This window comes from Neodiprion pinetum, chromosome 3 (assembly GCF_021155775.2).
Source record: "Neodiprion pinetum isolate iyNeoPine1 chromosome 3, iyNeoPine1.2, whole genome shotgun sequence".
Taxonomy (NCBI): Eukaryota; Metazoa; Arthropoda; class Insecta; order Hymenoptera; family Diprionidae; genus Neodiprion; species Neodiprion pinetum.
This window is the reverse complement of record NC_060234.1, coordinates 1-287,461: the sequence shown is the minus strand read 5'-3', so window position 1 is coordinate 287,461 and position 287,461 is coordinate 1. Positions and strand designations below refer to the sequence as shown.

General features: G+C 41.2%; 19 protein-coding genes across 68 annotated transcripts; 9 read left to right on the top strand and 10 right to left on the bottom strand.

The window, feature by feature from the left end:
* Window positions 1-263: 263 nt before the first annotated feature.
* Window positions 264-2,911, bottom strand: LOC124213941 (protein CDV3 homolog). The gene is made up of 3 exons (XM_046615771.2): window positions 2,162-2,911; window positions 1,293-1,708; window positions 264-1,116 (listed from the first exon to the last, which is right to left on the bottom strand). Exons 1-3 carry the CDS (start codon window positions 2,336-2,338, stop codon window positions 978-980), a joined length of 732 nt encoding a protein of 243 aa, XP_046471727.1. The 5' UTR covers window positions 2,339-2,911; the 3' UTR covers window positions 264-977.
* Window positions 2,912-3,294: 383 nt separating this feature from the next.
* Window positions 3,295-16,637, top strand: Pdk (pyruvate dehydrogenase kinase). Its single transcript, XM_046615770.1, has 7 exons — window positions 3,295-3,742; window positions 11,548-11,755; window positions 11,928-12,112; window positions 12,429-12,596; window positions 12,745-12,923; window positions 13,015-13,239; window positions 13,410-16,637. Exons 1-7 carry the CDS (start codon window positions 3,640-3,642, stop codon window positions 13,596-13,598), a joined length of 1,257 nt encoding a protein of 418 aa, XP_046471726.1. The 5' UTR covers window positions 3,295-3,639; the 3' UTR covers window positions 13,599-16,637.
* Window positions 15,263-43,926, bottom strand: atos (atossa). Of its 2 annotated transcripts, XM_046615751.2 has the most exons (12): window positions 43,795-43,926; window positions 43,428-43,668; window positions 42,895-43,158; window positions 42,024-42,541; window positions 26,639-26,853; window positions 25,844-26,064; window positions 25,505-25,727; window positions 25,192-25,357; window positions 22,024-24,898; window positions 21,538-21,859; window positions 21,213-21,412; window positions 15,263-21,122 (listed from the first exon to the last, which is right to left on the bottom strand). In XM_046615751.2, exons 5-12 carry the CDS (start codon window positions 26,849-26,851, stop codon window positions 20,954-20,956), a joined length of 4,389 nt encoding a protein of 1,462 aa, XP_046471707.1. In that variant the 5' UTR covers window positions 26,852-26,853; window positions 42,024-42,541; window positions 42,895-43,158; window positions 43,428-43,668; window positions 43,795-43,926; the 3' UTR covers window positions 15,263-20,953. The 2 variants fall into 2 exon arrangements, with proteins under 2 accessions (XP_046471707.1, XP_046471709.1); XM_046615753.2 differs by lacking the exons at window positions 42,024-42,541; window positions 42,895-43,158; window positions 43,428-43,668; window positions 43,795-43,926 and having other exon boundaries at window positions 25,844-26,125; window positions 26,639-26,775.
* Window positions 43,927-44,058: 132 nt separating this feature from the next.
* Window positions 44,059-45,144, bottom strand: LOC124213945 (translation machinery-associated protein 7 homolog). Of its 2 annotated transcripts, none has more exons than XM_046615780.2 (2): window positions 44,986-45,144; window positions 44,059-44,435 (listed from the first exon to the last, which is right to left on the bottom strand). In XM_046615780.2, the coding sequence occupies exon 2, from the start codon at window positions 44,432-44,434 to the stop codon at window positions 44,240-44,242; it is 195 nt and encodes a 64-aa protein (XP_046471736.1). In that variant the 5' UTR covers window position 44,435; window positions 44,986-45,144; the 3' UTR covers window positions 44,059-44,239. The 2 variants fall into 2 exon arrangements, with proteins under 2 accessions (XP_046471736.1, XP_046471735.1); XM_046615779.2 differs by having other exon boundaries at window positions 44,821-45,136.
* Window positions 44,476-47,518, top strand: Dhfr (dihydrofolate reductase). 6 transcript variants are annotated; one of them, XM_046615773.2, is made up of 6 exons: window positions 45,262-45,585; window positions 46,080-46,131; window positions 46,241-46,396; window positions 46,517-46,640; window positions 46,762-46,871; window positions 46,934-47,518. In XM_046615773.2, the coding sequence occupies exons 1-6, from the start codon at window positions 45,456-45,458 to the stop codon at window positions 47,007-47,009; spliced, it is 648 nt and encodes a 215-aa protein (XP_046471729.1). In that variant the 5' UTR covers window positions 45,262-45,455; the 3' UTR covers window positions 47,010-47,518. The 6 variants fall into 6 exon arrangements, with proteins under 6 accessions (XP_046471733.1, XP_046471729.1, XP_046471731.1 ...); XM_046615775.2 differs by having other exon boundaries at window positions 45,462-45,585; window positions 45,959-46,131; XM_046615774.2 differs by lacking the exon at window positions 45,262-45,585 and adding an exon at window positions 45,600-45,757 and having other exon boundaries at window positions 45,959-46,131.
* HINT1 (histidine triad nucleotide binding protein 1) lies at window positions 47,181-47,923 on the bottom strand. The gene is made up of 2 exons (XM_046615772.2): window positions 47,714-47,923; window positions 47,181-47,575 (listed from the first exon to the last, which is right to left on the bottom strand). The coding sequence occupies exons 1-2, from the start codon at window positions 47,921-47,923 to the stop codon at window positions 47,306-47,308; spliced, it is 480 nt and encodes a 159-aa protein (XP_046471728.1). The 3' UTR covers window positions 47,181-47,305.
* Window positions 47,924-48,279: 356 nt separating this feature from the next.
* LOC124213939 (cyclin-dependent kinase 4) lies at window positions 48,280-62,481 on the bottom strand. Of its 3 annotated transcripts, XM_046615767.2 has the most exons (6): window positions 59,258-60,047; window positions 58,932-59,193; window positions 51,222-51,867; window positions 50,764-51,096; window positions 50,421-50,581; window positions 48,280-49,952 (listed from the first exon to the last, which is right to left on the bottom strand). In XM_046615767.2, the coding sequence occupies exons 3-6, from the start codon at window positions 51,843-51,845 to the stop codon at window positions 49,733-49,735; spliced, it is 1,338 nt and encodes a 445-aa protein (XP_046471723.1). In that variant the 5' UTR covers window positions 51,846-51,867; window positions 58,932-59,193; window positions 59,258-60,047; the 3' UTR covers window positions 48,280-49,732. The 3 variants fall into 3 exon arrangements, with proteins under 3 accessions (XP_046471723.1, XP_046471724.1, XP_046471725.1); XM_046615768.2 differs by lacking the exons at window positions 58,932-59,193; window positions 59,258-60,047 and adding an exon at window positions 62,341-62,481; XM_046615769.2 differs by lacking the exons at window positions 58,932-59,193; window positions 59,258-60,047 and adding an exon at window positions 58,023-58,129.
* LOC124213938 (E3 ubiquitin-protein ligase RNF13) lies at window positions 62,359-71,064 on the top strand. 8 transcript variants are annotated; one of them, XM_069134292.1, is made up of 9 exons: window positions 62,359-62,658; window positions 64,052-64,397; window positions 65,075-65,267; window positions 65,405-65,613; window positions 65,825-65,999; window positions 66,103-66,261; window positions 66,387-66,593; window positions 66,703-66,957; window positions 70,693-71,064. In XM_069134292.1, the coding sequence occupies exons 2-8, from the start codon at window positions 64,221-64,223 to the stop codon at window positions 66,930-66,932; spliced, it is 1,350 nt and encodes a 449-aa protein (XP_068990393.1). In that variant the 5' UTR covers window positions 62,359-62,658; window positions 64,052-64,220; the 3' UTR covers window positions 66,933-66,957; window positions 70,693-71,064. The 8 variants fall into 8 exon arrangements, with proteins under 8 accessions (XP_068990393.1, XP_068990388.1, XP_046471720.1 ...); XM_069134287.1 differs by lacking the exon at window positions 70,693-71,064 and having other exon boundaries at window positions 62,359-62,539; window positions 66,703-67,049; XM_046615764.2 differs by lacking the exon at window positions 70,693-71,064 and having other exon boundaries at window positions 66,703-67,049.
* Window positions 71,065-74,597: 3,533 nt separating this feature from the next.
* Window positions 74,598-98,993, top strand: Mid1. The gene is made up of 4 exons (XM_046615756.2): window positions 74,598-78,374; window positions 92,499-92,733; window positions 92,893-93,102; window positions 93,363-98,993. Exons 1-4 carry the CDS (start codon window positions 75,864-75,866, stop codon window positions 93,962-93,964), a joined length of 3,558 nt encoding a protein of 1,185 aa, XP_046471712.1. The 5' UTR covers window positions 74,598-75,863; the 3' UTR covers window positions 93,965-98,993.
* Window positions 98,994-126,961: 27,968 nt separating this feature from the next.
* LOC124213670 (Chondrocyte-derived ezrin-like domain containing protein) lies at window positions 126,962-159,780 on the bottom strand. 4 transcript variants are annotated; one of them, XM_046615191.2, is made up of 21 exons: window positions 159,638-159,780; window positions 157,695-158,009; window positions 155,935-156,039; window positions 155,633-155,855; window positions 155,070-155,193; window positions 154,784-154,871; window positions 154,542-154,697; window positions 154,205-154,365; window positions 153,979-154,053; window positions 151,725-151,867; window positions 150,851-151,081; window positions 132,629-132,816; window positions 132,444-132,569; window positions 131,483-131,858; window positions 131,264-131,373; window positions 130,804-130,944; window positions 130,561-130,715; window positions 129,815-129,942; window positions 129,484-129,647; window positions 129,119-129,378; window positions 126,962-128,973 (listed from the first exon to the last, which is right to left on the bottom strand). In XM_046615191.2, the coding sequence occupies exons 2-21, from the start codon at window positions 157,884-157,886 to the stop codon at window positions 128,865-128,867; spliced, it is 3,255 nt and encodes a 1,084-aa protein (XP_046471147.1). In that variant the 5' UTR covers window positions 157,887-158,009; window positions 159,638-159,780; the 3' UTR covers window positions 126,962-128,864. The 4 variants fall into 4 exon arrangements, with proteins under 4 accessions (XP_046471147.1, XP_046471149.1, XP_046471148.1 ...); XM_046615193.2 differs by having other exon boundaries at window positions 132,444-132,533; XM_046615192.1 differs by lacking the exon at window positions 159,638-159,780 and adding an exon at window positions 159,289-159,610.
* Window positions 133,870-150,845, bottom strand: LOC138190677 (uncharacterized; the record flags this gene model as incomplete). The annotated part of the gene is made up of 1 exon (XM_069134574.1): window positions 133,870-150,845. A coding segment is annotated over one exon (8,439 nt), but the record flags the coding sequence as incomplete, so codon positions are not given.
* Window positions 159,781-160,266: 486 nt separating the features above from the next.
* On the bottom strand, window positions 160,267-162,934 carry LOC124213673 (uncharacterized). Of its 3 annotated transcripts, none has more exons than XR_011176792.1 (4): window positions 162,536-162,934; window positions 161,907-162,388; window positions 161,447-161,826; window positions 160,267-161,099 (listed from the first exon to the last, which is right to left on the bottom strand). XR_011176792.1 is itself a non-coding variant. In XM_046615199.2 (4 exons), exons 1-4 carry the CDS (start codon window positions 162,600-162,602, stop codon window positions 160,467-160,469), a joined length of 1,542 nt encoding a protein of 513 aa, XP_046471155.1. In that variant the 5' UTR covers window positions 162,603-162,909; the 3' UTR covers window positions 160,267-160,466. The 3 variants fall into 3 exon arrangements, 2 of the variants coding, with proteins under 2 accessions (XP_046471155.1, XP_046471156.1); XM_046615199.2 differs by having other exon boundaries at window positions 161,447-161,806; window positions 162,536-162,909; XM_046615200.2 differs by having other exon boundaries at window positions 161,447-161,806; window positions 161,907-162,181; window positions 162,536-162,909.
* A 464-nt stretch (window positions 162,935-163,398) lies between these two features.
* On the top strand, window positions 163,399-165,635 carry Prosalpha4 (proteasome alpha4 subunit). 2 transcript variants are annotated; one of them, XM_046615218.2, is made up of 7 exons: window positions 163,399-163,696; window positions 164,002-164,128; window positions 164,233-164,346; window positions 164,452-164,585; window positions 164,717-164,899; window positions 165,069-165,165; window positions 165,309-165,635. In XM_046615218.2, exons 1-6 carry the CDS (start codon window positions 163,595-163,597, stop codon window positions 165,156-165,158), a joined length of 750 nt encoding a protein of 249 aa, XP_046471174.1. In that variant the 5' UTR covers window positions 163,399-163,594; the 3' UTR covers window positions 165,159-165,165; window positions 165,309-165,635. The 2 variants fall into 2 exon arrangements, with proteins under 2 accessions (XP_046471174.1, XP_046471172.1); XM_046615216.2 differs by lacking the exon at window positions 165,309-165,635 and having other exon boundaries at window positions 165,069-165,271.
* A 2,657-nt stretch (window positions 165,636-168,292) lies between these two features.
* LOC124213675 (ketohexokinase) lies at window positions 168,293-174,258 on the top strand. 2 transcript variants are annotated; one of them, XM_046615203.2, is made up of 5 exons: window positions 168,293-168,443; window positions 168,840-168,988; window positions 170,103-170,427; window positions 172,918-173,192; window positions 173,336-174,258. In XM_046615203.2, the coding sequence occupies exons 2-5, from the start codon at window positions 168,846-168,848 to the stop codon at window positions 173,781-173,783; spliced, it is 1,191 nt and encodes a 396-aa protein (XP_046471159.1). In that variant the 5' UTR covers window positions 168,293-168,443; window positions 168,840-168,845; the 3' UTR covers window positions 173,784-174,258. The 2 variants fall into 2 exon arrangements, with proteins under 2 accessions (XP_046471159.1, XP_046471158.1); XM_046615202.2 differs by lacking the exon at window positions 168,293-168,443 and adding an exon at window positions 168,490-168,589.
* A 463-nt stretch (window positions 174,259-174,721) lies between these two features.
* firl (firelighter) lies at window positions 174,722-184,543 on the bottom strand. Of its 6 annotated transcripts, none has more exons than XM_046615210.2 (8): window positions 184,372-184,543; window positions 180,663-180,822; window positions 179,472-179,629; window positions 176,758-176,935; window positions 176,358-176,487; window positions 175,380-175,503; window positions 174,995-175,120; window positions 174,722-174,884 (listed from the first exon to the last, which is right to left on the bottom strand). In XM_046615210.2, exons 2-8 carry the CDS (start codon window positions 180,801-180,803, stop codon window positions 174,818-174,820), a joined length of 924 nt encoding a protein of 307 aa, XP_046471166.1. In that variant the 5' UTR covers window positions 180,804-180,822; window positions 184,372-184,543; the 3' UTR covers window positions 174,722-174,817. The 6 variants fall into 6 exon arrangements, with proteins under 6 accessions (XP_046471166.1, XP_046471162.1, XP_046471161.1 ...); XM_046615206.2 differs by lacking the exon at window positions 184,372-184,543 and adding an exon at window positions 183,377-183,411; XM_046615205.2 differs by lacking the exon at window positions 184,372-184,543 and adding an exon at window positions 183,338-183,375.
* Window positions 184,544-185,673: 1,130 nt separating this feature from the next.
* PIP5K59B (Phosphatidylinositol 4-phosphate 5-kinase 59B) lies at window positions 185,674-244,830 on the top strand. 17 transcript variants are annotated; one of them, XM_069134806.1, is made up of 21 exons: window positions 185,674-186,543; window positions 186,864-186,898; window positions 187,612-187,740; window positions 188,729-188,977; window positions 189,092-189,244; window positions 189,440-189,604; window positions 189,730-189,945; window positions 190,454-190,677; window positions 191,131-191,266; window positions 191,463-191,550; window positions 199,588-199,650; window positions 201,047-201,124; window positions 201,914-201,961; window positions 202,906-203,271; window positions 206,954-207,161; window positions 207,281-207,492; window positions 207,615-207,715; window positions 242,749-242,892; window positions 243,309-243,445; window positions 244,181-244,397; window positions 244,618-244,830. In XM_069134806.1, exons 1-21 carry the CDS (start codon window positions 186,432-186,434, stop codon window positions 244,813-244,815), a joined length of 3,279 nt encoding a protein of 1,092 aa, XP_068990907.1. In that variant the 5' UTR covers window positions 185,674-186,431; the 3' UTR covers window positions 244,816-244,830. The 17 variants fall into 17 exon arrangements, 10 of the variants coding, with proteins under 10 accessions (XP_068990907.1, XP_046471138.1, XP_046471140.1 ...); XM_046615184.2 differs by lacking the exons at window positions 243,309-243,445; window positions 244,181-244,397; window positions 244,618-244,830 and adding an exon at window positions 243,235-243,279 and having other exon boundaries at window positions 185,684-186,543; XR_011176790.1 differs by lacking the exons at window positions 242,749-242,892; window positions 243,309-243,445; window positions 244,181-244,397; window positions 244,618-244,830 and adding exons at window positions 224,087-224,223; window positions 224,314-224,531 and having other exon boundaries at window positions 185,685-186,543.
* On the bottom strand, window positions 220,703-231,635 carry LOC124213678 (epidermal retinol dehydrogenase 2). Of its 3 annotated transcripts, XR_011176793.1 has the most exons (8): window positions 231,485-231,635; window positions 228,318-228,510; window positions 227,708-228,064; window positions 226,307-226,421; window positions 225,954-226,035; window positions 225,694-225,804; window positions 223,924-225,471; window positions 220,703-223,849 (listed from the first exon to the last, which is right to left on the bottom strand). XR_011176793.1 is itself a non-coding variant. In XM_046615211.2 (7 exons), exons 2-7 carry the CDS (start codon window positions 228,495-228,497, stop codon window positions 225,405-225,407), a joined length of 912 nt encoding a protein of 303 aa, XP_046471167.1. In that variant the 5' UTR covers window positions 228,498-228,510; window positions 231,485-231,635; the 3' UTR covers window positions 220,703-225,404. The 3 variants fall into 3 exon arrangements, 2 of the variants coding, with proteins under 2 accessions (XP_046471167.1, XP_046471171.1); XM_046615211.2 differs by having other exon boundaries at window positions 220,703-225,471; XM_046615215.2 differs by lacking the exon at window positions 227,708-228,064 and having other exon boundaries at window positions 220,703-225,471.
* Window positions 244,831-246,656: 1,826 nt separating the features above from the next.
* On the top strand, window positions 246,657-250,003 carry LOC124213674 (E3 ubiquitin-protein ligase Mdm2-like). Its single transcript, XM_046615201.1, has 6 exons — window positions 246,657-247,112; window positions 247,190-247,237; window positions 247,360-247,491; window positions 247,670-247,821; window positions 248,121-248,300; window positions 249,253-250,003. Exons 1-6 carry the CDS (start codon window positions 247,073-247,075, stop codon window positions 249,943-249,945), a joined length of 1,245 nt encoding a protein of 414 aa, XP_046471157.1. The 5' UTR covers window positions 246,657-247,072; the 3' UTR covers window positions 249,946-250,003.
* Window positions 250,004-250,986: 983 nt separating this feature from the next.
* Window positions 250,987-263,567, top strand: LOC124213672 (triokinase/FMN cyclase-like). Of its 4 annotated transcripts, none has more exons than XM_046615198.2 (10): window positions 250,987-251,340; window positions 254,587-254,656; window positions 255,795-255,905; window positions 256,129-256,217; window positions 258,027-258,243; window positions 259,448-259,693; window positions 260,034-260,441; window positions 261,236-261,516; window positions 262,227-262,360; window positions 263,075-263,567. In XM_046615198.2, the coding sequence occupies exons 1-10, from the start codon at window positions 251,215-251,217 to the stop codon at window positions 263,082-263,084; spliced, it is 1,692 nt and encodes a 563-aa protein (XP_046471154.1). In that variant the 5' UTR covers window positions 250,987-251,214; the 3' UTR covers window positions 263,085-263,567. The 4 variants fall into 4 exon arrangements, with proteins under 4 accessions (XP_046471154.1, XP_046471152.1, XP_046471153.1 ...); XM_046615196.2 differs by having other exon boundaries at window positions 251,032-251,340; window positions 263,070-263,567; XM_046615197.2 differs by having other exon boundaries at window positions 251,038-251,340; window positions 261,263-261,516; window positions 263,070-263,567.
* The last annotated feature ends 23,894 nt before the right edge of the window (window positions 263,568-287,461 follow it).

The following is a 287,461-nucleotide window of genomic DNA, read 5'->3' as shown; positions in this document are numbered from 1 at the left end:
CTCATATTTCACTATGTATTTAAAGTAGTAACTTACGGTACATCTTTACATCACACATCACGTTTGCACTATTTTGAACCCAGCCCTACGTTCACCTGTATTCTGCCTAATTTTTCTCTTAAGTGATCTACACTGTTTCAACTTTTCAACAGTGAGTCCTCATTTATTATCAACAAAATTACACAACCGCAACGATACAATTGAACCACTCAACAACATAATTCTTATAGCACACATTATTAAAGGAAAGTAGTACGTAGGGATATATTCCTTCCCGAAATTTTATTCAAACCTATAGACGGCACATCCGAATTGGCTGGTAATTTCAGTGAGATACATAGACAGAAAAATGTGGGAGAATGAGAGGGATGTACAAATAGAGACACAGCGAGGTAAGGGCATAAGGAGTGAGAGAGCTAGAAGAGTGTACAACATAAGATTTCGTGGTGTAAATACATTTTTTAGAACCGCATAGTTTCTATTATCAGGGATCAAAACATCGAATCCAGTGATTTCCTACAAAACTTAAAGTATCTTTATCTACGTTTCTTAACGCTGTATCGTGTGCACATTCTATTTTCATGGTGAATAAATATATTGGTATCACTTTATGGTTTGAATTGACTGTATGTGTGTATACAGATTAAGGTTCTTTTAATTTGATATAACTATAAACTTTACAATCGATATCGCGGCTTGTTTTACATATTACAAGCATTTCTTGCCAAATAACAAAACACCAGAAGCGCTTTGTTTTGCAGCCAATTTCATAATGAAAACATTTTTAATATCTCCAACAACTAAGAGGTAAATCGAATTTGAAAATAACATACGATGTTTACAGTTCAATTTACGTATGAAAAAACTGAGTACCCGGAATTTTCAAGATTAATTTAAGAGCAGAGCTAAATCTTGAAACAGAGCGAAGCAATGACATATTGATTGCGTTTCGTTTGAGTGAATAAGATACGGCGCTTTCAGCTCTGATCTTGAGACAGTGCCCCATACTTGTTACCCAACGAGAGTTTCGGTGCTTGAGCCTGTGTTTCTTGAACGCTGTATGATCTAGTTCCACCTCGATTACGAACTTCTTCAAAAGATCCTTCATCCCGCCGCCTAAATTCAGTAAAACATTGTCATACAAGAGAATTTCAGTACACCGTACTATAAATTTGTATTGTTATTATTACTGTATTGGGGCAGTTTTTTCTTGAAAATGAGAAATTGATTGCAAATCAGAGGTGAAAAAGCAAGGAGGAAAAGTTTCAAGTGCTATAGAAGGTTTATCCTACCGTCTGCCCCAAGGACCGGTGGGTTCGCTATTCTGTTGCTGAGCGGCGCTCAACGTTGGAAAATATTCTTCGCTGTGAATATCCGGGGCAGTATTTCTCATCCTTTGCCTAGGGCTGGCAGACATGGACTGTGCATTTCTCAGATGAGGTGCTTTGTAACTACTTCCTCCAACAGCTGGCTGAGGAACTACAGGTGCAGGTTCGGGTTCAGGTTGCGGAGGCGGCTGTTCAGGTCGTTTCCAAGGTCCGCTATGTCGTGGTCCAGCTTCCCCAGATTCTCCATCAGAATTATTTTCACCTTCGCCTCGTTCATCATCAGTTTCTGCTTCTTGGGCCTCATTGACTGTTAAGTTTCCAATTTTCAATCCTGTATAATCCTTTTTCTCCTCCTCAAAATCCCTCCACTCATCTTCTTCCTATCGATAATAAAGATTTGGCGATATACCAATGATAATGTCAAAAGACAGAGCAGACGGAAAACAACATCGAATCGGGACACGAAATAAATTTGGCAGATAGGCAACAGCTGCCGAGACATATGATTTAGCGGAGTTTAATACCGCGAGATATTTGCGGGGGGTGTGAATTTTTACAGAACTTGATCTCGGTTCTCGGATGAATTACACCAATAAACAGATCAATTTCTGGACTTGTTTGAAAAGTGGGGCGGAGGAATAAGTTAGCAAAATCATTTCGTAATAAACGGAGAGAAGAGAATGATTAATTCGATTCACCCGGCTACCCAAGTGACGTTTATGCCATTTAACATGGCGGCCGCCTAGATACTCTTAGCCTAGATTTCGAGATTTGTAAAATTGATTGATTCTACAACTCCCGGGATTACGCTGGCTGATTAATATCGGTATTACCTCGACAGGCTGTATCTCCTCGCCCTCTTGGTTAGTCGGTTTCTCCTTTGGTTTCGGTTTCTCAACCTTTTTACCCGTTTCCTCCAGCTTTTTAGCGATCTCTTCTGTCGTCGTGAACTTTTTCCCCTTCGCCTTTTTCCTGTCCTTTTTGGCGAAAAAATCGTCCAGATCAGCCATGGCTCGCGTTAGGTCTAACCCGTTTCACACAGAAAATGTGGAACACGGTATACAATAAATATTTTCACAAGGACTGGCCGAACAGCGATCCACATGTGTACCTTGCCGAGCCACTGGCCACTCCCGGAAATCGCTGCTCTACGCCAGAGTCAAATCCACCCCCTTGGCACCTTGTCGCTACATCCAACGAAATGAATTTCCGCCAACCAAACGCGTTCCGCTCCAAGATCGTTACAAAATCATATTTTTTCTCACTCAATTACCCTGCAGCAGATATTTACGTTTTCTCAACTTTTACACCGTGCATATCACGGGATCTGGCAGAATCGTCAAACGTCACTCAACAGCAGACAGCGTAGAGCGACCGTATTGTTGATCCACTGGACCAATAATAAAATAATATTGCATACAATATTACGGCAGAAAGACGGATTTACCAAACTGCGATTGTTGGCCGATTCTTTTCATGAACATATCAACGATCCGAATTATCTAAAATTCGTAAAAATACGTAATTCATGCATTGCAACCGTCACGAACCGCACGGTATGCATGTATTGTGCATACATACAGACACGATACTGATCGGAAGAACAATCTCTCCAGGTTTGACAGACGTAGTAAAAAAAGCGACTATCCACCGTAGTTTTGAAACATAATTATAGATGGCGCGGAGATCGACCTTTTGACTAGTGCATCATGATCACGCTTGTTCCATGTATCGTATGCATCTCATTATGCTACCCTTCCAGCGCCGCTTCTTCCGGCTCGCCGCCAAATATGAACGATATGAACAGAGAGAAGCCTGAGAGAAAAAGTATATTCCAAAAGCCTGTTGCGCGACAGAGGGCGCTGCAAATACGCTCGGCGCTGGGGAGGGGGTCGCAAAAAATGTTGGGCTTTCTAAGTGAAGAAGTATCTTGCTCAGCTTTATCGATAGATGTCACTACATATCCCAGAAGGTCAGCGCCTGGAGCTAGGGGTGACTTTATCTAGTCAGCTTGCGAGGACGAACTCACGACCAACTTACAAGACGGTCGCTAGTTGTTTAGGAGTGCAACTGCACTCTGCTTCCGAATCTCATCGCTGCGTTTAAACACCTCTGGACGTGCATAAAACGAACTCCGTCCAGTTCCGGAACAACTGTTTGGGAAACTCGAGTCTTTCGCAAAGGCAGATGTGTGACACAACGAGTGAAGTCGAAAAAGCGTACTAGTAATACGCCCTTGTTAATAATTGTTCAAAAACTGATTTTAATGTGAAGCAGTGATAAACAAATATATACATATATATATAACAAAATGAAAATCACACAGAAATGTTTTGGAAATATCACAAAAATGTTGGACTTTTACTCCCAGTTCAATCCCTCGCCGCTCTCGATAAAACAGTTCATCGATTTTGGTGAGTCTCTTTTAAACCTCGACCTTATATTTTGCTCGCCTTTCTTCGCACCCGCGACTTCAGAATTTATCCGTTCATACCCGTATCATTTACCCGTATCATACTATCATCACATTAAATTGTTGTGCATACTTATATTCTGGAGAGTTGTTCTACAATTGTTGGATGTATACGTATTGCTATTCCATACGTCGAATCGACTAAAAATACTGTGGATGCAGATAGGTACGTATGGATATATCGGCGCAGGCGTGCAGTAAACTACCATACCTGCATACGTACGTATCTGTATCATAGATTTATACACCCCCACGCTTATCTAGGCCTAAGTATTGTGCTTATCCGTACCTATTGCCAAGGCCCAAGTACCAACACTTCACAAAACTCGGCACATTTTGTGCTTCCTAATTTTTAGCCCACAAATTATACAATACAATTGCTTTACACAGTTAATTAATTAGTTGGATACGATCTCGAAACTTGAGTTTTTCTTCCATATTTTAGATACAAGAAATTGAGTTGGTTGTAATTTGGACCAATCGATTTGGCTGCACTAATAACAATTCGCATCTCAAATCATCAGTTACGACCGATCGTTAATTCGCCTGAATCGATCAATCTTTGCAAATGATAGATCATACGATTGGGAACGATCAATCAGTGGAATTTTGAAGGCAGGCAGCTTTAAAATAATTAAAAAAATGACGAGGAAAATAATGACGCATAAAAAAACACCGTACGGAGAAACGAATTGCTACCACTACATCTATGACAGTATTTTTGTCGCATTATGTTGTTATGCGGTATAAGCAACTCAGAATTGAAACGTGACTTGCACTATTTTATTATACGTATGTAAGTTTTCACGCACACCTATGCATGTCAAATTGATGGCAGCAGATGATACCAGGGGCCTTGAATCAGCGAGAATGCACTTCCGTAGGTGTACGTGCATACACTCGCGTATAAGAATATATACGCATGTGCGTTGTGGATAGTAAATTGCGAAATACATAAATTATCATCAGTGATTGCCCGTCGGCAAACGATGTAAACAGATTCCACGAGGAAATCGTCCGTGGATTGATTGTTCGACGCACAATTAATGCAGTCCGTTATTGGGCCAAATAAAAAATAAAATCAGGTTCTACAAAAGGGTGATTTCGTAATGAAAATAAAAAATACTATTAGTGAACACGAATCAAATGGTTTACTAATTATTCCTACATTTACTTAGAAAAGCATGAGATAAGTAGGGTGGTCCTTGTTTCAATGAAAATAAATTGAGAAGTTATAACTTGTATATCAGGCATACGTGCAATCATTCTAAGTATTACGCAACACTTCAAGTTTTACACGTGATGTACTAACATTTTGCATCTATTTACGTCATTTGTCCTAGCGGGGGAAAGGGATTTCGAGGAAAAATATACGTGTGTGCTGAACGTCAATAACATATCGAGTCATTCTCCGTAGAGCGATAAATAATACTTCACACAAATTAAACTGAGAAATTTACACGTACCTACTATTTATACGAACGAAAGTGCTGAGCAGCGGCAAGGAAAAATAAAACCAGAACACGCCTGGTAATTCAGAATTGCCGAAAGTACGTCGTCAACGCTGCACGAATACTACTCATTTCCTCGAGACGCAAAATACTTTATATTAATTATACTCGTAAAAGCTGAAAATGAATGCGGAAATAGCTGACGGTTTTTCCACCGTTAACCAAGTCTGTCCATTATACCTATACATATATGTATGAATGTATGTATTACATAATAATATAGGTATGTGTATGTTTACCTTATACCTGTGCCGGCTGCCCGCTCAGCTAGTCGTTTCCACTGCCGTGACCTTGTTAGAGCAGCTATTTGTAGCCATTCCTTGCCCATTGCAATCACGAATATCGCATATTGTACACGTATAAGATACGTACTAATATACTTTGCATCACTTTTATGTTGGACGATGTTTTCAATGTCGACAATATTGAATACTTTATGATAACTTTAACGTTTGAAAAAAACAACCACATCGAAGACGTTAAGAAAATTAAATTTCAATAATAGTAATGCCCATAACAAATTTACACGGAATGTTTTCTTTTGATCATGTGAAATGAATTCGTTGATTTTTCTTTGTACACATGGATTTTTAAAGAATTTTCTCATTATTTTCAAATTTCCGTTTCGAAAGTTTAAAATTTTGAAAAATGCAAGAAAAACGGTGCACTTTTTATACGTTTTCGTAAAAACGCTGTACATTACAATTAACAATAAACAGTTTCCGAGCCGTTGAACGAATAGTTTTATAAATAGAGCATTTACAAAATTTTCTAAAACGTAAATTTCAAAATAATGAGAAAATTCTTTAAAAATTCATGACCCATGACAAAAGATCATTCCCTAAAAATTTTTTAAACTACGTTTTGTTTAAACGGTTTATTGGTAACTTTTGAGCATTAATATTATTCAAATTTAATTTTCTTATCATTTTTATTGCGGTTGATCTTTTTCCGATCTTTATCTTATCATAAAGTATTCAATATTGTCGACGAGACTCACTTTTGGTTGAGAGTGTGTAGCCAGTACATCCTTAAATATTATTGCATTCCATCGTAACGTCAGCCGTCGACAGCATCCGCTCAACCATTGCAGACAGATAATGCTTTTCTTACTGGGACTTACGTGTTCGTTTGCACGTCACAAACACCTAATTGTAAGAAGAAGCATCTGCACGAGATTATACCTATACAACAACCTTCCTCGTACCCAAGTCTACTTTAACCGGGATAAAAAAAAAACACAATTGCAAAAAAATTCGAGTGAATTTTCAAAAATAAAAAGACATTCTCTGAATCCAACTGGTATTTGGCGTACAGTATATAATATAATAATAGTAGAGGTCAGCTGTGAACTTGAATGAGGTTGGCGAAAAAGTTTATTTTTAAATGTTCGATGGACAAATTAAAACGCTGGCATGAAACCAACATGGTTGCCGTCACGTCACTTTTCACATATAATTTACAATTCCGATCGCACGATGATCATTTCCAACACTTGCCTGTGCAGATTACACACTATATATAGATTTTACGACAAGCAAAATGACAACAAGGATGACATAATCATGATATCACATTCAGATATCACATGAACGTATTAGGGACTGTGTGTGTTGTACATACGTACAACGATACGTTTTGCCTACGTAGCGTGTACAGTTGATTAATCTTCAAGTGTTAAGCACTTCAATGATCTATTACAGCTGTAAACAAAACTTGAAGTTCTTCCATTATAGTAAACTGATACTGTACCGTGCTACGAAATGTTTACCGCCTCATTTTCAAAATGTTAAGATCACGCTACATAACATTTATAATATGCATGAGTTTTGAAAGTGTGCACTAAATATACGGAAATTATAGTTGCATAACAATGGAACTGCCACCGGAACTAACACGTTATCCTTTTTATTTCTACCGTCTTTGCGTGTTGTTTTTCGGTCTCACTCATTCACGCACGTCACCCGGGCAAGTCGTCAAGAAAAGGTGAAGGGGATCGCCGGTCGATGACCTTCCTAGATGAAAGGGAAAAACAAAAATAAAAAATTAAAAATAGGATGGGAAGAGAGGAAACGTAGAATAAGTCGATCCGCCCGTATCGTATATGTATGACTATAATAACGGTAATAAGAACCAATCATGGGGAGCGCACGCAGATCGCGTGTTTTCGACAAGGGACACTCGATTCCATCCCAATTGTAAGTGGGGCGTTTTTTTTCGCGTTGATATAGCTATTGCAGCTTGCAGCGTTGCAGCATTGACGCGAGATCACGCGCACAATTACACTTATTCAGATATATACCTACACCTATAAACGTGTCCCCGTTTACCACAGTCTTAACAGTAGCATACGGCTGCGCGTGAGCCCGGAGCTTGCGTTGGAAATCTTATGATTTTCTGCCTTGTTGAAATCTTCTTTGTTCTGCATTTTTTTTTTTTTTTTTTTCTGACAGGACCAATTACCATGACAATATTTTAAGAATCCCCAAATAACTTGGAATTTTTCATATCACAGAGCCTCCGGCCTGGCTGTATTGTTTGTTATTCACGTAGTCGACAACTGTACAGCTGACGATGGATTAGGAATATCGTCTGCTTCTGCGTTTCAATATAAGTATAAATTTCCGACCAATTTGCGGAAGTGTGTATCCGGTCTATTTGTAAAATATATATGTATATTTGAATAGTAAAGGTATGCTTATATCCAGCGCCGGATTTAACTTGGAGCCGCCTGTAATCCCGAACTTATTTGTCGCCCCCCCCCCCCCCCCTTTCCATTTTGAAAATTGTATTTTATTCTTAGTTTAACGTCATATACTAATTCCAAAAGTTCCTATATTGTTAAACATACTCCAAAGATTATAACAAAAATAAAAATAATTATTTTTCCACTAAATGACGATTTTATTAAAGAATAACCTTAGGTGTCCGGTACTGGGGGACTTCCCCCTATACTAGTGTTGCGGTTTAAAAGGCTACTCATGAATTCACTCCCATCCAAAATTCTCCAACGCCACTATAGAAGTTTCACTTCAAAAAATCCATTCTACAAGTTACATATGATTTTGATTTACCAAAAAAATTGAATTTCCAGCGCCCATTTTTGCCGCCCCCAGAAAATGCCGCTCTCGGGCCTATAGGTAAATCCGGCGCTGCTTATATCTCAATGTAACACCGAAAGAAAGATATTCTAGATTTCACATCTCCTGTTGTGGTGAATTCATGAGCAGCACTTTTATTGCAGTTAAATCTACAGTAATTGTAGCACGATTTACAAACCCGATAATAAGAATTATAAAACCAATGTAGCAATGCAAGCGTTACAATATGCTTAGGTACAATATGCTTTCACAATTGATGTAGATTTGACTCGAACATTACATTTTTTTCCGTGAAGGAATATCTGTGAAATGTGACATGAGTCAACCGTAGGTGTATTTCCGTACACTGCCGTAGGCAGACAATTAAAAAGTAAAATAGTGAACACACATGGACATTGGAGTCTTGCAATAATGTACAGGTTGAGTTAGTGAAAATTCCAAGAATATAGAAGGACCTTCATTGATCTTTAGACGCAGCCCCGTAACTAATCGGCCGGACCACATTGAAGCAACGTTAATAATACATACTGACGTTGCTGCAGTGAAGTTTCTGTCGTGAGATATTAGCAGCGTATCGCATGGTTAAATATAATTTTCGGAAATTGTTTTTATGGAACCAGCTGGCATTTGAAAAAAGTAATGTGTCAAAACAGACGCAACAGCATTAATAAGTACTAAATATTTGCAGCATTACTAGCATTAGAATCAGAGCGGTCAAGTGTGTCAAATTAGGGTAGTCCTTATCTAGGCTGTTGACGAGTTTTTTCTACCCCATCGCCCAAATCAACTTCAAATAATTCAAAAACAATTGCCCAATTTTTTCAGATTCTTACCTCATCTCTAAGATAGTCCATATTGTGATCGTAGTTTCTTATAGAAATAACGTGGAACAAACTTTTTTTTCCGGTATATATTTTATTGTGAAAGTAATAATAATCCAAAAAATCTGTAACTGGAAGGTTTTAGTGGACATTAGTACTACTATCTCAGGCAATAAAGACGATAGACGCTTCGATCACAAAGCGGACTATCTTAGAGTTGAAGTCAGAATCTGAAAATATGTACCAATTGTTATTGAATTGTTTGAAGTTGATTTGGGGGAGGGGGGGTCGTAAACACCCCAAATAAGGACCACCCTAGTACCGCATGGACGAATTCGTGGACATGCTCTTTAGGTTTAGTTACGCCAATGTCAACATTGATGTTACTTCAATGTGGCTTGCCTATTACTCATCCAAGCTCGTCCTATTTACGAAATTTGTATTTGACTCACCGTGTATAAGCCTTGCGGGTAGTCACATGCTGCTACAGCTAATGAGTTACAATTGACGGTCGCTCTCGCTCACTCTACAATATCATGTTGACCGGATGCATCTGCACTCCCCAGCTTCCCAGCCTCGATTCACCGTCTTTCTTCTTATGCATGGAATCTGGATGTATGCGATAACGTGTCGTTAGAAATTCATCAGTCTCACAATTAGAGGCAATAGCAATACTCAAAATTAGACTGGCATGAATTCATTACACAAGGAAAAAAAATGGGGATAGGAAACGAGACTTGATGCTCAATGCCTGTTGAATCACGATCGAACTTTGGGTACATACAACACGCGTTATGTCACAGTATACCGATGTCAGATGCATACTTGTGTCATGTATTTATATATAATATACGTAATATGTATCCTGATTGTGAGAATGAAAGGATGAAAACATGCCTCAGAAAAAAAAGATCAACAATACGTTTCCCAGTGTGATTGAGTCTCTGTCGGTTGGCCTTTTCAAAACTGGTACAAACAAATACATAATAATTTCTATCTGGGGATTTTTTATGTTGCTGATTCTATTCCCGTACAGTCGACTTTGCGGCACTCTTCGAAAATGCACGTATATAATGACACCATTTTCAGGCCACAAATTCAACCTTCATCAAAGTTACTAAAAAATGACTATATTTAATGACGCCATTTTTTGAGGTCGACATTTTGTATTTCATCATTCTGGTGGTATATTTGGGTAGAGCATCTCAAAAACGGTTGTATACCAGTTGATATGAAAATCGGTTGAAAATTGAGAAGGTTATTCAAATTTTCACATATGCAGAACAGTACCAGAATTGGCACAATTTTTTTTGTGTACACATAATATAATACAATACGATTAATTACATCGACGAAAACCTTATTTTATTTAACTACGATTAATATAATCGCGAAGTAATATCAAGGAGGATGAATATATTCTTAATTTGATTGATTTACAATTTTAAATTCACATGACCAACGATACAAAATAATTATCTTTTGATTTACGTACGAGGTTTTCGTTGCGATGAGCCAATTGTTATTACCAACAATAAATCATGAATTTTTTCACGCGAAAAGAATGATTTTCAGACACGACAAAGCACTCCGTTATCATATTATAACCAAATGAGTGATATAGAATGCTATTGCAGGGAAGCCAGTATACATGATGTGAGAAATACGTGACGCAAGCGTTGATACTACCGGCCGATAGTATTTCCAAATGATCAGATAAGGTGTCAAGCAAGACCAGTTCTCAGTTTTGCCTGAGCGATACGCCTATCGCTTATTTGTTATTCTGCAACGAGTATTTATGACCTCATTACTGTTTACGTCGACAAATTTTTCTCATACTTATCTACGCGTGTGTGTATCAAAAAAGTAATGATACGGAGAACGTAGTATACGAGTATGTACGTGGCTGCGTTGCACGCGGCTTAATTATATCTACAACGACTGCTCAATGTCACGGCATTCCCACACTATCAAAGCGTTGACTTGTTTTTCAAATAAATTACAATCTAGTGGGGTTAGTATCGTAAAAACAGAGTTGTTTTCTGATAACTCGTCGTGCTCTCATATACACCTTGGAATTGTGATTATCAGCCGACATATAATGGAATTCCAGAATACATCAAAGCGAAGCAATACGCCACATAAATGACCATGAGGTTCATTCTTCGTCATCATAGAGATTTATTTCATACACATATTGCTCGTCTCATTCTCGTACGATTGATAGAACTGGCAATGAAAAATTCTCAACGATGTATCTGATACATTTCATAGGCTAATGAGATTTTACCGTTTCTTCTTGATTTTTCACAGGGCTGAGTGCTTGCGAGAGAAAGTCTTTCATCTTCCTCCGAAAGGAGCTACCCGTCCGACTGGCAAACATCATGAAAGAAATTCATTTACTGCCCGACCATCTACTCCGAATGCCCAGCGTCGGGTTGGTGAATAATTGGTACGCGACGTCGTTCGAAGAAATTATACAGTTTGAAAAGGCTGACATCAACGAAAGCACTCTAGATAAGTGAGTTGAAGAACTTTAGAACTGCTGCTGCAGCTGCATGTGAATATGCACTGCATGGCATGCATACTAATCCTATATACATACACACTGTAAAACATTATATTATCTAAGTATATGTTGCGCAAATGTAAAATATATGGACATATCGTATAACTTTATCAATGGTTTTCAGGTTCTGCCAAGCGCTTGTAAAAATCAGGAACAGGCACATGGACGTAGTACAAACAATGGCTCAAGGGGTTCTAGAGCTTAAAGATTCACACGACGTTGATAATCAAACTGAAAATAGTATTCAGTACTTTTTGGACAGATTTTACATGTCCCGCATTTCGATACGTATGCTCATTAATCAACACAGTAAGTAAATGACCGAGAAATTGACGAAGAAACATGATGATATACGCGAATTAAATTCTTCTTATCGTGTCACAATTCCATTATCTGTATACATCTATACTGAATATTTGCTTATCTGTATATATAAGATATATTTCATTATAACATAATTATAAGTATAATTGCCGTTTTTGTATATTTTAATACTCATTGCTCATTTCACGTCCCACAAAGGTGAAATTACTGTACCCTTGTTAATTCTGAAAAACAAACACTTTCCGGACAGTAATTGTTCCTCCTATTACCACTCCGCTCTTTCATTGTTTTCGTTTTATAGCATTGTTGTTCGGTGGACAGCTAAACGGGCAGAGCAGCAGGCACGTGGGTTGCATTGATCCTGTTTGCGATGTGATCGGAGTTGTTCGTGATGCGTATGAAAATGCCCGGTTTTTATGTGACCAATATTACCTAGCCAGTCCTGAATTAATAGTTAATCAACACAATGGTAAGTTTTAAATATGAAAGTTGACTTATGCTTATGGATATAGCATATGAAATTATTGTAATTTGATGAGCTGCACTGTCAAATATTCGTGTTATTCGACGCACGTGAGTCTTTTCTTAAAACTTGTGTCCATTCTCTCGAATTTCAGAACTAGAGAGAGGAAATGAGGTCCGGATAGTTTATGTGCCAAGTCATCTATATCACATGCTCTTCGAACTGTTTAAAAACAGTATGCGAGCAGTTATGGAGCATCACGGCGACCAGGCTGGAAACTGTCCCCCTGTTTGCGTTACTGTTGTTAGAGGCAAGGAGGACATTTGCGTAAAGGTAATTTCTCAACGAGGGCAAGAATAAAAATAAACATTAGCGTAAATCTGGCACTGACCATAAGGTACATTGGATTGGTAATTTCTTACAGATGTCCGACAGAGGTGGCGGAATTCCACGTTCTCAAACGGATCACCTCTTCAAATACATGTACAGCACCGCGCCCCAACCGAGCAAATCAGATGTTCATACCGTGCCCTTAGCTGGTTATGGATATGGCCTGCCCTTGTCTCGGCTCTACGCCAGATATTTTCATGGTGATTTAGTACTACTCAGTTGCGAGGGCTATGGCACAGACGCGATAATATACCTCAAGGTAATCCATGGAACAAAGAAATATTTATAATAAATTAGCAATGTTTAATCGCCATGTTGTGCTGTACAAATACTAATATTGCTGTCATCACGCCAGGTGGTTTCTGTCGTACAGCAAAGGTGATATTGCTATGCATTTTTCTCTCATCGCGTATTTTCGTTGAATTATAGGCATTGTCCAACGAAGCAAACGAGCTTTTGCCCATTTTCAATAAGACGTCTTCAAAATTCTACAAGACCACCATTCCGACTGGGGACTGGAGCAGTCAAAGTACCGGGGGAATGGCTACTAGACAGTTTTGCGTAAGCCCTGGACACGGCCACAGGTTGCCCCACGGTATGCAGGCCAGTCAATGCTAGCAGCAGGCCGGCTCGGACTGCAATCAAGAATTGATGGATTGACGTATTGTAAGCAAATGGGCCAATTTGGTATTTAACCATCAATATTACAGTGTACGACGTGTCGTTTCATTTTATTTTTATTTATTATTACGGACTTCGAGTATACGCCTTGCTACGAAAGCCAAAAAGACATTGTCTTTCTGGGCCTTATTAGTCTATGTTCCAAGACCTATTGGCTTCAAGATCATAAGAATATAGCAGTTATTTGAATGTGTGACGATTTATTCCGGTGGTGAGGTTCCTCTTCATATAAAACTGTATTCTATATTCAGAATAGTAGGCAGAGCACTGACGTCAATCATATTGATTTAATCGAAGTACAAGACAACTACAGTATTGAGAATGTAGCAATAATTAAATAAAATGTATAATGCGCCGCATCAATCAGCCGAAACATCATACATCAAAATGTCTGCTATATCTCCATGACCTTGACACCAATAACCCTGGAAATATTCACGTTATCTGATAATCCAAATTGCATTGTCAATTGGGATTGTTTTAAATGGTACACTTTCAATATCGCAACGCATTACAATGTTTTTGACCGGAGAGAAGCATATACGAATTTTACATGCAATTGAAATTATATTCATGTCCATAAAAGTAAGAATTGTGCAATTCTAGTAAGTGAACAAATTCATATTCACCTCCAAATTTTAGTAAGAAAAGAAAAAGGAACAATACATCTGTACTCGATATCTTGAGAACCATTATTTTTTACTTTACTCTTACTTCAACAAAACAATTCATGCTCTTTCTTGGTTCCAAGTTTTTAAACATTATTTGAAACTCTCCGTTTGCGTTGTAGCCATTATTCATATTTAATGAATAGGAATCAAGTCTGTTATCATTACAGGACTTTATCTGCAAAAATCACAATAAAGTCCTAAGAGTGAATGTTGGCTACAAATTATGTACAATCTCGATACGACGCGATACGGCACACATGTATAACAAATGTTAAAAAATGATAATACAAAATGCGATCAGTGAAAACCAAATACTTCAACCATCGGCTCACTCTTCATAAGACTGGATTCATGTCATAATTGTTAGGTCTCATGTAACACATATCATGCAATGATTTCAATTCTGAACGCCTGTTTACACAATTTTCTTGAAGTCTCAAGCATGTTTGTTAAACTCAACGCAATATTTCTTTGTAAGACATAAGTATTTACGATTGATTATAACTTGCACATGGAACCTAAACATTTCGGACTATAGTATCAGCCTAGAAGTTTAATCTTCAGCAGTCAGTCTAGTTACGTTTGCATGTAAATGACTAATACACCATGACGTATCGGTGAAGAAAGGAGTTACACGTACTGTGGTATGCTTGGAGCATCTTTATACAAAATGCTATCGGTGAAATACAGTAAGCCGAAAAGAAACAAAAAAACTTATTCAGAATAAAACGTAACACTGTGATGCAAAGAATGAGTTTTATAAATCATTCATATATGCTATAAGTAACGAGAAAAAAAAACCCCGTTATTGTACAGCACTACATATACATTAGGGTAGTCCTTGTTTAGGGTGTTGACGAATTTTTACCGAAATTCTCCGAAATTCGTCTAGATTGCCTGGTACGATGATGTGTATTTTTTCCCAGATAGTAGCACTAATTCTCACCAAAACCTCGCGGTTACAGATTATTTGGAACATTATGACTCTTGCAATAAAATATATACTAAAAAAAAAGTTTTACCCATGTTAATTTCGATAAGAAACTTCGATCACAATGCAGACTATCTTAAAGTCTATGTAAAAATCTGAAAAAATTAGACGATTGTTTTCGATTTATTTGAAGTTGATTTGGGGGATGGTTTGGCAAAAATTCGTCGACACCCTGAATAAGGATCACCCTTATATACATATATCTGTGGCACTAGCATATTATAGGTATGTCAATAATGTACTCATTGAGGGTAAAAATAGCTCTCAATGGTTGAGTAATGAAAATAGCCGGAATATGTTATATTCCAAGAGTTAAATGAATTAGTCAAACTGCGAACTATGCAATTATCTTGCGCTTGGTGCGTTTTCGCTCGATTTTAGAAAAATATTTTTGTTTGGATCTGATAAATTGCGTTGCATTTAAACGACACTATATTGGTAACTTTGATGAAATACGGAGGAAAATAGGATAAGTAAAATAGGAAGATGAGTATATTGTACGATGAAATGCATACGAAAATAATAGAATCGATAATTGTGTACTATGTTGAATATTCATGTAATATAAATTATATACATACCTATGGTACTAATGTACACAATATAGTAATGAACTGTGTCATTGGGATTTTTTTTTTTTTTTTGCATGTATTCAGTGAACACGGCAGTGGATGAGATGGTATGTATATTGCAGATTTAAATCAAAGAGTGAAACTTATTTTAGCGAAACTTGTACAGTTTTGTACATAGCATAATCAACTATTACTATTCATGCGATAAAATGATTATAAACTGTAAATAACGCTGCCCTGGTAAAAGAGATGACAAACATGATGATTATACAATGTAAATGTATAGTTTTGCAAAAATGATTAATTTTATGACACCACTATTTGGAGAACATGTAATTTGAGGTAGCGAATATAGTACTAATAACAATCTGAACGTAATGAACAAATTTTCTGCACGCCCAATCAGAGGAATATTGCAAATAATATGCATCAAGTGATGTACTTAGCATTGTGTAATATAATTGCGACAAAGATTAGTTCATTTTATATTTATAATATCATCTAGTGTCCGAAAGGTGTAAGGTGAAGATTATGCAAGACATTCTTGTAAATATATGCATACATGCATACCAGTATGCAACGTGTATATGATGAAATGTAAAATGTTTTATTTTTAGTCGCTTAGTTATAATGGCCTGATAACGTGTAAACGAATGCAAATAATTTGTTCAGAAATAACTATGGATGAAAATTGTTGATGTATTAAAGATGTATTATTATAGAAATCTGTATTGATCCCTCATTTGTGAGTATTGATTCAAATAGCTTTGAATTCATCCTGAAACGTTCCATCAACCAATTCCAACTGTCCCCCAGTTTGGCAGATTCTTCAAATATTCCAAATTTTTTACGAGATATTTTTAAATATAAGTCGAATTGAATGCAGTTAAAACGAGTGTCACTACAGCGGGTGGTAAAGGAGACTGGTTTGTTACGAAAATCAAGTACTCATACTTAAATCTGAGAATCCCTTTAAGTAATCCAATCGAACAAGTTGAGGCGATTTCCCTTTTTAAGACTGCACTATGAGTCTGAGAGACTCGTTTCAAAAGATCCTTGCTATATCAATACAACATTTTTCATTTTTTTTTCAATATATTTATTATTAATATTATTATTATCGTCCTGATTCGTTCGTATTATTATATAACACATGGTTTCCAAATTACAGTTATTGAATTGGGAAAATATTTGACAGTGTAGTCAATAATTCATTACAAAATAAGTTTTTATCTATTTACATGCCCGGCCTTAAAGTGTGTGCTCTATACACTAGATGTAAGAAAATAAGAAATTTGCGTAGATCACAAATAAGCAATGACAACAATTAGATTAATTGTAAGTCATGGGTGAAAGGAAATTTGTTGTTCCAATGCATTGTCTCATCCCAACCCTGAGCCTATACGTTATGTCTATGTAAAAAAAAGAAGCAAAAAGTCTCGAGCAAATATCATATTATAAGCAATACAGCTATGAGCAGCAGATATAAATATTGAAGTTGATATCCACGCTCACATGATTTCAATTTATTCATCAAAATGTGTTTCTTTCACCAAAATGTTGAATTTCTTATGTTTAAGTGAAACGTTTTCCACCAAACTTATCGCAAAACGAATTTTCACATCATAGCACTACGAATTATTAGTTTGGTCAATGAAGAAATGAATTTAATGTGAATGACATTCTATTTTACTGAATGCCTCACAAAGATGTAGTTTTACTTAGGAGGAAACAAGGCGTTTTAATGTACATTTATGTACATTGATACTTTTTATATTCCGATTACTTAGTGCTGTAATAATATTATGTGTTTTACGGTTAGATCCTGATCAAAAAGTAATTAAATCCGACTAGTAGAATACGTTTGAAATTGGAAATGATTAATAAGCAAAAGTCACAATGATTTACATGAAAATAACAACTTCGAGGTGAAGTTAAAAAACGAGGAGATTCACGACTACGATATTAGTTTAATTCTATCCAAGTTTACGCCAAAGGTGCCGCGACTTATTTAAAACAGATTCTATAATTGCAAACAATCGGAGAATATTAATGAAAAAGAATCTCTATTTAATAATCGTTCACTTCCGTTTAATTTTGTATACGTAGGCTTGTTAAAAAAATGTCAATTTATTTGAACAGCCTATGCAGGGTTAAAAACCAAGTCTAATACGGCTAAGAACAATAATTGGCAACAAATCAAATGGAAAATTAAGAATGCAAAATAAGAAAATTAATACTTATTTAATATGATCGCGTGCTGAGATCCATGATATTTCATTTCAATAGAACTGCCACTAATTGTAAATTAGAATAATCACTGTCACGTAAATCGTATGGCAAAATCTGGTATTAAACGTAAAATGAAAGGCTCACTGAACACTATTTCACGTTTCTCGTGGGGGAAAACAGTCCCGGACATATTTCAGCAGAAATGGATCAGACTAATAGTTAAACATGCCAGGCGTTACATCGAATTTAGCACCATCCTGTATACACGATTGATGTTCATATTTATGTAGCTATACTATTTATATATATACGGCAGTGATTGTATATTCTACGTTTAGTCATTAGAGGGATTTCTTAATTATAGAATTATTATAGCACTGTTCAAGATCACAATTTATATTTAATACAACGTCGAAGAATAAACCGAATGATTATTGCCCTGTGAACTAAGAGGATCGAAAAATTCTAAATATTTTCTCAGGTTTAATCACAGTAGTTAATCGAAATAGCTCATTTTTCAGTTTCGTTATTTTTCTTAAATATTATATTGATAGTTTATTCGTCGATTCTTCACACCACAATGTTGATGCATTGAATGTCAATTTGCTCCTGTACAGGGTTCCAAACTCAACTAACGCATTAAATTAATATATCGTCTCATTTGGAAACAAGTTGGTACACTGACTTATCACACCACCCACCATTACTCATCTATCTACGCCAAACTGTCAGCTGCGTCTCCGAGTAAATATAATTGTTTGGAAGTAACGAAATATTGGTGAAAATGAATTTTATAGGTAAATTCGGAAATATGCGAGTCAACTTTCAAATTTAAAAAATTGATTTATACACATTTCCACAAGTGTCATTTTTAACTAAATCAATAACACATAGGGTGTTTATTTTTGCTAATACAGTATTCCCTTCTATGCAAACTGTAGGTGATATTTGCAAAATACACTAATACAAGCCTTGTGAGAATAAAGATGTAACTAAGGTATTAGTAAACTATGAGAACACCAGCAGCACTCTTGTGATTATCCAATTCGTCAATGCAGATTAGTTATATTGTTGTATTATGCTTACCCAAAAATCAATTGCGTTAATAGATATATATATGTATCATATCATATGTGTGTGTGTGTATGTGTGTGTGTCATTATGCTGTACGTATAATATGACTTTGTATGCGGGTGTGAAGATATATGCATGTTTATTCAAAATATTAGTAATATTAATCTAGAAACTACTATGCAAATATTTATTTATCATATATACTCTACAATATATTCATCACAGTGCTAAAGACACAAAATTGTGTAATGTTAATTTATAGGTAAGTATATTATTTATATATATATATATATGTTCACTATGTATAATATATTATGATATACTACATGTATATCATAATAGGCAGGGAGTTGTAGGAGAACCAATTGTCGATAAGAACATTACGATCAATTCTAAAAGGTGTTATGCAAGAAACAGTATTATTATATTACAGTATAGGTGGGCTTTGAGGGAAAGTCAAATCATAAATTGAGCAAATTGAATAGGGTGTGTAATATTATTTAGATGAGAAAAAAAGGTGCATATAAATTCAGGGTACATTTTATTTGTACTCACAGCGTATCGATAAAAGGTTCTCCTTCCGTGTCGCATCAACTATATTTATATCACTTCTTTTATTTATGGGAAAGGATGGCGCTGGTTACAACAGTTGCGTCCCACTTCCAACTTTCATTACTTTACACGAGTTTAGGTATATGTATTTACAACAAAGTATTCACACAAATTGATTTTTATAACGAAGCCTCATTTTGCATGTCTATGAACAGTCCCTTAAATTGATTCTGATACATTCAAGGATACTAGAGTCGTTTGCTATACCGGTTAAACAAGCTGTAGCAGACTACACTTGCGATATGAATGTACAGAAATCAATTCAGAGGTGATGTATATGCAAACAGCAATGGGGCACGAATTGATAATGGCTGTTGGTAAACCTCTTTACTAGAGAACGTGGGCAATTTGAATTAAAAATGTCGAAGCCACGGATTCGGACATATTTCAAGCAAATTTTAGCTCCTTGCGCTTCATGTTAGCTTAGAGTCGATATATGTATATTCTTTCATTAATTTAACGCCAAATTACTGGCAAGAATATTAAAAAGCTTCACATTTCTCACGGAATCGATCGATCTTGCATATTGGATACACGCGGTAAGTGTTATTGATACAGACGAACAACCTTGTTTTCTTACTACCTGCCATAAAAACAATTAATAATAATGGAAAAAAGTGTATCGAACTTCTTACTTTCACACAGATCTTTTCTTCTCGAGCCTGTGAAAATTTATGTGCCGAAGTGAGAATTTACTGTTGATTACCTGCCGTACAACCAAAGGCGCCAGTCCGATACCGTGTATCTAGGACCTGCTAAGAATTTTCAGGAAATTGCCGTATTGCGTTGGTTGAGATCGTTTCTAATGGATCACATACTAATTTTTTATTTATTTTGTCATATATCATAACTCGACAGCTTGAGAATCGTTTTAAATGTAATTTCTCTCATTCAGAGAGGCTTCTTTCATTAGTCACCAGCTTCTGATGTTCAATATTCAAACATCGCTTTTTTGAGAGACGGACGCGATCATTACACGTATTCAGCGATGGTTTTCTTAATTAATAAAATCAAGTTCGACCTGGTTGAAACTTTAGACTAATTTACTCAATTTTTCCAACCTCGTGCCTTACAAGACTGAACGGCTGACGGCAAATAGTAACTAACAAGCTGGCAACATCTTCATCCAATCCATATGGTTCAGCATCTTGGTGAAAATTTTGGATTTGTTGGTCCGTGTACAAAGCTTCTCAGTTCTTTAGGTGGCTCAGCACCGAAATCAGATGCGGTATCGACGTCAGATTTGCGACAAATTATCATACGGATGTCCGTATGTAAATAAATCCGTCCTGACTTACCCGACATGAACCTGTGAAAAGATTGCGGTGTGGCAAAAATTTTGCAGGAAAAAATTAGCAACTATGTAAACAATTACTAGGGTTACCAATTGAAGCAATACCTGAGGTGTATAAGGTAACGGAGCGTTTTGTCTCTTAACGTTCGCTGGCGAAGAAAGGTATGAGATCGTGAAGGCATGTCGGACAAGTCGTACATAACAACAAACATTTTCACAACCGTTCCCAAAGGATTCAAAAGAGTTACTTGAATTGTCCCGCTGCGTGGCACTTGATATCCCTTCTTCCCGAGATTAATGTGAGCCTGAAAGTAAAGGGTGAAAATTGAACCCTCCTGGACAAAACTTTTAAAATTATATGACGCGTAATCTATAACACACACGTAAGCGTCATTGCAATGGCAACTCTGTCAACAGGAACGAGGCTTACAAGATATGGCGTTGAAACTTTGTCATTGTCTCCAAGAGTGTAGAAGAAAACAGTAACGGGAAGCTTTCGGTGCTTCGGGCAAAAAGAGCCGCTAGCACCGAGCTCGGCGGTGAATCCATGGACCGTGGAAACTGGCTCTAATCTCCCGTTCAAGGCAGACTCTTCAAAACTACCGAGAAGCGCGTGACTGTGCGGTAATCCTCGAGTCGTTGTGCGGCGTTTCGATATCTCTTCACCTTCAAGAGTGTTTTCAGCCTCTCTATCTCCTTCTTCCAGAGACACCGCTCCTGGACTTGGTGGAGTGTTCAACTCAAATAGCGCGCTGAGTCAAATATTAAAATTCATAATTATTTACAAATCTATACAATCCGTGTCGAATCTCATAATTGTCAAGCTCTATATACTGAATTAAATATACATACATTTGCGTTTACCATATTCTGAATGTCAAAGTGCATGATTGTGAGAAGCTAAATGAGTAAATACCTTCGTTTTGACGAGACAGAGTTCAGGCTACTGTCATAGTCAAAGCAGCAGCTTCCTCTCCGTAGAGGTGCCGGGCTGGAAGTCAGGGGCAATCCGGTTCGACTGTGAAAAACCATGGAAGCAGCATTCCCAAGAGATCGTCTAAATCGTTCTTGTTCAATGGCTGAAGGTACACCTTTGTCTGAAGTATCAGTATTTTCCATATCTGCGTGGCTCTGATACTGCTGCATCGCAATTGCATAACAGTTCATCTGTTCTGGAGAGATGTGTTTTTGAGAATAATCATTTCGAACTGTATCTGAACTGCATTTTTTGTCGGTTCCTGCGTGGCCAAGAGAATTGTTTTGCATGCGAAACTGTATTCCTTCACATCCGATTTGCAACCTCAGATTTGTACTATGTTTAATTGGATTGTGAGATATATACCCATCTCTTCCTCCCGTTTTTTCTTCTTCGAGTAAAGTCAAACTCTGCTTCTTTGTTAGGTCAGGAAAATTATTTTGCAATTCGGTATTTGTCCCAGGACAGGGAGGGTTTTGATATAAGCTATTTGTACTAAGACACGCAGTATTACCAACTTCAAGAGATTCGTTCTGTTTATCAGACCCATGGGCAAGTTCGGATGGATTTGAGAAATCAATCCTCCTCTTGACTTTATTTCCTTTGGATTTTTTCGGCTGTAGGTTGAATTCACGCAGGGGGTGAAACTGGGGATTATTTAGAGACTGGTCAGAACTTATGGCGTAGTTGTCGTAATAACTTTGCGATGACAACGTTTCCGAATTCTGTTTGGTCTGTTCCTTTGAAAATAGCTGCTTGAATAGGCTTATTTGTTTGTTTAACGACAAAGGAAGCGACCCCTCGTCTTTGTAAGATTTCACATCAACACCTTTCTGTATTTTATCATTTGCTATGTGAACATCACTTCTACTATCACAGTTTTGAGCGGAGAAAACGGTTCTTGGCCGAGCTCCGTTTGATATATCGGAAATAACTTTCCGTGAATCATTGCTAGTCCTTAATATGGCTCCTAATAAAACGTCTGCTTTGTTGGTCACGTTATAAAAACATTCGACAGGCTTAGCATCCACTTTTTCGTGCTTTCCGTGGTAATGTTTCCTTTCGTCAGTAACTTCACTCTTGAGTTTTTCATCGTAGATTTGGGACGAGCGTCTTACACATTCAGGCTGCACTAATTCGCGGGGGTGAAGGATTTTTTTCACGTTTGCACGTTTTTCCTGGTGAACAGCAGCACTTCGATTAGTACCAACAATATGAGGTTTGAAGTTTCTTAATTCGTCTGCCGCTACAGCTCTGCAAACGTTGTTGTATATTGGATACCGAAGCAAATTTATATCTGCTTGTGTCTTCTCGAGATAAGATTGTTGTTCAAAAATGGCATCGTCTGATTGGTTTTCAACCTTGTCGCGCCTTTTTATCGTACGTACTGGAGTACGTCGCCGCCCTGCTGGAGTTCGCGCACGCAGTACAGCTAACACTTCGTCAAATTCCCATTGACTAAGCTCCAGATTAGAATTTAACTTTGACTTGACTTCATTTGTGTTCTTACATTCCTCTGTTGGAACCTCGTTTATTTTAGACTTGTAATTTGTAAGTCCATTGTTAGTTGCCACATTCAATACCCGGCTTGGTACTTTACTTATCCAATCGAAGATTCCACTACTGTCTTTCATCTTCTCCATTTCTTCCGAACATTTAAGATTTGACATCAACTGCACCAAGTCGTTATTAGATACAGATGCTTGTTGATCGATCGTACCTTTCTGCGGATTCTCACTACGCACATTACGGACCAGAGACCCATCCATCAATTCTTTATCTCCAGCCAATTGACTAAGGAAGGCCTGATCTGACGAATACGTCGTAAAAGGTGTTCCTAATTTCGATTGATTGTCATGACTATACGACGAAGGTCCAGGATTTGATTTGTGAAAGGGACTACTCTGACTAAAAGGATTGACGACAAAGTTAGCTTTCCTATGAATAATTGGCAGTGTATCAAGGGCATCTAGTGGTGACATTTCTTTCCGATTCTGACCACACTCTGTTTCTTTTCCACTGATTGTACTCGTTGTCCAGTTTATATTCCCCATTGCATTATGATGATCTGTCACTGACGACGAACTTGACTTTAGCGATTTTTCATTCTCGATCTTTTTTAACAACATTTGTTCACTCTCAAAATTCTCAACACATTTTCCCCAACGAATGAGGTAATCTTTTTTATTAAATTTTGGAGATTTCTCGCGTCGAAGACTCAAAATTTTACTATCACAAGGTGATTTGCAAGTATCAATATCCATAGGTAGTCCCACGCTGCATTTATAACGTTTTTCAGCATTGCTTTCCGGTTCCTCGATACTCAGCCACGAGGTTAGAGTTTCTCCTGAAATCGCGATTCGATTGTCACAACCACTTCTCTGCATCTGATTATCCAAGTGATTGCTCACTTTGCTCACTTGCTTGTCACTCGAAAATCCAGTACCCATACTTCGTGACTGATGAATTCTACAATCTGCATTGTTGTTTGCAGTTCGAGAGCTTCGGTTTTCTAAATATCGCGTATTGTTGTAATTCAAATCGACATCATCCAAGCCGCTATTGCTATAGATTCTGATCTCAGGCTCTTCTGTTAATAATTCGCAAACTGACGGTAGACCAGAGGTAGAATTTACAGAGTTGTGAGCACTCGCATTTGAGATGAAATCAGGGCCACGTGGTAGCGATCTGCGCCGTTTACGTTCAGTGTTAGTTTTCAGAGATGGCGAAGGCGGGGAGCCATCTTCATCCTCGCAGCGGCAGTGATGTTTCCCTGGCTCGTTGCAAGGAGTCTGGAGTCTATCATCTACCAAAGCTGTACGAAATTGGATTAAATCAGATGTACATCAGAAATAGAGTCGTTAGCAAATAATTTGTGAAAAAGAAAAACAAATTTTAATAAATAATTGAAACCACAGTAGATTGAGGTGAATGAATGTCTATAAAACTCTGCTTTCACAATCGGCTCACTGTAATTATTAAAAAACGTATAGGTGACAAAAGTAAATATAACGAATTTGCTGATTACTTGAGGGCTTTTTGACACCTCGTGGTAAAAAAGCACAGGTTTATACAGGACATAAAAATTTTGTTTCATTTCATAATTACTTGGAAGAACAAGAGCCTCAGGATTGGAGGTTGTTACTGGTGCTGAAATATTTTTAGTTGGTGTCAATGCTCTGGCAGTTCCTTCTTCCTCCTTTTCAGCTGTAGGATGGATTGAGCAAGTCAGAACTGGAACATCTTCCACGCGAGGCAGTGCCCAGACCGTAACCTATAGTTTAGATCAAATTTTTACCGACATATTTTTGATCGACGTCAGATATAATGCACAATTTCTGAAACAGTTTCATTAATTAAAGGTAAACCAAAGGCCGGTACTTTGATATGAAAAAGTCACAGAAATAAAGCAATACCATACCTTGATGGAGTTTCCATCTCCGCAAGCAGCTAACGGAAAGGTGTGTTCCGACGGAGTTTCCCGAAACTTTCTCAGGTTATCTTCGCTGAATGAAACTATTCTGGTTGTAATGTAAGACGGAGCTGCACCTTTGCTGCGCGACCACCATGCTGCAACTTGGCTGAAGTGTAAGCGCGATCTAACCGCTTGGTACAAACTCTGATTGTTCATCATTTCTGGCCCCCTGTAACGTTTGTGTGATCAAGTTTATTATCTCGATTGAGCGAGGTGAGAAATCTATGCCTCATGCAAATTATTAATAAAATGTTCCATGGATTGGAGTTTCTTATTTTCACCTACTTGCTGGGCACAACGCTGATACACCAATATTCAAGCAGCATTTCTGACGACTGCTGCCACGGAGTCATGGATATGTACGGTATTGGCAAGACAGGATCTTTATAGGTAGCTTTCGCCAAACCGCATGGACAATCGGTGCACAACAAGACCTCGACACACAGGTATGAATAGGTGGTGACTCTGTCCGTGATTTCACGGACCAGTATCACGTACCGATCACACTGGGTAAGATAAGAAACATTCGTTCAGTTTCCTTTCAGGATTCTTTCTTTTTACTGCTAGCTAGGCGGGGCATGACATAAAAAACATATGTTGCATTCAAGATTCGACAAATAATTAAGAATTAAAGATTAAGAATATCGAATAGTGGACGACTAATATAATCAACTCAAACAAGTTCAATGGCATGGTATTTCAAATTAATCAATGTTATCAACGAGTCAATCAAATTGTTTACAATGAAAGGGATGAACACAACTATCTTATCTGCTACTGTTCCTACACAGAAAATTGAAGAGTTACATAGTACAGGATTCACACAATTGTAATCGCTTTGTCGCTTTCTCTTCGCATTGATTACCGGTGCCTCAATAATTTCTATGCTATCGTTATAAGCCGATGAGCTTGCATTGACTTCACATGGTTGAAAAATGTGCGGTGAGGGGTAGAGCTATGTATCGAGGTAAACGAAGAAGAAGATGTTGAATCTCATTTCTTTTGAGACATTTTACATTTTCATCGCATTCATTAGTCAGTAATGCTTGCTATAGAATCACAAAAATCACCATTTCTTACCAGATAGTTATCCTTTTCGCACACATGATTGTTGGTTACTGGTTGTAATGGAGCGGCACAATGTGGACCCTCCATGTACCCTCTTGGAGGACCTTGGACCCTTCCTTCGCTAACAAGAACACCCAGGGCTCGGACCATCCCCAACACACTACCGCAATTACCAGCCCGCTGGGGGCTGGTGGAACCACCCGACACTGCACCGAGGCAATGCATTTCTGAAAAATAAAATACAAACGTAATGTTGGTCATTTACAGTTCCTCAAGTACGTTTAGTGCATAAGTTTACTACGGTTATTATGGTTTTAGTGGGCATTTACAGATTTCAAGTATAATTCTGACCCAGCATAAGGGGCCTTACTGCGGATTACGATTGTTTACATAGTTATTCCGATGGTAGCGGGGGAATTGATATTTACGAGCATAATGTCTAAAAGCGAACGACGAGATCGGCAAATCATGGGTAAAACGGCAATGAGTAAAATAACAGTCTACGTCTACTACTTACATATATACTTATAGCATAATTTTGAATCATGATTTATCAATAGCATTATCACAATTCCAATAGAGCTCGTGCAACGTGGAATTAATTACAGATTCAATTTGCCTGATCTTTAATTCATTTAATTTTTATACCGAGGATCAAAAAGATCCTGAGAAATTTCATAACACTCCAAGGATTCCGCTCAGTTTCGAAGAGTTCGGCCGATTTAAAAGTTTTATGTAAACTCGATAACAGTTGAGTAGTGAAGTTGAGAATTTTTCGTATAGAGTATTATAAGTTATCGCAAACGAAGCGCTGGTAAAGACTTTCATACCGGAAGAAAAAAAGACCTGGCCTAACGAGGTTCCAGGAAAGTATAGACTAAATTTGGTCGGTCGAAAACATGATGGAATTTTCAGAAACAATCGCAAGTGGATTTTTCCGTGCTGCAGAGGAAAATACCAATGATGTGTAACCGAGACTTAAAACGCACCCTTGTTGCACATGCCCCGCACCATGAAACAGTTCCCAACCCATTGCAACAACTGCACTGACATTTTTTTGCAATGGTTTTGATGAAGCTTCACATTTAAAAAACTTTCGCGTGCATATCCTCGACGGTAACGAACAAAAGATGCATGTGTGAAAACTTCCAATTTCAAAAAACGAAGTTGAAGACGACGGAAGAGACAACTTCGCAATTCACTCAAGGCAAGTTACGCATTTATTTATGCACATCTGACAATGATTATAATTGACAAGCATCACTTGCACTTGGATAATCGAAACACGCAATACTTGTACGTATATAAGTATACTCTGCGACAATGCAAATTTAGCAATACTTTTAGCACGCAAGAAAATTATTTCAATCATGAAAAGTTCGGCGAGTTGTTCCAGAGTTGTTTGCCGTTGGGCATGTGGACAAAATTTGAATAAAGAACCGCTCTACTCCAACAGTTTATATATAGAGTTAAGGGTGAGTGGACGGCGGCGCGTCATGCGCATCGCACGAGCTTTTGCAGCCAGCCCCCCCCCCACGCCCCGCGACAGCCGGAGAAGAGCGAACATTAATGTTTCGAAACTGCAAGCGCATTGCCAAATCCGACAGGTTTCCCCTCATTTTCCTCAAGGTTTCCTTTCTCCAATCCCTGCCTACCATTCTTTCTCACTCACTCAGTCTGCAGCTTGTAACTACTTATAATTACTACAGAAGCTACACCTGTTTGTACGTCTTACCTGCTCGGTAGGTTTCAGCCCTTCGGTAAGAATTATTTTGCAAAATATTAGGTTGAATTTACAATAACAATAACAATAATATCATAGATATATATACGTATACACGATGGCGAGCTTATATTCCCCACGAGTGCCCCACGTGGCTTTATCAACTGTATAAGAGTGTCTGTGGTGCGGAACGTTTCATCCGAGAAAATTTTAACCTTCCATCCATTATGTGTGTACAGAATACGTACGAGAGCATAAATATATGCTCAGATTTTGTTATCCTCTAAATTTATTCGAAATCTATCCACAATTGGTATCAAGGAAAAATACATATCTAATATCATCAATTACACGATTTATCGTATCTTGGTCTAATTAATATGATATCGTAGATAATCTTACATCTTCTCACATTCATGTGAATTAATAAATGCATAGAGTCTCATGCGAGTGTTTAATTTCCCATTGTTATAAAAGAAGTTACACATACGCACAGGTACACCGATCGCATAACAATTGTATGCAAGATACATGACTACTCATTGTCAGTCTCCACGACAGTCGCATGACAATTTTTAGAAAATGAAGGTTTCCACATTCTATAAATGGAGTTAGAGATTTAATTCTGAAAGCCAATAATAGGTGATTGAACACGTACGGGCGGATTTTTTCCATGACAATTGCTCAATGTTGCGTACAAAAAATATACTCAACATCATATTATACAAAATTCGAATCAGTTCGAAGCAAGAAATGTACGTACTTGAAGTTTAACCACATCAGGTTGATTGGAGATTTTTCAAAATCAGATAGATGTAACAAGAAAGACCGAAGGAAAAAATCACACGGTTCCAGAGACATGCAAACGTTCCAACCGATTTTATTCAAAGATCAGCCCAAAAATTAACTCGTAATATCGTCAACTACGGATTATTCTGTTCGCGAAAATCGGCTCCCTTAAAAGCAGAAGTTCGCAGAATCCTAGGCAGGTAGGTGAGAAATCGAATAAAATTCGTCATTAAACGTGAACGAGGCCCTGCATAACCTTCAAGTAGTCCTGGCGTAACTGGGAGTTGTTGAACTCCAACGCAGCATGTGGACCGTCTGGAGCCCCCGAGTTGAACGTCGGATTGCCCGGCAAGGTGAACGAAACTCAGGTCGGCCGACCACCCCGTGGAAGCAAGGGAGAAAGGGAGGAAGGAAAGAAAGGAGGGAATAAGGGATAGGGGGAGGGGTCTCCGTTTCGAACGAACCCTGGGCTCAGAATTCCCGAACCCTTCCGCGGCCAAGGTTATTGTCCAGACTCTAAATGACAATAAGCCTCATACAACGTCCTTGTTTTATACTGTCGGTAAATCCATGGGTGCAGGTCGTAGCATTATATAGACATCGAAATTAGTTGGACCCTTTTCCGTTGTACTTGCAGAGAAAGAAGAAGAGTAGGAGGCGTGAGGGGGGGGGGGAGGAGGTAAAGGCGACGTCGACCCCGAAGCATAACGGGTCGTCGTCCCACCCTCGAATACCGAATCTTGGCGCGTCGGGATGCCCCCAACTACGACGCGACGGGCGACGGGAGTTCGGGGTCGTTGCATCCAGAGTAGGAGCGTCGGTCTTCTCCTTGTTCCGATCCTCATCCTCCCCCGACTTCACCGAAACCCCGTCGACGTAGGATCGCGACGCAGTCGTCGGCGCAAGGTAGGTATAACCTACCCGACATTGAACTTGGACAAAGAAAACTCTTCTGAAAACATCGCTTAGGTTTATTGTACTCCAACTGCGTACCCGACGTTTCGTGCAACTAACGGTAGGTACTATATGTACCTACAGAAATTGGTCACTGTAAAGAATTTTATGGATCATATGGTCGGCCGATTGCGGAATAAAAATAATAACCGCGGCCGCAATGGTGGAAAATAATGATTACAAGTATAACCTGTTACACATATATAAACCAATTAGTTTGACAGTGCGTTCGAACGGAATTTGCGTCGTTCTTTTGACAGCGGTCCGAGTCCCTATACTTATATTCTCGTTTCCCGTTCCCGATTGCCTTTGTGTTTAATATACCACGAGGCGTGCCAAGTTGTACATATGTACGTTGCAAAGCTACGCTGCGATCTCAAGTCACTGTGTACATCGTATGACGAAGATTACATCGAGAGACTGGCTGGCAGTTTCAGTTTATTGGCCTGGTTGTTTTAAGAATTTTGGTCAAAGAGTTGCAAGTTAATTTGACAACTGACCGAAGAATAGCGCCGGTGGCTAATCAGCTACTGCAGTCCTCGAAGCGCGTTACAAGTTTCGTAGCTGTGTGTAATGACCGTCTGAAAAACATCAAACCTGTTTCTACTCTGGAACGGCTCGTGTTTCGTTTCGTTTCGTTTCGTTCACTTGCGAGTCCCTATACTATAACCATTCTGCAAACATCGCGTTGTAGGATAACAAATTTAAAGGGGAATATTATTAAGGCAATTCTCAACGTGTATTTGAGTTATCAGAGTCCATAGTCGCCTCAAAAATATCATATTATGCATACATATGTAAGCATTTTCCAAATGACTGACGGTCGCTCTAGCTTACAGGGTCATCGACTACAAAATTAACCTTCGGAGGTTGTATGATTTGGATTTATATATATTTTTTATTTCAGTGTCATAATCGAATTCCAATACTGTTTTCCACGCTTCCCTACGTGCAGTAATTTTAGAAAATATCCCATTGTAAGATGGTAAAAATTAAAACCACTAACTTTTTCTTGTTAGAACTCCAGCCAGTTTGTCCTGCGGTATAAAATTTCATGTAATACTCGTATCTCGCAGGGGAGAAGAAGACCTCCTGTGATTCTATTTCCAGAAATATGACAAATATTAGTCTTCCTCGCTCACGGTAGTCGAACTCTCGCTACGGAAATTCGTCCGCTGCTAGCGGTTTTAAATGGAGAAACTTTAATTTTTCACAACGTATATTACTATACAGAGAAGTTGAGAAATGCTTTAAAAAAATTTACATTGCATAATAAACCGATGCTAGTTAGCATTTATAGAGTTTGCAATCGCTAACGACTATATTACTGGAAATTAACAGTAACCGCAGATCCGGCGATTCATGCTTGTGGATGTGTATTTACAAAAGAGTGAAAAATGTGTGTAACCGCCATACATGCAGGATGTTATAAATATTTTTCATTTACGCTATCGCTAAAACAAACTAAATGTCGGTATTATAATACAGCAACACTGTTAGAAATGATGGTCATCTTCGACGATCTTTACTGATATCAGAGTGCTTAAACATGATTGCCTTCATCTTAGTTCCCGACTGTAGCCATCTCATAATCGTATGTACAGGTACGTAGGTGGTTTCAGGGTTACCCGTGTCGTCTGCCACTCAATTGAGATGGACGTAAGAACACGACACCGGTGGCTTCGAATCGTTTAGATGCAACTTTTGCCGGTATACGTATTGTTAATGGTACTGATGATGTTTTTCCCGTGCACCGCAGGCATACTCTCTACTCGTTGCATATTTTGCGTCAGTACGCGGCGCCGTGACATCCGCAAGTGTTCTGCAAAATCGCTTTTTAATATTCAATCACAAACACGGTAGTAATATCAAAGGTAGTATGGCATTGCGTTCTGGTCCACAAGTAATCGAAGTCTATGCCTATGATAAAACCTATCAAAATCTTACAGGTTTGGAAGAACCCGACTGACCAGAACTCCCCTATTATAGGGCTTCGCGTCTATGCGGGCATGTGAAACTCTGACAGTTGCTGTGAAAGGAACAGAGCTGTGTCAAGGCTGATGCCTATTGATCTTATGGCAGTACTCTTCCTTGCGCGAGTCATGCACTGTCGTTACGTTTAGCATGTGCACTCGAACGCAGGTTGTAGCTGGGTGGGTGAGTGGGTGGTTTGGTAGGTAGACAGGTAGGTAGGTAGGTAGGTAGGTAGATCCGCAGGTAGGTAGATGAATTGTTAGACGGATAGATAGATATCCATCTATTCCTAGGTGGATATATGGATAGATGGATTGATGGGTAGGTGGATAGATGGATAGACTGCACATTAATGGATATGCTTTGAGCGTATTTTGCACCTGGGCAATCTATATCCATGTCTTTGTCACCACGAGATTTCACTTTCGGGAATGGTAAAAGTGTACCATTTTGACAAACAGACCGAGGACTTTGATTACTTCACGATCAGATATGATTCATATATAGAAAGAATTCCTATCAGAAAATTATGAGATCAGTCATCATTGCTCTGACGGCAAACGGACGCGAAAATTCGAGATGAGCTACAAAGTAAGGTCAATTTCCACACACGGGCAACAATTATACGTTACGCGAGATCTGCTTGCCAAAGGCGTCGTACCGAAATGAATTTTTGGAGTACGTTTCTAACGGTGCGGAAATTATCTCTCCTCTCATATATTTAACAATTAATTGCCCTCTCGCGGACTTTTGGACCTCGTTGTAAACGTTCCTGCATGCCCACTATTTACGTACCAACATACATATGCGTGATAAATGGCGTTCGTTCTATATAAAAATACACACATTCTATACAGAAGTGGACGCACGAGCTTATCTATAAACAGGGTTATTTATTGAATACTGGTCACGAGTGAAACTGACGGAGCCGATTCTACTCGAAGTTTGCATAAGCGGCTCTCTCTCTCTCTCTCTCTTATTGAAGGGTGAGGCGGCCAATATTCAATAAACGAAAAATGCATATACAGCATAGAAATTGATTCCGTAACGGTAGCAGTGTAGAGGATACCAATTTAGGTTGCTAACGCAATACAAACCAGCAGCAGCGGCGATCAGGTGAAAGGACTATTTGTCTGTAGTGCGATACGAACCTATATCAGTACTCTACTTCAGTTAATGTACACACTTGTACTTCCATTTCCAAATAAACGGTAGTGTGTTCTACCTATCTGTCTTTGTTACACTACTAGTATTGGAGAGGTATAATAATACGCACGCCTTAACCAGCACGCATGTATGCATGTGCGTATTCATGTATGAACGGTAAAAAGCTGACACGTTTCATAGCAGCAGGTAGTGTGTGTGTGTGTGTGTTTTCGCCTAGTGGGTATAGCGGCCCGAGCAGGAGATCGCACGCTAAGGTCAGCTGAGCGTCGACTGCGGCACAGCTGGACGAAGCACAAGATGGCCGACGCAAACAGCTGATCATAGGCGGCGCGCAGTTCCTCAGATCAGATGATCGTCGTCTCTCAGAGGTAAAGGAGGAGGAGAAGGAGGAAGAGGAGACGAGCAGGCAGGCAAGACCTAAGCTCCGAAGGGATGGGGGGGGGGGGGGGGGGGGCACGGCGCGCGCACACTCAGGCAAACTCTCGAAGGGACTGATAATTCTATTTCAGGTCAGGCGGACCTAAAATGGAACCCCAAGAGCTGCGATATCGACTACAACTATCACGCTGAGCGATAACTGTCCTGCAGGGTTTCGGACTTACCGACAACATACGCCAAAATTTTAATTGCCGCCTTCAATGATCATCAGGTTTCCCCAACGATTGAAAGCTTTCGTTGCCATTAATTAATTGTTGAATATAATTGATGAGCGGGGAGAGTCAACCCCTCCTTAGGTGTAAGTGTATGTCTATCTCTTTGTCTTAAGTGGGTGTTGCCGAGTATTCTGACAACTACAGAAATGAATAATATGCTATTGCGATTCAAAGAATATATAATCACGTAATTTATAACGTATAACGCGTGTTATATGTACTCGCAATCAACGTTTAAATCTCACTAGTGCGTCGGATGTAATTTTCCATGTACTGAATTAAAATCAAGGTCAAAAGAAGATTGGGATTATTTTCCATCACGCATGCAAATTTTTCTGTGCGCGTGTAATGTACGTAGGCACAGTTACTGAGATTGACTATGCCAGCACTCATCGAAATATATACAAAAAAAAGAGTTCGTTCTGTAGCCAATCTATTCGTAGAATAAATGAATGCATGCAAAATCTCACAAAGTCAACTTGCCGTAGGATTCTAGAGTGATAAAGTGGCCAAATATAATCTTGCTAAGTGTACGCATTCTACTACAACGGTATCGACGAAAGTAAGTTAGGCTTACACATTTTGACGGTAGGAAACCTCTGATTTGCGAGGGTGAAAAGCGGAAGGCAGATAAAAACAATGATAACTTGGCAACAGAATACGTAAGGGAGTGGTAAGACTATAGTTGATGCAAAATGAAAAACGCAGGATGGTATACAAAAAGATGGAGTGTGATAAAAGATAGAGTTAAAAGTATATACGCGAACACAGTCTTGAGAATGTTAGACGCTGCTGATTGTATTTTAAACCGGCATGCGAACGAAAAACAACAGCAGCACAGGATGGAGGCTACTCTTGGTCACCGCGGGCACCTTTAATATCAGAATTGATTGTGAGAATACGTACCAATACCTGTAAATATACGTGGCGTAGGCTTATTGTACATGCGTTGGACGGTCGAGAACCTTGTTTATGAATCAAAAAATAACTCGCTAAGGTCAGAGGAAAAATACGCGCGCTTTTGTTGCAAAGCGAATATACATGTACAGTTAAACACTAATTAATCCGGGATCATTGACTTCTCTTGGCTAGCCTCTATAGTACTTTCCTATTGTATGATATTACATTGTATTACTTGCGTTACATTATCACACATTAGGGTGGTTCATTTAAAGATTTTTTTTTTTCAACGTGCCACTCGAAAAATTTGTGACAAATAGCGAGACAAAAAATTTTCGTAAAGCCTGGAGGAAGGAGGAATATATTCCGAGGTCGCTACCAATTCTTTTAGTATTTTTTATTTATTTTGGTTAATTTTTTTCGTATCGTGGTCCACTCAATCATTGATCATAAAAATCAGTATTGAAAAAGAAATAGGGACATTAAGGTGATACGATACTCCTAGTTCGGTAGCAAAAACTGGTTATCCAAATTTCTCCGAGACGATTAATATTTTGGATAAAAGAGGAGAACAGCCAACTGCAGAATTGTTAGGCGCAGTTTGCTGTTGATTGGTGAATGATTAATTGGACCACGATACAAGAAAAAATAAACATATATATATATTATATATATTAAAATTTATTTCTGTGTGTACAACTTACAGACATATACATATATATATGCGCGCGCGCATGTGTGTGTGTGCGTGTGTGTGTGTGCGCACAGAAATAAATTTTAAAAATATTACAATGATTGGTTGCGACCTCTAAATATTTCTCTACCTCCTCCAGGTTTTACCACAATTTTTTGATTATTTTCCAATTTTTGACACAAATTTTTCGACTGGCACCTTAAAAAAAGAGTGCAATAATATACCACCCTACCTACACACACGCGAGCGCGTTGCATACAGTGTTCTATCTCCCTGAAATCAGCAACCCAGGTTGAAACGCTGCACGCTACATAATATCGTTGAAAAGACACGTGTATAATAATTAACCAGCAAAAGAGACTGGATCAAGATTGAGTTTCACAAGGAGCGAAAGACAAACTAATGATAAACGTAACCCAAGCTCGTGTCAGGCGGGAGTGAAAGAAAGAGAGGTGAAAGTAAGAGGAAAACAAGGCTCACGTCTCGGAAAACTTAGTTTGGAGAATATTACATTAATTACACGCGGGTGTCAATTGAATTATCCAACCAAGTATCCGTACGAAACGTAAAAATAGGAATTAAGCTGGTAAAAATTTCTCAAGTCTCCGACATCTGCAGACATTCGACAAAGATATAAAGCGACACGGATGATGGTCAGAAATTAGTCAATTTCTCAAATGCATCTGCTGCGATGTCGCGATGATTTCAGTACAAGAAGCTTGATAGTAAAATACCACGCTGCTACCATCAACCAACAACGGTGAAATTAAGTCCGGGCGTTGCGTAAACTAGTTTTCAAACGACCTAAATGCCACTACTTTCATTTCAGTACAGAAGCCAGCGGACCATAGCCGTCCTATAGGAAGGCCCCACTAATCATCACTTATAGGGCTAACTATAATTTTGCAAACAGTGTGGAATAATAATGAAACACCCAAGCGTAAGAATTGTGCAGGAGATATGAAAAGTGTGGCAGGGAAGTTCGGCGGAATGGCGATCAAAATCAAGTGGCTGCCTGCAGTGCATGCATAATAGGTATGAGTCATTTCACATCAAGTGTGGCGTGTTCCGCGAGAAATACCACTCGATGACTGAAATTTTACTGATTTTTTTTTGCAGATTCTATGGAAAAAGAAAAAAAAAAAACACGTATTCCAACATTTGGCCCCCTTGCTTTGACTCTTGCATTCTTGGAAAACACGCTAAAAATCCGAGCTGGAAACTAGGAAACACGCCTTTCCCGAAACTTTTCACGTCTTTGGATATATAATCATGTATAAAGACTCAAAACTTTGGCTAGTCTCAACCCTTTGAGTCATAATGGTAAGTATTCTTACCACCTATTTTATATCCATTTTTTGTACATTTAGAGAACTTTGAAAACATATTGGTTTGCGGATGTTTGCTATTTCTGGTAATATTCTAATAGGTTTTCAATGCTCGAGAGTAATTATTGCCATATAATATAAATTATTATTGTTCAACGATCAATTGACAAAAATCATAAAAATCGAAAGAATAATTCACTTCCGTGAAATTTACCCCTCTACACGTATACATGTTTTACATAAATTATAAGAAGTTTTTGCGGTCGCTGACTAAGAATCTGAAATCATATTTTGAAAATTCAAGGTGGCGGATCTAATAAGGCGGACGAAGATTGCAAATGCAATCGAATTGAATTAAATCCCATATGGAGGTAGTCCAATTCTGCGCGTTTAAGTTGTTTATTGTTAGGAAAACCGTTTAGAGAGTATCATTGTGAGCTCGGCTCACAGTCGTTTCGTGGTTTAATATATGTATAGGAATTTCCGTTTCTTGTAGCAGTCGGATTCAACATCCCCGCAAATCCATGCACCCTGCAACCTGATTCTGAAGATAGTTAAAACGAATTTAATCGGTGCATAAGGAATAATCAAATTACACCGAATATGCCAAGGGGCCAAATTTTAGAGGTAACATTTATATTAGGAAAAAATTCGGTCATGTCACCACCCTCCAGTGTAAGCCAAATCGAATTGATCACGGCAAAAATAGAATTAACGTGAATTAAAATAAATACAAAATAAATCAAAAGAATTGGCACAAGTCTTTTCAATTCGCTTTAATTCGAGTTAATTCCGTTTTTAGACCCACCTACTCAATTCTATTCAATTCGTTTTGGTTTACTGGGCTGATTAATAAACAAGAATCATGTCAGAGAACGACTAAAACCAAGTGAGGATTAGCTACTTCCGGTACGAGGACTCAAGTTATTATACCGTGTACGAAGGTAGTCTACTTCAATCTCTCTCACTCGCTCTCGCACTCGCACACACACCCCTAGTAAAAACAAGATGTCGACTATAAGTATAATATATGTCGCGTACACCGCACCGACTTGGCAAAACTCACACCAACGAGCGGTTTCAGATTACTATACAATAGATACTATACGCCGTGTATGGACAACTGCAACTATAGACGATAGGTATCGTATAGTTAGAGATTAGAATATGTAACCTAATCTAACCTAACTTACACCTATAACATACAGGTACACTATTCATATCTGTCACGCATTGTACAATTTGCGAATTATACTTGACTATATCATCGTTGATGCGGTTAGACTTTGTATACATATATTATGCTTACAAGTAGAAACGAGGTCGTAGCTAATCGGACGAATTTAGGACACACGATGGTAGTGATACATGAGCAATTAATGTTACGTATGACGTTGTGTAAACAAAAAAAAAAGTGACAGGCGCGACATGATGTCTGGTGTAGGTCGTCTTCGTCTTCGTCGTCGTAGTCGTAGTCGCAGTCGTAGTCGTTGTCGTTGTCGCATTGGCCAGGTCGAAAATGTTTGCGAATACATCACGCATATATGGGTAGCGGTAAAAAGTCAGAATTGCCGATTGATAGAAGGAACAGAATAACGAATTTTTATAGATCTCAAAATCTTATTCGTAGAATATAAATATCTGGAAAGTACAAGGTTAGAAAATTGAAAACATGAAAGATCGAAATACGGGAAGACAAAATGTAGAAAGGTCAAAACATAGAACGGTAAAATCGATAATCTGTGCACGATTCATGAAAATAATGTGATTCTGTAATCTATTTAGATCGAAGCATATAAAAAATAAAAAAGCAAAAACAGTTCCGACATGGAAAAACTAAAAACTTGCGAAAACAATAGTAAATAATGAGATCCCATTATCGTGCGATGCTTAAAAATCAGATGATTTTAAATCATATGATCAGTGTGAATTTTTCATATGTTTAAAAATGGCGTTTTCGGAATTGGTTTTTCAATTTTAAAAAATTTTACTGGTGACTAAAAAAATCCCGAAACCCTTTTGGGTCGGTTGCAACATCATTCTAAGAGATGATCAAAAGCAACGGGGGTGAGGTACATGGGTTGCAAATTTGACGTGGAATGTCCCATATATATATATACACACATACACACATGATAAATAAAAAGATAGCTATACCTATGAGGCGCGCCAGATACACCAGATACCCAATAGTCTATACTCTATAACTACTTCGAGTGTAGATCGTTTTCACGATTGCAGCAAGCGAGCGTATTCATTAGCAGGGTTTGCGTTCGCGGACGCACGTGTACCATGTACTACATTCATATCTCGATCCACGTCGTAAACGTTCAGGGCCGAGTAACGGGTTGATTGGGCCCGTAGGTATACATAAATCCGTTGATTAGTAGTTACAACAATATCAGGTTTGACCCCGACCCTATTGTTTTCCTATTACTGTACCGCGCCAAACGAATATTTTTACGGATATTCGACACAAATCATCGAGGCGGAGTTTCAGATTTTGTTCCTCTATAAAACGAATATCTTACATTTTATCGCAAAGTTGTAAAAACAGTAACATTGTGAATTTTTTTTTTTTTTTTTCAACCCCAATTCGCGGGGGAAAAAAAATATGGAAAGAATTATTTTCAAACATTTTATGGGCAAACAATGTTTGGTTGTATATACAAATTTTGCGATCAACGACAGGGCTTTTTCTCGTATGATAAAAGAAAACGTCCTACGTGCCTTGTCAAGACTTGTAAACGGCTTTTGCGCAAAATCTAAAACAGTACCTAGCTTGTAAACATCCGTTTAGTGTAGCAGCAGCATAAACGGCGGAAAAATCGGCGACTCATTCGATGAGGGTCGGGGTTAAACTTTGTATCATCATTCGTGTGGGTTAAACCATATAGTATAAATGTACTTATTGATATCATCTTTTTTTTTCTTAATTACACAAAAATTACTCGTGTGAAGTAGAATTGGTTCAGTCATTTAAAAAATAATTGAATAAAGCGGCAATTGGGGCCCTCTTGGTTGTCTTATATTCGTCCCTGTATACGTTCTATGTACATACGCAGAAATGCGTAACCGTGCAAATGACGCGTGGCAGCCGAAACCGCGAACAAGAGAGGCAGTCGCGCGCGTATTTCACCTGCATTGCCGAACCACATCGCCTGGCATGCTTGCAGTTTATTCTGAAAACTTTTCACGTGACGCGAGAGGTAAACTAATTTCGTCGTTTTGAACGAAATACGTTGTCCTTTCTAAAAGTTCGCTCCTTCCTAGTCATTTCCCCCCAATATCGTGAGTAGCATTGTTCTTCCGACTAGCGCGCTTTAGCAATAATTTTTTCCCCATTCTTATTTAGCCCTTTGAGTCACACATTAATGTGCTGAGTTAACTTTTACAACAAGATAGTATTCTATGTTTTTTGACGTCACGAATCTGAAATCGGATTTCAAAAATTCAAGATGGCGGATCCAATAAGGCGGTGGAAAATTTCAAATTTCATCGAATAGGATCAAAAAACTCTATGGCAAGGGTTTTCAGAGTCGCTGATTAGTTTCACTATACTGATTTTGCAAAATCTGATTTCAGATTCGTAATAGGCGATCCTAAATGCCCTGGACAGAGTTTCTTCTCTGAATTCGATCGAATTTGAAATTTTTGTCCACCATATTGGAACCGCTATGTTGAATTTTTTAAATCCGATTTAAATTTTGTAATCAGTGAGCCCAAAAACTTATAATTTATGTTTTGCATGTATATGTGTAGAGGGGTAACTTTCTCGAAAATGAATTATTACTTCAATTTTGACGATTTTTTTCAGTCAATTTGTTTCTAACAATAATAATTTACATCGCATCACAATAATTACTCTTGAGTATTGAAAACCTATTAATGTACAACCAGAAATAGCAAAAGAAACCACGACGAAATATGATAAAAAGTTCTATAAACATACAACAAAGAGATATACAATGTTAAGACGTTACATTGGAATTGCTTTATCCATAGTTCATTTCGAAGAATCATCTTTTACTCAAATTCTGCAGATAGGTAATTATATAAATTTATACGAGTCTCGACGGGATATCAAGCCTTGAACGAACTGCCACCCGCGCGTATAAGGTACTGATTGCGAATCGCGCACACAGCACGGTAACAAACAACGTAGAAGATACTGTAGTGTGACGAGAATAAAAACATGCTAGATTCTGAACTGTCGATAACCGTACGTAACGTCACGAATTTTCGAATATCTTTGAATACAAAATTTTTCCAAATACACCCGAGCCGAGATTGCGGATCTCCGCCGTTCAATAATCATAATACCCAACAGGTTACAGAATTATACAAGTTGAAATTTCCAACGAGAATGAAATAATACTTGCACCAAGCGTCGCGTCACTATCTCGAACTCGCGTTTTGTCTACGATTCTCGATATAGTTTGATACATAATGGGTAAACCTCGTGATTGTCGTGAAACAAGCGTGATCAAGAAACACTCGAGGTGACTCGGTCTCTCTTGTTAACCGCTGCAGCTTGGCCCCATCCGTGAGTGCGGTAAGTGCCAAGTGGTCCGCTTCGAGATATTCACGTTTACGTATGTAAGATATAGATATATCGTTTATTTTATACAACGAAATCACAGTTGTTAAAGGAAGGCGCGGACTCACCTCGTGGGCTTAACCGTTACCACATTACATGCTATAGCGTTTATGTATGTGTATACATACTTATGTATTATAGTTGAAACGACATTACGTAACGTTACTTTGGTCAGCCATGCATATTCACAATTAAGCTTGATACACCGAGTTTACATGTGTTACGCATACAAGCCTATAAGAGGCAGGCCGCGGTTGTCGACTGACATTTCCAAACATGCTTGACAATATGGTGCAACACGGAGCCCCGTACGCCCTACGGCATACAGTGTAAGAATCGTGCCATATTGCAGATGTACAGGTGTTGTCACGGAAGACCTGATTTTTCAATCCTATCTGCACCGCATCGTCGTCCTATCTATCTCCGAATATAATATGTAGAAGACACATTGGAAGAATCACGAACGGATAAAGAGTTGACAATCATGAAAGAACAACGTGCAGATGGAAATATATAACATTATTCGTACGGGCATGCATGCGGGTTTCATCGATTCGCGGAGAATGACGGAAATCAGTGTGAATTGAAGTAATTGAAAGAGAAGCAGTTACTCACCACCAAATAGGTTCCGATCACGACAGCACGAAACACCCGAGCCTGGAGCTGATCTCGTGTGGTCAAATGTTCGCCATTTTATACCCCACGGGGTTGCACGGTCGTCAGGGAATGATGTCGGGCGCGTGTTATGCGAAATGCACCACTTAACTATTCGGACAGCTAAGGATCGCTTCGTGTATAAGGAGAGTTGAAGCGGACGAAGCGAAACTGGAACGCAAAACTTGCACACAGCCTAGCGCACCCTCACGATCAGACCGAAGGTCTGTTGCCAACTGAGCTCCGGAGTGCGGATTGACAGCTTGGGTCTCGGGTCAGGGCTGCCAACCCAGATACGGCTCGGCACGAAAATAACACGCGTGTCGTGTGGGGCATGGAGGGTGGGAATTCTCGATTCCTTCCGAACTTCCGACGTAACAACTGAGGAGATGCGGGACTCGTTTTCTTATCTTGGCTGTTTCTTCAGTAATGTAACTAATTCACTGGGTAATTCGTCATCGGCTCTCCCCGCGTTTTAACTGAAAAAATATGTGATTAAACTGACAGCTAATAGTACAGTTTCATAACGACTTGCGCAATAATATTATCGTCTTTGGCTAATTTTGTTCATTTCATACCTATATACGTATACATCATCCCGTTGCCTTGAAAATAATTTGATGCAATCGTAGCGATGATCATTTCTTGCGTGTTAAACAGATCCGCTACCGCGATTGTTACTACAGTAGCTATTTTGTTATTTGTCATATGAAGACTTACTGAATCGCGATTCGTCTCTCAATTTGTTTACATGGCTCGCTACATTCCCGTTAAATGATCCTCGCCCCCTTCGTTACATAATACAAGTTATTATAATAACATATAAACATACCTTTTTTGATGCTCCACTAATTCGTCGACTTCCAAGTAATAATCAAGGTGCCAAAACATACAGAACCTTGAGAAGTTCATCCCGACCAGCACACAAAGTATGTGAGTTTTCGATTTCGCGGTACTGAGTTGGCAACAGTTGCGATCATATGGTAGTCAGCTGTCTTTCCTTTGTTACACAGTGCCGATGCTGCATGTTCAATTACCAATCCGTGAAAATGCTCGCACTCTTTAATACCGACGCGGCACAGGAGATCCCTTCATACTTGGACGGATTTATAAAATGGTAATAAATATATAAATCAAATGCTGTCCGTATATCAAAATCAAATTTTAAAATCGGCACGAGGCCAATGAATTTGGTTCTGACGTCGAGTAATTGCGCGATCTTTGGCACATTTCATTTTCGAATGTAGAAAACATAAGGTAGAAGGCGAATTATGCAGCAACTTAATTACTGAAATGCATTACTGCTTCATTAAACTATAGCTATCTCATGGCTGAAGATTTAGCTAAAGTCTCAAATCAAGATACCTGGTAGAAGGCGATTAGTATGTGAGAATTATCAAGTTCCATCAAGGTCGAAATCAAGAACATCCACAACAAGTATTAATTCACACTCAACCACTGTCCTTGTGGTAATATCAATTAACACCGATGCGAGATCAAGTTACGGACTGTATTTTGAGATTGCTACATTATCTCCATAGATTGGCAATTCTACTTCTACCATGACATTTGGATTCGAAGAGCGTGTAGATAATGGAAGTCAGATCTGAAAATAAAACGAAAGAATCAACGTCTTTGGTACCTTGCGAACTTTTGACTATCAGTTATTCCCATGAATATTCTGAAATGCAAATTGTATCTCTTACGCATATTGATGTAGAGGCTGCCTTACTTTTTTTGCAACGGAAATTGTTCTTGCTTAATGTGGACAAGCAGAAGTCTCGACGAATTGAACGATTAATAAAATTTTCGCTAATAACTCAGGAGTCTGTCGAGTAACATCTTGGTGATTGGCATTGCATTCGATGTTCCGGATGAATTGTCTTGTTGAAGCTGAACTCACGTGTATCTTTAAAACTGAAACAAACGATAGGATAGACACAAGGTCACAGATATTGAAAGAACATCCATACACCGAATAGTAAAAGTTTGGATATTGTATGTAAAGTTTTTTATTTGCAAGAGTTTAAGATCCATGAAACTTTGTAGGATTGTAGATAAACGAACGATACATAGAGTTCAGGAATTTCCATTATTGTGATTTAATGATTATTGTTTCATTTAGGCAGCTGTTGAGAGTTTTGCAGAGTATTTTCCCAGCAGATGAGTGTGTGGGGTCACTTCTTTCCAGATTTCTTGATGCCACCGCTGACCAGGGGTCCTTTCTGACCTGCTTTCTTTGCGGCCTCTGCCAAGGCCTTTTGCTGTTCCTTCTGCTTTTGCTTGAATGCAACATCTTCCTCATCTAAATCCTTTGATTCTTTCTTGGGTGCTTTCAATGGTTTTTTCTTCCCACCGTCCCGTCCGGACATCCTATAAAATTCAGTTACTTGGTAATGTCGATAGTCAGACACTACTACTTGAGTATTTTAATCCAGGCAGGATATTTCATAAAGGGAACGCACAGCTACAACGAACATAACCTTACTTTATGGATGAGTGAAAGTTTCGATGACTGCTTACGACTTTGCGGGGAAAACGATATGATAGTAAATGATATTACGCTAAAAACGAAAATTTGACAATCTTTTGAATAGCAGAATTCTTACTACGTAGGGAGAAATTAAATCAGCTGGCAATGATCATTGCCACGATCTTTGCGGGCTTACTGTGAAATTTGATTGACACATATTCGAAATGTATTGCATTATTTGTCCGACAGCAAAAAGACAACGAGTATAAATTACTAATTTTTTACCTGTGATCGGTGTTGAAAGATTTTAAATTTTACGATAGAAAAACGTCGAATAATCGACAACCCAAAAGTGGCGTCGGCGATGGTGTCCTCCACTCGTTGACTCCAAGTCAACTGTTTGTATCTCTTTTAGGGTCAACTGCTTGAGTAATTTCCCTCTGTACATACGTGTTAGGTGTGCCTTGGGGTCTCAGATTTTACGTCCTTCCTGCTATCGCAGACTACTGCAACTGCTGAATACCGATACTGTGAACCATAGGCAGGATACCCAGATCTCTATAGAATATAGAAGCCATAGCGCATGCGCTATTACAAAAGTCATATGAACAGGGCCGTGTTCGACGGTCTCTCCTTTTTGATGAATTCCTTCAAAATGATACCAGCGCACGCGCAGAACGTACTTCCTGTTGCCCAAGACCGGCGCATGCGCAAATTATTACAATGAGAATATAACCTCAGAACCTGGTAAAATGTGTCAACAAGTTATGTGTTTTCCCATACTTTGTTGCTTCTGAGACATCTTTTGTTCTAAGTATAAAGAAAAATCGACATTAAAAACAATGCCGTCAGTGTTTGACACGTGGTTTGACTAATTTACCCAGGTTTTGAGGTTATATTCTCATTGTAATAATTCGCGCATGTGCCGGTCTCGCGCAGCAGGAAGTACGTTTCGTGCGTGCCCTCCTATCATTTTGAAGGAATTCATAAAAAAGAAGACAAGAGTTCGTCCATTGACTGAGGATATAGGTATATCAGTCAACGGGATCGGTAAGTGCAGAGCAATAGAACGAATAGAATCACTTGCGAACCCACCTAGCCGGACGAAATATTAGCCTAGGGCTGAGCGTCTTTATAGTTGTATTTTCAATGCTCAACAATATCTCTGCATAATCTAAACAGCTAGCTGGTGCCCTCTTGGTCGGTTCCTCTGTAATCGCACGTATGTATGCATGTACATACTACACACGAACTAGCGACTGTACACCTTGAAAAAAGCGCCAATTCACACTTTTGTAAAGTCGGGTCAATATAACTTGTTCGATTCAAACGTATGCACGGTCAATTTTTAACAAGCATTGCTTAACGATTTCCGACACGTGGCAAGGACACGTTTATTATAGAATACATTCGGTATACTTAGGTACACACACCTATAACCGTATTTCCTGGTTCGTACATATACGAACCTATTTCTACCGCGAGTGCCGACGAAGCTAAAAATCCAGCAATTATGCCGCTAAGACTCGATTTAATTGCTGCAGTATCCGAGAACCAGGGTATAGGAATTAACGGACGTCTACCATGGCGATTAAAGTTAGTAACATTTTAAGAATCCTGCATATTCAAGCGTAACAGCGATTGCATTGTTTGTTCTGAATCTACTTGTCACAAATACAATGTTACATCTCTAATTTTCCTCTAGGAAGGAGATGGCGTATTTTACACGTTTAACAACAGAGACTAAGGACCCATCTAAAAAGAATGTCGTAATTATGGGACGAAGAACGTGGGATGTTATGCCAAAAAAATACAGGCCTCTGAGCAACAGAATTAATGTCGTACTGACCAGCAAAGATCTGTGATTATTCCACGCTTCATACAACAACAGTATCGGTTCATAGAAAATGAAAAATAGTAGACTCACTGTTAACAAGTAGTGCTTTGCTATCATAATTATAATGCCTTCATTACTCATTAGAATTCTAGGAGACGAAGCACTTGTGTGCAAAAGTTTTCCTGACGCTTTGGAAAAGTTATCCAAGATCCCACTGACTGACAAAATTGAAAGAATCTGGGTTATTGGCGGCAGTTCTGTTTATAAGGTATATAAGCATTTACAAAAATTATTGATAATTGTTTTAAAATGTTTGTTCGTTAAGGAATCGTTTTCGTGGACCAAAAATAAATCTACACAAGTTGATGATTGTTTTTACAATTTATCAGGCTGCAATGGAATTGCCAAACTTTCACAGACTGTACTTGACTCTGGTGAGGAAGTACTTTGAATGCGATACATACTTCCCACCTATCAGCAACGAATTTCATTTAGTGAAGTAAGTATGCAGAAATAAGCAAATAATATCCACTACTTCCAATAAAAATTTGTTACAAACAGAGACCCTGAAGTACCAGAGGGGATTCAAGAAGAAAATGGACTGCAGTACGAATTTAAAGTTTATGAAAAAGCCTGACAACAATCTTTATAGTTTGAATTCACCGCAATAAATTACTTTTATTATAAAAAGGAATTTGATGAGTTTATTTTATCACATCGGATCTGCAGTCACGAGTACTTTCGTATCAAGATTGCCGTAGGAGATAACATACGACGATACTCTCAGGGTACATGGAGTCCGAAAGTATACAATGAATTGAGTAACTCTTTATTTCCAAAAGTTTATACCACAGAATTTTATAAGCTTTATCTTTGCCATATACCAAAAGTGCTGAACGCTTTCGGTATCACGAATCGATGACATAAAGGTGTTTAACCAGGAGGCCATTCCATTTGCCTGCCACCAAGTACATGGATATGCAAGTGGTAGACGGATTGAGCTCCATCTTTCCCATTGTTGACCACCAAGCGGAAACCGTTGCCCAAGCCTTGCTGACTAGCAATGGTCTGCGCAACGAACATCAAATGACCTAGGAGTGGTTTATCGGCCTCCTCGGCAAGAGACAGCAGTGCTATTGGTTTTCTGGGGATTACTAAAAAGTGGACCGGAGCTTGCGGGTTGACATCGTGGAACGCAACGCACTGTTTAGGAAAAATATTTTCTTATTAGGCTCAATTTAAATACAGGTTAGGGTTAGGGTTAGGTTATCCGTCTACTCAAACTCCGTTTGTGAGGCCGAGTTTTGCAATCAGTAAATCAGCAGTGAAATTATAACGTACCTGATCATCTTCGTAGATAAATTTGCAAGGTATTTCCTTTCGCAGTATTTTTCCAAAGATCGTGTCACCGCCGAGAGTGGCGGTAGCACGTTGCGCCTTCTCAACCTCGCTCGCCATTTTCCTCAAACACGAATCAATTGCTCGTCTTCGTGGTCGTAGGCTGGCAAGTTGTTTCCACGTACTTATCGCTATTGTTGAAAGTGCGCACATGTCATATCCCGAAATTTGAATTTTCGGTATAAAAAAAGTATCGAATAAATACCGAAAGTTCACCTTCGCGGCAGTTTCTGTACAATTTACATCCCCGGGATGACTGCAAGTTTTTCGCGCATGTGCAACAGCCTGATCGCGGGAGACAATCGACGATTGACAAGTTTTCAACGCGTACTTTGTTAACATCCATTGTCATAATATTAATCGAAAAAGTTTTCGTACGTGGCTGATTGTGAGTGAGGGGTAATGACTGAGGTTTTGCGCGCCGCTGCATTCGGCGTAGAGAGACTAGGCGGGCATGAGAAACTGACAGCCGTATCAAATACAAAAGTATAAAGTCTATTTATTGATTCTGTATTCTAGCATATCTATTGTTTATGCTGACAATTCTCGACTTGTGATTTGTGCTTCTTATGCAGAAAGTTGCGACAATCATCCAATGTCAACATTCCGTTATACCGAAGCAACGTTTATACCTAACAATAAGCGCAATTAAATCATATGACATATTATACCTATGTATGTGTACGCAGTTTATATAATGTGCGTGAAAAAGAATGTATGAAGTAATTTGTGAAGTGTATCATACAATAAAGTACAAAGTTCAGTTGTTACCTCGTAATTATCTTAAGTAATCTCTAACTTACAATTAGCGTTAATTCTTAACGTTTATGGCAGTACTTTTTGTATAACGGATGATACCCGCAGGTATCTCTGATATAGTCCTAACGAGTCAGTAACGACTCCAGTCTCAAAATAATGTGTGTGTATATATAGTATACTACACCTAGGTAGATATCTTACTTAAGGTTATTAAGTTTAACATGAGGAATATTTTACGAATTGTACTTTGCGGACGCGACCAGGCGAATAAAGCGTTGCGCGCTCTTTGTTCGTCTCTTCTTTCAGTTCTTTCCGTAGATTTATAGGCGCAAATCAGGAGTAAATTGGATCTTTCCAGGATTCGTCGCATGAGACGACAAACTCGAGGCGCCAACCTTAAAACGGGTTGTACACTACAAACAAGTGTTTCTTTCAACGCATTACCAAGCGCCAGCCGCGATGAACAAATATTTAAGTGGTATCTATAACGTTTTTCTCTTCAGCGCAGTTTCTCTTAAATACTCGCGTATTACACGTATATTTTCTAAATTAAGAAGACGATAGCAAAACTGAAAAGAATTCAATGGGAAAGGAAAAAACACAAGGATCGAAAAGTACAAACCTACTCGAGCCTCCAAATTTCTTCACAGGCTACTCTAAACAGTAAACAATACTAACCAACATGTCTATCATGTCAAATGAAATTTCGGAGATAAAAATTGAGCGTTCTACGACGCGTAAAATTGCGAATCACTGGTCAAGACCTGTTTCAACCTGGATACTTGATATTCGATAATAGAATCTACATTTCACAGATACTACTATTTGTATATTATGGTGTCCGTAATAATTTCTCTACGCTTCCGTGCCCTTGGAATGATAATAACTTTCTTATGAGGCTATTGTTCTATGCTATGAGAGTTAAGCTATAGTTACACGGTGAGGAAGGATTATTTGGATCAACGATAGTTACTTTGCCGCAACGAAGAAAATGTATCACTCGAGGCAGCTAAACGTTTGTTGCCGGAAAAAAATATTTTGTCGACCCAAGAAAAATTTCAATACCTCAAATAGAATATTTTTTTTGCCGCCCACAGAGATGCCGTTGTCGATCCAAACAATCTTTTCCCCCGGTGTAAAGAACCCGTTCACATCTTGGCCAATTTCGGCGGAGAGAATGACCGAGCCTTTTACCGCGTATCATCAAGAACTCTCAGCCGTGAAGTATCGATGATTGAGCGCTTGTGCGGCAGTCAAACGACTACGCTGGTTGAACTTGAGAATTTTTTGTATCAAGTCCAAACCAGGATCGGGTAGATCCGGAATTACAGATCTGAGAGGAACAGGTTGTCGGTGCGGAAACGCTGTCCAACCCAAAGAGACGTCCTCCGGCCATTCTTGCTGCGACGGCGTGCCAATCACTCTGCGGATAAATGAAAACTGCCGTCATGTAGTTGGATTGTGAGGACCAAAAATTTCTTCACATTACTCTTACTCGCTTAAATTAGCGTTAAACGGAAGCGAAGCAGGTCAACAAGTTTAGTATTATAAATCTTTCATAGCGTCGATTAATAAGGCATAGTCGGTCATTTTATGATTTGGAGTATTCGGAACGCTGTAAACTGTTTAGCGGTGGCCGCAGGTTTTCGGGACTAAATATTCGAGCTACATATCTTTCCTTCCACTTTTCTTCAAGCAAGACATGATTTATAGGCGATTAATTATCGTTACAATATCGTATAACACTAAGAAATGTTCTGACGTGTGGATGAACAAACACGAGTCGTAAAATTTACACCTGAGACATCAGAACAACCGTTCGCGATATACCTATGTATGTATACATATATCTATACCATTTATAACACCGTGCTATTTCGACGCAACTTACTGAAATATTCTGTCTAGCTGATCGCCTTCGCTCGTTCCTGGAAAAAGTGGTTCAAGTCTGCTGAGTTCGGCCAGGATGCACCCAACTGACCAAATGTCCACCGGAGTCGCGTACGCGCATCCCAAAAGTACTTCCGGCGACCGATACCACAGCGTTACGACCTGAAATCACCATAAAACACACTCCAACTACTCCGAATTTCGTTGAATACGCGAACAGTAGAAAATTGTTACAAAAGTTGTCAACTATATGAAACGTACAGTGAAGAAAAAGAAGATCGAACGGACGTGTAAGGGATATCGGCACAATTGCGGTAATCTCCGCTATAGTTGTAAGTAATTACCACGGAAGTGAGCCGCATTTCGAAGTCATAAATCTTGGCCAGACCAAAGTCAGCTATTTTGATTCTCCCTTGACTCGTGACCAGCAAATTCTGAGGCTTGAGGTCACGATGAACGATCCTGTGACTATGAAGGAAGTCGACGCCGAGGAGTATTTCCCTGGACATTTGCTTGATCTTGTTACCCGGAATACCAGGCGGAGGGCAGGATGCCATGAACGAGGCGAGATCTCGTTCGACGTGTTCGAATACGAGCCACAACGTTAAGCCTCGGTTCACCGTTTCCGATCGCTCGTCCTCTGTCGACAGGCCCTGACAGACATCCAAAAGTTTTACCTGAAACGAGTTGGAGCACATATACTGATACTGAATTGACATAGGTGTAACGAGTAAAGAAGGATGATGATAATTAGGAAGAGAAAAAGGAGCTAAGAGTTTAACGTGACAAAAAAAATGCTTACAATGTGCGGGTGCTCGAATTGGTCGAGCTGCTTGAGGGCGGCAATTTCCCGCAGCGTCGAGGTCGGTAGGCCATCGTCGGTGATCGGGACGCGGACCTTTTTCAGAGCGACAACCTGCCCGCTCGCGGGGTCCTTCGCCTTGTAGACGGTCCCGTAGGCCCCGTTCCCGATAAGGGACAATTCCTGGTAGTGGGTTGACTCTCCCATCAGCGATGCCTGCACCGTGAAAGCTCCGGCGATGCCGGGCTCCAGCTGCCCGGCGCTCGTCTCCCCGCTGTCCGATTTAGGCAAGAGAGACAAGGGTGGCAGAGGAACGACGATCACGTCTCCCTCCGCCTCCGTTATGCCCGAAGGGCCGGGAACTGGGGACGGAGCCGAGGGCCGTTCGTCTGGCTGGCCTCCCGCCTGATCGGCTCCTCGAGGCTCGGTGTGCTCGCTGCCGACGCTCGAAGTGACCGGCGGCGGGGTTGTTGTTCCCGGTTCCCCGAGTGATTTGGGTTCCACCGAGGATTCACCGGACTCTCCGTAGTCCCCGGAGGTCGTCCTGGGCTTCTTGGCTGGCGGCGGTGATGAAGCCGGGTCTGATCCGAGCTCGGAGCTCGGCCGCCGGGACCTCTCTGCCATCACGACATCCCCTCGGTTCTACCTGCGTCGAGATAGATCGAGCGTTACCGTATTGCTGAGACAATGGGGGTTCGCAGGCCGAAACCGTAGTCACAACTTCATTCGGTATATGACTTTGAACGGGAGGTGGCACGTAGACTCTTCAACTCCATTATACACTGCGTGGATTTGAAAGGGCCAAGGGACGCGGAGCCGCAGCAGCAGACAATGCGGAGAGTAACCACGGTTAAAGCCTCGCTACGTGAAACATTAGCGTCTGCTACTGTCAGCCCAAACGAAGGACATACGAGTTTCTACAACATATCCATGGGCCCCGGCATACTACGAGAGGTTCCCTCCACGCGGTTCTATTAGTTGTCCCGTTATATGTATATAAGTATAGCTATTCCTATATATGCGCGCACGCTGACGAGGCTGCAATGTTATATTATTGTTATCTCACCGGTTCTTCTTACCTTGTTTCTATTTTCCTGTGCAATATCGTGAATTAGATATGTATAATACACGCGGTCTATCATGTACACGCCACTTATCGGATCAAAGGTACATTACATGTATAGGTAATAATGCAGTCCGCTCTCTCATTAGGGCCGCTTCTCCGCTTCTCCGCTTTCGTACCAGGCTGCTGTCCCCTACTCCCGCCCGGCTCAAGTTTATCTTTGAAGCAGAGATCTCCAGAGTTCAATAGATTCGCGCAGAAAATGCAATGGTTCTGTCATTTCTATTACCACATGAACAAACTTATTCCCATTTGAGCACACAATCTTTCATGTAAAACAATTACATGAATAATTGTGTATTAAAAAAAAAAAAAAAAAAAACTGATGTGTTAATACAATATTGACACACGAGTATTTTTCCAGGCTAAAATAAAATGAAATTGCAGTATACGCGCGTGCATGAGAAGCTCGTCCTAATATGAGAGAGTAGCGATGTTTTCTTGACGCGACGCTCGTGCGAAGATACGTCGTGGGGGTCTTCCGATTCCTAGAAAATCGCTTCCCCTCTTGTACCTATACTGTTGCGGCCCTATTGAGAGAGAGTGCACCCTATAGTGGTTCAGAAGACTCGGTTTCTCCGGCCCTGTGACATCTGCATTGCCGCCATAACACCTGCCGGTAATTTAACTACCATGAGTTTTCATACACCCGAATACCCGTACTTCCTTACACTTTCAGAGCCATTGAAAACTCGCGCTGTACATGGCCCTACCAGGAAGTAACAGAATAAGTACAAACGTTTTTGAGATAATCCGCGTAATAGCTTCAGAGGTATATGTATGTGTACAGTGTAAATTCATATTTATAACTTCTCACGCACGTGTGCCTGGTTTATCGAAACGAGAAACGTGATGAACAGAAAAATAAAGTAAGTAGCATGAGTTAGGTTTGTGCATTACATTATATGGATAGAAAAACGGAACGCAGTAATTGCACTGTTTCGTATACTCAAGTTCCTAATGAACCTGTTCAGAAAATTATATTTCACATATGACCTGAGAATAATTCAACGGAAAGCAAACTGCAACGTACAGGAAGAATGATTTGGTGTCAGTTGTTGAGTCAGAATGCCAAAAGCAAAAACGGCAGTGAGCGAACGGGTGCATGTATGTACAAGTAGTATCTATTTATTATATATCGAGTGTAAGTATATGTATACATATATATATTAATCAGGCACGCATGCTTGCCTGTGGGATCAGATGCGGGAGATGTGCGCGCGCGAGAAAGAACGAGAGAGAGAGAGAGAGAGAGAGAGAGAGAGAAAGAGAGAGAGAGTGCCATGCAAGGATATCGAAAGAGAAACAATGGGTTATATTAACGTTCAGTTCAATTGAATACTAGGATTAGAATAGGTGGTACGAGCAAAAAGGAGGAAAAAATATAAACGAAAGGGGATGAACGCAATTCTCATTGTTGGTTGGAAGATCGTAAAGGATATTCGTATAGAACGATGTGTACAGATACAGGATATGTATGTGTGTGTCGGGTGAGGTGCCAACTAGACGACGGTTTAATGAAAATAGTGGTAGAGATACGCGAGTGAAGAGCGCCACGTACCATATGCACGCACGCACGAACACACACACACACACACACGCGCGCGCGCGCACACGCACATATGCACAGGTAATACGTGTCGAAGCGGGCAGCTCGCCTCAGGAAAGTGGCGATCCTGCTGCAGCGGTTAGTGCAGAACAAAAAGACAACTCGTACTCGAGCGATTTGAGGGGCCCGCTTCAAGGAATATTATTTCCTCTGTAATTATACATAGCCTTTGCATGCTCGTGATAGCGCAGTTACAGCGGCAGTCATACCGCAAATGGAACGTAATGAAAGTGCGTTCCAAGAAATAAGTCGAATGAATCTTACGTACTCCTCGTTACTGATCTATATATGCAACCGCGTATGCGTTTTCTTCTTTTTATTTTTCCTTCTTGGCTATACCCCGATAGGGTAAGTGCCAATACATTGTGTAGTGTCTATAAAATCATGAAGCAGCATTTGCGACCATAGCAAAACATTGTATGATTTTACCACTGTGCGACGCAGCTGCGGTTGAGAACCTCATTGACTAACAACAGCCGGCATTAATGTATACAGGCAACACGTACATGTAGGTATGTACAATACGCAACGGTGGGTAGTATAGGTAGTTTGCCTATTCGGTTGAGGCATTGACCAACCGTCTGCGGGATGACCGTTAAAGTGTTACAGTTGTAAAATTACGAGGATTCGAGGATTATAGGTATTTGTGATTTTTAATGCTAACAATAAGCTAAGGATACCAGCCGCGTCACTCTTAACGGCGGGTCACCATTCGGCCATATTACAATTGTTTTGGTTACAAATTTAATTCTCACCTTCGCTCCTTGTAACTTGTCCTGCGCCTTGTAAACAGAATACAGGCCTACCAAGCTATACCTGTGTGTGTGTGTGTGTGTGTGTGTGTGTGTGTGTGTGTGTGTGTGTGTGTGTGTGTGTGTGTGTGTGTGTGTGTGTGTGTGTGTGTGTGTGTGTGTGTGTGTGTGTGTGTGTGTGTGTGTGTGTGTGTGTGTGTGTGTGATGGGAGGAAGAACCCATACCATCATCTTTGACGACTTTTACTGTATACACGTTGCAAAGGTAAATGGTAAAGAAATCAGAATGTAAAAGACGCAAAGAAAAAGTAAACAAAGTTCAAGTGAGGAGAAAGGAAATGGGACCGAACGCCAGAAAATCTTAATCGGGAGGAAATAATAAACTAAACGTTCTTATCACGGGCATTCAGTTTTTTTTTCTCATCCCCGTTCGTGGCAAGTTGTACGAGCGGAGGAAAAAAGACCTGTACGCAGTGTACGCATACCACGCACAACTGTACTATTCGTTACTCAGTCTATCATTCGCTTTCAATTTAATTACTATTGCATATGAGGAGCAGGCTTGCTCCTCGACGTACTGATAGCGGGATTGAATATAGGGGCGTGTCGTAGCAATATGGCGTAAGAAGAACGGGATAGCAGCTGATCGCTTTTGTCCATTTGGAAAAATATGAAGACAGAGAAAACTGCGCGAAAGTAACAACGAAGACGTAACGGCTGTACGGAGTTTTTTTTTTTGCTTGTTTTATTGTTAAAATTCATATAATTTAAGAAAAACAATCAGCTGATCTGATACATCCCTCTTCTTAGTTTGAACTTTCAACACCAGTGGGCTGGTGGTAATTTTTTTATTCGGTCCCGATATTTCCACTCTTTTTCGACATGTTGTTGCAACCCTGCACTTCTGGCGATAAGAAATCCAGACTTTGTTTATAAACTATTAAATTTTTACCGGCGAGGGAGATTTTACTCTGAAAAGTTCAACCTAAGCTTCCGTGTCTTGTCTTGGGGCTTGATGTCGGACCAGCCCAATCGGAGCAAGAAACTGGCAGCAAAAGAACGTGTAAAATACGCTTTGAATTTATGATTGAATCGAGACTTGGCCTTTACGTTGACACTTCGCACCGCACTGTCGCACATATTTATACAAACTCTGTATTACGCCCAATTAGGAACACGAGGAAGGTATGTTATACAACTAAAGTCTGCGTAGATCTAACCAGCACGGGCACGTACTTAATTGTAGATAACGAATTTTCCTGCAAACCCGTAGCATTTTACAGTGGAATACAAAAAGATTTTTCTGTCAACGGCAAAACACAGACCAAGTGATTTACTCTACATAGTATTGGTTACCCAAACAGAGTAGATACAGTGTAGATATAGGTATTATTACATCATCGTGCGGTGCATTTCTTTCACCTGTAATTTGCATACTTTGGCAGTAACATTTTTCTTCATTACTCAACGTCCATTTTCGCGCTAGGGATATTTTCCTCGAGTTTTCATCGCCAAGTTTTCTTACACTAGAATGCTATGCGAATACTCTGAAAGCTAACGGCATGATTAAAGGCTCGCACGGTAGCGTCCCGGACCCCCTCGAATATCGGTAAACTTTCTTCTTTCGTCTTTCCAGAAGACTTTTGCAATTGCGCAGCGCTGATGTGGTGTTAGTTACATTCCAGCGAGACCTTGATAGATTTATTCAGGTATAGGCATAGTGCATACGACCGTGTATTAATTAATACATGCACGTGCAAAGGTACACACGTGAGCATTTGTATTCGCAGTCGGAAGTGGGATAGGGCTGTTTCCAGGAATTGCGTATGTAATTCCACCTCCTCGACTATCAATTATCATACGTGGCTGTTCAGTCGGTTAAAAAATACATATACTAAACTAATCCACGTGTGATCGCGACTATAGTTATCACGTTCAAATCATCTAACAATAAGAGCGGAAGAACCTTGGCTATATGGTACAAGGATATGCAAGAGAAATTGGAATCCTTGCAGGTTTTTAAAATACGTACGTATAGTGTGTATTAAACGTGGTAAATGTGGCCGAGAGAATTTGTCATTACCGTCGAGCTTGGTGCAGGCGGTCAAACAGAACAGATACATTGTAGTTAATCAATTTTAACGGTACAACGATAATTGCGTGACGTACAGAAATTTTTTTGTAACGTTTAACTCGATCGGTAACGCTTATGATTAACAATCTAGGCGATCTAGGCACGATGTATAATAATTGTTCATGCTAAACAGGAAACATGGAAGTTCCGTAGGTAAGATAAAAAAAAAATCCAAATGCCGAAATTCGTCCAGCATATCTGCAGTTAGCGTTATCTCTGGTCTTGCCACCTACCAGTTCTCAGAAGGAGCAGCTGTTTTTACCACTCCAGGTAAGAGGAAAAGTGTGGGAAAATATTTGAAGGAAACCGACGACCTGCGAAGGAGCGAGAAGTAAAATACAAGATCAGGAAAATGTTTAACAGGGTGCCATGGTCGATTCCGACGTTGACGTACGTATTATATATCTCCAAATAGCAAAGCGCACATCTCTCGAACGCGAAAAGGGGCTTAACAGCCTCATTCTACACACAATTCTGAACAGAAATTTTCACTGCATAACTGCAATGCATTTTCATTTGACGTAGTAATTAAAAAAAAAAAAAAAAAACGAATTCACCTTTGCGACTTCGTAGAATCCGTGCCATTTCTTTATTTCTACGGCAAATGAAAATGCATCGCAGTGTTTCTTTGTTCAGAATTATGTATAGAATAGGGCTGTCAAGTACTTTTTGCGTTGGAAGTACGTAAGCTTCGATATTTGGCGATATATCCGTCAACGTTGAAATCGACCAGGGCACCCCTTTAACAGACTTCGGTATGCGGTGCTTGGGTCAAACGCCGTTAGCGGGGAAATCCGTGCGGTGTGCGGGATATAACCGCGAAACGAACAATAATTGCACAACTACCGCAATTGTGATAATATTGCCGATTCCGAGAAAGTATACGTGAAGTATAAAAAATGAGAAATTGGTAGAATCACGTTCGTAACGACACGAAGTACCAAGCCGGATTGTTTGCACGAAACTATTTAGTATCGGTGATCGAGAATTGAAGTGGATATGTGCGCACGTGCGTATGTACTCGTATAAGATACGGGATACAGAGCTGGGTAGACACATTACAGGTTTACACACGTACCGTGTATATGGTCACAATGTGTAGCTGCCAGGCGTTTAGCTTCGGAACGTAATGTGTACTCGCATACATTATATATATACTTCTTTTTCAAATAACGCTATTTACCCGAGACAAGTCCATCCGCAATTAAGTGCCCGCAGTTGCAGCCAAACCGTATTCATCCGACCCATTGCAATTACGCTGACTCGATGCGCGGACCTGACTCGAGGTAGTACGGAACCACCGTTTTGTTGCATTATCGCGCCCCGAACGGTAATAGCTGCGTTATTGAGTAATAATAATACGATGCCGGGTGGAGAGGTGTCCTGGGCATGTGTACAACGTGTGTACATACATATAATACACGTTCAGGTTATCGTCGAACTCCTCCGGCAGCGAATAAACTTTTTTATCGTTATCTCCCGAACGGATTATCAATTCGTAAACGATAACTAGTTAAACGGTCGAGGTTCGAGGGTTCGTTCGTTTCATTTGAGAAGGCAAATACGTAGGTATAGGTGGGTATGGGTATGGGTATACGGCGTGTCCGTTGCAGGCGGCGCCGGTGACGCGCCGACTAGTTCTCACGAGCGGCGTGGTTCGAAGGAACGCGGCGCGACCCAACCCGAGGCTTATAGGCGACGCGACGCGACGTAGCGCGGAGCCAGGACGGAAGAACCACCTCGAGAACGTCCTCGTTCGGGACGATGCGAGTAGCGTAACGGCTGTCTACGCGAGAACACTGCGATGCAATGACCGACACCGTTCAGGATGAACCGTTTGGGCCGGCTGCGCAAGACGGTCACCGGGTGGTCGGCCGGCCCCGCAGTTATGCCCCCGATCTCACGGGGTCTTGTACGTACGTACGTGTGCATACCTACGCGTCCTCGTATTACGGAACAAGCGTACAGACCGTACGAATGAAGCGCGTTTCGTCTCCCCCGTCATCTGCTCCTTCTCCTCCTCCGCCTGCCCCTGTCGTCACCACGTGTCGACGCATTCACGGTATAGTAATAATATAACCAGTCTACTTACCTACGATAAGCCGGTGAATCCCCGCGAGCACGTGCGGCCGGAAACGAGAGGAGTACAAACGAAAGCCCGAGTGGCTGACTGCCCTAGCTAGACTGTCTCTTCGGTTCACAATCACCCACCACAGTATCACTCGAGTTTCGGTGTTGTCTCGCAGCAGTGGGATGCAGCCGGGGAGAGGTGAACCGCGGTAGATATCGCCGGGGAACAGGCGAGAGTTTCGTATCGCGGTTGAAAACTCCACGGGAGCACCGTACTTTCCGCACTGTGAATATATAACAGAGTTTTAAGGGAAATATTTTTAACGTCAGCTCCGAGCGAAGGTTTACCCGGTGACGAATCCCTTTCGTCCTCTCCTCTCTGCCACTGCCTCCTGAGGACACGGGGACGTACTGCGAGTAGCGGCGTAGCGTGGCTCACCCGACTTACCCGACAACAACCCGGGGTCTCGGACCGAAGCTAACAGAAGGCTGTAGGAAGGCGGAGGCTGAAAGCGAGCGGCAGGCCGAGTGTGCCTCAAACATGAATGGAATGCTTCTCGATGCACGCCAGTCCCAACTCCCAGGCAAGGAGGCGCTTTGCCCAGGAGTGCACTTTCTCGGGGCCCTTGAGGGTCCCTCTCGGGCGCTGTGCATGGAGGGGATCGGGAAACTACGCCGAGATATTTCTGTCGCCCAAGACTCAACCGACAACTAACAAGGTCACAGCCCTCTAAAAGACTTTGAACCGCTCGCTCATCAACCACATTGTGCCCTTACCTTCCCCCTCCTCTATCTCTCTCTCTCTCTCTCTCTCTCTCTCTCTCTCCCGCTTCCGGTCGCCCGTTTCATCTTCCTCTTCCACCTTTCAGAAGGATACGTATGTACGCGGTGTATCCAAGTAGCCTTAATTTCGCTATTTGATTTCCTACTTCCCCCGGTTCTTGTCCCGCTTTTGCCCGACATGCTTGACTCTGAAGCTGTCATCCGGGAATGCAAACAAGTCGCTCGTCCCCGCGAATCACATTTTCGCGGGATCTTCGGATTCCTTGAGGTCTGTGAGCTCCGCGCGGACTTCTTACATCAGTTGTGGGTTTCGATGACCCGGGTCATTGCTCGCTAAATTTTTAGGTTCTACTTAGTCTGCACCAAGCAGCTGGGCATCGCCGCTTCAAGTTGGAAACTTCTGTTTGAATTTTAAAATGTAACCGAAAGCCACGGTTCAAGGGCGTAAATGATTGAGGTCAGCGCTATAGGGAAACGATGCTCTGTTCACCTGCGTATCGTCTTTTTTAAATACCTTCGCTTCAAACCCATATAAGCTAGAAGTAACATTTTTCGAACAAGTTTTACTCGCGGTAAGAATTTTTGGAGTTACGATAGCTCGGAGGTTCTTGAATAGGCGTAGAGACAGACGTATACTCCGCGAGGTTAATTATGCCACAGGACGACGTGTTTTCACCATCCAGTTGGTTGATGACTTTAAACTGTCACCGACAAAATCAACCTCGTTGAGTGTAAACGCGTGCTCGCTCTGCACGGAGCGGCGATAGGGGAATTCTATTACTGCGATCTGTTATCGCGCGTCCGTGTAATATAACACAGTAGCATTTTCTGTGGGAACATTTCCTGCGACGATATGCTTCGGTATACATACTGTGCGATATATGTATATCGTATATGTATAACATACCTATGTACTGCGGGGAGCTTTCGGAGATTAAAATTTTTTCCTCTTATGACAAGTACAGAATGCGACTTGATTCCACACGATGCAACACAGTGACTGTTACAGAGAAGTTAGCCGAGCAGAAAAGACAAGTCGATGTATATGGGTTACATTGCGAGATCGAACTCGAAATAAAGTACAATTTTTCAAACTAGAAGGCAAAAGAAAAATTACTTGGTGACAATTTTTGCGTCGCGTATCTTACACAACGACTAGCCCTGGTACGTACAGTACGAGTAAATTCTTTACAGATGCCATGCGCGCTATACCTATCAGAATTGGCTCTAAGGGCGCTAGGTGTAGTAATTCATTATCTTATGTATACTTACGGCTAAATTTTAAAACCAGTATCTACTCGACCAAACCGTTCTCGTTCACATAAATGAACAATCATTTCGTCCCCTGTCTCTGTCTCTTTCTCTCCCACTTTCCCCCTAGTTTATAATAGTTAAAATTTTCTGTATGCAACTTCTTTGTTACATTCTACGTGATTGGCTGATGTCCAATATTTATCTTTTTCTAAATCGATTTTATTCGAAGTAATCTAATCTAACAATAGGGTGATTCATTGACACCACTGGTGCTCTCTACTGTCTGGTAATAATCTAGCTTTTGGTTCTTTTTCTAATTGCTGTTTCGAACGGGTATGTTATTATGGTTTAATGTCGTATATATTATATACGAGTACCTGGTTTTTCTGATTTTGTGATCTGATATTTATCAATTGTTTATTGTAATATCGACTCGTGCCTTTCTTTGTTCAATTTAAGTATATTCTCTTTGATAATACATATACCTTATATGTAATTGCTAGAGGTGATCCAATCTCACGGCTGACAAAAATCTATATCCATCTATCTATGCCTTTTGGGTCTGCGATACAGTTTGAAACGTTTGAATTAAGACACGAAGTGATGCATGTAGACAGAATTAGGAAAAGAGCACATTTAGACTGTTGATCGTGAAATGAGGTTGGACTGGGTCTCCGAATACTTCGAGTGCCGAAACCTGCCAAACTAGACTGAAGACAGGTTTTTGCTCGGGTTTTTGCTCTATTAGGTTTTTCTATTATTTGGTCAGAGAAATGCAAAATAGTGGAAAGCATGGAATGAATCGAAAATAGTTACACAAGAGATGGTATTAGACACGAGGCTGATGAAACAAAACCTTGCCGGTAAATTATCAGGTACCAATTATATCTTTTAACCGACACACGAATAATCAATTACGACAAGACCAGATCATTTCGGATCGAAAAAAGAAATTGATTGAATCGTGCCATTTTCAGACTCATCCATTGCCATATACTCAAATGTTCTCTATGTATATCCTATACCCCTGTACGAATCACTGCGATATTATATATATTTGTCATACTGAGAAAATGAACTTGGCTCCCGTATCGACTGGAATTATCAAAATTCCGACCCATAATAGTCTACTAGTTTTACTGTCTTTGCGGTTAGTAAAAACTTGTTTTATGACACAGAAAAATAGCCATGTCTCTAGTTTCATAAGCGAAAGCGCCTGTCTGACCGCGATCGGTAAGAAGGCTTTGGGAAATATCGATTGGGAGAATGTGGCGGCGCCACCTCCTGAAGTGATTGTCATCGTCACAACATAGCTGTGCTAGCTGTCAATCGGCTGGCGTGTGTTCTGTAACGCATAAGATAGGAAGAAAAGAAAAGAGAGATACCATAATTACCCGGCATGCTCGGCTCACTCGAGGCAGTTGAGTAGCGAGTGCGGTGGTTGGCTCTTGGCTTGTCGGCGTTAACAAATAGCGATGAACGCGATTCGTCACAGTGCAAATTACGAGTGAATTGCTGCTGCTGCTGCTGCTGCTGCAAAAATAGAAGAATAAAAAAAAAAAAAACAACAACACAACATTAGACAAATTAATGGTGTGTGGAATATTCACTTGGAATAATGTAAACATTCGGTACAATTAGGCAATCGGGCATATTAATCAGTTAACCAGATGCGAATCAGCTAAACGTGATCGAAGGCTCGTTCTCACATGGTAAGATCGTTCTACCGAACAATGGCAAATCTTTTGCGTAGCGTGGATATCACACTTCGACTCCCTCTGCGTACGGATGTAGGTACATACATAAAATACGTGCATGCATACGCATAAACCGACACATATACGCGGATTGCATACACATGTATGCACCCATGCATGCGTGAATCTGACGTTTCGTTTTCTAAAGCTAAAGGGATCGGCGCGGAGACGGTCAGCTGATAACATATTGGTATTTATAATTATTGACAAATAGCTCGTCGCGGGCGCGTTCAAAATATTACGATCTGTCAACGATAACCTAAATCCTCGGGCCGCTCTGCGTTCCATTAACAAATGTGTCCTTGCGCGAGTCGGCGGGCTTAAGACGACGTTCGCGTGCCGCGACCTGTCCTTTGCCGTCTACGTCGACTTTGTTTATCAGGTGGCGTACCGTTGTTCTTTCACTCTCGTCCTTTGTTACAAGATTTTAGCAGTATTTATCCGTCTATATGTACGACTCTTCTTAACTGCGCATCAGAAACAGGTATATTCATAGCAGAATGCCCCCCCCCCCCCCCCCCCCCACTTACCCCCTCCAACCAAACAACAATATATTTGGACAATACCTCAATCTGATGATAGCGTTTGCACCACGGAGTTCACGTCTTAACATCTTTGAAGATACCTTGAACCCAATCCTTTTCAACGAAAAATAAGAAAAAAAGATAGTAATTGTACTTTTTCAAGAACTATTTGTTTTTCGTTAGCTTTGTTTCATCGTCGAATCGCTGGATTAAATGGATTATCTTTCTGTTGGCTGGTATTTTAGCAAATATGTACTGAAAAACCGACCGAAGTATTTCATGACATGACTATTTGCACGCCTCAGTGACTTTGCTGAAGTCTACAACAGACATATTAAACACACCAGATGTTAAGCGTTCAGGATTTTCGATTGTGTTTCCAATAACTTTAGTCTTTATCATACAATTGCTAGAGTTTTTGTAAATTATTATATTGCGTCATTATCCATAACGAAAACGCTCACACGCGAAATGAACTACGCTGGCGGTAGCTGTTGCTCAGTAAAGAGCGAGATGCGTGTGAATAGACATGCCCTTAATTACAATGCAGGACTACTATTTGACTATGGAAGGGAATGAGTCCGAATTACAATCAAGAGTCGGAGTGTATAAATATGGTATTTTAGGCAGGGGACCAAGTTTCTTTACTTCCACTAGCTGCATTTTTTCCATTTCCAAACAATCAATATTTCAAACAACTAATATTCAACTTGTACGATCGACAGTAATCATGTGCAGACCTTTATGAAACACGTGTATGACATACGAAATTGAAATAAATGTCTATTTTATAATCATAATTTAGTACCGCATTATTTTTCAAGGCTCACATTCGGTGTGTTTCTTCGTGGTGAAAATGACACCCGAATTTTCCTGGACACGTACTCATTAGAGAACCGCAGTGATGATTAATGTCTGTGATATGCTCATGGAGTAAAATAGGTGAATATCTCGAATTAGATGAAACTGTTTGCGCACTGAACTTTTGCCAGAATGCCTCGCTGTTGCCTTAGCCACAGAGTTCAATTATGGCTTGCCATATTAACGATATGCGTCGCATATGCTGGTGCCGATATCCTAGTGTTTTCAACGACAGCTAAGCATCAGATAACTGAATTTCGTGATGCTCCGGCAAGATTTGGTGGCCTCATACCGGTAGAAGGAATAAAGGTAATATCGCAGTATGTAATATTGAGAATATACAAATATTCGATTTTCCCATATCACTCCTTCACTCACAATATTTTCAAACTTGCTTTATCTTATCAAACATAGCATAGAGAGAAAGATATTCGCAGTAAAAAGAAAAAGTAAAAACAAGAAAACAATAATCTCTGATATGTCAGGGTTCAAAGTTTTCTCTGTATTTGCAGTTTGAGACACGATGAGTATTTTCCATAACGGATTAAGAATCTGTGACAACTTTTCACCTTTAAAGTGCCATTTCGTTTTGAAATCGCACTTGCCGTCGCTATTCTTTGCATGACGTATAGTTGATGCTGTTTTGAATGTCGACTGTCGGTATATGTACCGATAACATTGGAAAAGTGAAGAGAAATATAAGTTTCTAAAACCATTAACTGTGGTAAATGATGTATTCGAAAGTGGTTACATTGTATTCAAAACTCTAATCAAAATTCAATCAACTCGGATTTAACCAACACTTTGTTATCGTTCAGCAATAAATATTATTCACTCTTTTTTCAAATCTCATTCTTGTTTCTGCATTATTTTCAATGTGTTTGGATCAGTATGTTGACGTGGAATTTGCAAGTGTGATACCAAAAGTTATGACTATGCATATACTGTAGGTCATTAATTGCAAACATTTTTTTCTTCATCATCAGGGAATGGTTGTGTATGCAGACCCGCCAACAGCCTGCAATCCAATTGCCGAGCCACCAAATATTCCAAATTATGATGGAAAGTGGATTGTATTGATAGCCCGTTTTAATTGTACCTTTGAAGAAAAAATCCGTATGGCACAAGCTGCTAATTATGATGCAGCGATCATACACAACATAGGTAGCAACGAAATTGGTAAGTATATTCAACTATTAACTCTGATCATAGGGTACGACGTGGTACCGGTGCTGTGCAATGTTTCATTTATTTCTGAATCTTGACACCAAAGCTAACCTTGAGTTTGATGTGAGTGAGATTGTTTGATATTTCAGAACAGATGTCAGCGGAAAATCCAAGCGGCATTGGGATTCCCTCTGTATTTGTCGGCGAGGATACCGGCGCTTATCTTCGAAGCGAATATCTGTACGATCAGTACTTCATCCTGATTAATGATGATTTACCTTTTAACATCAACACCCGCCTTTTGCTACCCTTTGCCATTGTCGTCGGAATATGTTTTCTAGTCATGGTCATATTTATGGTAAGACATTTTTACTACAACTCTTTCAATTACTGTATGTACTTTCGATAGCTGATCACAGTCGGATTGAATAAGCGCTGTGAATAATAGATTAGAAATGAATTAGATTTCATTGATAGTACCATTGGGTTATCGATCAGAAGCAATAAATAGTCAATATGTCGCTTGAGTGGCTGAAGCTGTTGCAAAACTTTTGCCAATGATTGTGCAGGTAATTAAATGCATCAAGGACAGAAGACGGCAACGCAGGCACAGGCTACCTAATTCAAGCTTGAAGAAAATCCCCACCCACAAGTATACTAAGGGAGATCCGTACGAGACGTGTGCCATTTGTTTGGAAGATTATGCCGAAGGTGAAAAACTGAGGGTCTTACCATGCGCCCACGGTGAGATGGATATGAAAAGTCAAAACTACTTTCTATGACTAGCAGCGTGTACCAAGCTTATCACTGCTACGCTGACCTCTATTTTTCTCGTTCCCTTGGACAGCTTATCACACGAAATGCATAGATCCGTGGCTGACGAAAAATAGACGCGTCTGTCCAGTTTGCAAGCGTAAGGTATTTGCGACGGATGAACGCGTCACCGACAGTGAAAGTGACACGGACGTCGATGATTCTACACCACTGATCCGCGACGGGCATCAAGGTATTAGTCAACCTACATGCTGATTAGTTTCAATCTACAAGCAGGAATGCTGTAATTAGCAAAATTAGCAATGCGATGAGTTATTTACAGTTTTGGAAAGAAATCATCGTAAATCTTATACATAGGTACGCAAGGCGGCACCTTTACGCCACAACGGGATAATCCTTTTACAAGAGCCTCCCGAAATCTGAACAGGAGTGGGTCGAATAGTTCGAACAGCAGTTTGAACTCTGAGAGGCAGTTGGTCAGTGCTGACGACGAAGAGAACGGTAACAATGGTGAATCTTCCAGAAATAAACTGTTTGTGGTCTCGGACAGCCATAGTATAAATGGTAACACTCGAATTCAGTAGTATTATTAAATTAGCGGTGATTATTATGATTAAAAAAAAATTCTTTTTTTTTTTTCGAAACGTACTCTTATTTTGAACTCGCTTCACAGGCGAACCACCGGAGCTCGAACGATCGGCAAGCAGTACGAAGCCCCACACAGTAAATTTAGACACTCAAGATGTCCATCCCGTCATACAAATTGTGCCTGTGAGAAATCCCAGAATTTTAGTTAACCCAGTCGCACCGAATTCGGGCCATCCGATAATGGTACCGACAAATCCATTGCCCATACCGACAATTCTTTCGGAGGAGCATGAGAGGAATGATTACCATGCGTAGTTATTAATTATTGTTTCGATTAAAGGTAAGGCAAAAAAAAAGAAAAGAATAGAAAAAGAGGTAAGCAAATAAAATATAACTATATAATGAATAAATAAACTGGAGTTCCTTGGAGTATTTCGATTTTGGTCATTTTGTATAAAGTTTTTCTTCAAATTCTTCCGGTTTCAATATAACATATTGATGTTAAACCTTGGCTGCGAACAATCACTTGGGGTTTTTTGGTACTTTTTAAGTCAGTGGAAAATAGAAGGAATATTAAAATTTGGTAGGTATTTTCTAATAGGGTTCAAGAACGTTGACGATTCTTTGCAAGGCAGAGTTGTCCTGTCTTTCTAGAGATGTAAACACAAAGGCTCAGTTTAAAGTCTGGGGAATCTCATAGTTCTCAATAATTTTTCATCAACTATGTCTTGCCTGATTTTTGGCAGTCCAAACGTTCACGCCAAATAGTTTTTCTCGTCTACGTATCTGCGTCATTGCAATATTTTTCGCTGATCCAAAAATGGATTTTGAACGTTTCAATTCATCAGTTCTTACCTGTGGATTAATATATAATTAGTCTGTGTATTTTCCGATCGATAGTTTCGTCTATTTGAAACGAAATAAATGGAATAGAATGCAAAAGACATGCTATTGAGTACTCTAGCCGTTCCATTAATTTTTAATATCTTTCTAACACAGAGCCTAGGATATTTTGTATGAAAATTTTCTAACCCGGGAACTGTATCGTTTATGTTGAAAGTTATTTGTGAAAATTAACTTTAAAGTGACCCAGCATCACTGTCTCAGAACTTAGGGTACCGTGAAATACTAAAGAACAATCTGCGAAGACCAAGGATAAGACATATGAGTTTTGCTTCCAACGCAAGACATAGAATTGCAAAATAAAAGTACAAGCACAATGCGAATAACGTCAAGCTCGCAAAAGTTGTCTCGGTTGAATGAACTTGCGGTGCAGCTAGGGCCTGTTAGTAAGAAATCATGCGTAATTAGTAGTTACGAAACAATGAACATTGATTAATATATTTCACGAAGCGAACGAGGGCGCAGTGGGGCGCACAGAGGATTGACGAAGGTTACTTCCGATGGTTGTCTTTTTTTTTTTCATGCATCATCTGCTCATCGTTAGTTTCTCTTCAAACGGACCTTGGCGTATAATGAAGGAGTACTTTGAAAGTGTGCATCAGACGTGCGCAGTCTTACTTGGCATGGAATGGTTCGGCTTTATTTTATTTTAATTGTGTGTTATTGGTTGTATTGCATCAGTGCAACAGTCATTGGGTTTATATCGATCGCTAGTTTGGAAAATTAAAATGGAAGAGGTAGGGTGAAAAAGGCTGTAAATAGCCAGTACAGTTTGAGAGCCTTTGAGACGATTATTTTGTGTAATTTAAAAGTTAATTTTAACTCAATTATCAAGTTATTATTAAAACGCAATTGCACTCTTATTGATGTTGTTACTGTTTTTCAATTAATTTATATTATTATTATTATTATTATTGTCATTATTATTATCAATTTTATTAGTAATAATATCACTCTTACCACTATTGCTACCACTGCTACTATTAATAGTATGAGAACTTTCTCTACAGGTCAACATGATTTGCTGAAATATATACCTATATTAAGGATGGTTTTGATATGGTAATTCTCGAATTTTGTCGCTCGTATGGGCTGAGATACTTCAAAAAAGATTTTTAAAAATACAACTGAAATCCCAGGCTTCATTCTCAATTCTAAATTCTGCCTTAAAACCTTCGAATTCTCCTACCTGAGCAACAGGATTTTTGGCACTTGGCGACTAATTTCAGTTTATCGTCGATGTGTTGTATCAAAAAATGTAAAACTTGATGAAATTTTCATTACTCAGCGTAGATGTTCAATTCGAATTTTGTAGATTTCAGGGCCATGAAAATTGGCCGCAGAATGCTGAAAATCCTGTATTATTCAAATGGGTAAATTCGAAAGGCTCGAGGCATTAGTTCCGATTAGGATTGAAACATACGCCTAGGGGTTCAGCCAAATCAAAAAAAAATTCAATGGAGATATTTCTATTCATGGGGGCAACAAAAATTGATAATTACTTTATTCACGACCACCCCAATATGTATATTAACCCTTCTACCAAAGCTGCACTAGGTTAATAATTTTCAATATGTTCATATCAGTTTATAATTACGTAATCGCGGTATTACATATAATACTGAACGTTTCATTAAAACGCTGTTCGTCGTTATGGAATAGTAGCACTTGCTTGTCACGGCCACTGTCGGTCACGTTGCACCACGCGAAATTTCCCCCGATTTGTTTCATGTTATTGTTGGTGTTGTGAGAAAAGTAACGGTCGCTTAAATAAACATCAGTATCGCATTGCGGTGCGGAGTGTCGGTGGTCGGGTAGGGACAACATTTAGATTTGTCGTATGCGTTATATAGTGAGATTATTATAGGTATACTGGCATGAATGTTAGTTGAGAAAAGCATATTCCTCAATTACCTACTAGAAAAACGGGTAAACGCGATGATGAACATCATATGGGATCTAAACATTTATCAACGTATTGCCGGTTCGAATGATCGATGTCATCTTCGGACAGAGCGACTGGAGGGTATAATACTAACAGTAGTCTAAATTGTAGGTGGATACTAGGGGGCTGTTCGGTATTTCGATGATTTGTCTGAAAAATATCATGGTATCAGCATTGAAACTCTGACAAACATCCGAATCACGGGTGTATCACACCGAAAATCACACCGAAATATCTAACAAGACGATAATATTTCCGTTCGTAAAATTGATTGAACTCTACGTGGATATCCTTGTTGGCATATGCCCAGATTATTACCCTCATTTTGATATTTCGATTTTCATTACTTGTATCAGAATTGGGATTTTTTTGCCTTGTATCCGTTTTTCACTGTAACAACGGTAAATGCGGTACGCCGAATGATACAATTAGAAACTTCTTGCTCAAACTCGTCATCAAATTTTCGGCAGGTAACTAAGAGCTATGTTAGTATATGCGTGCATGTGTGTGTGAAGGCGGCGTAACTGCACCGGGATCCAGGGTTCCGGCTCCTGGAAAGACTCGGTGGTCCCAACGTGCTGAAAACCAGGGCGGAATCGAAAGGAGAGCGCAACGTCACTTGCGTTTACCAGCCAAGTGGCTGCACGTGATGATACAATGCTGCTCCAGCCCGACCCAACTCCAACCCTCCCTTTAAACTAAACTCTAATACTCCGGCTGCAACACTCACCACGTCTCGCTCTAGTTTACCCCGTGACTTCGCAAGACGTTGACTTATATTGCCTGTCGGCGAAAAATTGCCGAGCAGCGTCACGTCCATGGGCGTCGTTATAACAATCTGTATCACTACATGAGCGTTATTTATTGTTTTCGAACATCCATATAAGTATACAGTTCGTTGCAAGTGCGGTATAAAGGATAAAAATATATCATTACCGTTTTCATATGACGCAGTTTACGTAGTCGCTTCAAGCCCCCAACTATGTTCTACCGATCTGTTTTCAATCACCATCGAAGGCAGGCATCGTTCTCTTATTGCAAAGAACTTCGGATTTACAAATATATCAGTTATCCAAAACTTTCTTTTACTCGCAGGACGATATAATTTGTCGTCCTTCTAATCTCAGACAAACCGACATACTTAGTTTTAGTCCTACTAATTGTAAGATATAGACCCGTGCCTATTCCCGAATTCTACGCTTGAACAGCCACTTTTGATTCTTGTAGAGAAACCGAGATGAATGCCAACCGATTCAAGGCAACCGATGTCGTCTGCATTTCATCTGCAAAGCAGACTACAGGGGCGGACTTGAATCTGTCAGAATCCACTTCGCTTTGTATACCTCTGGGTGGTTTGCTAATAATTGCTAACGTACTGTATACATTTGTATAATTAGGGTGATCGAACTATGAGTACCGCGGATATACAGAAAAGTTATCGATGAGAAATTAAATTGCCAAAATTCGAAAAATCTGTAACTTGAAATGAATAATTATACCTAATATGAAAAATAGTAGAACAATCACATTTCTATAACGCGATTGCAATTTTACTAAATAGCAATAAGACCGTCATCAATAAAACACGGTGAGGTATTCTTTCGGTCTAACAAACCAAACCCAGTGCTTTCAGTCAGGGATCCAATCGTGAACTTGTGTATATACACACATTACACATCTTCCGCTATATGCGTAGGTCACACAGCGTCGCAAGTGCTTGAAGAATATAGCGACTTCTCCCGAGGTGTATAAGCTGTGGACTATTAATACTTGTAGGGTGAAACCGCGTCAGACAAGGGATGTGTACCCGAATTCATAAAACTTATTGTTAGTTACCCAAAGCTCTAGAGTGAGAAAATTCGTGAATCCTGGTCATCTCCGACGGAGAATTCTCCCCGTAAGGTCACCTCTGATTGCGCGGTTTTTTTCTGGACCCGTCGAAATTCCAAGCAAGTGTCGATGCACGATCGCTCGACACCAATGTCATGAGCGTCGGCAGTGGTCGGTAGGCATCGGACGTCGTCCCGCCCAGACGGGCTACACGGCGGTGTCGGGGGGTGTCGGGGGTATCAGCGTCGTCGTCGACGCCGCGTGACTCGACTGCCACCGCAGCCGGTCGGGAATAATCGATTGGAGAAAATTTCCCTCGGGTGGCGCGTTGACTGCGCGCGCGTCACCCAGCGATCTTCCTTGCGGTTCGCGCCTAGGGCGTGCGAGGGGCGACGTTGGGTGGCAGAGAAGGGAGCTTCCGCGAGACGACGCCACCGTCGTCATCCCTTGTCCAGCGGACGGGTTTGAAATGGTTCACCTTTCGCGAGCGATTCTGCAGCCAACTTCACACGTATGACACGCGATAACCGGAGGGTCGGGTATTCGCCTGACGTTACCACCGCGGCGCGGCGTGGGGGCGCGACGAAGGAACGATCCTGTTTGGAGGGGGCGGTAGGGGCACGGAAAAGCCGAAGTATCTCCGTCGGACAATTCTCACTGGACACGCAACGCTGGGCCTTAATATTGGGTCATAAAATTGGCGGTCCGAGGATCGGTTGTACCGATACAGGGACACCGAGGTCCTCCTTCCCGTAATCTCACGTAAAAACGGATGGAGAGGCTACAGCGGTTTGACGGAGCATTCGGCGCGCGCATTGCCGCCAAACGATTCGAGTCTCGATCGAGTAGGAATCCATAATGCGCGTCGTGTAGTTGCGGAGGGGCGAGGAGGGGTGTGGCGCGGCAGGGGGGTGGGGGCAGGCGCAGAAGGGATTGGCGAGGGGTAGGTCGAGGAATGGTAGGTCGCCGCGGCGGGGGGTTTGCGGGGGCAGTGGGTGCTGTGTCGGGTTACCCGGGCGGGGAGCGGCAAAAGTAAGATGGCGGACTTCCCGACGCCAGACTACTGACGGTTAAAAAGGGACGAGATAGAGGATACCCGCGTATCTCGGGTGATCGCGCGTCTTTGGTGCCTAGCGCGTCGATCGGTCGCGCGCGTTCCTTACGAGACGTAACGCGGGGGATTCTGTCCGTTCGGCCCTTTCTTATCGTGAGCGTGGAATAAGACCAGCTTCTCCTGGCTTCTCACTGCTCCCCGTACAGCTATACGTCTAGGACTATCCCTCTGTGGCCAAGTGTTTAGCCGTTGATCGAACCTGTGCGTGGGTGCGTGATTTCCAGTATTCGTAATTCCCTGTGCCCGTGCCTCGTACGCAGTGTTAACATACCTATATAATTCTTTTCGTTTCTAGCGACCAGCTTAGCTCCATCCCCCAACGCACGAACGGACGAATCAGTGACATTGATACAAGTGTCCCGATTTATCGTTATTTTGTGTTTTCCCGTTCACCGCCCCTTTCGTGGAAACATTTACACCTACTATACGTCCACGGTTCTACGCGACGCGTATACAAATCTTACTTCACCGCTGTAAGCGTCAGCGAAATTGTCGTAATACTCGTACAGCCGTGCTATTATTTCTACCGTCTCCGTCGTTATTCATATCATCGTTATCACAATCATCGTCCTGGATACCGCGGTCGTATAATTTGTAGGTTCGTTGCCGAGTTTTGGGGTGCTCCGTGTACGGAAATAAGTGGGCGCTGATCTTCTGCACCGGAGGCGATCGGTAATTCGTTACGAATTTTTCGGGGTGTGCGGAACGTGTTATACCTACTTGTACAATTCTTGTCGGAAATAACGACTCTCGGGATTGTAAAGTGTGTGTGCGCGAATATATTGTGCAGTGAGTGAAACAAGTGTTTCAGCCGCGTCCTGATACAGGGATAAAACTCGTACGCCGAGGGCGTTGCTCTGGTTCTTCCGGGTACATATACGGTGCGACACTGTGAATAGGAAATTGCGATTCACTGAAGGACGGGTATAAATTCGAGACTCTCCGCAAATTAATTATGTTATATATGTATATAGAACGATGCGCGGAAAGTGATGCAGCGTCGTGAAACGCGAGCGCGGAGGGAAAAATCGAGTGCTGTGGATTTCTCCCGAGTTTTTCATCAAGATAAAAACCGTTTTAAAAGCTGCACCGCTTTTCCACTTCTATTAACCCCGAAATTAACCGTCGGTGGCAAATATAGAGTGTTATTACTCTAAATTGCTAGTGGAACCGATTGCGCGTGGAACGAACGCATCAACTCGTCGCCTGAGGGAGACACACGTATTCTCTGTAACCGCCAAGGAGGAAAATACCTGTATTATATGTATCTAATAATACAATAGTATTAGATATATTCTTATGCTATAGTTAAAAAAATATATACATCTTTACACGCGTAGAGAGAATAAGGTGGGGTGGGGGTGGGTGGGCAGGGGAGGAAGATAGAGATAGAGAGAGATAGAGAGAGAGAGAGAGAGAGGGGGGGGGGGAGAGTGGGAGAGTGGGAGAGGGGTATCGAGGTAGTCACATAGATAGAGATGGGGGAATCACACGCAGGTAGATCCGACGTATAGTGTATAGGCGTACGGGTTACAAGTGTATACGGGCAGTGCGTGCATGGGAGAAGGATATGAGACAAGGGAGGAGGATGGTTAAGATGATTTGAGAGCGGCGGAACCTCGAGTGATATTCTCCGCGAGGGACAGGCGGAGGGAGCGGAGAAGAAGGAGGAGGAGGAGGAGGAGGAGGAGAAGGAGGAGGAGGAGGAGGAGGAGGAGGAGGAGGAGGAGGAGGAGGAGGAGGAGGAGGAGGAGGAGGAGGAGGAGGAGGAGGAGGAGGAGGAGGAGGAGGAGGAGGAGGAGGAGGAGGAGGAGGAGGAGGAGGAGGAGGAGGAGGAGGAGGAGGAGGAGGAGGAGGAGGAGGAGGAGGAGGAGGAGGAGGAGGAGGAGGAGGAGGAGGAGGAGGAGGAGCAGGAGGAGGAGGAGGAGGAGGAGGCGAAGAAGGAGAAGAAGGAGGAGCACGAGTGGGACAAGGGGCGGGTGGAAGGGGTGAGGGCGGTGGGTGAGGTGGAGGTGGCGGAGAAACACGTTGTCCCGGGGTGTGTCCTGGGGTCGCACGTACAGCGTTTTCAAGAGTCTGTCGCCGGGTTCAACGAGGTATCGTCGGAAGATTGGTGCAGGCGCAAGGATCAGGGCTGCAGGGGGAGGTCGGCGGTCGAAGGTGGAGGCGGAGGAGGAGGAGGTGGAGGCGAAAGAGCGTAGATTCAGCGCGGTGCCAGAATGCAGCATGAACGGCGGAGTCTTGCCACTGTCCTGCAAGGAGCGTACCATCTGGTTAACCGTGAGGATAAGCTCGAGGTCAGCCGAGGTGCGGGAGAAGAAGAGGGGTTCCGCGGGCTCTTGGCACGGGGGAATTTCGGACTCAAAGAAGAAACGTCCCGCGGACGGCGCCCTGGGTATATCTTACCGAGGAGAGTCACCCTCTCCTCGATCCGGCCGCGTCGTCGGTATCGGTATCAGCGATCAACGACCGCGGGGAAGATTCTGGCCCAGGGGAACTTCTAAGGGCCCCGCCCCGGGTCGTCCAGGCCCCTCCAGGGCTCGCCGGCCCAGGAGACGATCAAGCGGGGCTGAAGCTTCTAACGGAAACTGCAGGCGAGAGCCGCCGCGATCCGCTAGTAAGACAACGAAGCGAGGAGGCATCGCGAGACCACGTGGCCACGCAGTTGGGAGAAGTAGCGCCTGGGCTCACCGACGGGGGTCGTTCTTTCTCGCGGGGGTCGAATTTATTATCAGCAGGCTGTACCGGACCCAAAGACTCGCGACAGTTAGCGGGCCTTTCGGCCGGTCGAAACACAAAAGAAAAGGTTTCGCCGTCACTATCCGCACGCGGCAGTGGGAGCGACGGGGATTACCCTGCCTCGTGGACCTGGTTCCTTGCTCCCTCGCTCGAAGGTTTGCCGCCGGCAGGGGGAGGAGGTTCACGAGTTGGAAGTGGGTGCAAAGTGCAGAACCCTTTCGTTTGGATTTCACCCACCAACCTATTGCCCCTGCATTGCCGCTGTCGTCATCGTACGCATCGTTACTTCTGCCCTCGTCGGCGGGTTTGGCCTTGGAATCGGATTCATCTTCATTTCCAGTATCACCTCTGTCTACCGGTGCCGTGGGCATACCGCCGTCCCCGCATCGGAAAAGAGGGGCAAAGAGCACCTTCAGCGGTACACCGCGGGCACCGACCGGAGGGCCCGGGTCGTCGTGGCCGCGATGCAGGGCCCCTTGCAGCCCGGCGCACGCGACCGCATCACGACGCACTCGTTGCTCATCTTTCCACATCATTGCTACACACTTCACCGTCATCGACGCCCAAGCATCGTCGTCGTCACGGTCATCGTTACCTCGGCCGAACTCGAGGCCTTCGCCTACGTCACCTGGGAACCTACAGGACCACCACCTCATTCTTACCGGTGGTTGCGAAGGGGTGTCGTCGCCGAGACGCCAAAGTTCCCGTTGACTCCATGTTCATGCCACCTGCGCCGCCCAACGCCACGGGACCATCGGCTAGAATTACCACCGTCTGCAAGACGATTGCTACCACTCCGCGCCGAGTCCACCGACCCGGCGTACAACTACGCTGCTGTCACCGACGCCGCCTCCACCACCACCATCACCACCACCGCCACCACCACTGCCGTCGTCGTCGGCGCCGCCGTCGCCGCCGCCGCCGCCGCCGACGACGGCGACGACGTCGACGACGACGACGACGACGGCCCTCCCCACCGTCACGAGCACCAACGTTCGAAACTCGTACTGCTCCGACGTCGACCCACACTCTGCAACCTTCAGTTACAGTGTCCTTGGTTAGTCCGCGACTCGATTCCGTTTCCGGAAATGAATGTAACGAAAACACGATTCCGCACTACTACCGTCCGAATGCCAACTTTCCAAGTGCTCATGCATTATCCCAAGTCTCTGTTGTTTCTCGCGGCAAGTGCTGTACCGATGATCGTTGTTCGTTACTCCGGTGCGGCGTACACGCGGGATACGGAAAGATTCGACGTACTCGGCCTCGTGGAGTGTCACGGAATTTCTTCCCAAAAGATCGGCCTGACGGTAGCGGCGTTCGTGTTTCTAAAGTCCGTGACCGCGTTCCTCTACACGCTGCTTTTTTTGTGGACGACCGTGCTTTTGACGGACCAGACCAAGAGGTCGTCACTGATGACAATACGGAGAATTATCGGCGTAGAGTACCGCCGCGTAGTAATAATTTTAGCGATGACAACCCCGCGGAGGGCCTGCACCGCGAGCCCATTAAGATACTACCTATCGCAGAGACGACTGCCACTGGACGCATTACCACTTGGTTGTACCGCCACAGGAATAAAAATAATCTCGACGCAGCATCGATTAAATCCGACGAGGACGACGTCGAGGAGGAAGAGGATGAAGAGGAGAAGGAAACGGAGGAAAGGAAGGAGGAGGAGAAAGAAGAGGCGGAAAAGCAGAAAGTGGATGATGAAAAGGAGGCGGAGGAGGAGGAGGAGAAGAAGATGGAGGAACCGAAGAAGGACGAATTGAAGGACGTGGAGGAGGAAAAGGTGAATGACGATGATCGTTGTCATAATGGTAATGGTGGTGATGATGATTATAATAATGATAACGATAACGACGATGACGATGACAATGATGATGATCGCGATGATGATGAGGACGACGGCGACACCGATAACGACATCGACAACGACGACGACGACGACGACGACGACGATGACATTGATGATAATCGCGATGATGATGAGGACGACGGCGACAACGACGACGACGACTACGACGACGACGACGACGACCACGACGACGAAGACGACGACGAAGACGACGACGACGATGACGACGACGATGGTCATGGTAGCGGTGGAAGTGGCGACAATCGTGCCAATGATGATGATAATGAGGAAAAGCGGGAGAAAAAGAAGGCGGACGGGGATGTATTAAAATTCCTGCCGAAAGAAAACAAGTCTGAGATTATTAGCCCTGTGCAAAATCCTGGGTTGGTGGAACGTAACCGTGTCGGCATTATTGCGGAGCTCCCGAAGAACGCAGCGCGGGTCGGGAGCCTCGGCGTCGCTCAGGTTCCTTCGATAAACGGAAACAAGTGCCGGCCCCGCAGACGTCAACCGTGGCGGATCGACGAGAAGCCTTACGGCTTGGTATTAGTCCTCTACCTCCTGGCCCTGCCGATTTTCTGCGCGACGAACGGCTCTCCTCCAGGCACAGAACGCGCGTCACTCTCCTTCAGGCAAAATGTGCCACTCGTCAACTTCCGCTCAGCCAACGCCACGCATCACAACTCATCCTTCGTTGAGGATAGCAAAGGTCATCCTTACCGCGGTTATACGTGGGAGGTGAATCAGATAAATCCTTGGTTGTCGGCCTGCGATCTGGCGGGACCAGCACCGGCCGACCTTCAGGGAAGCTGCGGTCCACCGGAAACGCCGCGGAATTGCCCTGACGCTTGCAGTCGTCGGGCGGACGGGCGCGCCTCCCGAGCCGTTGATTCTTTTCTCGCGGTAGTTAGCCAGGCGATCAGTTACGACGGGAGCGTCAAATCCAAGGTCGGCTCGTTACGGTCGGCTGGGAGTGTGCCGCGAGGAGAACCTGAGGGGCGAGTGACGCCGGAACAGTGCCTTTTTTACCTCGAGGAATCCCACAAGACGGAGATATGCCGAGAAGGTTTCGGTAAGGACAGCTCAGAGGGATCCTTAACAATCCGTGAGAATCGCTACCGGTTTCTGAGCGGCTTGCGTCTTCGGCACTGTTGCGAACACGCCGCGTTGAACGCCCTCGCTCCCGGGGATGGTGGTCCCCTGGAGGAGATCCTCGGGGGTGGGAATGGCTGCCGAAATGCCATTGAAAAGTTATTGGCGGTCGATGCTCTCGCCGCGAGGCTGCACTGCGAGTTTGGCGAGGTACTAGCGCGCTACGACTGTGGACAGCCCTACTCGGTAATCTACAACTGCTCCCACTGCAAGGTAAGCGAAATATAAGGAATCTAAACTGATCTTTGGTCTGATATACCTACTTGAAAAATATTGGTTAGGCTTCAAAGAGCAAAATAAAGCTGTACTAAATCGAAACGCGAGCTGTCATTTTATCTAATTATAACTGACCCCTGGAAAAATTTCGAGGATCAGGTATATGAATGCATACAACCTAGATTACAAGTGGATCAGGTACAGCACAAAGGGGGTGAAAGGTATCCGTGTAGAAATCCTGACTGATCTCGACCGGTAAAAGTGAGCGCGTGTTAGAGGGATTCCCTTTAATGTCAAGGCTATCCGTATTTAACTTTTGATTTTTGTTCTTATGCCATTTCGCCGAAGTGAAGGTGAACCTGTCGCGCCGTCTGCCTCACTAATTGAGATTTGGAAGGTTTGGCAGAGCTTATCGGGAATAATGCGCCACGGGGCACAACACTGGTACCAATTAGAGTTTTACGTGATTGTACGGTGCCTTTGGACCACGGTTGTATACAATGAAAATCCTCTAAAAACCGATACCCAGCACCAGCGATAGGAATCCGAATCAACATTTGAGGTCTGCACTGCTATTCCTGAAAAGATTTGATTTCGCAGCCAATGAAGACTACTCCATCAGTCAGATAGAAACATTTTTTCGGAAATGGCAGTACAGACTTGAAATGTAGCTTTAGGGTTTGGCCATATGCTGGTGCTGAGCAACGAGTTCCATAGAACGGTATATCTTATTATACACAGAGCAACGATCAAATCAGGTCACTCTTTTTGGGGTGCTACTAGTCCGTTGGCACCTTGGAAAATATAGATGAAAATACATTAAAGGAAGGCGTAAATAAATTGACGTTTTATTTTAATTAACAGGATGTACTTACTTTTTGGTCAATAACAATGCTTTCCATTAATTGATTAGGACAAGAAAAACGGTGAATGAAATTCGATCTGAATATTTTTCAGAAAAATAAAACTCTATTAAATTGAATATTTGGTTATCGTTTACCACCTCGAATAATGCACTGCATTTGAGTGACGCATCGCGCAAATAATTTCAACTCGCACGGGAAATCGATTCAAGTAGGATTATGATTAGATAGTGTTGGATATACGAGTATTAGCTACGTTCACGAATAATTTCATACGCGAATAACAGTTGAAGGCAGAATAAAGTTTCTACTGCGTAAGACGGGAGGTACGAGATTTTCGATAGTTACGGCGAGTGTCGCGAAATGGCCATTCTTTAGAATCGGGCCAATCTAGCAACGTTGTGCTTGGATATAGATTACCTTTATAGGTATATAGCGGATTACCGCAGTGCCCTTAATTGGGATCATCTTACCGCGAATAATTGCATCGCCGACCCGACTCCTAGTGTTGGTACGACGCTCGTGCTCCTCGTAGGCCCTTGGGGTTATCATTGCTGCACCACCGTGCTTCGAAGAAGATTGATTTATCTCTTAGCAGCCGGGCGAAATTGTATGTCATATACTATTTAGAAGTGTCATCGCTCTGAGGCCAGCGCGGTTCGCCCGCCGAAGGTTATAGACCTCGATAGCCTGACTGCCTATTCGTAAACGAATCTGATCCTCAGGGCTGGCTGTACCATCTTTGGGGAAACGAAAACAAAACTTCTTTGAATAAATTCAAAACCCCAAGAGGGCCTTGCCGATTTTCTTCCTCCACCTTGCTGCATTGCATATTAAACCTTTCGTCTCTAGAAGTTTATCTAATTGAACTGTATACGGCCTCGCGGAAAAAATATCTATATTGCGCTTTTCCAGCTGACGTTACGGTTTACTATAATAATAAAGATGTGGCGACATTAGACGAGACGAGGTGGGTGTATATGTACGCATATCTACCCATACCTGTGGGCTATTGCGTTATATGTATACCTATGCATAATATTTATACGCTATCTGTTTACGGATTCGGATATAGGTCGTTGGAAGGTGATTTATCGAACTTTGACCGAGAGGCACCAATTTACGGGTTTTATAACGTAATTAATTATAATTCCATATCCTTCGATGACATAGCCCATACCGCACAGAGGAGTTTAGATTAAAGCGAAGTGATGCTTCAGTGGTTATAAACTTCAGGCGTAGCTGGGCAAGTCTGTACCATCTCGACCAATGTCGAATCCTATCTATTTTCGATTCCATTGCTAATGTTTATCACATACCTCAGGAGAGAATGGATGTACTAGTGAAATTTTTTGACAAAAAAAAAAAAAAAAATACCCTTAGAAGCTTTAGCAAAGTCCGTGATCCGAAGGTCTGATATTGTCCATGTAATTAGCCAAACTGAAATAAATTCAAACTTAATTGAACTGAATTAACCTAGAAGAGTATGGCCAATTTTTTTTTTTTTTAATGATAACCAAAAATGTCTATATTATTATATCACCACCTTTTTCCAGCACTCGACGCTGAAAGTAGTGATATATTATACATGTATAAACGAAATTCATTGGATTCCTTGCTACAAGAGGGATGTCACTTTTCTTCTACTGCAAGAGGGGGGTCACATTCAATCCGTGGTTATTTGTTTTCATGCACTTATCCACGGTGCTGCTTGTATGTCAGAGCCACTTATACCTCGTCTATATCTCGTCACGTAACTTTCCAAGTTGTTCTCAAGTTCCAGCACAGACTTCGAAGATATAGGTGTGCTAAGACGCAGAGGACGAGCGCGCTTGCAAAGGGTCTTTATGCCTGTGGAAATGTATCCTGAATCGCCTTCGTGAACGAAAAACTCGAAATACTTGATCGAGAGAAAATACGAGGTATATTAATATGTAGATCTGTACGTTGACAATTCCAATTTTCCCTCCTCTTTTTCCATCTTCTTTCTCGCTCCTTTTCAATCTCTCTCCCACTCGCTTTTTTTTACCCTCTGCCACGCAAGCCACGGTGGAGTCATAACATAGCGTGCCATACTACCAAGCAGACTCGCGTCTCTCGAGACCTTCCGAATCACTGCAGGCAGGTGCGATTTCAAACTAGAGTGAGAGAAAAAACAAGTTTGTCTTACACGTTAGACTTGAATTCTTTTCTGTGTATAACGAGCTGCAGGGTGACGAGGTTGTCAAGTTTTATGATATCAAGATGGAAATACGAATGCTGGCAATTACGATTTGGACAAAACCGGGGTGACAGGTATAGAATTAGTAAGTGGTGGAAGTCGTAGGAGCGCGATTTGTTAAATGCGGTGCTGGAGAGTAAGGTGTAATTAAAAGTGAGCTTCACAAACAACACATTATGAGGTTATCGCTTCGAAGAAATTTATTTGAAATAAGGATGCAGTGTGAATCGAGCTTTAAGAGTCATCTAGCGGGCTGTGCGAGGCCGAAGACTGGCAGAGAAGGAGTAAGCTTTGCTGCGTGGACGGGATGGATCAATATCAGGCGGTGAAGCTTTGGTTCAAAGACAGAAGAACCCGCCGGAGGCAAGCGCTACTCCGCGGCGAGGAATGCCGGAGCATGGTCCATGGCGTGGGTATTCACCGACTAGTCCATTGACGCGATTAGCCTCCAACTACCGCTGCGTACATGTCCTACATCATATCTCGGGTGTTGTAAAACTGCTGGTTATATCTTGCACAGGTACCTACTTCACCGCAAGCTTCGAATGGGTTGGAGAAGTGGAGAGTAACCACTCGAAGAGTAGTCTATTGACTCACGGGTCATAGAAAGAACAGAATTGAATAGAAAAGAATCTAGGATTTATTCATATTCCGACGACAGAAAAAAAGAAAGACCTGTCATCCAACTTGGGCTATTGTAATTTCTATTTTCCTTTCTTCACGAGCTCTGCGCAAATCGTATACAGCGCATACAATGTCGTCTAATTCTCTCAATCTTGCTTCTTTCTTTGAGAGTACGTCAACCATCGGTAACAGAATTGAATAAATCACGTTTCGGTCCGAAGTAAACCCGCTCAGATCCTAACGCCCGCGAATTGAGTCACACTGAGGTTAGAGAATTGAATCGATATGACGAGATATTCTACTACCTTCGTTAGATAAATACCGTGGACTGCTGCAAAGGTGGAGGGGGGTTCGTCGTCTCCGAGGTATTATCCCCGTAATAGTACATTATGATAAAAGTGCGCGGAGTGCGCGATTTTCGCCTGTAGTTTGTCGACCGAGCGAAGCGAGGGTGTGAGGGTCACGTACGCGCACGCGTATCGTATACTATATTTTTTTAACTCAGTGTGCGAAGTGAATCATTCTCTACATTCAGTGAGCAAAATAAACTACTTTGCACACTGCGTGTCAAAATGTGTGAATCGGGCACTTCGTGCACCATCAACGGGCATGAGAAATCGAATTTCGCATACCGTGTTAAAAAAATCTACTGTTGAATTATCACTCCATTGTATAGTCTGCCGTCTTTTCGTCTTCTTTCTGTTTTTACATCATTTTTCGTGTTTCGCTGTATAAAAGATAAATTGCAAAGATATTGTTGCACATCCTAATGCAGTTAACTTAAGACAGGACATCGAACATCTTAGCATAATTTACACTCCACTGATACATAGACCCTAACCTTCACCGACTGAGTTTACTCGTAACCATGCTATATCCTATCCATTTAACTCTTTGAGTCACCGTCGCGCTGTCTATTACTTTAATATTTATCTCTTTCCCCGCTCACACGTCGGCGGATCCACACGTGCCTTCTCAAATTATTTTTCGTCATTTCGCTCATAATAATTTTTTAAAGTTTTAAAATTCTGAACAATATCAATTTTTAACTTTATCAACTTCAATTTTAAATATTTATTTGACTAAGATGTACGCTTGGAAAAAACGCATCGCTTTGTTTTTACACTATAACGTTTGGCTGCTCATCCCATTATATTTTTCATCCTGTGATGTTCGTCGTGTCTTCGTTCATTATTTATGCAACATACATCGTTACGATCAGGTATTTGCCGCGGGTTTTTTCTTTTTTTTCCTTTTCTTGGTTTTTCGTTTTTTGTTTGGCGCATATTGCCTCGATCCCGATATTTCTTCTTATAAAATAATTTTAAATCCAAGTTTACTGTCTTCATGCTACCTTCTGTTTTTATTTTTACCTTATATTTTTTTATATTATTTTCCCTCTGTTACCTTTTGTTCTCACTTGTTAATAGATGTGGTCAATAAATTAATATTCGTTTTGAGGAGGACCCCCACTCGAACCGAAATGTCAACAATTTTCCGGTTGTTCTGTTTTAATGACCTCCATAACCAAGATTACCATTTCAATAAAAGTTAAAAATTGAGAGATTCGTCAAGTGTGGATTGTATAGAACGATTGAGTCACGGTACAAATCAGACAATGATTTATCCTAGCTCGGGCGAATTACATGCAAATTAAAATTTAACAGAAACCAGGCTGCATTTTCACATGTAGCATTATCCCGAATATCAAATATTAAGGCACCCGCCTAAGAAATGATCAAAATTTAATCAGTGCCGCTTGCACCATCATGCATCATCATTGGATCGTATCATTTGACAGCGAAAGACTTTGATTTGATTGACGCAATAAGCAGAGTCGAATAGCTAATAGTAAGGAACGAAGGTTTCCAGAAGTGTGCGCATGTAGGTTCAGAATAAGGCGATCTGCATAATCGGCAAAGAAATTGATTGGAACATATAGGTGCACTACAATATAATGGCTATAATCGCTGAGTTCTCGGCCGAATATTACTGCAGGTTAGGTAATTTTCTTTACTCAGACGGGCGTTTCGAAACAGAATAGTAAGAATCTGCAGCGTGTAAAAGATTCTAGGAAAGTAACTATGTACTGTCTCAGAGAATATATCTGCTGAATCAGTCTTAAGATCGGTATACGCGGTAGACCACGCAAGCACACGCTGCCATTTTCCAACATTAAACGACATCTGTTACATTGTCTGACCTCTATCGCATATTGTTCGCCGTGCCGGAGTCCAGGCATCGAACATATGCAGCAGAAAATGTAGATAAATAAAAATGAAGGACGGATTCAAGGACAATTGACGGTAGATAACTGGGCATAAGACAGAAGACAAGAAAGAGGCGAAAGAGCGCGAGCGTAGCAAAACAGTCGAGCTAGCTGTGAAGATTGTTTCGCGGGGGTAGAATGGTAAGCCAAGTGGCTAGAAGAGGTGAGGAGAAAATCGAGAGCTGCCGGGAAGGGCGCCTAGCGATCAGCCTAGCACCTCTTCGTCGGAGTAATTTTTTCTCTAGTCTTGACACTAATGTGCTTCCGGCGGGGGGCAATACGTTCGTTCGTCCGTCGCCTTGAATCTATTCCGGAAGCTTGGCAGACCCAGCAGCTACCCTGCTGCGCAGATTGATTGTATGTATGTACCTGGGCGTCAAGCGGTATAGCCATCTACTGCAGTCTGTAATCTGTCTTCTCTTCTCATTCGTTTGTTTTCGCGACTACCTCGTTCCGGCCATTTTCGCCTATCTTCGTCGCCGCTCCTCGTTAACACGTTAAACGTCCGTATCTTGCAACGAGGGACTTCAAGTATACAAATCCAATGCTCGATGAATACAGGATTCTTATTTCACCCAAGTTTCGGAATATTCCGCTTGTTTCCCGTTTCTCATCAGCCCTCACCCTAGCCGCTCTACCCTCGTTCTCATTCTCATAATCGTCCTCGTCGTCGTCATCGGCCTCATCCACGTCCTCATTCAACCCCTTGATCACCTGACGAAAAGAATTTCGGCTCATAGATGGCACAGGCATGAAGATATTTCGGAATTCTATGTGAATCGAGCGCTCGTTGAATTTGGCAAAATAAAATGATATTCTATCAAAGTGGAATCGTGCCGGCTTGCGGACTTCCTACAGAAACCTGCAAATCCCGATGAGGCTTCAAGAGTCAGTTATGCCTACGCGAACTCTAAACACAACAGGCGTATGCTACAAGTTGCACGGAGATTCAGATTCCGTTCGACTTGATTCTCAGGGCTACGTACAAGGCGGCAGTAGTGAAATGAATGGTAATCCGTGAGTTAGGCAATTCATTGCAATTTCAAGAGGCCGAGATACTCGGTAGACTGCCCACACGTACGTCTGTGGCGGATAACCGCCGGTTCGAATGCATCGACGATAACTAATCGAATTAACTATAGTTTGGATGTCCTGGCGAACGAGACCATCAGGGCGGTAGGAATCTCAACGGTCGTCCCAGCGAAATTTCCGAGTCGAAGAAAACACGATCGAGGAAATTCGTTTAATACTTACATACTTGTTTCACTATTTTAGACAATTCCTTCTTATGTGGTGACGCAGCGTTCCTCACGGGCATTTTTGTGCAATATGCTGCTGAACAACATACATTCTGCCCCTATTTAAATTTGTTCCCGCATCGGATGCTACCGGCTCTTTGCAAGTATGTGTACCTGTCTGAAATCGGCAAACTTGGGATTTCAAACATCCAATGCCGGATCTTTGACTTGGCCAGGATCCACGGACAAGAAGAGGACCGTTTACTGATTCCGTTGTCCGGAGGCAATAAAAATTTATGGGCCTCCAAGCCTGCGTTAGGTTGACATTGAGAAACCTGGTTAACTTGCGCTCCTTCAATCCCCAAAGCTGCCCTCTTCTCCGTTGCTTGCCACTTGAATGTTTGCTTCTCTAGCCGTCGTACATACGAGGGGAAGTGACGCACCGAACTCCTTAAGACGTCTCAGCTCGTTCCAAGGGGCACCTATACTCTTAGATCCCTACTATACTCTTAATTCTTTCAGCGTGAAGTTAGTTAGCGACTAGCCGTTATTATATTATATTATACACTTCCAGATTTTGTTGAGTTCGATTTTTATATTACAGCCGCGATTGCCTTTAGCCGAACGATTTCGAGAATCGAACGAAAATTGTATCGTGGCTACGCGGTCAAATCATTCTACATAAAACTAACCAGGTCCCAGGTACTCCAAATATTAATTTTGCCTGTCATGATCGTTGATTATGCAAGAAAAATGATTGCGGTTGCAGAACTCTGTGCTCCCAAATTGTAGAGTTGTTTGGGAAAGATATTTATCGTCTTGAGCGAGAAAAACTGTGTCTGTAAATTGCAACGGTATATAAGATTTGGATTGTCGCGTTTATATCCATCGCTTCCTACTTTACGGCACCTTTCTAGGCCGAAGGTATAAACAACTGCAGAACTTTCCGACATCCAATCGCTGTCGACGTACTCTTGGATTGAACCGAAATAAACGGATAAGCAGCTAAGTAATATTGCGCGGCCTCGCTTACATCTACGGTACGATCACATCATAAAAATACAGTCGGAAGTTGGGTAGGAGTTGAAATTACGTTTTCTGTCTATCCAGCGCTTCGACGTTTATAGAGTGTCCATTTACCGGACCATTATACATACCTACGTAGGTATACGCTATGTAGCTGGCGTTTGCAACTGGGAATTCACCATTCGATTTTGGCTCTTTCGTATTAAAAATGCCTTGGGAAAGCCTGGCAGGCCGATGATAGCCTTAAAGATAGTAAGCCTAAATGCAACATGACATTTTATGCAATCAGAAATCAATTTAGACGTGGCGTAGACGACGCAATGATGTGCATTGTGAGCAACGTTTCCAACAGTGAATAAGCAGATGTTGTGGGGGAGGCAACTGATCGGCATGGAGTTTGCATTTTGTGCGATTGTTGGCCAGTGAGGGAATAAATTCAAAATAAATTTCAAAAAGATATGCGTAGGTTTGTCCACTCCAATTTCTCCACTACCCTCGCGTTCGTACTTCAAGCTTTGTATCGTATAGCCTATTCGTATTTATTTCTCTGGTTGTTGAAGGTATACACCAGATATAGTGCTTGGAATTCAAATTGTTCGCTCGCACTGTATTGTCTGACTAATTGATGCTGATATTCGTAGTAAAGTTAGAAAAATAGTGGTCCGGTAATTCAGAAAGTGAAAAATAATCGTACTCAAGCATAAGAAGGTTTTAATATAAAAATATCGTCGAGTCGCTTCTAGTAGTGCTTTCAAGATCTTTGGCGCTTGAAGATCTTCGCTTGAAAGAGTGAATAATGTTGTACCTTGAAAGTTTAACACTAGCTGCCCCGAGGAGTCCCAGTAGGCAGGGGAAGGCCCTCTTGAGTTAGTAGCAGGCATTCTAGAGGGTTTGATTATGCAGATGCGGTGTGAGGCCAGCGCGAGGGTTCAAGCGGACCTAGTTTTCAGGTCTTGGGTGTGAGGTGAGTGAGTCGGTCGAGCGATAGCCAAGCCAGCTGATTTCGGACCAAGACAAGAAGTCTAGAGACGTAGAAGTGTAGAAACAATAGAGAGTAATGAGAATCGGTGAAAAAGGTTTCAGGTAGTAAGTCGAAACCGAGGTCCGAGTGTAATCGTAGTAATACCTTTTAGTTTATGGACTATCCGCAAAATCGTTTAATTATGAAGTTCAACACTCACGCAAATCCTATTTCCATAGCGCGTAACATAAACGAGCAAATGACTGATGGAAACTAACATCAGCAACGCAATTGTTATTCTAATCGTAGGGGATCATCGGTAAATAATGAGAGTTTTGAGCTGTATCTTTTTCGTGTATTGGATTATTATGGAAATGGTGCACTTCTTTCGTAACTTTCTTAAAATCACCTTAAAATTGAAACTCATTATTGTCGTGGTGTTATATCACGAACTGATTTTCACATTAACATCACACAATTACATATGGTAAACTCAATTGGCTATTGACCGATCTCACCTCTGTATTATACCTGTAACTTTCAATTTTCGTAGGGTCGAATCTTGCATTTCCTGTTCCGAAATCGTATCAAAAATTCATTATTCACGAGCCTGACGATCCTATGACAATGAAACGGATTAGACCCGAAACTGTAAAACTATGTACTCTGAGATGTAATTATAGGCTCATCTTGTTGAGGAACGAGGTAGCTGGGGCCGATGCCAGATACTTTTGGCCATAAAAAAGCTAAATAACATTGATAGCCCCTTCTTAGCAGTTTAGTATATGCGTAGATATAACTGCATGTCAGGTTGGGCTTTCGGAGAAGAAGGGGTTGGCTAGGCGAGGTCGAACGGGGTGGGGCGTGGAAACAGATATGCGGTAACCAGGCCACTAGGGCATTGCTTCACAGCCCTCGGTCTCTTCCCCTCTAGTGTCAGCGTCGTCACAGAACAACAACCCCGCGTTCCTGCTGCCCTCGGTCACATATGTTATTATAGGAGCTTTGTCGTACCGGAAATCGTTGTACTTGTAAAACTGACACTCATGGTTTTTTCGTGTGCACCTAAAACATGTGATACATATACGTGATTACAATAATGAAGAGGTGTCGTTTTTATCAGAGATCATGGCCGTCGCGGGGGTTACCACTTGCCAGAATGACGCGCTGACAGTACGTGGACTACAGACTGCCGTTAAATTGCTCGTAGGATAATGTGTGAATCAAATTAGGAAGGGAAAACGAAAACGAATCAGTTTTCCTTAAATTTATACTTTTGTGGAAAAAATCAAGTATTGGCTGGAGACGTGGCCTATGTGACCTGCCTTCCCAAAATTTGAAGAGATAGAGACAATAGAGGTGAAGGCATTAGGTAAAGTGAGATTTCTTTTACGTCCGTGGGTAGGCACAGGGTTCATCGTGGGCGTAAGTGGAATGCTAAAGCCAAGTCGATCCGGTTTACACGGTGCCGGGGCAGGCACATCTACCTACTAGTCCTCTAGTTCACCGGACGGAGAGGGAGAGTACGGGGAATTGGGTCAGGTAGGTTGGAGGGTGCTTCATGTGTACTGGTATGGCCACCTTACGCCACACCGCAACACGGCCTCCGCTAAGACGAAGAATCCCAGTCCCGACGGTAAAGAAGTTTTGTCAATCAGCTAGCGTCGTATAAGCTAGTTTCTAATTCCGTTCAAATGAACATCCGGAACCTTAAGCACATGTCCCGGCATCCGATTCTGAATCAAAATCTGTGCGCAGACTTTGCCTGGTCAAGGATCAACTCATACCCATTGTAGAGGTTAAAAGGTTTGGATGTGCCGACGCGCGGTCCATATGTTCATGTGGACGTCACCCCTCGCAACGAAGTACGAGTACAAAATGGGTGCATCAAATACAGTGTGCCGGTAGTGTACAATGCGTGCAGTTACGGCCCTGATGATTCAGGTGTAATACAGGTTGGAAAAAAAAATTCGCTAACGGCGAATGGCGGAAAAAGACATGGATGCGGGGAAATTGTGAAATACGGGCGGCGGGGGTAGGGTAGGTAGCTATCGAAGCGAATGAAAAATACGGCAGAAGTAGATCGTGTACTGAAGTGCAATATTTCCACTATAAATATTCATGGCAGATAGGTATCCGTATATATACATATAGGTAACATCATTCTCTACTACAATCACATCTATACTGGGATCGGTTACTCTGCCGTTTTCGACCTGCAATGTGTCGTCCGTGTATTATATTATATCCAGCCGAAGGTATAATGACTGACTGTTGGGATTCACCCCATATTCCCTCATTGTCAGCCTTTCTCCTGGAGTCGTCGTGTGAAAATGTTGGAAGCACATTTATAGATTTGATACTCCGTCGCTCGTCGTGCATTCGCGATAGTTGTATAGAATACTGCCTAACATATCCGAGTCATGCAGTTGATGATACGAAAATTGAGATAATGGCTGCGGAGGCATTGGCATGTTTATTTTTCAGAAAAAAAGGAACATTTTTCGAAATTCGTACAAACGTACACAGACTCGCCTAAAATATACGTATAGAGGTGCGCGAAAAATATCGTCAGATTGAATCATTTTCAGCAGCATGCAAATCCATTCAATTGATTATTCGGCAGGAAGTTTTTGCATCGTTTAACGACTGTTAATCAATTTGCAAAGAGCCATCCCACGTTACTGTAAATTGACTCTGTAACGACAACTCGTTCGCTTACCCTTCTGGCCAATTGGCAAATTATATGTAAACCCTAGTAAAGTCGATTTTGCTCCCTCTCCCCCTAATTTTATCGGGCGTAAAATAAGGTTGACAGTGCTTGTGTCTAACATAGGCCTATTGAATAATACACGCCACGTCGCCGCGTCGGTACGATACGCCCCTACCGTTGGTTAGAGGCTGCCGAAGTCAATCTTATTGCTGACCCCGCTACAACAAGGGTGTCAGAACCAAGTTTGCTCGGGTTTACATGCCACCAGTAAACTAAGTACGTATACACTATGTTGTATAGCGGTACCCTGATATAATATTGCAACGATGTGATAATATGCAATTCGCAAGTGAGGGGGGTTGGAAAAGAGAATCAGCATGCGGTTGAGAAGCGTTCCCCTTGGCCGTGCTCAATAGGTAATATTACAGTGCATTTATAACGAGTGAATATACATACAGCTGGCTGAGGAGGAGAGGGAAATCAATTGTGTTTGTAATAGCATGCCTCAACTCGTCGCACCCTTGCTTGTTTCGAACCAAGTTTTCAGAGGCTAGCACTGAGAATCTCTAATTGAACGGGCATAAAAGACGCCTGTCGCGAAGTACGGAACACTACAAAATCTGATCGTTAGCTTCGAATACGATCACTTGTATAATGTATGAAGTGAGACACCCGTTTCAATTTGAGCCCTTAGTATTAATATTCAGAAGTACCTCAACGCAATTTTCCATTGTCTGTTTGATTACCCTTAGAAAATAATTTTAGTTATTTCGGAATTTTTTGCTCAATAACGAGGCAATATATATAAATGTTCGATACATATTTTTGTAGGGTATTTAATGCTCTACAAAACAAGGTCTCTTATAATTTTTTGATAACTCAACTCTTTCAAAAGTTATTCGAGGTTAAAGTTGAAATCGTGTAAAAATTCGCTTTTTTCGTGATTAACAGCGAAAATACTAGACTTATCACAAACTATTGTAGATGTTGTTTGTAAAGCATTTCAACCGCTATGAACTAACCTTGAATAAATTTTGAAAGAGTCGAGTTAACAAAAAATTATAAGAGACCCGTTTTGTGGGAAATTCTCTACATATTTCGTTAAGGGAGAATGCAAGTCGAAGCAAATTATGCTAATCAGGGTAAGCAGCGACAACAGTGTTTCTGAGGTGATAAAAATGCCTGCTTCTCGTTCTATAGTTGTTGATAGCAATCGTATAATAGTCGCGATGTGATCCTCCTGAAAGAAAATGTATTATAAAGTTTTGTTTCAACAACTTTATCTTGGAAGTGTGCTATGTTGAGAGTTGCAGTTAAACTTTCAGCAAAAAAATTTGAAAATTGAACGTTTTATAAATATTACGAGGTGGCAACCCGCCGTGTGTCTTTTATCTCTTTATTCGGGGGTGTGTCCACAACGGGTTAGATGAAAATTAACAAATAAGAGATAGTGGACCCGGTGGCTCGTCACTCCCACCGTATTCATTCACTCCAAACCATTGGACTATTTATCGTCGTTCAAAAATATTCTTCACTTCAGTGTCCACAACCGGTTGGATAATATTCAGTAAGTGATAGATAGTGGACCCGGTGGTTTGTCACGCGTTCACCGTCGTGCTCGCGGGCTCCGTGCCGAATGTGCAGGGTATATCGGTTGCCACACATTTAGCATATTCATTTCCGCACCGATTTCGGTTACGGTGGTGACAGCGAAACCATGACAAATACGCAAGGAGAACCATTCTCAATTTTATTATAGGTATCAAATTTTTTGATAAAAAAAAAAAAAAAAAAAGTTCACTCGATCGCGGCCTTCACGGCACGGTGCCTGGGGCGGCTTTTCCTTTGCCCCACCGCTAGTGCCCACTTACTTCCTTAAGCCGGAGTTGAATAAGTATAGGTACTGGGAAATAACGTGAAAAATTGCCGAACAGCCGACTCTAGATTACATCAAGCTTACGTAACTGCATATCATATACTGCATTCTTTTACAGATTGCGTACCCACAAACTTGCACGAATCGTCTTCTAATTCCGCGACTTTTCACCCCTTACGTGTGCTGTGTCTAACCATGATGATGAGAATGTTTATTTTATCGCGAATGATATTTTCCCATGTTCGTCTCGCTTAGGGATTAGCATCTGTTTATCCATATCCCGGAGGGTCAGAAACGATTGAAGATTGAACTGCTCGTTTGAAATTGCAGGAGGCGTATAGAAGATGGGTGTGCAGCTCTCTGGTGCCTTACTTTGCTCACGACGATCCGCCGCGCCAGACGAACGAGAGACTGGTCGTTCCCCGGATGGAAACGGGGATGCGGATACGACCCTGCCGTTCCTTCTGTCAGTCGGTGGAGCAGCGCTGCCCCTATCTACTTCCCGGTGACCGCGCTCCGGCCTATCCAACGCAGTACGCCGGCGAGCCAACCTTCCTATGCAGAGGTGAATGCTACCTTATTTGTGCGATTTATCCGGTAGAGGGAGATACCGCACTTGACATTACCTTACCTTACGTTGTACAACAGATCGTAAAGACATCTACGATACACCTTTAATACATCGATAACCGCCGCTAACAATCTGATCAATTTCTTCCCGCAGACCCGAACATCCCGGAGATGGGTGAGCAGGCGTCGAGAGCCCTGCACGCCGACGAGGAGTGCTGCTTCCACGTCTGTTCGGACGGGGACCCGGGACTCGGCGTGTGCCCAAATTGTACGAAGCCTCAGGCGGAAGTCAGTTTACGCGGTGGCGACGTCCGAAAAGACCCGTCCACCGCGCCTCACTGCGAAACCAGCACGCCATCAATGGGTATACCGCCACAATGTCTATAATTCGATTGATCCCCCCACCCCCGCCTTATACATACATATAAAGAGATCTGTTGCAACTTGAAGTTTCACATGTATAATTCATGTTGTACTTAACTATGCATGGGTGTATTATTCCAGGTAAATTCGCGATATACCTGTAATTTGTATACCATGCGCGTACGTGTCATGCATAGATTGATTGACGGAGTGCGATTCGTGTCCCAACGTAATGATCAGCGAGTAATTTCGGGCTTTCAGGTGGGGAGTATCAATCGTCGACGAACCCCTCGTGGTCCCAGTCAAGCAGTACGGCGGCGCCTGGGTCTGAGGTGGAGGGAAATAACCCTGAGGCCTCCGGGACGACTCATCACTCCTCGTTCTGCGGTAGCGGCGGCGTCGGCTCTATGTCATCCTCAGCAGCAGCGCCTGCCCGCGTCGCCTTCCTTCCTATCGTTATTGCCGCGTTTTGCGAATGGGCCGCTCCGTTAGGGGCTTGCGCAATTAAACTGGCAAGACTTTGGACGACGATAGTATGCGGGGGCTCGTCGGCGCGGTTCCTTCAGGCTTGTTTCACTCGTCACGAAGAGACCGGAGACCGTACAAGTCGTCGTCATCTTCATCGTACACAAAAATCTCGTCAATTTCGGAGTTACGCTACTGTAAGCATCGCTACAGTTGAGAGGGTATGCGCAACGGTGATGTTCAGTTGTTCTGTAATCAAATCGTTTTCACTCGGCGTTTACTACGGTCTGTCCAACAAACTGTCGACTGTCGTACGGTTCGAGTTATTCAAAATAAAAATACTGTCGAGATGGCGTCTCTTAGTCCTCGACGATATTGACGAAGATCGCCGTTCATGACCTAGGGACGAGTGCCGAAGCTCTTCGCCATCCGCGGAGGGACGAGGCTGCGATCGTCCGCGTAAAAAGTAACGTAGAGTATATGACCAGCCTCTGTAGCGTAGCCTTATCGAATAAAAATACAAAAAATAAACTGGAAAACGTGGTTTGCTTGCGGATCGGATCAATGCTCACTGTTTCCGTTATATGTATGTATTATACAGTTCCCTGCAGTTACCTCGCGTTAACAATAATTACACGGATAACAGCTGTAGTATTATTCTTATTGCCGTAACAATGCCCACAGCAACAACAGTGGTAACAGCAAAGACGAAAAATTAATATTAGTAACGTAAGAATAATAATAATGATAATGATAATAATAACCTTAAATTGTTGGATTAATGAAATTAAAAATAATGAAACCTTGTTGTAAAAAATAATGAATAATAACGCTAGAAAATAGTAAAAGCAATGACAAAAATGCCAACATCAACAACAATAACGGATAATAACGGCGATGATGGTGATTCCAATAATCCCTATGACAATGACGATGAGAATAAATGATGGATTATTGTTGTATAAAGTACTCGAATACTGTAATAAATGTACAGCATTACGGCTGTAGCGACTAGTCCTTTGACGCTTGGGAAAGCTTCGCTCGCGGCAACACGACGATGAAGATGACGACCGACCTGGGAAGAAGGAACGGGTCCGGCCTTGCGTCCCTTTTCCTCACTCGCCCCTCGCCCCTCGTAACTCGATATAAACGGTACCTAAATTTTTCCCCCGACCGTCGAGCAAGTTTGCACATCGGTACATTTTTCCTCTGTTCTACGTTGACGTCCCAACTAATATGAAGGTGTACATACCTATTATAACGTAACTACTCCATATGCGGTGATAGAGCGCACAATCTGTACATAGGTACTCAATGCTACAGATGGGATTTAATATAATACAACCAGGTATCGAGACCGTGATCATCAATTAACGTTGCAAGTCGTGGAGTGATAAATTAACATCATGATTTATAATAATAAAAACGATAATATGTAAATTAATGATAAGGTTAATGATAATAATAACAAAAATAGTTGCGGTAACAGTAGCAGTGAAAGTAGCAGTAGCTGTAGTGACAGAGTAGTAGTAGCACCATTTGTAGTATAGTGATATAATTACTAATAATATGAATATCAACATCAATAATGATAGTGTAAACGATAATTATAACAACAACAGAAAAAGTAATAATAATAATAAAAATAATAATATTGATACCACGACGATGATTATGATAGTAATAACTGCGATGACAACAACAACAGTAACAACAACAACAACAACAATAACAACAACAACAACAGCAGCAGCAGCAGCAGCATCAACAAAAACACCATTAATTAACGATGAAACAAACGAATTGCCAATGTTGACAAAGAACAAAATTATACAAATAATCACAATAACCATAATAATAATGATAACAACAACAACAACAACAACAACAACAACAACAACAACAACAACAACAACAACAACAACAACAACAGCAGCAGCAACAACAACAACAACAACAACAACAACAACAACAACAACAACAACAACAACAACAACAACAACAACAATAATAACAATAACAAAAACAACAATAAAAACAACACTAATGATGATAATAATACTAACAATAATATTAATAATGATAACGACTACGACGATAATAATACGCATAACGATAAAATAGTAAAATACCTAATGATACTATTGATGATGACTAAGATGATAGTGAAAACATTAATAATAATGATACGATAATAATAACAACAACAACAATAATTATAATGAAGATAATAATGATAAAAATAATAAAAAATAACGATAATGATAATAATGATGATAATGATGATGATGATGATAATAATAACAATAACAACAACAATAAAAATAACAATGATAATTATAACAACAACAACAACAACAGTAGTGGTAGTAGTAGTAGTAGTAGTAGTAGTAGTAGTAGTAGTAGTAGTAGTAGTAGTAGTAGTAGTAGTAGTAGTAGTAGTAGTAGTAGTAGTATTAGTAGTAGTAGTAGTAGTAGTAGTAGTAGTAGTAGTAGTAGTAGTAACAACACCAACACCAACAAGAACAACAATAGTAATAATGGCAGAAACAACTCTAATAATAGTAACGAAGACAGCAAGAACAATATGAATAATAATATGAATAATTACGATAATAACAATAACAATCAAAGCAACAGCATTAAAGATAACTGTTAGAAAGAAACAATATTCAATGATAACGATATGAACGATGACGATGACGACGACGACGGTGACGATGACGATGATGATGATGACGACGACGACGGTGACGATGACAAGAACGACCTCGGCTACGACGATAATGACGGATGGTAATGAGTAATAAGTAAATACTATTGTTATTATTATTATCATTATAATTACAGTATATATTATATAAACTCATACAAATATACATATATATACACACATACATATACCATCAAATATACATTTGTACGCATACATACGTATGTAATACATAACATGAGGATTTGGCGAGGCGGATCCTTCGCGGTGAAAGTTGGGCGAACCTATAGCGCTTACAATTAGTACAAGGCACAGAGCCCCCCCTCCCCCGCCTTCGCCCCGCCGTCAAATGCCTTGACAGCAGAGCCTCTTCGCCGAATCGTCATAGATAGTTACATAAAACATAAGCATGATGAATATATGGTATAAGTATCTACGTATTATTATACCTATGTACATACATATTCATACGTATGGATGTATGTATAATGTATGTGGATATATTCAAGATATAAATAATAAATAACGAATAAAACATTATATACACACATCTATAGGTAGAGGTAGGTAGGAAACAATAAGACTTATATTATTGTTATCGAAGTACACAATACGTATTCCTTTAGAAGTTATATCCTTATTATATATTACATAAATACCTGTATAGAAACATATAAAGTACAGAGATATACACGGTACGCGGATATTGTCTAAACGCATAAAGCATGCATAATCGCGCGTGTATATTATGAATGCATACATCATGTATATCGTACGATACACGCATGCATAGATTATAATACGCGCGCGCGCGTGTGTGTTTGTGTGGGTGTGTGTGTGTGTGTGTGTGTGTGTGTGTGTGTGTGTGTGTGTGTGTGTGTGCCGTGAGTTTTCGATGAAACAGGCCCTTCGGATCAACCGAGACCGGACTCTGCTCGGGACGCCGCGCCGTGCCTTGCGCTAAACGTTGTAGGTTGGCCCTACCGTTAAAGTAGGTGATTTATGAACAAAGCGCGAGGGGCCCGGTTCGTCGAGTCCTCACTGTACCTATGAGGTATATAATAGACACGGGGCCAATCGTTACTCACCGATCAACCGTAATCCGTCATAAGTACAAGCAACAATACCCTGACCTCGTACGTCCAGCCCGCGTTTGGGGGGCGAATCTCTCTCGGCCCTGCAAGGGTCGGCTATTAACTACAATACGTGTAGCTGATATCTAAGCAACTACCGGCAAGCAACCAAGGAAATGGCAAGCCGCTCTTTACGGCAGGAGACATGCTGTATTTGTATACCAGCTGGTGTGTTTACAGTCTCTCACGGATTCCCCGGAGTGAGCGGTGAGAAATGATTGACCCCTGTATACCTGTAATATATGCGTGTATACAAAATAATAATAAAATTGCGCACGTGTACAACACAATCAGACAGATTGACAGAGGCTGGAGGTTGTATATTGTTTAAGTGAAATGTAGGCGCGAAAGCGTTGGGGGAGTATTGTATTCTCAATTATAATAGCACTTACATGCAATACAACGCAGTGCGAGTGTCAGTAACGATTCACGAAGAAAACTAAAATAAATCCCCCGTTGTTGATTCGATTGGTTTTTACGCTGCATCCCGTGAGATGAATTGTTGCAAACTTGTAGGAAATACGCGAATTCCTGTCTGCTGCCGGCATGCGTAGCACCATAGGTTATACGTCGTACATATGTACCTCTATGTACTCGCAAGCGCGTGCGGAAGCGAGAGAAAATATAATAAAAATGAGTTTCAAGTGCAATACGTGGGAATTGTAGGAGATTGTGTGTAGAAGAATTAGAGACGCGTGGCACGTACGGTGACCTCTCTCTCTTCAATGGGCAGGGCAGGCTTACACGCGTGTATTGTACCTTATTTAAAATAACGTTAAACTTGCGCTTGATATACGTAGATACATATAATTATACGTTGCATAATTGCATATTTAAACGTAGCTCCGGATTCAGATTTTAACTTCACCAACGATCATAAATGATCGTACGAGAAACGCACAACTATACGTACGTAGGTACCCCCACCCCACCCCACCCACCCCCTTCCCTCCCCGCGCCTCCACCGGAGCTGTGTAACGATTAAAAATTTTTTATATATATTATATGATAAACCAGAACTTATATGCATTATATGTATGATGTACCATGATTTTGATGCCTTGAACGTTACATGAATACGATCGCGGTATTGTATCGCTATGTCTACATATTTAATGATAATACATGCATACTATATAGGACCGTTTCTGCAGTCTCGATCGGTCTAGTTCAGATTCCGTTCAAACGACTAAAATTACAATAGCACAAGTAACCTTGCCCAACTTTACCTGTGCGTGTTTATCTTGACACTAGCTAATCAGATTACGCGACGCCGTGCCGTGACCGAGGCGGAGCACCATTTTCCACGCTTGGAAACGGGTCTTTGGAAGCACTAACGATGAGTTCTGGAAGTTCTTTCGACGATTTATTTGACTCATAGCACCCCCGAAAATCCTATAGAGAATAACATGATGCATGTAAATAGACCTGAGTTTAATACAAAAAGGAAAGAAAAAAGAAAAAAACATTAAATTTAAAACGTATAGTTAGAAATAATAAAATGAAAACTCGGCATTTAATTGATTCACTAAATTAGTGAGAAATGAATTACATTAATAAAAAGCAAGGAAAGAATGAGAAGGAATAGAGTTTCACAGAACCCCCATGTTCCTCTGGATATTTCATGATACATTTCATCAAAGTCTTTCATCCGGCTTCAATCTTTTCAAATAACCCGCCCAAATTGCAGAATCAATGCTTCATTCGGCACTCATAGCAATGCGGCGTACGCAGCATACGCATACACACGCGAATTTTCACAACTACATAACTATTAATACCCACCTTGCTACACGTCGAAGACGAATATTTTATTAAATAAGACCTTTGATGAACTTGCAGAAAACAAACAACAAAGCAGGAAAAAAAAAATTATATTGGGAAAAGAAGTGTTATTGTATAACTATCAGTTGAACAGATTAATTGTAAGTATTATTCAACTAGCAAGACGTTGTTGAAAGACACACGCCATTGGGGGAAGCAATTATACTGTTGCGACGAGTGAATTAATTGTAAATGATATCTTATTATAGGTAAACGTACACCGTCGACTATCTTGGCTAATTACTTTTTCTCGTTTCGTGGAACGTGGTCTTGATGTTGTTAGTATTCTTAACAACTGAATCTGCGCGAGTCTATCTGCGGTAATTTCGGGGTTTCACTTGATGAGTTCGTTTCTATACGTATTTTTTTACATTCCAACATTTCAGGCTGCTTTTTGAAATGTTAACGTTAATTCGGAGTAACTTTTTGTAATAATTTCACCCTTTTTTCTACCTTGCGATCGCGGTCGAAGACTTGAACAGGCTATGATCAGTGTTCCGGCCCATTATGATTGATTGCTATTGTACTTAATCAGTAATAAAAATAGCAAGCACATCGTATACTTATAACGTAATAACGGCGGCTATCGCGCCGACGATCCCTCTGTAACCGCAGATGTGAGCCAATTTTACTGTATATTGTTAAGTATTGTTCACCGATAATTGTTACCAAACATCATAAATATCTCAAATAGCGTCATCATCATCATCATCATCATCATCATCATCATCATATATATATATATATATATATATATATATATATATATATATATATATATATATGATTTAAAACTAGAAAGAAAAAGAAATGATTAAAAACGTTATGACCCATGTCATTATTTAAGACTGCAGGTATAAAAGTAACACATGCCGGAATTCAAAATGATATTCGCATACGGGGAAAGGTCCGATTCGCCCTAGGCCACTTTGGACACAAACATAATATTGCACGTGACTTTATTCGATACAGCGTTACACGACACGACATTATTCGCCACATTGTCAGGCTTTATTCGACGCGGACGTATTTTACACGGTCTTCATTGGTTACGAACTTGTTGTGCACAGGTATCACTCGAAAACAACTTAATCTACACGGGTGTTAGTTACAGCGTTCTTCCACTAGGGCCTCTTAGGAGACGTGACTCCACGCTTGTATTTTTATTTCCAATGTTCCGTAACATGTATTTTTGCTCTTGAGTCGGATTCACCTCAGCATTAGCGCTAGTCAATAATTTGAATCACAAGAACCGAAATACATGCCCTGCATACATCGGGAAGTAAAAATACCTGCCTACAATCACGTTTACAAGGGCGACCTGTACCAGAAGAGCGCCGTTTCACACAACACCCGTGTGCCCACGACAAGTCCGTCTCGAACAATATTATACCTGTGTACGATAAGTTGGTGCCGAATAATGCCGTGTCGGATGAGGTAGTGTGCAAAGTGGTTTGAAACGAGTCGAAATGAGGCGAAGAGGTACCCCTTTTCCGCATGTACACCATTACTCGTGCATGTATAATATTTAACAACAATGCGACACGACGCAATCATATCGCGCAGCGATGATATCGTTGTCAGTACCGTCAATCACGCGCGCAACGCAGAGTAATTTTTTGAAATTGAACAGAATAAAGTGAAAGCAAATAATGAAATTGTCGAGTAGAAGAATGAGTAGAGTGAATAATACTGTTTCAATCTTGATTTTTCTAGTATTATCATATAGAAAACACATATTTGACAATGAGCTTGAAATATGATAGGGTTATCCCGTTTGCGTATATAAAAATCATACGATTTTAATTTGCCAGTAGAATATTAAATGACCGGGATGAAAGATGAACGATGCCGATGCAAATGCAAGTACGTCGATTGTTATTATTGTATAATTAAGTGGATCCCTTCACTTCAATAACTCTCTACCGATATACTCTTTCCTTATACATTTAATGATCAATGTCTTACTTGTCTGAATTCCTTGTAACTAATAACAATGGAGCTACGCCATGCTGGACTCAAGTGGGACGGGAGTAATGCCGTAAGGTCGCTTGTAAGCCAATTGCCCTTTGACAAGCGATATTGCAATCGAGGAATTTGAATAAATGAACGAACAGATGGGTATAGGAATAAACAATAAAATGTAATGGGAAAGTGAGACTAAGATAACTGGATGTTTATCAACAGAATACAAAATAAGAAATGAAATCCGCGACTTTTCCGTTTCGTACTTATTCCGGTGTGAAGTATTAACGATTACGAAATGGCACTGCACGACCGGAAAGCACGCCAATGATCCCAATATTTACTGGTTGTTACTCGAAATACCGAAGCTAGGGAAGAATAAGATGCCCGTAGAGGATTGATCACATATTGAATTATGCATCTAGATTGTAACTTGCACGGAATCCGACAAAATACCGATCCTATTTGAGTCTAGCACAAGAAGGGAAAGAAAGAAGAAGGAATTAAAGGATTTGCACGTACGTCCGTTATGCCTGCACCGGATGTATGTACCGGGGCGAATAATTGGATCATCAAACCGTATATCCGCCTTGAAGTAAATTATAAGCAATGTTCTCGGACCATAAAGTTTGTATCTACCTATAATTAACTATCGTTATTATCGATACCGTACGTATGTAATTCCCTTGTTTCTAATGATCCGCACGCGTACCACAAATATTTGGGACGAAGGTGCGTGGATATAAGAGAGAGAAAGAGAGAGAGAGAGAGAGAGAGAGAGAAAGAGAGAGAGAGAGAGAGAGAGAGACGACTTTTAACTTTCTGAAGTTGAATATACACGGTCTGTTGTCATTCTTATGGTATGTATGCTCGTGTGTCTCTGACGAAGAGTAAAATTGTATAACGAATTTAAGTTCAGCCGCACGCGTGTATATCATGGCGATCTGCCAACGTCCGTTTAACCGTGACGGTAAACCTGTATAAAACACACAGGCCATGCTCTCACTGTTAACCTTCAGCTTTGTTTATCCAGCTAACGTTTAAAAATTTCAATTTACGACACCTGTACTTTAGAAATTCCACCTAATCATGCAGTATATGTATGTGTTAAGCCATGGGTAGTGAACGTCGCTAACGATAAGTTGGTCTATGAGCTCCGCTGCCTGAATTCAGGTAAGTCAGTTCGTAGTGTTTGGTAACACTCTTTACTATACCACTCTACCTTTCTGCCCATGGCTGTACATATTATACATATACCTACATCAGCTGTAGAAATATCATTTATTTACTTATTGACTCAATGTATCATCATCTCTTTCATGCACGCTAAATAATAGTGCGAGTGGAAAATCAAAAATTCTGACGTCTTGGGCAGTTGAATTGCTGAAGAAAATAGAACTGTCTAAATTTTTCAAACGTCATCCGGCAAGCAGTGATACGAATACCAACAACAATAATGAGTTGGTCAATTGTGCCAAATTCAATATCCATGCGAACGATGAATATTAATTATATACTTTGGCGAATGTGGAAGTCCATATAAACCCGCGATGCTGTGACTCTGATTCACAGCCTATTATAGGTATATACAGTACGTGACAGTTGATATGCGAGGTATATTTGAATGAGTACCGACACTGAGTGACGTATACAAATATACAGATACCTATGTAATCATATTTCAATTCCGCACGGTGCCGTGAATAGTGTGTGCGACTTTCGGTGTGGTAGACAAAGACGGTAGGTGTGCAGTATGTAGGCATTATACGAATGCGGAGCAGAAGCAAAAGTTAACCCGGTTATATGCATCTCACACATAATTCATTATCCGACCGATAGTTCCGGATAAGCATGAATCCACATGTATGATGTGAAAAATGTAGGTTTTCTGACACCATTTGCTTCTGCCACATGAGAAACAGGAAGATGATCTGAAACCTTACGAGCATTTCTTTCGCTCACTCAAGGCGGCTCATCACTCGTGAAATTCGTTAATCACTTTTATAATTCGGTCGGTTGAAATGAAGAATATAGTTTATGCACACCATAAAGTGTCTCAAACCACGGAATAGACTTTTCTTTGGTCAAGTGTATCAAATATCAACTAATGAGGTAACGAAAAAATTAAAAAAATGAATTATCAAGACACCGTGCCAAAGTTGATGAAAAAATCACAGTGAGTATAATGAGTATCACAAAGTCACTGTGAAAATATCAAAATATGTATTCAAGGAACTTGTGTCAAAAGTTATGAAACTTTCGAAGTATTGTGTGTTTTCTTACGTGCGGGAAACTTCTTCGATCATGGTACAATGAGTTTTTAATTGTATTTACTCGCAAACGAAGTTCCAAAAATACATAAAACCTTAACATCAATTAATCTGTTCTTATCAAAAATAATCAACTATAGTTTTTTTTTTTTTTTCGAAAATTTTGTCACAATTATCAGCGAAGATACGAAACTCCTCAAGCTAGCGAGTCTTTTTCTCCTCGTGGTCGTGTCGGGAGCTTTACGTAACTCAGGTTTTTCGCAGCGGTTATGTTACATACTTTTTACTACAAATATTTCTCACGTGCCCAGCGAATATGTTTGTTTTCAGCTAACCTTGTCGCAGATTTTTTTTCATCCGTTTCCGTGTAAAAATTCCATCGTATGCCATTTTGGTGTTAGGGGACCTAGCCGTCGATTAATACAATTCAAGTTAATTGTAAATGGATATTTTACCTTGTTTTCCGATCAAACGCTGCAGCCAGGTAAACGAATGAGGAATTTTTCAACATTGAACGCGTTTAAAACAGTTCGAAAGTAGCGAATGCAGCTGCACGGCAACGTGTAGGCAGTTACGAGACAGAAAAATAGATGTGAAGGGATATAGACAAATAGATGGGTATAAGGTAGGTAGGCAGGTAGGCGGGTGGGAGGTAAAGAGGTTTTTCTTTAAAATCGTCATCTTATATGGAGAGAATAGCGGATAATATGCGTTATGCATGGTTAATATTCCACAACAACCCACCCAATTTGTACCTAGGGGTTATTTATAATTATAATATCAGATGTATCGGAAACAGGCCCCGGGGTACTAAGATAACACTTTTCTCTGCATCCGCGTGTATATTATATATGTATGTATACAATATGTACGTATGTGTTACAAGTGAGGGGGAACTCATGAGTGGAATGGTATAGTAGCGGCGCCGCGGCGCCCGATCCTGTGCCTGGAGTCTTTACGTGACTGTTAAGGGTAAATCACGTGTTGTCGTTCCAAATTTCCAGATCCCCTACGTAGGCGGCAAGAAGAAAGTTATGGCTATGTATAGGGTTCAATGAATCTCGGTTCTGTAGCCGGCGATATCTGACGCATGATTAACTGAAACACGTGTACATTAACATTAATTTTTCACCCATAAAACGCTTTTACATACATTAACAGATACAATTATATCCTCTTCCCGCACGCATTGCGCAAGTCGGGCTCACAATCAATCTTTACCACGGATTTCGTCGCAGGGATATACGTATACTGGCATATGCGCTATCGGTACAATCCTGGTTAGCTTATATTATTGCAATTCAACCCCCAAACATTTTCTCTCGTGTCGTCGCACTCTAAGAGTGACATGCAGCAATCGTTCAATTAGAGTTAAAATAATAATGGCATTAAATTTGCGGATGGACCGGCAAAGATCTCGCGAACGTGGAGGCGATGAAAGATAAAGATTGGGGCGGGGAGATCCGCGGGTTCAGGGCGAGTGTCACGTGTATTGATCCCGATTCCCCGTGATACCTCCCGGGGTAACTCGAGGCCGAGCTCCCCACACCCCTTGTTTCGTGCGGAGGAGAAGTGACAAGAAAAAAAATAAAAAAATTACAAATTCGCTCGAGGGCTGCAATTGACACTTTTCTCACAAAATGCTTCGCGAATCGTCTTTAAATTCAATATAGGGTAAAGTTTCACACTCGGGAATAATTAATGTCACTCTTACATCTTATGCGCTCCTGCAATTTATGCCATTTACACAAGTGTACGAGATGTTGATATTTGTTTTGAAGTCTAGCTCATTATTGAATACTATATTAAATCACTGCATCGTTCATCATTGACCACGGTCCTAGTACAAACAAATGTACGAAGAAAAACAGTTAGCTAATAAAAGAACCATTCGCCGAGATGTTGCAATGACGTAGCTGCGTACTTCTAATTTCTTTCTACTTTTTCAAGTTTCGAGCAATTTCCGTTTATCGGTTTGGGCTTCATATTTAGAGATCTGCATATTTGTTTCCGAATGTAAGACCATAATTATTTCTACCTAGTCACCTGCTACACTGGAAAATCCCGACCCCCGCATCGTCCTTTGCATATTATTGTGCATTACACAACTGCGGTCTCGGAACAATGTCAATGCCACATTGGCATCTCAATGTTTCCACAATTGGAAAAAAGTAGGGGGTCTTGTAGAGAATTAGGATATATTACATGTATCTACCTATATCACAACATTACACTTGCACTTTTGGTTATTCGTGCGACTGCCGTATTGATAAAATTGAAAATGATATTGCACTGCCCTGGCGACAGCAACACCAGCGTTAAACAAGGCCTTAGAGTTATAACACAGAAGAAACATAACTAGCCTGTAAGAAATTGTTATCACATTGAAACTATTCAAATAATATTTAGGCATTTATAAAATGTTACGTGTAATATGGTGAAAAGGGGATAGGAATAGCAAAGTGAAAACAGAAAACAAGTATGAGGAATAAAAAAAGAAGACAAAAGTATGCTAGGATAGCATAACTGAAATTAGCACTAGGCGCTGGGATACCCTTTACATATACAATAATTGGAGAGGACAATTTATTCCGGGCAATTCGGGAGTGCGCTGAAAATGTCATCTCGTGCCAACGCGACAAGATATTGCATCGCGGTAGTTCAATAAAACTCGAAGTACACGTAAGTATAATATGTCCCCGTGTAGTATCTCGAAAATACTTATCCACGGATTGACATTTTGGACCATACAGGTATAAGCCTAATTTCAGTTTCTTTCTTTGACGAATGGCCCTATAGAGGACTTTGCAGAAATCATATGTTTCCAACTTAACCCGTATTTCTGGATAAAACCGCAATATTATCTAAAGCGAAAGGTTCGCGTCTTGTGCGGGGTTTACACAATCGTGTAATCTCCAAAATGTACGACAAACGACTTTTCGATGAGCGTATAAATCCTCGATTCTTAACCCTCAGTCGTTTGAAACAGGACAGAGTCTTGAACTCTACGGTAAACAACGGGATTCCTAGAGGAGGTGCGCGTATTTTTTATTTTTTTTTTTGCTGTCTTGCGGGATTTTCATAGAGTAGAGTTTAACTGATTTCAACAATAAACGAACTTTGCAGATAACGGACCAAACCTTACCGCACCGCCGTGTTGGTCGGGCTTTTTTCGAGTTGATCAATAATAACGTACAACTAGACGATTCGGGCATATCAATTGAAAATACTACAACTTGTGTGCTCGATCTTCCTCACGCAACAGCCAAAATTCTTCAATTAAATGCACGAACGCACGAGATTAAACTGACTATATGATAAGTGGTTGTTGTTGTCTTTTATCCCCTCAAAATCAAATCGTCACATAGTGGTAATGTCAAAGCATGAAAAGAAAAATAATTACCGTTGGATTAACTCCACGTATTTACCACATCTCTGGAAAGATTAGGGACTAGCGCGGTTTTCTGTTAAAGTAACGACAGTTTTCTGTTTACGATAACGTTGCCTTCAGTTGCAAAAATTTGAGAAGTTTTTTTGGGCAGTCTTTCTACAGAGTCAATACAGAATCTTCCCTGAAAGCGAATTTTTGCCACCTGACAACAGACTTGTGCAAGATTAAGAATGTAATGCAGATTCTGATGTTAGACCCGCAGTCAAATGAGGCAGTAGACACATCGTGTCTGCAGTTGCAGCCTGTAAGCAGAGTTACCTCAAAACGTAATTAGGTATAATGTTCATTAATAGGTTCCAAGTCGCTCGCTATATTTTTCTGGAATCTAAACTGAAACGACGTTTCTTGGCACATCAAAACTTTACGTGTCTATGATCAACGAATCGTTTGTTTGTCCTGTGACTTGCGTCGCTAGTCATTGGCACATAAAATTTGATTATAAAGGAAATTCGTTCCACTTTTGATTCGGAAAAAATCGTAAGCCACTGGGGACCTGTTAATGAACGCTGCTGTATGTATGTTACTCGTCGCATCCCGGATGCAGTGACGATGGGATTGGCAAACTGTCACACCCTCCGGTATCTCGAGAAACATTGTAGCGGAAGTATATAATAAATAATAATACTGTTAATGATGATGATAATAATAATAATAATAATAGTAAAAATAATAATAGCAACAACAAAAACGGCAGTAATAACTACAGCAACTGCAGCAGTGTCATGCATCAACAACAATATAATATAATACAATCATGACAGTCAAATAATAGTTACGATATTGATGACGATGATGATAATGATGGAGATGTTAACGGCGATGAAAACAACAACGACAATAACAACGGCAACAACAGTAACAGTGACCGAATGTTGTACGGTTATGTTAAAGGTCTGGACTTTTCGCTGTATAAATTGATTTATAACTGGATGAACGGAGTATACGTACTTATGTACATATTTTCAACCCGTGGATAAAAAGAGGTCATCCATCTATACCTACGTAACGTTGGAAAACTGTAATTGCATAGCTATTCTGCTATTATATGGTTATATTCTAATCCGGTATATTGTTATTGTTACGACGCCATTTACGAAATCTAAATACCGCCACAATGGAGAATACGTCCGGAACGGACTGTGACAGTTCGACTTCGATGCTCCTTCAGACACGTCTGGCCTGCCGGGTTTGTTCTTGTCCAAAATTGCAAGTAGCGATTGTTGGTGAAAAAAAAAACATTGCCGTACGGCTCGAAAGCGTTTAACGAATGCCACAATATCATTATGCATACGGACTCCCAACACGGAAACATTTTGGCGTTTAAAATTTTCATTTTAAATACATGGACGGTTCTAGACGACACTAATCAGCAAAATAAGACGGTCATTACCTGTTCGTCGTCTTACATAAAAAATGCAATTATTTTATGAAATTGTGGCAGGCTGTTTAGAGATATTCAAATTAAAAACCACGCACCAAGTTACCTTATGGATAGCCTGTGCGATACGCGTAGGTAGGTGTACGATCGGTTGGCACGCTAGTCGTTGAGAAATGTAGACGATTCTTTCGGAAAGAAGGCGACGTGGTCGCTTTTACTTCATACTTGTCAAATGAGCCACGTACACGTGCCTGTAATATAAATTAATAACTATGCATGTACATTCAGGGCCGGATTACGATATGAGGCACCCCGACGCCAAATCGATCGCACAGTCACTCGCATTCCCTTGGGTATTTTAGGTTTGCAAGTTGCTGTTAGCATGAAATTTTTCAGTATAGAGCTCAGTTTCCATAAGGTTACTGGATTTTTGAGGGATTGAAATTTTTTTTTATATAGAATCAGTTAAATCCCAGGTACTTGAGAAGCTGGAATAGATTTTTATGTGACTAGCTGCGCCCTGTGAAGTTAAGGGGCAGTGGAATCATTGAATCATACTCACATTGATCTTCCCGCTTCTTGTCTATTTAAGAGATTATAAGGGTATTTTCGTTTTGAACTCATTGCGTGAGTTGCTGATTTAATAAAAAAAAATTTAAGCTTGTACAAATTTTTCAACCAAAGAAAAAACTTTTTAAAAAACCTGAGACATCCGGCGCCCCCCAGACAGCTTGCGCCCCCACGCCATGGCGTGGTTGGCGTAATCGGTAATCCGACCCTGTGTACATTCGAATGCAGTGTTAGAATATCGTACGCACCTCATCGCAAAAAGTGTCGACTTTATTTTCCGATTTATTTTATATTTCGTATGTAGCGTTCCTGCCGCACAACCGTTTCAAGTTATATTAAACGACATTCCCGAGGTATACCCAACTATAACGTTGGCCATCAGCCACATTATCTATATGCAATCTGTATAATCCAAGTCTCGCATTCGTATAGCGCGCCTGAGTTGACGCATTTTTTCTCTCAGACATGCAGATCATGCGGGGTTGCGCGGATTCGCATATCCGCCTATCCGCAATTGTTCATACAAGACAGGGTCGAAGTACGGGGTATATTAGGGTCATATTAGCGCTCGTTAACGGAACCCCGGCATTCTACGTACATGTACACGATCTATCTTACGAACTAGCCTTCAAATTCGAGGTCGTACTCCATTTCGTATGGCGTTCAACAATTGAAGCACTGCCCGATTATTGTACTATTATGTATGGATGTATATTTGATATTCGTATATCAAATAGGTAGATACATTTAGAGGTATAGGTGCGTAATATTAGAATGTAATGGTATATCCGTCGTACGGCCTTTATGCTGACGAAGGGGTGGAATTTTGTGGATCGTCGTTCATAATGGTTATTTGTTTTGTTCATTCATCTTCTAACTCGTTATTCTTCTCTGTCTTGTTACGTACTTGGTTTTGTTTTCCCACCGTTGCAGTTGTTCGAAAATGGGTTTAGGTTATTACGTAGAAAGATCAGAAGGTATGAGGATCGCAACATGGGATGTAATTCAAAGACGCGAATATTTGTTTTATGAAATTCTTAAAACGTTTGAAGCTATGACATATTGTCGTGAGAGTGAATAAGAATATATTTAAAAAAATTCTGATGATTCTATGTTTTGGCACTCCATAATGCTTTATCTTTCTACATTTTGACTTTTCTATATTTCGTTCTGAATTTGAAAAAATCACATAAAATAGATTATGGCGTATTTGAAAAATGGATATTGTGACTCTTTTATTTTATGACCTTCCTAAACTTTCATCCCTGTCGTTCGGAAATATGAAAAGATTACATGACCAAGTGTCACAGATTTCGACGGCCGATTATTCAAGCCTCAGTGTAGTTTTCGCGCAGTAGTATTTCATGTATTTCATGTAATATACATGTATACATACATACTTATATAGAAATATATATATATATATATATATATGTGTGTGTATAGAAGAATGAAGAAAGTTTAGTCGAAATTCCGGTCAGGTAAATGGAAAAATTTAATTGTTGGGAAAACGAACATGTTTGCGTTTTCGACGTTTCGGTTTTCACGGAAGTGAAGTTTGGACTTCCGTCCAAAATGCTGAACTAATAACACCTAAGCAGGAACAGGTCGTCAAAATTTCCTGAGGATGGTCGGCAGGGCCCGGCCGAAACGTCGAAAACGCAAACATGTTCGTTTTCCCAACAATTAAATTTTTCCATTTACCTGGCCGGAATTTCGACTAAACTTTCTTCATTCTTCAATCTACCTCCTGGTCACTAATACTTCACAAATATGTATATATATATATATGTGTGTGTGTATGGTAGCGCATGCCTGCGGTCAGATTGGAGCGTACAGAAGGAATTTATTGAAGCAAACTGATGTTCATTTGATTCATTGTCAGTCAAATATGACAGAACGAGGGTGATGTTTTTATTTTTTTCTCTCGATCACCTGAATCGTATGCGTTATTCAGTAATATCAGATTCGCTTGATTTAACTGAGAAACACCAGACGCTAAAAATTTGGTCAGCTTGGAATACATTCGTTGAATACAACGATTTCTTTCACTGTCTGCCGGCCGTATTTTGGAACGATTGAATATACCGAATCTCACAGTCCACGAGATTGAATGCGAAAATCGAATGAGAATCCTCGCCCTACCGAGGAATGTGAGGGGAGAGGGGCGACGGCTTATAATAAATAGAGAGATATTTAATAATAATAAATTAAATCCCTGATCGAGCATGTCGTGTTCGCATTATTTGTACCGTAATTTAATTGTTTCGAGTTAAGTGTCAGATAATACTGTACGAATGATAGTATTGCTACATTATTACGGGGAAAATAATATAATAAAAATCGTTTGAAAAGAAATTTGAAAAAATTACTATGTAATCATTTGTAAGAGGAATCGATTACTTCCGTTTTAAGTGTTGATACTATTGATTTGTAATTATTTAAATTTAATGAGAAGTGTATTGTAAAACTAGAGGAGGCAAGAACTCATTGTATAGGTACTAAAAATATATCATTTGTTGACATGAAAATATCTATTCACCTCCCTGAATCAATCGTCATGAATCGTGTGTTACAGTTCGGCAGAGACGACAGGATATGATTGGTTGATTGGTTGATTGACTGATCGAACGATTAATTGATTTCATGTTTATTATGCCTTGGTTCGAGCTTGAGGCAAAATATATATTATTTCGCCCCCCCCCCCCCCCCCCCCCCCCTCCCGGGCGCTCGCGCGCCAACCCCTATTTTCGAGTTTTGATGAAAGGGGGGGAGGAAAGGCGGTAAGAGGTTAGATTTTTGAAGGTATAGAGATTTATATGTATAAAGGGTCAAATGTTGAAAATCAGATTCCTAGATGGATACAAAGGTGAAGGGTCGAGTCTTCATAGGTATTGCGGTATACTATATGTAGGGTGAAGGGTTGAATCTTCATAGCTATATAGCCATAAATGTAGGATAAAGGGTTGAAACTGCATAGGTATGCGGATGTATCCGTAAGGTAAAGGGTTAAATCTTCACATGCGTCATTATGCATTGTTTATACGTAGGGTGAAGGGTTAAATCGTCATAGCCATAAGGGCATAAATGTTGAAAAGGTCGAAGATCGATGTTCGAAGACCGAATATCGAAGGTCGAAGATCAAAGCGTGAAAGGTTGAATAGGGGAAGGGTGGGCGGCGGATGGAAAGAGCGAGAGGGTGAAGGGAATCTGTGAAGGCCTGAGGGCATATATATGTGGGTTCGAGTTTGAATTTGTCAAGGTATAAGGGTATATATCTATGGGTTCGATGTTAAATCTGTCAAGATTTGAGGGCATATACGCTGGATTCCTGTCACGGTGGCGGCGAGATATCTTTATAATATAGAGATATATGTATACATATACCGCGAGAGGAGATCGGGCACATAGAAAAAAGATGTAAAGAACACAAAATATGTAAGTAGAACAAAAGCAAGGTATAGATAAAAATAGAAGTACAATAATGAGAGATAGATATACAGATAGATAGAAGAATATTAATTTGATCACGGGGTAATACCTCCTAGGCCATAGACATGGGAAATATAACGAGTTAGCGGTGAACGGGAACAATAGGATTAAGATTATGCTGGCACTAGAATCCAGTACACGGCTAAGCCAGATTCGCACTGCTGGCGCCACAAAAATAGGCATAAGTTTAAAAAGCATACGCACGAAGAGAAGACACGTTCCTTATACATCATACATCATACAATACATGAAACGATTCCATTCCATTCATGTCACACACATCACACTCGTCACAATCGTCACACGCCTTTAGCCTCCTTCGCACGCAGGTGTTCACAGAGCCTAGCACGAAACACAGGCAAGGCGGAAGCTGATGTGATCTCCGGGAGCAGAGTTACCGAAGTGACCATCAGATACATCACGGTAATTGTTCGATTTATTGTTCTTGAGGGGTGTGTGGTGATAATTGGGAGGAATGGAAAACGGTAGTTTGAATGTAATAATATATTTCAAGTAAATTACATGCATGGATATAATCAAGTGTTTGGTAAGCGGGCGGCTATTATCTTGTCCCTTTCTATTCAAAGTCTCTGGTTCAACTGCTCTGTTTCTTCTCCTACTTTCGCACACACCTACACTCTCTTTCTCTTACTTACTATGTTTACATCTTGACACACAGAGATGTCTTGACCAGAATGATTCAAGGGAATATAATTTGCTCGTATTCCAACAGTAATATTATCACTTATTTACATGTAGGCATGCATACCAATCATAATATTTACTGGATTGTGAGGAGGATCATACTGCGATGTGCTTGCAGGTGGTGTGAAGGATAGTTCTGGATCACCCTGGATCGCCGAGTCCATCGAAGACAAAACTAGTCCAATTGTCATGCATCGTTGCCCACTGTGGGAAGTAGTTGGTAAAAAAGCGAGAAAACAAGACATTTATTTCGTATTTAGGCTTAACAGGGTAGAAAAAAAGGGTGAATATCAATTCGTTGCAGCGTATCAAGTGTAATGTGAAAGGTCCATTTCCATTTCATTTCAACGCCGAATTTGCCTTATAAGCAAGTGCAAGCGTACAGCACACAATTTAGTTTCGTACGTTGTCGATATATCCCGTGGTGTAGTCGCAGAACGAGATGTGATATTGCTCGCAAGATATGGCGAATGATGCGATTCCAGAATAGCACAAAACGACTGCCTGAGAACGACTTATCCCTATATGCCAACATTAGCCCCTGCAAAGTCGTTCGTCTCTGTGGGGACATGAAACAAACCAGACGCATTCGTTTACTGGTCTATGCAGCTCAACATCTCGCGTGGTTGATAGGATGCGGTATGCAGCCATGAAAAACTCAGAATGTGGCAGTATTGCTGCGATTTGAGTTTCATCGTCGCACTCAATGTGAACCACATGCATCAAGCGACAACGGCGACACGACTGATCGTAAGCGTAGTCGAAATATTGAATGATATGCCCAGAGAACCGTATGTTTAGGTTAATCTACAATCTTCGTGGGGAGACGGACAACCCGTACAAGGTACTATAGATTTGGCGTCGTTCCGAATACCTACGATAATTACGTCAAAGGCTACACTCGTAAGACATAGATATTTCAATCTATTTCGGCAGCTGCTAGTTCTTCAACGTCCGAGATTTCTTTTACGGCTTCCTCAGACTCCACTTGATCTGATCAGGGTCCGTTATATAGCAATTCGTTGCTTGGAAAATTGCAAGGTGAAGCAAGGATTAACCGTTTTGAAATTTTTCAGTCGGAAATTGAAGGATCCTCGGTATTGTGAGAATTAGATCCTCGATAAACCAGATGGACGCGATATTGCGTAAGGAATCGATTGCGCGCAGTCTCGAGTCGCTGCAAGTGGGAGAGATCAAAAGTGATGGCCGGGAAACGAAAGATTTCCTTCGTAATTTCTCTGCTGTTGGTGCCACGCTTTCTGTGATGTCTTTCCTGCGTTTCCTGTGGCCTAATTAGTCTGAAAAGGGTTGAAAAAATCGTTTTGGAGACTAAATATATTTTACCCCAGAGAGTAAGGCTAACCCCTTTCAATTTTTGATGAAAATTTTGACGATTGTAGATGATGTTGGAATCGATTCCTTGGCGCGCTATATGAACGGAATTCTGCGAGAGGGCTCGATTACGCGCAGTCTGGAATAGCTGCGAGCAATGGATCAAAAGTTGCGTCCGGAATATATAAAATCTGCGCCAAAATTTTGACGGAGGTGGGGAAAAAATCGAATAGTCATAGCTGCACAGTTTCATACTCACACCAGTGCAGTTTATTTAATATGCCTTAAGTACAAGTGTTGAGTGTCAATGTGTAACAATTTAACGTAAGGTGACGAATGAAATTCAAGTGACAAACAAACAGTAGTGCAGAACTACGATCGAAAATTACGTAAGATATCTTATTATAACATGGGGAAATGGGTGTGCAGTATACATTACCTTGAGTAAAATATAAACACTATTGTATCACTTGCTGGTAATTATCCTGGTATTGAATACAGCGTGAGCTCTGACCTGCGTGCGAAGGCAACACATCTCTGGAGAATACGATACATGACGTAGGATATTGTATTGTCAGTGTTCACGTATCGTGGATCGAAATGAATGGAATACTGATATCCTCGGTATGTTAGCCTGTTAGTATTTTGCTGTTCCGTACGTCTTCTTTGCATTCCGAGGAAATCAATTAGTCTGGCATGGTATATACACGTTAATACTGATACGGAGAACTTTATTGACATTGAAGTAACAGAGGCTGACCCTTTTCGGATTTTGACAAGAATTTGATATTTCGGAAACATGACGGAATAAGTTATTTGAAGCACTATGTCCAGGTGATTTTGCAAACAGAATCAATTGAACGCAGTCCCAATACGCTGCGATCAACGCATCAAAAGTTGAAACCGAAAAACGAGAACCTGTGTTTTCGAAATTTTTGAAAGGTGCCTTTTCCTTCGTAATTTCTCTCCTGTTGATCCCACGCTGTTTTCGCTGCGTTTTCTGAGTTCCTTGGGGTCCAATTAGTCAGGAAAGGGTCATTTAAATCGAATCTGAGACCATAAATTTTCGGCTCCAAAAATGAAGGAAAAGAAGGGCTAACCCCTTTGCATTTTTGGCGAAAATTTACGCGATTTTGAAAAGTGCTGCAATAAATTCTTTCTGGCACTATACCGACGTAATTTTGCGAGAGAAATCGTTTGGGCGCAGTCCCGATACGCTGCGATCAACGCATCAAAAGTTAGAGCCGAAAAACGAGAACCCGAGTTTTCGACTTTTTTCAGCAGGTGCTTTTTCCTTCGTGATCTCCCTCCTGTTGATGCCATGCTCTTTTCGCAGCGTTTTCTGAGTTCCTGGTGGTCCAATTAGTCAGGAAAGGGTCATACAAATCAAATCTAAGACCTAAAATTTTTTGGTGCAAGATTGAAGAAAAAAGTAAGGCTAACCTTTCGCGGCTTTTCGTCACTCCCTGACGGTCAGAGGCGCTCGACACTGGAACTCTCTACCTGCCGTACTCAGGTCTGTCTCGACGCTTGCTGTTTTTAAACGCGATCTATATCAACATCTGTTCCGGAAGGAAGAGACCCGCTCTTGATGGCGACTCGTCATCTAGTCTTCTCCACTTCCTTTTTCGCACGTTTCTTTGTTGCTGATTTCTTAGCTTTATTCTGCTTTCTTGTCTCTTCTTTTCTTTTTCGCTTTTTTTTCTGACATTGTCTTCGGCGTCTTTCTCTGTTCTATTCTCTGTTCTAAATTTTTATCCCTAGATCTTAAATAGTAATATAGGACTAGGCTAAGGTTTAGGAATTAAGTCTTTGTTTATTTTTAATTGTGCAATAATGTTTTCCAATATTGTCATAGAAAAGATGAAAAATAAACCATTAAACCATTGAACCATTGAACCCATTTGCATTTTTGGCGAAGTTGTTCGCGATTCTGAATAGTGCTGGAATATATTCTTGCATGCACTATTCCGACGTAATTTTGCGAGAGAAATCGATTGACGCAGTCCCAATACGCTGCGATCAAGGCATCAAAAGTTAGAGCCGAAAAACGAGAACCTGTGTTTTCGACATTTTTCAGCAGGTGCTTTTTCCCTCGTAATTTCTCTCCTGTTGATCCCACGCTCTTTTTGCTGTGTTTTCTAAGTTTCTGGTGGTCCAATTAGTCAGGAGAGGGTCATATAAATCGAATCTGAGACCATAAATTTTCGACTCCGAAAATGAAGAAAAAGTAAGGCTAACCCCTTTGCATTTTTGGCGAAAATTTTCGCGATTCTGAAAAATGCTGAAATATATTCTTTCATGCACTACTCCGACGTAATTTTGCGAGAGAAATCGATTGGGCGCAGTCCCAATACGCTGCGATCAACGCATCAAAAGTTAAAGCCGAAAAACGAGAACCTGTGTTTTCGACATTTTTCAGCAGGTGCTTTTTCCTTCGTAATTTCTCTTCTGTTGATCCCACGCTCTTTTTGCTGCGTTTTCTGAGTTCCTGGTGGTCCAATCAGTCAGGAAAGGGTCACATAAATCGAATCTGAGACCTAAATATTTTTGGTCAAAAATTGAATAAAAAAGTAAGGCTAACCCCTTTGCATTTTTGGCGAAAATTTTTGCGATTCTAAAAAATGCTGAAATATATTCTTTCATGCACTACTCCGACGTAATTTTGCAAGAGAAATCGATTGGGCGCAGTCCCAATACGCTGCGATCAACGCATCAAAAGTTAGAGCCGAAAAACGAGAACCTGTGTTTTCGACATTTTTCAGCAGGTGCTTTTTCCTTCGTAATTAATCTCCTGTTGATCCCACGCTCTTTTTGCTGTGTTTTCTGAGTTCCTGGTGGTCCAATCAGTCAGCAAAGGGTCATATAAATCGAATCTGAGACCTAAATATTTTTGGTCAAAAATTGAAGAGCAAAGTAAGGCTAACCCCTTTGCATTTTTGGCGAAAATTTTCGCGGTTCTGAAAAATGCTGAAATATATTCTTTCATGCACTATTCCGACGTAATTTCGCTGGAGAAATCGATTGGGCGCAGTCCCAGTACGCTGCGATCAACGCATTAAAAGTTAGAGCCGAAAAACGAGAACCTGTGTTTTCGACATTTTTCAGCAGGTGCTTTTTGCTTCGTAATTTCTCTCCTGTTGATCCCACGCTTTTTTTGCTGTGTTTTCTGAGTTCCTGGTGGTCCAATCAGTCAGCAAAGGGTCATCTAGATCGAATCTGAGACCATAAATTTTCGACTCCAAAAATGTAGAAAAAGGAAGGCTAACCCCTTTGCATTTTTGGCGAAAATTTTCGCGATTCTGAAAAATGCTGAAATATATTCTTTCATGCACTACTCTGACGTAATTTTGCGAGAGAAATCGATTGGGCGCAGTCTCAATACGCTGCGATCAACGCATCAAAAGTTAGAGCCGAAAAACGAGAACCTGTGTTTTCGACATTTTTCAGCAGGTGCTTTTTGCTTCGTAATTTCTCTCCTGTTGATCCCACGCTCTTTTTGCTGTGTTTTCTGAGTTCGCGGTGGTCCAATTAGTCAGCAAAGGGTCATCTAAATCGAATCTGAGACCTAAATATTTTTGGTCAAAAATTGAATAAAAAAGTAAGGCTAACCCCTTTGCATTTTTGGCGAAAATTTTTGCGATTCTAAGAAATGCTGAAATATATTCTTTCATGCACTACTCCGACGTAATTTTGCGAGAGAAATCGATTGGGCGCAGTCTCAATACGCTGCGATCAACGCATCAAAAGTTAGAGCCGAAAAACGAGAACCTGTGTTTTCGACATTTTTCAGCAGGTGCTTTTTCCTTCGTAATTTCTCTTCTGTTGATCCCACGCTCTTTTTGCTGTGTTTTCTGAGTTCCTGGTGGTCCAATCAGTCAGCAAAGGGTCATATAAATCGAATCTGAGACCTAAATATTTTTGGTCAAAAATTGAAGAGCAAAGTAAGGCTAACCCCTTTGCATTTTTGGCGAAAATTTTCGCGGTTCTGAAAAATGCTGAAATATATTCTTTCATGCACTATTCCGACGTAATTTCGCTGGAGAAATCGATTGGGCGCAGTCCCAGTACGCTGCGATCAACGCATTAAAAGTTAGAGCCGAAAAACGAGAACCTGTGTTTTCGACATTTTTCAGCAGGTGCTTTTTGCTTCGTAATTTCTCTCCTGTTGATCCCACGCTTTTTTTGCTGTGTTTTCTGAGTTCCTGGTGGTCCAATTAGTCAGCAAAGGGTCATCTAAATCGAATCTGAGACCATAAATTTTCGACTCCAAAAATGTAGAAAAAGGAAGGCTAACCTCTTTGCATTTTTGGCGAAAATTTTCGCGATTCTGAAAAATGCTGAAATATATTCTTTCATGCACTACTCCGACGTAATTTTGCGAGAGAAATCGATTGGGCGCAGTCCCAATACGCTGCGATCAACGCATCAAAAGTTAGAGCCGAAAAACGAGAACCTGTGTTTTCGACATTTTTCAGCAGGTGCTTTTTGCTTCGTAATTTCTCTCCTGTTGATCCCACGCTTTTTTTGCTGTGTTTTCTGAGTTCCTGGTGGTCCAATCAGTCAGCAAAGGGTCATCTAAATCGAATCTGAGACCATAAATTTTCGACTCCAAAAATGTAGAAAAAGGAAGGCTAACCCCTTTGCATTTTTGGCGAAAATTTTCGCGATTCTGAAAAATGCTGAAATATATTCTTTCATGCACTACTCCGACGTAATTTTGCGAGAGAAATCGATTGGGCGCAGTCTCAATACGCTGCGATCAACGCATCAAAAGTTAGAGCCGAAAAACGAGAACCTGTGTTTTCGACATTTTTCAGCAGGTGCTTTTTGCTTCGTAATTTCTCTCCTGTTGATCCCACGCTCTTTTTGCTGTGTTTTCTGAGTTCGTGGTGGTCCAATTAGTCAGCAAAGGGTCATCTAAATCGAATCTGAGACCTAAATATTTTCGGTCAAAAATTGAATAAAAAAGTAAGGCTCACCCCTTTGCATTTTTGGCGAAAATTTTTGCGATTCTAAAAAATGCTGAAATATATTCTTTCATGCACTACTCCGACGTAATTTTGCGAGAGAAATCGATTGGGCGCAGTCCCAATACGCTGCGATCAACGCATCAAAAGTTAAAGCCGAAAAACGAGAACCTGTGTTTTCGACATTTTTCAGCAGGTGCTTTTTGCTTCGTAATTTCTCTCCTGTTGATCCCACGCTCTTTTTGCTGTGTTTTCTAAGTTTCTGGTGGTCCAATTAGTCAGGAGAGGGTCATATAAATCGAATCTGAGACCATAAATTTTCGACTCCGAAAATGAAGAAAAAGTAAGGCTAACCCCTTTGCATTTTTGGCGAAAATTTTCGCGATTCTGAAAAATGCTGAAATATATTCTTTCATGCACTACTCCGACGTAATTTTGCGAGAGAAATCGATTGGGCGCAGTCCCAATACGCTGCGATCAACGCATCAAAAGTTAAAGCCGAAAAACGAGAACCTGTGTTTTCGACATTTTTCAGCAGGTGCTTTTTCCTTCGTAATTTCTCTTCTGTTGATCCCACGCTCTTTTTGCTGCGTTTTCTGAGTTCCTGGTGGTCCAATCAGTCAGGAAAGGGTCACATAAATCGAATCTGAGACCTAAATATTTTTGGTCAAAAATTGAATAAAAAAGTAAGGCTAACCCCTTTGCATTTTTGGCGAAAATTTTTGCGATTCTAAAAAATGCTGAAATATATTCTTTCATGCACTACTCCGACGTAATTTTGCAAGAGAAATCGATTGGGCGCAGTCCCAATACGCTGCGATCAACGCATCAAAAGTTAGAGCCGAAAAACGAGAACCTGTGTTTTCGACATTTTTCAGCAGGTGCTTTTTCCTTCGTAATTAATCTCCTGTTGATCCCACGCTCTTTTTGCTGTGTTTTCTGAGTTCCTGGTGGTCCAATCAGTCAGCAAAGGGTCATATAAATCGAATCTGAGACCTAAATATTTTTGGTCAAAAATTGAAGTAAGTAAGGCAAAGTAAGGCTAACCCCTTTGCATTTTTGGCGAAAATTTTCGCGGTTCTGAAAAATGCTGAAATATATTCTTTCATGCACTATTCCGACGTAATTTCGCTGGAGAAATCGATTGGGCGCAGTCCCAGTACGCTGCGATCAACGCATTAAAAGTTAGAGCCGAAAAACGAGAACCTGTGTTTTCGACATTTTTCAGCAGGTGCTTTTTGCTTCGTAATTTCTCTCCTGTTGATCCCACGCTTTTTTTGCTGTGTTTTCTGAGTTCCTGGTGGTCCAATCAGTCAGCAAAGGGTCATCTAAATCGAATCTGAGACCATAAATTTTCGACTCCAAAAATGTAGAAAAAGGAAGGCTAACCCCTTTGCATTTTTGGCGAAAATTTTCGCGATTCTGAAAAATGCTGAAATATATTCTTTCATGCACTACTCTGACGTAATTTTGCGAGAGAAATCGATTGGGCGCAGTCTCAATACGCTGCGATCAACGCATCAAAAGTTAGAGCCGAAAAACGAGAACCTGTGTTTTCGACATTTTTCAGCAGGTGCTTTTTGCTTCGTAATTTCTCTCCTGTTGATCCCACGCTCTTTTTGCTGTGTTTTCTGAGTTCGCGGTGGTCCAATTAGTCAGCAAAGGGTCATCTAAATCGAATCTGAGACCTAAATATTTTTGGTCAAAAATTGAATAAAAAAGTAAGGCTAACCCCTTTGCATTTTTGGCGAAAATTTTTGCGATTCTAAGAAATGCTGAAATATATTCTTTCATGCACTACTCCGACGTAATTTTGCGAGAGAAATCGATTGGGCGCAGTCTCAATACGCTGCGATCAACGCATCAAAAGTTAGAGCCGAAAAACGAGAACCTGTGTTTTCGACATTTTTCAGCAGGTGCTTTTTCCTTCGTAATTTCTCTTCTGTTGATCCCACGCTCTTTTTGCTGTGTTTTCTGAGTTCCTGGTGGTCCAATCAGTCAGCAAAGGGTCATATAAATCGAATCTGAGACCTAAATATTTTTGGTCAAAAATTGAAGAGCAAAGTAAGGCTAACCCCTTTGCATTTTTGGCGAAAATTTTCGCGGTTCTGAAAAATGCTGAAATATATTCTTTCATGCACTATTCCGACGTAATTTCGCTGGAGAAATCGATTGGGCGCAGTCCCAGTACGCTGCGATCAACGCATTAAAAGTTAGAGCCGAAAAACGAGAACCTGTGTTTTCGACATTTTTCAGCAGGTGCTTTTTGCTTCGTAATTTCTCTCCTGTTGATCCCACGCTTTTTTTGCTGTGTTTTCTGAGTTCCTGGTGGTCCAATTAGTCAGCAAAGGGTCATCTAAATCGAATCTGAGACCATAAATTTTCGACTCCAAAAATGTAGAAAAAGGAAGGCTAACCTCTTTGCATTTTTGGCGAAAATTTTCGCGATTCTGAAAAATGCTGAAATATATTCTTTCATGCACTACTCCGACGTAATTTTGCGAGAGAAATCGATTGGGCGCAGTCCCAATACGCTGCGATCAACGCATCAAAAGTTAGAGCCGAAAAACGAGAACCTGTGTTTTCGACATTTTTCAGCAGGTGCTTTTTGCTTCGTAATTTCTCTCCTGTTGATCCCACGCTTTTTTTGCTGTGTTTTCTGAGTTCCTGGTGGTCCAATCAGTCAGCAAAGGGTCATCTAAATCGAATCTGAGACCATAAATTTTCGACTCCAAAAATGTAGAAAAAGGAAGGCTAACCCCTTTGCATTTTTGGCGAAAATTTTCGCGATTCTGAAAAATGCTGAAATATATTCTTTCATGCACTACTCCGACGTAATTTTGCGAGAGAAATCGATTGGGCGCAGTCTCAATACGCTGCGATCAACGCATCAAAAGTTAGAGCCGAAAAACGAGAACCTGTGTTTTCGACATTTTTCAGCAGGTGCTTTTTGCTTCGTAATTTCTCTCCTGTTGATCCCACGCTCTTTTTGCTGTGTTTTCTGAGTTCGTGGTGGTCCAATTAGTCAGCAAAGGGTCATCTAAATCGAATCTGAGACCTAAATATTTTCGGTCAAAAATTGAATAAAAAAGTAAGGCTCACCCCTTTGCATTTTTGGCGAAAATTTTTGCGATTCTAAAAAATGCTGAAATATATTCTTTCATGCACTACTCCGACGTAATTTTGCGAGAGAAATCGATTGGGCGCAGTCCCAATACGCTGCGATCAACGCATCAAAAGTTAAAGCCGAAAAACGAGAACCTGTGTTTTCGACATTTTTCAGCAGGTGCTTTTTCCTTCGTAATTAATCTCCTGTTGATCCCACGCTTTTTTTGCTGTGTTTTCTGAGTTCCTGGTGGTCCAATCAGTCAGCAAAGGGTCATATAAATCGAATCTGAGACCTAAATATTTTTGGTCAAAAATTGAAGAGAAAAGTAAGGCTCACCCCTTTGCATTTTTGGCGAAAATTCTAGCGATTTTGAAAAGTGCTGGAATAAATTCTTTCATGCAATATTCCGACGTAATTTTGCTGGAGAAATCGATTGGGCGCAGTCCCAATACGCTGCGATCAACGCATCAAAAGTTAGAGCCGAAAAACGAGAACCTGTGTTTTCGACATTTTTCAGCAGGTGATTTTTCCTTCGTAATTAATCTCCTGTTGATCCCACGCTCTTTTTGCTGCGTTTTCTGAGTTCCTGGTGGTCCAATTAGTCAGGAAAGGGTCATATAAATCGAATCTGAGACCATAAATTTTCGACTCCAAAAATGTAGAAAAAGTAAGGCTAACCCCTTTGCATTTTTGGCGAAAATTTTCGCGATTCTGAAAAATGCTGAAATATATTCTTTCATGCACTACTCCGACGTAATTTTGCGAGAGAAATCGATTGGGCGCAGTCCCAATACGCTGCGATCAACGCATCAAAAGTTAAAGCCGAAAAACGAGAACCTGTGTTTTCGACATTTTTCAGCAGGTGCTTTTTGCTTCGTAATTTCTCTCCTGTTGATCCCACGCTCTTTTCGCTGTGTTTTCTGAGTTCGTGGTGGTCCAATTAGTCAGCAAAGGGTCATCTAAATCGAATCTGAGACCATAAATTTTCGACTACAAAAATGAAGAAAAAGTAAGGCTAACCCCTTTGCATTTTTGGCGAAAATTCTAGCGATTTTGAAAAGTGCTGGAATAAATTCTGTCATGCACTATTCCGACGTAATTTCGCTGGAGAAATCGATTGGGCGCAGTCCCAATACGCTGCGATCAACGCATCAAAAGTTAGAGCCGAAAAACGAGAACCTGTGTTTTCGACATTTTTCAGCAGGTGCTTTTTCCTTCGTAATTAATCTCCTGTTGATCCCACGCTTCTTTGCTGCGTTTTCTAAGTTCCTGGTGGTCCAATTAGTCAGGAAAGGGTCATATAAATCGAATCTGAGACAATAAATTTTCGACTCCAAAAATGAAGAAAAAGTAAGGCCCTTTTCATTTTTGGCGAAAATTCTAGCGATTCTGAAAAATGCTGAAATATATTCTTCAAGCACTACTCCGACGTAATTTCGCGAGAGAAATCGACTGGGCGCAGTCCCAATACGCTGCGATCAACGCATCAAAAGTTAGAGCCGAAAAACGAGAACCAGTGTTTTCGATATTTTTCAGCAGGTGCTCCTTCCTTCGTAATTTCTCTTCTGTTGATCCCACGCTCTTTTCGCTGCGTTCTCTGAGTTCCTGGTGGTCCAATTAGTCAGGAAAGGGTCATTTAGATCGAATCTGAGACCCTGAATTTTCGGACTCAAAAATGAAGAAAAAGTAAGGCTAACCCCTTTGCATTTTTGGCGAAAATTCTAGCGATTTTGAAAAGTACTGGAATAAATTCTTTCATGCACTATTCCGACGTAATTTCGCTGGAGAAATCGATTGGGCGCAGTCTCAATACGCTGCGATCAACGCATCAAAAGTTAGAGCCGAAAAACGAGAACCTGTGTTTTCGACATTTTTCAGCAGGTGATTTTTCCTTCGTAATTAATCTCCTGTTGATCCCACGCTCTTTTCGCTGCGTTTTCCAAGTTCCTGGTGGTCCAATTAGTCAGGAAAGGGTCATATAAATCGAATCTGAGACTATGAATTTTCGACTCCAAAAATGAAGAAAAAGTAAGGCTAACCCCTTTGCATTTTTGGCGAAAATTTTCGCGATTCTGAAAAATGCTGAAATATATTCTTTCATGCACTATTCCGACGTAATTTCGCTGGAGAAATCGATTGGGCGCAGTCCCAGTACGCTGCGATCAACGCATTAAAAGTTAGAGCCGAAAAACGAGAACCTGTGTTTTCGACATTTTTCAGCAGGTGCTTTTTGCTTCGTAATTTCTCTCCTGTTGATCCCACGCTCTTTTTGCTGTGTTTTCTGAGTTCGTGGTGGTCCAATTAGTCAGCAAAGGGTCATCTAAATCGAATCTGAGACCTAAATAATTTTGGTCAAAAATTGAATAAAAAAGTAAGGCTAACCCCTTTGCATTTTTGGCGAAAATTTTTGCGATTCTAAAAAATGCTGAAATACATTCTTCCATGCACTACTCCGACGTAATTTTGCGAGAGAAATCGATTGGGCGCAGTCCCAATACGCTGCGATCAACGCATCAAAAGTTAGAGCCGAAAAACGAGAACCTGTGTTTTCGACATTTTTCAGCAGGTGATTTTTCCTTCGTAATTAATCTCCTGTTGATCCCACGCTCTTTTCGCTGCGTTTTCCAAGTTCCTGGTGGTCCAATTAGTCAGGAAAGGGTCATATAAATCGAATCTGAGACTATGAATTTTCGACTCCAAAAATGAAGAAAAAGTAAGGCTAACCCCTTTGCATTTTTGGCGAAAATTTTCGCGATTCTGAAAAATGCTGAAATATATTCTTTCATGCACTATTCCGACGTAATTTCGCTGGAGAAATCGATTGGGCGCAGTCCCAGTACGCTGCGATCAACGCATTAAAAGTTAGAGCCGAAAAACGAGAACCTGTGTTTTCGACATTTTTCAGCAGGTGCTTTTTGCTTCGTAATTTCTCTCCTGTTGATCCCACGCTCTTTTTGCTGTGTTTTCTGAGTTCGTGGTGGTCCAATTAGTCAGCAAAGGGTCATCTAAATCGAATCTGAGACCTAAATAATTTTGGTCAAAAATTGAATAAAAAAGTAAGGCTAACCCCTTTGCATTTTTGGCGAAAATTTTTGCGATTCTAAAAAATGCTGAAATACATTCTTCCATGCACTACTCCGACGTAATTTTGCGAGAGAAATCGATTGGGCGCAGTCCCAATACGCTGCGATCAACGCATCAAAAGTTAGAGCCGAAAAACGAGAACCTGTGTTTTCGACATTTTTCAGCAGGTGATTTTTTCTTCGTAATTTCCCTCCTGTTGATCCCACGCTCTTTTTGCTGCGTTTTCTGAGTTCCTGGTGGTCCAATTAGTCAGGAAAGGGTCATATAAATCGAATCTAAGACAATAAATTTTCGACTCCAAAAATGAAGAAAAAACTACCCTTTCCAATTTTGGCGATAATTCTGACGATTTTCAAAAGTGCTGGAATAAATCCTTCCATGCAGTGTTGTAACGAAATTTTGCGAGGAAAATCGATCGGGCGCAGTCCTAATACGGTGCGATCAATGGCTCAAAAGATACAACCAACAAACGTCAGATTTCCTCCGTAACTTTTCTGCTGTTGGTCACATGCTCTTTTTGATACGTTTTCTATAATCCTGGGGGTCCAATTATTCTAGAAAGGGTCACACAAATCCATCATGATACAAAAGATTCCGCCCAAAAAAAGGTATGGCGTAAGATTCTTCGTGTTGCAGTTCCGCAATGTGACTTCAGCTTAACTTTCCCACGTCTGACAACTATGGTTTCAATTGAGCGTTGATGAAGCATTACGCAATCTTTTGGGCCAGATGGGGCAAGTAATTAGAATTAACCCATCTTCGAATTTTTCCTCGTCGAGAATATGTTACTGACCATTCCTCAATGGTAGTCTGAGTACGTGGAAGCGTGTGTGCTAGATGAGCCAGTCCAAAAGCGTTTCGCTCGTATGCGTATCGAGTGCACACAACATAATCAACGAAATCGATTTTTTCATGGCTTTGTTATTCAAACAACTCTGTAACTAATGGGACCATCGTATCAAGAATCTAATCAGTATTAAGTGAAAAAAAAACTCGCCGCCGTCAATTGGGACCAAATCATCCAAATCCGATTATCACTTACAGAGATATAACCGGACAAAAGTTAAAATCACACTCGCACACAGACTCACGCGCAAAGTCGCAACCCGTCCGTAAATTAATAAAAATAGTTGATTGTAATTTTCTGTAGTCTATATCTCATAATGTGAAAATTTAGTAAATACTCAACTTGTCATTTTCCGAGTGATTAAAGAATGTTCTCTATTTCTCTTATTCCGTATTTTCGCTGAAAAAAGAAGACTGGGAAGTTAATCAAGTAACAAACCGGACCTTGATGTAATGTACACACAAGCTACCAAATATAGTAAAACCTCTTTTAAGCGGGGAGTGTGGTAATAGGAATAGCTGCAATAAGTGTAATCCACGGATGATCCAGAAATTATGTACATACCTATATGTTTATTATATTCTAATCAACAGTTATTAATTAACTCAGCAAACATCTGTAACAGTACCATATGCATAAATGGTGTTATTTGTAATCATTCTCTCATCATTATATCGTATATCAAAAAGAAATCTAACATTTTCATTATTACATTTATACTGGCTGTCAGTCAAAATTCACCTCCTTATGTACACGACGGACTCCTTATGTATACATATGGTCAATCTATTGACGATAAAATGTATTTTCAAAAGTAAAAAGACAAATCATATTTCACAGCAGGCCCAGTTAATCAACAGCCCGGATAAATTGCACTCGGTTATTCGAGGTTTCACTGTAATCGATGCACAACCTAGCATGTTGAAATATCCATGGAGGACTATTAAAAAATTCTACTAATAAACGCGTGTATCAAATGTGTACCGCATGTGAAATAGAAAACAGAAAATGATGTTAGATTTGTATTTGTAGTACAAAAATTGAAATGGAATAGAAGTATGTGCATGAGTAATATTTATAAGAAATTATAATAATAAATCAAACTCAACAATGGACGGTTAGGTAATGTAAATAATTTGTATGAAAATAGGCTGAAAAAGAAGGTAACACTTCGTTTTAAGGGGCAGAACCGAGTAAAAAATTTTGCTAATTTTCAGATAGTTGTGCAAAAAATTTCACTGATTGTCAGGGGGAAAGATGATATGTGAAATGTGAATGAATTTTAATACGGCCACAAAGTAATGTTGAACTAAGTAGGATAAAAGGGAAGGATGCGAAAATGATATCCATCATAAAATGAAATTTGAAAACTTGGTAAAAATGCCACATCAAAATTATTGTTTTTTTTTTCTTTTTTTGTCAACGCAACCTAACAGATAAAACTATACATTATGAAATGTGAATTGGTCCCATTTACGCAGATTAAATTTTGCCGATATGCATATTATATATATATATGTATACCTATTTCCTTGTACAATTGGTAATATTGATATACCTATTCATGTACGTATATGCAATGATTATATGTACAATTCCTGACGTTATCTACAGGGTAGAATATCGTTTTGATACAGGTTCAGAGAAATCGTTGAATTCCCAACGCATTGATGATGCAATTCGTCACTGTATAAAACTGAATAGAATGCTGTTCATTACCGTACAACCAGCATCCATTTTACTTTTTTTTCGTCAATAATTACCAGATGTATTGAACTCCAGTTACTGACTTGTAGTTCGAAGTATCATAATATTGAATTTCTCTCGTGAACAACAAAGTAAGAAATTTTATTTGCCATATTTTAGGAAGATTATACCCGCATATGTACAATTGCCTTTCAATAAATCTCTGTCCAAAACAGAAAAGCTACTTCCTTCTTCTCAGAACAGAATCAGTGTTGGCTGACTTGACTCACTGCGGAGCATTGAGATTCACTCCATATATATTTTGCCAGTTGGGTTGAAGCAGATGGGAAATAGGAGAGCGTTCACTGGGATAGGAGAAATGCGTGCACTTCCTTTTTCTCATGCACTCGTTGTGGAGCGACCTGAGTCTCACACAGTAAGAGAGACAGCAGGTACCGTCCTTCTCTTGAAGTGAAATAATGAAAATATTGGTCGCTTTACTCTTTTGATTGCTACATCAGTTTTGCCAAGATAATACTTGTAGCTCCAAATTTATTTCTGATATTGGTACGCGTGTGACTATAAATGATAACTCGGTCAGTGTTTGCCAGCACGAGAAGATGCTAGTCGCACAGACAAGTCCAGCTTTACGGTTCATAAGCACTATTCTTACTGGCAAAACTCAGGCCCTGGACTATTGAGTGTGTTGATTTTTACACAACATATCATCAATTTTGCAGTAATTTCTCTTTATTGCTTCTGCTTATTATTACTCAGCTTCGTTTAATCCGTCACGAAATTCACCAACAATTTTCTTGTGGGTAAAACTAACTGATATATGACTATGCTGCGTCGCACTTCCGATAACTTCGATCCATCTACAAATTAAAGATATGTATCATCTAAAAGTACTTCATATCATAGCATGGCAGATTTTGATTCAAGTAAGACTGTAATTTAGCAGCGGGAAATATATTTTGGTGAACCAATGCGCCAAGTTGGAATAAACAAGAAAAAAATTACCTTCCAAATGTATAGTCGCTCTCTGCTCTAAAGAAATAGACATGATTTTTAAATTGCAGCTTAAAGACAAAATCTTTGCTGATCCCATCTTTCTCAGTTGGAGTCGATACCGTATATCCCAGCAATGGCAAACTGGCTAATGGGAAGTCATCTTGATGCGATTTGTAGAAAAACAGACAAAAGTTCGTAAAAACAACCCAAAGCTTTTGCCAGCCATTACAGTTCTTGAATTTCCTTAACAAAAAACCGCTGAGCTGATTCTGAAAGAATATATTTTAGCTATACTGTATCAAGAATTCGATTCAAAGGTGATATTCATAAATAGATGAAATTCTATGTGATATATGTAGTATGGAATCAATTACCTGAAATGCTCTAAGTTGATCACTATAACTTATGCTAGTATTCCGGTGCCAGCAGACGTGAACCGTCGTGTTGCTCCGTTGAGAAGTCTTTGCACCTCCACAATTAGTTCTATCTATCTCTCTTGATCCAGGCTCGTCCGAAACTTCGTCGGTCGAACCTAAGACTATTGACATTGACCAAAAATAAATTTACCCTATATAACTATCATATTTTTCACCTGTATATAAGAGGCAATTTAATGTGTATAGCATCTATGTAAAATTAATACATTTTCTGTTGTGTCCAAAATGGCTAAGAGTTGAAAAAAGGTAATCGTGAAATCTGACTCACTGCAAGATTTGGATGATAAATAAGGACATTTTCCATCTACCGAATCGGTTGCTTGCGCGACAGTCACATTCAGGTCTTCCAGCCAGCGTTCTTTTTCGTCTTCATTGCTTGCCGCGACTGTCAAGGGCCTAGAAAATAAATAGAAATAGTTTCCTTAATAACGTCTTCAAGGCCACTAAAATAGCCACGTCTGATTGTACAATGTATCACAGAGTTTTACTGTGCCAAATGTTTGAAAACTCTATTTTCTTTCGATTAGGCTAGAAGGAAATTACTACACTGACATTTGTTTAACCCCTTGTAGCCCAAAATCATAAATTTTAAAATAAATAAGCATTTAAGGACTTGTCATTAATACCTTCCGTATGGATTTTGTAGGATCGTATTTAGTTTGTTACAGAAATGTCACAAGGGGCTACAAGGGGTTAAATCTCTGGAGAACGTTACTGGACTGAACACAGAAGGCGTTCATTGGCTGCTTCTCTATGGGACTTACAAAAGTCTGAACTTGCTGCAAAATATCAAACATCACCAATTGACTCTTCAATATAAGGATATTTTTTACGGACTGGTTCATTGTGTATCATTGAGCTTCATAGTTTTTCATCCAATATACTCAGCGTCACGCGTGACGGGGAGACTAAGAATATAACGAGGAAAGTTTCCACATTTCTAGTAAATAATAACGCCATGAAATACATCACTTCCTGCAGCTCATCTCTTCAGATACTAATACAGTTACTCACGAGTTCCCCAATCCATGGATAACAAATGCGAAATCCGTTCCAGTCTTGTTATCTCCATCCTGTATTTTGACTCCCTTGAGGGGTAACTGACCATGGACTCGAAAACACTGTATTGGTTGTTGGGTTCGATACGTATACAGCAAAATATCGGAGAACTGTAGTTACATGGTTAAATTAAATTGTCAATTTGTTTTATCGTGCAGGAAGTCATTGGTTCATCAAAGTATATATGTTACAACATACCAGAAAGAACATCCGCTGCTGATATCCTTTGTTACTGTACTTCTGCAAACAACCTTGTCTAATAAATCTTCGGCCGTCCTGCACGAGGTCGTCAAATCCACTTATATCTTTTTGCAATTCGCATAATTGGACCAAATTTTCCTGGCAAAACCAAGAATACGGCATTACAGCAGAGTTTCCGGAAACTAATGAATAATGCAAAGAAACCTTTGTTTCTTAGAATTAAGAAAAAAGCAATAGACTTGAAATCAATTACGAACCGAACATTGTTAAAATTTATCAACTTCTGACATCATTAATATTAGATTGTGATAATTTTTACTTGTTGCAAATTATTGCACAAAGAATTCGCTTTTACTGAAATGTTATTGCAATTGTGTACAGAAAAGTGATGAAATCACGATGCAAGTAATTGATAAATAAAAATGTGCGCTGGCATTGAAACTTTTGTAATATTTACCGCCTGATTCAATACGGTGAGGCCTTCTAACAATGTTTCGCCAAGACGATCCCTTGCTGCTAAGCAGTCTTCAAAATCCGTGTGATCTTTTGGATAATGATCGAGTAGTCCTGTGAAATTTTTTTAAAACTGATATAATTCCAATTCATCGACCGTTCTGAGAATCCTAATGGGAGCTGAGGAGGTTTTTGTGTATTGCCAAAGAACAAAAGAACTTACTATCGATAATGCTATTGTAATGAAGCAACCGCTGTAACGGTTTCAGAAGTAAAGAGCTGAGAGGTAAGTAACAGTGCTTCTGGGATTCGAAATCTCGGCAAAGTTGATCAAACCTCCGTGAAGTTCGTATAGAATACTCGATCTTCTCAAGAGCTGGCATGAGATTTTCTAAATACTGGTCATAGAGCGGAAGTACGTTCAATAAAGTATTGTATAAAAAATCGCCGATATTGTGACGCGCATTCCCCTCCCATCTGGCAAGTCTCGCTTCCATCTCCTGAAGACAAGGTGCGTGTGCATCAGCTAGTAGTTCTATCAAAGCAACGGCTGGCCCAGCTTCGAGCTCGGCTTCTCTCGATACTTCCTCTCTGAACCACTGCAAAAATCCTTATGTATACACTATGATATGTATTTTGTATGTAATGTATTTTTCTAGTTATTTGTGCTTTTGATTTGAATTTTTAGCTGTGTAGTTATATTTATATTTATTTATTTTATTTTAATTTGATTTATTTGACTTTAATTTCATTTTATTTTTATATTTATTTTTATTTTTTACCGTTTTTATGTGACCTGACCTACGTTTTTATACTTTTACCATGCTTTCGTCTCCTTGACAGTTCTGTGATTTTATTTCTATCACTGCATTTGTGTGAATTGTTTCTGTGTATCTCTTTTTATGGATCCTGTTGGTTTGTTTAGATTATTTTAAGGTAACTCGAATGTATTTGATTTTTTGAAGCAGTATTCTTAGTTTTCTCATGTTGGACTTTTTTATTTTTTTTTATTTTTCTGTTTTCATATTTGTTAAACTTGTTTCAGACAGATGTTTCCAAGTTGTCCAATATTTTCATGGAAATTATTATTAAATATTGATATTGATATTGATACCAGAAATTCAAAATTCGCTCACAAACATTTCATCACAATGTGACTAATCAATTAATAAAACTTTTCTTACCAAATTTATGATGTCCAAATCCTTTTTGTATGTTCGTTCAGTCATCAACAACTCTTTGGCAATATAATATGCTTTATCGGTTGGCCATCTCTGCAAATGAAATCCATTGGTAGGTGAAAGAATGATCTATGGGGCAGAGTGTCACTTTATGGATTATGTTGTATACGATACACCATATACTTTACCTTCGTCTTTCTATCTTCAACCTCTCCATTTTTCATCTGCTTGACAGGACTTAGGTCTGGCACGTTTTCTACGCCGTTGGTGCTAATACCCGTACTTCCATTAGGACACTTTTCAGTTTGCGATGAATTGTAAAACGAGTTGTTGTTTTCTTGCTTGTGCACAAGCTGTTGTAACTCTGACTCTGTGTCTGTAAACAGAGGATTGTTAGTCAAATATCTGTAACCAAGTATCAAATCATACTGTAATAATACATTTTTAGTGAACACAGAGAAATTCGGTAATAAAAATGTCATGCTCTAGTGCAGCAAATAAACATCTTCAATTGGAAGTAGGGTGTATTGCAAATGTACAAAAATCGCGCAATATAATTAGACGACAGGCAAAATAAAATATACTATCAGTAACCCCTTGTATTAGGGAATGAATAGTTTTTCTAAATTATAAAAACTAAAGGGATAAGAACCAGATCAAAAACCTCGCTGTTTGTTTATATTATTCAACTGATGAAAGACTAATCTAGGACTAAAGGCAAGCATCGTCGCTGATTAATTCTGCTCTTAATTAATCTTCAGCTCTTTTCATCATGTCACCTGTACAAGGACACGAATTTGCAAAAAATTGGTACTATATTTCGTTACTTAGTTTATTCCCTGTTCATCTTATCACGCCGCATATACTAGTTACGTCACTGATATGCAGGTGATGGAAAAGTGTTATTAAACATTAAGTTGAAAAAAGGAAGCTATACATCAAAAGCTGGCATGCATTAAGGTATGATCATCATCATCGTCATCGCCGTCGTCATTGTCCAAGAGCAGAAAAGGCTCCAAGAAGAGTTTCATATTCCCTTAATGTTGAAATATATTCTTAAACCTACAATGCAGTTATATCAATCCATTCCATCTTCTCAGAGTCATTATTTTTGGCTGCTCACCACTGTCCAGCTCGTTATTTTTCTACAATATGGCAACATCGAATGCATTGACAGTTAGATAAGCTAGGGGCTTACTCACACGTGGTATTTTCATCCAGTAGACCAACAATTCCAGGAGTGCGGTAAAAATATATATATATACGAAAAAATAAAAAGAAAACAAACCAAGGCAAAACACTCAATAAAGAATTATCTCCATTCTACAAGAGAGAATATGTTAACTAAACGAAGACGGAAGTAGAAAATAATCCATTAATAGTAATAAACTAACAAACTCAATGGAGATATGATCAATTCTTACGAATATTAAGTTTGTATATAATTTATTATTATCATTATTATGTGTCAATAATCAATGTACAATAGATTTTCTACGTTTGAATATCATTTTTCTTTGCTTCCCAATAATGCCTAGGGAACGCTCTAACAAATGAGTTAACAAGTAGAATTAGAATAATCCGAAATACACAGATTCAAACTGATCAAAAAGTTTTCGTTAAATCGCCTGTTATTTCATCAACACTCAATTAAGTTATCAGTCGGATCCATTTTTTTTTAGAATGAATTGGGTAGATGAATGTTGAAGTAGACAGGTAAGCTACGAGATGTGAAATGCCGTACTCAGATGTAGAGTTGATATTAAAAATCGAAGTTGGTACTGTTTTGCGTATACCCAGTTGGATTCCTTGTGGTTAAATACAAAATGATCTAAAATAACGTTTTGTATGTACGTATATGCATGTATTCGATGCACATTACGTATCTTTGATCCAGTCAATTGCCGTACAAATTATGTACAAAAAATATGTTGGTAAGCTGCAGTAAGTCCTCGCATTGATGACAAGAGTTCTACGCATTATATTTTCAGTAATCAAAATCTACACTGAAGGCTGGGGAATATATATTAAATTCAATTTTGTCCCTCGAAGGACGTTTATTACAATTCACGATGCTCACTTCTGGGACAATGTCTCGAAAAATGTGCTTTTTGTCTGAGATTAATGACAGTATGAAAATTGTTCAACTCAGGAAAATTTCTGAGCAAAGCATCGTTTCTATTATAAAACTCTAAGAAGTCTAAAAAGATCAGGTTATTCGATCTACAACAAAGGGCAGGTGGTGATTACGTTTGCCAAATATGAGGACCTGCCAGCAAATAGATTTGATTGGGTAAGGTGTAACTTTTTTATTAGACTAGTGTAAGTGGCAAAGGCAAGCTCTTCCCTTGTTCGTTATATAATAGTTGAGTCACCTCATGTGTCGAAAACGAGAGCAGCTTAGTTAGCTCCAAATTTTCGTTATCAACGTAAATCAACGTGTCTATAGGTGCACTAATGTTCGACATACCATTGTGTCCAATGTGTTTCAAGTTACAACATGCGTATCCAATAATACAAGATTGTAGTTACAGTCCCAACGCTGTGCCGATATATATATATATATATATATATATATATATATATATATACATCAGTCTTACGTTAATACATAATTTTAATATAACGACCATACACTCAAGTGTTGAGGAATTTTATTTCCCATAAGGGTAATGTTTCCATCGCCATACTATGACGTATTCTCAGCTGTTGTTCGATTGACACACCTACCTATCTATAAAAGTAGCCATTCCTTAAACTTGCGTTTCGGATAACTGGAATTGAGTATACCAAAATGGAAATGCGTCAATCGAACAAAATGCCAAGACAAGTGTGCAATGCGGTGATTAACGGCAATCAGTTTAATTTATGTAAATTGTGAGGGATCGCTACGCAATGGTTCACAAGTAGCAACCTGTAGTAGAGATATTTATATTGTGAGTGTACATTATGAAGATGCGGCAAGCTTAGTACCAAACAACACAGGCGCTAGGAGCAATTATCTATATGCAAAAGGTCAACTAAAAAAACATCTAAACACACCGGGATCAGAAGACACATTGCAGTGTGTAAAGTTACAGGCTACAAACTACAATGCTTACACAATCGCACAAATTGTAATATTGAATAAATAAATATGGATCCTTTTTTGATATTTTATTCTCTTCTAATTTACGAGTCATAATTAGACTTCTTATCTTGCTCAGGCAGTATCTTGGGAAGACTATCCCGATAAAAATCGGAGAATCAATTCTACACATACTATTCGGCGCAGACCCGTATTTATAGAAATTGAAATACTACCCTTGGAACAATGTTATTGAAAACTTTCAATAATTGTCAACACTTGGTTATTCAAGTGACCGATAATGTGAATTCTGATATATTGCATCGCTGACTTAATAAGTCATCTCAACGTTGTACAAACTTTTTGGCGACAGGTAAATTCTATTCACTGTTATATAATATGTTTCAAATCATTACTAAAACATCAAGGGGATCACGAATTGTTACTGGTTTCAAAAATACACATTGGTGCGAAATACCAATTAGATTCGTATCATCATCAAAATTTGTACAGGTCAAACCTCGATGTCTTGGCACCCAAAGAGACTCAAGAATGGGAAAATTTTCAGAAATTGCAAGTTAGTAAACGACTCGACATAGCAAACGCAATCTTTTTAGTTTTTCATACTTCAAAAGTGATGTAGTTATAAATTAGCCGTATACGACTCGAACACTTGTTGTGATTTATGATATCGTAGGTCAGCCCCTTGACTGGTCAGTACTACTGTTGGCAGGAGCACGACTTCTACCAGTATAGATTTACTACGTGTGACAGGAAAGCTATGTAAATGACAAGATAGGAAGGAGCAGGTACTTAATCTTTGAGTCTGCTAAGTTCTCAAGTTGAATAGAAATAAAGAATTGTCTGTCACTCTTATTTTGCAACTAGAAGCGGCACCTTGCTTCCATTTGCCATAGATATTTCGACTGAATACTGAAAAGATGTCGGAAGCTTGAATGTTACATGGCAGCCGTGTGATTCTATCAAGGAAGAACAAAATAAACAATCGTCGCCAACTTATCGTTAAGCCCATCAACAACATAAACTGTACTTTATGAATACTGGTAGAAATGTATCTTTACACCAAGTGCACACTGAGCATGTCTTTTTTTACTTGCTGAATCACGTTTCTCTGTGACTTAAAAACAAGCACTAATTATAATAATATAATAATGGAATAACATGATCATCTAAGCAACACCGACTAATGTGGGAAAGTTGATATTATTGTCGGTAGATTGGTTCTTTGAATTTTTGCTTCCTGTGTCGTGGTACTCAACTTTATACTCCCACCACCTTGGCTCATTGAGGGTAAGCCGGTACGAATCGGTTGGTGAGAGAGCACGGCGATGCATGAACCATTGCGTTACGCACCTGGCACACCTGATAGGGTACGTGGCACGCTGGAGAATTGACATAGCCATTTGAACATGTCCAACGGTTGTAATCACCACCTGTCAAAAGCGGTAAGTTGATCAAAAAAAAAAAAAAAAAAAAACCTGGGTAGCAGTATACAATTAATGATTGGCACGTTTTTCGTCTACGAAAAATATCCACCCCAAAACCTTGAGATCATTCGTCCTCCCTCAGCTAGACCAAAAGTTATGTTCTACTTGTGTTATCCGATGTAAAAATCACATTTATTATTGCAATGACAGTCGGAATATAATCAAGGAATACTCTCAACTTATGGGAGGGAGATTCTTAGAACGTCTAGATTTCGTGGTAAAATTGGACACAACTCTGTAAGCACATACCTACATGTGACTGAATAAGTAGACCAAATCCGACAGTAATTTTAAACAAGACTGTGAAGCAAACACGCAGGGAACTTTTACCGCGTGATATACCAAGTTGGTCAAGGTAAGTCGCTTGGACTTCGAAATTGATATTGAGAGATGTTCCAACCAACGATTTCAGATGATTGGTCCGAATAGTAAATGACTAATAGCGACGGCACTCTTTTCTACTGTTTGTAATACATACACATGTGTTCATTTTAGCAACATAGTGTAAACTAAACATTGGTATTCAACTCTTTATCATACAGTGATTGTATACTGATTATTCAACAATTGAGCAGCTGATATCAAGACATTTCTTTCAAATTGACACGGTTTAAGTGTTACGGAATTAAGTGTGCTCTATTCGTTACGTGCCGATACCTTGTCCCCTGCCAGCAAATGACCTCATTCGCAAAGATACACGTCAGAACAAATAATATAATATATATTAGTGTCTTCCGTAATGGATTATAATGGTTGAATCTGTGTCCTCTTATTTTTTTCATACACAACAAAACTAATAACAGTTATGATTTGGAAAAAATTTGGTGAAACGACTTCGTAGATAATAAATTTCGTTAAAAAAATTTGTGCGTAAAATATGTGCGACGATGGTAGCACGATGATGCAGGAATACAAAAGAATGTTTAAAAATAGGTGAAATCAACAGTTCATGCATTTGGATTATGTTTAAATAGGCAAAAGCTAAAAAATGAGCACGGCCTAGTATTGACATACTTGGTTCAACGGTAAAGCAATGTCAACCATACTTCAACAATTTAATGGTTAATTTCATTCGATTGTTTTCTGATTTATTTCAATCCTCTGGCTGTAACCGTAAATGTATGTGGCTTTCAAGATTGATCAGATCCAATATGTATATTGGCGCAGACCACTAGATACTTTTCAAGTGTTGTTTGTTGCTTACGAGTCATCACATCAAAGCTTTTTATACCGAGTATATTTTATAAAGCGGAGCCTTTTGGCGGCACTTTATGTGATTCCTGACCTAGCGCTAATCACTGTGCCCACCCTTCTCACGGGAGTTCGCTTACGATTAGCTAATTATCCTCGGTATAATCTTGCACCATATATATATATATATATATATAGATGTGTGTGTGTGTGTGTATATACACACACCCACACATATATATACACATATATATATATATGGTATATGTATATGTGTCGCGTATGTGTATAGTGTAAAAATTATGTATTATCTTGACAGAATTACTGTCTTATATGGGAGTACATTGAAAATTGAAAAACTATAAACGACCTAATCTAGAGTAAAATTGGGAACACTGAGAATTGAGTAGTCTACGTAAAATATGATCAAGACCACTGTAGAATCGTGCGATGATCGACAACGCGCGGTTACTACACATCGTTACTTTATCAATTATAATGCTATTTGGCAACGAATGTAAATTCTATTTATATTGCATTTTTTTTTCGTTCACGTATCTATGTATCATTGAACCTGCTCTAATTTGCCGTTGTATAATTGCGGCAGAACACCATGTTCAATATAATGCGTAATAACGTTTGTGCAAGAAGGATAGGCACGTAAAATAAAAAGTCTCGCGTTTGCTTATACATTACATAATCAATCCCAAACTTGCGACATAGTTAGTTGAATGCTCGTTTGCCATAATTTATAGATTTCAATTAATTACATAGGACATGGGTTATAACTTGACCTTGGCTCACAGCATAGGTGATGCCAAACAACAATTTCCTGGATTGGGGATGGAAGAACTATTTCTCTGTCATATGTTATGAGCATTAAGCAGGCGCAAGTAGCTTATCCTTCTAGTTTCGTGTGAAATAATACTTTGTAGCTGTCCACTTTATCTAACGTGTTGGCAAATTCAAATTCTACATTACTTATGCTATATGCTGCAACGAATCATAGAACGCCTGCACAGACAGTTTAATTATGAATTTGAACTTATTAATTATGCCATTTCAAAATCGTGTTTCGGTATAACTGTAATTCAGCCTGGCGCTAAATTAAACAGCGATACAAATATCAGAAGATAATGTAAATAGTCAGTAAAAACACTAGGCACCATTTTACCTAAATTTGTCATATTTCTTGATAATTTTGCTCATTATTTTCAAGGTAACTGCATAGAGTAACAGGTTAGAGAATAAGCAACGATTCAATTGATGTTTATTCCAGGTCTTGTCAAAACACTAAACGTGTCCCATTCAAGCAAGAGTGTATTGTTCGAATATGGATACATTGGGATTCAATTTTAGCAGTTCGGAATAGGGTAAAGCAATTGATTTCAACTACATCGGGAATAACACATAATCCTTGTTGAATAGTTATCGAGAAATCTAAAATAATACAGAAAGTAATTTTTGGTGGTCTAGCTTTCTGTACAGTTTCTATAAGAGAATCCCAGAGAATTGCATTGTGGACATGTTCGTATCGCGCAAAATACACTACGTGTAAAATTTTTGATGGCCTAATTCTAATCAACTCTCTAACAGAGAGGTTTGGATGATCAAAATCCAGCAAACGGAGTATAATGACATACGAGTATAGTTTCGATATAACTAGTGGCCGCAGAATGAGATCTGGTTGAAGTATAGTGACAAGACAAAAGCAGCTTATCAATTCAAGTACTCATACACATATCGCTTTGCTTTGATATAGCGATAGATGTATTGATATTGCCTCAAATACCCTACACTGTGCCAATATAAACTCGCAAATATGCGGGTAGGATAAAGAAACCTACGCTAATATCACCACAATAAAGAAAAGATGAAATCCTTACTCCGACTAAGAAATCTAATTTGAGCAATATATGACCTACTACAAGAGAAATGTAGGGAAAACAATAGGTTACAATATTTATATATACTGAACTGAATATATATAATATATTGCGTTACCATAAATGTCGCTTGAAGCAGACCCTTGCAACTCGTGCATTCACCACCGGCGTCTACACATGTTTTTGCTTGTGTATACCTTGGTGCAATGGGTGAATGTGTGGCTTGGAAGGAACCATTTCTAGACGCATTCACAGTATGTATGTACATTTCTATGCACGTATAATTCGTATGTTCGAATCGTTACAGTTTCAACAGTTAATCAAGGATCACGATGATTGTCATTCTCAAAAAATCAAATAACATCATCAAACCTGCATCATAATCCTAAAAACTTGAATACGTGTTATTTTAATGTAATTTTTTTTTCAAAGTAATAAGTTCGTATTTATCTCAGAAAACCTATTGTTAATTCCGTTAGTGCTAGGATAATATTCATCTAAAACATTAATTATTAATAAAGCATTGCCTAAGTCTTGTTCCTTGGTATGTATTTTTCCATTATGAAATTGATGGTTGGTCAGAACACCATCGGGGCTCAGGTTTGGTTCAACAACTTCATGTCTCAGAACTGAGTTTAACAACATCGTCTTCGAGAACTGGATTCAAAAACTTGGCAACTCAGAATTTTATCTAGAATCATCATATCTCACAATTTGATTTAAAACCACTTCACCTCAGAATTCGGATCAGCATCATCGTATCACCAGTTGACATTTCGATCGCATGATTCTCGAGGCTGTGCCGCTGCTAAGCATATGATTTTTGAAAGAATGAGGATGCTGATCAATTTATAAACTTCGTCCAAGATTTAATATTACTGTAGTCAATAATAAATCGGCATGTGGCATTTTCACTTCGATTCATAAATTACTGATTATGAAGGCCTAATGAGCGGTCCTGGCATTTCTTTACGAAAAACAACTAATTGTAAGACCCAAAAGTGCGTTAACAATTCCGCTCTCTCAACAATTCCGCTGGTGAAAAACATACATACTCACTTCAATGATTCAGTAGTATGTACGTAAATGGAACACAAAGGTACGAAATTTACACTTTTTCGCGCGTTATTATCGAAAGGGTCGAAAACGAGAGTTTGTAATAGAGTGGGGGAACCGAGATTATGAGAAATGTATTTCCCTCACAGCCTGTGAGTGACTCTATTGAAAGATTGCACCATAGTTCAATTTACCATGTGGACTCTACTTGTCTGTACAGACATAAAACAATATACATAAGCCTTAATTGTATTGTTGATTTAATTTGTTTGCCTGTTGCTTTGAATATGATTAACGAAGTAATTTTATAAAAAAATTGTTCTCTAGAGACTAATGCTATAATTATTTACAATCATAAACAGTATTAATTTGCATACACAGAGCAAATATGTATATGCTCCAAAATCGAGTTATGATTAAGTAAAGTAATATTAAATTTTAATAATCGCAATTCATAACTTAACCAGCATGGTTATTATTTAAAAAGTTACGTACTCAGCGGTCGCGTACCTCAGAAAATTTCGTGAACGAAATGTTAACTCGAGGTACGTTGATGTTGAACCAAATTGTAAGATACAATGGTCTTTAAGTCAATTCCGAATTAAATTCTGTGATATAATATTTCTTAATCCCATTGTCGAATATAAGGTTGTTAAGCCAAATCCTGAGATAAGATGTTGTTAAACCGAATCCTAGGATAAGAGTTTGTTCTATTCAGCCGTCGAAATTACGCTAGATATTATTGCAGTAATTTCGAACCAATGATATTTTTCATGTAACACCTGTTACTTAGCATATCATTGTAGCCCGTATTTTCTTGCATGTTCCGACGCTCTAACAATCTAAGCAGTTAATAGTGTCAATGAACGTTTCCATATCTAATTCCTTGCAGGTACTACCTTCCAACAACTGTAACAATTTATGTCGTACGAAATTAAACTTAAAATACGTCATTTTGTAATGAAAATGGAAATTATCGATTAGCTTCATCGTCATGATTGATCTTATGAACGTATCTATAGAAATTAAGGCATACCATATTGTAAAAGTATCTTGCTTTCCTGTGCAAGGTTTATTTTGAGTTCTGATATTTCTCTAATTTTGCTATTCATTCTATTGTTTGTCAATCTCTGTGTCGACTCTCATCGAACACTAGCATATATGTATAGAGCAGTACACAATATCTTTCGTTGCTTGGCTTGAGTACTCGAACAGCCTCAATCGGCAAAGAAGCACGACGTATCATCCATTTTCAGACTTATTCGGGATTTCGTTCTTGATGATGCCTGTTATTTCCTGTAACAAATAACTCTTCGTCGTCAATGTCCAAGCTTTGTTCGGGCAAAAGTGGTGGTGGAATATTTGCAACGTCGAAGCTCGAATCGGTACTTGATACAATTTGCTCATCCTTCAACTCGAGATCAACCGTCACTCGGTGTCGTCGTTTGATATTTTGTTGCCGTTTTCGTCTAAAGGCTCGCGCTCCTCTTTCTGGTGTATGCCCAGGGCTGTCCATACTGGAGGACGTGTCCCCTTCACTCTGCGGGCTCCTGCTCGACGAGTAGGCCATAGTTTTGGTTCTGATTTGTGCCTTCATTTGCATTGGGGGGCTGGAAGTCGTAGATTCGCCGCTCAAACTGGTCGTCGAATAATATGGAGTCGATTTGGCTCTGATTGGAACAATGACAGGTCGTTGGGTCGATTTCGTCCCGTGTCTAAGTTCTATACCAGACTCCGAGTAGCCTCTGTCAAATTTGTTGAATGGTTTTTCATGGAAACGTTTCTGGAGTTTCTCTTCCAACGTTTGTTGGTCGTCTATAGACCGGTCATATTCGTATCTGGTGTGAGATGCTAGGCTGGCGTATCTTTCGTGCATATCCTCAGAGCTGTCGCCTCTCGTTACTTCCATTCGCACTTGATCGCCGCTCGAATACTTCATAGCTGGCACATTGTCATACAATTGTTCATCGCTTTCCTCAGGTATCGCCCCCGGGTTGTCGGTAATCAGTGTGAGATCTGTCATATGTTCAAACTCGTTTATACTGTCGTCGTATGCATTTTGAAAGGATATTTGCGGCGGTGAAATATCCGTGAAAATTGGCCGCGGTATATCTGTTTCCTCATACTGTGAATCATCGAACTGATGTTTATCGAATTGGCTCTCAACAAACTTTCTAGCCTCGTCGAATTGAGCAGCCTCATAGTTCCTCACCTCGCTATATCTCACAGAGTCCTCAAATTCTATCGCGTCCCCGTACGAACCATCTGAGAATTGACATCGGGCAAAATCTTGCCGCTCTAACTGACTGTGCTGTTGTTGCTGCATGTTACCAAACCTGACCCCGTCTAAGTCTGTGACATCACCCTTTGCCCCTGATGAACTATCTATGTGCCGGCACCGTGAATTGGGTCGCATGCTTGTAATACTTTTGTCAGAAGTCGTAGTATCGCTCTGACTTTTTTCTGTAGCGACCACTCCGTAATATTGTTGCGGCACAATCGTCGTGCTGCCTGACCAATCGGATATCGACGCCCCCAATTCCGCCAGCGAATTGTCATCAGACTTGGTACCAGAATACTGACAAAATTGCCTAACAGTGTTATTTGAACTTGACCACTCCGACATCGACAGCCCCATAGATGTATCCTCGCTGTGAGATGATCCGGTGATATAGGAATTTGATTTTGGTTTAACAGTTATTTTCACGGTTCCGTCAACGGTAGTAGCAGACATAGAGCTTTGTCCATCCTCCAGAAGAGTCGAGTGCAAATCATCGTGTAAAGTTCTGTTTTCATCGCTCGAATCGGTATCGTTTCCGATATTGTTCGGCGTGTCTGTACTATCGGTGACTGTTACTTTAACAGCTTCCTCTGGCTTTATTTCCATGTAAAATGTTTCAACGTGACTGACGACGGGCGTATCGAAGAGCGGAGAACTAGGTGGGGACGGCCATTCTTCCGAGGCTTGCAGCTGCAATCGCGCCTTTACATTCGGCGATCTGCCCTCATCTTCCTGATCATTGATTACGTCGATGGGAATGTCGGGGAGCTCCGACGATGTTCTCCGATCATCTGAAACAGACGGCAATGCGGTACCGGATGGCGGATCGGAAGACAACGAAGGCTGATGATCGCTAGATATTAATGATTCGTCATCCAAGCTTGGCGACCTTGAACTGGGCTTGAACGAGTCCTCCATTTCACTTTTGTCTTGCTCCGAGGTGGTAGAACGTTCGGATATTCGTGATAGTGTTCGTGAAAGGCAAAACGCGCCGCCATAATTTGCCAAAATATCTGGCCCCATTGGATAACCAAATCCTGAGGGAAAATCAATCAAATCTTCCTGAAAACTGTCCTCATTTTGCCCGTTACTGTCTTCTGAGTGCGATTGATGGTGGTTGCCATCGTCCGGTGGAAACCACCCGTCCTCCAAACTGGAACTGCCAGAACTCTCCAGGGGAAATGGCTTCCACGTTGAGCTCAGCTCTGGTTTAGGTATGGGAAACGAACTGCTACTACTCTCCTCCTCCTGAGATCCATCCTTCCGAGTCTCTTTCATAATGGCAATTTCTTTCCTATCTAATATCGGTTGTACCCGACCAATTCCGAGAGGGCGTGCTATGGAACATGAACTGGAATCTGGATCTTCCCGATCCGGTGTCCAGGTGTTAGTTTCTTCACTCCCGGAACGTTCGGTGCTTAATCGTAATTTTCTTTCAATGGGCAAGTGATTTGGGTCTGACGCCTCTTTAGTATCTGCTGGAAATGGTTCATCTTCTGGCAGTGCTTCGATGATCTTTTCGTCCTCCTTTTTCATATCTAGGTATTCCGATGTCAATTGTACTTCTACTAACGTTTTTTCGTCTACTTTCGCAACACCGTAGTCCGGTGAGCTTACCTCACTGTCATCACCTCGTACTTGAGATTCCGGAGCGTCTAGTGTATCTTCGCTTGTATCTCCCGAGTCTAGACGTGATTTCCGTCGATTTATATCGATTACGTCAGTTGTTAAATCATTATCAGTTTCAATAACAAGTTCGTCGTCTGAACATTCTTCTATTGATATTTGTATAAATGCCTTGATGGTGTCTGTATTCGGATCTGGCGAAAATTTCAAGATCTCTGGAATAAGCTCATTTTTTTCCGTATCAGCTGTGCATTCCAAATTTTGGATACCCGACGTAGATTCTATGTACGGTGGATGAGCTTTAACAGTTTGCATTTTGAGTAACGTGTCGTTTGTCTCTTCCTTGTTTTCATCTAAAGTGTCACTGTTGCAAGCTGCAATTTTGTACTGCTGGGGTGAAGCGTTTTTTTCGTGATTCCAGTCCCTAGCTCCAGTGTTCCAGCTATCCGGTCCACTAAAAAATTCGGTTTTAGAGTTTATTTCAAAAATGGAAGGGGAATGTTTATCCAGATATGGCATATTGCTTATGGGGACATCCCTCCCAGATAATGGACCTTTAGGTTGGGCATTTTCTTGAAGAGCCTCTACCTCAGCACCGGATTCAATCGAACTTTGGTCAATAAATTTCGTCGTTGAGCCCAAATTGTCGATTTTTCTGTCAGTAACAGGTATTTCTCTGGAATTATACAAGTGCACAGATTGAACTTGACTCTCCTGTTCATACGGGATTAAATCTGGGCAAATAACAATTTCGTTGCATTCGGTCAATGGTGATTCGAGATATTGTGCCGAAGTCTCTGTGACAGATAATGAGTCTGTTAACATTTCTGGTATAGTCGTGTGATCCGTACTTTCAGATTTGTGGTTAGGAGATGCCTCCATCTGCACAGACTGAAGAGATTTGAAAATTTGATGACTTTCCAAGTTTTCGTCACAAACAATTTCGTGCTCTACCAATTCTTCGGTTGTGTCGACTGTATCATCTTTGCTAGAAAATGCATTGACTGGCGGCAGCCTATGGACCGAAATAACAGGAGCATCTAACGATTTTGCCCTTCTCTGTGCCGTCGGAGACTGGGTAGCCCCCTGTCTTTGGAGCGTACCGAGCCCACTACCTTCCGACAGTCCGAGACGTGCACGAGCAAAGAGTATTGGCACCTGTCCGGGTTTGCGCATAACTGTCGAACTTTGGCATAACTCTTGGTTATTTTGATATTTCTTCATTGAATTTTCCGAAACTGTTTTTCGTTCACCCACATCGGCAACCGATTTAGTTTCAGAGTTAATCGGTGATGCTCTCACCTCGTTATTAACGACTGGTCGCGACACATCTGTTTCTGATTTCATCAATCTCACCCCTTGACAATATTCGCTTTTACTCGTGCCCTTGATGCTGCTAACTCTCTTTGGGGATACCTTTTCGGTAGAATCCTTTTTTTCTGTACTCCCTAAACTTTTCGAAATCCCGAGAAACTTTGGTCTCGGTTTGTCGATCTTCGAATTACTGGGACCTTTGATCAACTCGTCGTCAACGGATGTAGATTTCACTCGTGACTTTTTAAATTCATCCTTCTCGTCTTTGGAGTTAGAAAACGACCTGTCGGACAGGCGCGTCACCGACTTCGACCTTCCTTTTTGTACAATACTTATTTCTGGTTCAACGTCCGTTGAGTCTATTATAATAATCTCCTGTGGCATTTCACCTATTTTGAGTTTGGATTTGCCTACCTTTGAATTTGCAGGTGACGTTTTCAATTCCTTTGAAGCAGTTTTTTTGAACGACGGCTTGTCACCCTCTAGAGATTTCGATTGCTTTTTAAAATCTTTTTTCCCATCAGACTTGCAAAGCCTTGATTTTTTTGGCGAAACATCCTGAATAAAAGATTTACTTTCTAGTTCTGGAGAAAGCAAAGTATCAATGGGAGCTTTTTCTTCGGCTAGGGATAAAGACTTACACCGCAATGGTTCGGCATGAGGTCTCGAAATGAATGGAGTAAATTCAGGGACCTTGAGACTGTCTAGCGCCGGCTTCACAGGTACCTCGTCTAAAGGTAGATCGGCAACAGGATCGACAAAATCGTCAAAACCTGTATCGATGATCATAGGTTTGCTTAATTTTGAGGCCGAGTTTTTATTTATCTCTGTAAATCTCGATTCAATTTTATCCAGTATGCGTTTCGTTTTTTCCGGTATGCTCGGCTTTTGCAACAGTCTTGATTTTTCTAGCAGCTTAGATTTATCGGTGAGTATAGATTCTGTTTCAAGAACCCTTACCAGTCTTTCGGTTTCTACATTTTCACCGCCTCGTTTGCCATTCTCCTCACATTCCGAGCTAATAATTTCCATCGGTGCTCGCGATGATTGATCAACATATGAGGTCTGTGGCACTGAATTTTGTTGAGGTGATAGCACCTGTTTATCTGGGATACCTAGATCCTCGGCAAGTCTTTGCGTAATCGGCAAAGGTGGTTTGACGGAATCGTTAACCTTCAACGGAATTTCCGGCAATGGGACATTTTCAATGCTATCCTGTTTCTCTAAACTATCATCTGGAACATTGAGCTTTTCTTTTTCTCTTCGTTCCAGTTTCTGTTTTATTTGCAGCCCTACAATATCCATCAAATCTGTTTGACTGCTCGGTTTACTGGAATTTTGACTTCTCGGTACACGAACCGGTGATCTTCTCTTTTCAACAGCAGAAACGATAACCAAGTGGGATTCAATCGGGGAAAGCTTGTAAGAGTTTTTCTCAATCGACGGAACAACTTTGACATTAGGTTCAGTTGGCAGTAACTTGGAAGACTTTTTATCCAGACTAGAGGATTTACTATTTACTGTTAGTCGATCTTTAGCAACGGCTTTCGACCCGATTCTGTCCAATGACAAAGACCTTGAGGATGCTTGAGAATTTAACGACAACTTGATCCCACTTTTCACAGGACTTTTATCAGCTGGGGTAGCGTTAGAGACGATGAGTTTTTGATCTGTGGGAGAAAACTTAGAAACAGGACTTGATATGCTTTTATTTTTCCCAGAGACACTCGGGCTTGGTTTGACTCTATCAGGGCTTATCAAAATACTCTTTGGCCGTTCAGGCGACAAGGCAGGTCCTTCTTCGAGCGCAATTAATTTCTTCACATCTAAAGAAGACGAGTCAGCCACTGATTTCAAGGGTAGCTTGAGCAAATCTTTGGCTAAATTTTTCACACCGTTTTTTGAAGTCTTTCCGTTTTCTGATTCCGACTTCTCATCTGAGGCCGTACCGTTCATAACGTGACGTTTGTGCAAGGTATATGGAATGTCCACATTGTATTTTTGGGTACGTGTACCTTCGAAAAATGCATCCTCGTCCCCAGAATCTGCTGGAGTTAAGTCAATGGACTTCTGATGGGTCAGCATGTGTCGTTTACTATTGGACCCTAATCTTTGTCTTGCCGGATTAGGGTCACTCTTGGTACGTTCAACTGTGTTATGAATTGGCAAGATAGCATCGTCGAAGCCCAACACAACACCGCCAACGATCATGGGATCATATTCAGCAAATACAGATCCCTTTGTTTTTTCTTCCGTAATGTCCGTCACTAACTCGGAGCGGAACTCTAGAAGTTGTGAGGACAACGCAGCTTGGCGGTCCCTTTCCCGCCGCTCATCGTCTTTTCGTGCCTTTTCTAAACTCTTCCAATCATCTCGCTCACGCGGTTTTTCCTCAGACTTCCCTCTTTCCGGCGGATTTCTGTCCGTATTTGTTACCTTGCCATTCTGAAATTCGCGAGTATCTAATGTATCGGCACTTCCCTTCAGCTCGTTATTCTGTCTGTCAAAATGTTCCAAACTCTTTTTATCCCTCGCATCTAAATGGTTCAAACTCCGCAGTTCACGCGGGTCTATCTTCTCCAGATTCTTTTTCTCGATATTCTTTCGCTCCTTCGAACTCAGCCTTTCCGAACTTTTCATTTCGCGATGTCTATCCTTCGAATCTGAGTGGTCCAGCACACGTCTATCATGTGAGCGTAAACACTCGATAGCCTTGATATCAAAGTCGAACGCAAGATGACCTGGATAGTCAAGTCGTTCGACACTCCTGCCTCTCGGTTCTCTAAAACCTAGCCGTTCAAACGGACTCCTATTACCCGAATCAAAACGCTCCAAAGTATGCCTTTGATTGTAGTCAATTGTGTTCATAGCATGCATTCGACACGCTTCGCGAGAATCGAAATGACATCCCAATGTCCCCCCTACGGGCTCTTTTCCATCATGATTCGAAGGAAGTTTGTCTTTAAAACTACATAAAGAACTTGAATCATCCACAGATTTAATACAGTTATTCGATTCCTGTAAATCTAAACGTTCAATACTTCTACATCGCAATTCCCGGTTTCGCTCAATCAAATCAACACGCTCGTAGCTCCTCTCAATACAATCTAGTCGCTCAGAACTATTACGGGATTCTTGAGAACCGCTTCGATCTGTATTATCGCGCTTACGATTATATTCCCGAAGGTCTAACCTCTCCATACTCTTACGGACATGCGAATCTAACCTATCCATCGACCTCCGTTCTCGCGAATCAGATTTCTCTAATCGTCTAGCCTCCCTAGAGTTTTCCCTTTCGATTCGCTTCCTCTCCTCCTTCTCTAAGCTCCTACGTTCCTTCTCCTGCATTTTAGACAATAGCTTTTCCATTTTTGCTTCTGTTTCGCGTGTCTTTCTCTCCCTGGATCTGTGACCCCGGCCTAAGCTGCCAGTTTCTATATGCAAACGTGGCGATCGGTCCTCCAAACTTGCAATACTCTTTGCTCTGGTCGTTCTACGAATTCCCCGACCTATTATATACTTATCCAGGTCAACAGGACTAAGATCATCGTCAATTCTAGACTTAGGACGCATAATTCCTTCATCCCTTAGGACCTCCGAATCAACATGGGTAATTTTTGTTTTCTGTTTCAAATTCTTAAGTTCGTTCAGTAAGTTGACCTTTTGTTTTTGGACTTGAGTAATTACAGGATCAAAGTGATGCATAATGTTTACAGTTTGCTGATCGCGAGAATCTACATCTACATGCATTGTTTCAAACTTTCGATGAATCTGTGTGTTAGATCTTTGAATTTTAGATTCGGTTAGTCCTATGTCCGATTCGGATCTGAGAGCTGTGGGATGCCAATCGTTCGCCATTTTTTTCATACACTTTATATCCGCGAGCACGGATTTAAAGTGCTGTCTATCGGAAGACTTGACAGATTTGTGCTTAATAAATGCGTCTGTTTCCGAGTCCATCTCGAATAATTCATGTTCAATACCTTCGTCGGAATTTTCCGACGCTGGCTCGTCTCGAGGACTCGAGTCGGACTCGGGGTACTCAAATTCGTGTTCACGTTCCAACAGATCATAAGAATCGTGGGATAAATCATCGTGTGAGAGATCTCCGGCTGGGCCGGACTCCTCATGTCCAGATTCGGTGGACAATGATGAAGTGCCAGGATAAGAGCTGCTATAAACTTTATCCGGTATCGGGTCATGGTCAAGGGATGGTAATTTCGAACTAGCTGCGCTGTACGACCGATTAGTCTCGTCGTATCGAGTAACAGGCTTGTCAAGTTCGCCTTGAGAAGGTAATTGAAATGGTTCTAGAGGTAAGTTTGTGGAATTTTTGCCATTTCTGGAACGCGACTTGCCAGAATCTTCAAAGCTCGAAGCGTAAAGATCGCGACAACTGGCCGAGCGCTGCCATGGATGTCGAGGCAAAGGTCGAGGTGGTGGGAATTCAAGGGGACTGCTGTTAGAGGGGCTGATACGACCTGTTGTTGAAATCCGCTGCTGACTGCTGGCATGAAGATGATGCAATGGCGCTGGTGCCAGGTTGGGAGTGGCTGGGGAGTGAATGTCGATAGAGGTGAGCGTCCGAAAGGACGTAGCTGTGTCTTCGCGACGGCGATCCGTCGTCCCTCCCATCGAGACACTCGTCGCAGTCGTCGGAGAATCCAGTGTCATCGAGCCGCATGACAGAGACAGAGCTGGTGTTCCCAAAACTGGAGATCAATTGAGGTCAAACCCCGGTCAATTTTATCATACATATTCATTTCAAAATTCCATTATTTTGGCTCGACTTGACAAATCCACGTGAGTCAGAGTGTCAGTAAATAGTAGGTAGTGGCATTTGGGAAGGAGTTTACACCTATGTATGGTTTGTTCTTAACGGCACTATAATTATACTCCAGCTACCCGAATTTGACATAGTGATCAAAGCTCTGTTCTCTGAGACATAGATTATCAATCAGAAATTCGTACGCTCAGGGGTGTGCCTACTACTTAGCTGACAAGTGACAGAAATATTTTTATATTTTATATTTTTAAGTTTTTAGAAGCATGATGGGCAATTTTCAAGATTCAAAAAACCCCATAGAAATTGTAAAAACTTTCGATTCGGTTATGTATGTCGACTTACAATTAGAAGCATCCTAAGAATACTGCACTAATTATAGGCTACGCTACAATATGGGACAGCAAGTCTTGCAATACTTGAATGAAAGCGAACTAAACGAGAAGGGAATGCAAAACAAGAAATATAAAAGAATAGAAGAGTATTGTATAAAAAATATGACTCAACAATACTCAGAAAGTAAAGAAATAAAGCTTTTGTGTGATGGTGTTGTTGTCAGTGGTGGTACGTACCAGGGTCGCCAAGGGGCAGGAGGGGGTGGGCAGAGATGCTGGAGCTGCCCATAAGGGAGCTGCTTGGGGTGGCGCCACGATAACCTCCCCCCTCCGAGCCCTGCAGTGCCCTACCACCGCTAGTCTGCCGGAACGAATTGGACCTGTGAGCAAGAGAGAGTCAAGTTCAGCATCAGACTTATGCTGTCAAATGCTCGTTTGGAACCAACTTCTTCAAGCATTCGTATTACTTATTACAATTTTATTGGGCAGGGTTGCTGCTACCTTTGATTATACCCCAAATTTTTTTGTCAAAATACGAAAGCCTCAGTTCTTCCTCACAAGCAATTTTAGTCTGTGCCTTTACTGCTCCCTACCACTGTAATTTAAGACGACTGGACTGCATCTTGTGACTGCTTTAGTACCTATATTTTTCGATTAGGTTTAATCTAGTGAATACCCAATGTTAATCAACTTGTCACACAGTGCGTGTAGTCGTTTTCCCACTGTAGCAGTGTACGAACACTCCTTAAGTAAAAAAAAAACCAACGGACAATAGTTGTTTGAAAGAGAATCACATAATCGTCCGGGTGTAACCTTTACGCGCGGTTAAAGTGAAACTCCTTTGCCATCAATTTAAAAATATTATCTAATGGCCAAAAAAGAATAAGTGCTTTTCAAATGTTACGATGAAATATATTTATGTCTTCTCATCTCAAATCAACGCACTACAACGATAGGTTTAGAATAGATTGATGTTATTGTGCTATAATTTATAATACGATACGCGGCAATATTCCCTCTCTGTAAAGAGGCTCACCATAAGAAGTTATTGTCTGTGTGACAGTTTCATTGACTCATCTCCATACAGAGGCACGCGGTAAGAATTTTCACTTAAAAAATATGTTTTAGTTCTATTTGTTAGTACTGAAAAAATCATCGATGTATGCCTCAAAAACCCCCACTGTGTTAACACTACATAAACCATCATTTTCAGCTATTCTTCGAAATACCAGTAGACAAGCTCTGGACTATAATTTTCCTCACAAATGAACAATCACAGAGCAGTGATTTTATAAGGCAGTTTAGATAATAATTCTGACAACTAATGTCACTAGTGCGTAATGAAAATTCATGTGAAAGACCTTATCAAAATATGACACCTGTTGAATAATAATAATCATTGACGATTATAAGTTCGTTAGCTATGCCTCTAGTCTCTCTTTAAAGAAAGATCCGTGGTAGAGGTATTGAACTGCAATACTATACAAAAGTATTTTTAAACTCTTTACTGTACACCATACCATTAGGTTTTAGTGAAGGGCAAATGATACTTACGGGCTGCAAACGAACAATTATCCATAGAACGGAATACCTGTAGCTATTCGAAGGTATGTGTCCAAATACATGGATAAGTATTCGTTTACTGCTCGTAGGTACCTTTTTCAGTTCAGCGAATCCTCCCGATTAATGTATCCAAATATGTTAAATACACACGCGCACGCGCGCGCGTACGGACATGCACACATACACAAATGCGCGCGCTGTTTGAGCATTTATATATGTGTGTAAGCGTGCATGGTTGTGCCGTGTGATACGCGCGCGTGCATTAGTCGACCAAGTTATTGATTATTTATCTATCATAAAGAGAATACAATAATTATTCAGGTCTAATCGTGCCTGATGATGAGCCTGACTCCCCGCAACCCTCGTCCGTGCAGGCAACACTGACAAACATAAAATAAATGCACAAACAAACAAACAAACCAACGCAAATACAATAGACACCTGAGGGAGATGAGATTTAACAAATAACTCTATAAAAAACAATATCCCCATAGTATCCCTATGATCCTAAGCGTGTGGTAAAACGAATTATTCAAAACCCTGAAGTGGCTAACATTAGCTACATGCGAGTTATGAGTTATTTTACAAATGAATGCACTGCTCAATTAGTGAAATCTAACGGATGTGAAAAAAATTTAAATAAGGAGTGGCAAAAAAAAATTTTTCGTATCTATTGACACGATCCCTAGCAGTAGACCAATGTCTACCTCAGTGTAGGACATGCTATTTCTTGTCATTTACTACTTATGTCTTTATGTATGAATACATCAATGAAAAGTTAATAGACCAAATCAATATCTAGGTGGGAGTAGAAATGGGATATGTGTATACGCATCAATTTAATGCATGCACTACCTGTAACAGACTTTTCCTCATATGTATAGACTATTCACAAGAAATCTGTTAATCCTAATCAGATATTACTCACCTATGAAACGTTTGTCTCTTGACGTAGTTGTCTCGGACAAATTCTACAATCTGCTTCTGAGTCTTGCCGCTGTACCTAAACATGAGGAAACATGTCATGTAAATTGTGGACTAACGGGATTACGAAATGTTCTTCTTTCATTTGATGTCAGAATGAATATGAAATCTGGTTCTCCAATTCAATTAGATGTGTATTTACTTTGTCTAAAAGCCAATAAGCTAAATACCTAAAGGACGAGCCGCGACTCAAGACTCGAGTTTTTTGCCGAACAACGTGTTTTACAGTAGAACATCTGAAGAATCCATGATTTTCGACACATTTCTTCCAGAAATTTTTACACTCATTGCGCCCCTCAAAAAAGAACTCAACTGTATCTTTGTAATATCCCTATAAGCACAAAGATTGCTAGAACTTAATCAATCATCACTCTCTATGACAATATACATATATTGGAATTATCTGATTTCCTCAATATTGCACTACGATCTTACACAAAAGTGGTAAGAATTCAATGAATCAAAGAGGCATTACGAAACTTCAGTTTCAGATACAAACATACTCACATAGCCTTCAGGATGTAATTTGATTAAAAATCGTTTTCGTTTAAAGCTGATTTTCCTTATCTTTGCCCAGCTGAATGTATTTATTTTTGTGTAGTTCTGAAAGACTACGATACCCATATGTGCCACAGCAAGATTCAAAGGAACTCCCTCGTGGTCCTTGTAAACAAGAACAGGTAATGTCAGTCTACGCAACAATCGATAATTTTGTTATTAATCGCCAAAAAATAATAATCACCACAAACCTTAGCAGAATGCATTTTCATTCCATATAATTCGCATCTCCGAGCCGTTTCCAATAAATTCAAGTCTGCTTCCGCAGGAGACTGTCCCCTGTGTGGTGAAATAAAAAGTTATTCATGTTAGTATGACGACTGTGGAAACTAGATAAAGAAATGTTCTTCGTTAAACATAGAAAATTTCAATTAATATGATTGACATTGAGTCTTTGGAATTCTTATTTTCTATATGTAAAATTATTCTGATCCAGTTTAGAACTGACATAAAAGTAACAATCAATAATATTCTTACGCATGTTTTTTATGATTCTCCATGATACGACGTTCCAATTCCATGTCCTGATGAGGAATAAATTTGTATGTCGACAGGTAAGTGTGATCGGGATAATCCTCTATAACGTAATCACCGCATTCAGCTGGAAAAATATATTGAACTTACCAATCAGGTCGACCCACTTAAACACCAGGTCGATTATACCAGGTGGTTTTTACCCACAGGATTGGCCAACAGGCTCAGCATTACACTTCTTTATAAACTTTTCAATCATTCTAATTGTAAGCCAGAGAGTTCTATGGAAATTTACAAACACACTATAAAATGCGTCATGAACAACAGCAAGTGAGAAGATAAGCGAAGTAACCAGTATGACAGCAATTTCGTTGCCAACAGGGCTATTGTGCTTAAATTAAAGTAATCAATGCTTCCGCGCCACTTTGAGGTCGTACACATTAAGAATAATTGGAAGTAATGCAGAAAATAATCGAGCTAGACAATGCAGTTGAGTAAAGTGAACCTGCGATGGAATGAAGGACGGGTCGGTGAGTGTCAAATTGCATAAATATCCAGGAGCGTACCTTGCACGATATAACTGGCCATTAGCGCAGCTGTATTGTCATTGCATTGTAACGACCCTTGAGCTAAATCCCGTTTTATTTGTAAGCAGTATAAATATCTGGTAAACTCCTCCTCTAATTGTGCTGGATCTGGGGTATAAAACTTCACACAAAACCGCAGAAGCGGGTCTACCAGAGTAAGTCCGACTTGTCTGCAAACAGGCTTCTCTAAATCCAGCCAATACTAAAAAGAAAGAAAACCTGGAGTATATAGGGTTCAATTTAGCAGTAGACATAAATAGTTTAATTCTTATTGCCACAACCTTTGTCCCATTTAATTCTTGGTATTCCAATCCAAAATAATCCGCTTCCAAGAGATTCAGCTGTTTGCAAACCTGGTCAAATAATACTCTGCCCAACGCTTTTGCCTGTAAAAATTATGTGATTAATATGCACATACCAAATATAAAAGTACCGCTGTGTAAAATGTGACAGTAATTGGAAACTATGTTGAGCCAGTGTCTGAAGAGTTTACGGCAGACATTCCAAACAGGCAAGATCCGTCACCAAAGTAGGGTCAAAATAAAATTTCTCACATGGCAAGTTTACATGATATTGAGGAAGATACAACATTCTTCACCAATTTCTAGAAATGTTCTAATGCCTCCATCGTAAAGCGTGTAAGACATACGATGCCAAACATTAGTAAGAATTAACATCTCCTATTGAAATGGCAATTTTCAAAAAAAACATTTGACATTGGTTCGTGGGTCAAGAAATAACGAGACATGTATGAGTTAAAAGTAAAAGAATAGTTGATCGTTATTAGGATTCCAAACCGTTTTAGATTCAATAAAAAATAAATGCTAAACAGCAGCATTCCAGAACATTGCTGATCTCAGTTTCAATACTTTCGGAACCTAAAAGGCCTTCACCAATCCAGAATTCAGTGAAAGAAGAAATTATACAAAGATTAACATCGTAGGTAAAACTACAAAATCTTGCAATCACTTGTCTACGGTAATTCACAATGATCCGAGGTGAGAATATCATAGTCACTAACTTAAATCAATTGCATTCAATTTCAATTCAAATTCAATTTCACTGTATACTTAAATTTAAGGTTGGCTAGTAGTTCCTATACAAATTAAAGCTGACCTTGAAAGCTTTTCAGGCAAGGAAAAGAAAAGGACCACATATAATATTAACTATAGGTCTGTTATGCGGTATGGTGTGCGACGGCTGGCTGTCAATCTTTCCAATCAACAGGGAATTATTTAATCTATGATATCAACCAAGGGCATCAATTTATACACAGCAGGTTCGTTCAATGACAGCTTAATTCTAAAAAGAAGAAAATGACCAAGTAGTAAACTCTATTTACTGGGTACCTACAATTCTCTACCCAACGTCACAAATGCTACTTTGCGCGACATAAATGACGGTGCGAGAAATCAAGACGCTGCAAATCAGTGCTTAGCACAATAGGTTGGGGCTGTGATTGGTAAAAAGGACATTCAAAATTATTTGTAGAATTGAGATAACGATATTGCATAAACGATACAGTAGACACTCGGTCACAATTATCATATACATGTATCACCCACCATGTGCGTTAAATCGGTATTCTGTGAGAAATAGGCAGGTATACACGAACTCTCCGATCGATTCTGACTCATCCAAGATGACCAAATGCGTCTGTTTGACATTCTTAACAGGTGGCAGCAGACTACACCGGTGGCCTTAAATACGTCAGAATCAATCTAAGGGTCTCTAAATGCATTACTTAGAATCCAAGCAGTGATATAGCTACCCGTGCCATGCACAAACGACGAACGATCGACGAGGGAACTAGCTAACATACATTTGGGTATATACAGCCATCGAGATGACGTCCAGACACCCTGTCATCTAACCTAATCTTAACCGGAAGGGTCATTAAATATTTCTCGAATTCATTTCACAAACTTTGGGCAATATTACATATATCTTAGATTGTCCGTGCGATGGAGTACAAGGAATAACTGCGAAAAAAAGTAGAAGCCCTTGTTCGATTATTTCCTATGCAAATTGTTGTGTTTACCTGAACTTGGAACATTGTGACTGTATCGTCGAGCATCTGTACGCGAACAGCGAGCATTTTGCCAGCCTTCCTCGGCGTTGCAGGTGGTGTCCGGCTGCCGCCGTCAACGCCGGCTGGTGTCGAGTGGCTGTGCGGCATTTTCGAGCCGATGCCCCCGGCGGAATTAATTCCCAAATTCTCAATGTCATTCATCTTCGCGTGATTACCATTTATCTTACGACGGTAATTTGACGTTATAGGCTCTTGGAGCTCGCGGTATGTGTCGTTCAGAACGTCGAGGAATACGACGATCTATGGTATCCGTTAGGTGGTCATCTGAAACAAACAACTTGTATACCTATGGGCACTTTTCTTTAACAAACTACGCCGTTCCAGTGCCTAATTAGTAGCTGCATATGTTCTTTGCGATTAAATAACTGCGGGGGTGGTCATCGGTCATCGGGCGGAAACTGTATACATCATAAGAGATTTTTTCATGCAGGTGGCGTACGTACGCATAGGTATATCTATAATATATACGTTTTTTATACCTAGATACATGTTCCCCAACAATACCGAAGAGAAAACAAGAGGCGAAGTTACGGTAAACTTGGAAAATGAAATTTAATCATTGCATTATACAATGTTTCCGGTGCATTTCAACGGGTTTAGCTCGGGCCGTGGGGGATTCTGTAGCTTTATCCGGCTGATTGTCGCACGGCCGTGAAAGTAAGAAACCGTCGTTTGGACCAATGAAAAAAGCCCATTTAGGCGTTTGTCACTTTTCTCACATAAGATAAAGTTATAAGAATAAGGTTCCCCGTGTGGTCTGGATCCGTCGGCTGGTACTGATCTCTAGGTATAATGGGCTGACACGTAATTGACTCCACCCGCTACAATATTGTCATGCAAGTTACAGGCTTCGAACAAGCGCGAGTGACATATCAGCTATCATTCTTAATAAACCAACCTGCATTAATTTGATTTATGCCCTTGTTCGATTAGTCCCCGTCAATGCCTATTATAGTATGAATATTTTTTTAATTGGGCGCGTGAAAGTACGTAATTTCATAAGTTGAAACAGAATGTCCTGTTTTAATGCTGCTAGTCAGTTGCATTACCATGTTTTTACCTAATCCGGCGTGTATTTGTATTCAAATAATCATTTAGAAACCAGCAGACAAGTATAGAAAATGATAGGCATCCAGCTGATGCCTCATTTTGAAATTGTACCAACTTTGATACTTTATGGTGTTATAAAGGAGATTGTTCGGTTAAACCTCCTTCATGAATACTATCACAGTTCTGCACACCGATCGTAAAAGAAAGAATAATCACGATCAGGCCCCGTATAAAGCTTCCAAGGCGCCTCTCTAGTGGCCTCGCCTAGGTCTTTCATCTACTCACAGCCCATTCAACTCGAGTGGGGCTCTATTTTGAGTCGGATGGGGCCTTATCAAAAATCAATGCCACACTCCTATAACCGTGTAACGCCTAGGTATAACGTTGCAGTTGAAATTCGGATTAAATAATAGAGCTTCGCGGTTCACCGTTGGCTACATACCGCAGCTGCAGTATGTACCGTAGCGTTGCACCGTAACTAACTAATGCTTACCTCTCTGTCGGATATCCGAAAACAAGTTCCAGATACACGTACGGAGATGAAAATATTGACTGATAAGTACGTGTCTAACACAATTACGGCATGGTAACATGAGTACCGTAACGAATTTCACGGATAGAACGTCGCCGTAGAAAAGCACTGAACAAAAGGCCCGTAATGATGGATGAAACGAGAGAGACAGTCGACAAGGCTCTACCGCTCGCACGCCCCGACCTACGGCCCCGACACATCCACTCGGAGTTCATTGATCATAGGACCCTACGTGTTCCCACTTTTGTCGCAGTATTCATGTGGTAGCGACGGCGGCCGCTACAAAACTTGTTAAATCCACCTCACTTACGTTTATGGTGGTCAATGTATCCGCTTTTCACCCCGTAATTGTTCACAGATCCTGAGCAAACGGAGACCAATTCGTCGCGGGACTGACCGAAGAACACTGACAACCACGGAGTAAAATTTTCTCCCACCTCACCGTCGCGCTGAGGTACTACTACTGCGAGACAGTGGCACTCAACTCGATTCTAGTCGGAAGGCTGCCAACATTGATAGTAATTCGTCTACGCGATGATTATGCCACTTAAATTCAACGATGCAGCCGATTGGTATATGAGTATTGCGGGTACACCTACACCTTCGGGAAATTCTAGGCTGAATGCTAACTGAAATATAGCTGCATAAATATGAATTACAGTGATGCGCATTCAAAATCATTATCACTGAATTTTATGAGATGAGAAAAATTGTTACACATTGTCTGCATTTTTCTCGCGGCCAGGCTAGTTCACAACGATTGAGCACCGCTAATTGCCGATTGATATGCATGTGTCACAAAACTCAAACACGATATTCCATGGCTTATGCGACTAATGTAACGAGCGGTGGTAGTTGTTTCTACCAACAAGAGAAGGTTTTGCTATGAAACCTTATTCGTGTGTGATAAAATTTCAGAGTACACACAAGAGCCTGCAATCCATATAAACTGATTTATTACCAATGCGTGTTTCTTTTCTGATTAAATTTGTACGTTATCGCAATAACATTTGCGTACAAGAATATTCTACCTGGGGTCTATCCCACCTTATATTTGTAACGACGCAATGTATTGAAAAAAAATAAATATATACATATATATTGAAACAAAATATGTGCATATCCTAGTTATTTACGTTTTACACATTTCGTCCTCTTTTCGAATTTGTAATGCGCTTTGATATGATAGGGCTTACTTCAGTATTATCATCGGCAACAAACTGCCTCTTGTTCCGAATTAAATTGGATACCGGGGTACTGGTACCAAACTTGTGATTTTTCAATCCAGTCAAGTTCATGTTTAATTTTTGTGATACAGTTTTGCCCCTGGTCGATGTTAGCAACTCTGTTGTAGGTGTTTTATTTTGTATTTCATTTTTTTTTTCAAGTTCAAATCGCAAAGTACTCTGTTTCAGGTTAGAGTTGTGGCTCAAATTTTTTATAGATGTTAATTTTTCACTTGAAGCTTTAGGCACAGCTGAAGTATGGGCTGCTTCGTTTCTTGATTTTGGCGTATTATTCGTTGATTGCCGTTTACCTTTTCTTTTGCCATATTTTTCCTTCATTTCATATACTGGATTAGGCATACTTAAATGACAGGTTTCTACCAGTTCTGAATTTGGACCAACAGAACTCGGTTTTCTAGTTGCCGATTCATAACTGTGTAAAGATATGTTTGCATTTTTATGATTCGACTGACGATTAATTAATTTCTTTCCAACTCTTCTCGATTTAGTTGCAGAACCATCTTCTGCGCTTGGTGTGCTGCGACCCTAAAAATTTGATGGAGTAGAATGTTACATCAATAAACAGTGAAATGAGCAATACAAATATAGTATAACCAAGTAGTATAACTTTACACATTTTTCCTTTTCGAGAGCAAAATTTTAAAATATTAATAACAGGAGCACAATGCAGCCATGAATTGCTACAATGGAGAAAAAAAAGGATTCACTAGTGCGATACATTTTTTTGTACCTGTCAACTACAGCAAAAGTTTGAATAAGCTTGAGGATATGATAAAATTGCTTGAGATATCAATGTTTTAGATTTTTACAGGTTTAACACTTATTCAATTGAACTTTTAAATGAAATCAGTATATACAGTTATTAGTCTTACCTCTATTCCAGTTACACTCAAATCTAGTTCTTCAGCATTTTGGTAATTTCCTTTCGTCCATGCTACATGAGTTTCTATCGCAGTAGTAGTTTTTTGGAATCCTTTTTTCAAAGCAGAACATTTGAAATTTTTAAAGTATGCTTTAAATTTAATTGTCGTAGTACGCTTCAAGTTCTTTGAATCCAAAGAATCAATTTTCATTTCATGCGGTCGAACTCTGTCAGACTTATATACCAAATGTAATGTAATATTGTATAGGTTTCCGGAATCCAGTTCTTGCATACCAAACAATGTCAAGGAAATAAGAGTATGTCCAAAGTTTGAATCCAAATAGCACCCTGATTGATCTGTCAGGAAAACCTGAAATACAAATGTTTAGACTACGTATGCATACCGCTGTAGTTTGTTTCATCAATCGACAAAGCATTTGGAATCATATGGGTAGAACTTAATTATTTACTTGAAACTCGTTATACTGTTTCACTCTGTTAGTGTAACATTCGATGTGGTGTTTACAGTTCATTAAAAAGGATTTCAAATCACAGGTTCTCGTTAGTGGAGTTTGTAGAAGAATACTGTTCATATTTATTGACATCGGCATCACCCATTTGCCAAGTTTTAGCTTGTCTGAGACACAAGTAACTTGTACTGTGTAAATACGATCCGCAGTATCAACACTCGATGAAACAAAATTGAAAATGTATTCATTTTCAGTAAACTTGGTACAGTGCATTCCTGCAAGCCGATACAATTGGTCAATGTATTCTGTGTCAGTGTCAGGTAATCTCTTCGAAGGTACGATTAGGGATTGTGTGGAAAAGTCAAATAGATGCTTGATGTCACCAAATTTGGAAATATTAAGGCAACATTCTATTTGGAAATTAAGTTCTTCCAGCTCCTGAATCTCTTTTCTAAGCACTGCCTTTTGCTCCTTCAATGTAGCTGAAAGATTGGTATTTTTGGTTGCATACACTTTCGAAATAGGTTATCTGTCACCAGTTACAAAGAAATGCTTCGCTGATGGTGGGGTTTGATTGTATATGTAAGATGCAAACGTGTTAATTGTGATGCAAGATCATTTTTGCTTACCACCTATTACGTTTCTGGTGCTTTCCTCAACAGAATTTGAACGGTGAGCACTGCCTGAAGAATCCATAGTGGTTGGCGAATGAGTGATTACACCGTTAAATGCGGTGAAAAAAATTCATGAAAAAAAAAATATGGATTTACAACATACTGTATAATAGAAGTTACAAACTGATTCTCTACAACGTCTGTAACATTGAGATGCGTCGTTCACTTCTTAGCACGTGGTTTATAGTTATCTTCATTAAGGTGAAGTACTCATGACGTTCCCGTCACTACCTACGGTACCGGCGGCGTCGTGCATTGTTTTCAACACGGAAACCATAGCTTAAAGTCTATGCTTTGGGATCCGTCTATAAGTCCGTGGTTTTCAACAGTCTGCAGTACTTGTGTGTTTTCAAGCAAATCGCTACAGCCATTGGTTAAAAACTGGGAAAATCGCACTTTAGTGCGCACCGAGTGCGACTAGTCATCGTTACTATGGGCCCGTCCCAGTGCGTTCGGGAATTAGATGGCAGCGCTAAAAACTCACTAGGACAGAGGCAGAGCGTCACGAACTCGGCAATCTAAAAGAGATAAAAGATTGTTGACAACAGTGGGAGCTAATATCGGAGCGCATTCTATATTATGTGAAAGAAATCCTGCCTGACGGGAGTTTTTTTACCAAAAAAATTCAGTTCAAAATGCACATTGTCGATATAGCTAACTGACATCTCAGTCAACGCTGATATACCGACAATTATATTCTGCCCTTTTCTATTGATGTGTATAGGTTTTAAATCGACGATTTTGAACACTTTAAAGAGTACGATTTAATCCCGGTAGGGCGGCGTAGCAGCCATTTAACATGTCGACGATTTTCCGGTGTGGTCTATGGGTTCAGCAAAATAGTCAGAGATGGCTACGTGTATTCGAATTGAGAATTCACTTGTCATTCTGTGCTAACTTCATCGAAATGTGAGATACACTCAACCTCTAGTATACGGAATCCTCGAAAGTGAAAAAGAGTAGAGTCACTGTAAAAGTAAACGCTATTTCTAAGTAGTTCTACACGATAAAAATATGGGGTCTCGTTACGATCGAGCAATTACGGTATTTTCACCTGACGGTCACTTATTGCAGGTTGAATATGCCCAAGAAGCAGTAAAAAAGGGATCAACAGCGGTAAGTAGATGTGCCCTGTATAATAATAACCTATACGCCGGTCTTTTGTCAATTGTTATTAATTTACACAGACGTGGACGAATAGATCAATCGTATTTTCCGTCATATTCCGTAATCGTAAAACCTCTATGGCTGCTTGTTCACTGAATTGGCATTCAAGAAAAGGTGTGCCCTTATTTTCTCAACCACATGGATTGCTTGATTCAAAAACATATTTTTGCCACGAACTTTATTCAATGTACTCCTGATATTTCTCTGAACGCCTCTTAGCTTATTGAATTCATACGTAAGAGCACTGGTTCAAGGTTGGCGTTCGCGGCAACGATGTTGTTGTATTGGGTGTGGAGAAAAAATCAGTGGCCAAACTTCAAGAGGAACGAACAGTTCGAAAAATATGTCTCCTGGATGAACACGTTGTGATGGCTTTCGCAGGTATGAAAAACATGTATATTACTTGTATTATTACGTCAATGACTTTGTTACTATATATCAATATCTAATACAATATGACTAATTGCTGGATTCCGTATTTATAGGTTTAACCGCTGATGCAAGAGTATTAATAAATCGAGCACAAATTGAATGCCAGAGTCACAAGTTAACTGTTGAGGACCCTGTGACTTTGGAATATATCACACGATTCGTAGCAGGTAAAACTGAATCTAAAAACAGTGATACATGTAACAGAATTATACCTTAAATCAATAGTCACAAATTCGATATTCTCATGCCGTCAATTATGTTTGATTTTGCAGGGTTGAAGCAAAAATACACTCAAAGCAATGGCCGCAGACCTTTTGGAATATCATGCTTATTGGCAGGTTTTGATTATGATGGTGTACCTCACTTGTACCAAACCGATCCATCTGGAACTTATTTTGAATGGAAGGTGAGATATTTTGCAGATTGCCTTTACTGTTTATATTTCCATAATTCAATGCAAGGCAGAAATACATCGCTTCACATTCCACATAAGCAGTTCCCAGTATAACAACAACTTTTTGCATTGTTGAATATAAGGCTAACGCTACAGGACGCAGTGCCACAACAGTCCGTGAATTCCTTGAGAAGTATTACTCTCCTGAAGAAGTAACAACTGAGAAAGGTACCATGAAACTTGCCATTCGAGCGCTGCTAGAAGTTGTCCAGTCTGGACAAAAGAATTTAGAGATAGCTGTAATGCGCCGTGGTCAGCCGTTGCAGGTAAGTTCTATGATGAAGCTAAATACATATTGTACACAGGACTTTGTAATAACATCTATGTGACAAAAGGATGAAAAGTGTCCCATGAAGATGCAAATTTGATTTGCAAAAATCTTACACATTGAACATGCGGACAATAATTTATGGTTGCTCGCTGATCTGTTTTCAGATGCTGGATGTTGAAACAATTGGTGAATACGTTACAGAAATTGAAAAAGAAAAAGAGGCTGAAGCTGAGAAAAAGAAACAGAAAAAGTAACACTAATGTATGTGATTATACATATAATTATTCTCAATTTTTAAATAATATCTTGGTACATCAAGAAATCATTAAGATACTAAAAATAAAGAATCACACTCAGTGTCCAATCATATGGTAACTTTGTTATTTATTTATTTTTTTTCTTAGTATCTGTTTCTCTGAGAGGAATGGCTAGCCATAGAATAGTCACAGAAGTCAGACAACTCTACTTTGCTGCTCATGTTGACGACTGAAATGGAATTTATTCAATTTAATACATATGAGCAAATGAAACATGTTAATTGTGTATAACGTAACAGTTCCGAAGCAAACCTTGAATCGCACTTGTCATTGAAATTCAAATCTTTCGCGGCTTCGTTGACACCGAATTTTATACTTGATACCCAAACTCCGATGCTACCTGAAAATATTTTCAATCTTGTAATCTGCAACCGCAGCCAAAGTAGTAAAAAAAAAAAAAAAATTGCACTGTTGCATTTTTTGGTAAGTTATTCAACAATTCACCTGCTTCCTGAGAATTTGATAGTTCTGCCAATGGATCGTCTCTTATTGCGTTTTCCCAGAATTTCTCACGATGATACTCCCGCGTCACTTGCTGCAGGGCCTCTGTCAGGGCAAACTAATAAGAGTAAACATCGACAGGTTAACTGACAATTTTTGTTATTATTTAAGATTGGGTCAAGTCACGTTTTCCATTCAACGCCCCTATGTATGTACAGACGTTGATACCTGGCACATTTGCAACCGCGAAATTACGCGGACCTCATTATTATCCCCAATTTCACGTTTAATGGAATGTTTGGTTCGGAAGTGGTCGCAAATCTTGATTTTTCCCGCACCAGTCCTTCGGCATACTTTTGTCAGGAGATCGGTACGACTTGCGCGAAAATTTTCATGCAAAAATTCGTGGACATCGGGGTTAAGGGAGTTGCACATTGGGTCACGATTGTGCGAGGTAACTTTACGAAATCCGTAGAGATTAAGCTGCCTTATGAAACTCGTTATGTTATTCGTTTTGAATATTGAATTTGGGGCTTTCAGATATTCGTCTTGAAACATTTTATAGTCCAATAATATCGTCCCACCATTGACGCTCCACCTAATCGCCCCTGTTTTGCACTCGTTCACAATTCTCCAAAGTTTCTGCGGGAACCGCATAGACAGAAGCAGGCAATCGTCGTACATCTCGACCACTCAATTCGTTCGTATATACGATGATACTTATTTGAAATTATGTTTCTAATCAGGTAGGTCTAAAAGTTTGCCTTTCGTACGTGATTTCTCCGTAAATAAATTTCAAACATAAGACGATCATTATGTAGAACAATTGAAATCCGTATTTCGGCACGTGCAGACCGTACCGTAACAACGCAAATATCGCACGTCTCCTGTTGTCGGATTTCAATCCAGCCGAAAGTGCGAATATAGCTATTAATTTTATAATGAAGTAATTTCAATTCGAAACTTACCTCATCGAATTCGAACGATTCCCTCGCAATTCGAACTATTGACTTATGAAGCATAAAGGTAAGGAGGACTATCTCCGTGTCAAGTAAGTGTCCATAAAATAGAGTACAATAGAGATGGCGTTGCAACAGCAAAAGTCCCACAAAGCGTCAATCCGTTTGAACCCAATGGGGGACCACAGTTGTCAAGCTGATTGCAGGTGGCGCACAATCGTTGGTCTACCTTGCCGCGAAATTCCGGTGATCCAAAATGAAAAAGTATTTTGTTTGGACGATTGAAGAATTTAAACAGGTTAATTTACCATGCTGCTTTTCTCCAAGTGAAGAAAAAAGATCCTCTATAAAGGAAAATGAATTTTAACGTAATATTGTATGCTTGAATTTGAATTTTAAACCAACGATGGTGCTGCCACCAGGCTTCAAGAGTTGGCAGTGTGGTTCCCCATTGAACCCTGATTACTGGAGGCGTATGTATTTACGGGTATGATCCGATATACACTGCGAGCACTGTAAGGTGTGACGTCAATTTAGTATACTGCGAAGCCGTTCCTTTATAGTTAGCTATACTGGTCACTGTTTAAAACGGAACGCAGTACAATATACTGTGATCGACATTTTTTGGCGTGGGTATACTTCCGTTTAGCCCATACCTCCGATCGATCTGAAACTTGGTGTCCTAATGTATTTCGATGCGCTGATTGAGAATATGATATTCAAAATTAGCGCAAATTTTATTTTCGATGTCAAATCGAAGAAAACTAGGTTTCCGATTTTTTTTTTGCTTTTATTGCGATAAATATGGAAAGTGGAGGAAAATGTTTCAGATAAAAGTTGTAGATCATGACAAAATTAACATTTCATCTATCCTACGTTTTTCATGTAGAACCGGTAATTTGGGAGAGAAATACAAAAATCATCGGAATTTTTTGTTTTTTCGCCAAAACTACTTCGATTGCAATACAATACAATACAATACAATGCTGATGCAGATTCCCTGTATCGTGTCCCGCGCCAACCTAACTATGTTTCACACACCATCCGAGATGCCCCGCACCCACCCCACTATTTCCGACCCACCATTCGAGATGCCCCGCACCCTCCCCACTATGTCCCACACACCATTCGAGATACATAAAAAAAATCCGAGGTTCTACATAAAAAACGTAAGAGACATAAAATTTTGATCCTTTCATGGTCTACAACTTTTACTTGAAACATTTTTCTCCACTGTCCATATTTACCGCAATAAACGCAAAAAAAAATTTTAAAAACGACTTTTCTTCGATATGACATCGAAAATAAAATTTGCGCCAATTTTGAATATCATATTCTTAATCAGCGCATCGAAATACCTAAGTATACCAAGTTTCAGATCGAACGGAGGTATGAGCTAAACGGAAGTTTATCCCCCGTCAAGTGTCAACTTTCGTAAATACAACGACGCCATTATTGTTTACACCAGCGTTGTAGGCGCGTGAGGCTCCTGGCGAATTGCCGCTGTACTATGACAATAAAATCACCGCGACCTAGGGCCAGTCGGACCACGTCTTACGTCTTATACCTTATGCACCGTAGACTGATCTCACAGAGGGTTCAGAGTCAAAAGTTATGAGACATTGAGGTACTGTGCATTTTATAAATATTTCTGGAACAAAAATATTTTTACCAGGCCGGTTATAAGGCCTTTATTCAAATATCCCGCTACGCTGATATTATATACGTTAGGCGAATGTTACGTCATCGTAAATACCATGAATGTCAATTAGAACCATTAACAACATAGCGCGCATGGCGTCCTTTTTGTGCGTCCACAAAGGTATGTAACGGTAAATTACAGAAACTTGAACGTATCGACTGAAGATTGCTAAAGACAGTCAGTTAAGTGCGGGCAATTGCGAGATAGAAATTTTTTACCGTACTGACTCATTATCAATTAATATTGTAACCCCCATGAGCGAATCGGTAAGTGTAGGGCATTGCCGTTATCGGCGTTATCCCCGTGTCCTTTCGCTTGCTTCAAACTGATACTCGTGGCTGGCTGTCTTTAGCAATCTTCAGTCTACGGGTGTTCACTCCTCTCTCAAGTTCTCTGCGTCTGCGCCAGGAAGTATTACTTCCTGTGACGTCCTGTGTACAATACATAAATGTATGTAGATGCAACGGCAAATGCATACGTATATACTTGTGTGTGTGTGTGTGTATGTTTATCAAGAAGGAGATGATTTCAAGTTTTTACGAAAAGATCGTGGGTACGTCGCCTCCACCTGAGCCCAATGAACCTAAAATACTTTGTGTCGGCCTGATCTGCCTGGACATTGTGCAAGTTTGCAAACAATTCCCAGCTGAGGACAGCGATCAGAGGTATGCCTACATACATACGTCTTGCACGTGAATTTATATAAGCATGCATGTATAGACGAAGTCACGCACACGTATGCGTCCTGTATACATATACATGAATATCTACATACAGATGTACTTCACTCATCTTCACTTCGTCATTCTCGAATCTTAGCGTTATTATCGTCACGCTTTCATAATTTTCGCCTGTTGGGGTGCCTATTTATATGCCGGTCAAACCTCTTTTGCTAACCTTAAATCCAATTTTCCACCATGCTTCAACCGTATCGAGAACGCCGAATTGACAGTGATCATATCAGGGTTACCAATCCCTGGATGGTATATCCCAACCGTATGGAAGTTTTCGGAAGAAATTCCTTCACTGTTTAATCCCGCTTTTTGATTTGATCAAATTACCGATACGGTGTCGAGTTGACATAGCTCTAGTTCCACTCGCCGTCTCTCAACACTCATTCCATAAACTCGAAGGAACATGCGTCATCGTTTCCTTGACTTCGGGACGGTTGTTTTCTCAGTTTTTAATGTAAAATCAATATGTCGAATCTGTAGGCTAGATATGCACAAGGTGTTGGTCAAATTAATCACTAATTATATAACGCAAGCATGTTTTATGCGAACTTTTTTCATACGTGTTTATCGTACACAAAGTATGATCCGTTGCTATGACGGTAGAGTCAGTCTGCCAACGCGCATGCGCGCAGCCAGAAAGTATTACTTTCAACTCCTCCGCGCATGCGTAATCGCAAAAAAAATCTGGCATTACGCGATCCTGACCTCGATTTCGTGCTTCGCGAAAAAACGCGTAACATACTTTTGTTATGTAAAGTATAGTGTGGTATCAAGAAGGCAACGGTCTTTTCGCCCCGCGTATTTACAACTTGCTTACGCTCGGCCCGAAAAGAACCGAGTTTGCCTCCTTGATACACAACATACTATTTTCGCAATTTGTTCTGCGAGTGAACAGACGACTATTCACCAATCGCATTTTTCATGTTTCAAACTCACATCTGAGATCAGCTTCGGCATTGTCATCAGCTTTTCTTCGCCTGTTAAACATAAGAGGCTAGCTTTGAAGGTTCTTCAAAACCATGAAATGAATTATTTTCCTTTAAAGATGCGTCGCGCACAGGTGGCAGCGCGGAGGAAATGCTTCCAACAACTGCACCGTTCTATCTGAAGCTGGGAATTCGTGCGAGTTTTTGGGTACACTAAGCGCGGAGCAGCATTTAAATTTTTTACAAGATGATATGCGCAAATGTAAAATAAACTTTGCACACTGCCCGACGGTGGAAGGATTTGGCTGTCCAACTTCAACAGTCATCCTGAGCCTTAATTCGGGAAGTCGAACTATTCTGCACTACAATCCGAATTTGCCAGAATTGAGTTTGGAAAATTTTGAGAAATTAAATTTGGAAGAATATAGTTGGATTCATTTTGAGGTGAATTCTCTACTTATTTTTCATGTGCAAAAATCCAGCGGATGCGAGATTAATACATTCGCACACTAAAGTCTGCTGAACAACTCTTACATCACATTATAAGCACTAATTATCATCAGTTTTTGTACAAATGCCAGGTTAATTCACGTTTTGTGATTTTGGTCAAACAATTTTTGCAAACATTTACAACTATCTACCGTTTTTCCGAAGGAATCTTAATTTTTGTGCGTATTATCACTGATGACTGGATTAATTATGCAACAAAAAAATGCCTGTTACCCAGCATGTTACCTTCATGTTTCCCTGAACTTGGCATTGTATTTATGGAGGTTGGAGGTAAGGCGGACAATGTCATGTGGGTTTTCACCTGGAAAAGTGTTCGCCACAAAGCAGCAAATAGTGGTTCAATAAGTCACCGGAATAGCGCTGATAAGCAATAAGGGTTCAATCTGAACTTGGCCGTTATAGATGAAGTGAAGTATGTTACAGAGTAGTTGTAGTGACTAGATAGTTGATAAAAGTGCCTACATGTAAATGGATGGTCAACTGCTAACGTTGTGAAATGAAAATATACTCGATACATCCTAAAGACTTACCACAAGACGTTATTATAAAACGAAATTCAAATTTTTAACGACAGATTTAATAATTGGAACAAATAACTTTATTTAATTGAGACTTTAAAATGTCATTTAATAAGTTTTTTGAAAATAGCGCCTTCACAAAGCGGATATTTATCTTTTTCCGTTTAATTGTATCCTAACTCTATCAATTCTTGGCGCTTTCTCTTAAACGTCTTACTTTTGCGACAGCAACGCCATCTTATACGTACTCTACTTTACGTAAGTATAACACTTTGTATATACAGGCATAATCCTCCTTGCCTCTACCCTCCATAATTGTATTGTCAAGCACCAGTCTCGTCTTCTGAAATACAAACGAGGATCCGCATATATCGTTCAGCGAGCGTCAAAATTTATACATATAACTTGTAGGGTACTACGCGCGTATTAGTATCATGCGTCACAGATACTTTCGGCCACCCTAGGCTTTGAGTAGTTTGCCACCCTTTGCGTAAATCAGAAAAGCAGTACATATGGGGTTTTAATGATACACATTGATAATTTTTTTCCAGTACTAGCTATTTTCGCTCCGAAAGCAATGGTTTGCAAATTTTTGGAATCACGAATATCTATTGCCGGTGTGAGGGATATTATTTTGTTATAAGTACTCATCAATTTTACGTTCAATGAAGAGATGTTGATAAAAATAGTTGGAGTGCTACTTTCTTTTTTCAATTTGAGAGAGTAATGTAATAATTCGATAGATAAAATGCTAATCTTCATACTGAATATTTTTATTCCGTCAGTACAGTTGTATTAAACTATGTTATTTTACTAGACTTTTTTTCTTTCCCACTCATGGTGTAAATTCTTAGTTTATATTGATAAACAAGTCCTGACAAACGCGAGTATTTTCGTCCGCGGTTAGGAGGGTGCTTGATCGATTACAAACTTTTAATTGCCCGCGACGTCTTAACTGTGCCGTTTGAGACTTGACATTTAACATATTTTTTTAATAGAAAATTATAATCTTTACGAAAAATGCTGTATCAAAATTGATCTAAAATCAATAGTGTATATATGGTAGTTGATTAGGAATAATTTTGGTCCGATAAAGTTTATCCTATGTAACGCTAGTATGATTTACGCGTGTTATCTTTTCTGTGTTCCGTACTTAAAGTAATCGTTTCTGCATTACGTCCTAGTACTTGAAAGTGCACCTTTTCGTACTTTGGTACAAAAAGTTTCGTCTGCACTATAGAGACCGAGTCTCTTTCGCCTCGCGTATTTGTAATATGAGTTGCCGGCGAAACCCTTGCGAAAACTTACGCTCGACGTAAAGAAACCAACTTTTCATTATTTGATGCACAATCTATTATTAATCGCCCGTAAGGTTTATCTAATGTTTACATTAGAAACGTAGGCCTTAAAGCTGTTTTTTAAACAACGAAATTCTCTACAACACTCTCAAAACTCTACTTATTCAAGTTGAAATATGCATAGATTAACGAAAAAAAATAAAGTGGCAGTCTTATTGTCCCAATGCGGATAGAATATATTTGAGTAGCAGACTAAGTTTGGAAGTTTATGCAACTGTGAAAGGGCATTTCATTGTATTTGTAGAGGTTCTCTCATACTTGCTACTATTTATTTTCATGCATAGAGGTGACAAGATCTACGCTCATATATATATCTCGCCCATTCTTATTTTCATTCGGTTAAAATTTACGACATTTACGAATTTCGAATAAAAATTAACGCTCCCGAATACGTGCCGCCTTAAGCTGCAGGTGTTGGTATATTACCCAATGCTACATCCGCTTTAGAATGACTTGCAAACTGTTCTTCGCACATGAACTTAATTCATTCATCATTGATTATTGTAAGCTCAAACCCCGAACTTTGACCGCGACTGTCCTTTTTCTAGGGAAGGAACGTGGGCACGGTTTTGTCTATGATCAAGCATGTAGAGACGTACAATAACTCGTTGAAATTGGCTTCGAAGGACATTAAAAATCGTCTCGATCCTGCACTTCCAATGCCGATCACTATTAGCATTGAGTTGGAAAAATCTGACGAGCAGCTTTTGGACCTGCTGCCTTACGTAGACGTCACTTTCGTCGGCAGAACATTTGCCCAATTTAGAGGATTTGACAATATGACCGAAACACTGAGAAGAATATCTCAGGAAGCCAAGTCCGGGTCAGTACGTCTTCCACCCAAAAATCTTAATATATTACACATATTATATCCATGCCAAGTCCATACCTAACGCATCCAGTCCCTCCCACTTGCGCTGTGATGAGATCTTTTTTTTCTCATACTTATGTATATTTATTACGCAGAGCAACCATAATTTGTGCATGGGGCGACAGGGGTGCCATGGCGCGTACGCCCGATGGCCGAATTGTCCAATCACCTGCGTTCCCCCCACACAAGATTATTGACAGCCTGGGAGCTGGGGACACGTTTACCGCAGCGATACTTTTTTATCTGAATAGAGTCAAGCTACAGCCACCATTGTCAAACAGAAACGACTCTGATCTCGCAAGAAACACCAAAGGCGCAGAAGCCCAGTCAGATCCGAATACAGAGTTACAGTTGAACGAGGTGAAGCGTAAAATAACACAAAATTACAACATCGAAAGCCTTGAAGTGAGTCTGACGGAGTTTATAGATTGCACTGTTTTGCAAAACGCCGTTACTTTTGCTTGCAAAGTTGCCGGGGCGAAAATTGGGCTAACTGGTTACGAGGGACTTGGCAACGTTTTTAAAGATCTCTTGAAAGATTAACTTGACACCAAAGTTTACACGATGCCATGCGCACAATGTGGGTGAAAGTACTTTTTTTAATTTCTTTTGCACGGCATCGTGCGTGGTATACAGTAAAATAGATGTGCAAAGTGTTTATCACTCTTTGTTGAATTTTCAACTAAATATAGTTTATATATTTATATATCTGTAACATAAATACCGCAAGGAGAAATAGAGAAAACCATGCGGTTAGTTGGGCTGGTAGCATAACTATCGGTCCTTAGCTTATCCAGCTGGGAAGTCAGTCAACTCAATTCTCACGAAATTCCGAGAGATCGTACAATTTAGCGATAATCTTACGTTATAAATCTGTGTTGTAACGCACCCACGCGCGCATGTACACGCACAATGCTTGGTGATGTGTATATACTTCCATTGTTTCTTTATATACATATATATATATATATATATACATATTATATATATATATGTATATTAAATAAAAAAAAATAAACGATACATATGCCTTCGGCAATTTCATAAATTCATCTTATACATACGTATACCTATACTACACTTGGTTATCGGATAATCCCTTAGCGTTGAATGATGAACATTCTAATTACTACTACTACTACTACTATACATCGATTTACTACCAAGCACCGCGAGTGTTGGTAACTGTTTGGTGCTAGCAAACGAGATTTTAATTTTAATTCGTTCATTACGAAACTCTCACCGATTTTCATCTGTTTCTTGGCAGTATGTTTGGAACTTGAATATTATCATTAATCTCGATCGTGCGTTGTCATTTTACAACCAATACGCAGGTATTAACATGTATAAATATGCATTTTCAGAGCTTTCAAAATTCGAATACATACTTGAACCGTATCATTTCTCTACGCGTGTAAAATTCGAACTTGCATAAACGTCTGACGTACCGTCTGCAGACTTGGTACAAAGCTGACAAGACGTATAAAATATTATTTAATAATAATCTTGATACGTGTACACGAATATTTTCCTTAAAAATAAATTAACAATCATATCTTTATACGAGACATTTACGATCAGTCTGCTTCAACACCGCTGTCCAGGAAGTCCCTCAGCAACAATCCAACTTTGGTAGGGAAATTCCTGTAACGGGAATTGAACGATCATAATTAATTCGCTTTCGACTTCCGCCTAAGATGAATAATTAAAATCTTATAAGGATTAGATATTTCTAGTTCGAACAATAAGCTTACCTCGCTACATTGTTGACATGAAAAAATATGCCAGGTATCGAGGCTTCCGGAATGTTGCGCCGTTGTGCCCTAACGATTTCAGTGGCGGCAACCTTTGGTGGAAGTAGTGACATTATACTTGGAAACCTGGAGGAATCAATCGAAATAATTAATTTAGGCCAGTTGACGTGTAGGTAACGTGAAAAAAGAACTGTGATCCTCGTTCTCTCTAAATATGAATCACTGGGAATTCACTGATATCCATATGTAATTACAGTAACTAGTTTCATTTTATAATTACGCCACTGCCTTTTCTCAGTGGTATATTAATATGTAATTGAAAATCAGCGACTATTCACTGACATCAGTGAATCTATACCCAGTCGAATTTAGGCGTGTCGCTTACCTGACTTTTGGCTTTTTGCACAGCCCAGTGTCAACCATGTATGGAAAAACGCACGTGAACTTAATGTTCATTTCTTTCGTTGCCATCAAGTCCCGCAGCTCCAACGCCGTGGCTTCCATCAATCCTGATCAAGCATAATAATGATAACCAAGTATGAGTAAGATATTGAAAAAAGACCAGAATCATCCGCGTGCAGAATACAGGTACACGCCCACCGAGAATAAAGATCAGTTGGCATGACAACATTTTTTTCAACCCGTCAAAATTCTTTTTTCTTCTATCGTTCGAAAAATATGATATTTACTGACCTGAGCTGTTATTTTGTCTGTCACAAAGAATGCAAGCTTAACTCGAATGCGCACATTGATTCAACAATTACATGATCTTATACTTTGAATTCCACCCCTCCCATCCGTTTGTAAGACTTGTTAGTCAGATCGAAACAAATTTTTTTCGATTTCCTGAATTAACTAATTGATCCATCTTTACATAGGCACAGTTCTAATTAAAGCGTAGTTTAAATTTATTAACCCTTAGTTGGCCGGCATTTGGAGATTTAAAACTCCCGTACAAGTCGACAATAATTTTTAACGATTTCGGTCTGGTATCAGTGTGAAATATCTGTACGAATTCCACGTCTATATACTGCAGGGTATCCCATCGTGTGTCAGACATTAGATTATCTCTAAAACTAGAAATTCTGTTGGAAAATGTTCCGAGACAATACTTGTATGGTTCCCAAGGGGACGCATGTCCTGATGATATCAGTTCAGTCGTAAGTATCATTACTTCCGAGATATTGACACAAATTGATTTTCTTAAATCGCTACCGATGTTTTTCCGGTACAAAAAACTTACCCAACATTAAGACCATTTTGAACATACGTGGTAAAAATATCCAGCGTTTACGCTTCGCGAATTATCGTTACGCAAAATAAAAAGTCCGTAATCTGCTGCCCAACTATATGCATAGCTCACCTCTGACGGCAAATTTGGATCCGCAGTAGGGCACCAGGTTCGGAAGTCCCGAGATTCCAGCCATCGACGACAGGGCGACGACATGTCCATGATTTTTTTCAATCATGCTCGGCAAGAAGGCTTGGAGCGTCTAGAAATCGCGGCACGGTATACGCATACGATATAAGATATAAATGTAATGCAACTTTTACTTCGATGAACCATTCTTTTTTTCGTTATTTTATTTTTTTTTCTTGTCAAGTTTTTCATACATTCATTCACACTGGAACTTCTAACCGTAGAGCACTTAAAGTATCTTTGTCACCTTATAACGAATTGTTTTTTGGCCAAATCTTCCCGAACACATATCTACCACATATTTTGTTTACGAATTATATATACATTGATGAAATTATCTTACCCAGAAATGGGCGATCACGTTCACGTCAAAAATCTTTCGTATCTCTTCGGGCGTATGATCCAGGAGTGTACGACAAGGCATGATACCGGCATTGTTTACGAGAATTGTCACATCACCGACTTCCTTTCGCACATTTTCTGACACCCGAAACACCTCCTCCCTGTTCGTTACGTCGCATCTGCAAGTGAATACGAAATCTCTGCATGAGTATACGGTATAATTTTCTTGCATTTATTTCATCATTTTTTACGGTCGTTCCTCAGTTTACTAAGATTTTTGTGACGGCTGCGAGCACACACGAGATCGTAAGTTGTGAATTGTTATTTCACCAGGTGGCTCATTTAGCAGCATTTCTATGCAGTGTTCGCTGAAATGGCTTATCTGAAAATCCGGATAAGCGTAGGGCACAATTTGCGCAATTATATTTGACGGATGAATTTACTTATAAGGTGAAAGTTCTATGATGCACATGAAAATTCAATACTTCGATGTACCGTATCGTTGCAACGGTGCATCCAATTTTCAAAATTGAAAAAAGAATTAGTTCGTTGAAAACTTATCAACTCATTGACCATTTTCTCAAAAACTTCAAAATAAGGGAGGATCTTATTTCTCGTCGAGAATTTATGCAGGTGACGATTTTCTGAAAGTTTGAAAGTAATTTTTCTCAAATTTTTTTATACTTCCATCACGCTCTGTCTCAACAATAATACGTCTTAGATCAAAATGAAAGAAACTCGGACGGCTCAATAGTTGAGATTTTTCAATTCTAAGCGGAAACTTCAATTGCGCATATACTGAACTAGAATGTAAAAAGTGTTTCTGTCTATGGGAAAAATCCGTACCAGTTGAGATTCGGTGGCAAAAATGGTGAAAATGTAAAAATAAATAACAGAAAAAATTTTCCTCTCAAATTTTTAGATACAAGCTCGATCAGTTTTCTCAAAAATCTATATAATTACTCAGGTAATCAATGGCATTATTATTGAGATAAAGCGAGTGCAGGCATAGATGAAGAAAGAAAAATTACTCAGAGGTTTTAAAAAAAATGGGTCACCTACATAATTTCTTGGCAACTAAAACCCTCTTTTAATATTGGAAATTCGAATCGATGCACCCTTGGGATGATTACAACTTGGGTTCGCAGAAATTTTTATTTTTTTTTGAGTTTCTATTGAGATCGACAATTTCCAATTCTATACGTCGAATAATAACCAAAACCTTTATTTATTACTTATGAAGTTTGTTTTTGTCTCTTTTAAGTTTGATTAATAAGTCTTGAAGTCTTTGGTCGACAGCTAATATGGGTGCCTATTCAGAAGAAAAAGGAAAACGTTTTCATCAAGATGTGGTGGGCTTTATCGTTATCGACGTTATGAGGGGCAGTATTATGAGAGCATGATGGGAGATGACGTTTGTGGTTTGATACGAGAAAGTCCATACGGCAATAGTAGAAGTACGAAAAATATTTATTATTAAACTTTGTTTGCCAATTCTTTTACATTTGTAGTTTATTGTTATTTATTATTTTTGAATGAAAATGATTTGAATGCAAACCTGACGTTTGTTTGATTGTTAGTTACAATAAATGTTTGAAGAAATAGGTAATTTTTCTTAAAATCCGAAATATCGGTTCGGTTTCTACAAGCACAAACTTTATTTAATAAAACTATTTTTTCATTTATTATATAGAAGAAATCAAAATTCGACATCTAGAACCCAGACTCATAATTCGTGTTGACCGGTGTAATAATACAGCATGTAAAAGTACGAAATTTGCAGATGCATAGAACTTTCACAACATATTTAATATGATAGATTGGATCGTTGGAGTATCCCACTCTACACGGCGTAAACTTTGTCAATCTATTTTTCCAAGAGTGTGAAATTTGCATGATAAAATACGAACATATAATGGATGGCTGCAGATAAAACCAGAGAAAACTGTAATAGTAAAAATTAAAAATGGTTGTGAAAACTTGAGGAATGAGAAAGGCACTTGATGCGATTATACTGAATAGTTAGCAATGCTTATAACGACGTATCGCACTATTTTTCACATCATTTTCTGATCGTAACGAATAGACTGTGAAATATAGATAAGTGTAATTTATTAAATTACCAAACAAATTGTTTCACTGGTATGCAAATTGAAAACTTATATATATATATACTAATTTTTAACCGCGGTGCGGTTGAGAACGGCAAGGGCGAGGAGGGGTGTTGAACGATATGATTGGGAACTACGCGTCATTTGTACCAAAGTCAACTATATGCGTACAATGCTGCAGATTCAATTAAAGTTCAACACTACAGTTGTTTTTTGTCTCGTTATACATTGCATAATCGCGTGAATTAATTATTCATACGGGGCATTCCACGTATTATCGGCCCGACCGAATCCTTGAACGTCTCAGAACTGGTTCCGACTTTGTGAAACGTTTCCGCCAAACGGCAAGAGTATTTGTGAATTTTGAAGTTATAATAAGCAAAAAATTATTGGCGTTTCCGCAAGTTGAAGAAAAACACCTCATATTCTTAGATTTCTCAAAAACTTAGCGTAGAAGCTCTGACTTTTTTTCCTCACCTTTCGCCTATGTTTTCGTACAGGCATACACCGATGCGATTGTGTGCGATTGTGTGTGATTGAGTGCGATTTCTTAACGAATACATATATCTTATTTTGTTTCTCTTCTGCCCGGATTTATACTTACTTGTAGGTATACACTGCCGAAGCAACGTTCGCTCTCTTAATTTCCTCGGCAGTTTCGTTGTTACTCTTCTCGTTCAAATCCCAACAAACAATCTTCGCTCCCAGGGAAGCATACTGCAAGGCTAGCTCTCTGCCAATCCCGTGACCCGCACCGGTAATCTGGGCAACGAACATTAGTTGTGGAATATAGCATGATGTAGGCAGAAGGAATTTATGTATATGAATTATCAATTCTAAACCACGGAAAAAAAAAAAAAAAAACTTGTTGCGATAAATTATCCGGAGGCGACCTCTACTCTTTAGTAAAGCAATTATTCTAAGTAGGTACGAGCATACACATACAGCATAGTATACGTCGCGTTACTCACGGATATGGATATCACTCGATCGCGTAAGGTTGTTTTACCTGTTCGTTTCGAATAATTTGCATTAAAGGTGATATTACAACAACTAGAATTAGGTATACTACAAGGTACACATTACATTATATGCTGGATTTTTAAGAGATTCTGACATCATGCTTTCATTATAGCCTGCGATAAATGCGGGACTGACGATATTCTATAGTCAATTTGACAATAAGGTATGGAAATTAATTGTTTGAATGCATGTGGTGAAAATTTTGCACCACCATCGTGTGCACTTCAAATGCACGGAAACTTTTCCCGCTCTCTATGCCCATCATGTGAAACACGTTGCAGTTTATCCACATAGGTATATTCGGTTTATTGTTGGAACAACGATGATTTTTGCGGTACCTAACGAAATTTATATCTTTAACCTCACGACGTTTCCAAAAATATCATTCCGTAAGCTAGATTGAGTTTTACAATTAGCGTTAATCAAGACCAACTTATGATATCAGATACGGATCTTTCTTCCCAAATTTGATTGTAGCCGACGTTATTGTCTGAACTGCGATTGGATGTAACCTGCGCGCGACGGATCGAAAGTTTTCATTGATATCCATGGCTATAGTTATATGACACAACGTTTGCAATACGAGCATGTTATTTAATTTTGTTATACACGGCAAATAACGTAACGATTAACCGGAATAGCCTCGGCTAGGGCGGAGTCCGTTATCGATCTAAACAAAACATTATACATTCTCCGGAGAAGCGGGTAGCTGTGACAAGCCGGTAGCTCTTTAAAGTATTTAAAATTGTAAAATGAAGAATGATTGTCATACCAAAACAATTTCGCCGGCGACGCTCTTCTCCTCGACGGGAAAAAATATCCGGAACGTACCCTCGACGATAAAGTACGTCACTTTGACGAGAAAAAGAAAAATGTCAGCGAAGATCGCGATCCCTGCGTACGCCGTAACCATGATTGCACAAGTGACTGTCCTGAAACAGAGATCGAACAGTTTTTAAACTTGACTATTTCCGCTCGATTTCCACCTCTCTGCGACTGGATTCAACCGTCGCTTCCTGGTCTGAAATAACTCTTTCAAGGTCACGAAAAGACGGTGTGTTGGATATTTCGCGGGTAGGGGAAAGCAAACAATTTATCAGATGGCACTTGTGATGTTTACGTAGGAAAAAAAAACGACAGAATTACTACAAACATCTTGGAACGAGTTTGCGTTACGCTGGCATCTGGCTGACCATCGGAAAGCTTACTTAGTTTAGACTCGAGACTATACAATTTATGAAACTATGAATAATTATCAGGAGATCGGATGGTTGGTTTTGGATCTAGTTAGACGCTACGCTAATTCTGCTTCTACCGTTTCGCTGTAGTACAGGTATATCAATTTCCGATTGGACGAATCGTGACATCATTTAAACATGCTCACGCTTACAATGTATCGTGATTTTCGAATATATAAATACGCTGTTAGGAGAAAAAGATGCGAGGCGACTTTTCAGTTCACCGTGACCGTACCGGGTAGTAATTAACAAGCGATGTGAGGTGTGTTAAAGTAACACATTACGCGACCAGATATAATATAAATACAAATATATACGTATAATGCACTACTGTTTCTGAAATTCTTTGTCTACTTGTAGCGTAGTTTCACTCAGCATTATACCGAACTTCCGCTAATCACAAGTGGGCGGCCCGGCCCTAATTAATCCGGATATTCCATATTCTACTGTACAACTGTACAACTTTGGATTTATGCAACGATCAGTAAATATTATAGATATTAAGTACACGTGAGTGTGACTCGGTATTCCTACTCTAAGCGAACCTCGCAGCGTCAGCGTATCAGTATGTATGTAGGTACGTAATAATTAATACGAGTGCTTATTCGTAAACGTAAGTTTACGCATGTCACAGGGATACGGTGCACGGTACAGGTGTCGAATACGTTCTAGATTGAGATCTAGATAGAGATCTTCAGTTGCCGAAAACAATGCGCGTCCACGTTTAATAATTACATTTAAACTTAAGACGGAACGGCCGCCGCCCTCTAAGAAACACATCACAAGCAGTTACAATTTGATATGATGATGTACTGCAATATACTGGACAAACTTGTATACACCGTCGTACCAGCTATACGTATATCAAATTTTATAGATAACGAGATAGAGATAATTCATTATGGCCGTGACGATTTTGGGCAATATACGAGGCAGACTTATCGCTATCCAGGTTAAAGTTTGTGCAGAATTCTAGAAAAACTTAACAACGAACGACTGTCCCGACATAATGCTTACATACTCGGCAACGACTAAAAATCGAAATGTGAAATGAAAGATTGCGACCTCCCACGTCTCGATTAATTACCGGATGAGTATGACTTTGCTGAAAGATTCTATGATTTCCTGATGCGGGAAACGGAAGACACAAATGCGGAACTGAGAATTGACCTTCGCTTCACTCTGACCGACTGTTACCACGTCTATAAACATGCTACTTGCCTTCGCGTATCAGACACGCCTCCTCCGTTCCCTACACTTACATAAAAATGCAGATGCCGAAAAGATTCATTCTGCTAACGATTCTAATGTACGACACGCGGGGAGGGAGCTGTTATCGATAGTTACATAAAACATATTACGGAATTTGATGAAACATCAAGTGGGGACTAAACCATCGTTCGCTAGTGCCGCAGCCTACAGACCTTTGAAAATGCTATGCCGCAGTAGTTAGTTATTCCTGTAATGAGTGCTTGAAGACGGAAAGAAAACCGAATTGTGGAACCCGGTGAAGCGATTGACACAAGTTTGAATCCGTAACTGCTCGCGTTCGAAACGATACTAAACGTTCCCTCCCCTCCATCTCATAATCAACTAGACATTATACGTACAGTACCACCAGCCTTATACTGTATGTTCTCATGCGAGTATGCTGGAGCCAACCGCAACCACAAGGTTCGCTGTTGTGGATAGGCGTACTACGCCAGACATATATGCTCCTTATTCTGTTCGTCTTCAATCGTCATTTTTTACCTCGAGTTAAAGTTGGGTCAAAAAACACGTTTTTTAAACCCGATCAGACCGTCCATATCATTACACGTGTATGAAGCATTCCGTATATACACGACCAAATTTTAAACCTGATATTATTTGTTTTCCTCAAACTTTTTCGCGGTGTAGCAGGACCTTAAAAACACCAAGACTATTTTCTTTCTGCTCACTTTTTTTTCCATTTACATACTGCAATTAGCAATGACTGTAGGAAGTCGTGGGAATGTTCTCATCTCTTCGAAATAATCAGACTCTCAATTCTTGCATTGAAAATTCCTCTTTGCCTTGACTGCGAACAGCGAATATGTGTCTGCTTGTTGAAAAATCTTTTCTCACCAATTGTAACAACTAAAAAAACTCAATTGAACTTCCAAATATCTTTTGACCCGACTTATCGGCGCGTCTTCTACATCTAGGCAAGCTAACGTATGTTACGTACGTGTCCAAAGTAGATGCGAGCATATAGGCGGGAACTCACCTCGCCCGATGAGACACCATACCGGTACGACTCGTGCTCTGTATTTCGTAATATTCGTTGCTGAGAATTACTTGTATCAGTCAATTTGTGAGCCAGTGTTAATTAACGAGTGTAAACTATGATGTTGCCAGTCCAAGAGGGTAGCAGCAATTAAGTTATGCGGAGCGGTTCAACGTTTTTGAATCCTCCGTTAATCAAGAAAGAGATTGAACGCAGGGTGGGGAGGACACGAATGAAAGTTTGGTCAATGAAATACGATTGCAATGCGAGTGCGAATAATGTTAATGTGTACGACGACTTGCAATCCATTATACACGGTGTACCGATTCCGCTACGTTGTGGGTATCTATCTACTTTGCTTTGCTGATTGCAATGTCCTACTAATCACTCTGCACTGTGCGCCGCAGGCTATAATTTAGGAGGGAGACGAAATTCAGAATTTTCACCATACTTTTCATTCGTTCGGTGGCCACGTGTTCCGTGTTCCCCGATATGGGCTAAATCGTTATGTAACATTAATATTGGAACGGAAGTTTAAATCGCTTATTAAAACTGAATTACATGTACGCGGCGTTGAATTTATCAATTTTCTACGGATGAATGCTGAGTGGAACGAGTTTCCAGGTTTACCAGGGTGAGAAACATTCAATAATACTCAAATGCCGATACTAAAACCAAATTTACTGAAATTTTACGCTATACTGTAAAAAGTATCAATCCGCAGGCTTCAGTAGAATTTCAGAAATATGTTAATTCGAAAATTCCGAGACTGCACATCTGCAGAGATTTGCAGAAAAATATTTCTCTACTCCAAAATGCCGTCGTTGTACCGTCTTTGTTTATTTAAGAATTTATGAATTTTTCTCAGAGGCATATTATTGGATTTTACTGAAAAATATTAATTTCTACTGAAATACCAAAGAACCACGATGTAGTTATATATAAATTCACGTACATGAATAATTTAGGTTCATGCTAAAAAAGTTCACACATACTTTTTGCATATAGGCAGGAATTGACAGAATTCTACAGAGCTGGTTTCATCACTGATTGTGAGACCAGTTGAGTCGAGGTATGAGTCGACAGTGATTGTATTTATAAGTATCCACCGGAAGTTGGTCGGCCCTGAAGATTGTCCATCTTTTACGTCAAGAGCGTGATGTACAGTTCAGGCTTAGAGCAAAGGGTTCAGGGTACGTTCGGACTGTGTTCTTCTTCCCGCTCCATTGAACCAAATTTCATGCCAGAGCGTCTATATTCATTATTTGTGTTTTCAACTCATCGTTAGCACACTTGTTTTAGCGACGCGAATATTGAAAAAAGAACTCACTATATTACGCATTGTCAGAATTCGAAAAACATGCGCGCTTGGCAGTTATTAGTTTTCTTATCGTACTCGCGTGACCGTTGAAATTTGCATCGTTAGTTCAGTACGACTTGAAAACGGGTGAACAATTGATATGTTTTATTCATAGGTGTCAGAGTCGGCCGCTCTGGTTTTGAATAAGTTGCGACCCTCGTTGATTCAACCAGGAGACTTACGGCGAAAGTTCACGACCCACGGTCTGAAAGGAAATTCAACTTCAGGATGTATTTTAAGATTCAAAGTCAGTACAAGGTTTGTTCTGTTCTTGACAATATTCGTAACAATCGTACGATCCAGCCCCAGTGTAGTCGTAGGATGTAATTTTGACGATAAGGACCTACTGAACTTTAAGACCTTAGGCAGGTGACGCCGTTTGTTCGAAAAAATATCGTACGGATAATGTAAGAGATCGTCAGAACAAAACTTATGTGGTAATCGACAGTTATACAGCTTGTTTCAATCATCAATTTTCCCAGAAAAATTGAATTGTTATTCCCTGGTGAAAGTTTCTACTACTACGAATTTTTACAGAAATTGAAACATTTCGTATTATTTCGTACAAAATTTTGAATATGAATAGTTTTTCATAAATCATTGTTAATTTTTCGTTAAAAATTGTAGTATCTTGTAGATTTGTTATCGAAAAAATACAAATTTTCATGTACATCTACAAGTTGTTATAAGAAACTACGCATATTTACAATTTTGTACAAAAACAATTTTTTGTACAACATTGTACAACATATCCTAATTTCCCTAAAAATTCGCAGCAAATCATAGAAATCAGTTTCACCACGGTTTGCTGATATCAACGATTATAGCAAATCAGTACGCGATCTGTACTGCCGGTACGGCTGACTGACATACCGACAAAAATATCCTTCCCCTTTCCATTCCACCGGTTGGAAAGGAACAGTGAATATCAGGTTAGGTTAGGTAATACTATCATCGACCGTACACCGCAGCAACACCTTCTTTTACCGAAAAACACTGTAAATTATACAATTTACCGAGCAACGCGTCAGCCCACGCCCCCCTCCCCCCCGAAGCTGCAGGAAATATTACCCAGGGCTGACTGCCGATGACAAGATATGGTTACTCGATAATGTTATGAATCACAGCTGGTCTCTGGAATATAGGCGGAGCTGCCGGGCGGAGGAGTGACTTGTATATAGTGATATCGGACGACATGCTTGCGGCCTTTGGATTTTATCTGCGCATATTTGCAAGGCAAAGTCAAGCCGGAGGCGCAATTACACCTGACAAGAAATAGGGAAGAGTCGAAGTGCCGTGACGTAAGGTAATCGCGGTTGCGGCCGACCTTCCCAGCTGATTAAAATTACGCTTGAAATGGCGACGGGTCAATAATCGGAAAGCAAAGAATTGGAAACGGAACGACGCCAAGGCCGATGCCAACTTTTGTCGTCTACGAAGTGAAATAAGCGCCAAGTGTTGATCTTATTCAAGAGATCAGTCGAAACTGCGATGATGGGTTGTTCGATCGCCGTGCGATAAGAGCGTCGAAGTGCTTCCGGCTTTGATTAAGGGAAGAAGCGCAAGCAAAACGAAAGGCAAGTTAACGGGACGACGAGATGCGGATCTACAGGGCGAAACTTGGGCGTTGAACGAATAGAGCGGCCAGGAAGCGGCTGGTGCCCAGTGGGCTGTGCGAAGCCGATTTGACACAAAATGGCTTCTGGGGATAATGTGGATGTGATTGAGGTTGTTGAATCGAGTTTCACATCCCCGGATTTGGAGATGGTGGACCGGGTAGGACGCGGCTTCGCCATGGAAGATGAAGGTACGATTGATTCGTAAAAAATTTATGGAGATTGATCGGTGAACATAACCTATGTCCCACACCGTACGTCACTTAACTAATAATATGTGTCATCTTCATTTTTAACCAATTAGCATGTGTTATCTACGATTGCCAGGCTGTCAAACGGTCGGTGGTACTCGACCGTATCTAATTCCGTATTTAGTTACCAATTAACAAGCGGAAATTCTCATTTGGAAAATTGGAATATTTCACCTTGTTAATTAAATTAATTCTGGCAACTGTTTAGTCACTCGGCATTAGTCACTCATGCTTCATTTCACTTTTTCTTTTATTTGCAGATAAGTCCACCGGGGAGAAAGTTACAGCCTTGGAAGTAAGTATTCTACTTCGGTGAAACAGGAAAACCACAAACAAGTTCAAAGTTTGATTTTCGGAATTTTGTGCTGCTCCCTTATGTATCAAATGATGCACCAGCTGCCATTCGACGATTTCTTATTTTCATTTTATCCAATTGGATCAGTGTACGATTGCAATTAGTAATGCATTGGATGTAACCTTTTGCACTATTGCGAACCATACTAACTCAGTCCACCTCTCATGCTGCAATTTACTCAGATTTCAAACTTAATTTTCAAAATGACACCAAAATTCCCAACGCCATGATCCTCTGAAAATGAATATAATTGGTGCTTAAGGTCAAGTTCTTCATCTTGATAATCTTTTTCGCACACAAATTTTTCCACACGTGAGAATTATCAACTGTATCTCTGTCTGTCTATTGAACCTATTCTTCTTAACCCACTATGATAAATGCTGGGCATTTTTCCACCTAAAAAAGCAAATTCATTTTTTAGCTACGAACAATCGTTGTGATAATCAGAGTGCTGTCATTTATAACCATTTGTAGTCCCCCCATTCAATACAATTTCTCGGTTTTGGCCAAAATATATTCACATTTGCCGCAACAGGCACAGCTATTACAATATTTATTTCATATATATTTGAGGTTATATTTGTTTTATTTTCCGTTCTATACCTATCCGTTAACCGGCATAAACATATTATATTCTGTCGCATGCCTGTCAGGTACCCACAACGCATCATGGCTCTGGTGGTCCCAAAACTTCGTCGGGTATATCCCGAAACAAATCGGAAAGGGAAAGAAAAATTGGCCATCGGAGAGTCGGAGTGGGAGGTGAAATCACATATAAAAAGGTAAGACAAAGTTACACAACTTAAGAATAACTAAAATAGTGCACTTCTCGAACAACAAATTGTGAAGTGAAACTGCAGAATTTTAATTGAACTGGATGCGCTGACATGAAATAGAGAATTAAAGCATTTATTCATCTTCATCAAATATTTAGGGATTTGCCAATCTTGGATTATTTTTCTTCTTCTTGGTTGATGAATATGATTGTTATGTGCAATTCTTGCTGAAGCTATATTTAGTGGCATTTAATATAATGGAGCTATAGTGGGGCTTTGATGTAATACGGCAATTTCCTAAGTATATGTTGAAGCGAGGGTGACCTGATTGCCGCAACTTACTTGCTAGTGAGAGAAAGTAGTCAATCATGCCGTGCGAAAAGACGATATCACTTACTATGCGCTTGGCGCAAGCACAGGTTTCTCCCATAGAAAGAAAATATTCCCGATTCGTGTAGCAAAGAATTATGTTGAAGCTGGTTGTCTTATAACGAGATCCCATTTTACTATGAATGAAACTGATTCAGAACTATTAGTTTATCAGAAATCTCTTTGATACTCTGCATAAGCTTAATTCTGTAAAGAATGTTTGAATTATGCATTGCATTGCATCTCCTGCTTTGGAAGTCGAAAACAAATATCAAGACAAATGTGTAGGATGTCATTCATTATCTGAACTTTACCCAAATCGAGCCATTCTATTTGTTTATTATATTCATTCATTATAATACTTATTTGACGGAAGAAAATAGATTACTAGAAGGTCTAACAAAAGATGCTTTTGATAATAGTTGCTCTGGATATCTTATCATGTCCAGTATGTGTGTGTGAATGCTATGCATCATATTATATTCTACATTATGTCTTGAAAAAATCTTATGCAATACTATAACGTCCCATTCGTGTATTTGACTCTTACAGTCACACTTTTTTGTTCGAATATTGTATGCAATGTTTGGATGAAATTTAAATTCCATATTTATTCTTTAATCAGATTCAAACGACACAAATCATGGGATCCATTCAACTAGGGATCCAGCACGCTGTTGGGGGTCTTGCTAGTAAACCAGAGCGAGATCTTCTTATGCAGGATTTTATGACAGTGGAAACGACCAACTTTCCCAGTGAAGGGTCCAATCACACACCTGCTCATCATTTCTCCGAATTCAAGTTCAAAAACTATGCTCCTATTGCCTTTCGGTACTTCAGAGACCTATTTGGCATTCAACCTGACGACTTTTTGGTACATCAGCTTTCCCCAAACACTATCCATTTCTTTGTTACAAGCACAAATTGTATTGTCGCCTTTGCTACTGTTTCAATAAGAATATTAATACACGTGTACTTCTTACTACAGATGTCAATGTGCAGCTCCCCACTCAGGGAGTTGTCTAATCCTGGCGCAAGTGGTAGCATATTTTATCTGACAGAAGATGATGAGTTTATCATCAAAACTGTTCAACACAAAGAAGGGGAATTTTTGCAGAAGCTGCTACCTGGATATTACATGGTAAGCAAGGAATAGATTGATCGGCTTCTGTTTATTTTGGTTGCTCTGCTTTATACTTCAATAGGACCATGTTTTCTTTGAAAAATTGCACCTCTAGCTCATGGTTTTCTGCAACATAACATCTTGTGTAATCATAATTAATATATAAAATGAAAAATTACTTCAACTCGACGTCTTATCCTACTTTTCTTGTAGAATTTGAACCAGAATCCTCGAACGTTACTTCCAAAATTTTTTGGGCTGTATTGTTACCAGTGCAATAGTAAAAATGTCAGATTAATCGCAATGAATAATCTGCTTCCGTCGGCCGTCAAGCTACATCAGAAATACGATTTGAAAGGTTCCACTTATAAAAGAAAAGTAAGTATCTCATTTTAAGTAAACCTAATTTCATTTACCGCCGCAATGATTAGAAATCATACGCTTCAATTGGCGTCATCTGCACCCCAGCCATACTTTATGATGTACGGTTTCATCTTCATCAGGCTTCCAAATCCGAAAGATCCAAGTCATCTCCTACGTATAAAGATTTGGATTTTATGGAGCATCACGCCGAAGGTATTTTCTTGGAAGCTGATACTTATGGGGCACTTGTTAAAACGATACAGCGAGACTGTAGAGTATTGGAGAGCTTTAAAATTATGGACTATTCTCTCCTAGTTGGAATTCATAACTTGGATCAAGCGGCTAGGGAAAAAGCAGTAAGTTTGAATAGCGTTGTTATCCTGATTCAGAGATACAGAATAACACAGTTGTATCGAGAAGAAAAATCACTCATACTTTATTTTGTATAATTTTTTTTATTATAATCATATCGGGTATGCCTGTTCGACCTAATGGAATACTCTGATATCGCAAAGGCTTAATTGTTATCTGTACCAATTTGAGCAATTTGAACACGGTAATTTAAAATGGTTACTTGTCCCCAACTGTATTGAAAGAACAATAGTGCATTATATTCTCACTATTCAAATTGTGATATACTTATATATGTGCAGTATACAATCTCTATAAACTGTAAAATATTTTTATAATGATCCTTATATTTCACATCTATTCTATGCTTACTCACAGACATAAAATTTTCATTACGAATTTCTAGCTTCATAAACATCCCTGGATAATGCATCGGCACAGTAAAAAATTTGTAACCTAACCCAGCCATCTCTTCATCAATCTTGAATAATTGGAGCATTTGTTGCTTTATAGGAACAGAGGTTATCGGCAAGTGCGGATGAAGAAACCGGCGGAGCAAGTTCTGAGGCCGGTGCCCTTATTCAAGCGGAAAAGGAGAGGGAAAGAGAAGACAGGATTGGCGCGGCTGCGTTGAATCGATCTCGAAGTATTAACAGGCAAAGATTAGTAGCGCACAGTACTGCGATGGAAAGTATTCAGGCCGAGAGCGAACCTATCGATGAAGAAGATGATGTACCGTGAGTAGTTGAAATAGAAATATTTTTTTCAACTCGATTCAACAATTTTTTTGCTGCCACCAGGAAATAAATATTACTTCTTGGCTGTAATTGAAGGCTCAATTTATTTGTCCAAGCTAATTGTTATCGTGATCATGAACTGAAATAGTTGATGGATTTCCCTTCAGCAAGCCTCGCAGTAGTCTGTCAGCATGTTCTAAAATTCTCCCTCTATATGTTGCAACAATCTCCTGTTCCAACGCGAATTATTTGGGACAGCTGGCCTCCGTCAATACAGATGCAGCTTTAATAATAAATAGCGGGGATACGGATTACTGAAGGATTGTCAGATCCCAATGAGAGGACTACTGCGGGGCGCAATTTTATCTTCTCAAATTGCTTTTGAAATATATTTGAGGATGTTTTAATTGGTTATGACACCATTGTAATCGACATCTAACGCTGTTTTGGTAGCAGTCCGGGTGGTATACCAGCTAGAAATGCAAGAGGCGAACGTCTCCTACTTTTTCTCGGCATCATTGACATACTTCAGAGTTACAGACTGAAGAAAAAGCTTGAGCACACATGGAAGTCCATGATTCATGACGGGGTAAGAAATGTTTTGTCATACAACCTGTTTTGGCCTAAAATTGAGATGAGTTTGTGTAACACATGGAGTACAGACATATGGAAAAACGATAGATTACGAACAGCAGTAAAAGCAAATTATTTGATTATGATATAATCTTGCGAAAATTGACATTTTTGAGATTAAAATTTTCTAAAGATCGTCGCACATATTCTAGGATACAGTTTCCGTGCATAGACCTGGTTTCTACGCTCAGCGCTTTCAAGATTTCATGGCAAAAACTGTTTTCAAGAAGATTCCGTCACGTAAGTACCACCCCAATCAACCTCTCCTCAACCACCTTACCTCCATACTTGCCCTAAACAAAACCCGTCATTGACTTTAATGGTCCCATCACTTTACGTTGCTTATTAATTATGATTGAGGCATTAAAGAAATGTCGGAGTAATTTTAAGCTACGTTAAGCATTGATTTTTAAAGGATGTAATAGAAATATGTACATACTAGGGTGGGTAAAAAAAAAAAAAAGCTCAAAGTAGCGCTGTTGGTTTTTATTAGCACGGAAATGTTCACTTTTTACTTGGAAAGGCTCTTTTCGCTTATGCCGTAGCAGCTCTTACCTTGGCAGATTTTTTTGCCGCCTGTATGGTGCTAAGGGTGGAAAATTTCAGTATTTGGAATGGTAATGTGACACGAATATCTCTGACAATCAGACTTGCTCGTATGTTTGAAGGTAACGAATTTTCTGATTCGTTCACTTTGGAGGTGCCGCGTCTATTTACTTCGGCCGAGTTCAATACTGTGCATGGTCTATGTTCTAAATGTATGTCATTTCGACTTCATGCTGCTGATAATTGTAATTGTAGATATACGTATGATAGGGAAGGTGCCTCGATGGCAAGAAAGAAAGCAGCAAGGTATCGAGTTTTTATGGTAATTCGGATTGCTCAATATTTTCTTCTACACCAACAGGCTTCAATGCAATGTAATTTAAATGCAACGTTCTCACGTACATAGACTGACTCGCGACTGCCTGTTATAAAGTAATTAAAAATGTGCGAGTGCTACTTTTACGTTTTCCAAGTTTTCTATAGTTAAAAATATCTTTTTCACACAGTGATGATAATGTGATTAAACAATAATTCGCTATTTTCGTTGGATTTTTATTGAAAGAAGTATACAAACTCAAGAAATAAGCGACAATTCACATTTATGTATTTGCCTTCAAGCCTCTTGGGATAGCAAAAGATGTTGAATGATTTGATGAAAGGAACGAAGTACTTACTTTTCAAGTACAGTAGAACCTTGTTAGTGTCGACTACAGGGGGATATTAAAGAGGCCGAAGCAACACTGGTGGTGTGGCTTCTTTGATGTACATACATAAATATTGAGCGTCTTCAGCGATTTCGGACTCTCTATCTTCTATAACAAGACCACCACAAGTGTACATGGCGTGTGTGACGCTTGATTTAATGGGGAAACGCTGCAGTATGCACCTGTGGTGGGGCAGTCACAGCCCAGTAAACCAAAGTGAATTGAATAGAATTGACAACAACCAAAAACGGAATTAACTCGAATTAAAGCGAATAGAAAAGATTTATGTGCCAATACTTTTGAATTTGTTTTCGTTTGTTTCAATTCATGTTGATCTCGCTTTGCTGTATTCTATTCGATTTGGTTTATTCGAAGGATGTTTGAACGCAGAAAACTCTCGATATTTGATAATCCACAGTAATCTCGGGTTTGGTCTGGGTGTGCTGGGTGGCGGACTACTGCAGCCCCCTGCAGTTGACAGAAGTTGTCAAAGAGAGGGCCGTATGATAGGGGATGTTAGAAGTTGACACTAACCGAGTTTTATTGTGAGTGACCATATCACAATATTTGTGTAACACAAGAAACTGAAAAATATACTCTGGGTTCTCTAATGCCACTATACTAAGTACATTTTCACCTACGGCATACAGTTTACATCGGTAATCATTATTTTTCAAATAATTTTTATTCTTTTTGTGCCGCTCCACACATTATGCAGAAATCTATGTTGACAAACAAATGTTGGTATCTACATTGAATGTTGAGTTGAGGCAGTCGTTATGAAATCTCATTCTTTTACATCATTTCTACTTTTAAATGATATTCAAAACCATGTTTAGGATTTGGTTTATATAGGGAACCTGGTTATCTGCACAAGTATAGCCATCACATTTTTGTCTTTTCACACCGGTATACAATTGAAAAAAAAGTCCGTTTCTATCTGTGCTATAGATGCCAATAAGCCTAAACGTACACAGGATTGGCTAAATGTTGTATGTTCGTGTCGGTACACAGTCGGCCTATAGAATAAAAAATTATGAAATATATACCATGAAACAAAAATTTGATGTATACGCAACAAACATAAAGGATTTCACTACATAATACTAGGTATTCTTCAATTGGTCATTATTATTAGATTACAAGATGGACACAATGTGATCATTGGAGGTATTTTCAACTTTGCAAGAATGCTATGTATACAAAATTTATCTTATCATTGTAAATGTCTACTTAAATTTGATTCCGTATGGTTTATTTCATAAGCGCGAATCTCAATTCCTTGTTAAATTGTTGAAAGTGCTCACATCTACTTGTTGATACCAGTAATCCTCAATCGAAACCAACTAAACACAGTGTCGAATTGATGTAAAACCTGCAAAAAGCTTCTTGATCCAAAGTAGTTTGGAATTAAGAAATATATCGGGAGGATTTCTTAAGGCTTAATGATGTGAACAATCCTTTGCCAGCAGATAGGCAACTAAACTTACATCTGGGGTACTTAATGCGTGTAAGATGTAACCTTGGCTGCTCATCTGCCAAAGCCTCGTCCGAGTTGTAAACCCTTACAGAATCCTCCCAATATAGAAATGTATTGTCAAAATAGATTTAAAGTTTACTCGAAATAATAGTGTGCAGATCGCATACTTCTATAAAGCCGCGCATCACACGTGGTTGACTTGAATAAATAAGTGAAAATGTTAAAAATTCGCGGTATTTCAATATCCATCATTATCATTTTGTGCTCGAAAACCTGACCAAGGAACGGTAACTCTGATGCTATAAATTTAACGTAGTCAAAAAATTATTGTCGTTTGGTGGCGCTGGTGACACAGGATCTGCGGTGGTAGCAGCGTCGGTAGCACATTGGAATAGACGTAGTGGAGAAGTCCTTTTCCCTATGATATCAATGTCGGGTTTGGTTTACCCTTTCCAACATTAGGCTGATTCTTATATGAAACAATGTTGTCACGTATGCGCTTGAGAATTGGGTGCCTGGACCGCTGAATTCGATGTTTTCTACAACCGCCAGGCGTGACATAATATTTTGGGCGGTTTAATACAACTACACTGCAGGGAAAGTGTTAACATTTGTTTCGAAGTAACCTTTCGCATTATATAAATTTTTTCAGATTTCAAATGCCTAGAAGAAATATTCCAATTTATTAGAGTGTCATTCTTACTATCACGTTTTGCGTTCATTTGATTACTTTTGGGGTATGCATTGGCGCTTTATTTACTTATTTAAATCCATTGTTATTATTCCTCTGTGAATCTTCAATTGGTTGTTCGATATTTATTTATTTTTGGTCTCACATTCCACCTCCCTCAATTGTTTCTTGTGCATTTGTGGATTAATTTGTTTTTTCGCATTCAGTTTGTGGCTGATCGACTATTTGCAGTGAACTAATGAGTAATCTTCGCTATTATCACCAGCAAACTTGAATCGTTGATCCGGTGTCCACGGTAATAGCTGATTATCTATTCATTAATCATTAGCTGATATCATTTTATTTGACTTTACGGTGAACCATTTTTAAAACATGTCTGCCTTGTGATCATTGCAATATTCTACTTTGATTTACGAAATTTAAACAATGATAATCAACATCTTGTTCTTCTTACCGAAATTCTGTATAGAGCAGCTCTACAGGTATAGAATGGTTTCCATTTTTCATTTATCTTACGCTTGTATGAATAGAAAATTTTAAAATCGACTTTCAGCCCTGATTAACCTCGAACTGTCTGATTTAGCTTCGGCGTAGAAAATGTTTATCTGCATTTGACTGCATTGGATTGCGTTTAGACGAATATTTGTTATGATAAATTTGATTATGATTCTTGTTGAAACCATAATGAAGAAATGTATGTGAGAAAAGAGGGGGAAGATTGATTAAAAAAGTCATGAATGAGGGAAGGAGTAGGGGTCTTCGGACCTTACATTGATGAATCGTGGATCGATCCACGATTCTACTGTAACGTAATTTATGAACGGGCCATTATGTAGGTAGTACTTTTGATCTAAAAAGATGTGAAATTCAAGTTATTCATATTAAACGTAGTGCGCATCAAGATCCGTGGCCCTAGTTTTAACCCAATACGAAGGGTAATATATTGAGGAATCGGGATCAAGTCGGAGTCTCTAGTAGAAAGGAAAACATTCGAACAAGGTTTAATTGGACTCTGGCAAATGGGATATATACATTGCCCATATTATTATATGTATGTGTAATCAGCATACCGAGTTCAAAATAATTTATGTATCACACCGTTAAAAGGCGATAAGGTTTTTTTTTTTTTTATTTTTTATCAAGTGCATGACCATAATCAGCTGTTATCATTATGTGGACACCGTGTACGTAAACATATCAAAATAAATATATTCATTGTTAGCAAACCCATTTCATTTACAATCCTTTCCACTGTCTGTCCCATATTATTATTACACTACTGTAGTCTTACATTTGTCTGGCTGTGTGTTTTATTGATTTCATCGACGATTTTAGTTGATTTATTACAGCGTTGTTTTACGAGAACATCAACAATATGATTTCGCTTATTGTCAGTGGAATGCTTCGAACGGTGAGATAAGTCAACTAACATTCTTGAGTTTTGATTTCTATCTCTTATTTTTTTTTTTGTTTTCGTTTTATTCTTGCGAAACGCCAAATATTTTCGTTTGTCTTTTATCCTTATCTCATCAGATTGATTTATTGTGAATCATCATTGATTCAGTTGTTTATCACGCAAAATATGTCGGTTACTAGTATTTTATGATTGAATTTTGTAACTCGATACAAAAATCCCTGTCGGCTAAGCTGATGTGCAGAGTTATGCATTTTGACTAGGTGAAAATCGGGATGTAGCGCAAGCGACTCAGTTTTGTAATTGTTGCCAGATTTGAGACCGATACACAGCAAATATTCCGCCCTTCAGTATGAAATGTTTTTTTCCTATGCATCAGCGTTTTACTTAGCTCAGTCAGTAATCATTATAAAATGGTAGTGTGCTAGTGAATTTACGTGTGCGCGCCGCTTGGAGTGGGTCTCTGCAAGTTTGGTACAAGCCAAGTTGTGACGATTAACGGATACTTGAAGGAACGATTGCATATAGGTTGAATTATATACTCTGGGGTATCAAAATCACTGCTTCAGGATAAGAAAAGTTATTTCTTTCTGTTACTGTAGCGAAAGTTAGAAGGCTCTTCTTTTGCTCTATCTCTGTTCTATACATTCAGCGACTCACGAGAAGAATTACAAATATTTAACCGCTTATCTGTGAATATTTTTATAAAAAAGCCCATTGACAAATTTTTGCAATTGCTATTTATCTTAAATTTCAGAGCTTGAAGGAGCTGAATGAAATTTTTAAAATTATTTTTTTTTTTTTTTTTACCAATTGATTGCGTGCTTTTTCATGGGCGTAATAGCCCCATAAGATTTTTTTTAACAAACTATTTTTTGTAGAGGTTGCGGGCTGTGCCCCACGCAGATTTCACTATAACCTTCCAAGTCCGACCCAACCTTCTGTATTATTTCACTCGTGTTTTTATTTTCGCACCAAAAAATTCCGGTAAAGTTGCTTACAATTAAAAATTGAAATCTAGTCATACTTTTTCCCTTTAGTTGTTTTGCACCCCATTTTAGCTTTCCGATTTAATGCAAGAAGACGCAGGATCACACCGGGTAGTAAGATGGGCCCATTTCCGGAGGTCTGCTAGCACAAGTATACATTTCTCCGACTTACTTGTAGCGATTTTAGTAAACCTAGAACTTTCGATAGTTACATGTACCAAGAATCGTATTTATTATTGATGATGATTATACATACGCTGCATCATGCGTGAAGGATGAATTCTAAACTTACCACTAAAAATAGGTTGCTCTTGAAATCGAGATTCACAGCAATGTATTGCCTTTAAAGTGAATATTACCAGCGCAAAACTACACAATTGAGGAATACCTTGTTTGGCATGTAACACTGTCATTCTGTAATTGTCATATTTCATGGATAATGTCGATTCTTTATGCTGTAGCGTTATAGAATATACATACGAAAAATTTGTGCCACTAGTAGTCAATCATGATGGCAGCTAATCGGGACCTCGATTAAACTGGTGGTAATTGACAGATCTTATCAGCTGGGAATAATTAGGGATCAATGTTTATCTACAGGCACTGTACACTTTTTCTCTTATCGCTTTTGACGAGGTTCAGGCTCCAATTTTTATTGGCAAAATTAAAAAATGTTACAATATATACTTCGTCAAAAATCTGATGTAGAGTAATTTACTTCTTGGATTGAATCCTGTAAACAAATGTAGGTCGATATGTCTTTAGTTGATTCGAATTTGACATCGAAAAATTGAATTTTTGGGTGATGAAATTGGATTTCAGTCAACTTGTCACAACTCTGTCAATCTGAAAATTGATTTTCTTCAGCAGAGATGGTGAACGACGCGTGTTTGCTTTATAATTTTAACGATACCAAAAAATTTTTGGAAAACCGCATGGTTGTTGCATTTGTAACACCGTCCCTTACCAAAAACCATGGGCAGCCAACTTAAATCTTGAAAAATTATTGACACTCGTGAAATCTCTTACTCATTTGTCAGCATATCAAAAATAATTCTGCAAGTCAAAATGAAACTGGTCTTGAGAGGTCTGTCATTGATTCTCTCTGCAGTTAGAAAAACTTAAAAACGTCCAGAGGCCTCCGAGCGGTGACTAGGATAGTATTTTACCAGTGCTCAAGTGTAAATATGCTACCGAACCTAGAGTATTACTGCTGCAATGCACAATTCCAACTGCAGTAATGCATAATGTTGAAGTGCAATTGTGTAGAAGCAATGTAACGAAACAAAAACAAACAAGTATAAAACAGCACAACACAATCCGCAAATGTGTAATCCTTAAAAATTATGTAAACAAACAATGAACCACTGCCAGATCTATTAATTTTATATGTATTCAATATGACAGTGAAACTTTAGTTATACGTTTTTCAACGGATATGGAAATGTTGACGTATATAAGTGAGAGTAATGTTAAATCGAAACACCTAAATACTCCAAACCTCCATGACTGGAAGATGAAAAGTTTGTGATTTTCAATGATTTTATAGGCATCATCTTGTCGTTTCATTCACTCCCTAGCGAAACTGATCAATATTATTATTAGGGAATTTCATCGCAGCGTGTGCTAGGTTAACCCTTTGAGAACATACCGGATCATTCTGACCGATACCTTTTTCTTCTAAAATAGCAGAACTTCAAAAAATTCTCTATTTCCAGATTTTTATATCACATTCGTGAAATACATCTATAGTTTTAATATTATGCCATTCTAAAATACTGAAAGTATAACTCTGAATTTATTCAAGTACATCTTACTCGTATATTCGAAATGGAAACACATCAAAAATGGAACATGGTCATTTTGACCCAGGGTGTTCTCTATGATAGAACAAATAGGTGTGTTCTCGATGGGTTAATAAGGTTAATCCAGTGACAGTATGTAAAGATCATCTTTCCGTAGATTGGATGCTAATCTGAACTTGCCAGAATGTGTATGGGATAGCAATAGGCACATAGGGGTCAAGCTATGCCATCTAGCGGTAGATCAAACATTGTATCAAACGATTAGACTAAAAAAGTCAAGTGTAATAACGGAATAGAGAACACGGCTAGGTGACACAATGCGTAGTGTATAAGTGCGAAAAACGTATAAAAGAGAAACATAGAAGTGAAATATTTCCACATGGTTTACAGGCAGAAATTGCGAGGACTAAGAAAATGTAACGCATAAACGAGAAAAACGTACAACTGCGAAACGTATAACTGAGGTTTCACTGTACAAGTAGTCCTTCCGTCATTTACATTTAGGAATTTTGACAAAACATATATAATTATGACTATGATTACTGGTTGGGTGTTGGTTTAGCTAAATGTTGTTGTTTTTGTGTCTCTGCACCCTTTGTCACCCCTCTGACACGCATCACCTGCTACCATTCGAACTGAAATCAAAAGTGGACCTGCCTGAGATTAAGGGAAACCATCGCAAGTTCCGTAACCTGGTCACCAGCTACATAGGTAACTCTGTCTGTCTGTATGTCTGTCTGTCTGTCTGTCTGTCTGTCCGTCTGTCTGTCTGTCTGTCGGCCATTGGTCTGCCTCGTTCTTTACCCATTTTCACCTTCTTTGCTTGTATCCTTTTTTTTTCTTGTATTTCTCTCCAGTTCTCTCCACTCTGTTTACATATTATACATGCATTGACCCGAATAGCTGTTCATTTACCTATTTGTCTGTCTGTAAACACATTTGTACTACCTATACACCACCAGCCACAACACTTGGCATGTACCATTTCAAGTAATTGCTCCTCAGACTGTTATGATGCATCGCATATAATGCTTGTTTCTTATTCACTTTTACCCGGCTTCTCGCTGTTACATCCAATTGCTAACCGTCTTTGCATTGAAATTATCACAATCACGATCCTCACTACTTGTCACATTTTCTCACGAAGTCGACACTCAGTCGGACATCAACACTGTTTTTACAAAATTTTGTTCACTTTGTATTTCTCTTCCTGACACACTAGAGATAATATGGACTTAGGATCACTTGGATGCATTTTCATCAAAGCCTTATTTGAAATTATTTCACATTAATCAATGGTGGAGTGAAATTTGCTGTAATATTTGATGCTTCTGGACAATGTAACGTATCAGTCAAGGTGATTTGACACAAAAATCTCGACCGTGTATAGATTAAAATTATGAGTAACAATGAAATACAATCGATTTTAGTCAGCCGATGGGTAACTATGCATGCATTTCCTTCTCAGTCTACCTCATTGACGCTTGCAATAATGGAGGAAGCGCATTCAATCCTGTGTCGTAGAGTTGAGGCTGAGAAGTGGATTTGCCTCTGTATCTGTTACATCATTTCCATTACATTCTACTCTTTTATAAAGATACAAAACGATAAGTATGTCAAAATTTCAACTCGATCATGGTTCGCAGTATCTTAGTGCAGTTCGGTAGTTGATTCTTTTTTTTCTTATCTTAGCTGTATTTGGCCTGGCTTCGATGCTATTGACGTGATACGATAAGTGTGTTGTGAATGGATTATCATAACTTTGATCACAAAGTCTTAAAATTGGGTAAATTGGAGTGAAATTTTACTTTCCAGCAGCCAATATGTTTGGAAATAAAGATCGAATATATCGCTGCTGTGCAAATTAACTGAAATTAATAGCAGTTGGTAATAAGTCATCCTAAGAAATCGTCCTTTAGAAAAAAACGGGTGGACGAGGATAGTTTTTCATTCAGTAATAACTCGTAATGTTCACATAGACTTTGCTAGTGCTACTTGATGCCGGGGTGTCACATGCTGAACAGCACTATTCTTGTGTCGTATTCTAAATACGAATATTTATTTTTATTTATATTACGTAGTAAAATTCATTGACCATCTGTTACAGCTCTGAAACATTCCCCTTCGAAACGGAAAAGTATTACGAGGCCACTGAGACCGTTGGAAGGAGACTTTGATTCCACAGGTGAGTAATTCTAATTCAATTAATATATCGTACTCGTATTGTGTGTTTCTACATTTTAACGATGCAACAGTATTCACTATTCGTTGTGCAACCAGAACTGGATTCACTTGATTCTCCACATAAATATCACGTTTCTTAATGGAATTAAGTTGGTCGATTCTCACACTTAAACTATTACACGTTTGTTCTATCAAGCATTAACACTTAAGTTGAGTTTTCCGCCTTTCCCATTATGGGCTTTACTAAGAATATTTAATATTCAACTCATTTGTCATTATGCCATTTATGAAACTTCCATTATTTTGGCGAAAGTTGACACCACAGGGAAATGTTATGATAAACCCACAGTTGTGTAGTAGCTCAATCCATTTCCTTTGTCAAAAAGCTTTACGAGCATCATCCGTGACTTGTTTGCAGATTCATAATTTCTGCATCCAATCCTGTTATACTAGTTAAGCCGAATCAAGATTGTACATGCAGAAATACATAGCCATCTTGAATTACAGGAAATGTATATTCTGCGAATGTGAACCCAGTTCTTTCTTCAGCGAGGTCACAAATTTTGTTACAAAAATTACGATTAAAATAAAAATAGTACACTATCAGAACATAATGGGTTATAATATTCTTTATCCATCTTTTGCAAATAATGCTGGCAATGAGATAGGTTAGTTTGATACATGGTGTGGGCTGGTAAGATCAAGGAAATGTTATGAGTTGATACCGTAATACGATAGCAATCAAACCATCTGATGACAGTATAACAGTAATGTGGTGGTTTAACGGTAGCAGCGTCTGGAAGTTCAGCAGTGCATGCTTCAACGAACTCCAAGCCTGGTGAGTCTTTGCTCTGGCAATATCCCCCCCCCTCCTGCTATCAATAACAGCAAGTGATTATCGTATCGAAAAATGGTTAATCTTGGCTTCCGCCCTTTGGTGATTTGAACATTAGCGGGACAATGTGCCGGTTGAGATGTGAACAAATTTTATGTAGGAGCGTAGGTGTCAAGTCAAATTTAGCATGCACCTGTGCGTTCTCGCAACCACTCAGTTTTGCAGTTACGTTTTGTCGGAAAATTGGAATAGAGTGAATCAGAAATAGTGATGCCAATTTTAGTTCCATAAATTGGACTCAAATACTAGATTTCACATATTCTGGGCCTTACTCTGCTTGATTACAAACATTATATATTTACAATGACATTTCTATACGATACAACTATGTTGGCATCATGTACTTGTATCAGTTATCATGCATTTGTAAAATATCGAAGATATGCAATGCCAAGTACGAATCGCCCCAACATTTTCAAATTCATCATATTCGTAAATTTCAAATTTAATGAATAGCATACCTATAATAATTTTAATGTCACCGTTTAAAATCATAATAGAAAAGTTATTTTGTATGCCACCAAGAGTAGTGCAAAACAAATGCCCTTCACATTTTACGATCATCATAAACCGATTCTCCGATCACCCGTTTCTCTAAAGTAACAGTCAGGCGGATGTTGTGTACACATATAAGGTAAAATGAACTTCCATCAGTTCTATAGAGTTGTCGGTTTGAATGAAAGATGTCGTGTTCGTTGCAATGTTGGTGGAAAATATTTATCTGCCGATTGTTACTTGTTACCACGAAATAATTACTTCGTGCTTGTTACTTACATCTCATATCCGACTCGCTCTCACAAAAATTCAACAATTCTAAAGCTTGTTCTTATTTCTCTGTTTGTTCCGCACGCGTCGGCCAATGACTGTGCTTCTTGATGGTTGCTTAGCAAGCCCCACCGAGTTGCCTGCCTCATCCATAGTCATATCTGCTGCACCCACAATATCCACAACGTCCATTCCAAACGCGACATCAACTCCGATAAACTTGCCCACTGTTTGCAAACCCGTTACGCCTCCGTCTCTGCTCTTTGGCACGGCAGATGAAACCAACCACCATGATATAACAAGCTTTGGTACGTCAAGTTACCCAGCTGTTTTGAAGGGCAGACGCGGAGCCAGCCCTCCTAATCCGAATCTCGTTCCTTCCGGCAAAATCCCTCCACCGGTACCTCCTAGGGGATCTGTTTCGGGGAGAAGTCGAGTCGACGATCATCGGAGAGCGTCGGCGAATAACGCGACCATCTCCAGTCGAGGTGAAGCATTCACACTGCATGCCACTTTGCTGCCGTCACAGCTGCATGCATCCTGTTTACGGCAAAATTCACGCACCACGTCCAATGCGCCTGACTTACCCATTGACAACTGTGACACTGCTTATTGTTTGAATCAATATTTTAGTCACTACAAACACAGTGTGCCACCCAGAAATGTGAATATATCGAAATATGACGTTAATTCTTTATATATTCATGGAGCGTATTATTCTGACACTGACGAGTTTGTTAGCGTTGAGAAAGTTGATGAATCCTATATCATCAGAACGAGTCCCTGCCCGTTCAAACCTATTAGACGCAAACACGTCTTATCTGCATCTGGTGTATCACATAACGCTGTCCAATCGACTTCAGAGCTGACTTGTGGGTACCCTCCAAATTGTTCATCATTACCGATCAAACAGTCTACGCTTTCCGACTCGTTAAGCATTGCACCAGTTTTCAAATCTTGTATAAATAATGTCAATATCTCTGCCAATTTTGGGAAACCTTCGATATCGATGTCCGATCTAGATAAATCTTCTGAAGCTCATAAATTTACATTTGTACCGCAAACGAATGCTACGTTGAAAAGCAGTTTACAACCCGCTCATAAAATGTCTCGCAAGGACAAGAAACATTCTGAGACTTACAATGAAAGGTTACGCAATAAGCGAAATTGTGTTACTTGACAGGGTCTAATTGTAACAAAATCAGTCAATACTCTGTATAAACAATACAACATGGAACGTATTTAATTGCCAGTAATTAGCTCGAACTTGAATGAAACTAATCGTTTCTATACTCAAATGGCTCTGAAACTAATCAAATTTAAGAAAACTGCCCCTAAGGCGATAAACTCTGCTACTAAACCGATATGAAAGTGGAAGCTAGGTCTACGCGAATTTGTACAGTCACGCCTGAATATGACAGATATTTAAAAGTAATACAAAAGTCTAATAGCAATACCATATCTGACAATTAGCCTTCCGTAGCGCAGGACAGAAGAAGTTCAACAACTTGCAGAACACCAAATTCACACCTGTCTGATAATGAATATAGCATACAGTTGGCTAATCTACTCAGTTATAAAAGCTGCGTTGCCGATGTGAAAAACACATCGTTTTGTTCTTGCATAGCGTTGCTGGCATGCAATTATCCAAACGTCATATTTCGATGCACCTGCAATCCGCCTTTATTACTACATATAGTATATTAAGTCACGAAGTTTGAATTTCGTCCCTTGTGGTTTAATGTACTATTTATTGTTTGTTCAAAGTATCTTGAGTACGATGCGTTATAACTCTGACTAATTAGTTGCGACCTGTTTTTGTTTCTTTCCTCTTCCATGAATATTTTTCATGTTAACGGTGTGTTGATGCAAAAAGCATAGTCGTAAATAGAAAAATGTTAGTTTATCCGATCCTTAAAATTTAGAGCATTAAAGAAATCTACAAGTCATTGTGAGATGAAACTAATCTATGAGTGTTATTCTAGATATAAGCAGGTATATCATTTGTTAGTCATGTGGTATTAATTCGTCACATGTTATACTAAAATGCATCAATAATTACAATAAAATGAAAGATTCATGAATTACGCCTGTCATGTTTTCAACTTGATATAGTTTTACCATGCATATGGACAATTTAAGCGATACCATTTCTCAAGTTAATTTTTGTCCAGCCTTTGTCGACACATCAACTATTGACTATATGAAATATACTCCCAATTTAGTGATCATCCTGTTTGATTATTATTTTTCTTCAATGGATTCCAAATTAGAAGTTTGGAATGGACATGCCTCACAGAGTTGAGGTCATTCTATTTTGAAATGATTCAACAACTATGCGAGGTTTAAATCCGATGGTTCTCGATACTTTTAATTTGAATTGTATGGAATACATGGACTAAACTTTAAATTTGAATATTTCTGTTCTATTTTTTTACGTCATCAACTATCTGCATGAAACCTTCGGCCTTAAGAATATTGTATTTTTAATACCACATACACATATATTTGTCCATCCACGGCTGGACAAGCATTCTCTACTGCGAGAATGTGGTGGTTGAAATTTCAAACAACTGATCAACTTAGTTTGCTAACAATATTATGATACATTCGTGATTCGCAATTGATTTAGTCAATCAAAGGGACCGGAAAGACAACGTTCTTCCCATAAGATGCTCCCCTGTAATTTTGTACACCCATTACAAATGTAACTTTTTGAAACAATTTTGGCTGTTGATATTTTCAAATCTTCTCAAATCTGTATCCTCGTTTTCAAATATGTAAACCGCCGCTTTTCTTGTTTCCCCTTTTTGGTTCACCAAGAACCCAGTATGATGGAACAGTAATACATATACCTTGTGCAGGGCCGGTACTTAAGTCACCTTTCTCATTGTTAGCCACGTTTTTTAATGAAGTATCTTTTTGTCACTCTTTACAAGAGATGGTCACTTGAGTCACTTTTTCGGTTTTAATTGAGTTTCGTGTATAGAAAATTTGATTGCACAGATTTTTTCCCACGCGGTATGCATTGAACAACATTTTATTTGTTAAGTATTATAGTATTTTTACCGAGAAGATCAGTTTCAGATTTATTTCGGAAAATCAATTAAGATCAGATTGTTCGTTGTTTCTGTATCCAAATGTTCCTCACGAGAGGACAACATATTCATAAATCACAGTTGTTGTTCACTTGGCATTCATTTACCAAATATCATGTACAGTGTTACATTTTTTTAATGCGGCAGAAGACGTGAAAAACAAGAAAAACCCGTGTACAGCGACGTAATAGCAAATAGGGCAATTTCTGATGAGATGAATAACACTGTGGTAGCACTTGTAGTTTCATTACTAGTTCTTATCAGTCAGTTTTACGTCACTTTCCTTAGACTTGAAAGTCACTTCTCTCACTTTTTTGAAACGACTTACAATCAGCAGCTACCAGCCCTGTTTGTGGCGACTGTTCCGAAATTTACTCGTGCCAAAAAAACTGCAAGATAGAATCAGCTAGCAATTATTTCAAGTGTAAAATGATTTTAGTCCCTGACAATACCACCAGTTAATTTGCAACCCAGCCAATAATCGTGCAAAAACTCCAACAACACAATTTTGAAAAAACAATTCAATAATGGTGTTGCTTCTATTCTCAAGCCCAAGCTACTCTCACTGTAAAATATTTATTTATAATAGATTCATACTTTCATAAGACTTTTCGTGATAATTTTGCGCTTTTCGTTTCTCAATATGTCCTACAAAAATTCTGAAATCAACGCCCAGTTTGTCCCGGGATTCTCATGACTATTTGAATTTTTTTTCCCCTCCGCATACAAAATAATGTATAATAACATTAACGATCCCACTGAGCTGAAGCTAGTTGACACTCTGGTTAATGCAACTGTAATGGAACTCGAAATACCTTTGTGAGAACTAAAAATGCAGTTTGGTCTGCATTCTTCTGTTTCGTACATTCTGCTGCAATGTAATGGACCCGATTTGCTGCTTGATTGTTGTTAGATCATTGGAGTATTCTACGATGGACAGTGTTTGGTGTTGTTGCTAGTTCTTATTTCTTTATTTGTTCTTTTCGTAGTACAACATTGGACAGCGTGCAATGTGCCGATTTCACTTACCTTTATGATGTACAACGGTATCATAGTAGTACGCTTGTTGTAGGTGGTACCCTTCCCTCTACATGCTCCACCCCACCTCCGCCATTTGACGACGCTGTTACATCGAACGACGCAACATTAGCATCGGGGGGTCACCATTCCCATCACGGAACAACGACGATCCTCACTAGCAGCTTGAGTTCGTCGCATACGAAGCAAAACAAAATAGTGCATCACGTTACTTTAACCAAAACCTATCACGATGCTGTTAGGTAAGTTTGCTCAACATTGACTAGCTTATACAATGTCATATGCACAATGCTGGTTAATTTCGTGGACGAGGTATCTCTATTCATTTCAATCAATCACTGTCTCTCTATTTCTCCTCTAGTATATCTGACGTGCATTTAGAAAGCAGTGGTAGTGGCTGCGGCAGCGTCGGGCGTGAAACAAAGTCGTCCTTAAGCGTAGAAAGCGGGGGTAGCAGTCGTGGCGGTGGTGCGTTGACGTGGACACCACCTACTGGCAGTGTCGAAGGTTCTACTCCTACATGGACTGAGGGGACGCCATCCTTTACAGAGAGTTCGAGTAGCGGAGACATGGGTTAGCTCGTCTATTAGTAGTTCTTCATGTGAGAACGAAATAAATGGAATAATCCAACATGAGGAAGATTTGCCAGCAAATTTTGTAATGCTTAATTTACACCATATTAATCATATTGATAGGCTGTCCCACAACACCGATTAGAAGTGGTATGAGAGGGGAAGAGGATAATCGAATTGTCGCTACAGTCGAGGAGGCATTAGCTAGTTTGACATCCGAAATGGTAAGTCAGTAAATTTATCAATTTTTACTAGTTTACGAATATCCTTGTTTCGCAAGCTCAACGTACGGTTGCGATTTGACGCTCAATCATTGTACAGTACAAGGTTTAAGCAAAATGTGTGCTTGCGCAGAGAAGGTTGACCGAATTAATCTTGACACGATAAAATAAATGGTTCATTCAGCTATAAATTTTTATTGGCGTTGGTAAATGAGGTGATAAAAGAAACGGCTGGGCAGCACCTCAATTTGGAAAATAATTTTTTCTCACTGTTAATATACATTCATGTGCTAAAGTTCAAAAATATAGGTATGTAAAGCAAATTTGAAACTTTCGAAAGAACCTATCCAGCTTTCGTTTTTGCTTACATGAGAAGAAGATAAGAGTCGTAGAAAAATGGTATTTCAGGTTCTTGAAAACTCGAAACAGTCAGCGAATACTTTTACAGATATTTGTGGCTGCACTCCGGTGATAATATTTGTGTAACAACTCGTATTCCTTTTGATTACACTTGCTCGGTTTTTCACCAATCGGTAAAAATAATCTAATCAATTGTACGAAGTTGATAATTTTCATCAAAGCATAGAAAGTCAAGATAAGAAGTGATAATCTTATCCCAAGATGTAGCAAAACTTCTCCTAAATATTAATAAGATTCAAAATCCATACTAGCATATTGAGAAAGTTCAGCAACGTAAATGGCCAAACGCGATGCAGGATGATTAAATATTCTTGTGATTGACACTTTTCAAGGGGTTACATCCGGTTGAAAATTTTTTCGTTGACAGAAAAACGGCGTAGCTCTGCGCTTTTCGTAGGACCAAACGGTGTACGTTGCAGCGACCAAGTGCCGTGTCTGAAATCAAATCTTCAAAATTCGTTTTAATATAGATGACAATAGTTATGGTATACCGATCGGCATTTCGCAATTTCGAACAAATCCAAAAGATATGACGATTCGAAGAAAATCGTCGCTTTTTTTTTTTTATCATCAAAAATCGCTTCGTATTTTAACTGTCATCAAAAAGCGCTAAATCTTAAAAAAAAATTCCGGTCAATTTATCATGCGGAATCATAAAAGACATACATATGTAAAGTTTGAACTTACTCCATCGAATGGTGTCCAGGTTAGGATGAACAGCGAAGTAGAAAATGTAGTTTCCATATGAACGCGTTTAAAGCTTTGACCTCTGGTTTGACGTTGATTTCTGTTTCAGAAGAAATAGAAATTTTTCATGCCCTTAATCGGCGATTTCTCGGGCATATAGAAGGCCTTCTGCCGCATTCTCAGCTTCCTGAAAGCCTGATATTTCTAGCCTTGAACTCTGCTCTATTGAGACGCACATCGCGCATTGTTTCATTCGAGTGCTCATAAATTTCTCAAGTTTTGGAAATTAGACATTGGCTTTTCGGCAAAATATTCTTAGATCATGCAACTATAATAATATGCAATAAAAAAAATCGTTTTTTGAAAAGTTGCGACCGCATGTAACCACTTAATAATATCTTTCAAAAAGGCCTACTTATCTATTGCGGAGCCTAATTTAAATGAATACAAACGCGAATGCACAGTAACTGTAGTGCTTAGGAATGATGTTGCCTGGATACAGTTTAATCACATGCCTTCTCATGACAGTAAATAATAATACGCACAGACGATGTTCGAAACTACATGCCTGGAATGTGAATACTGTTAATAATTGCCGGCCGGATAATGTGTCCCAAGTGTCTGGATGTCGTCGCCAATAGATTTATAGAAAGGTAATCTTTATTTGCAACCGTGTATTACAAAGCGATGCGTTCTTAATTTAAATCATAATTTTTACCATTGGTCATTCTTATATTTGAGTTCAGTTTAGTTTATTGTTTCTCATATGAAGGTTTTCTTGTTACATTTTGCAGTGCAATATCAATTATGTTTACTGTTACATTTGTAGAGGTAGATTCCCGCGCTTCTTCGTGTAGAGTGCCGCGCCGTTTGTTTGTTTGACACAACTTGTGCGCAGGGTATGCAGGGGTCGGGTATCTCGCTTCAATTATTGTGTATATGTTGTTTTCCCTGTGTTACGGTTCATTATTTCAGTTGCGTTTATTTTGGGTTTGTTATTTTCTCGAATAATTTTTTTTTTCTTTCTTGAATATCTATTCTTTTAGTGTACAGATTATTACACTTTACCCATCGATAAGAATATATATCGTTCGTGTCTGTATTTTATGTTGTGTTTCGATTTGTTCCGATCTCAATGACATGCGATTCTATATTTGTACGTGTCAGGCGATTCTGCAGCGGGAGTGAAATGTTGCATAGCTTTGGAACCACCATTGGACAAATTATGCTGCAACAATGAATCTCCACAAAGGACCGTCACTGGTCTATGCAAGTTACACGTCCTGCAAATCGACATGTTTCCTTTTTTTCCCTTTACCGTTCAATCCATGAAGTCAATTATTAATTATCAAAGGACTTAATCAAACGACAAATTGTCCTAAGAACGGCAGCAAATTGCAGTTCTTTGCCGTACGTACAATTACCTACTCTCGTGTTATGTCGGCATTTGCGTTTTTATTGGTAATTATACACTACTACTACATCGAATTTTTGGTACTCTTTGGTTTTTGGTGAAAATGATCTTATCATTGCGTTAAGAGGTAATCTGTAACGTTATAAACATTGATTGGTATTCAATCATGAAGCTTTGCCATTCTTTCTAATTACTGGTCCCTGATCGGCATGACGGGCACGTTGAATACAGTTACTTCGAACTACAGCACAATTACTGTTATCGTAATTCTACTGGAAGCACCATCCAAGAATGTATAATATATTGTAATATCTGAGGCTCACTAAACGATCATATACAATTTTCATTTATAGCTAGTTTTAATACAAGACCACAACCTTTGCAGTAGAAGTTATTATAGTTGCTGAAACTTTATGATGCATAGATTATTTGACAAATTTTATGGCTTAAAGCATGAGATTCGTATTCTGAACCTGGGAACGCAAGCTGAAATAAAATGCCAATAAAATTAATTATGTAAAAAAAATTCTCACGCCTCGTGTTGAAAACGAAATTTAAATTTCTTCATCAATTGGAAGGATTTATTCAATTTTATATGCGAGTGCACCAAGCAATATTAATCCTGCCACAGAAGAAATTCCTTATGTAAGTTTGTACTAGCAGTGACAGTCTCAGGACAAAATCATCGTCGGTAGGCGTACGCACATAAGAGGAGTCAATAAAATTCTGAAAGTGAGGCGTACTTGCATACCTCTTTCTGACAACAACAAGTTACAAACTTTCATTATCGCTAGTATTAGATTAGCACGAGCCTGGCTGAAATAATGTTTACTCCTAATCCTGAGTCTTATACCTGAATATTGATTTTTGGACAATTGCTAGACTCATAAACTAGTTACAAATAATACATCATCGCGTGTGTCCAGCGATCTTGAATACTTCAAAATGTCCGGAAATTTCACAAGAGTACTTATATAAGTAAATTTTTTATTTCTGGACGGATCGGAAATACACGCACACGCACACACACCTCGAAATAGCGCTGCATAGTTTACAGATTACTCCTATAACGCATCACAAAAACTCGACTGTCCAATATTACTGTAGTATACATACCTATAGGTATAGTACTGCGAAGCGCGTTTTGATGTAAATTCAACACTGTTTGGGTAGTATTTCCGAAAACTTCTTGTATTTTCACCTGAGTTTTCTCATACCCTAATATTTACTCTCGGTTGTTTGTTTGAAAATAATTTTTCGTTTCTCTCCAATTATCAATCTAAGAATAAATATCTCACATTTGAATACATCATGGGTGATTGCAGTAAAACGTATAATTTAGAGTGGACAAATGCTGTTTGTTGAAGAAAGCAGAAAGTTTTATTTATTTCCTATGATGATTGGAAAACTAAGTTTCTGAGTCTGGCAAAATGGGTACTTTGATTTGAAAAAGTTGGAATTCTCGAGATATTTTCAAGTGCCTGACGGCTGGACACCATTATTGATGATTAAGCAGGAGAATTCTCCATGAATAAAATTGGAGTCAGCTGGCATATTTTCTTATATCGCTTTGCTGTAACTAATATGATATTGGTAATATTTGGATTCGATTGAATTTAAGACCAGTTCCTTTACTCGCATATTTCAACATTGGATGTATATTGTATAATATTAAATGAAAAAATATTTAATATGTTGATGAGAATCTGAGCTGACGTATAGCTGTGGCAAGCTAGAGCTTGCAGATGATTATCTGCAGCAACGAGTTTCGTCATTTGTACTAAATATGTGTATTCAAGAACGTGATTACATCAGTGGCTTTTCCATTTCATTGGGCATATCCTACCCTCTCCAGAGGTAAACACAAACTTCTGTCAAGGTATAGTTGTGAGATGGCGATGTTGAAAATGTTGTCCATGTTAATGAAAGTGTCTATGTGTTAAAGAAGATGATAATAATGTGTACCGCATATTAGACAGAGGGAAAACTGACGGTAGCAAATAATGATAAATGAAATTTGTTAAGTCTGGTACCATTTAAATGTCACTTATTGGCTTCACTTGACACCAGTTTGGGATCCTGAGAGGTAGCTGTCGATTATTGATGTAGTTTATAAAAGGATGTAAATACTTAGTTAATATAACCGAATCAATACTCAAATGTAACTTCAAGTTTCAACATAATCATAATATGTACGTATATGTGTGTCTGTTATGTACCACGTATAACTCCTTATACGTTATGCGTTATAAAGTCGTATATTTAAAAACTGTGTAACTATATGTTAACGGGAACTAAAATCAAAAAAGATATCGTTTCCAGTCTAAATGTTACAAAAGCCAAAATGTCGTTCAACGATTGTAATTAAGGGTTAACGCTTGCACTCAAAATATCAACGAGTACTTTCTTAGAAATCGTAACATTTGTGAATTCAATTTTAGATGCAAAATAATCAGTTTCACCATTTGAATTTGAATATATTTATACAGTATTCGTTACTCTTTACTATTAAAAAGTGACCACATCAGTGTTCAGTGCATTATGATCTAAAAGTAGTGATCAATGTACAACTACTTTCACATTGTCTGTCTGTACATGATAATTATTGTAACTTCCATAAGTTTAATTTAATGCTAATTTTATTTGATCTGGTGTGAAAAATCCATTCTCACGTGCTTTTGAAAGGTCGTCTAGAAACTGCGGTTCCTCAGGTTTACCAGGTTTTCCACAAATTAACATGTTGCGGGGTAATGGAGAAATTGGACGACACCATAGATTTTTACTTTGTTCCTTCCCTTTTTCGTGCCGCTAGAAGCACTAGAATTGACTTAAGTTCTAGTGTACATGTAAGATTCGTTGGTATTTTGTATAAATAATATTGATACGTACTATAACCATTGCTTATATCGGATACTATACATATACAGAAAATAGCTTTGCTGCTTTTTAAGTATGATTGTTATGTAATTAAGATATTATATAAGTGTTCATATACTAGTTGACCCCATCAAGTATAACATTACGAATATGCTCCGTTTCAGGCTCTAGCCTGCTTACTGTTCTTGGGGCTGCACAATCATCAAAGCTTAGCGCCAAACATCACGAAAGTTTATCGATAATAGCGATTTTATAATCGCTATCCAGAGCACCTATGGGAACATGAGTCACATTGAATTTTTTGCTTCCAATTTCGAACCATACCTGATTATAAGAAACTGTCGAGTTATTATCAAAAACTCTGGAAATTGGGTGCAAACCGAAATTGCAACCTTACGTTGTGTTTTTACACTATTTTCACTATCATTTTATGAAACCTTGTTCAACGCATGTTCGGAATGCCATGCGATTTGAGGCGTAACAAGCATTTAAAATTGAATCATGAAATTTGTCGGCATCTGAACTAAGGAAATAACTGTACTCAAAATAAATTTACTGTTCAGGTATCTCGCCCGACGCTCGTAGTATTAATATACTTACTAATCTATAAAAGAGAACTGTGTCATCAGCTGTACAGGGTAATTTGTTCGTTGCTGAACATGAGAACCGAAACAAAAGAGAGCCGTGTAAAACGACTGCGTCAGTTGTACTCGTGTTCACCAACGAATCAATGACTCTGTTTAAATCACGGACTACTACATTGACTTGAGTCACGTAAAGACCGCTGAATATGGCAATGGCCCAAATGATCCTGAAGGTAGTTTCAGGTTCTTATTTTTAGTCGGATCAACTTCTGATCAGGTCGGTAACTGCCGAGTACCTGCCGACGCCTGTCGCCTGTCCAAAACTCGAGACACTGTGATCCCTTTAAATTAAGCAGGCTATCAACATTTTCAGTCAACACTACTGTACGTAGTTATTCATTCGATGTCAGATAGGTATAGTTTATTTTGAGAGCACAGTGGAATATTTATATCTATTTGCATTCCAGTATCATACCTGCCGTGGTTCAAGAAATTTCTTGCTGGCTTTTAAACGACCTGCTTTTAAGTCTAACCGTTACCTGTCAGATCTTAGGATATCCCTTCAGATATACCTACTTCATTCAGACTTAGGATAAACTTAGAAGTAGAAGTCATTAATCACTGCATGAAATTCCCTTGGTAAATTTACATTATATCACATATAAGTAGGGATTAACTTGGAACATTTGTTGATTTTATATTACCATAGTTGAGAGGTTGTTTTAGAAAACTTTAAACGGGGTTCATTAATGATTGATTAATACCGCTGGCGTTAAATACGCTTGACTATAATTTGAAATGTTATTAATGAAAAGTTTTTCATTAGAAACTGTGTATCTGTTTGATGTTTAGCTTTGTGAATATTGCTGAGCTCAAGTCTCAATTCAAAACCAGTACTTCCACAGTTGAAGATCTGCTAAATGATTGGATATCAGTACTCACAGCAGCCCCCATTCCCCTAATAGCAATATATCTTTTGAATGTTCTATCCAAAATGCAAATTTGATGATTCTTTCATTTATCCTAATCTACACAATTTTCCTGCTAATTCCAAAATCCCGGCGGCTTTTGACTTTCGTGTGCTACGTTTTGAAGTTCATCGGATTATGTGCTAATAGCTTAGTATACATTTTCACGATGACTACAGCTATATGCCAATCAACGTGTGCATCACCACAAATATACGTACAGGTCGGGATGAAATTCCAAGTATACATCCGGTCACCGTCGGTGACAATAAATTCATCTTGTGCATGTAATATTCTCTTTTCACTCAAACTGTGCGGACATTTTGACTCGAAAGTCCTTCCGTATCTCGTTGCAACTTTACGTTATAAGGTTTTGTCGAACAGTTTGAATTAGCGTTGATTTTTCTTAATTGAGAGGCAATTGTGAAGTACTTTTGCAGTGAATTGTCATGCGGTAGAATGCAATCGGTAAGAGACGTTATATCTAATTATCCTGTAGTATCATCTGTTATGGGTGATCCAGAAACAGATTACCAACGATAACGGGAACGAGACTCGATACGAACATAGTACAGGGACCATGTTTTGGAAGCCAGGGATCAGAAACAGAGTTAGCCTGAGCCGCATAGTCCTTGCCACAACAAAGCTGAAGACGCTGGGTGTGGGTGTGAGAAGATTACCGTGAGACCACATCAGCTTTTGTCGTTTCACTCATAATTAGGCCGCGAAATAGACTTGTATTACTTTCGAGTATTCCTTGGTTCAATGACTAGCTATCAGTCTTGTTAGTTGAACGTAATGCGAGGTCCAGTCACTCGCCAAGTTGCATATCCGCAAATACTCAAATACCACAATTAGTGTAAATTTGCATAAAAAAAAGTTGAGCCTAAATTGCTAGATTCGCCAATTACTGTGCTGGTGAACTTTATTAGAATGAAAATTATTTAACATGTGTGGAAATAAGGGGAAGAACGTGTAGCCACTCCTGTACGATACTTGAAGTGAGTAATAAAATTACTATTTTTATAAGACAGTAGTCAAGCTATTAGACAACGTTGATTTCATGCATACTTGACTGTAACGTCAAAAAGTATATTGCTACGGATAAATAAGGAAATCAAATAACATTTACTAAATCTAGTTAGGCTTGTAAAGTTACGTACAGATTTATTTTTAGCTACAGGTTTATATAAGTCAGTGTTGATTTAGCGGGTTCCTGACAATCGCGATGAGGTCAACCCACAGTGATTAGCTCGGTAGACAAACGTTTCTGCTACGTTCACTGCAGCGGTAGTGGCTTTCCATTACTTATCTGTGCAAGTGCGTCTGTGTGCAAGCAAGTGCTCAATGTCAGAGTGAACAAGTTTGTGCGCCGGACTCATTGTTGTATACACACTCCACGAAATCCTTGTGGTATATACTGTATGCTGATAGTGATTTGTAAAGTTCACATTGCTGGCACCAAAGTCGACGTTTGAGTGATAATAATTGAATCTCATTCGTTTAACGTTGAAAATCACATTGCAAATATTTTTCAATGATCCAGTTTTAAAATTTGTTATATACTAATCATGATTGCAAGTTACGAATTTGTATGGAACGCCGTCACAATGATATAACATTTCAAAAAGGTGGAATAAAATCTTGACAAAATGCCTTTGTCTTATTTATCTGAATTAGTACAATCGGTTTCAAAAGTTATTTTAATAAATATGCATGTGATCATACGTGATGGTACCTACTTTTCTTGAAACATGCGTATATTTACTGGGGGTCCATTAATTACGTTACACACAAAGTGGAAGGGAGGGATCCAGAAGGTGCGGTGGGGGGCTACAATTATAATACAAGTGAATATGGTTATGGGCGGATTGATCGTAAGAATATCATTTTGAAGTTGAAAATTGGTTGCATTTATACTTTTTCAACGCGCTTTATTCAAAACATTCGTGGACCGACTTTTCGGCCGCGTTTAATATTCATACGCCGAAAAACAGATAATGTCTTCATTCGACGCTTACTTTTGCTCCTTGACAGTCGTTTTTTTAGTTCTGATATTTATTTGTCATTAAAAATCAACAAATTATACAAGTTTCCGTTTGATAAACAATGACAATGATGCCTTATATTTGGACGAAGAAGACGTTGAGACTTCCAAGTTTCCCACCGCCTTCCAAAAAAATAACAGTGCGTGCTATGTCAGTAATGAATAATGTAAAAGAAAAGCCTGAATTTCTTGTTCAGTCAAACACAATATAATAATAAGAAATTTTTTTCTACTGATTTTGAGTACCTATCTATTGCCTGAGAACGTACAAATTGTTACTTTATTTGAATATATTGTAATATAATGATAATATTAGGAGTGCTCTTTTAATTAAGTTCTAAATAAAAAATTGCTAAATGAGTGTAGTCACAACAGGGGCGGGAGGGGGAGAAAGTTCCACATGAATGTGACTACTTGTGACAGCGACGAGGGAAGCATAGATTTACATCCAATATATGTATTCAGTTTACTCAGTCGTCTCGAATACCTACATTTCTGGACCGCATATAGCTGCACTTTTCCAGTCGTACGTTTTTCCCCAGCCGAATCGCGAAATTAAGTATAACCAATGGTGACTTCGCAGTTTTTTCCTCTTAAAGAGTTCTTATCAACGTTCTTTCAACCCTTTCAGACGCACCTCTAACACGAAGAAGGAAACAAAAATCTGAGAGAAGAATTGCTATGAAGATGCGTTCAGAAATCTCCAATAGAATATATATACATAAAAATCTAAACAGCTAAACCAAACTGTTTTTGTAACTCTGTAAGTTTTAATAGTAAGATGTAATGTACAGATTTGCGCAAAGTACTTCCAAGTACGGATAATCATGTGGTCTGTTTCCATTAGAACAAGTATCAAGTATTTCTTATTCTTATTGTAAATTTCATTTTAAACTATATTCTTCTAGTTTTTTCTATTTCGACTTGATATTAATGCTATACACAACTGGCACATCACAACCACTGTAGTCTTCCATTTTCTTTCATAACCGTTGTATATTTATATATATTTAACCCCGACTCAACGGTAATGGCCACTTTATTAACCTGAAAAACGGGACGAATGTAGCATAGGTATAATTCTCTCTTATCATTTTTTCGCTCAAACTTACTTTCTCCCGCATTTGCGAGGGAAAAGTTATTATTTCCCGCTCATTTCTGGGAAAACAGCAGCACTTTTCTCCCGCTAATGGGGTAACTACTTTTCAAGTCAACAATTCTCAGTCAAATTATTCCCTTGTTACATAATGTACTGATATATGTATGTCGTGAAACATGAAGTATCATTTGGACGAGGTATGCATTTGTTATTGGCTGGTATCGCGCTTGTATCCAGAAATTGCATATGTTGTGAAGTTTGTTGATATTATCATTACACTCCCATTTGGACTTCAATAGGTACGAAATTACTTGTTTGAAATATTTGAGAGTCAATCATATATTATTATGTTAAAATTAAATCCATTTAATTCACATGTTAGAAAAGTTGATGCGTCACAGATAACGTTTCACTGGAAGTTGTAGAATGTACTAATTTTGTGTTATTATTTCTTATTTCCCAATATTTTTCATCTTTGGAACATATGATTGTCTACACTTGGTAATCACTCACAATCTTGAAGTCGCAATTAAAATCATTCATTTGAATGCATTGAACTATTTGTGATGCATTATTTCTACGAAATGTAGTCACAAAATGGTTCGAAAAATGAATCCAGTTGCACGTCTTATGAATCACGGTGGAATCCCGCGGTTAAAGGGCTTAGATATACACATGCATTACGTGGTATGGAAATAGCATATTAATTGGTATGTCCACCGAAATAAAACGTGGCTAATGCAATGGATACGAATGGAACGAACATGTGATATAATATATAGGAAAAATTATACAGCATTATTGTTGATGTGCTTTTTCTGGGTGTCCAATTGAGATTGTCCATCAGTTTATCAGTATCAATTTCAATATAACGAAAAAATATTCAAAGCAATAACGATCCTTTGAATCGCAAATCTCCCCGATATTCAGCTATAGAACGAAACATACAAAATTACCAAGGGCGGTATAGGGAACATTTGATGCCATCGAAACTCACATGCCGACGATAGTAGCGTAACATGTAGCGTACGAGACTGAGGAAGGGGGGGACTAGAGTTGAAATGCCCAGCGTATCGATGCGGACCTGAGCGACGACTCGCAAAAATTGTAAAAAAGTGTCACATTGCTCAAGCACGTAATCGGCAAGCTGAGGTTTGAAACAAGTCCGGCTATACTTGAACAAGATTTTCTGCAGTTTTCCTTGTCCCTTGTGTGAATGCGGGTGTTTATAGTAAATATCTTGAGACGGCTGCAGACTAATCTGTAATGGTACTAATCCACCCCTCCCTTACCCTGCACAAGCTGTCAGCTTATGGGGACATACCCGAAAGAGTATAGCGGGACTGTAGTGATTGTTACTATTATTACTATTACTATTATTGCAAGTATTATTATTATTATTATTATTATTATTACCATAATCATCATTATTATTGTTATTGTTGTTGTTGTTGTTCTTGTTATTGTTATTATCTGTTACAATTGTAATAGTATGTACTTAGTCGTTGTGAATTGCTTTGATCTTAAGTTGAACAAAGAGAAAGGGACCATTGTTGTACCAATCGATGCCTGAGCCAGTCAGATGGTGAGGTAATGTGACTGAATACACTTGCATACCAGAGCCAATGAATAGGCCATCAAGATGCTGGCTGAGTGGCCCAAGTTGCTAATATCGAGGATGATAACAATCAGGTTTTGCTATATTTACACTATTCACCAAAAGATTGAATCGAACTGGTAATATTATCGCAGTTTCTATAACTGAGGTCACTCAACTAAGGCACATTCTTGTTTCCCATGTGTTTATACACATCACTGTACAACAGTGGAATGGTGTTTGCGAACATTCCAACACCGAAAGTACCCCGCTAGTCAGGACATACTAATCATCAACTTGCTCCAATTGTACTTAAGGTTTCTTAAGTAAAAATTTGGTTCATGGTATAAAAAAGTCATTGTTAGATAGTATTATTGTTTATTTGTAAAATCAAATATTCAAGTAATAGCTTGATACCGCAATCATTCGTTTTCGAGTGAATTGGCTATATTACGTAGTATTAATTATAGAATCTAATTAGATATTTGAAAGGATAGTCGATATGGAAGTAATAAACACATTCCAAGAGTATTCTAACCATTCTTCATACAAAGACGTAACATATAGATTTATATAAAATATGTAGAACTGTATAAATGTGCGCCTATGCCGGGCATGTATGTACATGCCACACGATCTTATATGATCGTTATGCATAGGGGTCTTGACATATATCTGGCTAGCATTGGAGGGGGGGATCGGCTTTTTTCAGGTCATGGTCCTACAGATATACAGACACGAATGTAGGAAAATCATCATATCATCATCACACATCATATATCATACATCATACATAGTATTAAAGATCCAAATAAAAATTTCGGATTTTCGGAAGTTCAGAAATTACATTTTGACGTCACCGAAAGTTTTTTTTCTCTTATATGTTCGACCACCAAAATCAGTCAGCAAAATTCCTCAGTCCGGAAATAAATGCGCAGCAGAGAGGACGTGCGAAAATCGCGCTCCGGGAATTTGGAGCACCAGGTACTCTACATTCTGGGTACTGCGTTCCAGGTCCTCTACCTGGTGAACTTCGACGTTCAGGACGAGCGCTCCGTAGTTCCTGGGCTCCAGGTCGTCTACCTGGTGTATTTCGACTTCCAAGACGAGCGCTCCCTAGTTCCTGCACTCTAGGTCCTCTATCTGACGAATTTTAACTTTCAGAACTAACACTCCGTAGGTTCACCTGATAGATACAAGTTTCCATTGATACTGATTCAATTATAAAATCCTACGTCAGCTAATTCCATAAGGTTGTATCTACCAAAAATTCTTATTTCACTTTTTCTGTACCGAGGTCTTCATATCATACGCGATTGTACCACTGAAATCACGTTTTCGGTGGTGACCACATTATGCTATTCTATCAAAAAAACGCTCATGGATTGTAATGTGAGCTGTAACTTCGGTGGTCTGCCCTAGACGCATGATTATTTCGATAATAAAAAAACCCACGGTATGTATGATACACGGTAACTAATGTATAATAATTGATGTGTTCCTCAATAAATCTTATAACGATATTTTCGTACTTGAAGTTTACGAGGACGTAGATTTTGCAAAATATTACGTTCCTTGAGAAATCCTCTTTTCTTAGATAGGATAAAGAAAGTATGCTGGTGATATATACCTACATGTCAGTGTGTAGTGTATATATTTAATAGTAATCAGTAATCCTTGTACATAAGATATATCATTTATGATTCGTCCGCCTGTGTATTAACTCATATTCATTGAAAATTGCCGGCGTCGATCTTAGTTGATATCCAAACAGCCGTGGAGTACGGTACGTACGGTAAGATCGTGGGGACATTTGTTTAGTGAGTTCCAAGGTGAGTTCAATTTATTGTCAATAATGTTATTCGTTGAGTATATTTCACTAACAAAGCAACATGTATGTATCTACATACGTTTTAGGAACCAATCTAGAAGTACAGGAACAATCGAAGAAAATTGAAAATAACGAAAACACACCTGTCGGTGAGTTGCTAATATAGTACATAATCAGACGAATGGTATACTGTAAGTATAGTGGAGATGTGGCTTTAACCTGGTGCGATTTTTCAGAGCGTCAAAATGGCGTATTTCACACGGCAACAAACAAAAAATTATGTCACGCAGTTTGAGAGGAAATTATTTATGCTATATATATTACGATGTATACGAGTAATATTATCAGGTAGTCAGTTAAATTTCACTATTTTACGAACATAGGGTAAACCACTAAAAGTAAGGCTTATCCAATTGAATGAGCGAGCGTAGCGAGCGAACGAGCATAAAAATCAACCATACTAGGCGTACCGACCCCGAGCGAGCTTTAACGGCCAAGGGTTTTAAGGGGAGGGTACACCCATCAATTCGTGTATGTGACGGAAAAGTCCGATCGGGCCAGTGATTTTTTTTCGATTACTTCTTTCCACGCCGAATGCAACGCAGAAGACCGCTAAAAAATAACTTAAATATTTAAACAATTTCTACCAGTGTCATTGCGAAGGAATCGACCTACTTCAAATTCCATGCCCCTATTTGTGAGAAATGTTAAAAAAAGCTCCCAAAAAAGAATTCAAAATTTTAAATCAATTGTTACGACCTCTGAAGCATTTTTTCAGAACAAAAAAGTTGGTTTTGCCGAATATCTCCATAGATATGAGTTTTCTGACGAAACATGTAGACATCAAAGCTGCAGGTCTTGTCGAGAGGCGTATATTCAGTCCTATACATTTTTTCGCTTACTCGCATATTTTTATTTACAATGATTGAGCACTCGAAATACAAGTTTTTCTCGACAAAAATATAACTCTTACGGCAACGTTTATAACATCGATAGAGTATTATTTATTTAACAACGTTTCAGTACCTTTAGTACAATACAGTAAAGCTATACTTATATGTAACTTATGTCCTTATAAGACTAAGATACATGATTAATATTTTCATCGCTAGCGAAAAGGGGGCGGATACAGAAAATCAGTTTTTCATACAATTACGTCAAATTATCGAGTCTTATTGGAAGCCAGTGCATTTTCATCGGCAAGCTGAGGCTTTTTCACATAAAAATATTCTTTGTAGATATTTATTTGAAATTAAAAAATTCATACTTTTTATAAATACTTGAATCCATGCTGCAACAAAACCCGGTAAACCTTAGGCAAACATTATCACAAAAGTAATAGAAAAATCTACATATATTGCACGGGTTGTAACTATTGGAGGCATTGAAAATTTAGTTACAAGGGTATAGAATAAACGTTTTACTGTATTTATTAGTAACCAGGATACAGACATATTCATACCGTATATTGGTAACAGAATTGACATACAGGCACAACTCAAACGTTGAAGATAAACATAAAATCAGATATTTTTATCTGTTATCAATGAACAAGGAACATACGTGTATATTTATGCCAATAAAGCACAGTGAAATCAACGATTTAAAAAAATTAATTGATTACTCATTTCATGCAGACGTATCGATAAATTGACCCGGACGACAACACGGATCGGTTTACGGATTCGTTAGACTTCATGTTTTTGATTGTTATTACCCGCAGATTGCGAAATATCGTTATCAGAATTTATAATTGTTGCAAAATTCGAGCTCACTTCATTAGATTCTGCAGGAATACTAACAGCAGAATAAACTGACACTCGCATTTATCGTGTTACGCTCCGACGTATGTTTTTTACCAAAGCTGCAACCGCGAGTTCTTGGGCCCTCAAGCCAGAAAATTCAATTGAAAATTATAAATTTGCACAACTACTCTTATCATGAATCACTATCTGTTCTAGCAATGATGGTAGCGAGCATCTTCCGCCGCTTCGACATTTATTCACTTATATTTTGTCCCGGGTACTTCACTGCGGCTGTTGAACGAAATTAATGAAAAATTAAACGCAGAGGAAGAACGTAAAGCGTAGTGGTCTTCTTCGATTTTTGAGTTCCGAAGAAATTAAACTGGACGATCGCAGCTTCCAGTCGTTGGCGCTCTTGGGCACGCTTTGTTCGCCCTGCATTTGGTGCATAAATTTATACGCTCAAATACGAGCGAACGGTTGGTAACATTAATAATTAATCTAGACTCACCGAACAGTTTGGTTTACTTTTAGGGGTTATCTTCTGTTGGCATCAACTTAATAAGTTTCGAATTTTCAGAAAAATAGGTGAAAATCTATTTCAATAGTAGGTCATTTATATTTCTTGTAGATAGTCAGTTCAATTCTGCGCGGCTGAAGAAGAAAAGCAAACCTCTGCGTTGTCCCGTTGAGGTTACGTATGCTCGTAATTGTGACAGAGGTGACAGTGGCAGAGGAAAAAGAAGCCAATCTATTTTCTTCCCGGCGAGTGATTATAACTGCAACAAGCTATACGACGGCCGAAGGAAATTGAAAAATAATTTCCCTGAAAAACCATCCACTCCCCGGAGTCGTCACTCGTTACGTTCTGTCGGAGGTCAGGTTCTGATGTTTAGATATTAAATAATATAAGAATCATAATGTATTAAATAATGCGTATACCTGTACGAATTGCGACAATCAGCTGGAATTTGTAGGATTCCCCTTCATCGACCGATCACTTTACTCAATTATTCTCAACGTATATGCGTATCTTTCGGCCGAATTCAACGATTCTCGTCGCAGGTTGATTTTGACAATGTTTCTTTTTTTTCTCATCATCAAGAAATTACGGACCAGTTCGAATCTCCCGAAGGTACTTTCAGCGTGTATAAAATATTTGGGGATGGCAACTGCATGTATCGTTCAGTGAGCTACATAATATGGGGTGACGAAGACGAGCACAGATCACTCCGAACAATGGTAGGTATAAACAAAGTAAATCCTGTCACCGACAATGCAACCAACTCGCAACGTCGTCGTCGTCAGTGCCGATTTTATTCACTTTTTTAGGTGGTGGAGTATATCAAGGATAATTGGCATGACTACAGTGCATTCGTAATGGCGGAATGGAATATCTCCAATCGACAGGATTACTACGAATATATGATTGCTAACGGTACCTACGCGACAGAACTAGAGTGTGTAGTCGCGACGAAACTTTACCACATGAATTTGTCGATTTATCGACAAATTGATGGCAGGAAAATTTTGGAACGGATTTTTCATAACCGGGTAAATAAAAATTACCGTACTGCAAGACTGCTGTTCAGTGGAAACACGGACAGCGGTCACTATGATGTACTAATTCGAGATTGAAATTTATTTACAAGCCTTGACAACCTTCGACTCTATGGCATAAAACTGACTGAAAATTTCACCACACTTATACATAGGTAAATATATTCGTGGCTTTATCACATTTCATATGTTATGTAGTGTATGGCATTACATATATTACGTTTTGTACTGGTATGCTTACAAATATTTTATGAGTATGTATGCGCTGCACCGAGTTGGTGAAAAAAAGAACTCAATAAATCTGGAACATGGTTAGTACAAATCTAGCATCGTACCGAACCGATACATTTTCATAACTCACTGTAGAAGCATGTAGTTGTGTACATGTGTGTCCGTGTGTGCGTGCGTGCGTGCGCGCGCGTGTGTAAATCAGACCGGCCCTTAGCAAGGGTCCAATACAATTTTCATCCGGCTGCACTTCGGGTGAATTTGAGAAACAAATTAATTTTTTACTATTAAACTATGGATTGAAATCAGTTTTGTTGTAGTTTCATCTTGCACTAAGCTTCCGTTTGGGTGGGATAAAATTTTTTTGAGCTATATGCTCTGCTCAACTCTATCATTCAACTACGTATTTGACAGAACTTTCATTATGCAAGGTTACTTCTGCAGTTTACAAAATGTATTTCTAATATTTTCCTGGCATAACGCAACATTATGTTAATGTACCTATTGCAATATAAACTGTATACATTTTTTGAGAAACTATCATTATCTCTACTACGCTTCAACGAACGATAATAAAATATACAGTCAGACTGACATTGAACTCATGCGTCCTAATTTACGGGAAATAATCACGACTAATCTTCACAACCTTGCCTGTATAACCACTGGGTGAAAGTGTGGATTGCTTCGTAGGCCATGCAGCTGAAAAAAGGTAGACCTATGAGCAGACAGGCAAGGCGCAACAATGATGATGATGATGATGATGATGATGACGGTGGTGGTGGTGGTGGTGGTTTAATGTCAAACAATAATCTTCGATGTGAGCGATCATTCCAGAATGATGTGGGCTAAAGCGGTAGTAATCATACACATACATTATTAGCTGCTAACGTATTTTTATTCTAACCAAGAGTAGACACCTACCAGACAGGATACAACGCGTCAGATCCCCAGCTTGTGATCAGAGTGTATTGATCTCTACGAACAGCTTCGACTATATCTTGTGCCGTTTGTTGCTTACTTTGGTTCATTAACCTGATTAACGAAAACATGGAACGATACATGAATATTCGACAATTCGGGGTACTTTAACGAACTATTGTTTCCACTTGTCCCGCTTGGGATACAGCTTGGTGTTAGCTGAGTATTATCGCTCGCTCCAGGGAGTTGAGGGCTTTACGTACCTTGCGTCCGCCTTCGGAGCCATGGTGGTGAACGTCAGCTGGTTTGCGCTATTAACGTGCTGTCTGATCGCTTCAATAATACCTGAATATACAACCATCGATAAGGAACAAGAGTATTATAGCGATTGATCAATGTATTGCTCAGTGCCTGCAATATACGTACTCAAAAATTATTTGTGTAGCGATAGTCTCTTCAATGGCAATTATTTATACAATTCATATCGTGGCAATGCTGACAAATTATACCAGATTGAAGATAGCGAGGATATTCCCAGCTTGTTCATTTTTTTTTTTTTTTTTTTTTTTTGAACATGGAAAGACTCATTACGACACAAAACAATATTTTTACCAACCAGAAACAGTTGCCTTCGATCCCATATGAGCATCCTCGGTTGACGTCGTCGGTATTACGGCGACGATGTGACTGTGATCGCATTGTATCATAAAAGGTATGAATGCTAAAATTGTCTGAAACATTGGTAAAAAGGAGAATAGTGGATACAAAGCGACGAATCAATTAAATTTTAAGATGTTCAAAAATTCTGTCCTTGTAGTGTAAGGTTAATACGCTGTTGGAAATTTTACACTCGTTCGAAATCTGTTTGTAGTTCCGAAAGCAATGTGTTGAATTTCCGTGTGATTTTCAGCACACCTTATTGGGCACCCTTAATTCAATTTGGATTTCAGTGTGCAAATGGTTTAAGATGAGATAAAAATTTTTAGTAAACCTTTCATGACCTCGGGCGTATTTTGAAATAAACATATTTTTTCCAACAGTGTAGCGGTCGATGATTATTTGGTAAACATGCCTTATTCGACAGATTTAGCCGACAAGAATATTTAAGGGGTTATATACAGTTAGAAGGCCGAAAAAAGCGAATTTTTCAGATTTTTTTTCTGAGAAAACTTTCAAATTTATTGATCTGAAAATTTGTACACATATTATGCTTTCTTTTAACTGTATTTTAAGACTTACTATTAGTAAAAATATTTATTTGGAAAAGAGCTACAGCTGATCTCCGGGAGCTCCTCTCAAAAAAGACGTTTTGCGGTGATCACTATATCTTTGAACTGGATCCTCAGAAATTAAAAAACCAAACAGATTTCGTTAAAGTAATGTTAAATCTAGTAATTAATCGAAGGAATAAGCAAAATAAATTTTTTTGACAATGTGGCGGTTTCTCAAAAAAAGAAATCGATTTTTGACCAAAATTTCGGCCCTAAATTGTTTATAAAAAAAAATATATTTACCGGTGATAAAAAATCTTCGATTAATTACTAAAAAATATATTTAAGAAGCTCGTGTTAAAATTTGAGACCAATCGGTTTAACCATTTTCGAGTAATGTTGGTCACCGACTTTGTAAACACCATTTTGAAAAAAACGCGTTTAAAGTTTGGGGAGAGAAAAATAAAAATTTACCTTTCAGGTATAAAAAAAAACATAACACACTGTTGCTTTACGCATCTAAATATATTAGAAGGGAACATTTACGATAGGCAGGTGCATAAAAGGGACAGCGTTTCAGGTGAACCCTTTCGCTCCGGCCTTGCACTTTCAAGCACTCTGAAACGCCTTTTCAAATTTGCGTGTAACTTCGGAAATATTCACCGGAACGATATGAAATTTTCTGTGTGTATTCTTAAATATATGTACATTAAGAAAATAAAATAAAAAAAAAATCGATTTTTTGAAAATTCTAACTGTATATAACCCCTTAAAGACCGGGAAATACAGAATAGAAATGTTCTAACCCAGTAATGACTCATAAGATGCGTGGAAAGGGAGGTGATAATATCTTTACTAGAATCCTCTGGGCAGGTGATTAAGACGTCTATATGTCCAACATCTCTGTGAATTTTTTCCGCCACATCAGAGATGTTCGATCTACTCGCTGAATCGCACTTGTACGTAATTATCATTCGTTCCGTAGGTACTTGATAAAATTCATTAAACCGCTCGAAGTCATTCATTTTTCGGTGCTGCGAAGCGGGATCTGGCGAATTGTTCTGATTTAAATTCAAATCCTGATCAATAAACGCTACCACGCACCCAGCTCTAAAGAACGCCTGAGCCACAGCTCTTCCCAAGTCGGATCCTGCCCCGGTTACCTGTTGGACGAAAACTATCATAATCATTTCACTCTTTCCCCCCATTTGATTGATTTCATAATGTGTGTTATACGTATGTGTAGGTTAAAAAAGAAACTGAATTTATACTTATAGGTACCTCGTAAAATCAGATTCCTCTACCTATAAACTATAATATGTCTCATACCGTGCAGTGCCCGCAGTATTACCACGAGGCGAGGAATTGATTTATCTGTACTACGCAACTATCGACAAAGTGCGTTTATATTCATACCACAACTTTATAGTTGGTCAAGTCTCTGGGTGGTTTTGGCAGTGTACTCTTTATGATAGCAAGCATAGCCAATGAGAGACCGATCAGTGCTGCAAGCAGTATCTCTGCTCCGAGATAGAAGAAGGTTGTGACAGGAACTCGTGCATTGTGATTTGATGGCTCGCTTTGATGTGTCAACATCCTACACCGGGATCTGATGAATAAAAAAAAATTGAAGTTCAGTATATTGTGGCGCCGTATCGTTTGGAGAATTTTTATCAAGAAATCAAATGGTGTGACATTTATCCCGGGACAATATTTTGTAGGCAATCGAGCCTGCGGAGTGATAAACGCGAAAACTTTTATGTGACAATTAGTAATCTTATGTAGTACTTTAGCATAACAGTTATTGTCTACCCCGCTAAGACGCGTCAATGTCGAATTGTAGCAATTGCCGGTGATTGATCTGGTCACAGGGTGACCACGGTCAGGCAAAAACATTGATGTTTCAGGGAACTCTGTTATCTCTGTTATCAGCCGGTGATTTTTTTCTATTTGCTTGCGACTTAAAAAATTGAAGTAAAAAAAGTTATTAGCCGCGCTCTTCCGTACACCGTCACTTCATAGCTTCACTCTTCGCAAATGAAATTAGTAAAACATGCGCTGTGTAATAACGTCCCGCGACGGAAGAATGTAGAAAAGATGTATTAATTAAACGAACGTGTTTCAAATTCGAAAAGGTTCGATTTTGATAGTTCGTGCCGACAGAGTTAAACTTTGTATTTCCCTCATCCGACCATCTTTTTAGTATTGTTTTCTATCCTAGTTGTTCTCGTTCGGATTTTTGAATTGAAAGAAGAAAACCTCATCTCTGTATGTATTTTTTTTTAGCGTCGGTGCAGGGAAACAATAGATTTTGACTAGGGGAAGTCTCAAGGATTTTACCGGAATTTCTGTGGCCACCTGTATGGCTATAAAAAGTATTTCAATGGTGATCTCGCATGTAAAATATGTTGACTTGATGCGTATCCTCCAATTCATATAATTACGCGAAATCGAGGCCATCCTTAACGTCGGAGCGGAAGGAGTTATGAAAGCTGTCTATCCTTGGCAGGTCAATGGCTTCGAACTAAGGCCAACCCCAATGTTTGCGATTCTAATAGTCGGAGATTTTGGAGATGCAGCAAGGTAAAACCAAGGTATACCCGAACAAAGAGTAAGAATCAGAAGGGCTTGATGTTATAGATGCGAGTATTTTATTGGCGTCGGAATCACAAATTACAAGCGAATTACGAATTTATGGAACGTTTTCCGTCCCCTAGCATTTACCGACGTAAAATGTGTGTTCGAAATTCTTCTATTTCCGCATTCGCTCCCGAAAACTGGTTTCATGCGTAGCACACGACACACACTACCAACCATGGATAAATGATATCTGTCACCTATAACTTAATTAACGGGGTTCTTACATCGATATCCTTTGTTCACAATATATTTCATCAGTTGAACATTTGTACTTTGGAATTTAGATCCCAACCGTGCGGGAAATTGCCGGCAGGAGTTGAGTGATTCCAATACCTATAATCGCGGCATAAACCGTTAGATATTGATAGGTGAAATTATTCAATTATTCAATTATTACTAATCAATGTTTACAAGCGATTCTGCTGTACAAAATCGACAAGATGAATGGATCGGCAGTGAAAAGCAATCGGTATACAGATACGTATACGCTGTGTATGCCATGAGTATTCCGTGAAACTCCCCGCTCAACGCTATCAGATATAGGCAACCAAAGCTGCATTTCATAATAAATTTAAGAATCAGCCGAGCGTTGAGGCCCACGGGAAACTCTTGGTATACATAGGTGTAGACGTCACGCGTAGGTATCCTGCCCTGTGGAGCAACCTGTACGAAAGTAGTGCGAGGGTTTCATACCTATGCATCATTATACCTTACATACAAGTATACATATACGTCTAAAGAAATCGACGACGGTATTACGAAAGTGATTGTTGTTTCGCATATAATTCTCAAGGTGAACCGGTATAACGTATTATATATTTCAACTAGACATCAGCGCTGATCAGCTCACATTGAACTTGGACCTATCGGGCTTGTGCTATAAATCCTGTCTGCGAACGATTTTTCTGAAATATACTAACCGAAGCGAGAAACACATTGGTGCGATGCAAACGAAATTCACTATTATATGTCGCGTTGTCAATCATTTGGAATGTATCGTAAAAAAAAGGGTCAGTTTTATTTATTTATTTTTTTTCGGTTCCCCTTTGTAAAAGCTGTGGCAATATCATATAAATGGATGTTTTGAATGCACGTAATTCATGCCCCGTTATCTAGCTAATACTAATTGGGTTGTCTATTTCAAATAATATGCAGTACATTGTCCTTTTCGGGCAGTTATTACCACACCAGCTGGCAATCAGTTTTCATACATCACTGGCAAGTTATATTGAACACAAGCCGCTAGCAATAGGGAAATATACGCGACGCGCAGTCGTCGTCATAAACGCAATACAATATAGTGGAAACATGATGGACGTTGAATTGAAGATTACTATCTATATCGAACATTACACATTGGGCAAATACCGCATTCTGTACTTACATATAACTAGGAAATTTGAATCGCTTACATTATTATACGTACCTATGTCGAATTTGATACCGTTCACCGGTTTACACAATCGTTTCAATCACGACTTGCGTTGCATTCGCAATAATATGTGGTCTACACTGATTGTTTACTGAAAAGTCATACACATTAAACCGTATGAAAAACACGAATCACTGCCCGACAATTTGATAATGAAAATACGTTTTCATTATCCCTTCAATACGCGTGTAGAAATTACACATCGCAGGTAGGTATGTTTGTAGGTATACATGTACGGATGATGATTAATACAAGTTTTCAAGTTGACGGTACAGTTTTATCTGGAAGCAGTTCCATTATAATACCGCAGCGTTGAAACCTTGAATGAAACGTTATTGCGTTGAAATTGTGACAGTTGAACGCAGACCTCGTGTAAATTTGATAGAATAATGATCGATGACTGGTCGATTCACCGTAACCCAATGACGATGCCTATGTGGTTAATAAATGTTTATTCGTCAAATGGCTAGCGAATTTTCATTGAAACATGTCAAATATCTAATTCTCTTACCGCGTTATTGCACGAGGCTGCTCCGTTCAGTTTGAATAGCCCCTCGTAGCATGCACCGTAATCAGGCAAGGTTCTCACCGTACTAACCACTTGTTACTAAACAGTGAGAGGCCATTCCTAGGCAAACGAGCCCGCAAACCTACCGCTCGCAACCAAAGGCAAGGTTCTCGTGCTCCCCTCGCCTCCACCCCCACCGCCGTTTCATCTCGAACAATTTAATGTCATGCAAATTTAATGACCGCTAATTATACGGTATACCTGAAAATAAGATACTTTTGCAAGGTTATCTTGACTTTCTCTCACATCTTCGATCGCCATAGTGGTTAATGAAACGAACGTGTATCGGTACTATAATATAGAGCAGCGGGGAAACAAATAGCAAAGACGCACATGGTTCGAAGGAACGACCAGAAAATGTACTGTACAACATTATACGCACACGACATGGGAGTATAATATACGCGACTCATTGTTGGGTTCAAGCTTATTGTTAACCACAAAACTTTCAAGAGAAAAGGAAATTTCATAAAAGTCGATGACCACGAGGCCACATGGCCGCATGGCCCCTATAATCAGCTAGTTACACACGCCTGTGTATCATGTGCATGTATGTAGTACAGACCACTGGCACAGGCACTGATAATGAGGGATAACATCCGCCGGTAGCGTAACCATGACGAGATGACATTTGAGAGATGATAAAACAGACATTGTCTACATTTGTCATCTTAGTCATAATAAAAAGTACGATAAGCCGTAGATTTCTTGAAATAATCGTGATTGTCTCGGGCACCGGTGAACTTTTTATAAATAATATATAAATATATGCGTATATATTGTCGAAATGTGCTGCAGAAACGAGATGATTGTAGAAGCTTGGCGAAAACTTGTCTTAATACTGCGGAAAACTGTACTCGTGAGAAAAAATACGTTCATCTTCACGCTGCTGCAATTTCTCGTCACGATAATATTCACTCTGCAAATTCGGTTAATCTTTGAACCGCGAGCGCTTCGTTCAGAAGTAATAAATAAATTTCGAAATACCTAATATATCAACTAACATTATGCCATGGAGCGAAATTACCATTATTGCGGGTTTCCCCGTTATCTCGTAAGCTGAGCAAGCTGAGATTTTGAATTTGGAGAATCTGGAAAAAAGTTACCATCCGTGTACTTCTACGGGATACATATAGCGGGCGTGACTCAGTGCCGCTCCTTTTGCTCGGCACGTTCCGATTTCAGTTTTATAAAAAATCTGCGAATGCCGGAAACCTGCAACGATGCAAATATTTTTAGTTGAGTGTAGCGTCGCTCCTAATGCGACCCGTAATGAATTTCTGATAAAGTTCAATAATACAATGAAATGATGTTCCAGCTGAACGAACCTCTGAAGGTTGCAGAAATTTTTAACCAGATGCCGAAAGATGTGAGTTGTCGTTACACCCCAAATCACCGATTCGTGAGCGAACTAATGTCGGAAGCTGCAAAGTTGTTGAGAATCAATAGTAAGATTATCTCGACCTGGGAATATTGAAAATTCGGATTATTCATTTAATGAGCATCTTAATTGTACATAATATGCGTACACACCTACCGCATTCGCAGTTGCACCGGTTGCTGAAAACGAAGCACACGGCAAGAATACTCACGTCAAGTCGCTGTGGGCGATTTTTAACATAACCGGTGATCAACGCAACAAGCCGACGGTGTTGGATTACAAAATTCGATCTTACGATTTCAGCAGCAGTCTCTCTGCCATGTGGAATGACGAGGAGCCATCTAGAGAAGGCAAGCGTTAATTATGCATAACTCGTCCAATAGTTGTAATTTCCTTTTCGCAACGAAACGTTAAGTATTTATATTACCAATGAATCGAGGATATTGGGTCGAAGTGCGTACCCAATATACAACGAGCGAAAAGTACGTATGAAGAACTTCAAGTGCCTCGATTATATTTCAGACCCTTACATGGTCACTGGTTTCATACCGCTGCAAATCGCGATTGACGTTTCGTTTCTGAATATGTGGAACGACGGCCAGTTGTTCAATTTAAAGAACAAGGTAACGGGAAAATGGGTAATGTGCTGGCAGTGTTCGATGAAATTTGAGGTCAACGTCTTGACGAAAATTAATTTCACGTAAAATCTCCCAGTAGATTCGGATTGGGCGTTTCCCCTATCATACGCTAAACCTGTTGGTCATGCCCGTGCTTTTGGAGCCTTCGGTAACCGTTGCATACTACCTGATAATCATCGCGCTCCTATTGATACCTGCCGAAGTGTTGTATAAGGTGGTCCACGACAAGTACAAAGGTTTTCGGGTAAATACACGCTACGCGAGATACATGTGCCGCATGATGATTACTACCGCACGCAACAGTTGTATACTTATGTATAACGAATAGAACTGCGGACTCGAGTCAGGGGCGGCATGTTTTTTGAGCGGTCCTCCGACATCTAGATGTTGACCGCTCGAATATATAGACTTTTTATAATGATTCAGGACTTGATGTATGCCATGGGAATGTCGCCGAGCACTTTGTACGCAGGCTGGATGTCGTACATGTTGATGGTTGGGTTGCCTGCGGCGATAGCATCTACCATTATATTGAATCCCGTATTCGTGAACACCTATCCTCCAACTGTCTGCCTGTTTGTTATACTTTATCTGACAATGTCGACGTGCTTCATGGTTTTCGTAGGGACGTTTTTCGATGACTGTAAGTTGAAGGTTATAGGCAATAACTCACACAAAGCCCCCTGTTTTAGACAGAGCTCGACCACTCGACATAGGACAGTAGCTTTCTGAGAGCTGTGTAGACTTAATTTAGACGTACTTTACCTTAGCTCAACCTTAGTTTTAGTTACAAGTTTGCTCTTACTGTGCATATAGCTCATCTCTCTTTGAATATCCACTTTCAACCTCATTCTAGTAATTTTTCTATCTCTGAAATGTGTGTACGCTTGGCGACAATGAACCTGAGGCGGGTAATTTTTTTTTAAGCACCATAGTCGGCCGAGCGCGAAACAAACTCAACCTCAATAAACATAACACAACCCATGACCGTCGAATCTAACCTTAGAATACGTGTCAATTCAAAACACACACACAGACACACGCACACACACGCTGTTTCCCTCTTCTGTCGATTACATTTGTACTGTTATCCAATATTGCTATGGATAAATAAACACCCTACATTATTTATCGTGATGTCGGAGCGTTGTATCGTCCGGAACGTCACGGATCAATGTTTACACTTCAGATGATATGTATGCACATGCCTATGTACAGCTACGACATGCATTGTGATTCGTTTTTGTAATAATGCCGATACTGGCATGTAATATTATCTTTCAGCATTGAAAGCATGCCTCGTAGGTACTATGCTGTGGCTGGTACTGAGTTATTTATCAGTGATATTAAGCCAGAAGACAGAAAACATGAGGTACTTTATACAACTCGCAACACTGTGTCTACCGCATACCGGATTGCTCTATGGTTTGTCCAATTTTGCGGCAAGGCATGATACGAATATTGGTAAGCCCGCTCCCATTGCTGGATGCGACCGTCCGAAATGTCGGATTAAAAGCCAAGTTCGGACTTTGGCAGGGCGCTGGAGCCCTGAATAACAAGTACCGCCAGCGCTCTAAATCTCTTCCCTCGTACATAGGAGAACGCGTCGTCGGATATAATTCAAATAACACGCCAGTTTCGAGGTCGGCACCGATGGAATCAAAAGCTGTAGATTCCGAAGAAGCGATCTACTTGGTACACGGGGAGCACCGACCATCTCTTACCATGATTCTAGCGTCTTGGACGTTGCACGCATGTTTCTGGATACTATTGACACTTTATTTTGACAGCCTGAGGCCAGGTAAACTCGGGGCCGCCAGATCATGGTACTATCCGTGCGAGGTGATTCACACTTATCTACCTATACGCCCGTAATACCTGCACTCTCCAACGTAAAACAATTCTGCATATTGTCAAATGAAATAATAATTCAATTCATTGTAATTGTGTCAATCGAATATCGACGTTCGATAGCAGCTCTCACCTGGTTATAAATGATTGATAAACCGGCAAAAAAAATGTTTTTCCAGACATTTAGTTCGGGGTCAGAAAATCTCGACGTCAATAGTTACAACGGCACGACAAAGCGGTCTACCGTTGAGAAGGCGCCGACCGGTTCGGCGGTGAGTATAGTTTCGCGATCGTTATCGCGTACCTTACGCCCCGAGCGTAATACAGCTGCCGCATTGTGATATTATATATCTGTCTACCCAATATGGACCTTAACCGCAGAATTTTCCTAATTACCAATTGATGTCGCGTAACCGATCGATGTAACAACTCATTGTCGGTACTAATCTGCTACAGCCGATAATCACAATCAGGCAGATTACGAAAACGTTTGGCTCGATGAAAAATCGAGTGGCTGCAATCGATGGTATGAATATCGATTTCTACGAGGGGGAATTCCATATTATCCTTGGGCACAACGGCGCTGGGAAAAGTACTCTCCTAAAAATGATTGTAGGTACTGCATGACAATTGGTTCTCACATATTAAACGGTGATAATTTATACGCATCGAAGCGAAACCGCAAGCAAAACTTTAGACCCATAGAGTATCCATGCCGGTAGAGTGCTAATTTTCTTTTACATATGATTTTGTTGCGAAATTTTGTCCTATATCAAAAATAGATTCTGGTCACTTTCATAGTAATTTTCGGAATTCGTATTGTCGAATATAACAACAACCTTTCAGATGGTGAAATACTGGATAGCTCTGAACTTTCTTTATTGATCGTGAATCATTGAATAGATAAAATAACGCAAGATTGATGTAAATAAATACACCTCTTGCACACAAAATTAGAAAAAAATCCACCTTTACGGTCACGCTTTGTTACTTCAGTTTTAAAAATCATTACTACGTGTACATATTATGACTTACAGTAGACGTCACTATACTTGAAACTTTGCAGTCATTTATGAGTGCAAAATGTGGGACTTCGAATGCCACTTGTTTAAAAAAATCTGTCGTCTGCTTCAAAACTTGATATCATTGTTCACTGAGTTTTTTTTACACATCTCACAGTGTATTACTAACAATTGGAATTAGGAGTTTTGCAAAAAGTTCATTCAAAAATAACAATTCCGAAAACGACGAAGATACGGCATATCATTGTCTATTAATAATCCGATACAAGAACAAAAAGACAGAAAAATATCAGCACCCTTCCGATTTGTCAGAATCAGAAATTTTGCAATTCGTCATTTGACAGATGTGTAACGACTCACGGGGCTATAATTTTGCTTTAAGGCCACCATAAAAATATAATCTTCAATGCATAGATACCTATATACGAGATTTAATTAGGCCATAAATATAACGTAATATCAATTGCATAAGTATAAAAATCCGATACGAGCAGATGGATGTCTTGTATAAAACAGGTATTCACAAGCCGTCGCGGGGAGACATCTACATCCTTGGAAGGGATTATAATAGGCAGAAGGACTCGTCAAAATACCTCATCGGATACTGTCCACAAGATAATATTCTTGTCAACGATCTGACTGCCATACAACATGTTTACTTGTTCGGAATGGTATGACAGAAATATTTGAACTTGAGAGTTTTTCATCGTGCAAACGCGTGTCATTTTCTCACATGCACGCCCGCATACATGCAGCCACGCAGGCAGAATCGCGCTAACAAACATATCATGCATTTTGTGTATGAAACATGATCATTGCAATTTCGAGTATCGTATTATACGATTCTTGTGCAAGTCATGCGATTTCTACAATATGCAACGCATCTATGTTTAATGTGACTAAATTTAGCTAAAAGGGATGCCTTACAAGGATGCATTTGAAAAGGCTGAAATGATGCTTACTCAGCTGGGATTGGGCTCGAACTGGAACGACAAAGTTCAACATTTCTCGCTGGGTATGAAACGACGTGTCTGTCTGAGCATGGCCTTAATTGGGAACGCCAAGGTATATACTAACAATTGATTAGCCCAGGTTGCCAAGGATACTTTTTACTTTTTCTCATCCGGTTCATCACTATAAGTTTACAAAATAGAAAACACACATGTACCTTAATTATACACACGTATGGAAATACCTTTAATGTATTAATTGGTTCTCCGATATTTAGATCCTAGTCTTGGACGAACCCGGGTACGGCGTCGATCCTCAGAACAGGCGTAGAGTTTGGGACACGCTACTGGTGGGTGCAAACGTGTTGTAAAACTTAGTATACATTTTATAGTGTCATGGGAAACAAATATATTATAGTATGTTGAAAACGTCAAGGCGTTTAGGGAACAGCGAACCATAATAATGACAACAAATTCGATGGAAGCTGCGGACGTTTTACCGGATAGAATTGCAATTATCGCAAATGGTAAAGTCGAGTGCTATGGAACCAAAATGTATCTGAATCGACGTTTCGGTTAGTTTTTCATCATCATCATCGTCATCGGCGTCATTATTATCATTATTATTATTATTATTATTATTATTATTATTGTTATTGTTATTGTTATTACTATTGTTATTGCTATTGCTATTGTTATTGTTAATGTTATTATTATTATAAGTATTACCGGACAGAATGGATTGCTTATTTCTAAAAATTCGGCCACCTAAACAACTGAGACACGCGAGAAATAAACAAAACGAAGCTAGTTGACGTTCATCACCTAATTGTAAGATTGTAGGGTGTTTGAAGACCGCGGCGTAATTATTCAATTTTTGGAAGACCCGGACAATAATTTCTCTAATCTTATGGGTGAAACGTGAAAACAGGTGTTGCTTACCTGCTCAGTATAGTACTCGAAGAGGACTGCGACCTTGACCTTCTCACCGCTGCGATCCAGAACTTTTCTTCGGATCAGATAAAATTGCGAAGCAGATTGGGGTTAGTAATAAAGTATGACTTACCACGAAGAACTATGTTCACAAGATTGCTCAAACATCTTGAGTACAACGCTTATTCGTTGAGAATAAAGACTCTCGGATTGAGTGTTGCCAGTATTGAAGAGCAATTTCGTAGGTAAATATTTAGAAGGAACTTTAAGCCAACTCCTATTAATCCAATTCAAATAATGAGTGATTCGATTTTCATAATCTGAAATAGTCAGTTGAAAATGATATTACTAATCTCAGTCTGTATCTTTGGCTATTTCATGTGTGTGATCCAGAATAGGATTCGCGAGTCATATCAAGACGCGGCACGGTATAAACGGCTTTTACAACAGTAATGAATTCGAAATGATGATCAGAAAAAGACGGCACGAACTCCTTACTACAGGTGATACTTTATTACACCCTTGTCTAGGTACAAGCTGGGAGGATAATAATACGAGAACAGCACCCGTTTATTTTTCATTTTTTCTATCAGAGTATTTTCGCAGCCATCAGGTTCAAGTTTAAAATTCTTAGTCACCCGGAATCTACCCTTGGGATATGAATTGTAATACACGAGTACCCTACACCCTACGTACATAATAGTATTGCAATTTATTTCGGAAAAATTTGTACACACCTGCAATGCATTATCGCATCTACTGGGTATTATATTGTATTATTAAATAATATGAATCGGATACAGGCTTTGAAAAAAGTTTATTTGACGAGGAAAACAGGCTGTAATTATTTCAGCAAAGGCATGGAAGAGAATGAAAGGATGGAGGCTTTTCATGCAACAGATTGGCATTATGTTTTACAAGAAGTGTTTGCACGTATTTACGTTGTGGAATGTCTACGGTTATTCTGTAAGTTTTGTATAAACGGCACGCTGATCGCAAGCCCTAGTTACCACTATTCATGTGCTGGAATCCGTGATGTTTTCTTGTAAACTATTTTCCAGCTGCTATTTTCATTGGTCACATCTATCGTGTGTATGGAAATGGCCGGCTCAGCGAATCTCCGTATCATGACATCAAGGTAACATAATTAGGCAATACCTATCATGCACCGTAGTCTGAAAAGTATTGCCGAAAACCGAATTATTTTGTGATGATTTGTGATCATCATCACCCTTAGGCGTGTATCAATATATTTTTCGTCCCACATGATCTGCAGGGTGAACCAAGTTAACATCTCAAAATACACTGCCGCGGGTCTCGGGATTCTGCTTCACCGCAGCGATGGAAGTTCGACGGCGCTGCTCGGTGATTTGATAGATACGAGCAGGTTGTACGATTCTAACGGACAGGGTAATTATTACTACGTGTCCAACGACAGTGTCAGAGAGCTTATCACAAAGCCCACCTGGAATTCCATAGAGGTAAATTTAATGAAAATTGCGGAAATTGTTTGACGACCTGCACGACAGTAATTCATTCTACCTGCAGTGATGGAATACGTGTAGACAAGTTCATGTTCTCTAGATCAGAGAACGATATTTCTTGGGAATTGATGTGTCCGAGAAAGATGGAATAGACCTTCTGTACTCTGTAACCGCATCGCACAGTGGCCCAATTTCAGTCAATTTCCTCCACAACGCGCTGCTGAGACACAATGGCTGTAAGGAGTGTTTCATTAGAATACAAACAGAGCCAATTTTGGATTGTACGCATGTAAGAGTCTTGGAATGGTCTTCTCTTATTTCTTCGATTACTTGGAAAATTTGATGAATCGGAAACATCAACCACTTGCTTTTTTCAAACAAAATTGAAACATTAACAAAGATTGATCCTTTAGTGGCAAAGCCGTATCATCAACAGTCGTGGGATTAGAAATTGGCAAAACTTCGCTGTCATTGCGTCCCTATTTTTACTCTTGCCAAGCATTGCTTCGGCGACGACGGAATTCAGGTCCAGCTCAAAACAGTTGCAATTGAATACTATCGGAATGTCCGTTATAAAATATTGGGCTCCGATCTATGTCACAGATATTTTGATTTATTTGCTGTGTCTTTTGCCGATTGCTTTTCTCGTCCCTATCTTTTACAATGTCATCCCCGATGTCGATGGGATCGAATATGGTAAGGGTCCATGAGAAATCTATATACGAATGCCTTGCGATTCGCAATTGAAGCATCGATATGAATGAAAAACTGTTCCAATCATAGTCCGAATGCTGGTGATTTTCCTATTGTACGGGATAGCAGCGTTGCCAATGGGCTATATTATACATTTCTTTGTGAGAAGAGTTGAAATTATGTGTATACTTGTGGTAATACTGAACGTAACAATTCGTAAGTATCTATATGATGCAAGATGAAAATAATCCTCAAGTATCACTGTAAGCTTGGCGTGGCAGTGGAAGAAAAAGTGAAAATTAGGCTTGGCCAGCTGGTTCTTTGAATAATAATATCCTTAATAACAAAAAACAAAGCATAAAAAAAAAAGTGACATTTTGTTATTTCGTTCACGGCGGAGAACCCTCTCTTAACAATGATCTACTTTTCAGTTACTTTTACTAATGGAACTCTGACACATCCAATATTAACGCGAATTGTTTCAAAAACTGGAAGAGAATTGAGCGATATGTTGCTCCACATATTTCCTCAGTATACCTTGGCTTGTGCGGTCGGAAATTTCCTTTCTATACACATTTACAACTACCAATGTAGACAATTGGACAGTTGCTCCACCCCATTCTGGGCAGAAGATCCATGCTGCCGTAAGTAAGATACGTTCAATTTAAATTCTCCGATCGTATTAAGGCTACATAGTATACAAGTACAGAATGAATGTATAGTTACAGTTTCTAATTACACACACCCACATATAATACGAAATTTCGCTTTGCGAATTATTTTATTTTATTTTTTTTTGTTAATCTTATCGTAGACCTCTCATTGCCATATCCAGTTCTTTTCAATCGGACAAATTATACTCCTACAGTCGAGAAAACTGACGTGATCCGTTTCAAATTCTCACACTTGATCGCTTCGGAGCTGCAATACCCTTTCAGATATAAGTGCATCGTAATTAAATCTTGCATGCGTTGGACGGGCAATGAATGATCAATTACAAAATAATTCCAGACATCTGTCAAGCTTTCAGAGATCTCACAATACAGTTCAACGGATGATGCTCGGACTGTTTATAACCCGAAAATTGCGACAAGTGATTTTCAACTTGTTTGACTTCGTTGTAGTATATTCTTACGAATTTTATCCAACACGGTACGAAAAATGGCACTACTTGGATGCGGGGAAAAGTTACGAATTATCTGCAAAGTTCAGACAGACCGTCACCTCAGAGTAAGTATAACCAGAGGAGACACTTGTGGCGACACCGAATTGATGTTTTTGATTCCGACCAGCATTGTTCAGATCGAGGGCATTTTAATCGCGCGAAATATCGAATCAACATCATAAGTGAGGCATAAGTGAGGGTTAGCAAATTCCGGAATTTGGACCATTAGAAGTTTTAATCGTTTCGACCATTCTGGACTTTCGACTAACCAGTGTCATGGTCTGTCTGAACTTTGATCATTAAGAATTTCGACCAGTGCCCCACCACAGTGCATAACACATCTAACGTTGGCGATTTGGTATAAAAACATAGCTTCCGAATGACTTTTTATAAAATTTTCTTGAAAAAAAAAAAAAAACGAGACGGCATAGTCTGAACGACTAATTAAAAGCTGGCAAATTATAAAAAATATACAATTGAAATGAAACTTGAATTGCTCCGCAGATGTTTGCGGAGATAAAGGCTGTTTTCGGCCGCTGAGTACCATGCGGACGAAATTGATTCATCATTCTGTAATGCTTGACATCGCCATATTGTCACTGGAAACTATTATGCTTATAACAATGGTAATGTTTATCGAGTCTTCGTACAAAGCGAGAATCCAAAAATGGTTCGACGGGCGGTGCTACCCGGCTGCGATACATGAAACTGTTAAGGAACCGTATGTTCTTTGTGAAAAAGAACGAGCAGATGAGTTCATGCGTGGTAAAGTTGAAGAATATAAGAAAAATAGAAATGTCACAGCTGGCATGATTTATTCGAATGCTTTCAGATTGCCTATGCATACCTATAACGTAACTTAAATTTATAGATTATAAATCAGGCGAAACGGACGTCTCGTCCGATGTAACGTTATCGGTTCAAAGTCTAGCAAAGAAATTCGGCAGAAAGGCAGTGGTTCGAGGAATCAGTTTTAATGCAAGTAATCCGTCATTGTTACGATCAGTGTATGTCACGTACGTCTAACGGTATATTTGGCGGAATTCGATGTTGCAACTTTTATGAAATGAAAATGAACGGTATGCTGCAGGTATACAAAAACGATTGTCTCGGATTACTCGGAATGACGGGGTCTGGCAAGTCAACGATATTTAAAATTTTGAGTGGGGAAGTACTACCGACAAGTGGTAAAGCGGTTATCAAGAACTACGATTTAACGAAGGAGAAGCACTTGGTAAGTTTTTAATTTTTGCTACCAATGTGAAGCTAACCGAGCTGAAGTTATCATTGTTTTCGATAATACATAATGAATACCATAAACTGACATAAAAATGATCAAGTTCGCTGGCATGATTGGATACTGTCCCCAAATCGGAGGGTTGAATAAATTCATGACTGCCAGACAAAACTTACGCTTACACGCAACTCTTCGTGGCGTACCCCCGGACCGAGTACGAGACGAAGTGGACAAATGGCTCGATGTGTTTGGTAGATGCCTCCAATCTTTTTTTTTTTTTTTTTGTTTTACGTATTTCATCGTCCGAAGACTAACCCAACTTGACATGTATGCTCGTAGATCTTTTGGATTATGAAAATATCAGAGTAATGCATTGTCCTTGGGGTATACGGAAGAAAATTTGTATCCTGCAGAGTTTAATCGGCAATTTGCCTGTTGTTCTGTTGGACGAACCGACTTCGGGATTAGACGCAATCGCAAGGCAGGTTGTATGCGATTCGCTACACCTCATCCGTGAAATGGGCAGGTCTTTATTGGTCACTACGCAAAGGTGCAGTTTCTTTATCCCTACAGTTCTATTCTTTACAAACGGAGAGCCAGTGACAGTCAGACATAGGTTACAATATTGAGCTTAAGATATCAACGTTTGGGTGTTACGAACCTTGCGCCACGCGTGCTTCGGCAGGTGACAGGTTGGACTCTTCGGACGTGTTTGGCTTTTAGAATAATATCGCTAAACAACCGTCCGAATAACATGTATAAAATTCAGATTTAATACCGTAACGTAAATGACACCGTTATTGTTTATGATGTGAAATATGCCTGGTAATTGTCGATTCTATTTTATAATGCTATCCCATTGAACATGTCAAGAAATTAGGTTTGATATCATAACAGGCTGCTCAAACATTTTTATGCCCACCTTCAGCAGTTGTTATCTGCCAAAGTCCGCGTGACTCAAGGTTCGTAACACCCAAAGTTCTTATCTACTGTGCACCTGTGCACGGACGTCAAAAATCTAAGGCCTAACACTGCAACGCATTATATGTCTGGCGGTCGCTGGCTCTTGGACTATTATATCCTTACTGTTTATTATACTCCTTATACATGGTGATTTATTCGTTGCTGAACACTAGTACGACGAAGGTAGCCGTTTAACCAGGCACCCGCATAAGCGGCTTTCTCACCCGGATCTCATCCTCAGCAACGAATAAATGACTCTGTATGTGTAAGTGTTTCCGAGGAAATATGATTAGTAGATACGTGCACAATCTATATATTTCAGCATGGAAGAAGCAGAAACCCTTTGCTTTAGAATAGGAATATTGGTCAACGGACAATTTGTCGTGTTTGGGAGTAGCGAGCAGCTCAAGCATCAACACGGCGATTATTTTACACTGAATATTGCTATACCGGCAACGCTCAATCAAAAGACGATTCAAGATATTAAAGGCTTTACAGAGAAAATTTTCACCGATGTTAACTTCAAGAGCTTCCATGCTGCAAGTTCTTTCTATACCTAATACCACACATATTTCACACTGTTGGGGCCGTTTTACCCGTTGAATGATGAATATAATGACTAAATAAAACAACTAGCTGCAATAGAAGTATTATAGTGTTCTATAAAGAAATTGATGCAAAGCACCTAACTCGCCTTCCACTCTCCATTCAACGCGTTCCAATTGGCAGTATAGTAAACTTTTTCATCTTCATTTTCAGGGTATATTGAAGTATGCAATCAATGCGAGCGCAGAAAAGTATAGTGTGATATTTGAAAGGCTTGAGAAGCTGAAAGCCAGATATCCTGAAATATCTGACAGTTCTGTTAGTCAAACAACAATGGAACATGTGTTTTTGTCGCTGTGCGAAAAATATCAAGACGAAAGAAATGCAGAAAAAAAAATCGATGTGTGTTGAACGAATTATAAGTAAACTGCAATCGCGTCATCAAGACCTTCGGACGGATTTGTCGTAAAGTTGAATGCACGGGAAAGAAGAACGCCTATCTACAAGAACTTGATCACGTTGCGGTCCAGAGATCATATACGGTAGATTCTAATTGTTTATCCGAGGTAATGTGGGCAGAGGACGTCTCGGATGTGCGTTGAATCTCGGATAATGCGAAAAACATGTATGAATCGTGACACTGTAAAAAAATACATCTAAACGTGGGCACCAGCTTGTGAGTTCAGTTTCATTTGAGTTTTCCTGTGTTATACAATACGAGTTCACACCTCAGTTAACGCAGAGTGCTCCTATGAGTCGGATGCCATGCGTAACGCGGAGCTTCAGTCAATCGAATGCCGCATAAACGAGGTTCTACCGTATTGCCCATGGGTTAAGGCGGGCTTATACGAAAACTCAGCTACATTCAATTTCAAGATCTGTACGATTCGATCCGCAACGGGCAGGCACAACATGATATCGCGCGACCGCCACCATTAGACATCGTTACTAATAGGCAGCTGCCAACTTTTTTTTCACTTCGGCATCGCAGGTTCATCATTTTGCCAGGTCCGGTATATCGTTATTATCTGAGATATGTTTAACGATCAATATGCAACTATTGTGCGATTCAGCATGTAGGCGATCTACTGCAGGGTGTGCCAGTAATGTCATCCGCTTGAAATTTGTGGCATTGGTATTCGCCCATTGAAAAATTACGTGAATGAAAATCACCCCAAAAAAATGATTGACAATGATAAGTAATTGTATGAATAAAACGGCTCACATTGTTCTAAATCGATACATTTTTATTATAACTTTCTAGTGTCGGTTGATGCCTTATAATTTGAGAAGGGCAAAAAGCATTATGGTAATAGAAAAACCGGGCAGGTCTGCAGCCCCCCACCCAGGTAACTTTTGAATTTTTCTTGGAGGATATTGTTTGATGCACGCCTACCAGTGGTTGCACAGGTATATATGTTGTATGTGTGCTCGGGTCTGATTTTGACGTGATAACGTCACGTCTTATAAATCGATGAACACCGGTTGCACGCACGAAAAAGTGTCACGTTCCACCTGAGCCTGAGCGCGCAAGCGAGAGCGCGGAACAAGCGATAGAGAGGCACGATCGGCCCAAAAGCGTCGCGGCGTCGGCCTGTACCACGGTCTTACATACAGGTCTGGTAACTCCGGCACTTTTGAGTGGTAGGGGGTGTCACCGTTAATGAGGCACACGGTCTTGTTTCCTATCTATTCGGTAGGGGCGCCATTGGCCCGGGGTATGTTAGATATAGATATATACCGATAAGATGACCTGCTCATCGAAGTTTTTGACAGTTCATAACTCAGTGTAAAGTGTGTAAACGGTGGACCTTCTCCACAAGATCTCAAACTGTCTCAAAAGTTGTGAGCCCTCGCTTGATGTTTATGGATTTTATTGACTTAAACATTTGAGGATTCCGTTAAAATAAAACAATTATCACGCCCGCCATGGAATGCTAGTAAACATCTCAATCATTTTTTATTCGCATCTTTCTTCATTTTTGAGTGTTATTCAGGATTGTTGATGTCGAAAAATCAGCTGTTCGGATCTGATTTATGATTGGCTCACACCGAGGGGGCAGCGCTGCAGACGGCGAAGACGAGAACCACGGTTTTGCCTTATTATCCGAGTCATTCCCCACCCTACTAGTTACCAGACCGGAATGTAAGACCGTGGCCTGTACACATTTATCTCTCTTCTCGCGTGACGTCAGAGCTAGCAATTCGAATAGTTCTGCTACTTGAACGCCGCCAGAAGAACGGAACGCAGTTCGCAGTTGACTGCCTGACGTTACGGTCGGCAGTACTGGAAGTATATATATTTCGGAATAAATCCCTAGTGTTTTCACTAGTCTATTCCGTTAGACCCGACCAATAAAATAATGGTATTAAATTCAACTTTGAACGTCTAGGGAGTGCCGTAAGTGCTTAGACAGTCCGTACTTAGACATCACGAAATGTGAAAATGCAAGCCAGTTCAGCAGCGCCTTAAACGGTGTTATATACCCAACGGCCAATAAAAGAAAATAAAAAGTATCGAGGTTACTTTCTTTTGTTAAGTCCTTAGAATTTACCCATTTATCTCTGGTTCTGGGTTCAGTAGTTGTTGGCGTTCGACTTTTCTACGAAATATTAAAATACATGGAAAAACACTTATAAGCCTTGATGTACGAAAAACCCCAACGCAATGAGCTTGGTTAATCTGTCTGTAAATACTCAGCCGCCTGGTGCGTATTAAAATTTAGATCTCGAACGAATATATTCGCGGTATTGAGGTTATTCTACATCTGGCATGTGATTCTAGGTCTTCTTCGAGGTTCTTGGTTGAAAAGGTGCCCAGATTCGGAAAATGGTATGTTTTATTTCCTCGTTTTTATTAGAAACATTCAAATTGTCTCCAGCGTGCCCAAGGACCGTTACAGAACATCAATCAGTCAACTGTCTGTGAATCAATATTGTTTCCTCTGAAATTAGAGGACGACAACGGTGAGGGAATTCCTTCAAAGGTTCCACGTTATTCGTGGTATGTTACACTGGAGAGCGAATCACCACAACCAACCGACGAGGATGACGAGTCTGTGTATAGTGTCCAAGATAAAGAAACAGGTTAGTACGGAGAATTTGCCTTTCCGTTGAATTGATAAGTTTTTCGTAATTCATGCAATCGAAAGTGTGCACCTGTTGTTGCAGTCCGCACAGTTGAAACAAAACACGAATGTCTCGACAGGGTGATGAACAATAGGATTTTCTAAATTTCATCAATGTTCTTTAATCATTGCTACAGATTACGTCACCGACACTTCTGACACTTCAACGCACACTTGGGTCAGTAGCACTGACGGCGGCGATTTGGCCCTTCATGTAGAGTACGAAGTTGCCTCACTCTCCGAAGATCCCAATCCATTTGACAACAACACGTCGTCGTCTGACGTATCTGTACGTATTAAGAACAATGGTCCAATACTGTAGATCTCAAGAATGGTCTATTGACGGAGTATTTTGAAACTTTTTATACCCGATACAATCACTGAATATATTCCGAGTTCCATATAAAGCTAAACGAAAGTCCACTCGGATAGAATTGGTATTAATATGTTCACTGATATTAATTCCATTCTGCGGTTTACATTCCCCACTGGGTAATGAATAAGTAATTTTGCATCCTATAAAGATCCATACTTCAATCCTGTGAGGGGGATGTTGGATTAAACGATTACTATTGGAATATTTGACAGGATATCGTGGCTATGGGTGTACTGACATTCTGCGACTCTGACCTTGGTTTAGCGGATGACAGCAACGATTCCCGAAGCTCGGTTGACAGCGAGATTGGGACAGCTGACTACTGGACTTGCGTCCAGTGTAATACAAAGAATAACAATCCCTTATTTCGTTACTGCGAAAAATGCTATCAGGTACAAACCTCACATTTTCATGAGCCACCCTGGCAACTGTCTCATAACAGAGAAAAGTACTGCAACTTTCGGCCACTTATGGTGGGGTTACAACCGTTAGCTGGCCTTGTGGGATCCCAGATGATCCCACTCTCATTCATCGAACGCTCATACTAATTTTAAACCAATCAGAATAAAGAAAAAAATTTTTTTATCTAAACAACTTGTATTATCTTTTGAGAAAACAGTTTGAAGACTGGTAATTTTTACAAGTGCTAGCCAAGGGTTAATCATGAGGTTGGGCAAGGTACTGGCAAGGTAGATGCAGGGCGGAATGCGGTGCGTAGCTGGATTTATATGTAATTTATAAAGCATCCACACAATATGGGTGCATTTCGTTTTAAAAAATCTTTGTGGCATTGTTTTATTTGGAGATGCGGAAGTTTATAGAGAAATGGGTAGTCGCTATTAGACTTCTTTATCTTGCAGCTATTCAGCAATTATTTTGCAACTCAGGCTGTTGCTATGGTAGCCTGTGGTACAACTAGAACCATAGTGTTCCCATCTTCTATGCGCTACTTTTTATGTCACAATCAGGGTTGTCACTTCATCTGTAAGACCTTGAATAGCCAGGGAATTTTGTTCTACCCGACAAAATTATGGAGAACCCAGGGAATATTTTCAATTCCCAGATGAATTATAATTTGAAAATCAAATTCTTGTATCATTTTATATATTATAGTTTTCGCAAAATACTTAGCATGCCTGTATATGCGTGATCAGTTTCATATGAAAAACTTGAACGCGATTGTGGTACAGAAGACTTTGAAATAAACAAAATGTAACACGTAATGGAAGATTAAAATTGTGGATTTGGAAGTTCTGAAAAAGTCAGTGAAGTTTAAGATGCAAAATGGGTAGCATCTTGCATCCTCGTTATGATAACTTTTCAAATTCGTTTGTGAATTTTCAGATACGAAAAAATTTTTTTCCCCCACGACCAAAGTGGAGGAAAAGCAGACGTCAACTCCAGTCATGCAAAGATAGCCTGAACAAGAATTTATCCGAACAAGGGTCGTTCAAGCAGGAATTAAGCAGTGTAGACTCGGGTCTCGGTTCAAGCCAGGATGGCAAATGTTCCCCGATGCTAGATGTGGAGTTGGATGAGACAACGATACCAAGCAAGACATGTGTCACATCATCATCATCATTGCCAATGTCACCTTCTAAGCTTGGACAATCTGGGGATACGGCTGACTCTGGATTCAAAATTGATCGACCAGCAGCTGTTGATACCTGCCCTTCCTCGATTTCCCAGGACATTTTGAACGAGTCAGAATACACGACTGGTAGCATGTTGGTGAACAATGGTAACAACGATAGACCTAACGATGAAACAGTGAATAGGAATATACCATGGATGATGAACCGAGACCCCAAGTATCGTGATAAAATTATCGTTGAGACGCACTCAACGCTGGGCGAAACAGAGAGTAAGTTGTGCATTACATGTACAGCAGCTCCCAAAAACGGTGCATTTGTTCACGGAGCTGTAACCCACATTTGTTGTTGTTATCGTTGCGCAGTGAAAGTGTGGTCTAAGACAAAACGCTGCCCAATTTGTAATCGAAAAGTTACCAACGTGCTTAAAGCATTTTACACTTGAATACACATACAGGAGACTGGGAAGAAAACACAGGGAATAAAAAAAAAAGTACCAGTGACACGATTTGTTACTCATGTTTCTCCAGCGCTCAGTCTTCTATCGTCTTCATCCTTCCACCTATTATCCCTTCACCTCGTGACGCGCACACACAAACATCCAGGTTCACTACCGAAAAGAGGGATTAGACTTATTACTAGTCGAGCGCACATGGAAATTCTCGCGAATAATGAGTAACTAGTCTGTGATTAACATAGTAATGGTGTAGTACGTGTGCATTCTGCAACCGGATTACTTATATCAAATTCCAGTTTCATATTTTTAAACCATATTTTTCATTGAACCTGCTACTTTCCAGTATATACTTATATATATATATGTATATGCGAAAAAAATCAAATTACTGAAAAAAAAAAAATTATTCGGTGTAAAAATTCATAGAAAAATTACTGTTTTGCCAGCCTACTTCGATTTTGGTCGGGATATTTTTCTTTTTGGCAACAAAATTTATGTAATTTTTATCACAATTTTCAAAAATGTCCGATTGACCGTTTTCGAAAATATCATCACTTAAAGGGTCGGGGAGCGTCAGGGGGGTTGGTAAAAATCTGAGAAAAATTTGGAGATGTTATTTTAGGCTAACAAAACACCTCCGGTCATTAAGACTCAGATTGGAGAGGGTGAGGGTCAGACCCTTGTCGAATTGACCTGGAATGCCCCATGTATATATATGTGCGCAAGCCGTTTATGAAAGCTCTGCAGCGACCCGTGTGTATATACATATATATATGTACGGAAAATATTGCGCGAAGTTTTGAAATTCGTCGGAATTCGCGATTCACCTACTTCTCAGCCACTCAAGTAATCCACGTGCCGCAATTTAAAGTTTATTGTAGGCATGATGATCGGACGGAAAGCGTGTGTGCGTACATGTTGGTAGAATTAGTGACCGAGATAAACCAAGTTTGCCTTCTATCCAACGCTGTCGTAATCCACGCGATACGCTTATCGATAACTGTTGGTTCAGGAGTTAAGGCCGACAATTTCCGTAGCACATGTGTCCTATGCATGTAAGCATCATATACTAGGTCCACCAAAGTTTGCCAACAGGCGCCGCGGTGTGCACTTCGATTAATCTCATCCTCCTCCCCCCACACCTATCCAACCCAACGAAAAAATCTAATCTAATCTCATCCATCTCCATCTGCTTCTCTATCTGTTTATGTACCCACCCTGTATTCCGATCAAAGCAAAAGCCGACACATTACCGCAATGGCATCCGGTAAGAAGCTGATCAACGCTCCCGACGATGTGGTTAACGAATCTTTGTCGGGTCTTTGCCTGCTCTATCCTCAGCTCGAATACCATCCTTCAAAGAGAGTCGTTTTATCGCCAGATGTAAGTTTTATTTCTGGATTCTTAACCTGGACCAATTGCAGTGCAACGCGATCTATCCCCAGCTATTGTTAAACGGTGTATTCGATCGCGCCAAACGTGCCCATTCATGGTTGTGATAATGTAGCAGTTGCCACTCCGAAATTTCCGTACATCGGCGAACTATTTAACCACGCGTCTGAATAATTCACTCGAGTATCGTCCGATATGTACTGCATGCTATTCTTTATGTAGCCTCGGATGTAATTCAAGGTGCCAATAAACACCCTTATTACGTAAGGTGAAAAAGTTTCCCTATTTTGAGTACACGCACACATACCGTAGTCACTAACTGATACGGAATAGTAGCAATAATTACAACTTCTGTCTGGACGTCATCGCCGCGTTGTAAAGTTATTGCAATTCAAAGTTGTAAAGAAAAAAAGATGTAATGTGCTAGTCTCTGCGTTTTGATCCACCGTGTTTATCTGATCATACCTCTCTATATTTATGAAAAGATGTTGGAAAATCCATGAAGTTCAGTTTATTAAGTTGCATGCATTTAGCTCTTTAAATAAGGAAGATGAAGTAAGCTTCATTAGCCTCTCTCTATATGATTCACATGCTTTAATGCAAACAATTTAATCTCACGGGGGAAAAATTTTCTCCTCGAGTGAAAGTGATTAAAATCATGCTGCGGTAAAATAAAACAAATAACCATTAAAATTGTTCCGGGTGGTAATTGTCTGTTCAGGGTATTATTGCACTGCTTGTTTAATACCGAAGAGAAACTGACAGAGGTAAGGAGAAGTACTGTTTTACACGTTATAAAAAATTGGCGAGAATACGACGGTTACATCGGGGGTGATGAGTCCAATCCTCTGACGATTATAAGCGTTACATGAGTAAAAATGGGATTCAAGCTGGTGATGTCGAACTGACTGCAGCGGCAGAAGTTTTCAAAATACATTTACGATCAAAAGTGAGGCACGAAGTTCCAACAATTCATGAAAGCATTTGAGGCAGACGTGTTCGATACTGTGATAAACGCGAATTAATTTTGTTTCCTTCTCTTTTTTTGGGGAATAACAAGGAAGGTATATCAGTTCGATTTCTCCGATTTGATTTCTTTTGTCAGATGTTGAAGTAGACTAAAACCTAAGCGACACGTAATTTTTTTTTATCTGCCGTACACTTTAACGGCGTGAAATCACTCTTCAAAGTAAGGTATGTCAAGAGGCGATTTGGCGGCTTCACTCACAAGAACATAATATCTCTTAGCCAATCCAACTGGAAAAGTTGACTCATACGAAAAATGAAAAAGCTAATTTTCTCGACAAAAAAAAAAAAAAATAAAATAAAATGAATAAAAAATAAAATAAAAAATTTGCCGTGTCCCTCGTTGACGTACCTTACATTCGAGGCTGATTTCACCCCCTTAAAGTGTTTAATGGTGGATAAAAAAAGAATACGCGTCGCTTAGTCTTGAGTCTACTATGACATATTACAGACGAAATGAAATCGAGGAGATCGACCTGGGACACGTTCTTTGTAAGAAGGTATAAGAAATGCACATCGGGTAAATCATTAGATAATTAGTATACTTATATTATACTGCTCGTAAAGATAAGAAAAATAAATAAACGCTTGCCGCCCTGTGACCGCTGCGATATATATCAATTGCTAGCACTTCAGAGTTGTAAAAGAAATGAGGGTGTAACTATATTATACGCTTATAAGCTTGCCTCTCGAACTAATGTTAGTATGTGGCTCCCAGAAACTTGGAAAATCCCAATCCCGATCACGTATTATGTGACGGTAGGCTACTTAATTAAAGGGTTCAGTTCAATGGTTTCTGACTTTCTAAAAACCGAAGTGAATCCCTTCTTCAGCAATCCCTAATTCTAAAAATTCTACTATGTAAAGGCAAACGCGACGACTTGTTACTACAGTTGTATTTTCAGACGCACTTTCGCCCGCTCAAACTGGTAACACAGAACTCTGGACCTCTGCCTACAGTATTTTTGTGATGCATGCAATGTTCTTAACGCGGTGAATTAAAAGGCATACATGAGCCGCGGCGACCGTGCGGTGCAGCTTTTTACTTACAGATATAAAAAAAAACCATTAGATTCGGACGAAAATCACTTTTTCCAATTTCAACGAATCCGCATGTCGGCCCGTCCAACAAACTCCCACGATGACCTCAGAAACGACTGGTTGAAGAAATTTGAAACTTACAGGATTTTACAATAAAATGACGGATGCGAAAAATTGCTATTTCCCGTTTAATTTGAACTTCCTGTTCTACGGGAAATAAATCGGTCTCCCATGTTTTACTAACAAACACGTACTTTCTCGTGCTCATTACTTTTTACAGTTAAACGACTATGTTTTTCCCAGCTTATGTACTCATTTTTTTAAAATTGTAAATTTTTTGTGTTCAGAAATTTTTTTTCCCACTCCTTTCAAAACTCTTTTATTCGGCTACCAAGTCATATCAGTTATAAGTCGACGTGAAAATCGACCAGGGCACCCCTTTAAGAAACGTATGAAACAGTACGAGTAATAAGAGTCGAAATACCAGGCAGAATGCCTGATACCCTAGATGGATGTGGACTAAAGGTCAGAGATTGATTAACACTGATCGTAGTGCTGAATATATAAACGGGCGAGTGGATACCGTCAACATACAAGCCTATCGAGTGGTATACTAAATAACGCATGTATAGATATCAGTATAACTTATTTAGATACATAATTTTGGTTACATTCTGTGTGTGGAACGAAGTTAACAGATCGATGTAGATGGTATAATAGTATAGTGATGATCAGTAGTAAGTAGCGAATAAATTATTAGCTGAGAGAATAGCTGAACCTGATATGTATATTATCATTGTTTTTATTTTGTGGTTTGGTGAAGAGGGTTTATTGACAATTATTAGGCACACCTAATGGTCGCGCATACTCTATCCAGTTTCTGGTGCGATTTTATAAATGTGATTTCACACTTGTAATATATTGGAATGGTCTTTACAAATCTACAAACAGGTCGGCAATAAGAACATAATCGGATACTGTCGACATCGAATGACCAATAGTCGTGTTAACGAAATAAATTAAAATCCACCATTGTTGGCTTGTTATGCAACCACGAAATCCTCGCCATCATTGCGAAGTTGCGAGGGCAACCAACTTGTGGTTGAAAATAATTATTACTGCCTCGTCAAAAGACTTGCGCTGATTTACAATGTCTTATTGGGTTTACAGTGGAAGACGCGCAGCGGTAAAGTAGCCATAGTCAGCGGTGGAGGTGGAGGACACGAGCCATACGCAGCAGGTTTCAATCACATTGATTTTATTATACGCATGCATATCACTAGCAAAGTTCCGACACAGAACACGCTGCAGCATACTTGATTTCTGACGTATAATGTACAGTACAGCAACCTGCATGTATGCACATACATAATAACATATCACTCGAAACGTTTGAATGATCATACTGGCATATAATATATACACGAAGCTGGGTAATTAATGACGGGCAGATTATTTATTAATTACTATTGACTTGTGTAGTCGGGGAAGTATAACGCTACTTCGATACAAGAGCGCAAAGCTGGTGGCGCTTCCCGTCCGTCAGTGCAGCGGCTTCACTCCAATTGGGCTATGCCGCTACACAGCACGCGCGTTGACCGGGTACATATCAATTCTTCTTTCCGTTTTCCGTGGAGGGTCGTCTTGCATTGCCATATACAGGTTCCGGAAGTGGTTTTTCTTAAATGAGACTGAGAGATTAGGTATTCACGTTGCTGTCGGTACGGGAGTTGAATGTTCTCGCACGGGGTTTGCGAAATACTAATTACGGTGCTTATAGACGGTACGAAAAAGGGCACCATTTCCATTCTGGTGTTGTTGAAAGAAGAAATTTGAAACCTTAAATTTGTCCATTCGCATCGCTTCCTCGTATACATATTAGTATAGTACATGTACCTTAGTATATCTCGTCGAATTGGTGCGAGGAAAGATGAAGAAGAAAATTACCATTCTTTGCGATGAACTTTCCTCTAGTTTACTTGGAGACTTCCGTCTGTCTGTATATGGGTGTAAAATTATTATACAAGGAGCAATAGAATGTTGTATAAGTCTTTACGCGTAGTTCGGCTGTTTAGTTCATTAGACGTAGTCGGCAAGTTCAGCATTCAAGTCAAATTGAAATTATGAGGGTTACTTGTGATTGTGAATTTTCACTACTATACTTATTACTGTAGTAATTTTTTTATAGTAATATGACTATAGTAATATAATACTACGGTAATTTTTTCTACTCGAACTCTCTGTAACGGCATTAATCACACAAAATCGAGAATACGGTAGAAATCCGACAACTCTGTTATACCTATAACTACTTACAATTAGTTGAATATCCTTTATAATTACAGTGAAACATTTGTGTGTAATTTTTATCCCGTCAGGCTTCGTAGGATCCGGATTACTGACTGGTGCCATTACGGGGCCGGTATTTGCGTCTCCTCCGTCCAATCATATTTTGCACGCCTTACAATGTGTATCAACAAACAACACAGGTATTGTCACATATTCCTATAACCACTAACCTCCGCAGCACGAAATATTTGAAAAATATACCTGACAATGAGACACCTCAATCAAAACTTCGAATATTTCCATTTTCGCATTCTCGCGATTTCCAAACACCTCAAGGCAATACTTTTATGAGATCTGAAACATTTTTCAAAATATCTTGCTATAATAATAGATTTATATAAATATACACCGTATGTTTTCCAGCTGGAATATTAGTGATTGTCCCAAATTACACCGGGGACTGCTTGAATTTCGGGACAGCGATCGAGAAAGCAAGAAACAACGGCGTGTCGGTACGAATGCACTTCTATTATACACTGCTGATATACTTGATTTACTTTTCATACATGTACACGTTCATATAACATAACTGCAAACGACGTCCTACATATCTTTCCGTTATCACGTGATATATCTCGATGTGTTCGAATCTTGACTATCAAACTGGTTGACTATATTACATCGAATGATGCGCGAATGTATCCTTTAAACTTTCCATAAGTAGATAAAAGCTTTAATTTCTGATAAAGCTGCTCAATAATGTACAGGCCTACAATGGATTCAGATAAACATCTAGACAAAAGTTCTGGTTGACTTTTTGGATGACTACTAGACAAAATGATAACGAAATAATTGCCAATTGAAAAGTGTTTGGGTTCATGCAGGCTATAGACGCAGGTCTGATCAGTGAGTGTCCCTCGTAGAGGTTTGCGAAAATAATCTCCCCGGTACTCATAATAGCGTATCAAATGAAGACTATTGTTAGGAGCGAACCATGCATGTCTCTTAGTGCAATAATAGTCGAGGAAATAAAGCAATGGACTGTCGACTTTTTGAGCAGTAAGACGGTATTTAATGCGGTTTTTTTGCATTCGCTTCGTAAGAACGCCTACAAACTTTGTGAACTAAATTGATTAATTAATTTTTTGAAAATGCATTATGGCATTAATAATATGCATTTTGCAAGTGCACTTCCAAGAGACCCTAAATAAAAAATTTGCTACTCGGAGGTTTTTGGGGTCGCTGAACACGAATATCGCCACGGCAACCGTCTCCGAGGTACCTGGTGCCCAGGGTGGACAGTATCAACGTCTTCTCCTAGAGTTTTGGCGAAAATTGTGATCGAATTTGTCGAAACTCATTGCTTGGGGGTTTTTGGGGTCACTGAATACGAATATCGATACGGCAACCGTCTCCGAGGTACGTGGTGCCCAGGGTGAACGTTTCAACGTCTTTTTCTGGAATTATCTTGAGTATTATCATTTTTACCTCAATTAAAGAACATTGTTCTTAATTCAATCACAAATTCGATCACAATTTTCGCCAAAACTCTAGGAGAAGACGTTGATACTGTCCACCCTGGGCACCAGGTACCTCGGAGACGGTCGCCGTGGCGATATTCGTGTTCAGCGACCCCAAAAACCTCCGAGTAGCAAATTTTTTATTTAGTGTCTCTTGGAAGTGCACTTGCAAAATGCATATTATTAATGCCATAATGCATTTTCAAAAAATTAATTAATCAATTTAGTTCACAAAGTTTGTAGGCGCTCTTACGAATCGAATGCAAAAAACCGCATTAAAATCCGTCTTACTGCTCAAAAAATCGACAGTTGGGCCGTTTTTAGTGCTTTATTTCCTCGACTATAATGTACACGCGTATAAGTGATTTTTGCGGGATAAATCCATGAAAATTACAAGGTATCTGTATTAACCCTCCGTGTAAATACTGGGTCTTACAGGGAACAGTCGTTTTCTGCATACAAATTTTTATGAACAATACTTCAAAACCTTTCAATTTGACAACTTTTATATAACGTAGTTAACACTTGTAGAGGAAACCCTGATTTTTTCAGATTTCCCGAAAAAGTTTATAATAGACAAAAGGTGTGAAAAACAAGCGTTCACACGGAGATTTAATTCTATGATCGAAAAATTATTCCTTCGGTGAAAATTTTTGCCGTGCAATAACGTTCCATAAATAGTAGGTTTACATTGTCGAAGGAAACATCGTTCCTTCGAATACCTATTCATCCGGCGGATTCATACTTGAGCCCAGAACCAATGTGGAAGCTATGAACCATTTGTAATTTCATTACGTAAAGGTGACAGAGTTGACCGTCGGAGAGGATTGCAGTATACCTATGAGCGAACTGGGGAGGACTGGACGTAGAGGTCTTGTGGGAATGTTGTTTGTCGGTAAGGTAGCTGGTGCTCTGGCTGAACGTGGGTTAAATCTCAGCTCGGTGGCCCAATACGCCGAAATAGTTACCAACAACGTGGCCACCTATGCGGTCGGGTTAACTGCCTGCGCCCTACCAGGTATAACTGATAACTTTCGCTTATGTGCATGCATTAATCTTCGCATAAGAGACGTTATTATATCAAAGTAGTTACATGGTTCCACTTGCTTTTTTTTTCATTCGTATAACCAGAATAGTAATATTGTAATGTCACATCAACCTTATATAAGGTACAACCTCCTCATAGGCATGTCTCAGCATCCCCTTGTAATGCGTCTACGAGGTGTGGCTATTGAATAACCGGACTGAAATCATAACACTTTTTATTCGTCACCAATTACAGCAGAAGTTTTTTTGCCTCAATGTACAGCCCTTGGCGATCGCTACACCGCTCCATACGACGTTTCCATTGTTGAAAGTAGTGCTGGAAGTCCTCTTCTGTTAACTGGTCGAGAACCTCCGTCGCTTTTGCTTTAACCGCTTCCACACTTCCAAATCTTTTATCCTTCAGCGCCGACTTGACTTGACTTGGGAAATAGAAAAAAGTCACAAGGGGCAAGGTCGGGCGTGTACGGTAGATGTTCCAACACAGTGATGCTGTATTTTGCGAGAAACGCTTTCACAGACAAGGCAGAATGGGCTGGTGTATTGCCTTGGTGAAGGATCCAGGACTTGGTTTTCCACAAATCGGGTCTTCGTCTTCTGATACGCTCACGTAGGGCCGTCAGAACCTCGATGTAGAAGCGTACTCGCCCGACCTTGCCCCCTGTGACTTTTGTCTATTTCCCAAGTCAAGTCAAGTCGGCGCTGAAGGAGACAAGATTTGGAAGTGTGGAAGTGGTTAAAGCAAAAGCGACGGAGGTTCTCGTCCAGCTAACAGAAGAGGACTTCCAGCACTACTTTCACCAATGGAAACGTCGTATGGAGCGGCGTAGGGATAGCCAAGGGCTGTACATTGAAGGCGAAAAAATTTCTGCTGTAATTGGTGACGAATAAAAAGTGTTATGACTTCAGTCCGGTTATTTAATAACCACACCTCGTATACATCGGTATGCATATACTATTATGCTACTTCATCGTCAATAAATATTTATAGTTCACAAAAGACCCACCGCACATAAGGCGTTGGTAATTAAGTCTATGCTGCTATATTATTGTATACACGCACATACATTGTATGCATATATGTACAATAGGTATCCATATGCATATGATGAACTAATAAAAACGCCGTGTTGCTGTATGATGCTAGATCCAACATCATGAACTTTCCTGACAAACAGGGCAAGGGCGAATGTTCCACGTTCTCGACGATGAGATGGAAATCGGTCTGGGGGTACATGGTGAAGCGGGATATAAGCGAATGAAACTGACGAGCGCATCACAAGTTGTTTCACTGATGCTGCAGCATATTTTGAAAACCTTGTCACTGATCAATGGCGAATCTGTCGCTGTAATTGTCAATAATTTTGGGGCTACAAGCCAACTGGAACAAGGAATCGTAGTTCATGAGGTCGTCATGCAGCTTGGTGAGGGAGAACCGATGCGCATATATTATACCTTTAATTTGCATGCACGATTAAGTGATTTCCAATGTCAGAATCGGATACCGACTTGTCGAAGTTAGGGGCTGTCAGGCCCGCTTTATCCCGTGCGTCTTATTTCAGGGTTGGCGATCGCAGCTACCGGCAGGCAGCGGTGGGGCGCTTATTCAGCTGAAAATTCGTTCTCAGAAAACCTCTCAGTATGACTGTATGCCTGCCTGTAGTCAGCTACCAATTCTTCGGAATAACGCACGGCGTGTATCGTATATGTTCATTAAAAACAATAAATGGTCGACGTATTAAAATTACTATCCTATGCATGTAGGTTGTAGGGGTATACAGCCACTACGGGTGTACGCTGGTCCATTGATGACATCTCTTGACGGTGCTGGTGTACAAATATCAATTTTAAGACTCGGCGATCATCACGGAACAAGTCTGGTGAGTTGTCTGGATCAGGCAACCGACGCGCCTTGTTGGCCAGGCAGCGTGTACAGCGTGTCGTTGCTGTCTAGGGGGGTGCAGGGTACGTTCAAGCCTGCCAGTACCGGAGACGCAAACAAGAAAATCGCCAAAGTTGGTCCAACTTTGAATGAGGAGGGAGAAAATTTACTGCGCAAATGTCTGAAAAGGGCTTGCATGGCGATAACGGCGAAAGAAAATTACATCAATGAATTGGATACCGGATGTGGCGACGGGGATTGCGGTACGACCATGCGACGTCTCGCCGAAGGTATGGGCACGCGATTTATCAATTGATATATGTAGCATTCCATGTCAAATCAGCAGTCCACGTACCTCACCCGCTTCGGATTCAATAGTTTTCTAGTACGATGTTCCTACCGATTCAGAACTATCACGGAATTTTCTTCACATTTTATTGCCCACGCGTGAAATTTGAAAAAAATCGAAAAATTAATTCCGAAAACGCCATCTTCAAGAATCTGAAAAAATTCACACGGGCTCTATGATTTAAAATGTGATTTTTAAGCACTACACGGTAATGGGATTTCAATGTCTACAAATTTATTCATAAGTTTTTAGTTTTTCCATGCTCGGAATTGTATTTTTTTTTTTTTCCAATCTCCGATCTATACGGAGATCACGGAATCATGAAAATAATGTGATTCTGCAATCTATTTAGAGCGAAGCAAAAAAAAAACCTGACATGGAAAAACTAGAAACTTGCAAGAAAAAAAAAATAAAAAAATTAATACTGAGATGCCGTTGTCGTGAGGTGCTTCAAAATCACATTTCAAATCATAGAATCCGTGTAAATTTTTTCACATTTTAAAACATAGCGTTTCACAAATTGGTCATGTGACTTAGCATAAATTTCACCAGTGGCTAAAGAAAATATGAAAATATTCCTGAGGCCCTTTTGGGTGGATAAAAACATCATACTAAAAAGTAATGCAAACTGAAGGAAGTGAGGTACGTTCAACGTGAAACGCCCCATATATAACTGCTACGTTTTCACGATCGGCGAATGGGCGTTGTTCCTCTAAAACAAATCTGGATATGTAGTGCTTCGTGCGCGTTTTTGGATTCAAGGAATTTCGTTGTCACTGGAAAACCTGCCCCTCTCGCACCCTTCATCGGTACTGACGGCATTGTCGGCCATCGCTGAAGAAACGATGGGGGGAACTTCAGGTGCAATTTATTCGCTGATGTTCACTACGGCGGCGGCTGAGTTGAAATTACCACAATGTGGTCAAGTTTGTCCACTAACGTGGAGTCAAGCATGGAGAGGTGGTATCGATGGAATTCTGAGATACAGTAAGGCGAGACTGGGAGATCGTACAATGGTAGGTGGTGAAGATCTAAGAAAATATTTATAGATATCATTCAAATCTTGTGCCTGTCTAATACGATCTGTCAATGCAAAAATTCTCGATCTATAACTTACATCTATAAATTATCTATCTAGTTTGATAATACGCACTTAGGATCTAATGAGATCTACTTAGATGCATGAATTGTACGCGGTTCGATCAGGCTAGATAGATAAAAAACTTTGATCTAATTAGATGTATTCATTTTTCGCCAAGGACGCAACCTCCGTCAAGCATAAGCAATCCATGCATGCAAATGTACTAGATTTAATGCCACACCGACACTAGCGGCTCCCAATTATTTGTCAACGATCTGTAATGGTAAAGGACAAGCTACAAACTAATGGGTCTCTGGTTCGAATTGAAACGTCTCGTACTGACTCCGCAGTTGAATTGAAACAACTGCCGTAGTTGACCAATCGTATGGATAGTAGGAGAGCTATTCATATACATGCTGTACTGTGCGCAAGTCCTTCAAGAGTTGATACAGTAGTCACAACCGATGCGTTGTGATGGTTGCCCAAAATGCACGTTTTTCTCCTTCGTTGTTCAGCAGCGTCATTGACACAGTTGCAATAACGGAGTCCAAATATTATTAGTATAAATATTTTAATGCGACTCACACATAGCTATGATACTTGCCACGATAGAAAATAACATGATCACGGGTATTCGGTTTACAGTTGGACGCTTTAGATCCAGCTTGCAGAGAATTTGAGAGTAATGATTTCTCCGGCGGGTTACGTAGGAAGGCTTTGGAAAAGATTGCCAAAGCTGCCCAAGATGGATGTGAGGGTACAAAACATATGGAAGCCAGGTGGGTGTTATGTAAGATATTCAATATTGATAGCGCAGGCTCAAGATGTAAATATATTCACATATACTGTATGGCAAACTTATTGGGGACCGTTCTTAAAGGACGTCCCCGTTTACGTAGGACGTGGGGCTCATAAAATGTGACAATGCGTGACCAGGGGAGGGGATATGGCTGAATGTAACGTCCGTTACAGAAATCTCGTTTATAATCTTTGTTGAAAAATCTGTGCTTTCTTCGCATTGAAAATTAACATTTTCTTGCAACATTTTTTCACAAATTGTTTTCATATTTATTTCCGAACGTCGTGTTTGTTAATCTGCACATCATTTCAACACTCTCTTACGTGGTTAATTAATGACACATTAAAACTTGGTCCAATCAAGATTCACGCACAACATTATTTAATTACGAAACTAAATGCAGCCATATGAAACTTAATCGTTTGTGCAGAATTTTACTTGTAGTATACTTCGATTCGGACGCAAAAGGGGATGGGGTCCTTGATTGCGATCGTCGAACGATCCGTAGGGGGAGGGGTTCAAAAATCGATACCAATTGTGACAGGGATGAGGAGGGCCCAAGGCCGTAGACATTCGCGATTTTCCTTTACGGACGCGGACGACCCGACACCGACACGGGGACTCAAATGTGAAGTTCAGTGTACGGCAGTTATAAAGTATATGTTCAATCGCAATAACATATTTTCCAGGGCAGGTCGTGCTAGTTACGTGAAGCAGACTACCTTCTTGCAAAAAGTCGACGCTGGAGCATTTGCCGTTGCCACATGGATTACTGCAATTGTCTCGACAATGCTCGAATCGTACGATTAAGACTTTTTATAACACCTGCTCTGGAAGTTGACTTTTCGAGCGCTGTATGTCATCTCCGAAATACACAATAATCGCATACTTGACCATACCATGTGTTTCATAAACGCACATGTTCGGTTAAGTATCAGATAACTGCACAGATTCCACCTAAACTATACTACTATAGAAATGTAACCACACGAGTACAGTCTGTATTAAACTCACTCTATCTTTGTCACTTTACCAGAAACTACTCAAACACCATCCGATGCCGCTACAGTAATTTAAGTTTTAAAATTATTATATTCCTCTCAAATTTGACTTCCAGATCAGTTTTTGTAAAAAATATTGTATTCTACGTGTGGGATGAGTAGCAAATATGACAGTCGTGATTACAACACTCGCTGTAAGGTTTATGAGACATTCGTATGAGAAGACTCGTGCGGTTGTCGCAATACGCCATGCGTATAATATACGGAGTAGTTAACAAATAGCAAATAATTGGTAAGAAATATTGAGGGCAGTAATAAATAGCAAGTAGCACTACCTTATTATTATTGATATGCAACAGTACTGTAATCACAGGACAGGTGCAGACGGGCCGGCGCAGAACCCTTGCGTCAGCAAACTCTGCGCCGGCAGTAGGCCGCGTGTGGTACGTACGCGGAGCAGTACGGACAGGCGGTTGACTAACATTAAATGATGATTGCTATAACAAATAGTAAATAATGCCAACAAAATTAGGTGTAGGAGACTAATAACAATCATCATACTGTTAGAGAAAAAATGATGGCAGGGACGACGGTTGGTAACGGCGAGGTGCCAGAGTCGGGCGCGCGGCATTCGCGGCTCGATCACGTGGCTTACCAACCACGTGATCTGGTCGTGGGGCTGGCGGAAGCACCCCACCTCGAGCAGTTCGCCGCGTACCGTCCGAGAGAGAACGTGCGAGTGAGAAGTGAACGTGCGAGCAAGGAGGCGAGTACGACCGACGATTGAGTGGAGGGATCGCGACCCCTCCATCTCAACGGTGCCTGTGTGACGTCGGAACGGTACCTAGTGGAAATCTCCAGATGTTAGACACCGGAAACATTCACACACAGTTACAGCCAGACTCACATCAGTAGTTTGGGTCACCAATTACCGATTAAGTATTGAAATACACCGGACAACGGGCATTCTGTCGCTCTAGTCGAACGAACCGAAGAGGGAGAAATTGTTGGATAAAAGATTTAATTTGGCTTACCTTTTTGAGAGTATTCTGGATGCGATGACTTGTAGATTGGTGAGAGGTTTTAGTGGAATAACTGACCTTAATATATTTGGATATTTTGACTAACTTGGTTTATTTTATAAGTTTGATATTTAAAAGTCACAAACGCAGAGTTACACAGTGTAAGATCTTAGACTTAGTAAAAATGGAGTTGAAGCTCGCTGAACTTTTGGGCAGAGTAACGTTGTATGAAAGTTTTAATGCAAAAGGCTAAAGGATTTTACCGCGAGACTGTACCGGAACTAGATGACGAATCTGGAGGTAGAAACACAAGAGAGCGATCGAGTGATCGGTCGCCGTTTTTATAGGGGTCGATCGTTGCGCAGAACGATCCCCCTCTCTAGTTTTTTGGTCGCCTTTGCGCACCTCCCCTCTTTTCTAGGAATTCTAATTAGGGCACGACATCTTCGCCGCATGCACGCCTGTGATCTTATTTCTTTAGCTATTACTATATTGTAGGTTTTTACGTATGGTATATCGCTGCTTGGTGCGGTGGTGTAGGTGCGTGGACTTGGTTCCGTAGTTCTCCGAACTGCGTGAGCTTTTCGTTGTGTCGCCAGTCCCCTTTGTGGCGCCAGCCCCCTTTGTGGCGCCAGCCCCCTTTGTGGCGCCAGCCCCTTTGTGGCGCCCGTCAGCCACTTAACTACCTGTCTACCTCTGAATGTTTTTGCTATCTTGCTCGTTACAAAGCCCATATTTCATTTTGGTTACCTGTCGTTTGTTAGTTTTATAGTTATATCTATATAGAATTGTATATGTATTATAGTCGACTACTGTCGTTGTTAGTTTTATAGTTGTATCTATATAGAATTGCATATGTATTAAAGTCGACTACTGTCGTTGTTAATCTGGAGTACAATAGCAATTGTTTATGAACATAGTTTGTTATTTGTTTAGCATTATTAGAATCACGCTGCTGCGAATATCTTTAGTTGTTTGTGTTATAACTATCTTAACAGATTTAGGGTACTTAGTAATTTGATGATTCATAGCTTTAGAGCAGGTTTACATGTGTGCTTTTGTATATGATTCCCTTCTGTAGTTGTTAATTCTTATATTGATATAAATCGGCTTGGAAGCTTCTAGAACGTTTTCGTTTCGTCGGTAAGTTTCCTAATGTATTCTCTAGGTGAAGCTCTGTTGGCTCCACATTGGAGATCTGCATTGCCTTCAAAACGTTGCGCGTGTTGCCTACAATACGGCGTTGCGAAAGAAGGTATAGTTCATGCTGGGTAATTAGCATTCACGGTTTGATGGTTTTGCAGTCTCTGGTTTTATGGATTATTGCAGCAGTGCTATCTTTACATTATATTGGTTATGCATTTATCTATGGTTTTACAGTCTTCTATACTCCAGGCTATATAGTAAAGCGTATGTTGCTTAAGTATAGCTCTCAGCTCCGAATGCACAAATGGCATTGTTGAGTGCTATATAATAATTGGGTATAATTGTGTTAGTTAATTATAGTGTTAATATGATAGTGATATATAATAACGTATAATAGTATTATAGTTCTCTGTGGTACGAAGATCTCGTAACATGGTTTTTAAGCCTTGGCTAGTGAATTTCATAGTTATTTCCATCTAGGGATATTCCAAATAGTTAGACAGTTGTTTTTATTTCTTATGGTTACAAGATTCTCGTACTTCGAGTTTGGTTAGTTGATAAAAGTAACATGCAGTAATAATAGTCGATAAAACATACGGACGTTCCGGTCGGACGTTACACCTGTGTGGCCGGAATTCTCTGTGTGAGAGCCGTGGGTACGTGTGTGTTTTCTGTGTGAACGATGAGTGCAGTTGCGCAATTACAGTAAGCGGGAGGAAGACCGCATGCCGACGACGCCATTTTGTAAGACACAACGGGACGAGATAAAGCGGAGCGCTCAGTCTCTCTTTCTGGCCAATTGTACGGCGAAGCCGAATAACTTCCCCTATCAATTGTAATACCATGGTTAACGTTATTTGTTTTTTTTCAAATCCGTTAAAGAGAACGAATTCTTGAAGTACAAATCCCCTCCCCAGATCCGACCGCCTATGCGTCGATTCGGAAGTAAGTGTTGATCTCTTCAAAAATACTATAATTGCTTCAATAAGTAACAAGTAATTGTAATAAAACGAGGTGCAGGAATAAATAGTAAGTAACACTATTGAAGATATAAATTTGAAAGTAAGTAACACTACCGTAATGGTAGGACAAGTGTGGGCGGGCCGGTGTGTAACCCTTGCGTCAGCAAATTCCCCGCCGGCAGTAGGGCGCAAGCTGGATGTAAGCGGAGTGGTACGGGAAAGCGGTTGACTACTTTAATGAGTAGCAAATAATTGTAGAAAAAAAAGTAGGTGTAAAAAAAACTAAAAATAAATAGCAAGTTGTGACGTTGCACCTAGAGTGCAAGTCACAACAAACCCCAAACCCGCGGGGAAGAGCCGAACGGGTGAGCCCTGTCCCGTCGGGAAAGACCCGAACATCACCGAAGCCCCCCCGACGCTCGGCAGAGCCGAGCGCCAGATTCAGTACGATCACGGCCGTGACAGAATCGAGACCAAAAACAGCCTAGGCTACGAGCGAAAGAGAGAGAGTCACCGACACACACACACACACACCGAACACCCAGCTACCCTCCACCGCACCTCAAGACCTCAACACACACACGTCGACGTAACCAGGTTAGCCTGCCTTCTATCGCCGATCTGCTCCTCCCCTCGCAATACCAACCCTGTCTACCACACACTCCCCGTCACTCTACACCACCCTCCCCTCGCCATATCAACCCTTCCGACCCCACATTCCCCGTCACCTCCCACTCTCCTCCCCCCCCCCCCTGCGCGCGTATCTGTAAGTTAGTATTAAGCAACGCTAAGGGCTGAGGCGTGATCAGCCACCGCTTACGTCTACAACCCTTTTGTAAATCTTAATTTAAGTCGAGCCCTGGTGCAAAAGAAAAAAAAAATACACACACTAAGTTTTACCGATCATATCCGCCCCGTCTCTAATTGTCTTCCCCACCCATATTATTCGTGCGGACTCAAAATCCGTCACAAATTGGCGCCCAACGTAAATTACCCACATTTTTACCCCAAATCCAAACAATTAAGAGACAAAACACAGGAATAAACGCTAACAAAGTACACATAGACTCACGAAACAAAACTACACAGTCACGAAAATTCAAATAAAGACAGTTGAACACACACACTACCAAACACGATACACACAATGGCAGACCAAGGACACAGGGAACCGCAAGGCCTAGCGCGCGAACACATGGACATACACACACCCGAACGCAACCAAAACAACTCGACACAGAGCGAGCCGCGCGCGACACGAGATCAACAAACACCGACCCAACGGCAGGAAATAAATAGACGATGCACGATAAATTCACCAAACACAATAAATATAATCGATGCAGCTATCATAGAGAATACACACAATTTACACAGTACACAAATTCAACACCAAGAAAGCCCAGAACCAACAAATCCCACACAAACATACAATACAATCCCAACACCTACACACACGCAAACTAACACGGTAACCACCAATCAAACGAACCGACACTTCACAGGAACAGACACATTTTTAGCCACCAACACACGTAACACACGACTTATGCAAAACCTAATAGACCTCGAAGCATCACCAAGCGACAGAAACGTATACGAAGATCCACACATATACAGCACACAGTCAATACACCCCACAAACACAAACCACACATCAAACCCAAACAATACATACTGGAATCAGCCAGCAATGGCAATGAAAACAATACAAACATGGAACATAAAATACTCAGGAAACACAAACGAAGACATAGATGAATTTTTACAAAATCTCCGCGACTACCAAACGGGTTATGAAATACACGACACACAATTAATCAACAACCTCAGCCCAATACTCGAAGGTTACGCAAAAAACTGGTACAGATTAAATAGAGGCAAATGGCGAACACTGGAAGAATTCGAAAGAGACATTACACACGCATTTCAAGACATACAACATAGGGACAGGCTAGAACAAAAAATCAGAAATTACGTACAAGGACCAACACAAAAAATCACACAATTCCTAATACAATTTAGAACACTACTATCACAACTAAAACCACCATACCACCCACGAACACAATTAGACCTGGCATACAGAAACATGAAAATAGAATACAAGGCATACATAAAACCATACGATTTCGCGAACTTCGACCAACTGGAAATGGCCGCAAAAGAATGGGAAGCAAATATCGAATGGGAAAACACAAATACAAACACGCCCAGAGAAAAACGAGTCGTGGCGAATCAGAAACAATCAACTATACTTCCACCGCCCTAACCCCCTACACTCAAACCTCCTACCAGACACAAACCCATGGAAACTAGTCATACCCAAAGACAAAATAACACACATACTACACGAAAACCACGACGTAACACAAGCAGGACACTTAGGGATCGAAAAAACATACCAACGAGTAGCAAAAACATATTATTGGCCAGGGATGTACAGAGACACAGTAAACTACATAAAAAAATGTGACACATGCCAAAGAACAAAAACAATACAAGCGCGACCGGCAGGACTAATGGGCATGAGAATTATCGAAGAACCATGGACAGTAGTAGCCTCCGACATCATGGGCCCACTCCCACGATCAAAAAAAGGAAACCAATACATCATAGTGTTCGAAGACCTATACACTAAATGGGTGGAAATCATACCGACACGCAAAGCAAACGCCAAAACAGTAGAACAGACATTCCACTCACACGTAATATCACGATGGGGTACACCACGCATACTACTGACAGACAACGGCACACCATACATAAACAAACTCATACGCGAACTGACACAAAAATTCAACATAAGACACGCAACAATCCCCCCATACCACGCACAAGCCAACCCCGTAGAGCGAGTCAACAGAACCGCTAAAACAATGATCCAAGCCTACGTAAACAACGACCACACAGAATGGGACATACACTTACAAGACTTACAATTTGCAATCAATACATGTACACACACATCAACTAAACACACACCAGCCTTTTTAAACCTAGGAAGGGAATTAAATCCCACACAATGTCTAAGAAATCAGTTAGAGAACCACGACGAAGTAGAATTACAAGACACAGACAGATGGACAGACCACTTGAGACGACTACAAATACTTAGAGACGAAGTACAGAGGCACTTGATAGAAGCAAACGAAAAACAAGCACACTACTACAACCTACGAAGACGAGACATTCAATTCAAGGAGGGAGACAGAGTACTAAAAAAGAACCACACACTCTCATCCGGACCAGAACGAACGACAGCTAAGTTAAATAAAAAATTCATAGGCCCATACATAATCACTAGAAAAGTCTCACCCACAATATACGAATTAACAACAGAGAGCGGTAGAAATATAGGAAAATGTCATATAGAAGACCTAAAATTATATACATAATCAAATAACACACCCCGAAAATAAACTAACATGTGTATTCACTCCACAGAAACACAACATGGAAAACCAACAAACAAAAATACCGGCCCTGATGACGCTGCGACTGACGAGACCGACGACAACGACGACACCAACAGAAAAAACACCACTATTACAAACACCAGGACAGGCCCCACACCCACACAAATACGGACGCGACGGCACACACCTGACGGAGACCCGACAAACCCTACTACCGACACCCCCCACATACAGAAAGGTAATACTGACCACCACGACGACAACACACTTAACAACCACTGCACCCACAGCCACACAGAGACACTCACAAACACACACAACGATGACCACACACACAATTACACCCTCCGGACCAAGGCAATGCCCGAAATGCAACGGGCTGGTCCGGGGCACCAAATACACAGAACACATACAAACATGCACACAAACTAACACAGACACACCACACCCACCACAAATTATCACACACCCACCAACAGTTATCCACACCACACGAACCACGGCCACACACACGACTACACACCCACCCACCAAGAAACAAACACCCCATACAACCACACGCCCCACACCCACACCAACACCACGGTACACACCACCCCCCACACCAACCCCCCAATGGACACGCACCAGATTCACGAGACCACCACAGACGACAGAGGACAGGATTTTACAGACATTCGCTAACATGGACAGACACACAGAATCGACACAGACAAAACAAACATGCAAACAATACACAGGACCACACCCCGAGATAATAGCCATAATCGCAAGTTTAGAACCAGCAAGCACCCTACACGACGAAGTACGAGCACGGCCGTAGCAGCAGCCACACCGGCGTAGACGAAACCCAAGAGCGAAAGCGAGAGAGAGAGAGAGAAAGAAAGAGAGAGAGTCACCGACACACACACACACACACCGAACACCCAGCTACCCTCCACCGCACCTCAAGACCTCCACACACACACGTCGACGTAACCAGGTTAGCCTGCCTTCTATCGCCGATCTGCTCCTCCCCTCGCAATACCAACCCTGTCTACCACACACTCCCCGTCACGAGGATCTCGGGGATCTCGGGGATCTCGGGGATCTCGGGGATCTCGGGGATCTCGGGGATCTCTCGGGGATCTCGGGGATCTCGGGGATCTCGGGGATCTCGGGGATCTCGGGGATCGCTCGGGGATCTCGGGGATCTCGGGGATCTCGGGGATCTCTCGGGGATCTCGGGGATCTCTCGGGGATCTCGGGGATCTCGGGGATCTCGGGGATCTCTCGGGGATCTCGGGGATCTCTCGGGGATCTCGGGGATCTCTCGGGGATCTCTCGGGGATCTCGGGGATCTCGGGGATCTCTCGGGGATCTCGGGGATCTCTCGGGGATCTCGGGGATCTCGGGGATCTCGGGGATCTCGGGGATCTCGGGGATCTCGGGAATCTCTCGGGGATCTCGGGAATCTCGGGGATCTCGGGGATCTCGGGGATCTCTCGGGGATCTCGGGGATCTCGGGGATCTCGGGGATCTCGGGGATCTCGGGGATCTCTCGGGGATCTCGGGGATCTCGGGGATCTCGGGGATCTCGGGGATCTCGGGGATCTCGGGGATCTCTCAGGGATCTCGGGGATCTCGGGGATCTCGGGGATCTCATGGATCTCGGGAATCTCGGGGATCTCTCGGGGATCTCGGGGATCTCGGGGATCTCGGGGGGATCTCGGGGATCTCGGGGATCTCGGGGATCTCGGGGATCTCTCGGGGATCTCTCAAGGATCTGGGGAATCTCGGGGATCTCGGGGATCTCTCGGGGATCTCTCAAGGATCTGGGGAATCTCGGGGATCTCGGGGATCTCGGGGATCTCTCGGGGATCTCGGGGATCTCGGGGATCTCGGGGATCTCGGGAATCTCTCGGGGATCTCGGGGATCTCGGGGATCTCGGGGATCTCGGGGATCTCGGGGATCTCGGGGATCTCGGGGATCTCGGGGATCTCAAGGATCTCGGGGATCTCGGGGATCTCTCGGGGATCTCGGGGATCTCTCGGGAATCTCTCAGGAATCTCGGGGATCTCGGGGATCTCTCGGGGATCTCGGGGATCTCTCGGGGATCTCTCGGGGATCTCGGGGATCTCAAGGATCTCGGGGATCTCGAGGATCTCGGGGATCTCTCGGGGATCTCGGGGATCTCGGGGATCTCGGGAATCTCGGGGATCTCGGGGATCTCTCGGGGATCTCGGGGATCTCGGGGATCTCGGGGATCTCGGGGATCTCGGGGATCTCTCGGGGATCTCGGGGATCTCTCGGGGATCTCTCGGGGATCTCGGGGATCTCGGGGATCTCTCGGGGATCTCGGGGATCTCTCGGGGATCTCTCGGGGATCTCGGGGATCTCGGGGATCTCGGGGATCTCGGGGATCTCGGGGATCTCTCGGGGATCTCGGGGATCTCGGGGATCTCTCGAGGATCTCGGGGATCTCGGGGATCTCTCGGGGATCTCGGGGATCTCGGGGATCTCGGGGATCTCGGGGATCTCGGGGATCTCTCGGGGATCTCGGGAATCTCGAGGATCTCTCGAGGATCTCGGGGATCTCGGGGATCTCGGGAATCTCTCGGGGATCTCGGGAATCTCGGGGATCTCGGGGATCTCTCGGGGATCTCGGGGATCTCGGGGATCTCGGGGATCTCGGGGATCTCGGGGATCTCTCGGGGATCTCGGGGATCTCGGGGATCTCGGGGATCTCGGGGATCTCGGGGATCTCGGGGATCTCGGGGATCTCTCAGGGATCTCGGGGATCTCGGGGATCTCGGGGATCTCATGGATCTCGGGGATCTCGGGGATCTCGGGGATCTCGGGGATCTCGGGGATCTCTCGGGGATCTCTCAAGGATCTGGGGAATCTCGGGGATCTCGGGGATCTCTCGGGGATCTCTCAAGGATCTGGGGAATCTCGGGGATCTCGGGGATCTCGGGGATCTCTCGGGGATCTCGGGGATCTCGGGGATCTCGGGGATCTCGGGAATCTCTCGGGGATCTCGGGGATCTCGGGGATCTCGGGGATCTCGGGGATCTCGGGGATCTCGGGGATCTCGGGGATCTCAAGGATCTCGGGGATCTCGGGGATCTCGGGGATCTCGGGGATCTCTCGGGGATCTCGGGGATCTCTCGGGAATCTCTCGGGGATCTCGGGGATCTCGGGGATCTCTCGGGGATCTCGGGGATCTCTCGGGGATCTCGGGGATCTCAAGGATCTCGGGGATCTCGGGGATCTCGGGGATCTCTCGGGGATCTCGGGGATCTCGGGGATCTCGGGAATCTCGGGGATCTCGGGGATCTCTCGGGAATCTCGAGGATCTCGGGGATCTCGGGAATCTCGGGGATCTCGGGGATCTCGGGGATCTCGGGGATCTCGGGGATCTCTCGGGGATCTCGGGGATCTCTCGGGGATCTCGGGGATCTCGGGGATCTCGGGGATCTCGGGGATCTCGGGGATCTCTCGGGGATCTCGGGGATCTCGGGGATCTCGGGGATCTCAGGGATCTCGGGGATCTCTCAGGGATCTCGGGGATCTCGGGGATCTCGGGGATCTCATGGATCTCGGGGATCTCGGGGATCTCTCGGGGATCTCGGGGATCTCGGGGATCTCGGGGGGATCTCGGGGATCTCGGGGGGATCTCGGGGATCTCGGGGATCTCGAGGATCTCTCGGGGATCTCTCAAGGATCTGGGGAATCTCGGGGATCTCGGGGATCTCTCGGGGATCTCTCAAGGATCTGGGGAATCTCGGGGATCTCGGGGATCTCGGGGATCTCTCGGGGATCTCGGGGATCTCGGGGATCTCGGGGATCTCGGGAATCTCTCGGGGATCTCGGGGATCTCGGGGATCTCGGGGATCTCGGGGATCTGGGGGATCTCGGGGATCTCGCGGATCTCAAGGATCTCGGGGATCTCGGGGATCTCTCGGGGATCTCGGGGATCTCTCGGGAATCTCTCGGGGATCTCGGGGATCTCGGGGATCTCTCGGGGATCTCGGGGATCTCTCGGGGATCTCTCGGGGATCTCGGGGATCTCAAGGATCTCGGGGATCTCGAGGATCTCGGGGATCTCTCGGGGATCTCGGGGATCTCGGGGATCTCGGGGATCTCGGGGATCTCGGGGATCTCGGGGATCTCGGGGATCTCGGGGATCTCGGGGATCTCGGGGATCTCTCAGGGATCTCGGGGATCTCGGGGATCTCGGGGATCTCATGGATCTCGGGGATCTCGGGGATCTCTCGGGGATCTCGGGGATCTCGGGGATCTCGGGGGGATCTCGGGGATCTCGGGGGGGACCTCGGGGATCTCGGGGATCTCGGGGATCTCTCGGGGATCTCTCAAGGATCTGGGGAATCTCGGGGATCTCGGGGATCTCTCGGGGATCTCTCAAGGATCTGGGGAATCTCGGGGATCTCGGGGATCTCGGGGATCTCTCGGGGATCTCGGGGATCTCGGGGATCTCGGGGATCTCGGGAATCTCTCGGGGATCTCGGGGATCTCGGGGATCTCGGGGATCTCGGGGATCTCGGGGATCTCGGGGATCTCGGGGATCTCAAGGATCTCGGGGATCTCGGGGATCTCGGGGATCTCGGGGATCTCTCGGGGATCTCGGGGATCTCTCGGGAATCTCTCGGGGATCTCGGGGATCTCGGGGATCTCTCGGGGATCTCGGGGATCTCTCGGGGATCTCGGGGATCTCAAGGATCTCGGGGATCTCGGGGATCTCGGGGATCTCTCGGGGATCTCGGGGATCTCGGGGATCTCGGGAATCTCGGGGATCTCGGGGATCTCTCGGGAATCTCGGGGATCTCGGGGATCTCGGGGATCTCGGGGATCTCGGGGATCTCGGGGATCTCGGGGATCTCGGGGATCTCTCAGGGATCTCGGGGATCTCGGGGATCTCGGGGATCTCATGGATCTCGGGGATCTCGGGGATCTCGGGGATCTCGGGGATCCCTCGGGGATCTCTCAAGGATCTGGGGAATCTCGGGGATCTCGAGGATCTCGGGGATCTCTCGGGGATCTCGGGGATCTCGGGGATCTCGGGAATCTCGGGGATCTCGGGGATCTCTCGGGGATCTCGGGGATCTCGGGGATCTCGGGGATCTCGGGGATCTCGAGGATCTCTCGGGGATCTTGGGGATCTCTCGGGGATCTCTCGGGGATCTCGGGGATCTCGGGGATCTCTCGGGGATCTCGGGGATCTCTCGGGGATCTCTCGGGGATCTCGGGGATCTCGGGGATCTCGGGGATCTCGGGGATCTCGGGGATCTCTCGGGGATCTCGGGGATCTCGGGGATCTCTCGAGGATCTCGGGGATCTCGGGGATCTCTCGGGGATCTCGGGGATCTCGGGGATCTCGGGGATCTCGGGGATCTCGGGGATCTCTCGGGGATCTCGGGAATCTCGAGGATCTCTCGAGGATCTCGGGGATCTCGGGGATCTCGGGAATCTCTCGGGGATCTCGGGAATCTCGGGGATCTCGGGGATCTCTCGGGGATCTCGGGGATCTCGGGGATCTCGGGGATCTCGGGGATCTCGGGGATCTCTCGGGGATCTCGGGGATCTCGGGGATCTCGGGGATCTCGGGGATCTCGGGGATCTCGGGGATCTCGGGGATCTCTCAGGGATCTCGGGGATCTCGGGGATCTCGGGGATCTCATGGATCTCGGGGATCTCGGGGATCTCGGGGATCTCAGGGATCTCGGGGATCTCTCGGGGATCTCTCAAGGATCTGGGGAATCTCGGGGATCTCGGGGATCTCTCGGGGATCTCTCAAGGATCTGGGGAATCTCGGGGATCTCGGGGATCTCGGGGATCTCTCGGGGATCTCGGGGATCTCGGGGATCTCGGGGATCTCGGGAATCTCTCGGGGATCTCGGGGATCTCGGGGATCTCGGGGATCTCGGGGATCTCGGGGATCTCGGGGATCTCGGGGATCTCAAGGATCTCGGGGATCTCGGGGATCTCGGGGATCTCGGGGATCTCTCGGGGATCTCGGGGATCTCTCGGGAATCTCTCGGGGATCTCGGGGATCTCGGGGATCTCTCGGGGATCTCGGGGATCTCTCGGGGATCTCGGGGATCTCAAGGATCTCGGGGATCTCGGGGATCTCGGGGATCTCTCGGGGATCTCGGGGATCTCAGGGATCTCGGGAATCTCGGGGATCTCGGGGATCTCTCGGGAATCTCGAGGATCTCGGGGATCTCGGGGATCTCGGGGATCTCAGGGATCTCGGGGATCTCGGGGATCTCGGGGATCTCTCGGGGATCTCGGGGATCTCTCGGGGATCTCGGGGATCTCGGGGATCTCGGGGATCTCGGGGATCTCGGGGATCTCTCGGGGATCTCGGGGATCTCGGGGATCTCGGGGATCTCAGGGATCTCGGGGATCTCTCAGGGATCTCGGGGATCTCGGGGATCTCGGGGATCTCATGGATCTCGGGGATCTCGGGGATCTCTCGGGGATCTCGGGGATCTCGGGGATCTCGGGGGGATCTCGGGGATCTCAGGGGGATCTCGGGGATCTCGGGGATCTCGAGGATCTCTCGGGGATCTCTCAAGGATCTGGGGAATCTCGGGGATCTCGGGGATCTCTCGGGGATCTCTCAAGGATCTGGGGAATCTCGGGGATCTCGGGGATCTCGGGGATCTCTCGGGGATCTCGGGGATCTCGGGGATCTCGGGGATCTCGGGAATCTCTCGGGGATCTCGGGGATCTCGGGGATCTCGGGGATCTCGGGGATCTGGGGGATCTCGGGGATCTCGCGGATCTCAAGGATCTCGGGGATCTCGGGGATCTCTCGGGGATCTCGGGGATCTCTCGGGAATCTCTCGGGGATCTCGGGGATCTCGGGGATCTCTCGGGGATCTCGGGGATCTCTCGGGGATCTCTCGGGGATCTCGGGGATCTCAAGGATCTCGGGGATCTCGAGGATCTCGGGGATCTCTCGGGGATCTCGGGGATCTCGGGGATCTCGGGGATCTCAAGGATCTCGGGGATCTCGGGGATCTCGGGGATCTCGGGGATCTCGGGGATCTCGGGGATCTCTCAGGGATCTCGGGGATCTCGGGGATCTCGGGGATCTCATGGATCTCGGGGATCTCGGGGATCTCTCGGGGATCTCGGGGATCTCGGGGATCTCGGGGGGATCTCGGGGATCTCAGGGGGGACCTCGGGGATCTCGGGGATCTCGGGGATCTCTCGGGGATCTCTCAAGGATCTGGGGAATCTCGGGGATCTCGGGGATCTCTCGGGGATCTCTCAAGGATCTGGGGAATCTCGGGGATCTCGGGGATCTCGGGGATCTCTCGGGGATCTCGGGGATCTCGGGGATCTCGGGGATCTCGGGAATCTCTCGGGGATCTCGGGGATCTCGGGGATCTCGGGGATCTCGGGGATCTCGGGGATCTCGGGGATCTCGGGGATCTCAAGGATCTCGGGGATCTCGGGGATCTCGGGGATCTCGGGGATCTCTCGGGGATCTCGGGGATCTCTCGGGAATCTCTCGGGGATCTCGGGGATCTCGGGGATCTCTCGGGGATCTCGGGGATCTCTCGGGGATCTCGGGGATCTCAAGGATCTCGGGGATCTCGGGGATCTCGGGGATCTCTCGGGGATCTCGGGGATCTCGGGGATCTCGGGAATCTCGGGGATCTCGGGGATCTCTCGGGAATCTCGGGGATCTCGGGGATCTCGGGGATCTCGGGGATCTCGGGGATCTCGGGGATCTCGGGGATCTCGGGGATCTCTCAGGGATCTCGGGGATCTCGGGGATCTCGGGGATCTCATGGATCTCGGGGATCTCGGGGATCTCTCGGGGATCTCGGGGATCTCGGGGATCTCGGGGGGATCTCAGGGATCTCGGGGGGATCTCGGGGATCTCGGGGATCTCGGGGATCCCTCGGGGATCTCTCAAGGATCTGGGGAATCTCGGGGATCTCAAGAATCTCGGGGATCTCGGGGATCTCTCGGGGATCTCGGGGATCTCTCGGGAATCTCTCGGGGATCTCGGGGATCTCGGGGATCTCGGGGATCTCGGGGATCTCGGGGATCTCGGGAATCTCTCGGGGATCTCGGGAATCTCTCGGGGATCTCGGGAATCTCGGGGATCTCGGGGATCTCTCGGGGATCTCGGGGATCTCGGGGATCTCGGGGATCTCGGGGATCTCGGGGATCTCTCGGGGATCTCGGGGATCTCGGGGATCTCGGGGATCTCGGGGATCTCGGGGATCTCGGGGATCTCGGGGATCTCGGGGATCTCTCAGGGATCTCGGGGATCTCGGGGATCTCGGGGATCTCATGGATCTCGGGGGTCTCATGGATCTCGGGGATCTCGGGGATCTCTCGGGGATCTCGGGGATCTCGGGGATCTCAGGGGGATCTCGGGGATCTCGGGGGGATCTCGGGGATCTCGGGGATCTCGGGGATCTCTCGGGGATCTCTCAAGGATCTGGGGAATCTCGGGGATCTCGGGGATCTCTCGGGGATCTCTCAAGGATCTGGGGAATCTCGGGGATCTCGGGGATCTCGGGGATCTCTCGGGGATCTCGGGGATCTCGGGGATCTCGGGGATCTCGGGGATCTCGGGAATCTCTCGGGGATCTCGGGGATCTCGGGGATCTCTCGGGGATCTCGGGGATCTCGGGGATCTCTCGGGGATCTCGGGGATCTCAAGGATCTCGGGGATCTCGGGGATCTCGAGGATCTCTCGGGGATCTCGGGGATCTCGGGGATCTCTCGGGGATCTCGGGGATCTCTCGGGGATCTCGGGGATCTCGGGGATCTCTCGGGGATCTCGGGGATCTCTCGGGGATCTCTCGGGGATCTCGGGGATCTCGGGGATCTCTCGGGGATCTCGGGGATCTCTCGGGGATCTCTCGGGGATCTCGGGGATCTCGGGGATCTCGGGGATCTCGGGGATCTCTCGGGGATCTCGGGGATCTCGGGGATCTCGGGAATCTCGGGGATCTCTCGGGGATCTCGGGGATCTCAAGGATCTCGGGGATCTCGGGGATCTCGAGGATCTCTCGGGGATCTCGGGGATCTCGGGGATCTCTCGGGGATCTCGGGGATCTCTCGGGGATCTCTCGGGGATCTCGGGGATCTCAAGGATCTCGGGGATCTCGGGGATCTCGAGGATCTCTCGGGGATCTCGGGGATCTCGGGGATCTCGGGAATCTCGGGGATCTCGGGGATCTCTCGGGAATCTCGGGGATCTCGGGGATCTCGGGGATCTCGGGGATCTCGGGGATCTCGGATATCTCGGGGATCTCTCGAGGATCTCGGGGATCTCGGGGATCTCGGGGATCTCTCGGGGATCTCGGGGATCTCGGGGATCTCAGGGATCTCTGGGATCTCTCGGGGATCTCGGGGATCTCGGGGATCTCGGGGATCCCGAAGATCTCTCGGGGATCTCGGGGATCTCGGGGATCTCGGGGATCTCTCGGGGATCTCGGGGATCTCGGGGATCTCGGGGATCTCAGGGTTCTCGGGGATCTCGGGGATCTCAAGGATCTCGGGGATCTCGGGGATCTCTCGGGGATCTCGGGGATCTCGGGGATCTCTCGGGAATCTCGGGGATCTCGAGGGGATCTCTCGGGGATCTCGGGGATCTCGGGGATCTCTCGGGGATCTCGGGGATCTCTCGGGGATCTCTCGGGGATCTCGGGGATCTCGGGGATCTCGGGGATCTCGGGGATCTCGGGGATCTCGGGGATCTGTCGGGGATCTCGGGGATCTCGGGGATCTCGGGGATCTCTCGGGGATCTCGGGGATCTCGGGGATCTCGGGGATCTCGGGGATCTCTCGGGGATCTCAGGGATTTCGGGGATCTCGGGGATCTCTCGGGGATCTCGTGGATCTCGGGGATCTCGTGGATCTCGGGGATCTCGGATATCTCGGGGATCTCGGATATCTCGGGGATCTCGAGGATCTCTCGGGGATCTCAAGGATCTCTCGGGGATCTCAGGGATCTCGGGGATCTCGGGGATCTCGGGGATCTCGGGGATCTCGGGGATCTCGCGGGGATCTCGGGGATCTCTCGGGGATCTCGGGGATCTCGGGGATCTCGGGAATCTCGGGGATCTCGGGGATCTCGGGGATCTCGGGGATCTCGGGGATCTCTCGGGGATCTCGGGGATCTCGGGGATCTCTCGGGGATCTCGGGGATCTCTCGGGGATCTCGGGGATCTCGGGGATCTAGGGGATCTCGGGGATCTCGGGGATCTCTCGGGGATCTCGGGGATCTCGGGGATCTCGGGGATCTCGGGGATCTCTCGGGGAGCTCGGGGATCTCGGGGATCTCGGGGATCTTGGGGATCTCGGGGATCTCGGGGATCTGTCGGGGATCTCGGGGATCTCGGGGATCTCGGGGATCTCTCGGGGATCTCGGGGATCTCGGGGATCTCGGGGATCTCGGGGATCTCTCGGGGATCTCAGGGATTTCGGGGATCTCGGGGATCTCTCGGGGATCTCGTGGATCTCGGGGATCTCGTGGATCTCGGGGATCTCGGATATCTCGGGGATCTCGGATATCTCGGGGATCTCGAGGATCTCTCGGGGATCTCAAGGATCTCTCGGGGATCTCAGGGATCTCGGGGATCTCGGGGATCTCGGGGATCTCGGGGATCTCGGGGATCTCGCGGGGATCTCGGGGATCTCTCGGGGATCTCGGGGATCTCTCGGGGATCTCGGGGATTTCTCGGGGATCTCGGGGATCTCTCGGGGATCTCGGGGATCTCGGGGATCTCGGGGATCTCTCGGGGATCTCGGGGATCTCGGGGATCTCGGGGATCTCGGGGATCTCTCGGGGATCTCAGGGATTTCGGGGATCTCGGGGATCTCTCGGGGATCTCGGGGATCTCGGGGATCTCAGGGATTTCGGGGATCTCGGGGATCTCTCGGGGATCTCGTGGATCTCGGGGCTCTCGGATATCTCGGGGATCTCGAGGATCTCTCGGGGATCTCGGGGATCTCGGGGATCTCAAGGATCTCTCGGGGATCTCAGGGATCTCGGGGATCTCGGGGATCTCGGGGATCTCGGGGATCTCGGGGATCTCGCGGGGATCTCGGGGATCTCTCGGGGATCTCGGGGATCTAGGGGATCTCGGGGATTTCTCGGGGATCTCGGGGATCTCTCGGGGATCTCGGGGATCTCGGGGATCTCGGGGATCTCTCGGGGATCTCGGGGATCTCGGGGATCTCCGGGATCTCGGGGATCTCGGGGATCTCGGGGATCTCGGGGATCTCGCGGGGATCTCGGGGATCTCGGGGATCTCGGGGATCTCTCGGGGATCTCGGGGATCTCGGGGATCTCGGGGATCTCGGGGATCTCGGGGATCTCGGGGATCTCTCGGGGATCTCGGGGATCTCGGGGATCTTGGGGATCTCTCAGGGATCTCGGGGATCTCATGGATCTCGGGGATCTCGGGGATCTCGGGGATCTCGGGGATCTCGGGGATCTCGGGGATCTCGGGAATCTCGGGGATCTCGGGGATCTCGGGGATCTCGGGGATCTCGGGGATCTCTCGGGGATCTCGGGGATCTCGGGGATCTCTCGGGGATCTCGGGGATCTCTCGGGGATCTCGGGGATCTCATGGATCTCGGGGATCTCGGGGATCTCGGGGATCTCGGGGATCTCGGGGATCTCGGGGATCTCGGGAATCTCGGGGATCTCGGGGATCTCGGGGATCTCGGGGATCTCGGGGATCTCTCGGGGATCTCGGGGATCTCGGGGATCTCTCGGGGATCTCGGGGATCTCTCGGGGATCTCGGGGATCTCGGGGATCTAGGGGATCTCGGGGATCTCGGGGATCTCTCGGGGATCTCGGGGATCTCGGGGATCTCGGGGATCTCGGGGATCTCTCGGGGAGCTCGGGGATCTCGGGGATCTCGGGGATCTCGGGGATCTCGGGGATCTCGGGGATCTGTCGGGGATCTCGGGGATCTCGGGGATCTCGGGGATCTCTCGGGGATCTCGGGGATCTCGGGGATCTCGGGGATCTAGGGGATCTCTCGGGGATCTCGGGGATCTCGGGGATCTCGGGGATCTCGGGGATCTCGGGGATCTCTCGGGGATCTCGGGGATCTCGGGGATCTCGGGGATCTCGGGGATCTAGGGGATCTCTCGGGGATCTCGGGGATCTCGGGGATCTCTCGGGGATCTCGGGGATCTCGGGGATCCCGGGGATCTCGGGAATCTCGGGGATCTCGCGGGGATCTCGGGGATCTCTCGGGGATCTCGGGGATCTCTCGGGGATCTCGGGGATTTCTCGGGGATCTCGGGGATCTCTCGGGGATCTCGGGGATCTCGGGGATCTCGGGGATCTCGGGGATCTCGGGGATCTCGGGGATCTCGGGGATCTCTCGGGGATCTCAGGGATTTCGGGGATCTCGGGGATCTCTCGGGGATCTCGTGGATCTCGGGGATCTCGTGGATCTCGGGGATCTCGGATATCTCGGGGATCTCGAGGATCTCTCGGGGATCTCAAGGATCTCTCGGGGATCTCAGGGATCTCGGGGATCTCGGGGATCTCGGGGATCTCGGGGATCTCGGGGATCTCGCGGGGATCTCGGGGATCTCTCGGGGATCTCGGGGATCTCTCGGGGATCTCGGGGATTTCTCGGGGATCTCGGGGATCTCTCGGGGATCTCGGGGATCTCGGGGATCTCGGGGATCTCTCGGGGATCTCGGGGATCTCTCGGGGATCTCGGGGATCTCGGGGATCTCCGGGATCTCGGGGATCTCGGGGATCTCGGGGATCTAGGGGATCTCTCGGGGATCTCGGGGATCTCGGGGATCTCGGGGATCTCTCGGGGATCTCGGGGATCTCGGGGATCTCGGGGATCTCGGGGATCTCGGGGATCTAGGGGATCTCGGGGATCTAGGGGATCTCTCGGGGATCTCGGGGATCTCGGGGATCTCGGGGATCTCGGGGATCGCGGGGATCGCGGGGATCGCGGGGATCTCGGGGATCTCGGGGATCTCGGGGATCGCGGGGATCTCGGGGATCTCGGGGATCTCGGGGATCTCGGGGATCGCGGGGATCGCGGGGATCGCGGGGATCTCGGGGATCTCGGGGATCTCGGGGATCTCGGGGATCTCGGGGATCTCGGGGATCTCGGGGATCTCGGGGATCTCGGGGATCTCGGGGATCTCGGGGATCTCGGGGATCGCGGGGATCGCGGGGATCTCGGGGATCTCGGGGATCTCGGGGATCGCGGGGATCTCTCGGGGATCTCGGGGATCTCGGGGATCTCGGGGATCTCGGGGATCTCGGGGATCTCTCGGGGATCTCGGGGATCTCTCGGGGATCTCGGGGATCTCGGGGATCTCGGGGATCTCGGGGATCTCGGGGATCTCGGGGATCTCGGGGATCTCGGGGATCTCTCGGGGATCTCTCAAGGATCTGGGGAATCTCGGGGACCTCGGGGATCTCTCGGGGATCTCGGGGATCTCGGGGATCTCTCGGGGATCTCGGGGATCTCGGGGATCTAGGGGATCTCGGGGATCTCTCAGGGATCTCGGGGATCTCATGGATCTCGGGGATCTCGGGGATCTCTCGGGGATCTCGGGGATCTCTCGGGGATCTCGGGGATCTCGGGGATCTAGGGGATCTCGGGGATCTCGGGGATCTCTCGGGGATCTCGGGGATCTCGGGGATCTCGGGGATCTCGGGGATCTCTCGGGGAGCTCGGGGATCTCGGGGATCTCGGGGATCTCGGGGATCTCGGGGATCTCAGGGATCTGTCGGGGATCTCGGGGATCTCGGGGATCTCGGGGATCTCTCGGGGATCTCGGGGATCTCGGGGATCTCGGGGATCTCGGGGATCTCTCGGGGATCTCAAGGATTTCGGGGATCTCGGGGATCTCTCGGGGATCTCGTGGATCTCGGGGATCTCGTGGATCTCGGGGATCTCGGATATCTCGGGGATCTCGGATATCTCGGGGATCTCGAGGATCTCTCGGGGATCTCAAGGATCTCTCGGGGATCTCAGGGATCTCGGGGATCTCGGGGATCTCGGGGATCTCGGGGATCTCGGGGATCTCGCGGGGATCTCGGGGATCTCTCGGGGATCTCGGGGATCTCTCGGGGATCTCGGGGATTTCTCGGGGATCTCGGGGATCTCTCGGGGATCTCGGGGATCTCGGGGATCTCGGGGATCTCTCGGGGATCTCGGGGATCTCGGGGATCTCGGGGATCTCGGGGATCTCTCGGGGATCTCAGGGATTTCGGGGATCTCGGGGATCTCTCGGGGATCTCGTGGATCTCGGGGATCTCGTGGATCTCGGGGATCTCGGATATCTCGGGGATCTCGGATATCTCGGGGATCTCGAGGATCTCTCGGGGATCTCAAGGATCTCTCGGGGATCTCAGGGATCTCGGGGATCTCGGGGATCTCGGGGATCTCGGGGATCTCGGGGATCTCGCGGGGATCTCGGGGATCTCTCGGGGATCTCGGGGATCTCTCGGGGATCTCGGGGATTTCTCGGGGATCTCGGGGATCTCTCGGGGATCTCGGGGATCTCGGGGATCTCGGGGATCTCTCGGGGATCTCGGGGATCTCTCGGGGATCTCGGGGATCTCGGGGATCTCCGGGATCTCGGGGATCTCGGGGATCTCGGGGATCTCGGGGATCTCGGGGATCTCTCGGGGATCTCGGGGATCTCGGGGATCTCGGGGATCTCGGGGATCTCGGGGATCTAGGGGATCTCGGGGATCTAGGGGATCTCTCGGGGATCTCGGGGATCTCGGGGATCTCGGGGATCTCGGGGATCTCGGGGATCTCTCGGGGATCTCGGGGATCTCGGGGATCTCGGGGATCTCGGGGATCTAGGGGATCTCTCGGGGATCTCGGGGATCTCGGGGATCTCTCGGGGATCTCGGGGATCTCGGGGATCCCGGGGATCTCGGGGATCTCGGGGATCTCGGGGATCTCGGGGATCTCGGGGATCTCGGGGATCTCGGGGATCTCGGGGATCTCGGGGATCTCGGGGATCTCGGGGATCTCGGGGATCGCGGGGATCGCGGGGATCGCGGGGATCTCGGGGATCTCGGGGATCTCGGGGATCGCGGGGATCTCGGGGATCTCGGGGATCTCGGGGATCGCGGGGATCTCGGGGATCTCGGGGATCTCGGGGATCTCGGGGATCTCGGGGATCTCGGGGATCTCGGGGATCTCGGGGATCTCGGGGATCTCGGGGATCTCGGGGATCGCGGGGATCGCGGGGATCTCGGGGATCTCGGGGATCTCGGGGATCGCGGGGATCTCTCGGGGATCTCGGGGATCTCGGGGATCTCGGGGATCTCGGGGATCTCGGGGATCTCGGGGATCTCGGGGATCTCGGGGATCTCTCGGGGATCTCGGGGATCTCTCGGGGATCTCGGGGATCTCGGGGATCTCGGGGATCTCGGGGATCTCGGGGATCTCGGGGATCTCGGGGATCTCGGGGATCTCTCGGGGATCTCTCAAGGATCTGGGGAATCTCGGGGACCTCGGGGATCTCTCGGGGATCTCGGGGATCTCGGGGATCTCTCGGGGATCTCGGGGATCTCGGGGATCTAGGGGATCTCGGGGATCTCTCAGGGATCTCGGGGATCTCATGGATCTCGGGGATCTCGGGGATCTCGGGGATCTCGGGGATCTCGGGGATCTCGGGAATCTCGGGGATCTCGGGGATCTCGGGGATCTCGGGGATCTCGGGGATCTCGGGGATCTCGGGGATCTCTCGGGGATCTCGGGGATCTCGGGGATCTCTCGGGGATCTCGGGGATCTCGGGGATCTAGGGGATCTCGGGGATCTCGGGGATCTCTCGGGGATCTCGGGGATCTCGGGGATCTCGGGGATCTCGGGGATCTCTCGGGGAGCTCGGGGATCTCGGGGATCTCGGGGATCTCGGGGATCTGTCGGGGATCTCGGGGATCTCGGGGATCTCGGGAATCTCTCGGGGATCTCGGGGATCTCGGGGATCTCGGGGATCTCGGGGATCTCACGGGGATCTCAGGGATTTCGGGGATCTCGGGGATCTCTCGGGGATCTCGTGGATCTCGGGGATCTCGGATATCTCGGGGATCTCGGATATCTCGGGGATCTCGAGGATCTCTCGGGGATCTCGGGGATCCCGGGGATCTCAAGGATCTCTCGGGGATCTCGGGGATCTCGGGGATCTCGGGGATCTCAGGGATCTCTGGGATCTCTCGGGGATCTCGGGGATCTCGGGGATCTCGGGGATCCCGAAGATCTCTCGGGGATCTCGGGGATCTCGGGGATCTCGGGGATCTCGGGGATCTCGGGGATCTCGGGGATCTCGGGGATCTCTCGGGGATCTCGGGGATCTCGGGGATCTCGGGAATCTCGGGGATCTCTCGGGGATCTCGGGGATCTCAAGGATCTCGGGGATCTCGGGGATCTCGAGGATCTCTCGGGGATCTCGGGGATCTCGGGGATCTCTCGGGGATCTCGGGGATCTCTCGGGGATCTCTCGGGGATCTCGGGGATCTCAAGGATCTCGGGGATCTCGGGGATCTCGAGGATCTCTCGGGGATCTCGGGGATCTCGGGGATCTCGGGAATCTCGGGGATCTCGGGGATCTCTCGGGAATCTCGGGGATCTCGGGGATCTCGGGGATCTCGGGGATCTCGGGGATCTCGGATATCTCGGGGATCTCTCGAGGATCTCGGGGATCTCGGGGATCTCGGGGATCTCTCGGGGATCTCGGGGATCTCGGGGATCTCTCGGGGATCTCGGGGATCTCGGGGATCTCAGGGATCTCTGGGATCTCTCGGGGATCTCGGGGATCTCGGGGATCTCGGGGATCCCGAAGATCTCTCGGGGATCTCGGGGATCTCGGGGATCTCGGGGATCTCTCGGGGATCTCGGGGATCTCGGGGATCTCGGGGATCTCAAGGATCCCGGGGATCGCGGGGATCTCTCGGGGATCTCGGGGATCTCGGGGATCTCGGGGATCTCGGGGATCTCGGGGATCTCGGGGATCTCGGGGATCTCGGGGATCTCTCGGGGATCTCGGGGATCTCTCGGGGATCTCGGGGATCTCGGGGATCTCGGGGATCTCGGGGATCTCGGGGATCTCGGGGATCTCGGGGATCTCGGGGATCTCGGGGATCTCTCGGGGATCACGGGGATCTCGGGGATCTCGGGGATCTCGGGGATCTCGGAGATCTCGGGAATCTCGGGGATCTCGGGGATCTCTCGGGGATCACGGGGCTCTCGGGGATCTCGGGGATCTCGGGGATCTCGGGGATCTCTCGGGGATCTCGGGGATCTCGGGGATCTCGGGGATCTCGGGGATCTCGGGGATCTCGGGGATCTCGGGGATCTCGGGGATCGCGGGGATCGCCGGGATCTCGGGGATCTCGGGGATCGCGGGGATCTCGGGGATCGCGGGGATCGCGGGGATCTCGGGGATCTCGGGGATCTCGGAAATCGCGGGGATCGCGGGGATCGCGGGGATCTCGGGGATCGCGGGGATCGCGGGGATCGCGGGGATC

What these genes read in the sequence shown, in the direction of transcription:
- firl (XM_046615205.2), bottom strand. Translation starts at nt 183,360, where the DNA reads ATGCTCGCATCTACTTTGGACAC. An exon ending in ATCCAAATTTGCCGTCAGAG is followed by an intron (nt 175,504 to 176,357) that starts GTGAGCTATGCA and finishes ATGCTTGATCAG; the next exon opens with GATTGATGGAAGCCACGGCG. An exon ending in CATGTCAACAATGTAGCGAG is followed by an intron (nt 174,885 to 174,994) that starts GTAAGCTTATTG and finishes TTCCCGTTACAG; the next exon opens with GAATTTCCCTACCAAAGTTG.
- atos (XM_046615751.2), bottom strand. Translation starts at nt 26,851, where the DNA reads ATGCATTGCCTCGGTGCAGTGTCGGGTGGTTCCACCAGCCCCCAGCGG. An exon ending in ATCAGCGTTGTGCCCAGCAA is followed by an intron (nt 25,728 to 25,843) that starts GTAGGTGAAAAT and finishes CAAACGTTACAG; the next exon opens with GGGGCCAGAAATGATGAACA. An exon ending in TGAGGCTCTTGTTCTTCCAA is followed by an intron (nt 24,899 to 25,191) that starts GTAATTATGAAA and finishes AATTTCGTACAG; the next exon opens with CTTTGGTAGATGATAGACTC.
- LOC124213672 (XM_046615196.2), top strand. Translation starts at nt 251,215, where the DNA reads ATGGCATCCGGTAAGAAGCTGATCAACGCTCCCGACGATGTGGTTAAC. An exon ending in TGTATCAACAAACAACACAG is followed by an intron (nt 255,906 to 256,128) that starts GTATTGTCACAT and finishes TATGTTTTCCAG; the next exon opens with CTGGAATATTAGTGATTGTC. An exon ending in CATGCGACGTCTCGCCGAAG is followed by an intron (nt 260,442 to 261,235) that starts GTATGGGCACGC and finishes CTGGATATGTAG; the next exon opens with TGCTTCGTGCGCGTTTTTGG.
- LOC124213938 (XM_069134292.1), top strand. Translation starts at nt 64,221, where the DNA reads ATGCCTCGCTGTTGCCTTAGCCACAGAGTTCAATTATGGCTTGCCATA. An exon ending in GGTCTTACCATGCGCCCACG is followed by an intron (nt 66,000 to 66,102) that starts GTGAGATGGATA and finishes TCCCTTGGACAG; the next exon opens with CTTATCACACGAAATGCATA. An exon ending in GATCCGCGACGGGCATCAAG is followed by an intron (nt 66,262 to 66,386) that starts GTATTAGTCAAC and finishes TCTTATACATAG; the next exon opens with GTACGCAAGGCGGCACCTTT.
- Dhfr (XM_046615773.2), top strand. Translation starts at nt 45,456, where the DNA reads ATGTGCCGGTCTCGCGCAGCAGGAAGTACGTTTCGTGCGTGCCCTCCT. An exon ending in GTACTGACCAGCAAAGATCT is followed by an intron (nt 46,397 to 46,516) that starts GTGATTATTCCA and finishes ATTACTCATTAG; the next exon opens with AATTCTAGGAGACGAAGCAC. An exon ending in GCGGCAGTTCTGTTTATAAG is followed by an intron (nt 46,641 to 46,761) that starts GTATATAAGCAT and finishes ACAATTTATCAG; the next exon opens with GCTGCAATGGAATTGCCAAA.
- LOC124213675 (XM_046615202.2), top strand. An exon ending in GCTGAGGACAGCGATCAGAG is followed by an intron (nt 168,989 to 170,102) that starts GTATGCCTACAT and finishes TTTCCTTTAAAG; the next exon opens with ATGCGTCGCGCACAGGTGGC. An exon ending in ATAGTTGGATTCATTTTGAG is followed by an intron (nt 170,428 to 172,917) that starts GTGAATTCTCTA and finishes TCCTTTTTCTAG; the next exon opens with GGAAGGAACGTGGGCACGGT.
- LOC124213939 (XM_046615768.2), bottom strand. Translation starts at nt 51,845, where the DNA reads ATGGCAGAGAGGTCCCGGCGGCCGAGCTCCGAGCTCGGATCAGACCCG. An exon ending in AATTCGAGCACCCGCACATT is followed by an intron (nt 51,097 to 51,221) that starts GTAAGCATTTTT and finishes AACTCGTTTCAG; the next exon opens with GTAAAACTTTTGGATGTCTG. An exon ending in AAATGCGGCTCACTTCCGTG is followed by an intron (nt 50,582 to 50,763) that starts GTAATTACTTAC and finishes TGGTGATTTCAG; the next exon opens with GTCGTAACGCTGTGGTATCG.
- Pdk (XM_046615770.1), top strand. Translation starts at nt 3,640, where the DNA reads ATGAAAATCACACAGAAATGTTTTGGAAATATCACAAAAATGTTGGAC. An exon ending in TATGCTCATTAATCAACACA is followed by an intron (nt 12,113 to 12,428) that starts GTAAGTAAATGA and finishes TTCGTTTTATAG; the next exon opens with CATTGTTGTTCGGTGGACAG. An exon ending in AGGAGGACATTTGCGTAAAG is followed by an intron (nt 12,924 to 13,014) that starts GTAATTTCTCAA and finishes AATTTCTTACAG; the next exon opens with ATGTCCGACAGAGGTGGCGG.
- PIP5K59B (XM_069134806.1), top strand. Translation starts at nt 186,432, where the DNA reads ATGGCTTCTGGGGATAATGTGGATGTGATTGAGGTTGTTGAATCGAGT. An exon ending in AGGAGACTTTGATTCCACAG is followed by an intron (nt 201,125 to 201,913) that starts GTGAGTAATTCT and finishes GTTTAACGGTAG; the next exon opens with CAGCGTCTGGAAGTTCAGCA. An exon ending in TTATTGGTCACTACGCAAAG is followed by an intron (nt 243,446 to 244,180) that starts GTGCAGTTTCTT and finishes TATATATTTCAG; the next exon opens with CATGGAAGAAGCAGAAACCC.
- LOC124213678 (XM_046615211.2), bottom strand. Translation starts at nt 228,497, where the DNA reads ATGTTGACACATCAAAGCGAGCCATCAAATCACAATGCACGAGTTCCT. An exon ending in ATCTTATGAGTCATTACTGG is followed by an intron (nt 226,422 to 227,707) that starts GTTAGAACATTT and finishes CCAATGTTTCAG; the next exon opens with ACAATTTTAGCATTCATACC. An exon ending in GCTCCGAAGGCGGACGCAAG is followed by an intron (nt 225,805 to 225,953) that starts GTACGTAAAGCC and finishes TTCGTTAATCAG; the next exon opens with GTTAATGAACCAAAGTAAGC.
- LOC124213941 (XM_046615771.2), bottom strand. Translation starts at nt 2,338, where the DNA reads ATGGCTGATCTGGACGATTTTTTCGCCAAAAAGGACAGGAAAAAGGCG. An exon ending in AGGAGATACAGCCTGTCGAG is followed by an intron (nt 1,709 to 2,161) that starts GTAATACCGATA and finishes TATTATCGATAG; the next exon opens with GAAGAAGATGAGTGGAGGGA. An exon ending in ACCGGTCCTTGGGGCAGACG is followed by an intron (nt 1,117 to 1,292) that starts GTAGGATAAACC and finishes TACTGAATTTAG; the next exon opens with GCGGCGGGATGAAGGATCTT.
- LOC124213670 (XM_046615191.2), bottom strand. Translation starts at nt 157,886, where the DNA reads ATGAATGACATTGAGAATTTGGGAATTAATTCCGCCGGGGGCATCGGC. An exon ending in AAGAGACAAACGTTTCATAG is followed by an intron (nt 151,868 to 153,978) that starts GTGAGTAATATC and finishes TCTTGCTCACAG; the next exon opens with GTCCAATTCGTTCCGGCAGA. An exon ending in ATTTGGACATCATAAATTTG is followed by an intron (nt 131,859 to 132,443) that starts GTAAGAAAAGTT and finishes GGATTTTTGCAG; the next exon opens with TGGTTCAGAGAGGAAGTATC.
- LOC124213673 (XM_046615199.2), bottom strand. Translation starts at nt 162,602, where the DNA reads ATGGATTCTTCAGGCAGTGCTCACCGTTCAAATTCTGTTGAGGAAAGC. An exon ending in CACCAGAAACGTAATAGGTG is followed by an intron (nt 162,389 to 162,535) that starts GTAAGCAAAAAT and finishes CCAATCTTTCAG; the next exon opens with CTACATTGAAGGAGCAAAAG. An exon ending in AACAGTATAACGAGTTTCAA is followed by an intron (nt 161,807 to 161,906) that starts GTAAATAATTAA and finishes TTTGTATTTCAG; the next exon opens with GTTTTCCTGACAGATCAATC.
- LOC124213674 (XM_046615201.1), top strand. Translation starts at nt 247,073, where the DNA reads ATGAGCTTGGTTAATCTGTCTGTAAATACTCAGCCGCCTG. An exon ending in CGTCGTCGTCTGACGTATCT is followed by an intron (nt 247,822 to 248,120) that starts GTACGTATTAAG and finishes AATATTTGACAG; the next exon opens with GATATCGTGGCTATGGGTGT. An exon ending in ACTGCGAAAAATGCTATCAG is followed by an intron (nt 248,301 to 249,252) that starts GTACAAACCTCA and finishes GTGAATTTTCAG; the next exon opens with ATACGAAAAAATTTTTTTCC.
- HINT1 (XM_046615772.2), bottom strand. Translation starts at nt 47,923, where the DNA reads ATGTGCGCACTTTCAACAATAGCGATAAGTACGTGGAAACAACTTGCC. An exon ending in TTATCTACGAAGATGATCAG is followed by an intron (nt 47,576 to 47,713) that starts GTACGTTATAAT and finishes TTTCCTAAACAG; the next exon opens with TGCGTTGCGTTCCACGATGT.
- Prosalpha4 (XM_046615218.2), top strand. Translation starts at nt 163,595, where the DNA reads ATGGGGTCTCGTTACGATCGAGCAATTACGGTATTTTCACCTGACGGT. An exon ending in TAAAAAAGGGATCAACAGCG is followed by an intron (nt 163,697 to 164,001) that starts GTAAGTAGATGT and finishes CACTGGTTCAAG; the next exon opens with GTTGGCGTTCGCGGCAACGA. An exon ending in CGTTGTGATGGCTTTCGCAG is followed by an intron (nt 164,129 to 164,232) that starts GTATGAAAAACA and finishes CCGTATTTATAG; the next exon opens with GTTTAACCGCTGATGCAAGA.
- LOC124213945 (XM_046615780.2), bottom strand. Translation starts at nt 44,434, where the DNA reads ATGTCCGGACGGGACGGTGGGAAGAAAAAACCATTGAAAGCACCCAAG.
- Mid1 (XM_046615756.2), top strand. Translation starts at nt 75,864, where the DNA reads ATGTTCATGCCACCTGCGCCGCCCAACGCCACGGGACCATCGGCTAGA. An exon ending in GCCAACCTTCCTATGCAGAG is followed by an intron (nt 92,734 to 92,892) that starts GTGAATGCTACC and finishes TTCTTCCCGCAG; the next exon opens with ACCCGAACATCCCGGAGATG. An exon ending in AACCAGCACGCCATCAATGG is followed by an intron (nt 93,103 to 93,362) that starts GTATACCGCCAC and finishes TCGGGCTTTCAG; the next exon opens with GTGGGGAGTATCAATCGTCG.